This window comes from Ammospiza nelsoni, chromosome 3, assembly GCF_027579445.1.
Source record: "Ammospiza nelsoni isolate bAmmNel1 chromosome 3, bAmmNel1.pri, whole genome shotgun sequence".
Taxonomy (NCBI): Eukaryota; Metazoa; Chordata; class Aves; order Passeriformes; family Passerellidae; genus Ammospiza; species Ammospiza nelsoni.
Window position 1 is genome coordinate 678,945 of NC_080635.1, and position 252,393 is coordinate 931,337.

Sequence of the window (252,393 nt, forward strand, 5' to 3'; positions counted from 1 at the left end):
CCTTCCTTTTTTTCTCTCCTTACATTGCTCTGAGCTCATGAAAGACATCCAGAAGTACAGAAAGCCTGACCACATTCTTAGAGCTCTCTGAAGATCTGATTCTCTTCATCCCAGTAGTAGCTTGACTATTATTAGCTGTACTGATCTTTGTGCCTTGATGTTTTTGGGGAGCTTCTTCAAGTGGTGTTTGGTCTCTCTGCATTCTCAGATGCCTGTTGTACATTGTTGTTCCTAGGAAGGCCTCTGAACCATTGTAGTGGCAAACACAGCAGAAAGGTCCTGGAGAAATCGGATTAAAAGGGCAGTGGTGTGCAGGCAGCTTTGTTTAATGCACAGCAACATCTGAGGCAGTACAGGACCCTCTTTGGCTGTGATTGTAGAGCATGAACCACCAGAAGGCTGCTGAACATTGGACTGCTCTGAGAGTTGGGACAAAAGATGAACCCTGAGTCTCTGAGATCTGTGTCTGGAAACTGGAAAATCGGTTACTTTGGCTGAGATACTTCTCTATTCTTTAAGAAAATTCCATTTTGGAATCAAACCACAACAAAAAATCATAGCTGCGGTACTCTGGTAAAATATAAAAAAAGAAAGTCTGATTGCTTAAATGATAGAAACTAATAGTAAATGTCAAACTCAACCTCAAAGAAGTAACAAGTGAATTAATTTTGATTCTTTCTTCTCAGTTAGGAGAGGTGCCTCCTTTTCAGTTGGACTGCTTTACTTTACCTGTGTTTCATCTTGTCCTGTCAGTCTTCACAACATCAGCCAAATGTGTTCTGGGAAGTTGTCCACTGCACTGACCTTCCTAATTGTTTGTTTTATTTTGCTTTCATATATGTGCTTGTATAAAAATGTACATGAATGTTGTTTGTGGTTTGTTTTGGTTTTTTTTGCATGGAGCTCTAGTCAAGAGAAGCAGTGGTCAGGAAATGTTAATCTTTGGTTGAGTACAAATCATGTCTACAGCAGAGAATCAAATTTGTTAATGTGCTCAAAAATGTGATGTTTTTGACATATTTGGATCATAAGTAAGGTCTTCCTTTACTTGTGTGCTTGTGCAGCTAATAGAATTATAGAAAGGATATTGTATGTGCAACAGACTAAATGCAGGCATTGCACATCAAGAAACCTGTCCCAAATTCCTGTTTTTCAGATAATCTCTAACCTTAGTTGCTAAAATACACATATCTTCATGCCTATTTCCTGATCTTGAGTGTCCTCTTGGTTATTAGAGTGTACATAAAGAGCCACACAGTTGCATCTTTTGATGGCAGTTTTATTGTATATCTTTCTAGTGTATTCCTTATAAACCACGGTGCAAATTTCCATTCTTTTTGCCTAGAAAGTCTGGAGTACTCATCTACTGCAGTGTTAATTAAGCAGATGTAATGATTTAACTGGCAGATACACAGAATTTAAGATTTCTGTTTTGAAGCAATAGAAATAGGCATACCTATACTCCTGCAAAAAATTCCATGAGCTTGGCTTCTTCCTGCAGTTACAAACACATGGAGTCCCAGTTTTCAGTTTAAAAAGAAAAAAAACCAAACAAGTGCACTGATTGCAATGCAGAGAAGCTTGAAATTATGAATCTGACGGTTTCCAAGCAGGCAAAAACCTGTAACTATAAAACCAGTGTTTTGGTCTACCCTGTTATGAAGTGGGTGCACTGGAGTGGCATTAAAGGTCTGGCATGACTATGATTGGTTTTAAAGCTGTTAGACTCGTGTGTGCTGGGGGACTCAAGTGGGGAAATCACAATGAGTTTTGTCCTAATGAGGCATAAGAAGCACATCTTCTTTCCCCCCTGACGTGTGAAGTGAGACCCAGCACTGCTGTGTCTATTTGTGCTCCAGCTGCTCTGGGGTTTTCAATTATTTTTTACTTTTTTCCACTTCACACTTTCCAACCTCGCCATGTCCATTGCAGCTTGAGGAATTGGACAAACTGCTTTCTTCTCCCCGTGGGCAGTGAGTCCAGTTCTTCCTGGAAGTGTGAGCCATAGGAAGCCCGAGGAACAGGCTGCTCTCCTCCACTGTGGCGTTACATAAATAAGAACCGGGCTCCTGAGACCTCTGCCGTGCCTGCAGTGAGGGGACAGCTGACTGAGTCGCAGCCAGAGCAGGAACTGGATTGTGTAGGGGGGTGGCTGAGGGCCCTGCTGCCCTGGAGGGGATGGCACGTGCCATTGTTATCCTGATGCTGTCAGACAAGGTCTCTGGTTGGGTTAGGGCCTCAGCAATAACAGACACGTAGTCTTTCACGTTTTCTTCTGCGCATGAGGAGGTTAAAAACAGAACGGGAAGGAAAAGAGCCAGATCTCAGTAGCTATCCACTGTTAATCCTTGCTGCTTTTCCACATCATCTCTGTGGGAGAGAGCAAAACACAGGTACTCAAATCTGCATTGGGTTTTATGTCTCCTTTTTCTTTTGAGGGAGAAGTTGCTAGCTGTTGAAGGCAAAAATGGGTCATGTAGCTGCTGCATCTTAAAAATAAAATCTTTGGCATACTTCCCTGCCTGCAACATAGTGCACTGAATTTCAATGAAAATCACCCAAATATGCAGAGCTCATAGGCAACTCTGAATTCTGCAATAGAAAATGCTGCAGCGCACATTTCCAGGCAGCTTCCGTGCCATTTGATTTGCTTGTTCATAAATCTTTTCTCAATCAAAGTACTATTATTTTTTGCAGACAAATATCTAGGTTCTGAACTAAGCAACATTCATAATACTATTTCCTCTTCCATGCTCATATAGGAGATGCTGGGTTCTTTGAAAATATAAAATACATTTTTCTGAAAGCTGTCTATTTGAAAAGCAAAAACCAAATCTAAAACCTGTGGTTTAGAAGGAGCAGAAAATCTTTGTTGTCACAATTTATTGATACAGGCAGCTATGAAGTCTTTGTCTTGCTCAGACTGCTGAACATTTTCCTTTGGATTTTTTTTTTTTTTTTTTTGCAGCGCTAGTGTCAAAATTGTCAAAGATATGTGGTAGCAATATAGTATTATTGTATTACTGCTGTTAACCAGGAGGCTGTTAAGCAGCTGCTGTGTTGATGCTGGCATTCTTTTCCATGCTAGTTGGAGCATTAGTTCATTACTGCCACATTACACTTCTAACATAGCATGGTGCAAAGTAGTGGGTATAAACTCACTGCAAAGCTTGTGTGATCATGTTTAAACCATCAGCTGGACTGGGATGAAATCTCCAGAGCTTCTCTTGGATATCTCTATTAACACGGAGTGCAATGGAGCAAAGAAAACATTTGTTTAAATTCTATTTCTTCTGAACAGCCTCAGGTTTTTTGGGCTGTTTTCCCTTCACAAACTGATCTTATCCAGAAGATGTGCAGTAGCAGTAAATTGTATAATCCCAAATAATAGAATGTGTGCACGTGGCTGGCAGTGGAGTCCCTGTACTCTTCTAGTGACTGAATGTAAGTGCTGAAAGGGCAGGTAAAAGTTGAATTCTGGTGTGATCAGTAAGTGAATTTCGTAGCGGAGGGTGCATATCCTTTCACAGGGAGGAATCTCTCCAGAAAGGCTAAAACTGTTTCAGTACGTTCCCCTAAAGCCCTGCCACTTGTGTGTGGCAAACACACAGCAAGTTCCACTTCCCCTGTCACTGGATAGTGCAGGAGCCTCACAGAAGAGGGGGATGGAGGTGGGTGTGTGTCTGCTTTCCTCTGACAGTCTGTTAACATATGATCAGTTCTGTGCCCTAGCCTAGACCTAGGCACGGGCAGGCCTAAAGTGTAAAGCTTTACAAGAACTGGTAGCTGTGCTTTGGCAGGATCATTTATGAGATTGCTCAGGAATTAACATCTTGGTAGTGGTCAGCAACTGGGGAGGTCCCTGTGACCTGTCCATCTACCAAAACTGGCAGTAGAAGGAAAAAGGTCTTCTCTGAATGCTCAAATCACAAGGTTTTACCTGTCTGCACAGAGTATCCATCTGTGTTTGCCATTTTACCAAGTCACTGCAGACAAATTATTATATTGTGTATTTTTACATCAATTAGCACTTGCTCGTGAGAAATTTGCCCGTGGAAAGAAGTGTCTGATATCACTGGGCTGTGGGTCATCTTTTTCAAAATTAGCATTTTCATGTGTATTATCTAAAGGGGATGTTGACCACATTTCAATCTAAATTAATCTCATTTATATTTGTTTTGAAAATGTTAGATGTCCTACCTTTCCTTCTTCCCCGTGGTTAATTTTCCCATATTTATCCTTGCTGGCTTGTGACTGTCTCTGCGCTAGTTGTTTAATTGGCAGCTGGGTTCATTTAAGTTGATAGAAAACTGAACTCTGAAGGGAAGCATGTTATCAAAATACAGAGGCTAATCCTATTAGGTGAAAGCAATTTTGTTTAAATGGAAGATGATTAGACTGTATCTTCAGTATCTCTTCAGGAGTGGCTATAGCTGATTGCTGTTCCTGGAGGCTCCTGTGGTGTTTCCTGAGTTGTGTGACTGTGAATGGAGAGGCAGAGGAAAAATGGGTTCCCCTAATTGTAAGTGGGGAACCCAGTCTTGCTTCCCATGCTGTAATCACTGTGTTATGTTATTTTAAATACCACTGCAAAAGCAGTAGGACACAATGCACATTAGGAAATATATAAAATCCCCAGATTTTTATCCTTCCCAAACTGAATCCACTCTGTTTTATTCCTGGCTGTGCCTGCAGCTGAAGTCATGTGGCCGTACATCTGCTGTACACTGACAGGCCCATTTTACATAATTCATTATGTGCAGCCACAATGCCCGCTGCTAATCCAGGCTAATCCAGCACTTTCCTGAAGAGCTGCATTACCAAGTGTTTCTTCAGCCTTTGCAGCTCAGCCCTGGACAGCTCTGGGTGTGCTGGACACAGCCTGGAGCTCTCAGGAGGTCAGGCTGGGGAGTGCAGAGCCAGCAGAGCCCATCCCTCCCTGGTGTCTGCTGGGAGCCCTGGGCATGCTCCCGGTCCCTCTGTCAGGGCAGGCTGCAGCAGCTCCAGGAGATGAGGTGCTTGGAGAGCCAGCACTGACAGCCAGGAGCTGATGTGCCAAGACAGGCAGAGCCCCTGCTCTGCATCGGTGCCTTCTAGGACAAATTCTGGCCAGCCCGTGTCTGGGGGAGTGCAGGCTGAGGTGCCTGCTGCTGCGTCCCTGTGTCGCTGCACAGCCAAATCCAAGGCCTAGCCAGAGCTCCTGCTTGTTTCCTGATTGCAGTCACTCCTGCAAATTGGAAATGCATAGTTTAAGGGTGGGGGGATTTTTGTTTGCTTTTTGAGGTTTCTTCATACCTATGCTGTCAGGAGATGCCTCCTGGTGCTCTCCTGAGAGGCAATGCACACCTGAACACCTGCTCCTGAAGCTCAGGACTCAGCTGTACTCCAGCAGTAACTGTTGAATTTCCAGCTGCAGCTTCAGAGACTCTTCTTTCACTGTTACAGACAGGTCTTAGCACCTCTTCCTTGAAAATTACAGACTTGAATGTGTTTTCTCTCCTAATTTACCCAAGGCCTTATTCCTGACTGAATTTTTCTTTTCTTCCTGTCCCTACTTTCCTGATATAGATTACATCCTGGCCCTGCCTGACAAAAAAAAAAAAAAAAAGTAAAAAAATACTTCTAATTTTTCTATTTTGGCAAGTACAGATTTTCAGATGTTTTAGGTCTCAATTTTGTCTTGAGCCTGCTCTGATGGAGATGGCAGTGCTGTGAGGGCAGTGAGGCACTGGAACATTTTGCCCTGTGAGGCTGTGGATGCCCTGTCCCTGGAAGTATTGAAGGCTGCGTGGGGCTCTCAGCACCTTGGAAGGTGTCCCTGCCCATGGCAGAGAAGTTGGAATGAGATGATTTTCAGGCCTCTTCCAACCCAAACCAATCTGTGATCTTATGTCTCCAGAGTCAAGAGAACACAGCCTGGCTTAAAGCCATGCCATGCCATGCCATGCCATGGATAAGGATGTGCAGAAGCAATCCCTGCCCTACACTCTGCTGTCAGGAGCAGATCCAGGTCCATTTAGGGCATTTTGGAATAGGATTTGGCCCAGAGCCATACAGATCTCCAGAAGGTGTTCCTTGTCCAGGCACCAAAGTTCTATGGAGCAAAACTAGATGGAATATGCCTCAGTGATTTCTCAGTGTTGCTGTTAGTTACCCTTACGTCCATCTGGTTGTGATGTACTGCAGCACGTGGGGCTCAACATCAGGAGCACGCTGACAACCAGAGAGTCTGGGCAGCATTCAAACACTTTCTGCCACTTAAAATACACCGATTTTACTGGGGACGCTTGAGACAGGGAGGAATATTTTTCCCTCTTCTGAAGTATTTGTTCAAAGAGCAGCAACAACAAACAACCCAAGCCACAAGCTGTGGAATCATGACTTCATCTCCTCGGCTCTCTCACGCTGTGCTGGGCAAAGGAGCAGTGGAGGCATTTGCAGATGCACAAATACACTTTTGGGACTTCTCCCTGCGGGAAACCATCACTTCACAGAGGAATGATTTAAACAGCTGTAGTTTGTCTTGACAGCATGTTTTCTTTACTCTGAGCTGAAAAACAACCTCTCTACCAAAGTTACTCTCAGCTGTGCAAATCAGATTCTGCAGTATGTGCCTTTGCAGGTGTTGCCTGTTTCTTGAAGGAGATGGAGATTATTACAAAAATGGAGGGATGCTGTGAAGAAAAAAATATCTTTTTCTGCCCAAAATTCCAAGATTTGAATTAAAAAAAAAAATAATTCACCTAGAAACTGAGATAGAATTTACAGGGGCAAAAGCTCCACAATATTATTTGATCCAGAAACTCTGCTTTTTTGTTGCATAGAAGTTGCTGTGCAGGCCTTTTTGATGCATATACTGGATTTGGGGATTTGTTGGGCTCCTGGTTTTGAAAGGAGTTTGGTTGATATTGGTGAGTTTTTGCTCAGTTGGTTGCTTGCTTTTATTCCCCATTCCTTCACCATCACTGCATTCCCACACCGTTTCCCCCCTTTTCTTCCTGAGGATAAGTTGGTTTTTTATCCCACAGTACTTCCTATTACTTATGACTGCACCAACACAGCATTAAATCCCCTGTCAACACTGAAATTCAGCTCAGACAAAAGAATGAGAACCAGGGCTGATACTTTCAAGTTTTGAAATTACTTGACTTTGTTTCAGGCTTGTCTAAATAAACTATTGGGTTTGGGTTTTGTTTGTTTTAATAGAACAATGAAAATTCTTCATGGGAAATACTTCCTTCCAGAAGAAAAATAGCTTGAAGGAATTAATTCCTTTAATGTAAAAACAGATTTAATGTTGCTGGTCATTCAAGTAAGTAGAAAGAGACTTTATGGAAAGTACCACCCATGGCAGGGGGATAGAAATATCTATGAGGATACCAAGGATATTCTGTAAGACATGGGCCAAACTCAAAGGCTATACCAAACCCAAGAGATTTGGAGTTCTTGTGCTGTCACTTCAGTATTCAATTCAGGCTGAAGTTCTGCCAGAAACATCTCAGTGAACAGATGGACAGGGCTTGGGTTAGAGAGCTGTCCCTTCCTCACCTGGCCTTCTGCCTTTTATTTTTGCCTTGCCTCAATCATTACCCTTCTCAAGTTTGTGTAACTCACTGGCAGCAAGACACTGTCCTTGCGTATCCCTCAACCTCTTGTACATATCCACCATATTTAATTTTTGTAACCTGCGTGATGCGCTGCCTTTGTGTGCTTTGGGAATCACAACTTCATAAAAAGCTGATTGTATCACAGTGTTATACAACACTCTACGTAGATTCCTAATCTTAGAGAGTTTTCCCAGATCAGTGACAGTCATTCAGAATTTTTCTTTGTGTGGACCTTCACCTTCTTTGCTTTTCAGATTAATTTTGCTCTTACCTGGACACTGCATTGACTGAAGTAATGTGTCCTAGTTACTGGACTGAGTAATCCAATTTCTACTTCAAAACTGGAATTTCAGATTTAATATTGAAACTGCCTAGTTTGCTATGCTGGCTCAGTTTTGAATACTTGCCCAGCACAGTCCCTGTGAGAAGACTCGGGAAGCAGAGAACAAATATTCTGTTTAGCCCTCTGTCACAATTTCACACAATCCATTAAATCTCTCCTATCATCACCATCATCTTACACTTTGTGTACATGAAAAAGATTTTCTGTATTTCAAAGTACCTATGGAAATAATTTTTTAGTTGTGTTCAGGTGCTTCCTACTCCTCATGGTATTCACAGCTTCAGGAGTTTCTCTTAGGCAAGACGTATAGAACTGAGCATTTCCAGGAAGTGCTTTACAGGGACCAGCAAGAGGCAGAGTGCACTTCAAATATTTTACAGTGGCTGAAATCCCACCCATCATTTCTCAGGTTTTCCTTACTGTTTTATCAGACTGGAACTCCAGATGACTAACAACAAACTTGCTTGTTTTGGACAGTAAAATAAGGGATGAAAATCAAAGGTGGTACACAGCAATGATATAGTGTTATATATGTCACTCCTTCAATAATGAACTCAATTCTCAGCAGCCATTCTCACTTCTAAAGCTCTGCAGAAACACTGTGTGTGTGTGTGTGTGTGTGTGTGTGTTTGACCATAAATAGCAGGTGGATTTTTTTTGGCGTAGGATGGCTTGTATCACTGCAAAGTCTCGAGGCAGCCATGAAAAAAGAACTGTGTTCACTCAGGCTTCTGCCCTGTCAACACGTTCGCCAGCCAGACTCAACTCAGATGAACCTTTATGGTTAAGAGATGGCTGAAAGAAGATATTCCTGTGCACTCCAGTTTGTCCCTCTGACGCAGGCACACTGACTCATGAGCAGACTCACCCGCACTCACTTCTTTGGCCAGGCTGCACCTTTGCCCTTTCCTGCTCGGGCTGAAGCCCCTGGGGCAGCAAGGGGCTGTACGTGCCTGTAGCGGGGGGGGGCTGGCCCCACGAGCAGCCTGGGGGCGCTGCTGGGACTCGGGCACTGCTGGGACACGGGCACTGCTGGGACACGGCGCTGCTGGGACACGGCGCTGCTGGGACACGGGCACTGCTGGGACACGGGCACTGCTGGGAGACAGCGCTGCTGGGACACAGCGCTGCTGGGACACGGGCACTGCTGGGACACGGGCACTGCTGGGACACGGCGCTGCTGGGACACGGGCACTGCTGGGACACAGCGCTGCTGGGACGCGGGCACTGCTGGGACACGGGCGCTGCTGGGACACGGGCACTGCTGGGACACGGCGCTGCTGGGACACGGGCACTGCTGGGACACGGCGCTGCTGGGACACGGGCACTGCTGGGACACGGCGCTGCTGGGACACGGGCACTGCTGGGACACGGCGCTGCTGGGACACGGCGCTGCTGGGACACGGCGCTGCTGGGACACGGGCACTGCTGGGACACGGGCACTGCTGGGACACAGCGCTGCTGGGACACGGCGCTGCTGGGACACGGGCACTGCTGGGACACAGCGCTGCTGGGACACAGCGCTGCTGGGACACGGGCACTGCTGGGACACACCGCTGCTGGGACACGGGCGCTGCTGGGACACGGGCGCTGCTGGGACACGGCGCTGCTGGGACACGGGCACTGCTGAGACACAGCGCTGCTGGGACACGGGCACTGCTGGGACACAGCGCTGCTGGGACACGGGCACTGCTGGGACACGGGCACTGCTGGGACACAGCGCTGCTGGGACACGGGCACTGCTGGGACACGGGCGCTGCTGGGACACGGGCACTGCTGGGACACAGCGCTGCTGGGACTCGGGCACTGCTGTGCAGAGCATTTGATGGGCAGGGAGAACATCTGGCTGGCACCCTGTGCGTAACAAGTCAGGCCCTTCCCTGCAATAAACTGCTACTGACTGAAGTTGAATTAAGGCTTTTTAGTTCTCCTGTTTCTCTTTAAGCAGGAATATTTTAAAGGAAGTTAGAAGCAAATATTTTGAATCGGTTACTGAGATACTTTGGTAGAGTTTTCTCCCTCCCCCAGTCTGCTTTTCTTGGTTTATGTTTTACTATTGAGCGTAATCAGAAGTAATTAGAGAGTTATGTCATAATACAGTAATCTGCAATCTGTAGATTTCCAACTCAGTATCAAGTGAGATCCTGATCTTACTCAAGTCTTTGCTCACTAAAGTAGCTGTCCGTGACCTTCTAGTGGGCAGTGTCCCTGTCCATGGCAGGGGAATGGAATTAGATGATATTTAAGGCCCCTTCCAACCCAAAGCATTCTATGATTCCGTGTTTACTGGTTTCTGCTATGCAGTCCCTGCTGTTTGCTCCCTGCGCCTTTAAACGAGGTCACTGCAGAGCAGGATGTCACAGGGCTGTGCCTTGTGTTCCCTCTGCATCCTCACAGCCACAGCAGCCACTCTGCTTTGCACTGAGGGTTTTACTGTGTCCATTTTCGGCTTGGATTGCTCCTCCTCTGCACCCCCCTCTGGCCCCAGCCCCTTCCTCTTCTCCAGCTGTCTGACTCACCAGTGCTTCTGGTGGGTGTTTAGTGCTTTAAAACTGAATTATGCATCAGCTGGAGGGCAAATAGACTTTCTTTTTAACCTCAAGGCTGAGAAAGTCAATGAATATGGGTTGACTTCTGAGGGTAAGGCTGTAGGGATTGCCTGAAAAAAGAAGCAGTTCATTAAATTGTATGTTCCTGATTAATTTCTCCTCATATTCTAATTTTGTCCAAGATACAGAAATGTGAGGTGGGCACTGAAAATATGGCTTAAGATAAAGGCTTAAGGCTGGCTAAATGTCAGAATTATAGCTTCTGTTTCTTCAAAATAAACTTATCAGCATGTATTTTCATGGAGTTTATAAATTGACTCTAAAGCAACCCAGGCTTTTGGGGTCCTCTCATCAGCTGGATTTATTATTGCTGATGTGGTGAGGTCTGGAAATCCAGTACAAGTTAGAACAGATAATGTTTCCTACAAGCACTTTGCTCAAGTTTGTGTCCAGTTGATTTTGATGCCCAAAGATCCCCTTAGCACAGTGAGATCTGTGCGTGGTCTTGCTTTGGAAGCCACATCAACACCTCATGAAAGTGGAAATGAACTGGTTTGTTCCTTTTTAATGAGATTTTGATCAGAATTTGGATAGAGGACCTATTGTGTTGTAAGTAGAACTTACAGTTCCTGTATTTAAGGTAGCATTTAGCAAATTAATTTAGGACTGCCTATAGCAAAGCTTACTAAATAATTTCTGATATAGTGGGGTTTTTTAACATCAACTTGAGGTGTTCTGGATTTAGCTGAAATAAACCCGAACTACATAGTTATCCTAGGTGGAAATGAGGGAAATCTACTTCCTCTACCTGCTTTAAAAAAAAACAGATTTTAAATGCTTCAGTAAAGTAAAAAAAAAAAAAAAAAAAAAAAAAAAAAAAAAAGGCAAAACCCAAAACCAACCAAAAACCCCGAAAGAAAACAAATAAACAAATCAACCAAACCTGTAGTCTTTGTAGCTTTAACAAATGAAATTTGTGGAAGAAGGGAAAGTGAACTGTGTTGCCTCTGTTAGGAAAGATTCTCTAGCTGTCTCAAGGAGAAGCACTCAGTACTTGTGCTGGGGACCAGAGATGTGAAATTTAGCAGCTGAAGGGGCTCTCATTTCTTGCCCTTCTGTGAAATATCTTCCCAGTGCTTGCCTGTCTGTCCTCAGATATCCAAACATCTTTGTTTACACCAGCCTGTGGAAACTTTTTAGACATTTTTGGACAGACTAGCTAAAAAGTTCCCCTGGCAGCACTCATTTTCTGGCTTCTGGGACTGTCAGGGCTGAGCCAAGGCTGCCTCGCAGGTGTCCTCCAGTGTGACGCTGGCGTGGTGTTCAGCTGTGGAGTGAAAAGCCAGGGGCTGTTTGTTTCTCTGGAGCTTCTCCTGCTGAGATCATGGAGGAGAGAGCCGGAAAGCCCGGGGGTAAAAAACATGAAAGCAGAGGGATGAGAGGCGAGCGGAATGAGGGACAGCAGTGGATTCAGCAGGTGGATTCAGCACCAGAAGAACAGGAAGGGAACAAGCAGATGGGTGGGAGCTGGGGGAGCAGGAGGGGCTGGGCAGAGCCAAGAGAAGCCAAGGAGAAGAACAGAGGTGTGGGGAGCACTAGAGCAGGAGCGGTGGGGAGGGAGCTGTGGTTGGGAAGCATGGAGCAAAGGCAGTGCAAGGCCGGGAGCCAGCCACGGACCACTGCCCACAGCACTGCTTTGGCAAGGCAGGGAGGGAGCCCTGGTCCCACAGCCACCCCTTCTCCCAGTCAGCCAGGAGCTGGGAAGCACACCAGGAGAAGCAGCCCCCTCCATCTGCTACCCACTGCTTGACCAAATTGGTTACCCATTATGAGCAGAATTAGCATGGGCAGCAGTGAACTTGGAATAGATCCCAACTGTGTGGGAAACAGCATGGTCCCACATAATGGTTTATTTTGAATTCCCTCACCACCATCTTGTGGGGTTTGGTTTGATTTTTTTGGGGTTTTTTTGATGTTTTCTTTTTTCAAAGGGGGAGAGGGTATTTTGTATTTGTGAAATAACATTCAAAACTGTTTGGTATTTTAGAACACAAACATAATCTCTCTTAATACTGTTACAGAGGGATCCAACACTGGCAAAATAAATTATATGGGACCTGCCCCCGACCCCATCCAACTAGCCCAACGCCCTAACTTCTCAGCAGGGTTTCTCCCCTCTGTCTGCATTTTCTTGTAGCTGTTTGCAGATTTAAAAATACTCTGGGTTCCACTAACTTCCAAACAAAATGGCTCAACAGACAGCAGTCACATCCTACACACCTACGCCCACAGGCGCACACAGCAGCCGTGCAGATCCTTAAGCTGTCTCTAACACACATAATTTTCCTCATTACCAAGTACTCATCTTTTCCCTTTCCAAAGCCTTTAAAATAAAAAAGTCATATGTGCACATGTACACAGGAGAAGGAAGGAGGGGGAAGAAAGTGTGTGGATTAGTTTATCTGTGTTCAGATCCCTTAAATAAAAGTCTTTGGTGATCTCTGCACATCCAGGTCCAGATCCAAAGCCTGTGGAGGTTAGCAGCTAGTGTTAGCACACAGAATATTTTGGAGAATAATTATCATCTCTATTTCTAGGTTAAAAGTATATCTATAATAAGTGTGTCACATGGCACAGGCATCTCTCTCAGGGAGTGTTTTACATTTGCTGTGCTAACTCTGGCATATTTAGTTTTCTTCAGAAATGAAGGATGTATTTTGTCCATGTAAGCTAATATAATTTACATTTCCTGAAAACAAATTAAAATCAAGCAATATTGATTTTTTTTAGTTATAGTTTTTTAATATATAGTACATCACCAAAATTTCAAGAATAATAGTTATTTTTCACTTTACCTTTGCATCAAATCCATTCATTTTTCATAACGTGCTCTGTCAAACCACAAGATGATGAGTATTATCCATAGTTTCTTTTCTTGCATTGATGTCACTTCATAAAGCTGTAACACTCTTGAGTTCAAAAGATCTGCATTTGTGCTAGGGCTAGGGATCATTAACATCCTAAAAGCTTTAAGGTTTCTTAGAGGCGACTCACTTTGATTTTTACTTACCTTTTAAAATTTTCTTTCTCCCTGCTGAAATCAGGTCAGATATTTGATGAAGGTATTTTTTTTCTTTTTTCATGAGTTATTACACTACTTAGGAATTTTGTTCTGTTGAGGAATAACATTCAAATATCCTTCCTTGCTGTTGTTTTTATATTGCCATTTCTCACCTAGGCTAGGAAAGGAGGAGAATGCATGAAGTGAAAGAAGTTCTTAAGTATAGATTTTTAGAGCTCAACAAACATTGTCTTTTCGTTCAGCTTATCCAGCTGAGTGGTTTATTCAGCTATGCCACTTGAGACTATTAAGAGCCCTTTTCCCTATGACCACCTCAAACCAACACCAACATGAGGATCTTGCCATTCTAGAAACCATTGGTGAAATGGCATTAAAAGTCTAGAAATAAGAGATAGTTTATCAAGCTTTGTGCCTTTCAATATGGCCATTTTATCCGAGGAGAGTTGTGATTCCAGCCCCTTGTCATGTCCCTTTCCTCAAGCAGGTAACTCTGCCCTGTGCTTGTTCCGCCTCAGTGAGAGGCTGCAGTGTATCAGGGACCCAGGGGCCAACCAGAGGGAGAAAGGGGACAGAAAGGGAAATGCCACATTCCAGGCAGTGGAATTAAAACATCTGGGGTTTCCCTCCTGTTGAGTCAGCTTCTGCACCAGGGGTTTGGGGTGCACAAAACCCAGCAAACAAAAGCAGATTGTTGTAGTCATAAGCTACATGAGATCGAGCCTTTCCTTGCATTCTTTCAAGAATAATTAATCCTAGAAGAGTCAATTTCCAAAAATATCAGAGAAATTCAATAAGCATATTTACTGAAGTAATTTTCAGCCAGCTCATAGAAGACCCTGCATGCAGTGGAGGAGATTGCAAAGACAGCTGCAATGAAACATTTCAAAGTTTCTGTCCTTTAAGCTTCCCATTTGGCAAAAAGTTCCAGTAGTTTGGGTTTTGATCTTTGTTCCACGTGAAAACAGATGTCAAAACATGTTCCTTCACAGCAACAATTCTATTTTTGATCAGCTTTAATGGCTTTTGGAAGTATGAGTCTCTTCCGATAGGGTACATTCTTGTCAAATACAAAAAATAATACCTCCATTTACATCTTCATTACTTTTTTATCTATTTCTCACCCTTTGCAAATATCCTTGTATTTGCATGTTCCCATTGTGAGGCATTTTCCAATATGATTATTGCCCTCCCCCAGTAGGGTTTGACATTGCAGAATGATTGTGCTGTCACAAATACTGGAATGCTTCAACAGACAGGATTAGAAATGGTCAGCAGATTAAAAGTGTTTGCTTGAAGTTTATTCTTTGGTTTGAAGTAGTGGGGGAAAATATTTGCATAAATGAATTTTTAATAGATACCAAAAAAAAAAACTGCTAAAGAAAATGTAGCTTGTCTGCATTATCATGCAATTTTAATTATGCAAGCATTTATGTTCTTTGTGTATTTTGACTTACGGCCATGTGAGATACATGAGTGAATTGTCACTCATGCAGAATTAATTCTAATTTGTCCATATAGGGGAAAAAACCCTGGGAAAATATGATAACGCTTTTCATTGGCAGCAAACCCTAGTTGTTGTTAGTCATTTGAGAAAATTATTGTTAGCAGACTATCCAAATTCTGTAGGTCAAAGCCTTCCTTGAAAAGAGGTGTATTAGCACATGACTGAATCCACTACAGGAATGGATTTTATCCATTTTATCTAAGGAACTGTATCCTTCTGTACCATAACATTTATGTCATTTTTTTCTTTCCCTTGAACATGAGAAAAATACTTTGATTCAGTGTTTGGAAATCCAAGCCAGGTTATTTAAAATAACAGTCACTTGGAATGTACCAAGTGTAATTTTTAATGTAGTTACTTTTCTATGGTTTTTAAACCAAAATCTTTAGTTTCCCATGAAACACAATACAAAAGCAGTTTGTAAAGAGTCTTTAGACTTTGCACTTCCTCTCCCAGGCGATTTGCAAATAAGAAGTTGTCACTGACACATAGGGCAACAAATGGATAAAGCAAGCATGGATTCTGAGATCTATAATTTTTAATAATCTTTAAACTAGCTACAAAATGTCAATCACTTCACAAACTGACAGGAGACATAAGGAATTTTCATATTACATGCTGTAAATGATATTTATCTCACAGTTTATCTAGAGTTCATTCATTTAGGTTTTTTTAATTATTTTTAATTGTCAGCTACTAAACATCTCAGCGATTTGGTGTGCATAGCTCTAGGTAAGCAACAGAGAACTGTACTGATAACAAACCACATGGGGATAGCGACTAGTAAGAGAGAGCCTTATAAAAATTACATTTCTTTGCACCATTTCATATGGTAGTTGTTTCCTCCAAAAGATAGTCTTCAAAAGCAGCAGACAAACCCAATATATTACACTTTTTCTTTGTGTCTTTGACATATTTTCAGCCAAGCTTTTATTTTGCTGGCAATGGCTAAATGGTGAGTGCCAAATCCCTCTTTTTTTCATAATTAAAAAAATGATCATGATTAATAACTATATATATCAACAAGAAAAAAGTGGCACAACTGCAAACTTGCTGGTATAACATAGTCCCAAAAGAGTCCGAATACTGAGCATGCTTTTGTTGTCATTGTTGGTGTGCTACTGCCATGGGAAAATTCTTGTTTAAGTAGGAGTCTAAAAGTCTATTTATTCCTCATGCATAACTGCATAAATCACATCACTTTTTAGTGCAATGCTTGTTATAGTAATATAATTTCACATTGTCTAATCATGAAATCATAACAACAGATAATGGCAATGAAGAACTGAAGACAGCAGGTTTAAGTGCTTAAACATCATGATACCCAAAGACAGGAGCATGGCAGTAGCTCTGTGGAATGTCACAGTTTTACAAGAACAATACTGTATATTTAAAGGTTAACAGCACGTTTAGCATTCCAACAGTGTTGTCATTCAGCAAACATCATTAAAAAAAGAGAAAAATGAGAAGGAAAAAAAAGGAAAGGAATCCAAAACAGAAACAAGGAAAGGAAAGGAAGAACCCCAAAAAACATCATAGTGAGCTATAGCCATCAAATCAGCACTATGTACAACCTTTGGAAAGAAAGATATCTAGAAAAAAATAATTACAAGTATCATTTCTGGAAAGCTGACAAACTACACAGGACAACATTTACAATGGGGCTGATATGTGCATGTGTGCAAACCTAGTAGATAAATACCATGATAAAAGCATGAAGGTGCTGCCCTGCTGGACAGCATTAAAAGGAAATGCACTTCTCTGCATTTAACCGCTGCCCAGCATCTTTGTTGCACGCTGGTTGGCTTCATCAATCCTGGTTTTGTTGGAATCAGCCTGGGGAAACACAGAGGAAAGAGAGGGATGAGTACAGGAAAGAAAGAGAGTATGAGAGAAAAAAAGAGTACCGGGAAGAATGACAGTGCTTTGTGGGTAGTTCCATGATTTTGGCTAGGTCACAGAAAAATGAAACTTGAAAATACTGGAGAGCTGCTCTTTATAGTGGTATGAGGCACCCAAAAGAAGATTACAGATTTTCTAGTTTTACTTCATGTAGCCTTCAAGCAGAGCTTTGTGGTCAGCTGCACTAACTCCTGTAAATGCTGTGCCAGATCTGTAGCTGGTGCTGTCGATAGCACTGGTGGTACTGATGGTAATGGATGACAGCATGAGGACTGGCGGTGTGCATCTGCATTTTGCTGGGGAAAACCTTCAGAGCCCTCTGAGATTCAGTGGACCCAGACTGTGGTCTAATTTAGATCATCAGGTACTAGCCAAACGGTGAAGAGACTCCCGGAGCAGAGAAGCTGGATCATCTGATGTAGGGAATGCTGATAAAGATAAATTTCTTTGAAAAGATCAGCCTGGATGTCTTTGCTCTGCATGTGAAAGGAAGGGAATAGGTGAGAGGAATGCCAGTACTCCAAAGTTCACCAATGTGGTTGCAAGAGAGAGTAGCCTCTTTCATTGGGCAGCAGCATAAACAGGAGTTGAGAAAAGGCAGGGATTCTACTGTGATTTGAAGCAATCAAACTGCAATTTAGTCCAGCATAGACTGAGCCATTAACTGCGCTGTTTTCCCTGGGGTAACACCTGCCATGATTATAAAATGCCATTAATAAAATGGCACCGCCTGGGAGGTTGGGGAGTTCTCTCTGAGTGGGAAGACACTTGGGCCATGACTTTCTGTAGCTCTGCAGAAGTTCATTTTGGAGACTAAAGACACTGTTTTAGCTGAGAAAAACTGGCAAAACTCCACTCAACCCCACGTTGCCATGCCGACTTTTTCTAGCAGAGGGACTATATAGAAAATGGTTTCAATTTTTAAAACCAGACCTGTGGGAAAGGTGAGAATTGTGTTGCTGCTTTAAAAGCATAGGCTCCCATAGCAAACTTTTTCTGTGGTTTGATGGCTGCATTTTGTTAGCTTTGATGATTGTTCCCACATCTCTGGGGTGTATCCAAATTGTACAGATTTATTTTAAATCTTCAATTTACAACGACAGAATGGCGAAGCAACTTTCCCACATGCATTTAAGAATCCTTTAAGAATGTTTATGCTCATGTGCAATAAATCTTTCTGAAATGTCTTGGCTTTTCTCAGTAATTGTTTTGGAAAATGCTATGTGTATTCTTAGTGCAGTAGCACATGCCAGCTCCTCAACAAGCATAAATCAGCAAAACTACTCATTACAAGCCACACTCCTTTATTTTAGCCATGAATTTGACCTTGTCTACCACAGCACAATTTTGTGTGCTTTAGCCAAAAGGCCACCTAAAAAGTTAATGGGTTTGGAAGCAGTTGCCTTTGTCATGAAATGAGTGAATATTCATTGAACAGTGATGAAACATCGTGCTCCTGTGTCTGGTGGATGATGTTGCATTGGAGGCAGTGGGATTCTTTGTGCTGACCTTCCCACTTAGGTCAAGACAGAGTGATTTGAGACCCCTCTACTTTCCTCCCAGCCTCCTATTTATGGTAGATTTTAGGGGCAAGCCCTTTTGGTGATGGTGCTATTTGACCTACTCATCACACTGTCGTTTCTGGTTTTGTCCCTTTCTCTCAGATCTGAGGAAAGGATAAAGAAAGCCTTTTATTCATTGCTGTCCTGGTTACTGTGGATAGATCAGATTACATGGCTGCATTATGAGGTTGCTCTGGTTTGGGTGCATGCATCCAGTATAACATAAATCCTTTAGGAGCATTTATGATGCATTCCAGGGTACTTTGGCTTAGCTTTGTGATGCACCCCAACTTTGCAAACTGTGCCAGCCAAGGGCACAGTTATGATCTTTCTAATGATCATAACTGACCCAAAGCACAGTGCTCCAGCTGGTCAGGAAAACAACCCTGGCACTGCTGTGAGGGGGACAAGGGTCTGTTGCCATATTTCATTGCAGACTGGGTGTGTATGCAACTGAGGTTTCACTGTTATCCAGCTAACCATTATTTCTGTCTTTTATAGAGGGTTTTACTAACACATTGTGTTCCTTTTTCTAGTACCTCATTACTGTATGTCCTTACTCTGAGAAATTTGGCTTATTTTTCACTAAGACTGAAGACTGTCTTATTTTTGTGCTGCTCTCATGACGACTCCTCTGTGTACGATGCAAATCCATCTTTCACAAATGTGTCACTGTTCCTTAGCCAAGGGCCCTGTGTGATTTTATGAATGCATTAGCTGCCAATGTTATTTTGCCATTGCTGTACAAAATGCCAAAGTCTGTGAGAAGGCTGGTCCTTCAGCTCACTGCTCTCAGCATGCACTGTTAGAGGTTTGGCCCATGTGCTTTATGTGCACAGAGGGCCTGGTCAATGTTTTCAAAATTCAGATGTTTGCAAGCCTGATCTGGTAGGAGAACAGTAACTTGTCAGGCTTGCTGTATTTTGGGATAGGATCCTGCAGGCACGGGTAGGATGCCACTGATTTCCAAACACAGGGCACGTCTTCTGCCACTGTGACATGAGCAGGGGAGGGGAGAACACAATAGTGCACGTCCTCATTGCTTTGAGAAAAAGATGTATGTCATAGGCTTCCTAGTTAAAGGTACTTATGGTGTAGGCTGTATAAACTCCCTGTCCCTTCTCAAAGTATAGAGTGATGTGCTGCTTTCTAGTTCTTTGCGTATGAATAGCAGCAGTAAGTCCTTTCCTCGATGCTCCTCCTTTTCACAGAAATATGAAATGGTGCATAATGGCATCCCAGTAATACTGTGCATTTTCCAGCACAGTCAAACACATGCAGATTTATAAAGCAAGACTTTTGACCAATGCCAAGCCATGAGCAGGCTGCCTCTCTGTCAGGGATGATCTTCCCAGCCTTCAGACAATGTATAATTCACCCAGTTCTCTCTGGAATCTGCCTCCAGTAAGGAAAGCTCTTGGAGTGAATCCCTCAGTGCAGTATTTCCCTTAATTTTTATTACTAGGCTCTGATACAGTTAACTGACACGAAAAACAGGCACGGGCATCCTGCTTGTTTGAGGAGGCGTGCATGTGTAAGAAGGCTCAAGAGCACCAGCTCTACCAGTTGAGGTCAGAATTAACTCTAAGCACCACATGTAAGTCCGTGGGTTAGCTCCTCAGGCTGTGTAAATCTCAACGGAAGCGGAGCATTGTGTTGGTTTTACACCAGATGAAGATCTAGCCTCTTATGTCACTTCAGCCTGCCTGTGCCTGGAGCTCTGCCAGTACCAATGCAGATGGCCTGCAGATCTTGGGATCTCAGGATGGCAGTGAGCTCCCAGCCAGGCTTGGAGGGGGCTGCTCTCTGCTTCAGAAATCTGCAGTGCAGGTCTGGCACTGGAACGGTGCTCTCTGCCTTTTTACATGGTGATTCTGCAGAGCTAATGCTGAGCTTTTGTATTCTACTGGGGCTGTGTGGGGCCCAATTATGTATAAATATATATATATATATACACACACACACACCCTCCTCCAAGAGAGCAGGTAGATCTCTGTCCTAATGTTGTTATTAGCAGCACAACAAAACTGGCTGCACTGCTACTATATGGCAAAGATTTGGGATTTTATTAAATCCCCATCCTTCTTTGAGAACTGGTCCTCCAAGCAGGTGATCTAATCCTGAGCTGCTCATGGAGTTTCCGAGGAAGGAAAAGCCCAGGAGGATTTAAAACTTTCCAGGAAGTGCAAGGGTAGTCAGATCCAAACCCCAAGGTTCAGCATAGCTCAGGGCACTTGTCCTTTTTCAGAGCTATTGAAGAAGGAGCCTTGATGTCTGCTAACGGGTCCCCTTGCAGCTGTGTGGCAAACTCAACAGCAAGGGTTCAACCCAGCCTGCACTGGAGATGCAGATTCACAGCAGTGAGCTCTGCTTTGGCCCAAGGATTTGGAGGGAGAAGAGAGGAGCTATTTCTATCCCTGGTCCTTTCCAGGCCAATTTCTCCCCTTGGAGAAGGGAAAACAGAGCCCCTCTTGGGGTCCTCACAGAAAAGGCAGCTCTTACCTTCTCCATGATCCTGTCAATCTGGCGGTTCTGTGTGTCGATCTCGTTGCCCATGTCCAAGGCCATGTGACGTAAGTTGCCAATGATGCCGCTGACCTGCTCCAGGTTCTCATCCATTTCATTTTCCCGGGCATCGTTTGTTACCCTGGGAAAAAAAAACCAATTCTTTAAAGCACAGACAGGAGACTCCCCCTAAAACCGGGATTCACCCAAAACCTCCACTGCATCCTCCGTCGCTTGTCACCTGAGGAGCAGGCTGCTGTGCTCAGCTTTGAACAAAATAGATTCATGAGTAGATAACCAGAAAAATGTTGCATGCTTATTTTTTGGGTATTGGGCTCAGTTGTCTGGGTTATCAGTGCTCTGTTTATACTGCTCATGTCTCCTGTGGGTAGAGGTGTTGCTGTCTGAGCTTGCCTGTACCACATGCTGCACCCCTCTGCAGTGATCATCCTTCCCAAAAAATGAAAGGGTGCTCCATTAACATTGTGTGTGGTTAGCATTCATGGGAGGTGCTGGAAGGTAGTGGAATTACAGTGATAGCAGCTCCCCTCCTTGGGCTGCAGAGAGCTAATGAGCACTGTCCAGTCCTTGTATGCTTGGGGTCACAGAGATAGCGGGGAAGAGGTGCTTCAGCTGTGAAAATCCTGACCTAGCATCCTATTTCATTAACTGCATTTCTGGTGAAAGACAGAAGCAGCTTCTCTCAGATTTACTGGCTTTAGTAAAGATCATTTATCTCTCATTCTTAGCACCATCTTGTGCAGTTGCTTTTTGGAAGGAAAAGCTTGTGCCTGAGCCAAGGCCCAGTTCAGCTCTCCAGTGACTGAAGAGGCAGGTGATGACTGATGCTGGGAAAAGCAAGGTCCATGGGTGCTGCTCAGAAAATTCCTACTTTGAGCCTCTTATGCAGTTTGTGTTCATGTAGGTGCCCAAAGGGTGCTCCAGGCTATTTGCAGAACAATCATGGTGCAGCGTAACTTCCTTCACTGCTATTTATTCTCATGCCCCAGCCTTCATTTTGGTGAGGCTGCCATCCAGAAATTTTAAAAAAAAGTGAATGGCAGACCCATCAAACTTAAATGGCAACCCATCCCATGCTCCAGATTGCATGACAGCATTGTTTCTATCACACTGATTTCCCTTTATCACAGCAGCCAAAGAAATAAGTGGATAATAGTTTTTGGAAAGATAATTACTTATTAAACTAGTGTCCTTAATCTTCAGAGATCAAAGCTTTGCCTACTGGTATGCTGATAGCATTGTCTGCTAAATACATGCCCCATAAGCTCTGTAATCAGTAGGTACTTTGTGCTGGATCCCTGTGGGGCTGCCTTTAATGTAGCTGTGTGCATCAAACTGGCTTTGATTTGAGAGCTCAGGGATTCCCACTCTGTTCCTCCATAGCTGTGGCCTCCCAGCAGCTGAGGAATGGGACATCATTCCCCATGCAGTGAGGTTTTGAGGACACTCATGAGCAGGGAGGGGTGCACCTCTAGTTTAAAGTGTTCTTCAGGTTCTGAGCTTGGCTCAGTGCTTTGGCAGGAAGCCTGAGGCATTTTTGTTGTTGAAAAGAAAGGGAGGGCTGCTGGATGCTTTGGTACATCTTGTGGCAAGGATGGATAATGGGCAATACATGCCTTGAGACATAATGGCAATAAACTAGTGTTTATCTGGCACTTCATTTCTGAGGCATTTGACAAGTGTCATTAGTGAGACCTGCGATAAGGCCCCCAGGACAAGTGTTCACACAGGGAGCTGGAGTGCTGAGGACAATACTGGCTAGCCATGGCTGTCTGCACCCTCACAGTGCTGCTGTGAAATAAATAAACAGACTTCATTTCTAGTTTATTATTATCCAAATCTGGGTAGTCTCAAAAAGAAAGGTTTGGGCTTATGTTTTCAAGCATCTTCTGGTTCTCAGGACCAAGATCCTTCCTTCCAGGATTTCCAGCAAGGTGACCATCCTTTGCACTAGAGCTCAGGTGACCCTCAGGCCCAGGAGAAGTCCCTGGATGCAGTAAACCTTTAGGACGTGCCTTAGTCACCATCAACTTGAAACCAAGCACCACTTGGTGGAAAACCCTGGCTCCATCTCATTACCCAGCACCTCTGAAGGAGTTAATGAGCACCACAGAGCTCATGACCATATGGAAGCAATCTAAATATATCAGTGACAAGGAGAGCAGAGAGAAAACAGTGGATAAAAAGGCTCACCTGCGGATAAAGCCACCACTGATGGCCATCTGCTCCCGTTCATCTACGACACGTGCAGGCTGGCTGGCTACAACACCATCCTGATTATTGCCCCAGGCCTTTTTGTAAGCATCGCTTGATTTAAGCCTATGCGAGAAAGATGATGAGTAACAAAGCTCCAAGTGCACAAGGACAAACGCAAAACTCTTTACCTCTCCAAGCCAAAAGCTGAATCAAGCACATGAGTTTTCAGATAGAGGGTCATTGTTTGTATACCGATATATCATAACCCTGAATAAAAGGAGGGGGTGGGTTTTTTGCTTATTTTTTACTTTACTGCCACAACAGTGATGGTCAGAGGTTTAGTTTCCAATAGGGTGAATTGCAGTTGTCAGGTCTACAACATTGCACACAGGATTTTGGATGTTGACTTAGTTTCCAGAATGAAGGAAAATTAAAAAAAAAAAAGAAAAAAAGAAAAAAAAAAGGAAAAAGAAGAAATACAGATAAGTAGAAAACATTGTTTCATTTCAGTGACACATGTTTTGACATCAAACACAGAGGACGTACTGGCAGACAGACACAAAAACAGAACTGCCAAGTATAGTGTGTACATCACATCACAGCAACACACCCTCTTAGAGAAAAACAGATTTGGCTACAATTTAACTTTTTGCTATGCAGAATATTTGGCTTCTGATGATATTTTTTCAATATGTATGTGGCATAATAGGCATTAAAAGCCACTGACCTTTCCCAAGGTGATTTGGGGATGATTTTATCATAGGGTTCATTAGATTTTTCAAATAATATATCGGTACTTGAAAATAGTAATCATACATCGACAGTTGATGTACAAACCTTTGTCCACAGAGACAAAAAGTAAAATAGGCAGAAGTGAAATGAGTGCAGAAGAAAATAAAAGATACAAGCAATCTAGCATCAGAAAGGGAAATTTTTCTACGTTTTTCTTCATGCACTAGCTACAGGCATGAATAAGAAGTAAAGCATTCTCACTAAGCACAGTTGCCCCAATAGTTCATCATACCCTCAATGCATCAGCAGTAACAGCCTTCACAATAAGCAAGACACAGGCAAAAAAGGATCATCATTTCCTTCAGGAGTTTTAAACCACAGGACTTCAAAAATAGCCTGGCAACTTGTTATATTTGTATTTTGTGGCAGTTACATTAACCTGCAGAGAGCCATTTTTGACTGAGCTGCTGTGGATAGAAAATTGAAATGCAGGCACCCCTAGAGTGGAAAATTGTGCAGCCTATTTAGGGCTGCTGTCATTGGGGTCAGCAGACAAATTGAGCATTTAACAGGGGAATGTAAGGATTTGGGGTCCACAGGTATATGTTTGTGATTTTATTCTGGAAATGGGTCTGTTTCCAACAAAACCACTGGGAGCTGCAAATCACTGTGGTTTCCCTGTTCCCTGGTCAGCCCAAATCAGTCCTATAAACAGCCCTGTGGCTTGGATTTTGGGGAAGGAACTGAACGTGCTTCTGGGAGATTTGGGAGAGGACATGACAAACCCATCTCTGGTGTCATGTTCTCTCCATGCCCCCCAAAGCAGCTCAGTTTTAAATGAGTCTGAAGATGTGTTGTATGATCCAATATAGAATTAAAATATAGATTAAAAGAGGATCTTTCCTACTCATCTGTTCTGTTGCTTATTTCCTATTAAAGTTTGTGAAGACTTAAAAATATGATGGTTGGCTTGTTTCATTTTAGTTCTCTGAAACTATACATCAGCTTTGGCATTTCTAAAATGCCTGAAAGTAATTCTCTTGCTGCAGATACATTTACAGGGTTTTGCCTGTTCTTTGGACCTATGCAACTTTGTCAGTGAGACAGTTTCTGTGTTTGAGGTAAATGACTTTATACACCCAGAATCTGATCTCTTGTGGACTTCCAATTAAAGTCAACAGGTGGAGCCTGGATCTGCTCATGATAATAGGAGTTGTCCTTTTGAATGCAACCTGGTAAAAGTTCCATGCTGTAGGCATTTTCGATCTCCTTAGAATGTAGGATCAAGCTTTACATATTTTTAAGGCTCAGAGAACTGTACTTTCACTGTATATCACGGTAGAGTTACATGTGAAGTGGATAATCTTTTTATAAATATATGCCATTAATCTCCCACCAGCCACAAGAGCTTTAGGGGATCATGGTGGTTCTGATGCCCAGAACTGTATGGATTTCTCTCTCTCCCACACTCCACTCCTCAGAACATCACCTTATCTGTACCAGGGGGGTCCTAGCTTAGTGACTCAGGGAACAGTCTCTAAAACCATTCTTCATCCATCCTCTGAGCATTGGTTAGCAATGCTGCTCTCTGAAATATGACTCCAGACTGATAGGGTCAGAATGGCTTGGAGAAGGGAAGAGGCCCCTTCACAAATTCATGTCCCCTCCATCTCCTGTAGAATCATTCTGTTCTTGCAGCATGACGCTGCAGCCATAGTGAAGTGCCAAATGTTTTAGTGCCACGTGCCAGGTGCTAATCCCACTGCTGTCACATGTCTGGCTGTCAGTTCTGAGTTTTACAGCTCCTACAGTGTGGGAGATGTGAAGTTTCTGCTGCAGCTCTTGTGCACCAGCTCCTCTGGTGCAGGACAGCAAGGGCTACGGCCTGTCAGAGCTCACAGTGCTTGCAGAAGGGGTGTATGCAGCCCTTCCCATTCCTCCTGCCCCCTCTCCCATTGCACAGCAAGGCTTAATCATTCTGGGCAAAATGTTTACCTCAAAAAAGTGTTCAGGGCTTGGTACACAGAAGTAAAATACCTGAGGCGGTATCTGCATTGTGTCCCAAGGGAATTAACTTCAAAATAAATGTGACTGATAAGGCAAAACCCTAGCCTTGCTCTTCTGATTTTTGGCAAAATACACCATGAACTCTATGACAGCTCTCTTTCTTTTTTTTCTTGATAACTGGGGAAGGATCAGGCTTTGGCTGTGAACAAATTTCACGTAGAAAGGGAATTTAATACTACAGCAACACTTCTCTCTGCTTTGTCTCCTGCACGATATGTGGCCAACCATTTAGGAATGGTTTCACTGCAACCTAGTTTCATGCCTACTCACTGCATGCTGGATTTGCCATTCCTCAAGGACTTTGGGTTGGTCCCCAGTTTCCTACACCCACATAACCGCACATCACATTTTCATTTGGCATTTAAAACAAGCTTGGCATTACTTGGAGGACGGTTTCGTTCAAGTGTGATGGCATGCAAGCAAATTCAATGCATTTCAACATTTCTGCTTAGTGTACGTGCTACCCAAATGAAAGAAATTTGGCTTGTTGAGGTTTCGTCAAATTTTTTGCCTGTGGCAGGATGAAAACCATTTCAAGTTGGGTTCCAATCATGAAACGTCACATCTCTTTCAAGATCTCATCAAGGACTATTTCTGCTGAACAACAAAAAAAGCTCTGATTTTCATCCACAATTTGGAACAATGTTAGTAAGACCTCTTCTGCATTTGTTCAGCTCTTTTGTTTATGAAACTTGTTTGTGAAAATAAGTTTCAAAATTTAGAGTGTCCAGGAATAAGGTAGCCCCAAGTGTTTTTGTCCGCTGGAAAATGGACTCAGTACCACTCAGTACACTTTGTGTAAAATGTTGAAACTTTTACCATTAAAAGGTGTCAACAGTGAAGCTTTCACTGCAGTATGCCTGATTTTAATGCATCTACAGTAATTCCCAGTCAGTTGTCTATGCTATGAAATGAATGCATTTGAACCAGAATCGTTCTTTCTGCATGCCACATGCTCATCCTGTCCATGTGCCTAGCAAGGATGAGCTTCACAAGGCCTTTGGGATCAGCCTTAAGTGCTCAAAGAGATGAGGCAGGCAGCACCTACTTGTTACATGGACAGACACAAAGACCACAGAATTTTCCTAGGTCCGTCAAATTCTTTTCTGCTTCTTTCATGTCCTTATTGATTTGGTCCATTCCCTCTTCGATGCGTTCCAGTTGTTCTGATTAAACACAAGTATTTTATCCCCACAGAATGAAGCAGATGGAAAAGGACAAAGAAAAAAAAGACAAAAACTTCAGACATTCACTGTGACAAAAAACTGGACACCACATAGCAGAGCCGGTACCCAGTACCTACTTGTTACAAGGACATATGAAAAGGCCACAGCATTTCCCTAAATCTTTTAAATTTTTCTCGGCCTCCTTCATGTCTTGGTTGATATGGTTCATGCCTTCTTCAACACGATCGAGTTGTTCTGGTCAGGACAAAGGGATGACAGTGTGGAATGAATTGTATTTTTGTTTGTTTGATTTTGTCTTCAACAGAACATGAAAAATGACCACGTAGAACTGAGTTAATAATGACATTACAATGCATTAATCTGAGCTGATGCATTGCTGAAAGGATGTATGCTGCATTGGATGCTGAAGATATTTTTTTTATTAGTATGGGAAGAGTAAAACAAAGGAGAAATTTATTTGAAATATATTAATATAAACAAGATGTAATGATGTAGAAAGGAAGGGTTATAAAGTTCAAGGTCCAGAAACATAATACAATACATCAACTTACTAAGACACAGTGACATCCAGGAGAAAGAAAGATAGTGTTATTATTTTGCATTATGTATGTTAATATTAGAGAAAAGAAGTCCTTCCATGGAAAACGCTTCTGTTACTTATGCTTACAAATGCCTCAGAATTAGGTGGGTTTGGGCAGCACAGCTGCTGTGGCTAGTGAGTGAGAGAGCTGGTAGTTAGTGGTAGTGGTAAATGGAGCAAGCTGTTAGGGCTTGTGTCCAGGTACCCTTTATTCCAGAGGCCGAGGAAACAGACCTGTCACTTTCACTGGTGCTGGATATTGATCTCTAGCCTGAGTGTGGCTTCAGGGCTGGTTTTCTTCCCCGTGTGGGTGCTGCAAATCAGGAGTAACCTCAGTGAGCAGGAACAACTGAAACAACTCCGGGATGCTCTCTGTGAGAGGGTCACCGGCTGTGGTGCTCCTTGTCTCTGGCCCCAAGGGACCTTATGGAAACAGGCATTGGGTGAACAGTCATGTCTTCAGTGGGGTCACTTCTGCTTTGCTCCAGGACAAGTTAAGAAGCACCAGGCCCAAAAACCAGCCAAATATAGACCCTAACTCTCTGCTGGCATTAAAACAAAATTTGGCATATTTCCACCTAAGGCTGATGGGTTTTCTTAGTGACTTGGTTTTCTAAGTGACTTGGTCTTAATGTGTTAATTTTTTTCACTTTTAAAGCTGGGAAAAATGTCCTAGAAGAACAGAATGCCATGACATAAAAGTATAGGAACAGGATTCTCCACTGAGGTAAACAGATATGGACCCAATTGGATCGAGTGTCTTGTGCGGAGTCTGCAGTAGGGACAGCATTTTACATGGGATTTACATTTTACACCATTTGTTCCCAAAGGATAGATTCAGATACTACCCAGAATCAAAAAGGTACTTGGAGTGGCATTTCAATCCATTAAAAATTGTAACTGTACCTAACAAGGAAAAGTAAAGCAGTCCTAGTAAAATACAAACACATCCCTAGTCCCCATATGGAATAGAAAAACACTGAATTAGACTGTAGAGGAAGGAACTAAGAGCACTGGTTATAGAAGGAATTTAATGTCATCCCTGATGTTAACTGAGTCCTTTTCAGAAAAATAAAAGAGGAAGAAAATTTTAGAAGAAAAATCATATGCATATTGATGTCAGTAAAAAGCTCCTCTTAACTTCATTGAGAACATGAAGATGCCTAATTTCTTACTCGGGTTTTTAATAACAATTGAGGTTTAGCTTTTCAAAGCTTTCTGGGGGGTTTAGATGCCCATTTCCCATTAAAATTAATTTTATTTAATTAATTTTAATAGGAAACAGGCACCTCAGTCCTCGAGGGGCTAGAAAATCCTAGGCTAAATTATTCAAGCTGGAATAGTTCAAGTATTGAACTTGTACTCTTTGTTTAATTCTTGCATGACACTGGGCTTTGAGAAGGAGAGGTGCCATGTCAGAATAGTGAGATTCATCTGTCTTTCTGCTGCCAGTTCTCATTCTCCTCAGCTGGATGGGCCTCTCTCCTGGTCCCACGGGAGTTATTGTTCCCAAATCCAAGGATATATTTAGAGGATCAGAGTCACTTGGCAGTGCCCTCTAAAGGGGCACATACTGTGTAAGCAAAGGATTGGGAAACAGAGAAGGAAACCTGAGAGAGGGGCTGTACAAGATCAGCCAGGTAAACTGCTGAGCTGAGCCAGAAAAGCAAGGTTGGATTGCCTCAATGCACGTGTAATGTAGGCTTCAGCAGAAGCTTTGGTTGGTGTCCGTAGGCACAGATTGTCACTCTCATCAGAAATGTGAGTCTGTGGCAGAAGGGGACAGCCCTCCCTGTGCTCCTGCTCCGGGGCTGGGCAACGCTTGCTCTGGCTCTGGGGAGCAGCTGTGGCACTGTGAGCTGCCTTTGGTGCTGCTTCATGCAGCGTGATGCGATTTGCTGCACTTCTGTCTCAGGCTCCCAGCTCCTGCTTCCAAGCGCTGCAGAGCCCCTTGGCAGCTAAGGAACGGCTGGACCCACATGTGCATTTTGACTCTGGGGAACATGGCAGGCATCTGATCTTTCTTCCACTGATTTTCCTGCTAGTGCTTCTCTAACCTGGTCTGTCCAGTAGCAAAAGCCGGGTTCACTCTGCATGGGTCAGTCCTAGATCTGGTGCCACTGGTAGCTCTCAGTGGAAGCAATTCTCCTTGCCCAGATGCACATTTTCTAAAGCCATGTATGTAACAGGTCCTTTTGAACTGTCTTTACCTGTTCTCTGTTCTGCCTCAATAAATGAGTGCTTATTGAACAGTATATTTGACATAACTCAAAGACTTCCATTTTAACAACAGTCCTCACTAGAAGCTTGTCTTTATTTATCCTACCTCAGGATTTGTGTTTGATGCCTGGACTATTGCTGAATAGGAAAGGGAGCCACAACTCATTTATTTTCCATTAAAGGAAACCTCATCATATAAAAAAACCCATGTCATATTTGCAGCCCAGAAGTCTAGACAGCTGGCTGCTGGTCCTAAAACCACTTGCTAGTTGTTAACGTCGTGGGCTGGATTGTTAACTGGTTTGAGTCAGCATAGTTATGCTGGCTTTGTGGAGCCATGCCAATTTATACCTGTCAAAGATCTGGTCCCATAAGCAAGGAATTAGATTCATGAGTCTAACCACAATTATTGAGGCATAAATATTATAGTGGAATTAACTTAATGGGGTCACTCTGGATTTGTTTTGGTATAACTGCTATTAAACTGTGGCCCGGAATGAATCACTGCTGGTAGGAAATCAGAAGGCAATCGAGAGGTTAATTTAATGTCTGTTTCCATAGATCTTCCCTATTCCAACGTTCTGTGCTGTATTAAAGGTTTTAGGGAAGACAGTTTGTTGGCATACATTGCCATGAACCTACGCAAATTCACGCCTACAAGAGATAATGTCTTTTGTCTTCCATTTAGAGAAGCCCTTCAAGGTCAGAGTTTGAACATCTTTTGACAGTTTGTTGCAATATTATTTGAATAAGCTGCACCTATATGTTTATGTATGATATATGATATATACCTAAGAGAATAGATGTTGTCTGGAAGCAGAATACACATCAGAGGTATATTTCATTGTGATTTCCTTCATTTTTTTTCCCCTCTGGAAAATGCTGCAACTCTTTTTGTATCTTGATGTCTGAGAATATCACTTTCATTTCAAGGTAGTGACCATAAATCTTCTTCCAGATCTCACAGCAAACAAATGGCCTATCTTAAGGCACAAACAAATAGATTTTTACCTGTATCATTATACTTGTGAATTACTCCTGTAAAGTAACTGGGGGAACACAAGCTAGTCCTGTTAGTTTTATCATAGCATTGTGACCATTTGCCAGTGGGTTTTTGCCAGGATCTCCTGTACCATCCTGGCAATTCCCCATCCTGTGACTGATCTAGGGAAGTGGCTGGGGCAGGGAAGCTGTAGCAAGGGCATTTCTCAGCTGCTCCTGTGGTGTCTTGAGCAAAAAAAAGCTGCAAAAGCATCTTACAGGGCATTGGTAGCAAGACCAGCACAGAGCAAGTGTGGTGTTGCATCACCTTTGCATCCTCATCTATAATTTCTAATAAATATTCCTTGGTTGAAGTCCAGGATCTGGGGCCTGTGCTTGAATGTCAGCTAATGCCTGTGGAGGCTGGAACTTGCTCCTTTGCCTGGAGTATTGTGCAGCAAGCAATTTCCCCCAAGGCCAATTTTAATAAGAAAAAAAGGAAGAAAACACAAAGGACATTTTAAGAACACGTGGCAATCATAATTTCATACAAGAGGGTTTAATTTGAGACTCAGCAGATTAACTATTTCCAATGCTAGGCCATCATCCCATTTTCCATGAAGGAGAATCATACTGGAGTGTGGCCTGTGGGACAGCCTTTTCAGAGATCTGAGCTCTGACCTAGCTGTGCTCTGGAAGGCACTGCTGGGCACAGGCACCTGTGGAACAAAGCTGGAGGGGAGAGCTGCGAGCCCACATGGAGCTCTGCTAAAAATAACAGGAGACAAAGGCACAACCTGCTTTGTGGGGCTTCATCTGTCTTCTGTTCTGTGTTCTACGATTTCAGCATAATTAATACTATCTTCCCTGGGAAAACTGCAGTAGCTGTTAGTCCCCTTTCATTTTGCTAATTAGCCATAACATACAAAACTGCCAAACCCACAGCTCCTGCAAAAGCAGTGGAGGTCATCTCGCATGTGTGCCAGTGCTTTTGTTTGTGGGATTGCCCAGTTATTTCCAAGTTTTATCTCCTTTATAAGCTTGATCTGGAGTAAGATCTGATAGGTAGATTAATCTGCTCCCCATGTTCCCCAGCAATGCTGTTTGTGCATTCATGGTGCAAGGAGAAAATTCCAACTGCACTGACATTTTCTTTGTCTCTTATCAAAGTTGTGGCTATTCCTCTGTCTTGTCTTGGATGAAAAATTACTGCACTGCTGCTGTTGTTATTGGAAAAGTTTTTCCCCTGCACCTCATTTGGAATACAAGAACAAAATTCTTCTGTAATAAACTGCATGAGGACATCACCACACAAAAAATGTCCTTGAAGGTCCAAATCATTAACCCTGCTATGATGTCCAGTAATGGGAGTTTCCTATGGATGAACAGAGTTACCAGCCTGGAACCTTTTCTGTGTTAGCACTTCAGGTTTACCTTCATATCTTCACTTTGTACTATTAGTTTCATTTCTACTGTTTGCTTTTAGCCAAAATACATCCAGATATTAACATTTTTCTAAGTTAGCATGTTTTAAAAAGGCAGAGGAATTGCCATTGCTCAATAATCCTTTGCAGCATTTATTTTTCCATGTAAAATACAAGTACTTTAGTTTAAAGGGTTATATATATATATATATATATATATATATATATATATATATAAAATTAATTAAGGGAGCTTTACTCAAGGCCAGATTAAAAAACTGTAAGCATTATGGATGCACATGGTCTGGGAATGGCTTTCTTAGTGATGGGAAAAAACCCAGCAAGGAAAATCTAAACTCCTGGCTCCTTCCTGTGGGCTCCCCAGGGGAAGAGCTGTGTTCCACTGGTTTGGGTCACAATACCGGACCCAAAAAATGGTTTCTCTTGGTATCGCAGAGGGGCTACTCAGGTCCCCATTCTTCAGAGGACACTGGAAGAGCCTCTAGCTTTCATGGGAGTGCATCCTCTGTAACCTGCTGTGCAGCCAGCTGTGCTAAACCTTTGGGCAAGAGCAGCTATCCAGGCTGGCTTTCTTGTACAAATACCTGGCATTGGGAAATTACCTTGGCTTACTGCCTTTATGATCCCGGAGACTTCTGCTCACTGATACCAGAAAATCAGTTCTGCTTTGCACTATTTGGGTTGAATTGGCTCAGAAAGGTTTTTCCATGTAAGGTCTGTTTAACTTCAAAACAAGCAATTTTGTAAGGAAACCTAGAAATAGAGCTTCCAGCAAGTGCAGAGATTAGATCTTCTGCCTGCCGCCCACTGGAAAGATCAATGTCATGTTTTCTGTATATTTAACACCTAATAATCTTAAGTGACTTGTGCAGTCAGCTGCAAAGAGATCACATGGCAGTGTTAGCAAATGATTTCCTTAATCTGATAATCTGCTGAGACATGCGTGAGCTGCACACATTGCACTAATTACAAAGGGTTCAAAGTCATCATTAGTGTACTTTGCCCAGTAGTGCAAGTCCTTTATCACTAAAATGAAATAAAAAAATAATTAGCAATTATTACACCTACATATGGTTAAATGGAGAAAATTAAACATTTAGCATAGTACAAGGTTACAATATTTTCAGGGTTGGTAACATTATTTGGCTGTTTTCCTTGAGAAACCCACACTGTATAGTCATAAGCTAAATTTAGTGAACCACTTAAGGCATGACCATAACCAATTTAAAGAGGCTTCAAGACCTTCTGAGTCTTTGCTGGAGGTATTGACTAACTGCATCTGTGACTGTACAACAAGCATTGCAGGTTTCACTCTCAATAAGGGTTTAATACTGAGCTCCCTGGACTCCAGGGAGATGCGTGTGTCCTGTCTCAGCTCCTTAGCTCACTCACATTGTCCTTCCTGTCATGGCTACAGAGTGAATCACTCAGAAAACTTCTGAATACAGGGCTTTATCAATAGTAGAATTCCAAAATAATAATTTAAAAACCCAACAAAATTCAGGATTAAAATAAAAAACTCCCTAGCAGTCTGTGGAAATAGAGCAGTTAAGGAACAGAAACATACATAGGAGCCACTAAAGTTTCTGGTACTCTGCCTGTGAATTACATTGCAAGACACACCTGGGTATTAACATACTTTCTTTGACAATATTTGTGATTTATTACAACCGTATAATCCACTGCTGAAACAAAACACATTATTTAGACAGGTGCCATATCTGTTTCAACATAAGTAATTTCTGGTTTTCTGTATTTGGTGATAGTTTTTCTACTGCCATTATTTTTTGAAGACAACTATATGTTCTCTGTGATATTTTTCTTGTCAAGACAAATCGATGTGACAAAATTTGGTTAAATTTTTTTTCCCTAAATGAGGCATATGGAGGGAAAGCAATGAGACATACATAAAAAAAAAGCAAATAGAAGAAAAGACTTTCCATTTAGGTCCTGTTATTACTTTTCATTCATTATAGTGTCAGAGAGGCAGGGACATTAAAACTGGAAAGGTCCTGTTGTGCTCTGCAGTCCATTTCCCAAGAATTCCATACCCTGGCTTATTATCATTGTCCAGGTTTGATGAGTAACGCAGCATTGCCTCTGCAGAAGACATTTCCTAATAATAATTCTGTGTCCTGCCCCACAGTAAATAATAACAAGGACCTTTGCGGGGCTGGTCTGATAGAGAGTAGCAGAAATTTCTGCTCTGTTGATTTATTGAAGACACCATTTTCCTGGGGCTGTGGGTCTACAGCAAATGAGGACTTATTAGTTTGATTGAGAGGGAGAGAAGGCTACCTTTTCTTTGTAATATTATGAAGGGAAAAAATGTAATTTCCTGGAATGTATTGAATATATCAGGCTCTGTCTTGGTCATTGTCATCTGCAGACAGGTAGTGTTAAGTCTGAACCTCCTATATGGACAATTGTAATGAGCTGATTGTGGAATACCTTTTAAGGTTTAAATTCTGTCATTCTCACTGCCTCACTACTGTACAAAATGTAACTGACTCTTACACAAACTAAACCCATTTACCTTCTCTTGGGATGCATTTGTTGCATGTCTTTCACTTGTGATTTAAGTGGGAAAATTACTTAGCACCTGCATAAATAATGCTGGATTTTACACCTACAGAGGCAAATCTTCTTGTCATGTAGCTGGATCTTGACCCAAAGCTTGCTGAAATCAAATGGTGATTTGGTTGAGTTGAGCCTGCAGCTCTCTTTGACATTAATGGGAAGCAGATCAAAAGAAGTACAGACTTTTAGGCAGCTGTTGTACATTTTTCTGCGCTGGAGAACAAAGCTAAAGGCAAAGAGGTTTTGGGGTTCTCATGCACAACCACACGTATTTTCTGTCCCTTGTTTCCAGGGTTGCACACAGTCAGTACAGCACTTTAGAAAGGGTTATACTTCCTTACTGAAGCAATCTGAACTTACCTCCTTGCTCATCCAACATAACCAAAGTCCTGATACCAGCATCTTTACTCTACATCCCAATAGTGGTAGCAAGGTAAGGAGAGAGAGGGGGAGAAGAGAGAGAGAAAGAAAGAGAGATCAGTGAGGGAACACTCAGCCCTTGGTATGGGACATAGGAAGACACAAGAAAAACAGTGAAAGGAATGACAAGGGGCTGTTGGCACAGTCCAAAGGCCTTATGTGCCTGGACACTGTGAGGAGCTAGGTACTCTCCATTGTACCATCCGTCCTTCTGGATTCACTGGGAAACCGAACTTCTGCAAAAAGCACAAAGCCATGGACCTTGAGATTAAAACAACCAATTTACACAAGAGTAATCTCTAAAAAGAGAAGGCTCATCTCCAAGTCCAGGGAAGCAGGAGAGGGGAGGATGGGGGTGTTGATATTGTAGGTGGATGTGAATCTCACAGGAGAAATTCCCAGGGAAAACAGGTATGACACAAACATGTTTGTGAAGGTGGCACAGTGGTTTGTGCACAGCTCTTGCTGCTGACAGAAGTCAGAAAGCTTACCTACTTAGGAAATCCAGTTTAAAGCAGGCTAATATTTAATAGGATTAAGCCATATTTTTTGGCTCAGTGATCTAATAGATATGGGTTTGAGCCAAGTTTTAATTCAGTCAACAGACACCTTTAGCATTAATGGACTTTGAATTGAGCTTGAAGGCAGGATTTCCAAAACACCTACACACTGAATCTGCCTCTGCTCCCGGAGCTTAGTGGGAATCTTACCACTGCTTTTGCTGGATACAGGGCTGGAGTAAAGCTGAGCCAGGGGTAGGGCACCTCTCACAAGTACAATTTTTATTATGTGTTATCATCACTCTGGGATGTGATCAGGTGTCTCTGGTTCCTGGGTGCTGTGGTGCTCAACTAAACCACACATCAAATTATCTCCTTTTTAATTACAAAGGGGAAACCAGCTCCATTGTGCTTGGACCAGTGATAACATCTGTGAATAATTAATGGCTTGAATGATCTCCTGACTGTTGCATGTCAATAACAGATGAAGTAAGTCCTCTGTGGCCTGACAGCTTGACAGCAGAGCTACCTGGACATGTGCACCAGTAATTTACTTGTTGCCATGAACAGAAAGTGATCCATGCTCCTGTGAAACAGATAAAGGTGGTGGTGGTGTCGATTTTGCAGAGGGCAGGGAGATGCCCACGGTTGCACAGCTACATCAGGAACAGAAAACTAACCTCCTGACTGACCCTCTTGCTTTTCACCACTCCTGGAGGCAAATCAAGGACCTCATGTTATCCTTCCTGCCAGCTGCCCTTCTCACTGCTCATCAGTTTTTGAGGGCGCAGTGAAGTGTCTGTGGCCATGAGCTGCCCTGCCCACGCTCACAGGGCCCTCCCAGGCTCCCACAGCCCACGCTGGCTCAGCCACAAGCCCAGCCCTGCCACGCTCAGGGCTGTTTGCTGGTGCAGCTGGTGCTGCTCTGCTGTGCTTCCAGAGGATCTGCTCGGCTCAAGAGGGACACGAGGTACCTCTTGCTCTTCTCTGCTTCTCCCTGCATCCCCATTCATGTCTGCAATGTCTACATCACTGTGGAAACTGGGAAAAACATCAGATGCACGCAGGCTGGTTTGCTGTCTCTTTGTAAAAAGTCCCTGTGTCAGTTGCCAGATGTACAGAGAAGGCCTCCTGCTTCCCCCAGGTCTGCTGCACCCTGCTGCCCTCGGGTCAGCCATCTACCAGGAGCCCACTGCTGCTCTCTCTCCCTTCAAGTTCACTGTATTTACTTGAATCCCAGCCAGCCTTCATTTCTGCAGCCTTTCGAAACTTAGGGTGCGAGGCTTATCTTAGGTTTGCCAGTTTAGAATAAAGAAACCACCTTTAATTAGCTAATGTTTTCTGTGGGGCACTAAGCACCCTGTGTCTGCTAAGCACTGCCTGTACAATAATTTTTTATTGGATCTTTTTATACTCTTGGTAACCAGGGAATTACCCCCCCCCCCCCAGATTTGTATGTATTTTAACAAACATGGAAACTCATGCAAACACTAGAAGGCTGCTTGGGTCCTGAGTCACCTTGTGTTTCAGTAAATAGGGTGCAGTCTGACATGGGACCTTTCCAAATACTAAGCTCCAAAAATTTTTGCTGAATCAAACATAGTTGGGCTAAGAAATATTTACTGCTCTTCAACCCGCTGACCTTATTTTCCTGCTGTATTTAACATCTAACCAAACCACCTTTATAGAGTTAAGATGTCCAGTGATCTGAACAAGACATGTGCTGGGAGATGAGCTCAGGAACTAGATCCTATGGTTTATATTTCACATCAAATCCTTACACAGAGCAAAAGAGGTGAAATTTTCCGCTCTTTACCTTATCATCAGCGCCATTTAATTTTATCAGGCAACACTGTATCTCTTGCAAACAGCCTGCCACAGCATTAACACAAATGTGAAAATATTAAAGGGTGTGCAATGAATAAACTTGTCTGTATCTGTGGTCTAATCCAAAGCATATTGAAGCTAATAAAGAGGTGGTGACTGAAAAGGATGAGATGTGATTCAGACATCAAGTGACAATCTCCTTCTGTTCCAAATTTCTATTAAGCATTAATTTACAGCTTTTCCCCAAAAAGAATTAAATGTGTAAAATCAATCAAAGAATAAATCATGTTTGTGCATTTAAAATAGGCCCAGACTTTTCTAAAAGCTCAGTATTTCCATTATGGCTGATATCTTAGATAACAGAAACCCAAACTTCTCTGTAAGACAGAACTGTTCCAAAAATGTGTTCATCATCCAGATGTCTGATCAGGAGAGAAGCACTCTGTGTCTGATCCCCAGGGACAACAGACTGAGGCATCTCTGGAAAGTACAAGACCTCAGTTAAAGAAATCTAGGGGAAGAAATGTGTCCAACAAGAGTGTTCAGGGGGCAAACACAGGCACGTGAGTCTCAGTGGAGCAGGTGCCACCTGAGCTGGCTGTGGGGACAGTGTGTGACAGGAGGTGATGAAAGCTCTGCTGTCAAGTGCCAGTCCAGAAGGACAGGTTTCACAGCCTCTGCCTCTGAGTCCTTGGTTACAGACTCACATCACCATGGCCCAGTGACTGTGCTTGGCTCTGGCTGCTCCTGAGGGCTCAGGAAGCATTCCCACACACATCAAGTGCTCCCCACTATCAGTGACGGCCTGTGTGGGAAGCCATGAATTCATAGAACTAGTGGGGTCCATCATGTTATGAAATCGTGTGCTCAATTCCCACCTTGGCCAGGATTAGAGTGTTTCTTCTCTCCTGTGCAGTGGAGGAATCTCTTCAGACCCTCCAGTCCTTGTAGAGGCAATCCTGTATTATTTTAGCAAAACAAGGGTTCTCAGAAAAGTGAAATGCTTAGGGTAGGTCAGGCCAAAGAGATGAGAAATGCATCTTTCACAGGACCCTAGAAAGTTCATAGAGCACACGCCATTTTTCAGCTCTTTAATCTGTAGCACCCATCTCTTTTGAGAACAACTTCTGACTCTCCTTGTCTTCTCATTGCACTTGAGAGGAGAATTTGGACTGCTGGATTTTGCCATGGCACAGCCAAACTCTCACATTCTTGTCCTTTATAAGAAAATGGCACAGCAAGAATTGCTAATGTTGAGGCATTAAACTGACAGCCCTGGAGTTCCTCTGTTTATCCATAATGCAGGTATTCTGCAGATGGTAAAATATATAATATATAAAATAATTTTGCGCATAAGATGACCCTTCAGGGCAGGAGGCCAACACTTCCGACTTAAAAATGTATCACATTAGGTGAAACAGACCCCATACATTTCAGGAAAGTTTATGTCCTTCAATCTTTCAGCCAGGCTCTAATGCTTGAATAAAAGCAAATGAACAAGCAGTACTGGTTTGGGTTCTGCATCATTTATATGAAGCACATGCCCAGGTTCTCCATTTGGTCACTGGCAGAGCTATTAATCAAAGAACCAGAATATATTTGATTTTAAATCTTCGGGCTTAATACAACTCATAGATACTTTAGTCTGTCAGTGCTACAGTGAAGCCTGGTTAACAGCATTACTGGGAACCCTTTTGGAGGCTTTAATAGACATTATTCTTAGTCTTCTGTAACAGCTTTTAAAAAATTTTTGGTTGCTTTTGCTTTGTGTTTTTTGTTTGTTTGTTTGGGATTTTTTGTTAGGGTTTCACTGAAAGCATGTCAGCAACAAAAAGTTCACTAAAATTTGCCCAGCACATTGGAGGGGAATTGCATTGCTGTATCATTTCTTGTTATTGCTGCTACAGAACCTAATTTCCCAAGATGGAAATAAAAGTGAGAAGACAATTGGACTGACTTCTCAAAGGGCTCATCAGTCCCTCCAGAAACACAGTGTGTTGGGTCCTATCCTACCAAAGGCAGCTACTCAAATTTTGGTTTAGCCTGAGTGAAGATTTTCCTAATGCTGTAAGGGGATGCTGTATCAGATGGAGAATCCAAACTCTGGAAATCACTTTCCCTGCATTTCAGGAGGTATCCTGAAAGACAAATATACACTCTCAGTTATGTGAAGAACACATAAACTTCCACTTCAATGAAGAATTTTGCTTTAATCCAGAATTAGAGTTTGTTTTGAATAAACTAATACAGACAATTATGTACCAGGACAGGCTGACATTGCTAGCAGTTCCCACAGACACTAAAGAGAACTGTCAACACCCTAAAGACAAAAATGTGGTCAAAGAAACATTTTTTAGTCATCCGTAGCAATGAATTTGCTCAGCTCCTGCTCCAGGTTCCCTGTCACGCTGTTAACGCTCCGATGTCTCCCTGATTAAAGAGGCACACGCTGCTGCTCTGCCTGGTAAGGTACATCCCAGCCCACGTGAATCTGCTATCCCCCTGGCTAGCACACACCAAGGGGGCCAATCCTGCACTGGAGGAAGAGAGGCCACAATTGTGGATCACATTCCCTCATGCCAGATATGTGCAATTACACTGGTTAAAACACTTTTCTGAGGAGAATGCTTCCAATAGTTCAGTACTTCCAATAGGTTTAATGATATCAAAGGTAAATTTCAAATCAGCTTTGACAAGGTTTGGGCCAAACTCTAAATTAATAGAGCACTTTTTCTTCTGTTTTTTTCAGACTAAGAAGCATTTGGCTGTGATAATAAATGTCAGGGTACCCTCACAGCTGGTAAATTGGCATTCTGTGTGTTCAGTATCCTGCATAAGGCAGCACCAGTTATCAAACATTTATAGCTCAGCATTTCACCTTCGATACTTCACTCTCATCTCACATGAGAGAAGACAGTCCTGTCTGGATTTAAATGTACAAAACAGCCCTTTTGTCTGTACAATCCTAAGTGCTTTCTTCTGAGCTTTTACCACTACTGATCTTGTTATTTTTTCCTTGCTGCTTCATAGCTACAAAACATCCTTTTTTCCCCTATACTACCACAACTGATTTTCCTTAAAGGCCATGATAGTGGCACTGGGAGATGGGAGCAAAATCCCAGCTTTTCTCCCTGCATGTGATATTCTGCATTGCATAATGTTGCCTCAGAGAAAAAAAGCTTGAACATAAAAAGAAGGTCAGGTACAAACTGTATTTAGTCTCACTTGTTCTGCCTCACTTCATTTTTATTTTATGTTTTGGCCCAAACATTGCAGAGCATCATCATAAAATACAGGTATTGATAGCACTGAGTGGCTCAAAAGCGCACTGGTCAGCGCAGATTAGCTGCACTGCCCGGACACAATGGGCACCATGGAGCAAACTGGGTTTTGGAATCTGCCATTCCAATACGGAGCTGCCTTGAGGCAAAGCTGGGGCTGCTTTTGTAACACTTCTTGCCTCCCTTCTTGTGCCAGGACTGGAAAAATCAGCTTCTTGCAAAGCCGGCTTATAAAACCAAGAAACAATGACATCCTTGATTTTCCTTGCCCATGTTCCCTGAGAACAGCATTGGGGCTTAGTCCCCAAACTCTGAATTGTGTTCTCGGGCAAGCAGGGCGTGTCCTCTGGGGACATGGCCCCAGGCTATGATCTGCAATTAGGTCTTACATGGCTATGGGGCTGCCTTGGATGGACAGCACTCTCCTGGCTCAAGGATGGAGTCCAGTCAGTCTGTTTATGCTGTATTTCCCCAGTATCAATCCATACAAATGTACACAGTAATAATGCTTAAACATGGAGGCATCCTTTTCCTAAGAAAAGAAGAACAGATCTGCTGTGTCAAGAGAACAGAGTAAAAAGAATTCTTTCTAGTATTTTCTATCTCTGTCTACTAGACAGGTTCTGCTAAGTGAGGAAGTCTAATTGGATTTTGGAGGATTATTGAATCAGAGCAGTGCAAGTTCAATTTCAAATACTCTCGCCATTTGTCTTTTCGGTATAAAATCTCTCGCTCCCTAAATGCTGCATTTTTTTAAAAAGTACCTAGGAAAAGGGACTGGAATAATCAACCAGCTGTTTAGGCCTCAGAAGAATTTTAAAGGTCTCCTGTAGTCACATTAGTGAAAATAATATTCAGCTCATTTTAGAAGAACTCCCTTGACTACTCAGTGCTAGTTTTAGCAGCCTCTCTATTTGGACAGGAAGATATTGTGGCATCTGAATAAACGCCAGGTCCAGAGACGCCGAGCTCTTCCAAAGAGTGCTATAAATTCATTGGGAAATTCAGCAGTCCCAGTTCTCCTCCCACTTTGCCATTTGCTGTGATTTAGTACTGAAATTCCAGTGGCATTCACAATATGCTGGTTCAATATGTTAGGAAGACTCAGGCAGCGCACAGGCCGCACAGATACGGCTCAGGAGAGGCAGGGCTGATATTTACTGATGGCTTGGCCCCGAGCAAATCACTTCCCTTTCCTGCGCCTCTCCTTCCCACTCAGCATCTGCCTTGTCTATTTAGATCCCAGGCGTTTTGGGGCAGCAGGCTCTCCTGCCTTGTGCTGTGGGGGTACTCATATGAGCCTCTCTTCCTTGTTGTTGAGTAGATTTCAGCAGGAGCTGCATCCAGCACAGAGCTGACGTCAGTGGTGGTTAGGAATGGCATGTCCAGGGAGCTGAGCAGCAAAAAGGGACAGATTGCTCGTGAGACAAGAGAGTGTTTTGGCTGCGAGGGGCCCTGATCTAGAGTGTTTGTGGAGGAGAAGCGAGGCTCAGTGACCCATCTGTCTGTCTGTACGTGGAAATTTAATTTTGTCTCCACTGGACTCCATTGATCTTCACAGTGGTGATTGATTTCAAGGCCATAAAGCCTGTGGCTGGGGTTGTTCTTGTTCCTGAACCAGACCTGATGTAATTTTCTTCCCGTGTCTCTGCTGGAGACTCCTCTGGTTGTCAGGAGTACTGGGACTGTCAGTGCTGATGACCCTGATTAAAAATGTCACCAGCTCCAGCACCAGGGCTTGCATGGTGCCTGAAAATAATATGTCCTGTCAGGCAGCAGCAAAGTTTTCCATCACCTGATAGCTGAACACTCTAAACTAAACTGAATTGAGTTTTCCCAACTTTTCAACCCCTTTATTGTGGAGAAGGTGAAATATGGCCTGATTGAATTGTTTTTTTCCCTCCAGGCAGGTAGTAGCTGTGAGAACCAAGCCAGGATCCCCTTCCTTAGCACCATGGGAAATCAGAGAACTCCAAAGTGGTCAATCTAGGACATCTCATGAGCCTTGAAATCCTGATAAATATTTCAGAGATACACAAAGAAATAGCATTTAAATGCTGTGCTGACCAATGTTCTATAAATAGCTGCAAGTGTTTATGGAGAGGGAAGTATTTAAAGCAGACTGGGAAAATGGATCAAGGACCCTTCTCACCTTCCCCTCTTGCAGTGTTATGCCAAGGACGTGAGAGTGGTCCTGGCACAAGGCTCCCAGAGCTCTGCAGTAAACTCAGCCACTTGTCCCTGACTCCAGGTCACCTTCAGAGGCTGTTTCCTTCATTTATTTCCAGAATACTGTCTCAATGCAGCCTCAGGTATGACCAAATCAGTGCCTTGGAAACCAGGGAACGATGTCTTGCACAGCCCTAGTGAGGGGTAGGGATGAGCAGGCACAGTGGCACGTAAAGCCATGGCCAGGCCCTAGCAATGTGAATTTAAACAAAGCCACTTCCAGAGTCAGGCTCTCCATCACTCCTGCTCACAACGGAAGTGAAATGAAATGCAAGTCCTTACCTCTTCAACAAGCTGCAGCATTCGGCGGGTGCTCTCAAGGGACTGAAAAAAAATAGGAAAAAACACTGAGATTTGGCAAGTTACACTTTCCAGCGCTAATGTGCAGGCTCATGCTGACAGGATGTTTTCCCTGCACTCTTTCCCTCCTCTCCAAATCAGGGCATCAGCTGGGCACTGGTGATCTCTCCATCTCCAGCTCTGTGGATGGCTAATGCAGCACACCTCGAGGCAGCTGCAGTCTCCCCTTGTCTCCCCTTGCTCACACGCTGTGGCGGTGCTGCTCGGAACCACAGGTGTTCCACTTTAAAAATAGCATCTGTGGTTTTCAGCTATGACTCTTCAGAAACCTAATTGGTGACTTCTATCATTTAATAGGTTTGACAAATCGAAGGAATCCTCAGAAAATATTAAATTGCTGCCTTTTGCTCTGAGGACAGTCAAATTGATGCACAATCTAATACCTAAACCAAACTCATGATCAATAAATTCCCTAATCTGGGGAACTGAGCACAACATTAAATTTTACCCCAGCTCATTTCATTTCCAATTCCGCTTTCAGTGCAAAGCTGATGGAAAAGAGCTCTAGAAATCCTTTGTGGGATGAGCTCCTATTTCTGGCTGTGTGTTTCACACCAAGCCCAGCCCCAAGTTCCCAGTTTAGCTACTGGTCTCACTTCATCAGCGAGCTGGTCGGCACGCCGCTGCATCTCTTCCAACTCATTGCGCATATCCGCGTCTTCCGCCATTTTAGCTGTGGGGGTGTTTGGGGACGCTGCGGATCAGGATTTGCACTCAGCTGCTTTGTGAGCCTGGAAGACAGTGAAAGGAAGAGAAACAGTGCAGTTAGGAGCCATGCTTAAACATCAGTCCCACAAAAGCACTTTTATTACATCTCTGTCCTCGCCCAAAGTCTCATTCGGGATAGTAATTCCTATGTAGAGAGCAAATCCTTCCTTTTTTCTTAGCCTTTCAAATGCAATTCATACAGAAGCTGGACACTCAGGAGATGCTATCTTCTGCCAGAAACAATCTTGAAACCCATTCATTCTTCTTTAGAATTGAAAGGCTTAATGTGAAGAAGGTCAAGGTCAAGCCTCTGCCCCTCATGCCCTATGTTTCAGCTGCATTGCTTGGAGGGCTGGATGCTCAGCTAACACATTTGTAATTAAATTAAAGACTATGAAACTTTGCGTTATTTTCATTGGCTAATGACTTATCCACCATGCTATAGCTCAGACTATGAAATAATATTTAAAGCTAGACTGGGAGACGTCTACATGGGAGAACCCTTCATTTTGGGGGAAGTGACAGTAGGACCTAACTGGTATTTTCAACTTCTCCACAAAGTGGGTCAGATTCTGATATTCGTTATCCCTCTTGATACAGAAGGACACCCCTGAGCTGGTCCTAACCAGAGGTCGGGATGCAGCCCATTAATCCTCAATTTAGTAGGGTTTCTTTTTTGTTACAAATTCAAGCTAGCTCTGATTAGTGAGCATGACTTGATTAAGAAAGGCCGGCCCTCCTACCATCTGTCAGGTCTTTATAACAACAACACTGGCTTATTTCTTTGCTTGATTCAAGCATGGCACATTGCAAATTACTGCTCACTGAATGTTAGATTTGTTCATTGCAGGAAAACCTAATTGCAGGTGCAGAGGAGGTGGGGAAGTTGTGGGAGACTGCAAGTAAAGAGCCATAAAGCAGATGCCATCATGCTCAATTACAGAAAGAGGACAAAAGCAGCCCCTTTCAGCAAAGCTGCTCTAAAGAAGGCAGGATCCCGGGGGCTGTTTTCTGTCCTGTCTTTGCGATAAGTGCAGCCTTTATTAAACAAGATAAGTCAGGGCAGAGCTTGGCTCTAAAATTTTAGCAATAACAACTCTGTTAAAATAGAAGTTGCTACATATTGGAGATTAAACCATCCCTCTCTTTGGTGGTGCTCTCCATAAGGACAACAGGAGCATGAGCAGGTATAGCTGAGTGGCAGGGATATTTCCTGGATCACACCCTGTTTGCTTAGAAAGGTGTAAGGAAAGCAAACAGCTCCTTGCATTTCCTCTGCAGCTTCAGCAACAGATCTGCTGTTTTTCTTATCTGAGAGGGAATATGTGACCTTCATGCCTTCACATTAGCTGTGCCCTCACTCATGGTTGCTTTTCCTCTTTGAAGCTATAGCAGGAAGAAATCCATCTTGAGGAGTCAGCCCTGCAGCTATTGGCACGATATTCTACTTTCATCACTGCGCACATCGCCACATCCTTGTCAGAGGGAGGCTGGCATTTTGTGATGGGTCACACCATGTGTAGGAGCCTAAATGTCTGCTGGAGAAGGAGGCCACCTGGTCCTGCCAGCTGCATGGTCACAGCAGTGGGAAGGACCAAGCTTAGGCAACTCATCTGCAAGCCCAGCTGTGCAAATGCAGAGCTTAATTTCATGGCTAATACTCAGGCTGGTATCGGACACTTCAAGGATGCTCACAAAGAGCAGGAAATGAGCTTTACAAAAGCATGGTGCACTTGGATATTTAGGAGGAAAAGATAAACCGGGAACTGGTCTCTTCTGAAGGGCATGTGAAGGTGTGGGGATACTCTCAAGGCCACCCCAAACTTCCCACTCCACTGCTGTGCTGGTGGTGCCCTTCACAGCACTCAGCTCCAGTGAAACACTGCTCCTGGCCAGCAAATGGAGCATGATCAGCCAGGATAAAAAGAAGTTATTTTGGTAAAGAACCATGCTCTAAACTCCTGTCCCACTTGGCTGGCTCTAGCACTGGTCACTGCTTCACAAATTGTAGTTTTTCCCCAGATTGAGGCGTAACCCAGAGCAGAAATATTTCTGGCATAGCCTCTCTACCAGAATACCAAGACTGAGTCTGTGGACCTAGTTTTTGAGCATCCGGTTAAAATATTCTCCTCTGCCTGGACCCCTGGCTACACTTGTGCTGGCAGAGGAGTAGCACTGAGCTTGAGCCTAAATCAGGACAATTTGTTTAGGGCTTTGGGACTGATCTAACTGGTAAATACGTATAGATGTTGATGGGCAGGAAAGTGGTTCTGCTCTGTGTCTGTTGGTATCATCTCACTAGCTGTAAAGTGGGAGGTGATGCATCAGTGAGAGGGTGGGATGCTAGCAGGGAATTTGGTTCATTTTCTAAGCATATCCAGTGTGAGCTGAATAATTACAGACCTGTAAGTGAGTGGAGGTGACATGAGGGCTTCTACTGACAACAGCAATTTATTTATTGACTGTTGGTCAGTCTCTGCAGATAAAAAAAAATCACAGCAAATTCCATTCTCAGGTAGATTCCAGCCTGACTTTTGATGTTTTCCTTACATTTTTTTTTCTTGTTTTTGATCATGAGCCAGTGATGGTACTGGGTGGTGCAAAAATAAAAGGAAACAAATGTGGAGAGACTTTTACAGAAGCACAGAATGGCTTGGGTTGGAAAAGTCCTTAAAGATCATTTCATACCAGCCCCCTGCCATGGACAGGGACACCTTTCACTAGACCAGGTTGCTCAGAGCTCCATCCAACCAGACCTTGAACACTTCCAGGGATGGGGCATCCACAACTTCTTTGGGCAACCTGTTCCAGTGACTCACCATCCTCAGAGTCAAGAATTTCTTCCTAACGTTTAATCTAAACCTACTACCTGTCAGTTTGAAGCCACTGTCCCTTGTCCTGTCACTCCATGCTCTTGTGGGGTTGTTTTAGGTACCCTTCTTGGTTTGTTAGAGCCATCAGTTGGCATCTTAGTGACAGACGTGTCTTATTTTGCATCAAGCTAAAAAAAGTGTCAGAGCTTGTAAGCAGAGAGATGTTGCGCAGCGAGTGATCGAACTTGACAGGTTTATTGAGATTGTTTGGTACTTGTAAAGCACTTAGCATGGATTGAGAAATAGCAAAAAGCATTCTTCCAGACAAGTCATTTTACATCAAGTTTTAGTCATAAACAGAAGTGCCCCGCAGCTGTGCTGATTCAACTTTATTTAATAGAAAACCGTGCCCAAGAATCAATAAGGTTACTGATTTGCACACAGTGTGATAAACTACATATATTTTGTAGATGGCAGGGAATGAGTTTAATTTTTTTTTCAGATTTTGCAATTTATAATGTGGAATAGGACAAATTAGAGATAGGAGTTTCCTTGAAAACTCCTGTTTAGGCTGAAATGCCATTCCAGTGTCATGAATTTCCAACAACAGACCCTGTTATCAATAAAAATCCTGGTGACAGAAGAATTATGTTTTAAAGGGAATTATTGCTCTGAAGTACAAAGTAACAGCTCTCCCTCTATAGTGTTTCTTAGGCACACCTATAAAAAGCTGTTATTTAAAACTCCTGATGTTTTAAAACATTGAAAATTAACAATTGCAGGAATGGTCAAGGAAAGTTAAGCCATGATGAATTTGCTCTTACTGATACTAGACAGACTTTCAAAAGCAGAAGTTCCGGCTCAGGCCCACTCAAACCTGCACTTCTTTAAGTAGAACAGAAACAGGCCTAAGATAATATCAAGGACTTAGGGTAATAAATTCCTTGCAGAATTTATTTTTGTTACTAGTTGATATTTTCCATTCTGTTCTCATTGAAGTTAACTTGAACCAAGTGTCAAAATCCTACAATTATCTTAGGAATCTCTAATATAACTGGAATAAACTCCCTAAAGTGTACTCAGTACTTTTAACTTAAACTACATTTTATTTTAACGACGGTCCCTGCAGAGATGACAAATCAGAAAACCAAAGTAAGGATGTAATATGTTAAGCTCTTTCAATCTAAAAATTTGATTATAAAAAAAAAGGTTGCTACAGAAGTTACAGACCCTACATTCACTCAATTTGTGTTTGTATTTTTGGTAATGCTTATACAAATTCAGCCTCAAAATTTAACGTGGACCTTGGTTTTTCCATTTCGGAAAAGGAAATCCTCTGGGTTCATACACAAACATCCCCGGTGCTCTTTGAAAAGGAGAAAAAAGCCCAAAGCCTGGTACAAAATACGGCGTACAGCATGTTCCAGGCTGCGCTCTGTGTCTCCTACACAATGCAAGCAACTGCAGGCACTCGGGTCATTTACATCCAGCTCCCTGCAGACAGTCTCGTCCCTTATGCCAGGGCTCATACAGAAGCACCACAGACAATGTTGGAGAGAAATACAGACTGCCTAATGGAAGGGCACTGCCTATTATGCTTTGAATTCTGCATCTGCTATCTCAGTAGTGCCAAGATGCAGTAAAGGATCCCTCAGCAAGAACGTTATATAATCAGTATGGAGTAATACTGAAGGCTCAGAGAGACCTATGTCTGTCCCCAGAGGAAGAGAGATACAGCGACTGACCTTTGAAAGCAAATATTTGCTTCACAGTGATATAAACACTTCAATGCAATAAATACAGGAAAATGAAAATGCTGTCATTTACTGGAGTGAAGGCAACACAGCAATAAAATGTTCTGTTTTAAGCACTCTCTCTGTTATTAAAGGACACATCTACTCTTCCCATAGATATTTGTAGCCAGAAGATGACTGCATTGGCGTATTTTACTAAAAAAGTCAGAATTGGGCAATCCCACTCCTTGTGCCTCTTTCTTGTAGGACTGAAAGCATTACCACAGTGTTGTGGTGTTTATAGAACCACAGAAAACCCGAGGAGAGACTTTGAAGCAAGTATCTCAGGATGGATGTTGGGGCATTTAAGGGTGGAATTTGGGTTGCTGCTACTGTCTGGCTGTTGGTAGAAGAAGAAGAAGAAACACTGTCAAAGGGGGAGATGAAGGGGGTCGTCCTTGCTCCCCAAAGTTTCCCCTCATTTGGCTTCCCAAGTGCCATCCAAAGGGTGTTCAGCCTCTATGGTGTCAGGCACAAGACAGCTCTGGGGATACTTAGGATCCTCCTGTCACAGGACACATCCTTTACCCTGCTGGATCTCCTCGACAGCTGGCACTGCCCAGGGAGCTCTCTACAGCTCCCCTGGCCAGCGCATTGGCCATGTCGTCCACCACCTTCACAGGTCTTCCCTAAGGGGCTTCTGGCAGCTGGCTTATAGGAAATGCTCTGGCATTAACCCCAACGCCCAGGAACAGCCTGATAACACCAGCAGGGAATGAAAGGACATGAAAAGTGTGAACCTGCTGCAAAAGCATGCTTAGGAACCATTCCCTGTGTGTGTTACTGACACCAGCAGCTCCCCCTGAAGCTGTGCTGAGGATGGAGTGTTGGAAGGCAGATCCCCACAGAAAGCCAGGAAAGCCACGTGTGTGCTGCCCACAGCCAGTGTGATAGGCAACAGCTGGTGAGAAATTGAGGGGAGTTGGGAATGGAGTTTTTATAGGTTGTGGGCTCTCAACAACAGCCCTCACAAGCTCCAGCTTCTCTGACTTCTGTCATCTCCATCTTCTTTGACACAGAGCTTACCAAAATTAATACTGTCTGTAACTAAACATGCCCTGCTTTTGCTCTTACTTTATTTTAACTGATCTGAAAGCACTTGGAGAGGAAATGAGATAATTTTGTAATGAAAAATCCTATTTAAACATTTGACACTGTGGCATAAAATGTAAGAATGAAAAATTAGTCAAAATTTTAATTTAGATTTAATTTCTAAATAGATTTGAAAGAAAGTCTTGTAGGAAGTCTGTTGTTCAATTCTCCAGCACCTATTGCATGGGTCCAATTTGTTCACAAGATTTTCAGCAAGGTTCTCATTTCCAAAGAAACAACTTTTAAACATTTGTGGTAGAGATTAAACCAAAAAGCTGGAGCACTGTTTCTGTAGGGTCTGTCAGCCTTTACCCAAGGCACAGACACCTCATCTTTCTCCTGCTGCAGTCTCACAGCATTTTGCTTCAAGCCTTTGGCCCCACTTCCACAGCCCAGGCTGACAGAGTATAGGGATAATAACCAATTTCACTCCAAATTCTTGCTTGATATTCAGCAAAGAGTAATGCCTACCAATGAGGGCTTGTCAGACAGTGACTTAGGACAAGACAGGCACTGAGATGTTGCAAATATGAATTCAGGAGAGACAGGTAATTCCTAGTTTGTTCCTGTCTTCCTGCATCACCTTCGGCAATCATTTTACTCTCAGGGCTTGCTTGCCTTGCCTGCAGGCAGATCCCTGGAGCTGTGTGAGGTGCTGCAGGTGTTGGGTTTCCTGCTGCTGGCTCCATCCATCAGCACCGTGCAGGTGTCCTGAATACCCTCTGATGGGACTGTTTCTCCAAATCTAACAACTGAATCTGCCTCCCATCTCCACAACACAGATAAAACCCTTCTCTTCCTTCCTATCTTGCCCTTGTTTTGTCCTACTTGAATTGCAGGTGTTCCAGGGCATGGACCAGCGCCTTGCCTGGGCTCCAGGGCACCTGGGACTTTGGGATAAATGTTGGTGATTGTGCAGCCACAGTGGCACCCCTGCCAGCCCCCCCTGTCCGAGGCAGGTGGGTGCTGTCCTGTCAGCTGGCAGACAACACGGCTGCTCCACCAGGCTCCTCCAACACCCACCTGCTGCTCCACCAGCTCCCAAGCACAAAAACAACACCGTGCGAGAGACAGCCATTTTGTAACAATGTCACCTCCGAGCAATAGAAACTTGACTTTCTATCCATTTTATTTCACTGCTAAAAGAAAACAAACTCTCGATGTGTTATCTCCTTGCAGTCATTTTTGCACCTATATACCCACACATTTTTCCTTTCTTTTTTTTTTTTTTTTTTTACTTTCCCACAGAAACAGCAAAACATCCAAGGCAAAAATGGTTCTTCTGTTCATCTGGCAGAGCAACCAGGCAGAGAGGGGCAGGGTGAAGAAAGAAACCTTCTTAGGGGGAGTGGGCACCACATCTACTGGCAGCACCTGAGCAGAGACCTGAACAGAACAGGCTGCTGTGAATCAAATTCCCTGTTATTGCAGCTCCCTGTCTCATGTAGCGTCATTTATAATTTAACAAGCTATGTCCTATGAATCACTAAGCTTATTGTGTTCCCACTAATTCTAAGTCCACATCCTCACTTCTCCAGTACATGGAAAACATTTTACTTCTAGCACAAATTGATTCCCAGCTAGGAAACAGCAGCTTGTTCCTGTGTTGATGTTGTCCTGTGATTTACATATTTTCTCTTCTTCCCTGGTCTCTCCTTCTCTCTCTCTGAGGTACAGAAACAGGACTTGTAACATTTCCCAGAATTTCTTATGATGTGAAAGATAAGATCTGTTAGTCCTTACCTGGTAAGGCAGACTGTTTGTCATCCTACCAGCTCTTGGTTTTGCCAGTTCCATTTGAATTAGTCTTCTCTGGGAAAGGGTGGCTGGCATTTCACAGGGTATTTTTAATGAAGGTATGGGCTTTGCTGAAAGGGCTTAGTGCTTCCCTGTCTTTTCAGGAGATGCCTGCTCCAAAATATCCTACAACCTCACTTGCCATTGGCATAGCTGGATCTTGATGGCCCAGAACAAGAAATCCAGGTATTAGAAGAGAGGATTAAAGAAAACATCTTGACTTGTGAAAAGCTGTTTGCATTCTGAGGCCAGAATCTTGGAGAAAAAACTAAGGGCAGCTGCCTATCTGGAGGATGAAATTTCTGACTGTGTCAGGATTTCCAGTAGAATTCAAACCCTAAATCCATTCAGGTCTTCAGAATATTCACTGGCCATCACTGCAGCAACAATGAGCAGTCAGCCTCTCTTCCATTTGATTCCAACCTGGCTTTCTTTATACTGCTCCTAAGCCACTAAATCTGATTAATGGCCAATTTTAGAAGTTAGTGGTGAAAGTCACGCCCCGTTTCAAGTTGGGGGAAGTGTCACCACTGCCATTAGTGGGGTCAGAATTGCAGGTGGAACTATGAGCCAGTGACAGTGGTTTTGGGAGAGGCCAGCAGTGTGGGGGGGGCAGCTGTGAGTGTGCAAACACCAAACATAAGTGCTTGCCATCATAAATACTTTTCTGCCATATTTTTCTGGGGCTCTAACTTGCTCCCTTCTGCTTCTCTGAGATGGAATAGAAATATAAAATGGAAGTATTGCAAAATATTTATTGAGGGATTCAAGGCACAGCAAGGGATAAGAAAGCTGCTATTTTCCTGGGGCATTCCCACCAGGCTCCATGAGGCCTGCTGCATTTGCTGCTCCTAGGTTTGTAGAAAGAAACTGCTCCCTCTCCACAGTCTTCTCAAGAGTGCCAGAGCTCCTGGTCCAGCCTCCACTCCATATACACATCCAAACCTCTTCCAGATCTCCTGGCTTATGTTAACCATCACCCTCAGCATTCCAGACCATAATGAGCTGTGGGTGAAGAGCCTCCTTCTGTGCCTCCAAACCAACAGGAGCAGCCCCAGTGGCAACAGAGAAAGGGAGCTGAGCTTCTGCAAGAGAGCATTAAGTAGCAGTTGTTCACAAGACCTTGCTCCACATTGCCTCAACCTTTCCTACATCTCTCTGCCTTTGCAAAGTCAGCGCAAAATGTCAGAAGAGTTCCACGCTCTTGTATTACACACAGATCAAATCAATGGCAGCTAATGCAAACCAGCAGAGCTCATCCTCAAATTTCTCATCATGATCCAAGAAGGCAGCCTGACAACTGAAGAAAGACATTTTTAGGCTACATGCATGATGAAAAGGAAACCCACAAATTGAAGAAGGATTTTTTTAGGCTAAATGGATGATAGAAAGGAAACTCACAAACTGGAGAAAGAATATTTTTTAGGCTAAATGGATGATGAAAAAGAAACCCATAAACTGCAAAATGGTATTTTTAGGCTAAATGGATGATAGAAAGGAAACCCACGAGTATTACAGTAAGAAAAGGGAGCACACTTGCGTTGGCCTGTCACAAACAGAGCTAATTTCTGCCACAGTCTTTGTAAGTCTGCAAGTCAGGAGAAAATTTTGTGGTAACTTTATTTAATTTGAAAGAGATTTTTTTAAAAGTTAAATTGAACATAATAATGAATAACCTCACAGCTAAAACAGATGTGAAGTTCTTCATTTGTTTGTTAAAAATTGGTGCTATCCCATCTTCGCTAGTCCTGATACTCCTAGGACTGGATGAAACAAGCTGTGAGTTTAAGTAGCACATTTACAGGCTTAGTGTGGAATGGCTGCTGATTGTCACAGAAGGGGAAAATGTGGAAAAGATCGGCAGTGACACAGTTAACCTCGTCAGCTTTGATTTCAAAGTGATAGACAGGAATAAGGTGTTCCCCCGATGGTTTGTTTGTTACGGGCTGTCAGCACACTCAGCTGGCATTTCACTTCTTTCTGCATGGTTTGCAGTTTGCAAGATTTCTCTGCAGCCCAGGACTCACACCTACCCCTGCCCCTGAGCTGTGTAACACCAGTAAGAGCCTTCAACAGAAATGAAAAAAATTCAATTAATGTAGCTCTTGCTAAATATAAACATTTTAATAGGTGAGCAAAATACACTGTGATCGTGAGGGCATCAGGAATGTAAATAGACATTTCCCCTCTTGACATGTATTTGTGGTAAACAAAGCTATTCATTATGTTTATAATACTCATCCTTCCATTTCTGCCTGGTGGTAAAAGCATTTCAAGCAGTGGGCTGATATATTTTTAGCAGAAATCTTCTTTAACTAAATCGTCAGAGTCAAATCAGCAGCTGACAAAATACAAGCATTATGAAACTGGGCTGATGATGTTATTCATAGAATTAGATTTTTAACAGAAGGATGATTTTTTTTTTCAGCTATGAGGGACAGCAAAAAGAGATATTTAAGAAATTATCTCATTGTCTTTGAGATTCTTGGTTACCACTGATTATTCATGTTCTGTCTACCCAGCCTTCTGCTTGTTCTATCATACTGCATCTGAAGCAGGTAGCAAGAAGGAAGGGAACTTCCCAGCCTGGGCTGTTTTGCTTGTGCATGCAGCCATCTGTGGTGAGGGCACTGCCACGTCAAGATGCAGCACCATCAGAAAATAGCAAAGGCACAAGAGGTTGCAGGCCTGAGTCAAAGCCCATCACCTCACGGAACTGCTCTCCAAATGTGTCTCCTTCACCTCCCCAGTATAGCCAGTGGGTTTTCTCTGGGGCAAAGGAGCTTTAAAAATGAACAAGCAAAACAAAAAGCAAAAGGCTGACCTTCCTGAGGGTGCCCTGAGTATCCCCCAAGGATGTCTCGTGCTTTGCCATGGTCTTGGCTCAGGGCTCACTTTCTGCCACTTCCTACCCCTGGCTCCTCTCTCCTCTACTTTGTGTCATGGTCTCTGCTAGGGACTTAAACTATGGATGCAGGATTTAAAGCTGAAGGAGAGTTCATGAATTTTGAAAAGCTTACTTCCTTTCAAAAAAAGAAATAGCTACAGCCATGTTATAAAAAGAAAGGACCCTATTTAGTTTGTAACTACCCTCCTTCTCTGTTTGTACACAGGTGGCACACAGATAGACGTGTGAGTACATAAAATGCAGCAGGCACAATTTAAGGACACAGCAGAGTATCTTTTTGTAAAGGCAGTTTATGTAACAAAAAGGGTTGGATACCCAATTTTAAACCACTAAACCTTTTACAAGTTTAAATTTTATTATTTCAAGGCTCTTTTACAGAGTCACGATAACAAAAATTCCTGCTGCTATTAAACAGCTCATCTCCCTGAAGGGAAGCTGGATCCTTGACCAGTTCAGACCCATTCCCAAAATTCTGCAGTGCTGCAAATGCTGTTCAGAGAAGGGAGAAGATCTGGCTCCTTCCTTCACTGGGCCCAACTGGAAGATTAAATGGGAAAGTCCTTGGGTCATATCCACCATTCTCTACTGGTGGATACTTGTATCAAAACCAATAAATTGGGAACAACCCGGTAAGGTGGATACAGTGGATGCTTACAATGCACTTAGAGTTGTACAAGGTATGCAAGCCCACAGGTATGCAAAACTTATTCACCTGTTTTCAAAGGCCACTGCTGCTTTCTGATTCACACCTACAACTAATTCCTGGCTGCTAGTCATTTTCCAGGAATCAGCAATACAAATTCGAAGAAGGCCGATTAGAAACCTCTCTTTTTTCAGAAGTCCATTTCAGCCTTCACAGGATGATGAGAAAAACCCCAGCGCACTCCTCATGGAAGATTACCCAGACTTGCAGGCAAGGATTTAGCTGTACTAATACAAGAGCACAACTTCTACTCTTTTTTTTTCTTTCTCCTTTCTTTTTTTATTGACCAATCAATTCAACAACAGGCTTGATAGTGCCTCAAGGGCATCGCTTTCAGCCACGTGATCAGCAGATTAACGGAGAGGCTGCAAAATCCTTTCCGCTCAAACTGTTTTAACAGAGGATCAAAATCTTTCTCTCTGCGTGGGGATTTTTATTTAGCCAGTTCTTTTTATTGAGTTTGCACATGTTTGTGAAGGAATTAAGGCCTGCAAGGGCATGCAAGATGGTCCGGTTTGGCTGCTAGCCTTTTCCTTTCAGTTTGTGTTTGGGAGTAGAAAGTTTTCCGGTTCCTTAAGGGAATGTTGTCCTTTCCCCGGTCCTGCACTTGCATCATTAACCCTCATCAACCCACAGATGCTGGCCCTGAAAGGAAGGAATTGAAAACATTTTGAAAGAGCCTCCCTTGTCCTTGCTGCAGTTCTTGTTCTCACTAAGGGGGATGGATATGTTGAAACAGGCTGAGACACTATCTGCAGGGGAAAGATTTGGGAAATTCAGGAGCTGGGTAAGTCCTGTGGGGTCACATGAGATTTATAGAGCTCTGCTGAACAGTAAAACAGGAGATTAAATTTGATCATGAAAATAAAATAAACAACAATTAACTGTTTCTTGGCCTCAGCAGTCCGGCTCCTGGGAAGCAGCTGTTTGCACCATAGAGGTACATAGGGGCTTCTGCTGAATTCCTTAATATTCAGTGCCCAGATTCCTGAGCTTCAAAGGTACAACTACTGCTGGTGGCAAGAGGGTGCATTCAGTGCTGTAGACATGAGGAAAACCGAATACAAAATACCCTGAAACAGAGCAGAAAACCAGGCTGCCTTATATCCCTCTAAGACATAATGCACACTGGAGCTGCAGAGATGGAGGATCAAATGTGAAGGTCCGCACATAACATGGCTGAGAGGTTTTTTTGGGTCTAGCACAAAACCAGCCCCCTCACTCAGCTGCTGGATGATGAACCACAGCAGTGAGCTGGGACAAGAGCAATTCACATACTAACAACAAAACCAGCAAGAATAAACTCAGCAAAAAAAAAAATAATAGCTGACATTTGACAGCAACGACAGTCTGGTCACAAACAAGTCACAGAATTCAGCACATAGAGGATTTTCCCAGAACTATGCCTGGATATTCCCACACTTCTGCTGTCAATATCCTACAGCCCCAGATTTCAAGCAGAGTGTGTGCACAGCTGAGGGCAGAGGGATTTTGCCTCACTACCTGGCAATGAAAGCTCCAATTTTATTTGGATTTAAATCACTAAACCTTTTTCTGCCTTTGCTGGGACCCACATGAGGTGACTCTGGGTCTTTAAGACCAGAGACTTTATACAAAGCTGTGCCAAAATGAAGGAATAAATGATTACTTGCAGTGGATGAATAGTGACAGTCAATCTGATTTTTCTAAATATTTAAACAGTGCTTAGTTTGCATCAGAAAAACAGGATTTGCCTTCCAATCTCCCCACCTTCATAAGACTCTCATTTATTTAAGTGCATCTGCATTCATTCACGTGAGCATCAATCCAGAGTTTCTGGGTGTCACTGCTTTGCCAGCCCTCTGTAGGAGAGCCCAGCTTGGCCCGAGAGCCTTCAGCAGTGCTGCCCCCAGAGCATCGAGGGGACAGCTCACCCGGGCTGGGAAAGAGGCACCACGGCTCACAGAGCTGTGACAAGGGCAGGAGTGAGGCAAGGACACGGGGCACAGCGTGTGGCGGCACCGAGCTGGCCCCGCACCCTGAGCACAGCTGGCCCCGCACAGCCCGTGGTGGCACCGAGCTGGCCCCGCACCCTGAGCACAGCTGGCCCTGCACAGCCCGTGGTGGCACCGAGCTGGCCCCGCACCCTGAGCACAGCTGGCCCCGCACAGCCCGTGGTGGCACCGAGCTGGCCCCGCACCCTGAGCACAGCTGGCCCTGCACAGCCCGTGGTGGCACCGAGCTGGCCCCGCACCCTGAGCACAGCTGGCCCCGCACAGCCCGTGGTGGCACCGAGCTGGCCCCGCACCCTGAGCACAGCTGGCCCTGCACAGCCCGTGGTGGCACCGAGCTGGCCCCGCACCCTGAGCACAGCTGGCCCTGCACAGCCCGTGGTGGCACCGAGCTGGCCCCGCACCCTGAGCACAGCTGGCCCTGCACAGCCCGTGCACAGTGGAAATGTCTGAGCAGGAGGGACATCTTCCCCAAAGGTGTGTTCAGCAGCCCTAGGTGCCTTCTGGAGGTGTCCCACTGGGAGTTAGGGCTGGGATGCTGTGGAGCTTGTGAGTTCAGGCACCAGAAAATGCTCTGGCCCACAAGGTGTTTCTACATTCCTAAGTGGCCAAGCAGCCAGCGTTCAAGGGGAGGTGTCTCAGGTGCATGCTGCACCCAAGGGCTTTGCTGCAGCTGTTCAGTAAATGTGTCTCTCCTCCGAGACCCACCAGTAGAGAGCCATCTTTTCAGGTTTGGGTAGAAGAGCTCTGGTCTTTCAGTATCAGCCAAAATCCCTTAATTTTTTCAGCTGATTTTAGTTTTGGAAAGCTTTCCCATCACTTCTACCCCTCCTGCAAATGTATGAGGGTTTTTAGAAATGGAAACATTTTGAAGACAAGAACAATACTTGCTAATTAAGTCATTTGTAAGTAAAATAAGTTCCAATCAAGAATATTGACGTGCTGTACTATATATTTATAAATACTACTCCTGTAAGTAAAGACAGCAGGATAGGGCATGAACTTCATTTGAATGTAATCCAATTTAAATCTAAAGCAATCATTGTTTACTTGTGTATTTTATGTAATTTAAATTCCTGAAAAACCCATGGTTCTTCATTCTTGACCTAACAATAATGTGGGAACAATTCTGTGTCTAAAACAGAAATGGTTTTCTGTAAGCAACATTGCCCATTTCAGATATTTCAGACTGAACTGCTTTCACCATGCTGAAAATATTTTTCAATAAGTGAATAAAGGGAGGGAGATGATGCCTTCCTTCCTGAAGCCCCAGTGGCACATACAGCAGAAAATCTGTGTGGTGTAAGAGATCTTGGAGTGCAGCTGCTGTCTTCACACTTCACCCAAGGGTAGATTGGAAGCCACAGATTTAAATGAAGTTACTCTTGTAAGCTTTGAAAATTCATCTAAGGAGCAGATCTCAAGGACATACAGTCTGGGCCCATCTGGTAGACTAAAACCCCTTGTTCAAGCAAATAAAAAACCCCACCCATTGCTGAGGGAAAGGGGGAATATTTGTGTCACTTACATCAGTTAATGGCTAAAGAAAGCTTTGTGACTGTACTTGAGCTCCTGTGAGCTGGGGGCCCTGTGGCTGACAGCCCAACTGCTGTCCAACAGCTTCCCAGGCTTAGCCCAGATGCAGAGTGCATGGGGCAAAGTCAGGCAGCACATCTGTGGCCACAGCCCCGGGCTCGCTGCTCTCCTGCTGAAACACCAGTCAGTGCTGGACTGAAAGGGCTGCGCCTCCAGCCGACCTTCAGCTGGAGAGAACAGGGCCAAGAGATTTATTTAAGGAGCCTGTGGGGGAACATGGTCTATTTTTAAAGAAAAAGAATCCATTTTGTGGGTTTATTACACTTTGGGCCTCGGTGGCTGCCAGAGAGAAGGGAGCACTCCCCTCCTCAGAGGGATGCTGTGAGCCCTGATGTTTTCTGCCTGTCCTCACTGGGTTCCTGTGCTCCAGCAGCAGTGGGATGCCTTGCCCCCAATCCCCCATAAATCCTCCTTTCCCAGGGTGTTGCCTCCTTGCAGCGCCCCAGTTCCTGCAGAGCAGAGGGCACTGCAGTGTCTGCGGTGAGCCCTGCTGGAGCTCCCTGCCAGGCTGCCGCGGGATTTGCGGCTGCTGCAGCGTGTGCAGCCTTGTGCAGCGTGTGCAGGTGCTGCAGCGTGTGCAGCCTTGTGCAGCGTGTGCAGGTGCTGCAGCGTGTGCAGGTGCTGCAGCGTGTGCAGCCTTGTGCAGCGCGTGCAGCCTTGTGCAGCGTGTGCAGGTGCTGCAGCGTGTGCAGCCGCGTGCAGCGCGTGCAGCCTTGTGCAGCGTGTGCAGCTGCTGCAGCGTGTGCAGCCTTGTGCAGCGTGTGCAGCTGCTGCAGCGTGTGCAGCCTTGTGCAGCGTGTGCAGCCTTGTGCAGCATCCAGCACCGAGCCCTGCCGAACCAGGGGGCAGCTTCAGGACGAGGGAGAAATGCAGGTTTTGGTGAGGCTCCGTGCTCTGCCCTGCGTTTGTGCAAGCCCAGGTGAAGGGATGCACCACGACAAGCTGACAGATTATCTATTTCCATCCCTTTGCCCTGGGTTCCCCATTCCAGCCCATGAGGCTGCCTTGAATCCAGGTTAAGTAATTCAGGAGAGCAGAGTCACAAAAAAGACTAATTAATTCCTCAGGTTTCATTAGACATTAAGGGTAATCACTGTCTGAAACTTCAGACAGGCCCTGGATGAACACGAACCATCATCAGTGCCCAGCAGACAGCTGCCAGCAGTCTGGGAAGCAAATTTAGCTCCCATCCGAATTTCAGGAACCCCAAAATACAGATCCTGATTTAAAACTTTGTCCTGGCATATGGAAATAACTGAAGCTGTAGCTGAAACTGGCAAATTAATGGGAAAATAATTTTAGATTAATTCTGTATTTAAGGAAGAAAACCATCAGCTTGTGAGGGAGGGCTCTGAATGCCTCTTTTTCTCCACCGCTGAAAAGCAGTGAAGTGCCTTGGGCTGGGTGAGCTAAACTAGTGCTGAGTTCATTGAGGGAAGGATTTAAAATCTGTCTTTTCTGAGGACTTGCCCTAAGAGCCTGGAACAGGTCACTCTCTTTAATGAACCATAAAAATCCTTCTTCCTGTCAGGCAAAGGTGAGGAAGAAAACTCCTGCACAGATTTTCTCAGGGGCATTAATCTCTCTTCTACTGAAGCAATGGAATCTTCCTTATTAAACCAGGGCAAGCAAAGTTTAATTTATAAGGCTAATTTCAAAGTAGCTCATATTGACTAACTTTTCTGATTGCAGATATTTATTTGTAATGAAAAATCAATATTTATTCATATTTAAGTATCGTTCTCTGAAAGCAGAGCTTTCCCCTGCTGGTCAATATCAAGTAGAAGAAATTTCTCTGCTACTGAAACATGGCACTTCCTCTTCTATATCCTAAAATGAGTCCACTCTGTGCAGGCACCTGTTTCCATAATAACCTGTGCCTTCTTCTTCTGAGGAATGTGAGATGGAAAACAATAGACCAACCCATGAATCCTGTTACGAGTTGATGAATGTCAGGAATGATCATCCACTAGGAAATTTCTCCCAGTAGTTTTATGTGTCTGAGCCACGTTAGTGAAACTTTTCATGACACAGCTATCCTAGTTCTTTGGCAAGCCTTGCTGCTTCAGCTTCCTGTCACTTGAAAAATGAACAAGAATTTAAAAATCTACCCCAAAGCTTAATGAGGCTATTTTATTTCCAGGACATTTCAATAGGCCTTAAGCTGAGCACTAATACAAGCTCACAAATAATACAGGCTGCACAAATGCAACATTTTATGGCACAGATATGGAAAATGGAATAGAACCCACATATCTTCACCTTGTTGTGTCTCAGTGCAACAATAAAATTCATCTGCAAGCTCATTCCTAGAATTAATAAACACGTTGAACTGCAGCGCTGGGAGCGTTAGGTCAGGAGCAAATTAATGTCATGGAGGCAGTGAAGCCTGACTAGGTGAGGCAAGTGCCATGTTTGGGCTGCTGAGAAGGCTCCTTCCTTCCTCCCTTCCACTGCTGATTAACTCCTGCCCGTGCTTAGCAGAGCAGCAATGTGCCTGTCAGGACAGTCTGGCTCCTGAGATTGTCAGCAGAGCCCTTAGGGGCCCCTGCCCCAAAAGTTACCAAACTCAAAAACCCAAACCCGGTGTGTGTGCTTATCCCCATTTAAGCCGAGAAATGATGAGTTGTTAGGTGCTCTCCCTTCCCTCGCCTTCCCAGCACTGGGGCTTGCCTGCTCCTCAGGATGTGGAGGCCATAACCACTGAGGAGCATGGGGAGCCCCACACTGAAGGTCTGTGGGCAGAGCACCACAGGTTCATGGCACCAGCAACTGCTCACAGAGAGCCAGGAATGAGAGTGGACACCTGCCCTCTGCCCCTCAGAGGTGATCCACCCCCAGGGTAAGGGCAGCCCCCAGACATGACCAAATCAAGTTACACAGAAGGCAGTCACAGAATGTGACCTTCCATGCGTCCCCAAAGCCACGTCCCAGCAAGTGCCTTGGCCATCTTCCCAGGATCACAGGTAGCCTCAGGCCCCTGGTGGCCCCATCCAAGGCCACTAGGGAACAGCAGCTCCTATCAGCTTGTTTTCCTTTAGGACTCTCCAAGGCCCACAGGCAGAAGAGGCACGGAGTGTGGGCAAATCCAGGGAAAGGAGAATTGTGTTTAGCTTTTAAAGCTGTTCTGGAGGGTAAACTTGTGATGGATCCCTTGTGGTACCCTCAGGTACTTGAGAAGGTGCCAGAGACTTGAGAAGGTGCCAGAGGGTACCACAAGGGATCCATCACAAGTGTATGCTGTGGTAAAAACACAGAATTCAGGAGGACAACAGTGCTAAAATATTATTTCTCAAGCCATTTGTTGATTTAAAAGAGATCCTTCTTTCTGACCCATGGCACAGCACCTTCCAAACAATATAAGTTTCAAGGCCATGTATTTTGCTCAATGCTATTTCCAGAAGAGACAGGAACCTGCATCACAGGCTGCCAGCCACAGCTTCCATATTATCCCAGACATCTGATGCAACATCTCCAGAAATGGCTGGGCCATGAGAAGCCCAAACTGCTCTTCATCTGCTTCATCTTATCCAAAAATGAGACGTAAACATTTCCCATTTCCATTACATTTCTGTCACCAAAGTTATGAGGCTGGGAAGGCTTTTTTACCATCTTCAAAGCACAATCAAAAAACTTAGTCCCCTTCTCTCCCCAGTTCCGATTGTATGTCAGTATTTCTTGGCTCTGAAGTCTATAATCAGTGTGTGTTAGGGGGTTTGGGACTAAACAATAGAACAAATGTCATTCATCAGCAGAGACTCTGGCAGGAGATGAACGAGGCTCGTGCCAGACAGAGACTGACACAAGTAAGCAAAGAAACAGTAAAAAGTTTCCCATTTCATTGGAAATGTGAAATATGCTGATTTTATAAACTAATCAAATAGCTATCAAAATGCTTACTAAGAAGATTAAAACTCTTCATTTCTTACGTAAATGGAAGCTTTGCAGAAAATGAAAAAAAGAAGTATGTATTTATTTCTAAAAATTCCTGTCATCTTTTTCAAAGCTTGGACAGAAATGATTCCTTTTCTTTCCTCCAGCAAATCAAAGTTCTGTTTTCACTGCCTGGGGATCTGACTACCTTGTCACACATTCTGCACACACGCTTAGTCAGCCAGCTACTAAATCAGAGGCAATAGGTTGTGTTACTTTTGGAGGGAAGGACTGTTCTCTCAGGGGTTGGAATAGGTACAAAATGCAAAACATTTCTAATCTAAAATACTAAATTTCCCCTCATATTTTGCATTTTGAAAAATGTCACATTTTACCATATAATTGAAATGTCCTCATGTGAGAAATACTAATTAGTTTAAGCAGTAATGGAAGCATTTATCCAGAGTGAGGTGCTGGAATTCTGAAACAAATTCATTTCAACAGCAATGATTAAACAGTATTTCCATATTCTTTGCTGGCCTGATTTATTAAACAAACAATCTCTCAGTGACCCATATGTCACAACTAGACCAGGACATCATTCAACAGGACACAGCAACACAAAAGGTGAATAAACTTTACTGGTAGGTTAGTGAAAAACCTAATTAATAACAAACAGTAGTATTTGTGTTTACCAGAACAAATATTTACATGTTTGCATATGCAAAACTGGCAATATTGGCTTTCACAGTGGCAACAAATATTCACAGCTCTTTTTGTCAATGTATCTTTTTTTATTGAGTACTAAAAACCTCATCCTTTAGCAGCCAACTGGCTTCCTTAGTTCATTATTAACCTTCATAAAGTTAATTCTTCACATGGCTTTACAACGTGCTTCCCATGAAAATGGCACTTGTCCTTTGCTTTTTTATGGGTTCTAGGCAGAAAACTTCAAGAAAAGTCAGAGATGTTTGCAGTAATGGCTAACTAAGCTGTCATCTGACCTAGAAATGGAACTTCTTGAATCACAAGCACAAGCGAGCGGTTTAATTTCCTATGACATCTGCAGTTACATCTGGACATTTCCCTTTAGTCCATCTGGATCTGGCAGTCCTGCAGTGTGCATCATTTGCCCAAAGAATGCCAGATTGCTGCTGACCCTCACAAGTCCACATGCATTTGTCTTCCAAGAGAGACAGGTCTTGGCAGTTCTGTTAAAAATTTTTAAATAATCACACGTCTCTATCTCAACTCAAAATAATCCACTCCTGTCCTGAGATGGACACTTTCTTTGATCCCCTGCACCTTGTTTGTTGTGTCCCATCTCCCACAGAGTGACCACGAGTTTGTGAAAATGAAGCTGTCACCCAGAACAAAACCTTTTTATACCTCACTGTTCTAAGCCAGTTTCATGTCTTTTCCCCATACTCCAACATATGGTAGCACAGAAAAGGATTTTCTGAAATTCAGGTTGAATGTTCTTGTTCCAGCATTCCCAGGAAGTTGCTTAGAGTTTTCCATGTGTAATACTGTATTAGCCTTCCTGCAGTAACTATTTGTTCCTCTGTGTTACTTGTGGCAGGCCTGAACAGCCTGTCATCTTCCTTTAGGATGACTTTCAACAACGCTAAGGCATCTAGGAGGAACATTTTAATCCAGACAAGCTAAATCACTGTCCTAGATATTTTTCTTTGCTCGGTGTGATTCTCTGAGGGCTGCATCTCTTGTGACTGTTGCTGTGACAGTTGCTATTTCTGCAGAGGTGAATGTGATAGCTCAGCTGGGGAAATGGGACCAGCATACATCCAGCTGCAATTCTGCATTTTAATAGCCTCAAAACAAAGTTATTTCACATGTCTCTCTTGAGATTTCTGGGAAAGATCTTGTGGATAAAGTTACAGGAAAAAATGCTTGCCAAAATAGCATTTTTTGAAATACCTAATTAGGAATATTCAGAGAGAGCAAATTCTGAATTTGAAGCACAAGCTTTTCACTGTTCCCACACCTTCTCACACCTGCAGCCCTTGGACACTCAGTAAGGGAGCAGGAAGCCCTTGGGACAACATGGAAGGAATGCAATACAGGTTGAGCCTCGAGGTGTGCAGTGAGCTGTCTGAAGATCCAGAGATTTTTTTTCTGAAGAAAGACTCATCAAATCATTTCAGATGAAGAGGAAGCCAAGGAAATCAAAATTCGTGCTGAGCATTCCCAGAGCACAGAAAATGATGGGGATTTCACTGTATAATTAGTTTTCTGCAGATTGCTCTTTGATTTCTTCAGGTGCGTCATCCCTTGGGTGTACCTCAGCCACGTGATGGCTGAGGTGCTGATGAGCCACTTTGCTCAGCCCTGCCTCTGTGCTGGACTGAAAGAACAGATGCAGCAGAGGTGAGTCAGCTCTGCTCTGCAGTGCTGGAGAGAGGACCTGACCACGTTCTGCTGGAGACAGGTGGTGACTCATAACAAAATAGCTCTTATGCTCAAGTGATTCAGGGCTTGATGGAATACAACACACCCCTGCCTTGTACAAAGCACGGTGTGTTGGTGTGTGTGTAACTTTCTGCAGTGTCTCAGGCAGAATTCAGTCACTGCTGGCTCAGAGATTCAGGGAGGGCTGCTGCTGTTGGTTTCTATGCAGAGTAAAGGAGCACAGCTGCAGCCCTGTTTCCTTGGGGGTGTAAAGAATGGTGTTCAAGGCTTGCTGAGCCTCTGTTGTGTACTGTGTGCTCCAGTTGCACACTGCACTTCCATGGAAAGGAGGAGCAGCTCCACAGCTTGTCCTCTGTATAATGCAGCTGTGTGTTATTGAAGTGTTTGAACTCCAGACGTTTGCTCTGTGAACAGGCTCCTTTGTTACTGTGTCCAGAGATAGTTAAAAAGGGCCTAATTATGGCCAAACAGATCTTTCTCTTCCACTGAAATGTTTTGAGAAGTGCCTGTGTTAAAGAGCTGCTCTCTTAGTGTAAGAACTGCCCTTCTTTCAGTAACAACACCCTTAAACCTGGAGTATTCCTGACAAAGCTCGCCATTGCTCTGGCAGTTAGTGCTGTCCCAGCTCAACAGCCTGTGATGGGTCAGCCCTAATTATGCCAAGTGCTCACCAAAGCCATAACTCAACAGGACAGGGAAGAGAAAATACAACAAAAGCCTTGTGGGTTGAGATAAGGACAGGGAGGTGATGCACCAATTTCTGTCATAGGCAAAACAAACCCAATTTGGGAAAAGTTACCGAATTTATTACCAATCAAATCAGAGTATGACAGTGAGAAATAAACCCAAATCTTAGAACACCTTCCCCCACCCCTCCCTCCTTCCTCAGCTCAACTTTAGTTCCAATTTGCTACCTTCTCCCTCCAGCAGGGAATGGGGACTGCAGTCAGTTCATCACACATTGCCTCTACTGCTCCTTCCTCCTCAGAGGAGAATCCTCACACTCTTCCTGTGCTCCAGTGTGGGATTCCTTCCATGGGCGACAGTCCTCCATGAAATTCTGCAACTGGGTCCTTCCCATGGACTGTGTTTCTTCTTGATCTACTCCAGCATGGTCCCCTTCTCCAGGGTGCAGTCCTTCAGGAACGGGCTGCTCCAGCATGAGGCCATTCCATGGCTGTGATCCTTCAGGAACGGACTGCTCCAGCCTGGGGCCATTCCATGGCTGTGATCCTTCAGGAACGGGCTGCTCCAGCATGAGGCCATTCCATGGCTGTGATCCTTCAGGAACGGGCTGCTCCAGCCTGGGGCCATTCCATGGCTGTGATCCTTCAGGAACGGGCTGCTCCAGCCTGGGGCCATTCCATGGCTGTGATCCTTCAGGAACGGGCTGCTCCAGCCTGGGGCCATTCCATGGCTGTGATCCTTCAGGAACGGGCTGCTCCAGCCTGGGGCCATTCCATGGCTGTGATCCTTCAGGAACGGGCTGCTCCAGCCTGGGGCCATTCCATGGCTGTGATCCTTCAGGAACGGGCTGCTCCAGCCTGGGGCCATTCCATGGCTGTGATCCTTCAGGAATGGGCTGCTCCAGCCTGGGGCCATTCCATGGCTGTGATCCTTCAGGAACAGGCTGCTCCAGCCTGGGGCCATTCCATGGCTGTGATCCTTCAGGAATGGGCTGCTCCAGCATGAGTTCCCCACAGGATCAGAAGTCCTGCCAGCAAACGTGCTCCAGTGTGGGATCCTCTCTCCCTGGGTCCACAGGTCCTGCCAGGAGCCTGCTCCAGTGCGAGCTTCCCATGAGGTCACAGCCTGTAAGGGCACCCCCTGCTCTGGCATGGGTCTCCTCCATGGGCTGCAGGTGGATCTCTGCTGCCCTGTGGACCTCCATGGGCTGCACGATCTGCACCACAGGCTGTGGGGGAATGTCTGTTCCAGCACCTGGAGCACCTCCTCCCCCTCCTTCACTGGCCTTAGTGTCTGCAGAGCTGTTCCTCCTACATTTCCTCACTCTCCCTCTGGCTGCAGTCGCTCGTGCGCAGGCTGTCCCCCTGTTAAATCTGTTATCCCAGAGGCGCTGCCGCCACCACTCACAGGCCCAGCCTTGGCCAGCAGCGGGTCCACCTTAGAGCCAGCTGGCACTGGCTCCACTGAACCCAGGGGAAGGTTCTGGCACTTTCTCACTGAATTTGCGCCTTGTATCCCCCCCAAACCTCGCCACACAATCCCAGCTCACAGCCACATTTCTGTGATTGCTCTGGTGAGCTCCCTGTCTGTGTGCCAGCTCAGGAGACCAGGCCCCACCGTACTCCATGGCAGCTTGTCCTGCTGGACAGCTTGTCCCGGGCAAAGCAGTACAATCCTCACCAGGAGACAGGATCTCCAAAATGGCCGTGACTGTTCCCTTCTCCCCCTGGCTGCAGCCCATAAAACCACTCCTCTGAGCACCTGCTTACAAGCACAGGCAGGAGGTTCACAAATCCCAGCTTGCAGTGGCATCTCCTCCCTTCTGAGGATCCCTTCCTTACAGTCTACCACTTCCATTCCCTCGCATGTCTTCAGCTGGGAGGCAGCAACTTAACCCCCATCTGGTGCTATTAATTTGCACTGGTAACTTCATGTCTCTTCTGAAACAGGCTTCTATTTCTAACACACTTGAAAAGAGGGTCTTTTTTAGAATTTCTAGCAAGAGGAAAAGTGTCTGGGCTCTGCTTTGTGATATCACAAACACTGCTTTGCTTTTCTTTTCAATATAAGTGCTGCAGAGCAAGTGCACATCTCCAGCACCGCAGTGAGTGGGTAGCAGTTGTTATCGTTCTGCTCTGCTGTTTGTCTCTGAAACACCAACTACAGGAGACACTGCTCACAAATCCTATCATCCTGCTGCCCGTATGTGCTATAAAACTGACGCTAGCAGTAAGGATGCACCTCTGCACTTGCTCTGCATTGTGAAATGCAAAGATGGAACACGAGGTTGTGGCTGCTAAGGGGAGTAAGACTGTTTTATAACCTAACGCTTCAGGACACCTTTAAAATGACTCTATCGAAAACTTGAGGATTGACATTTACTTTTTAAGTTTAGGTAGTTGTTAATGGTGTGCTCGTAGGGAAAGAACAGCAAGAAAGAGAATGAAACAAAAAGCCCATCTTGTACTTTCTCTTATTTGAGTCTCCTGGCCTTTGTGTTTTGGTTTTTTTTTTTTTGGCATTTGTGTTTGTGCTTTATTGGGGTATTTTTCATTCCCCTAGTTATTCATTCTGGATTTTGTCCTCTTGTCCTATTCTTCATCCATATTGGTACAGTGGATCATTTTTTGGTTTAGATAAAGCAACTCTTCTAAGCCCAGGAACTGGCCTACTGTGTTTGACAATACTGGAGAGCCTGGTTAAATTTTGAAAGGTCTCTGACTTCCCTGCTGCAGGAAGGTGGTTGTTTTGAGAAACAGATTCTGACTGCAGGCATGAATGGAAGAACTCTGTCTGGAGAACAGCTGAGTGTACACCACATTTCTTGGAAATGTCACTGCAAAAACAGAATACTAAAGGAAGGTAAAGAAATGGAAATCTTTAAACGGTGTTGGAGTCTCACATTCTGTGCTTGAACATCTAATTTCCAGCATCATGGTGTCTGTCCTGGTGTTTGGAGCAGTGTTTTATCTCACCTGCCAGGCTGAGGATTCTTTTAAAAGTTTTGTGAATAAAGTTCTAGGTGCAAGTAAAGGCTTTCTGCAGGCAAGGAAAGGACAGAAATATGGGATCCTTACTGGGAAAGAATGGAGCTCTTAAGAATTTGAACTCTAAAGAGGAAAGCAAGTTCCTTTATGTTACTCCATAAAGGAGTAGGGGTAACCATTGGAAAATCCCAGTACAGCAGCAGCAGAGCTGTTCATCAATCTAAATAGCAGTTTAATGACATTGCAGATAAATGCTTGCATCCACAATAAAGAATTTATTGGATTTCACTGTTCAATTAAAAAACATATATTGTCACATTCTTCACTGTGGGCAATTTCTGAAAGCAAAGCTGGAATATTGTACTGCTGGAGAAGCAGTTAAGACAGAGAAACCCTGCAGCCTGTGGGATATTCTGTTTTATAAGGGGTTCAGTTCACTGACGGGTAACTTCTTCTGGCCTCTTACTCAATGACCCAGTCAAAGGAGAGGGAAGCGCTGGGGTCCTTGTAGCTGAGACAGAGTGAGCTCTTCATCTCCACCTGCACTGTGTTCCTGTCTTCCTGCTCTTTCCCTGTAATCCCTCTGTGATCTGGGTTGCCTATTGCCTGTAAAGCCTTGTCTGTCCATACCAGGCCCCTGTCCTAAATGGGGCTGAAAAGGGTCTTTGTCTGCATCTCCTTCTCTTGAGAGGGTGGTTTTTCTCAGGTCATTTGGGGAACATGATGAGAGCAGAGAGCTGAGGCTGCAGAAGTTGAGGTAGGACTTGGAGTTTGGGGAGGAGACCCCAAACTCCAAGAAAAATAAAAAGACAGCGCAGCTATTGAGGCCTCCAGAGGATGAGACCTGCTGCTCAGCTCTTCTGTCACATGCTATCCTCTATCAGCCTGCTTAATACTCTAACCTTAAGTGCCCTGGGCATTAATCTGGAAATTGGGGACCTTTTGTGTGACGTTGGCAGCTCTCTTGCGTTCTTATTTGTCAACCTGTTAGAGTCACACACCTGTTCTTGTTTACCAGGCTTAGAAAATGATCCTCAGAGCCTGCAAGTTGCTTCAGGAGCAGCTATTTCATACTATTTAAAACAGTTAATTAAGAAAAAGGAAACAAGACAACACAATGCTTTAAAAATGCCTTGCTAATATTGAAAATCTAAAGCCTGCAGATGGCCCTGCCGCATTACAAAGGCAGTCTAGAGCATTTTCAATTATACTTAGTGCATTCCTGGCGCCTCGAGGGGTTTTTCCACTGTCTCTTGACGTGCTCATCTCTGAAATAAATCAAACTGACAGCAAAGAACCATCCAGGCCTTTTTTTCCCTCCTCTCTTTTCTTCTGTTAAATAAGCAAACCTCGTAGGAACATCAGACTTGAGGAGACTCGCTGCCTCATCAAGTCCAGTCTCTTGTGACCACCACCAGCCACGCCACACAATCCCTCTCTGCACTCATCCAGCACCATCTCAAACTCCTCTGCTGCTCTTGGCCTTTCTGCCTCTTGCCTCTGCCTTGGTACAATGAAAGACCTACATTTTCAGGAATTGCGAATTGCGTATCCCAAGAACAGGATTTTAATGGCAGAAAAGCGGCAGGAAATCCTTCAGTAAGCTTTGCAACCAGTACCTGTCTCCATAGAGCTGAGCAAATAAAACAAGCACTTCCCTGGGGAGAACTGCTTGTTGGAAGCTGCAGTGAATTCCAGTTTAATTGGGTTTGCATACCTTGGTTTGTTTCTTGAGGGCTTTTCACATCCTTGAGTGTCACTTAGGTGAACGCTCTCTGGAAAAGCAAATGTTTGGCTGAAATACTCAATTATTCACAGAACATAGCTGGGCTGCATGTTCAGCTGTCGTGTTACTGGTTTGGAATCGGTGCTGCTGAAGGGAGAGGGCTCAGTTCCACTCTCCCCTGCAGCTCAGTGCAGCTCTGGAGGAACACAGGGCTCTGGCAAAGTCCGGTCTTGTGTAATGCACGAGCAAATGCATCAGTGTTTCATCCACCTTCTGCTCTGAGAGCATGTTCTTCTCTCGCTATTGTCAATGCAACAGCAATAATCTGGATTTACATGGCATCTTCCAGCCAAGCCCTTTACTAACCTGAAGGGAACAATCATGGGTAACACCCTGTCGAATTCTAGGTAAATGACAATCATCTTTGTTGGGAGAATGTTGCATTTAGAATTTAGGTCACCACCCTCAGGCAGTGGAAACTGCTATGCCCTAATATTAATAAAAATATCTTTTCAAAGGTAAGGGGTACTTGTCTGATATCTGAAGCTAAGGGATGTAAATTAGAAGTTGTTTTAATCTCAGCTTTTTCTTTTATGAATGGAGGCAGGAGGCAATTCAGGCACTTGGCAAAGGTAACATATATTTAATGTGTGATACTTGCACCTGAATCTATATATCCCACGTGCAGTCCTGGAGTTTTAATCCCCAACCCCCACAGCTGAAGATCAGATGTTACTGAACATCTCCAGTCCAATTAATTGTCAGCACCTTCCGGCTGCTTTCTGAAGGAGCAAGCCATCCCTGTGAGCTGTGTGTGCCCAACAAACAGGGAACAGGAATTGCTCCCTCACCATGGCACTCGCTGCCAGGGGCACAGGCAGCCCTGAGCCTGCCCAGGTGTGTGCCCAGGCTGAGCCCAGGCTGAGCCCAGGCTGAGCCCAGGGTGCACAAGCTGTGCCCAGGCTGAGCCCAGGGTGCCCAGGCTGAGCCCGGGCTGAGCCCAGGCTGAGCCCAGGGTGCACAAGCTGTGCCCAGGCTGAGCCCAGGGTGCCCAGGCTGAGCCCAGGCTGAGCCCAGGCTGAGCCCAGGGTGCACAAGCTGTGCCCAGGCTGAGCCCAGGCTGAGCCCAGGGTGCACAAGCTGTGCCCAGGCTGAGCCCAGGGTGCCCAGGCTGAGCCCAGGCTGAGTCCAGGCTGAGCCCAGGGTGCACAAGCTGTGCCCAGGCTGTGCCCAGGCTGAGCCCAGGCTGAGCCCAGGGTGCACAAGCTGTGCCCAGGCTGAGCCCAGGGTGCCCAGGCTGTGCCCAGGCTGAGCCCAGGCTGAGCCCAGGGTGCACAAGCTGTGCCCAGGCTGAGCCCAGGCTGAGCCCAGGGTGCACAAGCTGTGCCCAGGCTGAGCCCAGGGTGCCCAGGCTGTGCCCAGGCTGTGCCCAGGCTGAGCCCAGGCTGAGCCCAGGGTGCCCAGGCTGTGCCCAGGCTGAGCCCAGGGTGAGCCCAGGCTGAGCCCAGGGTGCCCAGGCTGTGCCCAGGCTGAGCCCAGGCTGAGCCCAGGCTGAGCCCAGGGTGCCCAGGCTGTGCCCAGGCTGAGCCCAGGGTGAGCCCAGGCTGAGCCCAGGGTGCCCAGGCTGTGCCCAGGCTGAGCCCAGGCTGAGCCCAGGCTGAGCCCAGGGTGCCCAGGCTGTGCCCAGGCTGAGCCCAGGGTGTGCCCAGGCTGAGCCCAGGGTGCCCAGGCTGTGCCCAGGCTGAGCCCAGGCGGTGCCCAGGGTGCAGGCAGCAGCAGCAGCAGTGCTGGGCTGCACCAAGCAGCAGCTCCCTGATGCCTGCAGAAATGCAAGCTTGGCTAAATCCCTGCAAGGTAAATGCTGAGGAGCCTGAGGATGTGAATGGGACCAGACTGAACAAGAAATACTAGCTCAGGGAGGAGAAAGAGAACTTTAATTTCCATCTCAAGCATAGTGAAGCTAATTTTAGTACCTTTTATTTTAAAAAATGCTTAAATATGCATGGGAGACTTCTGTTCCTGTTTAAAAAAAGAATCAGTGAATGGTAACACTATTTTGACAGATGAGCTCTTTTGAAGAAGTATACTTTTGTTTCGTGAAGTTTTTTAGAGTAGCTGGAGGAAATATATTTACCTCTGTAAGACAGATCAAGGAACAGGCATCTGCACAGTTCCACTGGGAGCTATAATTTCCAGGAGCGGGAAAAGGAACCAAAGGAGAGGTTGCCCCATCTTCCAAATAACTGTTTTATACAAAAGGAAAAATACAATTATTACTACTTCTATGACTGTGTTGCAATTCAGGAACAGAATTCCTCTCCTTTGGGTGGAGGGTAAATATAACAAATAAATACAGCATGATGAACACTGAGATGCGAAATGATCAGAGTTTTAGTTTTCAATCTAAACTCCTAGTCTCTTTGACAGAGACTGAAAGTATTTTGAGATTTACTGGGATTTTCAGCAAGGGAATGCTATGAGAAAATGTGGGAGATGGAAGACATCAATGCAGAATTACAAATGTGCCCTACCAAGGACTCTGCAGTGCCTTGGATGTGCAACTCCCTGATAATTTGTAGGTTTTGAGGAAGAAATAGCAAATCTTGCATTAATTTCACAAATCACCTACATGAGGCATCCTTTTGTAATGTCTAGGATACAAATTTTAGTCATGAGCACTGCCATAGTCTATGATAACTCTCATTTTGCTCATGGATTCTACCAGTAAATGCTGGCACAAAAACTTGGTCATAACAAAAGCACAAGGAAAACTATAATTATAGTGAAAACATATAAGAACAGTTCCTCTTGTTCAGTTTTGGACACTTGTACAGGGAGACTTGGCTTTGCCTCTGTTCTTTCATATTGCAACTCTATGAATATAATGTCTCAGCCATTAAGAATATTGCCTTTTAAAAACTTGAGGGAAGAAGCCTAATTTTCCTGTGCACTTAGCGGAATGTAGGAAAATTTCACCCTACTCCCCAGCCTGAAAGAACAATTAATGGCTACAGCTAGGAATTTCTGACTTTTTCTGCACACAACTGTGCCTTTAGGAAAAACTCAGCTGTGTCCTGGGTTTTACACCACATTCAAGTTCTGCTGGTGTTATGTACCAGCAGAGTGCAGCAGAACCCAGCCTGAAAGAGAGGTGTAACAGGCAGGATTCCTGCTCTGCTGCTCATCCCTGCTCCCTGGCAGCCCTGCTGAGGCAGCCTGGCCATCAGGGTCTGCAACACTGACACCAGGCTGCGAAAAAACAGGGATGGGCTTGGGGAGGGCAGCATCTCCAGTGAGCTCTTTCTTTAGAAGAGCTGCTCCTTCAGCAAATAGACCCATTTCTGGCTTAAAACACAAACAAGGAGTCCCAGCTTGAAAAATTATCGGCCTGTAGAGTAGCACAGCACTCAGTTGTGCCACTTCACACCCATTGACAATGGGGCCAAACAATAAGTTACATCCCATTCAAAAGGTGAAACAGAGCACTGTTCAATCTAAAGGAAAATTTAAAAATCTCCTAAACAGCCAGACAGAGCACAGATTGGTCAGCACTAACATTCAGCTCTAAAAGGCCAGGAACAGCCATGATTAATTACTTAGTGTTTCCCTCTTCTCCTCCCTGTGCCTGTAGTAGAATTCAGCTTTCTCCAGTGAGAGAAACCATGTCTCTGATTATTTAAAAAAAAAAAAAGAAGAAAAAAATTGAAAAGGTTATAACGCAATATTACATTCTCTTTAGAATCACTGGAGCTAGTATATTTCAGAGGGAATATGTACACAGAATTTGTTTCCCTTTGAAAAACCCAAACTGCTAAATATTCTTCTATAAGTCCCACAGAATGATGTAGGGAAGTATTTTCCTTGATTCCAACTGACTTTGGATTAGACCTGCTGGAATAATCAAAATCAGAAGGTGACACTCATCACCCTTCACATCAGGGTCCTAATGCCCCTGATGTGTTTCTTTCATCCTGGTGATCTTTAGCAGGAATTAAAAGAGGATTGTAGGTGAGCACGAGGTGATGAGCAAATAGCAAGTGAGCAAGATGAAAGATGCAAGAGCAAAGCTAAATTTCCTCCTAAAATAGCAGAGCAAGTGGTTCAAACACTTCCTCAAGGCCACTCAGATCCACTTTTGGGTCTTGCAGTGTCAGCCTTGGGGCCATTACAAAGCAAGAAAGAACAATTTTGAACCTGTGCAGTTGACTTGTCTTTGTGCTTGGTGGAAAGTCCTAGAAAATGTAGTGGGATGTGGGACAGCATATTGAAAATCATGATCAGATAAGAGGCAGATTTTGCTGGTGGGCGTTTGTGTGTGTCTGAGCATTTGTGGAGGGAGTAACATAGCGGTGACAGACAAGAACTAGGAATATAACTTGTGTGTTTTGGAAAAAGTTGTTGCAATACAATGCAGGAAACTGAATCTGCAAGGTCAGTAGGCAAGAAAGCCAGAGTGTATTGTAACTAATGAAAAACAGACCGTTGGAGGTTCAGAAAGAAAAAGCTAAAAAATAAACTATTCTGTGACAACTTGCAGCCTTGACAAACTATATCCAGCATTCCCAGGAGCAGACAGACGAGCCCTATGCCCGCTCCAAAGCCCAGCTTCCCAGAGGTAATCACGATTTGCCTGAGAAGTGCATCCTGCAGCAGCTCTCCAGCAACACATTATTCTTGTCTGCCTTAGCCTCTAAAGCTCTGAAATGCTTGAGCAAGGCTGTTGTTACAGATTGCCTGGCACTGGCCCAGCCCAAAGGTGGCTACACTGGTAGCAGGGCATGGAACTCCATAGACAGAAAAATGCACTCTGCCCAGTGAATGCTGCAAAGTCAGCCTGCATCTGTTGTGGTGTTACCCAGCCTAGAACCTGGAAATCTCTGAAATGAGTGCGTGTGTGCATATAAATATGTACAGATGAAAGTGCCCTCCTTATGTTATAAAACATTATGACAGAGATTTGGGGGGAAGAAATGCAAGAGAAAGAGTAACTGTGTGACAACAAGCCAAGGTAAAGGGAAAACAGTTTCTGTTCTTCGTTCCTGAGAGAAGAAATCATTAGCAAACTGAGCCCTACACCATGCCATACACTTTCTATTTTTCCCTGAGGGTTGCTACAAACGCAGCAGCTGTAGCCCTGTGACACACAGACGTACAAATCGCTGAAGTTGTTCCCACTGACAGGAAAAGTGTTTTGTTTCGTTACCTCGCGCAGTTAAAGCGGTGCAAGCACTAGGCAGAGACCGTGCTTTATTTGCCTCAGCACTTTCATCTTGCCATTTGTTGCCATACCTAAAGCATAGGGAGAAAAATGAAAAGCTTTCCCTTGACCTGAAAAGCATCTCCCACCTCCAGTGCAATAAATTTGGGAAGTGGAGCTGCATCTCATTTGATGTATTTTGAGGGTTCATGCTGGCTGGATTCTGCTGTCCTTTCTTTCACTGCCCCCATGAGTTCAGTGGACCCACAGCCTGGTCCCAAGAGCTCTTGGAAATGCCACTCTCATTTTCTAGTTAGCTGTGGAAAGAAAGTTAAGCTGCATTTATTTGGGGGTTGCTATCTAGCTACATTTGGTGCTGTAACGTGCTGAGGCTCTTGACTTCAGAGGCAGCCTCAAGCTTTTGCTTTTGTCAATCAGGCCTGCCTGCATCTTTGGTTTGGTCACTTCTGTTATCCTTTTGGCACCCATCCTAGAAGCCAAACTCTTCAGCAGTCACCTCCTGGCTGACCTGCTCTGCGCGATGTTGCAGCAATGGAAAACCACCGCTGCTTCTTCCTGGACTGGCTTCTTTGCAGGGATGTGCAGGTGGCTGGGGGCCCAGGAGAGAGTCCCTTCCCCAGCCATTCCCACCGGAGCACCCATCTCCCAGATGGCTCCATTCCCCCATTGCTGCCCGCAGGGAGGCTGCCCCACACCATCCTCCTGCTGATCCCAGAGCTAGGACCAGGAGGGGGTGTGGGACAGGCATGTCCTTGCAGATGCTGCGGCCGGGGCTGGAAGCAAACGGGTCTGGGTTCAGGGGCTGCTCTGCCACCCCCGGGCAGTGCCGCAGGCCAGTCCCCCATTTCCCCCCCGGCCCCCGTTCTTCAGCTGGGAACGAAACCAGCAGCAATTATTCAGGCCAAGCACGTAAATCTGGCAGATCCCGCGGCTCCGGTTTGACGCAGCTACGCAGCGCAGTGTCTGGACACGCAGCCCAATTCCCCTTTCTCCCCTTGTTTATTCGCCCCGCAAGAAAAAAAACCCAGCGAAGTTACCAACTTGGGACCGCAGCGAGGCGTTCGGGCGGCTGGGGTGCCGGGGAGCGGACAGGACGGGCGGAGGGAGCGCCGGCGGCGCCGGGGGAGCCGGGGCCAGCAGCCGTGACGGGGCAGCCCGCGTTACATAAGGCGGCGGCTCCGCACCGCTCCGCAGCGCGGGGCCGGCGGGGGGCGGCGCGGGCCCGCGTCCCCGTGTCACGGCGCAGCGGCGCCCGCGGGCTCGGAGCGCGGCTGCGGGAACCCCGGGGGGCTGCCCGTGCTCCCTGCGGACAGGGCTCGGCGCGGGGGACCCGCGGGCTGGGCGTTATGTAACCCCCGCTTCCCTGCACACACACCGCTCAGGGAGAGGGGCCCAAGTGCCGAGCGCCGATTAATTGCAGCAACTGATGTTATTTGCTTTTTGCTGTTGTTGTTGCTTGCTTGCTTTTTGTTTTTAAAATTTTATTTCTCCCTCTTGTCACTCTGAGCTACAGAGCCATAACTGCGCTTGGCCGCGGTCCTGTCCTGGAATGAGGGAGCACCGCCGCTCGCCAGTCGGGAATCGCTTCCCAGTCCCGTGTCCGGGGGGGCAGCCCCGGGGCGGGGGGCGCGGAGCCGCAGGGCTCTGCAGCACGGCCGCCTCCGCTGCCGCGGTGCTGAACATGCACAGACACACAGACACACACACGCAGACAGCTCGCACTCCCCGGTCCCGGCGCGGGCCCTGCGCTGTCCGCGGTGCTGAGCACACACACGGACACACAGACACAGACACACGTCCCTTCACCGTCTCGCTCGGGCCCGGCGCTGTCCGCCGTGCTGAGCACACACTCGGACACACGGACAGACGCACGGACACGGGCGCACGTCCCCTCCCGGCGCCGCTCGGGCCCCCGCTGTCCGCGGTGCTGATGCTCCGCCGCAGCCCGGCGCGCTGCGGGCGCTGCAGTGCCCGGGGCGGCACAGCCCGGGCCGGCCCAGCAGCGCAGAGCGCCGCACACGCTTCTCCCCGCTCGGAGCCGGGAATGGCGCTGCTTCCCCTTCTCCTCCGACACTGCCTTCCCCGCCGGCCTCCTGCCGCCCGCACGGCCGAGAGGCACAGCCCGGCTGCCTCCCTGGCTCCAGCCGGCCATGAGGCCGGCGGCGAAATCACCCCCTTCTCCCTGCCTTTCTCTGTGCCCGCAGCAGCCAGAGGCTGGAGACAAAAAGCCGAACGGGTCCCACTTTAAATATGTGCTATTTCTCCATTTCATTACCGGCAATACGGCCCCCTCCCCCGCTGAGCCGGTACCCGCGGTGTGTGCCACCTTTACCTGGGCTGGCGGAGCGCGGCGCGGCGGGGTCGGTGGCTCGGTGCCGCAGCTGGATGGGAGGCAAGGACAGGAGGCTGCTGACCTCCGCGGGTCTCCTTCTTCAATGGATCGGGAGCCGTGCCCTCATCAAAGATGGCCGTCCGCTCCTACGTCAGCAGCTTTTAATAGCCCTCCCCGGCGGGGGGAGCGGGAGGGGGCAGAGCGGGCCGGGCGGGTTTGAGTCATCGCCGCCGCACCGCTCCCGCAGCCGGCCCGCCGCCTCCCGCGGCCGCCCCGCCGCCGCCTCCCCGCGGCCGGGGTCGGGGCAGGGGGCTGGGGGCGGCTGCGGCCCGACCGCCCGGCCGGGGGGGCAGGGACCCTCCCGCAGCAGCGATTTCCTCCGCCAAAGGGGTGGTCCGAAGAGGGTATCCCTCTGAAGTCCCCGGTACTCCATATATGGCCAATCTACGTGGGCTTCTATTTTTGTGTGAATTCTTCCTTCTCTCCCCTCTTTTTATTTCTCAGAACATCCTGCCAGGGGTCTGGGTATGTTAATCTGTTTATACTCCCCCTCCTCTCTCCCCTCTCCCACGTCGGAGCAGCCAAACACGAGGAAATCCATGGTTAAGGACATGTGTTGTAACTGATCATTTGAGGGACAGGTTCAAAAATGAGAGACAGAAATCAAAAACAAAGCCTGGACAAGTACATGAACACACACAGCACAGTGAACACATGCCACTGCTGCTGAGGAAGGAAACGGTAACTCAGTTCAAGGAAAGTGCCTGGCTTATTTATCATTAATTAATTAAAATATTCGTTCCGAGCGTACCTAATTTGGAGCAAATGGAGCTGTCTCCAACGTGATTTCTAATGGGGAGGAAATCCTTTCATTTCATACAAAATTATGTATGTTTGTAAAATTTATCTCTTAATGGGGATCTTAATGAACATTGGGGATTGCAGTCGAAGTGCGATGCTCTCTTTCGTAACCTCAGTCATACTTTCCCTCTCACCCCACAAGCCTTGGCTTTCATTCATGGAACCATCCAGACCAGGAGATGATGCCTCCCTGTTCCCTGTCTGAGCCTCTCCCGCGAGCAGTGAGCGAGCTCTGGCTGGGTTAACTCTGACACCGTGCGTGCAGGCTTTTCTGAACAGCCTGCGGATGGCGGAGTCAAAACATCAGTTCCACATGAGGGTGGTTCCATCCTCATCCTCTCTTCTTGCCCCCCCGTCCCCCTTGCCAAGGCGAAGAAGACCGGAAGAGAGGGAAGGCTCTGCAGCTGTATTTTGGAGCGCGTTCATCCCGTGTTATGGTTGTATGGGCGTGGGGGAGGGACGGGAGGGGAGGGAGGCGCGGGGGAGAAGGAGAGAGAATTGCGGGTGATTCCTCCTCCCCTGCTCCGTAGTTCCCCACAGGAAAACGTGACTGTAGATCGTGCTTTGTGAGTCTCACCCTCTTCCTACGAAAATATGTCCTTCAGTCTCTTTTGAAAGGAAGCAGTCAAAAGTTTGCTAAATATACGAGAAGGAATTCTCAGTCGAGAGGGGCTGCCTGCTGCATTAGAGTATCTAATGAGCTGTGCACACGGAAACCGCAGGGAAAGATAGAACCTGTCATGTTCCCGGGCTGTAAACACAGGCTGAGATTAACACTGTGCAGACACCCCCTCCAGGTGAGGGCTCTGGAGCAGCAGCCTGACTGGGAAACGCATTTAGCGTCAGGAGCGGCGGTTTGGGCAAACAAAGCTTCGCAGGCCGGCTCCCGCAGGGGTTACCGTGCCCAGCACCCGCGTGAGGTGAGCACTGCGGATGGCGAGAGCAGTCCCAGAGCGAGCCCTGCTCTGGAATCCAGGCTGCCCAACTTCCTGGCACACACGGAAAGTTAAAAAGGAATTCTCAGCCAGACAGCTGTACTAGTACTTATTAATAATTCATATTAACGGTAGATAAGGGAAGGAAAAGAGATTATAAACTGTTGTTTTGGCTAAGCCACCAGCACTGCAAAATGCTGGCTGGGTTTGGATTCAGCCCAATAATGCCTCGGAGAAGAATTTCAGTCCATTGGATACCAGCAGGGATGAATTTGGCTCTGTGCATCAAAAGCCAGGGACGAAAATGCAGTGAAGGCAAAATAAAATGCAGCATAACTTGGGGAAAGAGATGTAAGGAATGGAAAAAGGAAGAGAAAGCAGAGAGGGAGTGGGAGGAGGATAAGAGGTAGTTTTCCAGTGACAAAGCTGGGTTCAATTTAAGATTCATTTTCCAGCTCTGCTGCAGCAGAAATCATGGAGCTTAATAAAAAAACAAAGGACAGAATCATTAAATAGATCACAAACATTGCCCAATAAGCTTAGAAGGAGCAGCCACCTTTCGTTCTGGAAACGAGGGAGGAAGGGATGGAGCCTGTGCTGTTCAGGAATGTGGCTGCCTCTATCCTGGGAGATGCAGAGGGGGGGCAGGCTTTTGCACCGCAGCGCCGGGATTTCTGTCGCAATAAGTGCACTAAGCAATTCTAACTGATTCTTTAGCATCTTCTAAGGATAATTTGAAAAAAAAAACAAAAAGAAAAAGCACATGGGGAGTTCATTGACTCTATCCGGTACTATTTGAACAGTCGTTTCACACTGTGTACAGGGGATATGTGAGAAGAGAAGCCTATAAATGAAGTAGGAGGAGAGAGAAAACCGGAATTTGGTCTAAGAATGATTCAGCTCCTTCTTAATTATTCAGGCAACTATTCAGCAGGCTTAACAAGCAGTACCTGTGGGCACAGCCCATGAATAATGAGGCAGGAGCATGCTCTCCTGCATGACAGCAGCAGGATGTGTGCTCCACGTTACCGGCCAGGAGCCGGAGAAGGGCAGGACAGGCAGAGCCTGCAGCAGGTTAAGGGGGGAAAGAACAGCCCCTGTTTGTCCATGGTTTGGGAGCTGTGTGCAGCAGGATCTTCCTGGCTGCTCACAGCACCACCTCCAGCCTCCAACTCACACCCCTGCATGCTGCAAAGCTGGGCTGTGGGGCAGCCAAGTGAGGGGAACACCAAAACAGTGCCACCAGATCCTGCATGTTATTCCTGGGCTCTCTTAGAGGCAGTTGTAACACAGAGACTGCCTCAATTCTCTCCACCTTCCTCAGACGTTTCTTTTTTTTCCTTTTTCAGCAGAGAGGGAAATATTTATCCAAATGCTGCTCATCCTGGCCTCAAGTAAGTGGCTGGGAAAGAAACTGAACTAAGCATAGAGCAAACAAGAGAGGGAAAATGTACCTGCTTTGGCACTGAACATTTCCAGCCTCTCCAATTTCAGCCTGCTCCCAGGCTGAGGTGCTGAGGCATACCCCAGTCTGATATCTGCAATAAGAACAGTCTGAGGATGGAGCCCTTTATGCAGAGCTCCTAATTGCCTTCTGTCATTCACTGCTCTTTATGTAACTCTGAATTTTGACCATCAACAGCACTTGCATCTCTGTGCCCCAGGCTGCTTCTGATTAAATTTGAGGGAATGGCTGGGCCTAATTTTCCCCTGCATGCTCAGGATCTCTAGATACACAGTTAGGCTGGGGGCTTTTTTAAGGAGCTGTCTGTGATCGGGTGCTCCAGTTTGGGCCAAGACAAGATTTCTCTGAGCCTTATGTTCAAAAACAGAGAGATTTAAAATACAATTGTAACATAAACCCTTGGAGATGAGTCCCCACCGATTTCCTGATCACACTTTTAGATCTGCTGAGCCAGATCCCCAAAGTTCCTGATTCCTGACTAGTTGCTTAAAGAGCAACCAGGACTCAAATATTTGGTGAGTCTGGGTTCCACTGCTGCCCCCCAGCTCCCCCTGCCTTGGCTGGGCCCTTCTCTCAGCTGTGCTATAACTGTGTCATTCCTGCAATGCCAGACTTCACCATCTATTATCCTCTAGGCAAAACATAGCCACAGCTCTGAGGGTTGTCATCTGCTCTGGAGGTAGGACTGGTGTGAGGCCTCCAGAAACCTTGCCAATGGGAATTTTAAGCCCAGCTCAGCTTTCATGAGAGGAAAGCTCTGCCCAAGAAAGTCACAAAGGTATTGGACACAGAGGAAGGAGGACCACAGCCATTTAATCTATATTATACAGAGGAAAGAAGACATAGAAACAGCTTTCTCTATGTGTTCCTATGACACAGACGGCAGATAAGGATTAAACTCCAATTTTTAATTTAAAACAATCCTGATTTAGTAAAATAAACTATAATTGGATTTTAATTCTCCTTCTGTGCATGTGACCTGAATTTGGGAACCATTTCAAAAACCTGCCTGAAAGCTAAATGAAGAAAGGACAGAGGTCCCACAAAGCAGGGCACAGGCTTAACTGAGAGATATGAACTGCTGTGTGGTACTGCAGTCCCCTGTTTCTTTGGCCAACTTTTCTGTGAGCACAAAAACACAGCAGCAGATGCTGTATATTAGCACACAATGTCATTTACTTGCACTTCCTCATATGATTTTAGCCATATACGCTGACAACTAATCTTTAGGTGAGTGCAAATTAAAGTCCTGGTTTAATCCACACTTTTAACGGGCTTATGCTTTTGGGGGCTATTGCTTGTTTACAGGAAACACAGGCTATTTAAACTGGAACTTTTGGAACTGAGAAGTGCAATTCTCTTTGTCTGCAGGCTTTGAAACCAGTGGAGCTGTGATGAGTTCAACAAGCTGAATTGTGAGTTTTAATAATCCACCCGGAGATGAGGGTATGGCTGGTCCTTCCTTTATGGTTATAATTGCCAACTGCAGAAAGCATGTGCTTGTTACACTATTTATTGAATCATTTTTGAATGCTGTGAAGTGGTGCACGAGTACTAACTTCATTCCACTTGTGCCTGATTACATTGAGTGAGGTAAATGGGATTTAAGAAGGGAAATAGAAACCTCACTAATCTTGAAGGAAAATACAAAAATGTACAGCAAGCCAGAAGGCCCCTTTTCCCCCCAGCTACTGATTTCTGTCCATGGGACAGACAGGCATGAGAGGGGCTGCAGAGGTGTTGGTTCAGGGCCACCAGCTGGTGGTGAGAGCCACAGCACTGAGGCTCTCCTGAAGAGGTGGCCCTCAGCAGAGTGAGGGCTAGAGCTGCCTGTCAGACCGTGCCAGCAGGGTGACTCCTCTGGCTGTGGCACACGTCCTGCCACCTCTGGGCTCCTTCACAAGGAGAAACACTGCCCACTCTCTGGCACGGACAAGGAGAAACACTGCCCACTCCACTCCCCTGGCATGGACAAGGAGGAACGCTGCCCACTCCACTCCCCTGGCATGGACAAGGAGGAACGCTGCCCACTCCACTCCCCTGGCATGGACAAAGAGGAACGCTGCCCACTCCACTCCCCTGGCATGGACAAGGAGGAACGCTGCCCACTCCACTCCCCTGGCATGGACAAGGAGAAACGCTGCCCACTCCACTCCCCTGGCATCCTGCTGTGTCTCCCAGCCCCACCTGAGGCAGCCTCAGCTATAATGCAAACCACCTGAGCTCCTTTTACCTGAATTGTTTGCACCTGGCCCTGATTTGCTCAGTCCCAACCAGGAGTGGCTGAGGCTCCACCCGTCCCTTGCACAGGTAAAAGGGCTGGGCAGAGGCTGCTGCTCTTTTGGTAGGAGACTTCCCTGGCACAAACTTTAACTTTAGGGCTGGAATGAGTCTGCAGCTCCAACAGGAGATGTAAGCACCAAGTTTTTCCCCTCCCTTGCTGTTTCCTCTCCTTAGAGTGCGTGGGAAGGTGACTGTTAGTAGGTCTAGTTCCTGCTCTTCCTTTAAACTGGGTCATCACAATTTACCCTCCTACCTGCTGTAAGGATATGGGGTTTTTTCCTTCTCTACCCTTTGATATTATCCTTCTGCAACTCTCCCTCTCCTCCTTCTTTCCCTTCCCCCTGTTTCCTTCTCACTCTAAACAGAAGGAAAGTGGGTCACTTCATAATTGCTCTTCTCTATTTCAGAGAAACCCAGAGGCACAAAATGGAACAAACAGGTGAGTGTCACTAATTCAGGGGAGCTTTAAAGATATTTTCCTTTTAGATTCTCCTGGGCTTGCTTCACCTGCTCCTTTCCCTTTGCTTCCAAACTCCTGAGGTAACAACCAGTGCTACTGCCTGGTTGTGTAGGTAAAATTCAGGTTGAGACTAGGTGGCTTGGGATGCTGAAAGTAAGCACATTGAGCTTTTTGCTCTCCCTTTTATATGTTTCTTTACTTCAATGGAATGAAAAAAATCACGAAGGGGAAAAATTGTACTTAAATATGCCAAGGAGGTAGTGATTCAGTGTTGATGCAATACTTTGCAATAACCTTGGGCATCCATAGGAGTGATTCAGAAAAAAAGAAAGGCTTCCTCACTCACCAAGTCTTTATCTGTGAGCTGCCTGCCACATAACAGGATCTCAGATCATCCTCAGTCAGACAAAACAAAAGAGGTGCAGTCCAGTCAAGCATACAGGTTTTTATTAATGTAGGTGCAGTCCCAGGGATTCCTTTGCCCCCAGGGCCTGGTTTTGTCAGGGCCATTATCTGCTGCTTTCAGTGAAGCACTTCATGTGGAGTGGGATCCTTCTCTGAGGAGAGAGCTGCAGTCTGCTCCCAGGCTCCAGAGTTAGGAGGCTCAGCAGCTGAGGCCTTTTATGGACAGACGCAACATTTTGTCTTTGGTTTGGTTTGAGCTGCAGTGTTCACAGGTCCTAGGGCTGCACTGCTCACCCTCAGCTCTTACACAACATAGTTAATTAACATGGAGCATGTCAGACTAGCAGGCTTGCTGCTCCTTACAGAGCCCATGAGTGTTACTGTCCCTCACAAGATTGCTGTTGTAGGGTTTCACTTTGGAATTTTGGGTGACACCTTTTGCTCCAATTTTCACCGTGCTGAGCAAGAATCCATTCTCTCACCTTGGCAAATTCTCCTGTTATTTGCTGTGCAGAGTGGAGGAAGAGACCAAGCTCTAGAAGAAGGGCAGGGATCTGGGTTTTTCTCCTAGCCTGGTTATTGAACAGCTGTACTATTCTGGAAAAAGCCACTTCCACCTTGAAACTTGGTGTTTTGGGCTGAGCTACAAGAGCATCAGCCCCTCTATGAGCACTGTCTGGCACAGTCCTTGGTTTTTCAACGAACATGCTGCTCTTTCCCTGTTGAAACTGGGGTTGAATGTGTCTCTGCCTCTCTTCCTGTTGCTTCTTCCTCCCTGTTAAGGATGTAAATATTGCCACCTTCCCATATTGCTTGCTGTACATCTGTCCAGTGGGATTTGGTGCTGCCTCCGCAATTTACCTCTCCAAGGAGAGCCTGCAAAGCCAAGGGGGCACCTGCCCAGAGAGGAGGTTTCTGTTTGTAGGTAAAGGAAAGGCAGGAGCTTGCTGATGTTTTTGGAGACTCATTTCTGTCACTAAGGGCTCTGGGGAAAGCCTGAGGTGTCTGTTTAATCTCTGCCCAGAAAGGGACTACATCACACAGGGAACACAATGCAGGGGAAGAGGCAAGTGCTCCTCTGGGCTGTGGTGCCAGCTTTGTCACAGGATGTGCATCTGGAATAATTCAGGTGACTCAAAGGAGGCCAGGTCTCTTCTATACAACAGGACTGAGCTTTATGATAGACCAGACAAACATGTAGCTTAAGGTGTTAACCCTTTCTGCTCCTCAGATTCCATATGCATTGCAGTAGGTTCAAAATTGCTCCTGGCAGTGTTCCTCAGCCTTGTTTGAGGCAAAAAGGAGTCTAATGCACCCTGGTCTAATAGGAATACTCTCTGTGATGATTTATGGGTCAATGTCTTCATGTATCTCTGAAATGGGAATAAAAACTGCCCTGCTAACTTCCTGAGAGTTATTTCAATTTCCCTTCCTAGTGTTCTGCAGGTAATCTATATTTTTTTTAAGTTGATAAACTTGCTGAAAATTACAAGTGAGGGAAACAAATCTGTCAAGAACTCTCCAGCTTCTGAATGCTGAGTGTTGTTTTTTCTTCCTTAACTTACAAATGTTCAAAGTATTTTGAGAAACCAGTGCTGGTCTGAAGAAAAGTCTACTTCCCTCAGCCTAATACTTGCACTTGGTGTTAAGCTGCTTTAAGGTGTGTTCTTTGACCTGCCTGTTTCTAAAATATGTGCAATTATGGCCTTCTTTTGAGTAATTAGTGAGCCTTGTTCTCACATGAGGTATGTGCATAATATGAAGCTGAATAATGAATGTCACTTTACTGCTGAATGCCCACTTTTGATGCAAGTAGCCAACACTGGAGTGTGACAGCCCCTGAGCACCTGCAGGGCTGTGAAGCCTGCTCCTGGTGTGCCAGGGGCTGCTGTGGGTCAGGCCTGGCTGTGCTGCCATGCTGAGGAGCTGCTTTCATGTTACCTGATCCAGGTGTGCTCTTGCCGTGTAAGAAAGTGGCAGGGAAGGACTGGAGAATGTGGAGAACCCATCCAAAATTTCCTGTGGGTTTTAACACGGGTCTGCAGGCAGCTTTGGGCTGAGGGATGATGTGCATTCCTGTTGGATCACTTATAAATAGTTCCCTAGAGATTCTCCCTTGTGCAGCAGAAATCCTCATTATTTGAAGAGTGTCTGAGCAACCCACCCACCAGTCAGACTGCAGCTCTTACTCTTGCCAAAAAAAGAGACCCTTTATTCAGAGGAGTCCCTCGGAGGCAGCCCAGAGCACAGCTGAGCACCCCCAGGTGAGGGTGAAACCCCCCTGGGACCTCTGTTAGGGCCATTACAGCCCTCAGCAGGCTCAGCTGCCTCTGCAGATCTGTCAGTGCCCACAGCAGTGCTTCCTTTCTCCCTGTGGTTCTCGGAGCAGCCCTGTGGCATTTCTGCCTCTGACTTGTCAGAAATGCCTTTGAAAGATGTCCAGAGACTTGGTCTTACCCATGAACTGCCAGCACCTTGGCAAGGTGAAGGGATGGAGTTAAAGGATGATTAGAGAAATAATAATAATCTATTGTAATTGTTTATTATCGTGTTATTTTAGTGCAGCTGAAACAATGTCATGTTCCTCATGACCAGGATGATCCAGATAACAGGGAGATGAAAATAATCCTTTGCCTCTGGCATTGTTTTTGCTGTGATGGTCTCAAGGGATGCTGGGGCTGGCTCTGCTGGGAGCTGGGCTCTTGGCTTGGCTGAGCAGAGGAGCTGGGGGCTCCTGGTGTCTTTCTGTGCAGGCAGTGTGAGGGAAATGGAGCCGATCTCCCCTCTGTGGTAGCTTGTGTTCCACCCAGCCTGGGCTCATGGTTTGCTATTTGACTCCCCAGGGAAGTGGGCACTGCACCAAGGCTGCCAGGGTTCAAGGAGCATTTGGACAACAGCCCCAGGCCCAGGGTGGCATCCCTGGGCACGTCCTGTGGGGAGCCAGGAGCTGGGCTTTGGTCTTTGGGGGTCCCTCCTAGCCCAGAACACCCTGCGGCTCTGTGATTGGGTTTGAATGTCCCTGTGCTCCTGTGAGTCACCTGGCACGTGGCCTGATGGCTCACTGGGTGATGCTCTCTGTGTCAGCACTGGAGCCTCTCTGCACAAGGAGCCCTTTGGCTGATCTGACTCTCTGCACAAAAAGCCCACAATTGATCATGCTAAGGCAGAAATAGCTTTGTGCTAGAGCCAAGGTCCTGTCAAGGTAGGAGTCCTTCCTCTGGGTGATTTTAGCAGCACTGAGCTTGTTGACAACCTCAGTACTTGAATTTGTTGGGAGTCCAGCCCCAAATACATGGTACTCAAGGAAATTAAAAATAATCCCTTTGGAGCACATATTTGCTTTCTAGCTTTCAGCTACTTGAAAGCTGTGCTTCCAGCACTTACACCTCCAGCCACAGCTGGTAGAAAATGGACCAAAGATTGTTGCAGCACAGAGCTTGGCAGAGAAGGAGCTGCCCTACTGGTGTCGGGGGAGTTGGATCATATGCTGCCTCCTAAGCTTTGGAGGCTCCTCCCAGGAATTTTCCATTTTTTTCCCTGCTCCCCACACACGTGCCTCTGACAGGAGCCAGAATGTGGCCCTGCATGGATAGGGCAGCATTGCTGTGCCCTCTTGTGTTGCTGCAGGGGCTATCCAGAACTTCCAGCTGTTACTGCTGTATTACATAGATGATCATTCATAACACAGCCTTATGCACACTGAAAGCTGGAGAAACTTCTGGGTGTGATAAAGGTACTGGAACTTTTCTCTTTCAGTCGATCTGCTTGGTGACATTGATTGGTTTTGCTGGGGGGAGGGCCAAGGCTCTGCACAATTTGTTGCTTTTACCTTCCCCCATAACGCAGATGATAACACAGCACAGGCTGAAGGGGGGAGCAGCCTGCATGAATTAATAGCTGGCATGACCTTTCCTTGTGGAAATGTAGCTTACCTGTGAGAAGAGTCAGTCCTGGCTCTGTTTTCCTCCTGCATGTAGAGCTTGGGATGCTGCCATCCTATGCACCAGTCCCACTGCTTATTTGGCAATAAGCAAGTGAGGCCTTGCCTGATACTGGGTATGAATCCACAGCAGGGAGGAATTCTCCCACACACTGCCAGGGAACAGATTTATTGCCACATATCCACACACGGTGCCGAATGCATCTAAGTCTCTTTTAATGTTCTATTTTAATTGCCTGTCTCAGCCAGCTGAGGATAAATCAGTCTGAAATTCACAGTGAGCATTTGGGGGTAGGGATCGAATGAGATTTTATTGATATTATTGCAAAAGGTCTTTTCTGGGTAAATGAATTCTGTCCTTTTGGTGGTATTAAAGCTCTCTCAGAAGCAATGTGCCAGCATCCCTCTCTGCCACTGAGCAATCACCGTGCAGGCTGCTGCATCCCCAGGCAGCACAGTACTGCGTGCTGGCTGGAGCCCTCAGCTCCACCTGCCTGTGCTGGGAATCAGGCTGCAGGGAAGGACTTGTGCTTCAAGCCTCTTGCTCTTTGCTTTTGGGCTTTTTTCCTTTAAACCCATTCTGTAGAGCTAAACTGTAGTTTTGGAGTGCTTGTGGGACAGCATCTGAGCAGTAACAAAAACCATGGTGTGGAACAGTTCTCCCTCTCTTTCAATGCAGGAGCAGTTGGCAGGCCATAATCTGAATCTTAGCATTACAGTTCAGCTACAGAGTTTTATAAGTACCTTTTTAAAAAACATTCTGTCAAAATACTTTTTTTTTCCTGGTATAGAGCCTTTTCTAAGAAGGGCTTTTGAGAGCGGTGTGTGCATCATAGCTTGAATATAACCTTGTCAATTATAAATTAACCTGACAGCAGTGCCTAAAGCAAGGCTAATCCCATCTTCTCTAGTGCTATATAACGTATATAATGATGAAGATACTCATGCCTCAATGAGTTTGTGGTCTAAAATAGGCAAGACTGGCAAAAGGCAGTAGAAAATAGCCATTTCTAGTCTCTGCTTTCAGTAATTTTTCCCTGCATGCTGACAACTCCAAGATTGTGCAAGGTAATGGTTATGATTAATCCAAGACACCTGGGAGGTATTTAAATTTAAACTGATATGCTTCAGATCATAATTCAGACTTTGTCTGAGGAAGAAATTATTGATTTTGATCTTGATTTTTTTTTTCTTTTTTGCTTGAGACAGTCTTGTGGCTGCCTAACTGGGGAGATGATGGGGAGATAAAGCAGTGTGTGTCTCCTCATTGCAGACGCTGCTTGGCACCTGGGGCAGGGCTGCCACCACTGTGGTGTGGGTAGGTGTCCTGTGAGGGGCACCCATGGCAGGACAGTGCCTTGCAGACACCAGCCAGGACCTGGGCAGGACCCTTGGGCCAGTGAGCATCAGCAGCTTAATGCAGCTGAGGGAAAGGAAGGGAGGACAACACCCAAGCCAGGCAGGATTGTTTGTAGGAAAAACCCATGCTAACAAAGGCATGAACTTCACTCACAGTTCTCAGAGCAATCTGCAAGAACCTGGTTTGGCAGGACAAACTGTCATTCACTTATGTAACTTTTTTTTCCCCTAATCTTAGAATATTTGTCGTTGTTAGGTGTGGCAATGAGCCTGTTTAGGTGCTGAGTAGTCAAACAATGTAAATGGACCCCTGAATTCTCAGGGGTTCCTGAGAGCAGCAAAGTACAAGCTGTTCCTGAAGGCTCCCTTCCTGGGGCAGTGAACAGGTCAGGCTCCAAACTGCCTCCATTCTCTGTGGAAACTGCAGGGCAATGGGAGCAAGGAGGTAATGAGGGTCCAGTTCTGCTGCAATTAGCTTTGCAGGTAAATCTCTCCACATGTGGGTTACCTTTTGGCATCTGAGAAATGGTGATTAGATTTCTCTCTTGAGATCTTAAGCCATCGTTTCTACCATTCTGCATCTTGGCTGGAAGCTTAAATACCTGATCATTGTGTGCAGTTGAAATTCAGAGCTCTGGTTTGGGGAATCCACCTGTGTACTGCAAAGTTTCCAATTTTGTTCTCTCAGGACTCCTGGTTATGATTCACTGGACACAGCAATTATTTTGTCTTTAATTTTTAAAAAGTTTGAGCTGGGATCTTAGTTCAATTTCTATTTTGTGCAGCAAAAGATGAGAGCTCTTGACATACCCCAAGATACTAAGAAATGTAAAAAAGGTGGAGAACAGAAGTGTATCATAGAAAGTGAAATGTGAAAATTTTGGGTGGAGATGTGGCAGTATCCTCCTGTCTTTCTGAGTAAGAAACTGGATGTTCACATCAGGTTGTTTTTCTACAGGAAATCTTGGGGTCTGGGAGAGAGCAGGCAAAGCAGGAACATGCTCAGTTTTGTCTGCATAGCTTTCATTAGAAGTCAGGGAAAAAAATAAAAAGGCATCTTGATATTGTGGGATCCTCATATCTAAAGAATAACCAGCAAAGATGCATTCATGGAGGGGAGGAGTTTGGGGGAAGGGGTGTACTTGGGTGTTACTCCTCAAAGGTGGAGCCAGAGATGGGTCAGAACAAATGGCTTGGCTTGATTATACAGTGGCACATTAAAAACAAGTAGAAATCAGTGCCTTGTTCTCTAGAGGAAGGCAGTAACTCATGAGGGGACTTGTTTTCCATCTGGACTCGCTACTTTTTTTTCTGGCAACCTGAGATTAAGGCCTCACCTTCCACCAGTCTAATGAACCTTTGAGACAGAAAAATCAGTAAGGAGAGGAATTCTCTGAGCCGCCTTATCAGACAGCACAGGGCCAGGAACTGTCCTGCTTGGGCAGAGGTTGTCATTTCCTCCTTGAAAAGGAGAATTTGGACAGCAATGGTCTCATCTTGCCTCAGCAGGGGGCTGGAGAGGTTCAAAGGATGAGTTTGTGCTGAGTTGTTATGGCAGTTCCTCTCCTGTGAGACACAGTGTGGTTAAAAGGCAAAACATTGCATACTCTGCTACTTGTGGGTACTGCTGTTGTCTTTGTGTGTCATTTCCATGCAGGCTTTGAAGCCTGGTGCTTGCCAGGGCCCGTGGCACATGTCCTGCAGAGCTCCAGGGAAACGTGTGAGATGCAGCAGTGGTGGTTATGGGAGCACAGGTTGATTGGTGGCAGCTTTGCTGCTTTCAGGTGGTGTGTTTTGCTCTTCCATGAGGCAGCTGGGAATATTATATTGAATATACCTTGAAGCCTGCCTCAGGGGGCTGACTGAGACATGAGACACAGGGGTGCTCTAATGAGAAATGATATAAACACCAGGTAATGGGATAAAAATCCCAGGTGGAAGTGAGCTAAAAATTGTAACTTGCCCCATTATCTTCACTCCCAAGGCATGATTTATTTGATGGAAGAAGTCCAAGTGTGTTACGTTTGCCATTCTTGGAGCATGTGAGCCAAGACTGATTTGTTGACTTGTGTTAAGGGAAGGGACTGAGTTCAGCGTAACTGGTGCTGTAGCAGCATGGCCTCACCAGCAGCAAAGCTTAGGGCAGAAGAAATAGGACTGTGTGTGCAGCAAGGCCCTGCTGTCCCCATGCTTTTCAGGAAAAAAAAGTTCTTTTCAGAAGCCTAGTGAAAATAAATAGTGAAAGGGGTACTGAGATCAAGAAAAAAATAATCTGTCCTGGCATTTCATCTAGGGACACTTGAAATATTGCAAGAATCTGGAATCCGCTGGGGAAATGAGCCTGAAATGACAGGGCTGTGCAGGAGCTCTTCTGAGAGCTGGAGGAAGACACAGAGTTAAAAATAAAACAAAGCAAGGGAAGATGCTGCAGTAACTTAGCCCACTCTGTATTGCTTTTGTATAGGTGTGGGGGAGAAGGCAGGCAGCAGCTGGTTGCTTCAGAAAGCCTATTTTTATTGAGTCAAGTTTCCAAAGCCAATCCAGTCAATATGGGGTGTAAAACCCTTAAGATCTCTTCTCCTGATGGTGGAGTCTGTATTTTTCATCCTTCCCTTCCCTTGCACCTCCTGCCACACAGGAAACAACCCAAGTGACTCTTCCTCCAGCATTGCTGTTCTAGGGACCTCCATGGTTCCCAGGGTACACAACATGGGAGAAACTAATTAGACATCTGACCCTGAACGAATTCTTAATTGAAGTTTCCAACCCAGTGTGAAGGGGACTGATATTATTGGCAGTTACTAACTGGTATTGGCACAGAATCACTCTTGAGTGCACTCTCTGGGGAAAATCCATCACAACAGCACCTATTTCTGTGCCCTCTGTTCTTGGCAGTTTCCTGTTGGCTCATGTTTGTCTCTGAGGTGCTCTTGGTCTACCCAGCAGGAGGTGTCTGTGTTCCCTGGGGTCCAGCAGAGCAGCCCACATGGATTGCTCCAGTTGCAGAGCCCCTGGAAGCAGCATGGTCTGAGCAAACCCATTGCTTTGCTCCCTCTCAGGGCAAGAGAAGCTCTTTAATCCTTCAGCTGGTGTTTAAGGCACAGAGTACTGGTGAGGGGTGGGATACAGACAGACTGCCTAGGAAAAGAATGAGCACCTTCCTCAGGGTGCTCTTTGTCATTGCAGCCCTCTTGCTGAAGCACATCTTAGCCTCTAGGCCAGACCAAATCAGTCTGGAGAGCCAGCAGAGTGACAGTGTCGATGTTTGACACCTGTCTCCTTCAGAGGACAAGAGTGGTAAATCTGCAGCTTCAGCTGGGCCGGAGGCAACCAAATCCCAGGCGTGGTGGGCCAGTGAGGCTGAGCTTTCCAACCAGCCTGGAGCCTTAAATCTCTGGGACATTCCTGCCTCTGGGTTGGTAGAGGGTCTCAGATTGGTGGTCTGTGTATGTGACTGCTGTCTCCTGAAGTTACCCACATCCTGAGGAGCTGACTCTGCTGCAGGGAGCAGAGTGCCAAAGGCTGCTCTCATAGTAAATTCCTCAAGTGTCTACAGGGTGCTTTAGCAAAAGCAGCCTCATGCTGCTCCAAGTGATGGTTTGGGTGAAGCTCAGCAGTGCCCTACTGCTCACCTGGGCACAGGTAAAGGGGGAGTGTGGCAGGTGAGAACACCTGCCTACAGCTGCCCTTATTAAAGAGTCTTGCACCCTTACTTATCTCTGCCCATGTGTTGGAGCAGCTGTCCTGTAGGGTGGTGAGAAAGTTTGCAGGTAAATATTATCTCTTTGTAGTAATTCAGCAAAAAGACAGCACTTTGCTTTTCACCTGCATTGTGTCCCTTCTCTCAAGTGGATTAGCTCCTGAGGAGTATCCCTGGGAGAGAAATCCTTTCATATGTGAACGGAGCAGGACTTTAAAATAGGTACAGAATCCCTGATAAGGGATCCCCAGAGCCCCAACCATTCTGCTGCCTTCATTAGTGCCTAAAAAGCAGGGACGTTGTGTGGGGGAAAGAAATGAGGTGGGAGGCAGCTGATGAGAGGAGCAATGTACCCTGCTAACAAAACTCATCTGAACAGACACATCCAGCACCTCTGTGCCTCCTTTCACCTGCCTCATTCTGAGCAACCACATTAAGAAGGAAAAAAATATTTAAAGCTCTGCTAACTAGAGCCCCATGGGGAAACAAGATAACTATCAGCAGAGCTGGTGCTGCCATGGGTGGGAAACCCCCACAGCAGCAGGATCAGCACATCCCTGCCTGGTGCAGCTTCCAGTGCTCCTCTGAACTCTCCTTTGATCCAGAGCTCTGTTCAGCAGTGGGCTTGGTTCATTCTGTTCTCCTGGTGCTGAGGGGCAGGTGTGTGCAGCTGAGGGGAGGAAGAGCTCACCTTAGACCCCATGCAATGAGAGATGCTCCCTGTCCTTAGGGATTTCCTGATCCTCTCCACGTGCAGCCCTCTCTCAGGAAGGAGCTGATCCTGTGGGACACTGAGGGCCACCAGGGCGCTGACATGTGAGGGTGTTTTTAGGCCAGGCCACTGCAGCCTCAGGCCTCTCCTTCCCCTTCCACCCTGTCAGAGTCAAGGCTGCTTTTCCTGCAGCACTGCCCTTCTGGCAGCTGTGGGTCTCTACTGCTTGCCCATAACCTCAGTCTATCATCTGAGGATGCAGCAGTTGAATAACAGTCTGAGCTTCTGCAAAACAACTGTGGCAGTCCCTCAGGCCACTGAGGCTGCTGTTCCTCCCCCAGAGCCCCAGGGAGCAGAGGCAGTGACTGTGGAAAGGCTTCTGAGGACAGCAGGATAAAAGCAGCTCACACAGGGGCCAGCAGGCTCCAGCTGGACTAAAACTGCCCCATCCTGCAGCAAACGCCAGCAGGGGGATGCATTTCTCCTGGCCCTTCCTGGTTTGCAAAATTCATCCCTCTTGTGAGAGAAAGGGGCACGAGGAGAAGAGCAGGGATCCCTTTCTGACTGAAAATCAGGCAAGATAGGGATAATCTTTTAACCTAAAACTCAGCCTATTTCCAATAGCTGTGTTTTTTCCTCACCAGATTCCTGCATCAGTCAGTTTTGCACTGTTTTCAGAAGACATCTGCCTGGTGCTTGGGATGGAAGTTGTACTCTTTGCTCTCAGGGGATGGCTTCCCCTGGCTGGAGTATTGGTTCCTGCCCTCCCTAAGGACAGCCTTTGCCTGCTGCTTGTTTTCCTCCCTGAATGCCTGTTTCCAAGGGAAAGTGCTGCTTTAGGGTCATGCTCCACTCCTGCTGAGCCCTGGTGAGGGCTGTCAGAGCCCTTCCCAAGCTGGTGATGAGGACTGCAGGCAGTGCTCACCTGGGGTGTGCTTTGGGGCCTCCAGGAGCAGCAAAGCTCTTCTGTAAACTCCAGCAGAACACAGGCTGTATGTTGAGGTAATCAGCATCCTTGATCTTCTCCTCTGAGACCCAGCAGTTAGCTTATTTGCACTTTGTTGTGGCAAAAATACAAAGAAAACAAATATGAAAAATTATTTAATGAACTCTGGAAATGAATAATGAATACATCATTTTAAGTGGTTCTTCAGGCTGCTACAGAGTGCTATCCTGAGATGTGAGAGCAGGAATCTTGGCTGATGCAGAGGAGGGCAGTCATTTGGTTCCTGAATGAGCAGCCCACAGGATGAATGGGACAGTTAATTGTTTCTTGAAGCAAACTTCTCAGACATCAGTGTGGCTAAGGAGGAGACTTGGCAGTGTGCTGAGCCTTAATTTTTAAACGGTGTGAAAGATGGGCTTGACTTACCTTTGCTTTGAGTTGGTGCAATGCCACTGACTTCAGTGGAGAATTTGTAGCCCTCACATTTCATCTGCCTGGCTATTTGATGGCACAGCAATGAGAAATGAAACACCAAGCAAGGTTTTCCAGCAAGACTACAATTTTCTGGAAGATCCCATGCTGACAGAAGAGTAGAATATATGTCTGACTTAAATAGATTTGTTACATGTCTTGTGTTAAACACTTTATCTTTGCCGTGATAGCCTGGCTTAGTCAGATCTGAAAACCAAGAAAGGTGTTTGAAACCTTCATCTATTGGGAGACTGGCTCACATTCCAAATAAGTTATACAGCATTCTTTCCTAGACTGAAAACATTCAGGTTGGTCCTCAATTATTGCTTATAATTCCAAAGGGTTCTGGGACAGCTGTACATTCTGGGCTTTGTGTCCCTTGGAGTCCTTGGTGGATAGACTCATGATAGTGAAAACATTTTAGGGATGGATGACTCAAGAAATTTCCTTTTTAGAGTCTCTTTAAAATAACTTCATTTGAATGAGAAAATCAGAAGGATTCTTTAAAAAAGCAAATGTGTATTTCAGTATGGTGTGAGTGTATGGATAAAAAAAGCCAATTTAAGAATTAACAATCCAGGAAAATTATTAGCAAAGGCTCTTCCCCATCTGCCCTCCATGGAACAGGCATTGTTCACATGGTGTTGGGAGTAGGACCTCATGCAGGGCTCCCTGCCAAGCTCCCTGGGAGCCACATGTTAGTGGCAAGGGAGTGGCAAGTAAGTCCTTTGCTGAAGTGTGAGTGAGGTGAAGAAAGTTTAACTTTTATTTTCATGCTGGAGAGACTATTACAAACCAGTCATCTCCTGGATTTTGTTGTGTGTGAGACACAGATGTGGTCCATAACCTTCTTTTTCACATCAAAGGTCGGATCTTGCCTCAAGGTCAAGTGTGGTTTTCTTAATTCTCTCTTCTCTTACAATTTGTTTCCCCCAGCCTAAAATTAAGGGTTACATTTGTGTATTGTTGCATGTAAAGACAGAAATTTGACTTTTAAAACATGGCAGACATCTCTTTGAAACTGGGAGCTAGATCCCTAAATATCTTTGGAAATCTGGAGCTGTGCACCAGATGGAGAATCAGCACTTAAAGAGTAATTTCATGAAGGAAGTGGAGTGAAATTATTTCCTTTAGCAAATAGTTTCACAGCAAGAAGAAAGAAAGCAGAGCCAGCATCTTGCACAGGGAGATCATGCTTATTCTCCCCTTCTTTGTGCCTCTTTCCTAGGGTTTTGGGGGCTTTTTGGTTTGGTTTTTTTTTCCTCCTATGGATGCATCCAGGCCACATCATGGCACAATGCAATGTGCCAAAAGTAGGTATTGGTTACTCTCTAATTGGCACCAGTTGCAGGTCAGAGTGAGCACTTTGTGTCTCATGAAAGGCTGAACCCTTTTTATGTCCTGAAGTGATTTGAGAGTAGATATAAATGTCACAGATACACTGAACAAGAATTACTGGCCTGCAGAATTAATCCAAGATAATGTCAGAGGCTCTCTGAGGCAGGCTGACAATGTGGTGTGTCAGCCTTATGTAACTGGGTACATGTACCTGAGGTCATGTGCAAATGTAGGGGCTGCAGCTGGGCTCTACACCCCAGGAAATGGGCAGGAAAATCCCATGTCAGAGTATCAAACACTGGCAGTGTCCCTGGTGGGGAAAAGCTAGTCCCTGGTCATCTCTGAAGACAACAGTGACCCTGCAGATTGTCAGGAATTAGTCCTGATCCAGACAGTCTAGGAGAGATCCCCAAAGTTTCCTTATCCTGGATGCTGAGGACATGTGAGGTGTGCAAGTAAGATTTTTGCAGTGTCTGGGAGGAAAATGAAACTTTCTAGACAGGTGGAGCTCATCAGTTTGCAGAAAAACAGCTTCTGCTTAGAGATCAAACAACTGCCATATGGTGCTGTTTTTTCCTATAGCGCAAACATATTTAGCTGTGCCAGGAGAAGTCTGGGGAACTGATTGTCAGTGGCCACACAGGATATGGCTAAACTTGGATCAAAACACTACCAAAGCATGGAGCAGCTCTGGAGAAAGGAGCTGAATGGCAGCTGGGGGAGGGAGTGATGCAGTGGGTCACTCAGGGAAAGAGGTACTGCTCAATTTCACCTCCCTTTTATTGTATGGAAACCTGGCTGCTGCAAACATACGGTGTAAAAAAAAGTTAAAAATTCTAAAACCCTTTATATGACTAGACTCCTTCACCAAGCTCTGAATCAACATTATTTCAGTTAAAAAAAAAATCCTACCAAACAAATAATTGCATGTTACTGCTCTCATTCTTGGCTATAAGATAAAATCTCATTAGTAGCTGCAATAATAGCACATCTAGGAGCAAAATTTGACTTAAAATGCTTTCACTTTCACAACACCCACTTTTCATTTGAATGCTCAAAGTTGCTGCAAAACATTTTTGAAAATTAGCTATTAGCTACACACTGTAGTAATTTTTCTGGTGACAGCCATTGCACAGAACATCTACACTGCAATAAACTTTTTGCAGTACCTTAAATTTGCCTTATTATTGTCTATCAAGTGTTGTTATTGCTAAACTTGTTCCAGTGCTGACTCAGTTGATGAGCATAATTTTACCATGTAGGCAGCCCTAATTCGTGACGATCTGGGGCTTCACATAGCATCTAGAACCTTCCTCAAAAGCCATTTTGCAAGTGACTAAGACATTCATGAAAGATCTTAGAGCTGGAGGTTTGTGCTACAAATGCAAAGCAGCATTTATTATTTGGGCTTTACAAATGCAGTTTTAATTTTGCCTTAATCAATACTTCATTAAAGTGGGCCATGTAGGAACTGTTTATTTCTCTGGTTTCCCAAGCAGCTTTCTGTGTCACATTAGGAAAGAAAAAAAAAAAAAAAAAGGCATTCAAGACAGCCTGAAAAATATTTTTCTTTTCCTTGGCCTCCCCTCCCCCTTGAAGGCTTTCTGCTCCAGTGGCTTGTGTTGTAGTCACACTATGCTTGGAGTGACTTGAGAGCATCCCTAATGCTGCATGCCTGGCACTAGAGGCAAATAAACTATTTGTGTGCAGCAATCTGTAAGCTGCACCTCAAGAACAATTTCCTTGTCTGCTGACAGACACCCAGGAAGGCTCAGGGAGGTTGGAGCAGGAGGGCAGTGGCAGAAGGAGGAAAGTTTCCCTGTCTCCCCCGGTGCAATGAATGCAAAGCAGCTGCAGGAGGGGTCAGCGGCAGTGGGATTCCCTGCCCATTGGCACGGTGGGTGCTGCTGCAGCCCCTGCTTTGGCTGTGTGCCCCAGGGGCTGCAAGGGCAGCAGGGACTGCTTTTTCCTTTGCTTTCATTTCTTGGAGTTTTCTGTAACTCTTTGGATTTTAAGCTGAGTTTGTTGAATTCTTATGTTCTTTCCCTCCCACTCCAGTATTTCACAGGAGGGTTTTTTGCCCCCTGCCTTTTGTTAGATAACAAATTTCTCCTGCACCATTAGAGCTGTGGTTTACTGTGCTCCTTGTACGAGATGGTTCCAGAGAGTGGAGGATTAGCTCAGACCTCTTGACTACTCTCCCCATACACCACTTCTGAGGCTTCAAGGCTCACCTGCTTTTTAGCAAATCAGAGTTGACACTGGCTGACTTCAATGCTGGTGGAAGTTTCCCTGCTGCATGGGGTTTGTGGATGGGCTCTTGGCAAGGGCTCCTGACTGCAGCTGCTGAAGCCTTATCTCTCTCTGTAAGGAGCTGCAGGAGTTGCCTCCAGTGGGTCCCTGGGGGCTCTTGCTGCAGTACCAAAAGCTTGTTTCATTGCAGGGAGGGGGCAAAGGCTGCAGAAGGCCAGTTCAGGGCACTGAGCTTACAGCTGGCTTGGCTGGGGGAATTGATGCCTGCCGTGTAATGTGTGAGCTGTAATAGAGGTCTGGTGTCCCAGGTAGCTCCAGTGAATGTGTGAGAAGGGCACTAGTATTACTGAGAATAAACCTACTCTGCATCCTATAAAATCCAGCAAAATGCCCTCAGATCTTATAAGCACTCCTGTTCCACTGCTGACTGCTGCTTCTTGGGGCTGGCTTGAACTGCAGCCTAGGGAGGAGCCAAGAGGTGCAGGAGAGGCACTCTCCTTCCCAGAGTGCTCTGGCCTGGGGTGGAATTAACCTCTTTGTTCAGTGCAGAGGAAAAAAAAATCAAAGCAGGCCAGGGTTGACCTACATTTGATCCTTGCAATGTGCAAGTTCTGCTTCCTGCACTTTTTCTTGTGGTGACCTTTTGTTCCTAGGAGGTAAGAACTGCTTTGAGGCATTGCTGCATGTTTTGTACAGCAAAACTTTCCTTCCAACAGGAAAGGATAATTTGAAGATCGCTATTTCTGTTACAGGAAATCCCAAAGTCGAATTAAAAAAAGGAAATGCGTTCTTGTGAAGTCTTCAAATATCATAGGATTGAATCTCTCTTTAGATTCTGACATTCTGGATGGGATGATTGCCACTGATCTCTCATATGTGCCGTGTGCTTTGGAAGGGGATGTTTTGCCAAAGCCTCTCGTCACCAAACCTCAGTGAGCGGGGAAGAGAAACGTGGTCTGAGCCAGCAGGGTGAGGGAAGGGCCAGGGGGCTGGGTTTCCAAACTGAAAGCTGAGGGAAGGATGGGCATTTTCATCTGCTTGTGAGAGAGGGGACAGGGCAGGCACGGCTTGCTCAGAGGACAAGAGGTGATCCAGAGCAGCATGTGGCAGTCCAGGGCACAGCTGTGCCAGTGCTTTGCCCTGCTCCCTCCTGTCTGTTCCTGGGGGAACGAAGGCAGGGGTGAGGAGGCATGTAAGGAAAGCTGTGTGGGGCTGAGCAAGGCTTTGGGCCTTGAACAAAATATCTGCAGTTACAGAACTGGGACCCGAGCCTTAAAGAAACTGGGAGAGCCCCTCGCAGGGCTGGCTCCCTTGCAGCCTCCTCACCTCTCCTCAGTGACCACTACCTCCCACTGCTTTGAGCCTTTGGCTGATGGAAATAAGAGCCTGGAAAGACTCTGCAAGGGGAGCACAGGCAGCTGCCTGAGGTCAGGGCCTCTCCCAGCATCACTGCAGCACTGGTGGTGCTGTGTTAGGTTTACTCCAAGAGATGCTCGGTGCCTCTTCCATGGCCCATACAGGAGGAGGTATGGGCAGACTTTAAGGGATACTGGGATTTTTCAATGATGTTTTCACCAGACAGTGGCAAGGTGCTCATCTCCTGGGAGCCATCAGTGAAGAAGGGCATTGGTGCTGCTGCCTCATTACGTATCAGTGTGTGTTTTGTTCTCTTTCTCCTGAGGAAGGGGCTGGAGAACGTGCAGGTGAGGGTGGACAGGAGTGGCTCTTGCCAGCAGCCTCCCTGCTGCAAGGTCAGCCCCCAGTGGTACAGAGTACATGCCCTGCCTGCTGCCTGACTTGTCCCAGCTGACACAGGGAAGACAAACAGCATAGGCAGAGCCCAGGGTGTCTGCAGGCAGCCACATCTCCACAAGCCCCATCTGTAGCAGGGCTCAGCCACAAAACCTGCCCTATTTGGCCCTGCTGGCTCCTGACAAGGCAGATGCTATCCAGTCACAAGTCATTGCAGGAGGGCGCTTGGTGCCTTTGGGCTGGTTTGTCAGCCAGCACCTTCTCCCTTGTGTGCAGCTAGCCAGGTGAACTCAGCTGAGCAGTGCTGAATGCCTGGGGGCAGAGAGCAGCCTGACCTTAGCAGTGCATTCAGTGTCCCGTTCATCTGAAGGATGCTGAGGTTATAGAGGTAGGAGATGGAAAACAGTGTTTGCTGGAGCAGAACATCAGCTCCTGCCTTGTTACCCCTCCTGCACAGTGAAGTGAAGCTGTGGCCAAGACCAGAGGGCAACTGGTCAGCTCCAGGTTTTGTTACAATGTTGAGCTCAGGTTATTTGTGCAGTCTTGCTTCTGCTGCATCCCAGCTTCTGAGAGCTGAACTGCTTCATGTCTTTTGTGTGCTGCTTTAAGAAAAAGAATTAGAAATCCATCTGTCCTGTTTTGTGGCATTGCATTTAAGAGCCACACAGGGCTGACACCTTTAGATTAGCTTTACTTTGCTTTGTGGACCAGTAGAGCAGTGAACTGTCAGGCCCTTACATGGTGGCCCTGTTTAGTTTTCCCTTCTCTCCATCATGCCTTGTGCTGTGCAAGATTCAGCCTTGCTTGGATCCTGCACAGTGCCCTGCCTGTGTCCAACTCCTGCTCACTTGTGAGCAGTCAGCACAATCTATTTGCTGTGGAATATAACCTGTCAGCAGATTTTTCTCCTTCCTCAAGGAAAGGCTGAATCCAACACAGCGCTGCCACTGTACTCTGCATTATAAACTCTTCTAAGCAGGGATTTGTACTTGCAAAGCATCTTCCTCTGTCTCTCTGTAGTGGCCAGCACACAAGCAGAGATTTATGAATTTCCATCACCGAACAGTTTTGCAGAGCAGTTGGGCTTGCTGTCAAATGCTGTGGCTGTCCCTTGATGCTAATAATCCAGTGTGGAATATCAAGTGATGGCTCCAAAGGAACAGCAAGTCAGAGCCTCTGTTGCTATCAGCCCCTGCAATGCCTCTGAAGGCAGCACAGCTCCAGCACTTCACACCACACATGGTGTGTGCCAGCCTTTATCTGGCATCTCCAGCTCTAATAGGAACATACGCTTGGCTAAATTAAGAAGGAATATTTTTGTGCTTTAGTGTAAGCATACTAACAATTCCAGTTTATTTTAAGGATGTGTCTTAAAAGCATTAAGAGTGGCATAAAATAATAATATATGTGATTTACCACTGTGGAGACTGTCAAGTGTTGTCATCTACTGGCACTGTATTTAATACCCGGGCCGCCAAGAGGCATCGCTAATAGAATTTGCATTAATATACACAGCTTCTTTAAAAATTAATTACCCAAAGTAGAGCATCATGTACTGAGACTCTCAAACAGGAGAGAAACATTGAAGCGGCACTGAAATAAGCAGTCTCAGAGCTCCTTGGGAAGCCAAGGGCAGCTGGAAACATTGCCCCAGCCCTTTTCTCCTGCCCAGCGCATCACGATGGGGATGCAGACACAAACTGACAGCAGGAAGCATTGCCATGGAAAATTCTGAAGGAAATCATAGATTTGGACTGGGCCCGGAGGCTGCTGTGCTGCTGCTGAAGGCTGCTGCTGTTGCAGCTGCAGAGAAATACAAGGAACCTGTTAAGTCAGGAAAAGGAAATGTGACCTTTCCCAATGTCTCCCCAGAGGCAGGGAGGTGCCAGCGCCCCACAACACATGTGGGTCACACCTTTGTGTGCTGGGGGGGTTTGCATGGGTCAGAATGCCTGGCAGCACCAGTGAGGAAATGTCTGAGAACATTCATCAGCCCCTCTATTTTCCTTTTCTTCCATCAGCCTGCAAATGCAATGGCACATTGGGATGCTGCTCACTTGACTGTAATAAATTAGCAGCAGCCATTCAGTCTCCAGCCCCTCCAGTTTCTTCACGTGCTGGAAATGGCTGGAGATGAATTTTTCCTGCTCTACGTGGAGGAGAAAAAACAAATGTTACTGGTCACAGGTATTGATAACTTTAGTCAGAAGCTGAACAAAGTTAATGGTATTTGTGAAAACACTTGGGTAGCTGTGTCCTTCTCCTCTTTTGTACTTTGGCTTTGCTGGGTTGTAAGTCTGAGCTCTGGTGTGGCCACAAGAGATCTGACCTCATTTCCCATGGACATCCTTTATATCAGCTGAGTGAGGGGCAGCAGGCCCAGGAATGCAGATTGTGCCTGAGCCAGGCAGAGTTTCTTTCTCTCCAGTGAGCTTGTCACATTGCTGAGCTCTTTACAGCTTTTCTGCCAAGAATATCCCACAAATGCAGGTACTTTCCTTCGCTACTACCTGTAAGTGACTGTTCTGTCTCCAGCTCAGTTAAAATGATGAATGATTTCCAGCCTTCTCCTGTACTGTCCCTGGAAGGTATTTGTGAGCTCTGGCCCTGCTCCCTGAGTGGAGGCAGTGCCATTGTTTCCATTGCGGTCCCAAGACTCGCTGGCCAATTTCAGGGCTCCTTACTCAGCAGTGGAAGCTCTCTCTGGGCTGGAATTTGGAAAGTGGCTGGGAGCAGCTACAAAACATCCAATGCAGCTATTCCCTGTTATACTCATGGCAGAGCAAGGGAAATGAATGGCTTTAGTGGCAGCCAGGCTGCTGTTGGTGAGTTATTGGATGTTAAATGATTTTCAAGCAGTGCAGCAGTGCTGCTTTTGCTGCAGCTTCTGTCCCCTCAGCATCTCCATCTCCCCGAGGCACGTGTTCAGTCTGGGCAAGGGAGATCAGGTGCAGAGGCTGCTGCAAGTTGGTGGTCAGGCTAAAATACAACTGAAGACCTTAAAGGGGCAGCTTTCAAGGCAAATTCTTCAGTTTCTCTGAATCCTGGTCAGTACTTGTAGGCTCCTTGTCTCTTTATGGATGGAGAGGAAGGCCAGGTATAGTCTCTAAGAGCTGTTTTTGATTTAAAGGAGGCTGTTACAGTGAGAACTGAGATGCTTAATGAGTGCCTGTTTTTCTGATTCATCATTTCAGAGCAGTGTTTGGTGGTCTGGGTTACCTTCCCTCTCCAATCCCCAGGAAATCATGTCATTAATGATAAATGCTCAGGCTGCTGCTGGTGTCTGAGGGTTCACTGCACAGAGCAGGCTCAGGGGACAGGAATATCCCCCCGGGATGGCTGAGGGGGTGGTTGGCAATGAGAAAGAGCCTACGCTTCATTCTGCAGCAAAATGAGACACAAATCAAATGCTTCCACTCCAAACAGGGAAACTCACGGGGCCCCTTTGCTGCCCAGGGGTGCTGAGGGGCAGAAGGGGAAGGCAGAGCTGGGGGTGGGGGGGTGTCTTTGTCAAGGGATCCATTGCTTTCCACCCAATGTAGGATGAACTGGGATGTGTATGAGATTGAGGAGTGTCAAGGCAATTAGAAAGGACTTCAGGGTACTGGGTCAGGTAGTTGATAGGGCAGGAGCACAGGTAGTGTTCTGCTCAGTCCCTTTGGTGGCGGAGGAAAATGATGAAAGAAACAGAAGAATCCGTATCATCAACAAGTGGCTTAAGGGTTGGTGTCATCGGCAAAATTTTGGATTCTTTGATCATGGGGAAACTTTTACAGCATCTTCTCTGCTGGAACCAGATGGGGTACACCTCTCTGTTAAGGGCAAAAGGTTTTTAGCTCATGAACTGGCAGACCTCATTGAGAGAGCTTTAAACTAGGTTTGAAGGGGGAAGGGGAACCAGCTGAGCTATCTGGAAACAGGCCCGAGAATTGCAAGTCTGAGTTAGGGCTGAAGTCAGTAGCCCAGATGAGGTGCATGTATACCAATGTACGCAGCTTGGGCAACAAACAAGAAGAGCTGGAGGCCATGGTGCAACTGCAGAGCTGTGATGTAGTTGCCATCACGGAAACGTGGTGGGATGACTCACATAACTGGAGTACTGCACTGGATGGATACAAGCTCTTCAGGAGAGACAGGAAAAGAAGAAGAGGTAGAGGGGTGGCCCTTTATATTAAGCAAACTTTTGATGCCATCGAAATTGAAACTAAGGAAGATGGAGTTTAACGTCTATGGGTAAGAATAAAAGGGAAGGCCAACAAGGCTGACACCATACTGGGAGTCTGTTATCATCCACCCGACCAGGAAGAAGAGGTAGATCACTTATTCTATAAGCAGCTAGGTAATGTTTCAAGATCATCAGCCCTTGTTCTTGTAGGTGACTTCAACCTACCAGACATCTGCTGGGAACTTAATACAGCAATAAAGAGGCACTCCAGGAAATTCTTAGAATGTATGGAGGACAACTTTTTGTTGCAGCTGGTGGGTGAACCCACCAGGGGAGGGACTATGTTAGATCTGCTGTTTGCAAATAGAGATGGGCTGGTAGAAGATGTGGTGGTTGGAGGTCACTTGGGGCAGAGTGATCACAAAATAATAGAGTTCTCAATATTTGGTGAAGTCAGGAAGAGCACCAGTAAAACTCTTGCATTGGACTTCTGGACGGCAGACTTTGGCCTGTTTAGGAGACTTATTCAGAGCGTCCCTTGGGAAGCAGTCCTAAAAAACAAAGGAGTTCAGGTAGGGTGGGCATACCTCAAAACAGAGATCTTGAGGGCACAGGAACAGACCATCCCTGTGTGCCGAAAGATCAGTCAATGGGGTAAACGTCCAGCCTGGCTGGGCAAGGAGATTTTGGAGGAACTTAAGAATAAAAAGAGGATGTATCAGCATTGCAAGAAGGGTCAGGTCTCTAAGGAAGTATTCAAGAAGGCTGCTAGAGCATGCAGAAAAAAAATTAGGGAGGCCAAAGCTCAGTTTGAACTTAGAATGACAACTTCTGTAAAGGATAATAAAAAATGTTTTTACAAATACATTAATGGTAGAAGGAAAGGTAAGACCAGCCTTTGTTCTTTATTGGACAAAGGAGGGAACTTAGTATCTGAAGATGAGGAAAAGGCAAAAGTGCTTAATGCCTATTTTGCCTCAGTTTTTAATGGGAAGATGACTCGCCCTCAAGACACCTGCCCGCCTGGACTGGTTGATGGTGTCAGGGAGCAGAATGGTCCCCACATTATCCAAGAGGAGGCAGTCATAGAACTACTGAAATGCTTGGATATTCATAAATCTATGGGACCAGACGGGATCCACCCCAGGGTAATGAGAGAGCTGGCAAATGAGTTTGCAAAGCCACTCTCCATCATTTACCAACAGTCCTGGCTCACTGGTGAGGTTCCGGATGACTGGAAGCTGGCCAATGTGATACCCATTCACAAAAAAGGTGCAAAGGAAGATCCTGGTAATTATAGACCAGTCAGCCTGACCTCAGTACCTGGCAAAATAATGGAACAGTTTATATTATGCGCCATCACGCAAAATTTACAAGATGGCCAGGGTATCAGACCCAGCCAGCACGGATTTAGGAGGGGTAGATCATGTCTGACTAACCTGGTCACCTTTTATGACCAGGTAACCCGCCTAGTGGATGCAGGGAAGGCTGTAGATGTTGTTTACTTGGATTTCAGCAAGGCCTTTGACACTGTCTCCCACAGCATACTCCTAGACAAACTCGCAGGCCGTGGCTTGGACAGGAGCACTCTTTGCTGGGTTCAGAACTGGCTGCATGGCTGGGCCCAGAGAGTGCTGGTGAATGGTGTCACATCCAGCTGGGGACCAGTCACCAGTGGTGTCCCTCAGGGGTCTGTGCTGGGGCCAGTTCTGTTTAATATTTTTATTGATGACATGGATGAGGGTTTAGAGTCCTTTATTAGCAAATTTGCAGATGACACTAAGCTGGGAACGTGTGTTGATCTGTTAGAGGGACAGAGGGCTTTGCAGAGGGACTTGGAACGGTTGGATGGATGGGCAGAATCAAATGGGATGAACTTCAATAAGTCCAAGTGCTGAGTCCTGCACTGTGGCCACAATAACCCCCTGCACCGATACAAGCTGGGGATGGTGTGGCTGCACAGTGCTCAGGTGGAAAGGGACCTGGGGGTGCTGGCTGACAGTCGGCTGAACAGGAGCCAGCAGTGTGCCCAGGTGGCCATTAGGCCAATGGCATCCTGGCCAGTGTCAGGAACGGTGTGGCCAGCAGGAGCAGGGAGGTCATTCTGCCCCTGTACTCAGCACTGGGGAGGCCTCACCTGGAGTGTTGCGTCCAGTTCTGGGCCCCTCACTTTAGGAGGGACGTTGAGATGCTTGAGCGTGTCCAGAGGAGAGCAGTGAGGCTGGTGAGGGGCTTGGAGCACAAGCCATAGAAGAACGACTGAGGGAGCTGGCGTTGTTCAGCCTGGAGAAAAGGAGACTCAGGGGTGACCTTATCACTCTCTTCACCTTCCTGAAGGGTGGCTGTGGTGAGCTGGGGGTCGGTCTCTTTCTCCGGGCGACAACAGATAGAACAAGAGGACACAGTCTCAAGCTGCGCCAAGGGAGATACAGGCTAGAATTAAGGAGGAAGTATTTTACAGAAAGAGTGGTCAGATACTGGAATCATCTACCAAGGGAGGTGGTAGAGTCACCATCCCTTGAAGAGTTTAAAAAAAGACTGGATGTGGCCCTTGGTGCCATGATCTAGTTGAGGTGTTAGAACATGGGTTGGACTCGATGATCTTAAAGGTCTCTTCCAACCTAGAATTTCTGTGATTCTGTGATTCTGCGATGAGAAGCCATCAAAAATGAGGGATATTGGACATGGGTTGAGCTGGACTCCAGCTCTCAAAGATAGGCTGAAAGCTCTGGAGTGGGTCCAAGGAGTGAGATGGGTCAAGAAGCTCTAAATCTAGGAAGTCGTTGTTTGCACAACAGAATGAAAATGAGTATTTCCCCTTTCTTTCCCTGCCCACGCTGGTGGGAATGCCATTCTGGTGACTGCCCTGAGGGCCTCCTCCTGCCGTGCTGCTTCACCACCACCCTGCAGCCAGCACTCCCAGGCAAAAGAGGATGGAGAAGGGCTTGCTCTCTGCTCCAGCACTGGGAACTGCCGATACAAACAGAGTCTGAGGCTGCTGCTCCCAGTTGTTGGGGGGAGAAGTCCCCAGGTTCAGACTGTCCTGAGCTTCTTCCAAGGCTGAAATCCAGAAGTGCAGATACAGTGCTGGGAACAGCAGGCAGTCCCCGCCCTAGAGGCGGATGGAGCTGTCGAGATGTGCAGACAGGATTCTGGAGGTCTGCAGTGAATCAGGCAGCTGAAAACATTGAGCTACGCTGTAAGGGTGAAGGAGACTGCTGAGGCACTGGGGAGGCAGGGTGCTGTCTGTGTCAGAGGGAGCTGTCTGTGTCTCAGGACAGGCTGCACAGCCTCAGCCATCGGGGACGAGCTGTGCCGTGGGAAGGGCTCTGCGTGCCGAGCACAACTCTGTGATAGCAGGGAGGGGATTTGTCTTGTTGTGCCTTGCTGCCCTGGATTTCCCCGGAAACAAAGTGAATCCCACAGGCATTTCCTCCTTGCTTTCCTCCTGAAGTTTGGTTATTTGAAGAGATTCAGGAATTGTGTATTGAGGAGAAGGTTCCTGGGCAAGGCAGCTTCTGCTGCCTGGTGCTGCAGCCTGAGACTGAGTCAGGAGCACCCTGGGAAAAACTGATCTGGTGCTCAGTGCTGCAGCTCCATGGTAGCCCACAGGGGTTTAAACCATCACAGGGTCAGGAACAACAGCAAAGCAGGGTAGCAGAGGACTGGGGATGTAGCTAGAGAGGACAAAATTGTTGTTTCCCTCAGTTACCAGCAGCACCATTTCAGCCTCAGATTATTCCTGCTTCCAGCTCCAATGCTCAGCCAAAGTGTGGGACAGACCTGGCTTGCTGACAGCCAGGAAGTGTGAATGCACACCAGCCATCCCCCTGTTTCTGGAGCAAAGCTGATGTTCCCAAGGAAGTCCCTGTTCTGGGGTGGTGAGGCCCCGTGCCTCAGGGCTGTTCCAGTATGTCAGGGATTTGGCAGCAGGAGAATGGTGGGCTTGATGGAGCAGGGGTGCACCCCCAAATTGTAACCTGGTCCTGTTTTGTTAAGGACAAAATGGTGGTTGAGTACTTTTTTTATATATATTAATGATAAGATGGAGTTTGAGTAGTTTTATTTTTATCCTTCTCTATTATTTTCCCCTCCAGCTCCTACTAATGCTCTGCTGCTCCTTAGCCAGGCAGCTGGGGGGCTGTGTGACCCTGGCTGTCCCAAGCCCTCCTGTCCTCAGGACATGGCTCTGCAGCTGGGACTAAATCCACATGCTAGCCAAAACCCCAGCAACACTTTCCTTTGAATCAGTGTCTCTGGGGGAGCCTTCTCCAATATAACTTTGGAACTGTAAATGCTAGAGATATTTACCTTCTCTTTCAGGGCAGGGAGAGCTTTGGTCTTCCAGCATGATATTTAATTCCTTGGCTGGGCTTAGCCTTTCTGAGCTCTGGGTTGTCAGCCAGGGGGCAGGGGAGCTGTGCTGGGTTTCTGCTCGTTCCCTCCGAGGTGTGTGAGGTATCACCCTCACGAGCAGATGGCTTTGGAGGAGTCTGTCTCCAAGGAGCTCTGCTGGCTCTGCATGTGGCAGAAGTCACAGTGCGGAAATCTTAGCAGCAGCATCACCTTGCAGATGTTATCCTCACTCACCACGGCTTCCTCCCTCCAGAAAGGCCTCTCTGATTGCTGCTCCTAGCAGAGCAAAGAAAGGGTAACCATGACAAGTGGGTCTCATGAGCACAGAGTTTGAATCGACATGCATTGACCCAGAGGCTCTTGTGGCTGCTTGTAGGGTGATGCTCCACAGCTCTCGTGCTCCCAGGCAGCCAGGGATTGTCCCAGCTGAGGGTAGGGCCACAGGAAAGGCGTCTCTAGGTTTCTCATGGTCTTTTAAAAATGATCATCAAAATGTTTCCATTTCCAACGCCAACACATTTTCAGAGGTTACTAAAAAACACCTGGATCTCTGAAATTTGAATACAGCTTTTTATCTGAACCCAGGCATCTCTATATACTCTCCCCTTTCCTAGTTTACCATTAGAAATGTAGAATGCTTGGAGCACAAACTACAAACACCCCCAGGTTTTTAATTGTTGTTGAAAAGTCTATTTGCTCTTTTGAAGGGTTAGTTTTCATTATTATTTGGAGCTGATTGCCTAAAGCAAAGCACAAAGTTTAGGTTTGGCCTGCCCACAGAACATTGCCACACTGATCCTTGATCAGCCTGGCACCCACAGATCAGCCTGGGTCACCCTTCCCTGTGACCTTCCCTGCCCTGTGTGGCGATGGAAGGTGGGTGAGGACACACTGCAGCGGGTGATGGAGGCGTTCAGGGACACTGCCAGCTTTCTCATCCTCTCCTGCTCCCAGGAAATGTCTCCTGAAGCCAAAGGCTGCAGGGAGAAGGGCTCCGGGCGATGCTGGGCGCTGCAGACACCACCCCGGGTGATTTACCCGCTCCTGCAGGGAGCCCCTGGCAGTGCCAGCAGTGAGTCAGGTTTCCTGCTCCTTAAATTTAGACTCGTCAGCCCTCACCTCTCCCTGCAGCTTTGTGAAGCACTTTGGGATCCAAGGTAGTTACAAAACAATGTCAAAGGTGTTAAAACGATTACCATTAAAATACTTCTCTTTTCTGCAGGAATGCCTTGGAATGCCACAGAGCTTTGGAAACTAGAAAGGTGTCTCTTGTGGACTTGGAGAAGTCTGCTAAAATGGTAGGATTTTCTTTCTTTTTCAAATCATTATTGTAGGCAGCTAGGAAAAAGCCAATTCTGTATTCTGTGTGATGAGATATTGATCTAACTTCTAAATCCCTCTAACCTGATTAAGGCCTTAAGAATTTCAACTATTGAAAAATACTAATTTTTTTCATATAAATATCTTAGGCTACACTAGGGATGTTAAGCTTAAGTCTTTCCCTGAGAAATTCAAATAGCTCAGCCTGTGGGGATCATTCAACCCTACCAAAGGCTTTAACATATGTTTGTACGTAAATATAGTTTACATATATATTAAGCTTTTACACGTATATGTAAATGTAGATGATGTATGTGGTAGTTTGCAGCCAATCTCCAGAAGGGATTTTCTTGGTACTTTTTCAAGATATGTAGTTGGGCAAACAGAGCCTGATCTAAGCCAGGCAGTGTGGAGATGTGTGTTATCCCTGTCATCCTTGGGATCACACCTTCAAAGGGAGGTGGAGCTGGGGCATACGGGGGGTGGCTGCAGAGGTGCACCTTCCCCTGTGGTAGCATTCACTTCACTGCGCGTGCTGGAGAGGGTGTCAGTGCAGGAGGGTGGAGATCCAGGGCTCTGGAAAATGCTCATGGCACATATCCTTCCACTGCAAGGGAGGGTTGCAATTTCCAGCTAAAACTGCTGTGCTCTCATGGCTTGCCAAATCCTTGAGTGTGGTTTGCCACACTCTGCCACCCACCCCAGCCTGGCACCTGCACCGTGCTGGCCACAGGGGTGACTGGAGCTCCCACAGCTGAGTGTCCTTGTCCCCTCGTGCTGGGCACAAAGTAGGGACAGATCTTGGCAACTGCAGCAAGTGAGAGCAGGAGGGGCCAAACCTAACCAGCATGAATGGAGCTGGTCTGGTCCTGCAGATCACAGAGCTTTGGGAGCCACCCCCCTAACTAAGGTGGGAGGCTTGAGCTGCCTTGGAAGCAGGAAGCCATGATCATTTCACTGTGTGCTGAGGCTCTGGCCTTGGAGCATTGTGCTCCCTCATGTCTGCAGAGCATGGTCAAAGCCAGGCTGGGAAAGAAGAGCTGTGGGTCACTGTGGCTGTAGCACCTCACACCAGCAGTGATGGCTGGCTTTGCTGCTCCCTGTGCTTTGTGGAGCTGTGAGGATCAGAGCTCCTGAACTCCCCAGGGAAATGCTGTAAGTGGTGTTTGGCTTTTCAGAAATACAGCCTGGTGGCAATTGCCAAACCTGCTTCCTCCTGTGTGCCAGCAGCCCCTGCTAACCGTGTGCAGGTTGGTGTTGACACACGCTCCAGGCACGTCCTGCTGCTCTGACCTGCAGCTGGGAACCCAACGCACAGAGTGGGCTACACCAGTCAATCACACATCTGGATTATTTAAAGGGTTGGAACTGCAGTGTGCTCTCAGCTGCCTCACAGTGGCATTTGCATTTTGGCAGCACAAGTGCAGATTCTAATCCTGCCAACAAGAAATCTTTGTGAGTACCCTGGCTGCATTCAGCAGTACAAGTTTCCTCGAGGCATTCCTGGTTGCAACAGTGAGATAATAAGTGATTGCTTTTTGAAAGTCACAAGGTTCTGGCTGACTTGTCTTTTCACATGGAAAAATATTAGGATATATGATCTGGGTATGTGGTTGTAGCAAAGGAGAGCCTTTGACAGAAATAGAGAATCCTCCTGAGGACTTTTGCTCTCTGGCAGCTGAAAACTTATCTGTTGAGATCCCTTTTGGGTAACCGAAGGAGACTCTGTGAGCAATGGGAATTCAAAACCCTGCCCTAGGACTGTGCTGAGCTCTTCATCTAGTGCAGGAATATTGCCTGTTTTAGTGAAGGAGGGCCAAAAAAGAAGATAACTGTGGGGAGGAGGAGGCAGATGCAAGAGGGAGAAGCACACGGAGCTGGAAGTGATGTACAAAGTGATGTGGGAACACCACTTAGAGCAGAGGAGAAAACCAGCATGGTGCCTGTTTGGGAAGGGGCAGGCTTGGAGAGATGCAGAAAAGAGGTGAAACAAGGCAGGCCACACAGATTTCAGTTGTTATGAGGCAGAGGGCATGAGGGATAAAGCAAAGCCAAAAGAAGGATGACAGCGGGTAGCAGAAACTGAGAGACTGTTTTCCAGCAAAAATGACAGCAGGGGAGAGGCCACTGTGCTTTTGCCATCCGGCTATACTAGAAATTCAGAGAGATGCTCATGGATACAATTTAACAGCCTTTTGGCTGACCTGAAATCTCCAGACTATTCATAGGCATCTTGAAATGCTGGGGCTGAGGTGCGGCAGGTTGGTTTTGTTAAAACACTCTTGCTCCTTGTACTGTCTTCACATCTGTGATATCTATAGGTAAAAATAATTCAGCACAAATGTAGTTTGTGTCTGTCTTTAAGAAATCAAAGTTGTTGTGATGCCCGGGGCTGTGACAGAGAGCGTTAGAGAGGCACGGGCAGAAAGCTGCTGCCGTAGGGAGGCAAAAGGATCTGGAGTTAAATAAAGCAAGCAGCTCCAGCATCCCAGCTGCCCCAGCCCCTCTCCAGCGGGCCGGCGGGCAATGAGCGTGTGCTCCGACAGCCCTGTGATAGATTAATTAGCGCAGCACTAACGAGGAGCGCTGCCGGCGCGCTCCCGAGGCCAGCCTTTGAGAGCGGTCCGGCCCGGCTGGCTCGCTCCGGGCGCTGCCGCACTCCGGGCTGGGAGCTCGATCTGCCCTGGACGGACAGACAGACGGACGGGCGGCCGGGAAGGGCTCCCCGAGCCCAGCTGTGAGCCAGCCCCAGCAGCGCTGAGCTCCCGGGAGCATCCCTGCAGCAGCACACTGCTTTGAAAACCTGGGCAATAAACGTGAGGGAAAATGGATGCTCATTGTCAGCGTGTCTAGCTGAACTTCGGCCACACTGGGCACTTGCCAGGAGACAGAAAATGCCTCGTGCTGGGTTATTAAAGAGGACCTTTAATTACCTTATTAAGGACTGGCCATTGTCTCCAAGTAAATGAAAATCCAAATCTGTCAGTGCAGCCCAGTGATGATTGTTTGCATCCTGAACAGCAAAGGGCCCAGAGGTGCTGTAGAGAGGCTCCAATGGCCACAAACTCCCCTCGTGGCATTTTCATGTCTCCTGTCTGCAGACACTGTCTGTCCAGGGTGGCTTTTTGAATGGGATTTGGAGTAAAACAGAAGTGTTTGAGTGAAAACCTGGGTTTTGGGTCTAGAATGGAGTACTGACCTCCTGCTTGGGTTTTGATTTGGGTTTCAAAGCAATGGTAGGGTAGGATGATCTGTTTGGGGATGGCTTGCTGTTTCTGCTAGGATTAGGAAATGGAAAATCCTGCAGCATTGCCTCCCAACCTACTGGGTTTAATTCAAATATGGGGGACCAGGGAGGCAAAGCACAGGCTTTGGGTTTGTGCTGTTTCATAGTGAACCACAAACTAGCAGCTTAGCTACTTGAAGGGAGACTTGGTTTTGTGACTGTGGCCAAATGACAACTGCATAAACAAAGCAGAAGTGCTGCTGAATGGTTTGATGTTGACGTGGGTTTCCTGAGACCATCCCCTTCAGTGACTCAGGCCCTTGGTCCCTCGTGTGCTCAGACACATCCACACACAAAGGATGATCAGGCAGTCTGTTTCTGACACATTGGCTTGCTTTTTAATTTTTTTAATTATTAGTTGTTAATCCCACTGAGCCAAATGGTATAAATTTTACTGAAGGGGAAAATTGCTTGTTGCTATTCAAATACTGCAGCCTAGGACAGTCTTGGAGGCAGAAGGTACATTTACCTGCTATTAACCCACCTCCTCACCTACACTCCAACACCACGGCCTGGACAAAGCACCTCTCTTTGCTCTGCGGCGTAGTTATTTAAAATGACTCATTATGGATCAAAATAGGCATCAGCTCAGAGCAACCCTCCACTGCATAACCCATCACTTCCCTGGGACTGCAGAGCAGGACAGCACAGGGCAGCAGAGCTCACAAGGGCTGTTGAACTGGCCACAAGCCATAGAAGCAGCTATGAGGAGTAACCTACTTTAGGATCTACATTCACTGTTTACTTTTCACAGGGCTTATCAGAGAAAGGTTGTGGTTTATGCTTGTTGCAAGCACCCCGTCCAAGGGGGTGACACAACAAGAAAGAAACAAGGTGATATCCCAGCTGTAATTTGGCCAGCAAATCCCCTGTGACCACAGCTCTCTGAGCAGCTCTGGGTGCCAGGATCCTCCTGCACAGCCACCACGGCCAGGAGGTACCGCAGGGCCAGTGTGAGTTCACCGGTAATGGTGGCAGGAGCCACCGAGTCTGTGAGGCAAAATCAATGGAGCAGGATCTAAAAGCTGTGCTCAATAACTCCTCAATAATCATAAATCTTGTTACCAACAGCTCTCACGCTGCTTTACGGGGGAAAGGATGCCCTCTCTTTGCAGAGGCGGCAGTTCAAGCAGGGAGGAAGGGAGCGCTCGTTCCTAGAGATGCAGCAGAGAAGCAGGGGCTGCGTTTCTGGGTCGGTGTGTTATCCACAGGGCTGCATTGCCTCCCTACCGTGGCCGAGTGAAGTGCCATAGGAAGAGCCTGCTGGCAGTTTGCAGCTCTCTGGCAGGTGCTCTAGGGAAGCATTTCCCTCTGGGCCCTGCGGAGCACTGAGCCGTGGAGATTGTCCAGGAGGATGCTGAGAGGCAGCGGAGGAGCAGGCTTGAAGCAGAGCTGCCTCTTCAGCCAGGAGCCTGCCTAATGGGGATTTCTCTCCTCTCAACTGGTCTCAGCACATGCAGCAGAGGCAGAGCAGCCTGTGTGTGGTTTAAAAATCTGTTTTGCAGCAGGTGATGGGAACAGCGGAGCTCGGGAGAAAATGAAGCCTGTTGGAATATGCAGCAGTCTGGGTCCATCCCTGCTCATTTGCCACAGTGTTTTTTATCTCCATGAGAAAGGTAGCTTTTGTCTTAAATTATTTGGAAATTGCATCTGGCAGGGATCAGAGAATATCCTCCCCTGGGTTTTTCCCCAGAGCTGTGCACGGGGCAAGACCCTCTGAGTGGCAGCCCTTCCCTGAGTTGGTGATGGAAAATTGATGCCTGATCTAAAGGTGGGGTTGTAAGCAGCAGTGGATGGGGCAGGGCTAAGTTTCTCAGAATGGCTCCTGATTCAGAGAGAAATTCAAGTGTCTTTAACCCTCATCCTACATCGTTTTGTTGTTTTTGTTTTTGTTTTGTTTTTTTTTTTTTTAAATTAATACTGAAGTCTGTAAATTGATTAAACCAGTATTTACCTGACGTGAGGTAATAAGGATGAATTAGCTTCTCACTGAATTCCCCATGGTGTTATTAGACAAGAAATCCTTCACCGAGTGACTTCAGGGTGTGTGTTGGGGACAAAGAAGAATCAAACCAGCTGTGCCTACGCTAGGGTTTTCATGAGGCTGAGAGTGAGATTTTGCTGCAAAGGACCGAGGCTTTGGTTCCCCCGGAGGGCTCTCCTCTGCCTCGGCCGCGCATCAGCAGAGGGCAGCAGAGATCGGCAGAAAACTGCCGCGAAAGCCCTGCTGCAGTGCCGGGGACGGGGAGAAACCCCTCCTGGGAGGGATGGAGAGCAGCCTGCGGGGCTGGGTGCGTGTGCCCGATCCTGTGAGTGATGGAGAGCAGCCTGCGGGGCTGGTGCGTGTCCCTGCTCCTGCGAGTGATGGAGAGCAGCCTGCGGGGCTGGTGCGTGTCCCTGCTCCTGCGAGTGATGGAGAGCAGCCTGCGGGGCTGGGTGAGTGATGGAGAGCAGCCTGCGGGGCTGGGTGCGTGTGCCCGATCCTGTGAGTGATGGAGAGCAGCCTGCGGGGCTGGTGCGTGTCCCTGCTCCTGCGAGTGATGGAGAGCAGCCTGCGGGGCTGGGTGAGTGATGGAGAGCAGCCTGCGGGGCTGGGTGCGTGTGCCTGATCCTGTGAGTGATGGAGAGCAGCCTGCGGGGCTGGGTGCGTGTGCCTGATCCTGTGAGTGATGGAGAGCAGCCTGCGGGGCTGGGTGAGTGATGGAGAGCAGCCTGCGGGGCTGGGTGCGTGTGCCTGATCCTGTGAGTGATGGAGAGCAGCCTGCGGGGCTGGTGTGTGTGCCTGATCCTGTGAGTGATGGAGAGCAGCCTGCGGGGCTGGGTGCGTGTGCCTGATCCTGTGAGTGATGGAGAGCAGCCTGCGGGGCTGGGTGAGTGATGGAGAGCAGCCTGCGGGGCTGGGTGCGTGTGCCTGATCCTGTGAGTGATGGAGAGCAGCCTGCGGGGCTGGGTGAGTGATGGAGAGCAGCCTGCGGGGCTGGGTGCGTGTGCCTGATCCTGTGAGTGATGGAGAGCAGCCTGCGGGGCTGGTGCGTGTCCCTGCTCCTGCGAGTGATGGAGAGCAGCCTGCGGGGCTGGTGTGTGTGCCTGATCCTGTGAGTGATGGAGAGCAGCCTGCGGGGCTGGGTGCGTGTCCCTGCTCCTGTGAGTGATGGAGAGCAGCCTGCGGGGCTGGTGCGTGTGCCTGATCCTGTGAGTGATGGAGAGCAGCCTGCGGGGCTGGTGTGTGTCCCCGCCTGCTGGGCACTGCCGGGCTCAGCCCTGCACCACTGCCCCCCTTGGAGGAACGCAAACAGAGCTCTGTCCTCTGGCTGTGCTGTGCACCAGGACCTGTCTCCTGCCAGCTGCTCCCACGGGGAAAATGTAGTGGATAAATATTCACAAGGAAAGCGAAAAGCAGCTCAGATTGACAGCGGTGCCCCAAGTGCTGCTCCGGGCTGGTAAGAAAATAGAGCGTGCAAAATGCTGGGTCCCTCTTGCTCAGCCGAGGCAAAAGCCTTGTGGGGGGATCTTTGCCCTGACAGTGACTTTTATTCACGGCATGTGGGCAAACCACCCCTGTGCCCCCTATGCCATCGCCACCACCGTGCCCCAGCCCCAGGAGCAGACCCCAAACATGGGTGATGTCCTCACAAAGTAATTCAGCTCTATGGATGGGGGAGCCTCCCCAAAACAGGACTGGTAGGGATCCAATTATTTGTGGTATTGCATTTACTAGTATTAAATAGCTATTTAACTTGATGTCATTAGAAGTTCCAGTGGAAGGAAGGCACCAACATCTACCTTCCTTTGAAGTGAACCCCTCACTGAAGCAGAGCTGCCTGCTGAAGACTTGCAGGTAGATACTTGGCATATCTTTGAAGGATTAAATAGCCTAAAATATCCACCAGGCTGCTGACTGCTTTGGCACTGTGTCTTGCCTGTTTGGATGTGACTTTCAATTGAGCCTTTCACTTGTGCTGTAATTTTTTTGGCTTAGTTTATTGCTTCCAGGCAAAATTCTGAATGTTGTCAGGACCCTGGGCAGAGAACCCAGCGAAACAGTACTGATGTCTCAGCTGCTGTAGTGTAAGCCTTTTGGAATTAGAAGGCATTTTTTTTACTTCTAAAGCGAGGAGAATGGTTTTTTAGCATTGCTGTGCAATGATGGTGTTTGCCAGGGTGCCATCCTTCCTTCTCCTCCTTCCAAGCTCTTAGGAGGCCCTGGCAGTGCTCCTGATCAAAGCACGAAGGAGAGGCAGGAGATGAGGTACTGAAGCTTGACCTGCCTAGTTGTTGTTTGTTATTCTAGTGCCCCTTTAACACAAGATTCGGGAGCTCCATACCTGAACTGGACTCAAGACCTCTTTACCACAGCTTCTTGCTGCAGCTGAGTTTGAGACTGAAAATGTCAGTGGCTGAGGATAAACCAAAGACAGGGTTGTGCAGAGTCCCTCAGGTGTGCTGTACATGGCACCAAGCCAGGCCCCAAGGCACAGAGTGTGAGATAAACCAAATGGGAGGTGTGGGAGGTTGAATGGTATTTAGGACATCTCAGAAAACTCTTCTGAAGGTTCAGGCAGGATTTTAAATCTATGGAGTCTAGCAAGGATCTTCCTTTACCCTGCTCCCAGCATATGTGCAATGGCACCCCAAGGCTCCCCAGTTAGCAGAGGATCAAAGCAAAAGGAGCTTCTCCATGGGAATGTGCACCAAACCCACTCCTGTGTCACCGTGTGGAGAGATGCAGCCTCTCCCGAGCTCCTGAGACTGCTGCCAGCACTCCCTGTAAACAGGCAGTAGTTTACATTCAGCCTTGCAGCTGAATGTTTGGTGCTGATGGGTCAGACCTGTCATGAGCAATTGTTTGTCTTCCCTGACTGGATAAGCATGCAAATAGAGTCAAGGAAACAGAACTGCCCAAAGCCCACAGATTTGCTGTTATTCATTCCAGTGAAAACTATTGATGCTAAGTCTCAAAAGTCTGTTAGAACAGAGATATTAAGCATGAAAGGATTTGGTTTTGGTTTTTTGTTTGTTTCTTTTTGAGGTGGTTTTTTGTTTGTTTGTTGGTTTTTTTTTTTAATTTACAAGCCTATCCTGAGCCTGACAGAAAATGATCAGTTTAAAGTTTTGATTACAAACCCCATGAAAAATTTATTAAAAATGACAATATTTCAGCAGTTTTCAGATCCTGCTGTGACTGCTGAAGGGTCACATAAGAATTGGTTTTTGAAAGCAGAGCAACACACATGTCTGAAACTCATTTTCACTGAATATTTTTACATTCAGGTAAAGCTTCCTCCCACACTGAAAGCACACTGCTCAAGCCTGGCCCAGCAAACTCATTTACAAAAAGATGCAAATCAGTATTTCATATGGGGATGGTGCCTGTCAGCACACACAGGTTTGACTGTCAGAGGTGGATATTCCTTGTTTACCAATAAATTCAAATCTGTTCCCCCAGGAAAGCTTTAAAGCTTTCAGATGCACACGGTGACAGGAGCAAGCACTGAATGCTCAGGCTGGGAGGGGATGCCCAGCTGGGTATACCCTTCACCTGGGTAAAGGTGCACCTGGCTGGGACAGGGTGAGTGGTGGGGAAGAACAGGGCCGAGAGCTCCAGCAAGCTCAGAGGGAGTGCTGCCAGCAGGCACCAGCCGCTGTCAAGGGGGGCTAAAAGTCAAAGGGGATGAAAGTCATGATGAAATGATTCTTTAGCTATTTCTTTTACGTAATGGCTAGATTTGATTTCTTTTTTTCCTCCATAGAAGATGCCAGCTCACTCTGGCCCATCAGATAACAATTGCTGACAGGCATCCAGAATTAATAGGCAATCTGAAGCTACTTCTGGCTCTCGTGAATGTTTCTGTTGGTCCTGTGTAATGGCTGCACAGCTCAACAGCCATTCCCTGTGATGTGCCAGGCTTCTTCTGGCATCCTTAGTCAGCAGCTAGGAGCTGCATTGCACAAAACTAGCAGATTCCTGTTTATAGACTGTTGTCTGTGTTTCTACATCTCCCCTGCCTTTGGGGGTCCCTGGCTCTGTTTCCCCTGTAAGCAGCATGGCGCAGGCTGTAGCAGCTCCAGAGTGTTGGATTTCCCTGCAATCCCTGTGCCACAGGAGAGCTGTTGGGCTGTACAGGCACTGCTGCTCGTAGGAGAGGATTTATTCACCCCATCCTTCTGCAACACCACACACAGCAAACACTCTGCCACTTTTTATTTCCCTCCCTGCCTTCTTCCAGGAGGTCCCCATGGCCTATAATGCCAACACACCATGATTTAGCCTTGCCCCAGTCAAGTTCATTTTGGGAGCAGGAAGTGAAGCCCATACTGAGGGATGAGGGAATGCTCCTTCCTCCAGCCCATTTAAGTCAATACAATTCCTCTTACTGAGAGTCTTCCCCAGTTTGATATTATAAATGAGGTGCTCCTTGGAGCTATGGCAAGAGATTTGTGGCAGTAGTAATGCTAAATTTAATTTCCTGGGATTCAGTCTCAAACAATTGATAAAGCTGGGTTATTCAGGAGCCATTCAAAAGTCCTAAGCTGTAAATGTATTTATTAGCTCCACTGTGCTTACAGCAGCCCAGGAATTCCACTTTGTGGAATTTCTGTCTGTTTTCCACTAGCGTATGAGCACAGATTACTGGGACTAGAACAATATTTGTGTTGCAAATTGCCTTTCAGAAAAACCCAAATGAATGGTAAATTATTGGAAAAAGGCTCCCAATATTACCAGTTGGATTGTGCCTGGGCCAGGCTGACCCTCGCTGCTGGGCCAAAGGCAGCAACTGCGGTGTATCACCCCAGAGATACCTTGGCTTGCTGGTGGTTGCAGCTGGGCACTGAACAAGTCCAGGCTTGTTAGGAACCCCGTTTACCTCAGGAGGAATAGCTTCAGGCGATGGTGAAGAGAAAAAGGAGAGGATTCTGCTGGAGGGTTTAATGTCCAGAGGTTTATTCCATGGTTACAGAGGTCTGAACGTGAGCAACTGCTCCAACAGAATCCCGGCCACATGGTCTGATGACCTTTTTAAGCTCAGGGACAGGGGAAGGGGAGGGAACAGGTGAGCCACCAACCAGGTGAGAGGGGCAGGGTCTCAGGGGGGGATGACACCTAGACAGGCCAATGACCCCTGGGCCTGAGGGGCATCCTTTGAACTTGACCAACCACACCATGCCTTGCTGGAATGTTAAACCTGATTGACAGCCCAGCAGGGGGCCAGGGGGGACGGGAAGAGAGGTATTGGCACACCTGGGGAAGGAAGTTTACAACACACTGCAACAGTAAATGTGTTGAAAATAGGGAGGAAAAAGCAGGTTCTTGTATTTCAGTCATAAATACATACTTAATAAAATATATGATAAATTGGGAACAATGCATGTACTGATGTAGGACACCTGGAAGATTAATGTGAGGACAGAGGTGAGAAGGATTTTTATCACATAAATGTTATTTTGTGCCTTTCACTGAAACTGTTGTGGTACCAAAGCAATAACATGATGTCCTGTTTGCTAGCACAAGGTGACTGTGCTCACATCTTCCTCCTTGAACAGCCATGGCAGAGGCAGGCTGGGGAAACTCCAGGGAGGCTTGTGGAGCCTTGGGAACGAGCAGCTGCACAAAGGGACTCACTGTGCATGTTTGTGCTTGGGTAGGTGTGTGAGGGCTGCCTGGTGGGGCAGGGATCCAGCAGGACATGAAGCACTCCCAGGCAGCAAGAGCAGCCAGCCCGAGGTGCTTCTGTTAGATTGAAACAATCCTTGGAGGCTTCACAAGTGCTTGAACCTCAAAGGCAAATCACAAAGTGTGGCTAAGGTTACATGACAGCCTGTCTGTGAACCAGCACCAGCATTCAACTCCTCTGGCCTTAGGTTGTGTACATGTGCAGAGTTCATCTTTCCTTTCCTTTCCTGTTGCTGCTCTCTGTCTGCTTAACTCTTCTGCACTGGTATCCCCCTTTGGTTTAATTTTTGCTTGTGTCACCCATCTCAAGAGACTGAGTCACAGTAGTAATCTGTTTGAACTCCTACCTGCAAATTTCCTCGTTCTCAGTACATTTTCTGGCGCACAACTGATTCAGCTTCCCAGAAGGATCTGTCACTTGGGAGAGCAGAGCTTTCCTCTCTATTACATTACCAAGGTCTCTCTCTGTCTGACTATCCCTTGACCCCTTTTAAAACATCCGCCAAATGATCACTCAGCCTTTCCATAACCACTCCATTGGCAGTTTCCTTCCCTCTCTCACAGCTTACTTCCAGCTCTGTGTTCAACACCCTTATTTCTGCTGATGTCATTTAAGTTCTGGAGCTTCACCCTTTGACTCTCCTTGTGACGCCTGCTCTCGCATCCCTAAAACCTTCCTGTGCTGCTGTCACTGCTTCATGGAAGAGACTCTCCTACTGTGCTTCTGATGCACAAGGGGAGTCTCTAAATAAATACATCCTCACTGCCACCCTTGAGGACAGTCTTGAAAGATTCATCCTGACTCAGCCAAGCCCCTCTGTTTGCTCCACTTCTGCCTCTGGGCCACTGGCATCTGAATGAATTGATCAGTCATGCAAAAACGTTTTCTGACTGAGTGGTAGATATCTAAATGCCAGTTAAGTCAGCTCTTTTCCTTTCTTTGTGTGGAGAAACATGTGAAGAAGACTGGGAGAGTCTGCAGCCCGTTCTGGCTGGGATGAGAAGGCACGAGGATGATGCCAGTCAGGATTTCCTGGGGGAACAGAGGATGGTCCCCCCTCAGTACTTGCCCTGCCAAACAGCCTTTTCAGGGGCTAGTCACCAACATGGATACATGATCCAAAGTGGTGCAGGAGATGGCCCCTGCTGCTTGCCAGGTTTGATTTTTCCCTTGCATCCAGCTTCTCTTCCACTTGTTCCCAGTGGCCCTGATGACTGCAGCCAGCAGAAAAAGGTCTGTCTGGACCTTAAGGCAGCAGGAGTTCCCCAATGAGGAAGAACTCTCTTGCAGAGAGGAGGCTTGAGGAGCTGCCTCTAACAGCAGAGTGGCTGGCTCTCCCAGCTCCAGCCTCCACGTCAGAACTCTGCCAGAAGCACCAGCCTTTTTCTGCAGCTGATGTACCATGCACTGGTCACTTCTGCCCAGCCCAGAGCAGGGCAGGAGGGGCCCAGCCATCCATGGGGACAGCAGCAGGCACAGGGCACAAGCACTGGGGAGCCACGAGATCCTGCGTGCTCTCTGCCAGCACAGGAGCTGCCCTGGCAGTGCCAGTTCCAGCTGTCAGGAGGAACTCACTCCACACACTGGAACAGATCCCCAGAGACACTAAGGAATGTCCGTCCCTGGAGACACTCAAGAACTGCCTGGACACAATCCTGTGCCGTGTGCACTGGGATCACCTGCTGGAGCAGGGAGGTGACACCAGATGACCCACTGTGGTCCCTTCCAAGCCCAGCCATTCTGGGATTCTTTAACAAGGTGGGTTACCTCATCACAAAAGGAATCTGCAGGAGCTGGTGCTGCCCAGGGCCCCCCTGCACTCCCCCCCACCTCCTGTCCTGTACACCTGAGCAGCGCCAGGAGCCCACAGGGGACCCCTGAGGACACCTGACTTTCCTTTTATCCCTTTAATCCCCACCTGCTGCTTTTCTTGGCACACCCACAGCACGGGACTCCTCCTGCCATGCCCCTGGCATGTCAGGGGGCACCAGCCCTGCCAGCACTGTGTGCCTGGCCACTTCCCAGGGCTGCAGCAGTGTCACCGCTGCCACAGCCCTGCCTGGCAGGGGCCACCACAGGCAGCTCTCCCTGCCTCCTGTGCCTGTAGCCAGCAGAGGAGCTGCCCTGGCAGCCCCAGGTCCTGCCTGCAGCATCATCCCCAGCTGTGTCACATCTGCCACACACAGAAAGTCCCAGCCAGGCTCCTTTTCACGAAAGTCTATTAAAGCAGGCGTGCGGGTTGAGGTGGCTACCGCAGCACAGCACTGGGCTCCTGTACCCACCGGGTGCTGCTGTGTTAGCCACCCAGGACGGGCAGGGTGCTGTCACCTCGCGGGGTGTCTCTGCGTCCCAGGTCCCCTGCATGCCCTGGGGAGCTGCCGTTCTCCTGTTCCCGGCAGGGGCTGGGCTCCCGGTGCCGTCACAGCGCCGGCAGGCGCGCCGGCCTGGCAGGCAGCCCTGCGGGGGTCGGTGCACAGCCCGGGGGCCGCCAGGGTCTGCTGGGCGCTGCCGGGGGCTGTGCCACAGGGCCCCGCACCGGGGGACGGGCACTGATCGGGGGCAGGGCTCGGTGGGGCCGGGCAGCCTGGGGCTGCCCACCCGGCTGACTGAGCCGGGGCAATCCCTGGCGCCCCGGGGGTCGCCAGGGCCTCCTGGGCGCTTCCTGGCGCGGTGACAACCTGTCCCGGGGACAGCTGTTGGTCGGGGGCTGAGCTTCCTGGGGGCGCGCTAACTGAGCCTCAGCATCCTCGGCTTGCCCAGGCACGTGGAGGAGCTCCTGGCTCTCGGCAGAACCGCCCGGAGGTAGCCAGGGGCTCCTGGTCGCTCCCCGGGGCGGTGGCACAGGCCCCCTGTGCAGAGGACAGCTGCTGGTGGTCGGCTGCAAAGCTGTCTGGGCTTGAGCTTCCTGGGGCTGCCCGACCACCACGTGAAGGAGCCACGGCAACTCCTGGTCTCCAGCAGAGTAGCCTGGGGGTCGCTGGGGGCTCCTGGTGGCTCCCTGGCTTGGTGGTCCCGGCACGCTATCCATGGAACAGCTACTGATCATGGGCTGAGCCTCCCCGGACTGCCCATCGAGGTGAAGGAGCCATGGCAGCTCCTGGCTCCCAGCAGAGCAGGGTGGGGCCCGTGGCAGTGCTGGAGGGTCAGATTTGGGCAGGCAGCAGCTGCCCTGCAGCACCATAGGAGGCAGCTTTTCCCGTGACGCCCTCGACCTGTGCACCTTGGCGGCTCTGTTCCCTGAGGGTGCAGACCTGGGGAGCCTGTCCTGGGATCGATGCTTCGCCGACTGGGGCTTCTTCAGGGAACAGCCTGTGACCATCAGCCTCAGCCCTACAGTCAGACACGAGGACACGGCTGCCTGCAGGGGGACACAAGGGGCAGTGGGGGGCTCAGGGTGCCTGGGGGGTGGCTGTCCCCGGGCCCCAGCCTACCTCCTTGTAGAGGAGCTCAAAGGCACCAATGGAGCAGGTGGGGTTGTCCTTGCGGTCGAGCACGAGGCGCAGCGTGTCCCGCTGGACGTTGGCGCACAGCTGGCGTGTCACCGCCGAGGAGGGGCTCATGGTGGGGCAGGAGTTGATCTCCAGCAGCCAGGGCTGGAGGTCCTCCCCGATAAGGAAGTCGGCCCCGAAGAGCTCAAAGCTGCCCTTGCGGGAGCCCACCTGGTCCCGGGCGCAGCGCAGGGCGTTCAGGATCGCCGCCTTCATGCCGGGCACCATCACCCGCTGCCAAGCGTTCGCCCGCCCCAGCCACGCCAGGTGGGCCTGGAACTGCTTGTTGGACCAGATCTTGTCGGGGGGCACGCGGGGGTCCGGCTGCCACGTTTTGTACCGCTTCTGGATGGAGACGTTGCAGAGGTGCCTGGCGCTGGGGCAGGGAGAGCGGGGCTGGGTCAGGGGGTGCCGGGGGGTGGGCGGTGCCAGCCGGGGCTCGGGGGGGACACTCACGGCTCCAGGTGGCACAGGGAGAAGGGCCGGGAGCAGAAGCGCAGGTAGCAGTCTCGGTAGAACCAGACGGTCAGCGGCTTCCAGTCGGTCACCACGAACCACTGCCGGATGTCGAATTTGGTGTTGAAGATGGTGAGCGGCCGCTCCACGTACTTCTGCACCACCCACTCGCACACGCCCGCCGGGGTGCCCACGCAGCTCTGCGCCAGCTCCAGCACCTCCTCCAGCCGCGTTGCGCACACGATGCCTGGGCAACACAGGGACGGTGGCACCCCTTCTCCGCGGGATGTGTGTGCCCCACGCCTCCCCCAGCCTTACCCCTGCCGCGGGATTTGGCGCTGGGCTTGACGATCCACACGTTGAGGCTGCCCTCTATGCCGAGCTGTGGCAGCTTCTCCTCCAGGCGCTGCAGCAGCTCCTGGCACCGCTCCCGCTGCTCCGTGTCCAGCTCCAGCCTGGCCCCCTCGCTGTGGGGGACACGGGGGGTCAGCAGCGGCCCCACCACTGTCCCTCCTGCCCCGTCCCGCTCAGCACCCACTGTGCCACGCGGTAGTATTCCGGCAGGAAGCGGTCCCAGTCGATGCATGTCCGGCAGGGCGACGGGGTGCTCCTGTCGATGTCCTGGTGCCCCAGAACTCCCAGGTGCTGCTCACAGACCTCCAGGGCCTCCTCCAGCAGCTCGGGATACAGGGCTGAGCACGGCCCTGCTGTGGACAGCATGGGGTGAGATTCATGACTCCTATGCCAGCCTTGGGGCCGAAGCACTGAGCCTTCCTGTGGGACGGATGCCTTTGGAGCTAGGGCAGGGGATGGAGTAAGGGACCCCAAGCCACAGACATGAGCAGATGCTCAGCCTCCAAGCTCAGCCCTCAGACACGCCCTGAACTCCCCGTTTCATCCCTCACCTCCACCCCGCTCAGCCAGCTCCATGCACTCACCCGGCACCTCGTCGGGTTTTGAGGGCTGCTCTGTCCCCACTGGCCTGTCCCCGACCTTCTGCAGGGCCAATTTGAGAAGGCTGCGAGCTGCTGTCAGGCAAAAATCATCTGCAAGAGGGAGGCATCATTCCTAGCCAGTCACGCACAGGACACGGGAAGACTGGAGCATGAGGGGTGACAGGAGGGCAGCAGCCTCAGGCTCACCAATGAAGGCTTCCTTCTCGTCCTTGAACCCCAGCCGGTAGCACCGGGGGAAAAAGGTGTTGAAGTCGACTTGCTCGAACCAGGACAAGTTTTGCAGGCTTTGGCACAGCCCCTCCTGTTTGGAGAAGCTGGTCATTTCGTTCTGGACACCCGCACCCCTCGTGTGCCCTCCCTGAGGCCCCCGTGCTCCCACCTTGGTGCAAAGCGCGGCCAGCCGGGGATAGCGGTTCACCACCTCAATCCTCGCCAGCAGCTCCCGGTCAACGCTGCTCAGGCGAATGGTCCAGAGGAAGTTTGGCACCTGGTCCTGCACCAGGAAGGACTGCGGGAGAGAGCGGGCTGGGGTGAGCCAGGGAGCCCCCATCCTGCCCCAGCCCTGAGCCCCAGGCTGAGCCCTGCCTCTGAGGGTCCCAGGATGACGTGGGGAGCTGTGGCAGAGCTCAGCCCTAGCCCTCTTAGCTAACCATGAGGTCATGGATGTCTTCAGAGTCCTCACTGCACTGCTCCTTATCTTCGTTGTCGTCCTCATCTTCCCTTTCCCCCTCGTTCTCCTTATCGTGTGCTGTGCACCACGGGTGCTGCAGGGGCTCTGCGGTGCCCAGGGAAGGCTGTGCCCCACCCGGCGGGTTCAGCACTGCCTCCCCCTGCTCATCACCGCCACCGCTTGCCCCCCCGTCCGGCTGCTGTTGTCTTTGGTCGGCAGGCTGCTGCTTCAGCTGCTTGTGGTTGAGGGGCAGCTTCCTCTCCACCCAGCCCCGGGCACGCAGCAGCCGGCGGATGACGGGGTAGGGGCCGTGCACGGTGAAGATCTTCTTCTCCTGCGGGACAGCAGCCAGCTCAGCCTGCGCTCCCGGCGCTCCGAGCCGGCTCTGCTGAGCCACAGGGGCACAAATGCCAGCGTGTGCCATCTCGGGGCACTGTGGAACCGAACCCCTCACCTTAATGGCCTTCTCCACACGCAGCCTGGCCTTCCTGAGCCGCTCCGACTCAGCCGCGTACTGCTGGCCATCGTGGTAGCCGATGGTGGCAGCTGCCACCTGCCCTGTGAGGACAGCCCCGCCTGAGCCCGCTGTCCCCGTGTCCCCAGCCCACGGGGTGGGCAGGGAGCGGGGAAACATGCTGACCTGTCTGCCTCTGCCTCACCACGTCTGGGGATCCTGCCATGGCATTTCTGGACGTGCCAAGCCTTCTGCCAGCATCCCAGCTGCACTCCAGAGGCTCGGGACGCTGCGCTGTTCCCTTGTCCTTGGCCTGCTGGGCCAGGGGCAGCTGGGGTGTCAGCTGCTCAGGTACTGCCCCGGCTGAGGGGCTGTGTGCCTGCAGGGCTGCTCTGTCACGCTGTCCCAGGCCAGCCTGATGGCGAGGGGAGCTGTGGGTGGCTCTGCCTCCTCCAGGCCAAGCAGGTTGTCCTATTCCCCCATCCCTTAGAGACTGCAGTGGGTGTCCTGCACAGGACACAGCTTCCTTATTCCATAGCCACCGTGATGCCACAATGCAGGGTGCTCAAAGCAGCCTCAATACACAGGTCCTGGTTCTCCCCTCTTGTGAGGGACTTTGACCACCCTGACAGCTGGAGAGGTGACGCAGCAAAGTACAGACAGTCCAGGAGGTTCCTGGAAAGCTTTGATGATCCCTTCCTGACACAGGTAGTGAGGATCCCACTAGGAATGGTGTGCTGCTCAACCTTGCACTAAGAACCAGGAAAAGCCTCGTTGGACATGTGAAGGCTGTGAACTGTCCTAGGTAACATCCATGACAGAGCTCTGCTAGAAACGCAGTTTTACCTTACAGTATAATTTCTGACTGCTGCTTGATTTTATTTTGATAGCTGCTGTTCAGCAAATTGCCCCTTTGCTTCTCCTTCTTTCAGAGATGTAGTTTCATTTACAATTGTTCACGGGCTCCTTGCCCACACTGCCTTCTATGACTTAACTGAAGCTCTACTATTTTTATTATTTACAATCATCTGCAGCCAGCAGCAGTTTTACGCTGGCAGATAAAAATCACACACTGGTCACTCAGTGTTGTTTCACTGTGATTGCCCCCAAGGGATGTGTTACCAAGAACCTCAGTTAACTGGCTGCAGAGGTGGGTCACAATGTTAAACTGGCATCACAGATAGGCCCCTTGGCTCAGGTGCAGGGACTGGGGGGCTCCAGACCTGCTGGAACGTTTTTCTCCAGGAGAATGGAGAAAAATGGATTACAGATTATTATACAGAGATTATTATCCTTTCAAGAAATCAGAAGGAAAACAAGATGCCCCTGTTGGGGTGGAAGCAGCTTCAGGTCTCACACGCACTTTAGAAAATGGATGGGAGAACATGATCAGGAAGCACATGAGGCACTGTGATAGTTCTGGCTGTAAACTCTCTGTGGCCTCTACAGACAACTCAGAACATTGCTGTCTTAGCTAATTACTGAATGCCATCTTCGTATCTACATATCTAGAGTAGAAGGGGAATGTATCTTCCAGGAAGAAGTTTTGAGTTGGGGTGAAGAAAGCCTTAGAAAGCCACACCTTTGCAAAAGATGTGTGTCTCACAATAGTGGCTATTCCATGAAGTATACTGAGCCAGCTCCAAGACTTGGAATCACATGAGGATAAATCTTTTTCCAAACTAAGCCCTCAACAAAAGATTGTGTGTAAGCAACATAATCTATGGAGGAAAAACTTGATATGATTTTCTTTTATGGTAGCTGAGATTTATTTACTGAGCTCTGCACGATTCCTTCCTTGCAAAGGAGTAGCCTTTTACATCTTTGTCTCCTCAAAACACGTGCTGAAGTAGCTTTTTCCAGATGCTGTGCTTATTTCTCAAATTTTCTGTTGAAGAGGGTTGTAAAATCTGCCATGTGACCACAAAGAGCAGCACGTTCACTGAGCAATACTCGCTGTTCTGCAAGCTGCATTGCTGTGGCATCAGGGCTCCATATCTACAAAATAAAGGTTTGTGTAGTTAATGTGGATGGGCCTTTTGCAACAGAGGCACTAGGAAGATACTGTTAGCCAAAGAGAGGCATGTTCTAGCACTCCTTTCCACTGTGAGACATAGAAAAGAAGCAGTGTGGCCACCCAGCAGAAGAGAGGTCAACAACGCGTGTGTGTACAAACAGAGCATTCTCTTGTTGTCACTTCCAATCTCTATCATGCCATGGACTCAGATTACAGATAATGTGGGAAAGAAGATCTTAAGGTAATTATTTAAAATTACTGACTCGGGCTCACGATCCTCAGAGTGGAAAATAGTAATTAGCTGTAGAGTCATCAGCTATGTAGCCTCAGTCCTCTGAGACCATTGTAGAAACTAGCATAAATCAGGGTTAGGGAAATGATAAACAAACTCCAAACACAACTGCTTAGCCAGCAGTGGCATTCTTTTCCTTTTCAAGGAGGGGGAAAAAATACAAAAATTACCTCACTGTGATTATGTTGTTCTGTTTCTCAGTTATTTCTAAGCGTGTATGACAAGGCCTGGACAGAAAAGTTGTATTTCCACTATTCCAACTCTAGGTAGCAAATATTTAGTGTGCTGTAATCCATCTAGTTCAGTAACTGTCACTGCCAAAAGTCATCATATGATAACTAATCAACAGGGCAAGTTAGAAGTTGGCGCCCATGCTATGCAAATAGATTCCTATCTTTTAAAAGCCGGAGTATAAAAATACGTGTCATAAATGTAGTTTCATTTTTATTTTAAAGTGTGGTTCACTTTAATCCAATTTAAAAATCCGATAAGAGATTTTGATATATAAAACAAATATTTGATTTCCACAAACATATGTCATATATATATATATATATATATATATATATATATTTGTGTCATTATAAATTATACATCCACAAACTCATTAATTTACTCTTGCTTGGTGGCAACCTCTCTACGTTGTGTCACATGATCTCTAAGCTAGATGAATGCTTGGATTGTTCTGGGTTTTGATCTCAGCAAGAGATCAAAAGTCACCATGGAACTGCACCCCTGTTTTGCTGCTGTACGTACTTTCCTGGGTCTGAAGGAGATGTCATTTTTGTCTTCTCTCGGTGCCAAGGATTGCCAATAAGCAGAACTGTCCTTACGGGAACTCTTTGGCTTTTCAGGAACAGCTTCTTCCTCAGGTGGCGGAGATCCATCTGGAGACTGAAGGGGAAGAAGGTACCAATTTTACCAATACATCATGTTCACAAGCAAGGCATGCATCCTGCATCTTCTGATGCTCTGCTACAATGCTTACTGGGAGGGTATTTTTCTTAATCTCTTAAGAACCTGTTTCTGTCAAAGCTGATTTTTTAAAATCAAAAATTGCAAGGGCCACCCTTTTGAAAGGTAAAAGGCACCTCTCTTCCTTGGGCACTAAAACATTAACTGCTCTTTGTGACTCCCAAGACAGTCACCTTGTACCACTGGTGATCCCATCCTTTTCCAAGTGAGGAATGAACGGGCACCTAAGGTTGCCTTCCTCCTGCCTCTGAAAGTCCTGTGCTGTCCCTGACATTCAAAACCTTTGTGCAAGGGGATGCCAGCATTTAGCTACTGAGACACATTTACTGCACTGTCCAGGGCAGCTGAAGGACACCTCCAGCCACACAGATACAATTTCAACTTCTCCCTAAATAGCAAGCTGCATGCGACTAAAAGTGCCACTGGTGAATCAGGAAGGTCTCATCCACAGGAGGAGAAGCCAGACGTGGGCATGGAGGCTGGTGTCAGCTTGGGAATAGGGCAATGCTGAGCTGCTCAAGACTCCCAGAGGGTGCAGGAAAAACATGAAGAAATAAAACAGGCAAACATCAGTGTGGGATTTGAGAAACAACACTTAGGTAAATAGTGGAAGAGGAAAGATATGGCATAAAATGGAAAATAGGAAGTTAGCAAGCCTGGTATTCTCTCAGTGAGTTCAACTAGGAGAATAAAAAACCTTTTAACCAGTTTCAAGGGTATTGCTCTTATCTTGTGAAAAAAGAGGTTCTCCCTTTAAGAAATTATGGTTACCAGTTGTTCAGTGTTTACCACAACAGAGCGGGATGAGCACATCCTTCAGGAGGAGGGAAAAAGAAAAGGAAATTTCTGTCTATGTCCGTTAGTGATACAGGACATCATTCTGATGTGTGTCTGTGGAAGACATGAAGTTTGTCTAATTAGCAAGACAAATTTCAACCAATGAACAAGTTCTAATGCTCACAAGAACAGTATGAGCATCTGAAAATCCTCACTTTAACAAAGCTGCCCAAGTTACAGTGTTAGAGAGGAATGGATAGCAAAGAATGAATGAAAGCAACTCCCTGCTAACTATTAGCAAGTCAGTCCTTTGTTACCATCTCTCATACCTCTGTTTTCACAGATTTCGGTGGCTCTGGTGGTTTTGCCTTCCCACCTTTGCTTTGCTTTGCTTGCTTTGCTTCTTCTTTTTCTCGTTCTTCTGCCAAAAATTTCAGTTGATTTTCAAGCAGTTCAATTATTGCAGCATCTTCAAATATTTCAGCTAGATCAAGAGCACTCCTTCCTGTATTTAAAAAAATAAATACCTGTGTAAACCATGAAAAGTAACTTTGGCACTGGTTTTTTGCAGCTGGACAATCAACTGAATTTAATATGGCCAGTATTTTATTACCCATCCCATATGCCAGCAACGTGCCTGACATTGGTGTGAGGACCAGTGGTCATCAGCACTGCTTGCAGAAATAAGACCTGGCAGACACCAGCCCTAAAACTCATTTTACAGGAATATTGCAGGAATTCTTATATTGCTTGCTTTGCTCTTAATGTTCTGCCATTTGCAGCTTAATACACTGGTCCACAGGTTGTCATTTTGATCTCTGAGAGCTGAGAGCATTTAGCACTAGGAGATGGTCTGCATTCCTGACCTTGTGCTGTGCTGGCTATCTCCTTCTGCCTCTGCTTGCTCTGTGGCTGGCAAGGGAAAGCCCTCTGATGGAAATGAACAGCTTCAGTGCTTAATGAAGGAAAAAATCTGTCCTGGTTCTTATGAGACTCTGGCTGTAAAGTATCTGTGAGACTGCACTGCTGTGTGAATCACAACTCCACATGATATAAGGAATAAGGAATACACGTCCCTTCTACAAGCAGGGTTTCACCACTAGACATTTTGGCAAAGAAAGTCTCATTGTGTAGCAATGCTGCTTCCTATGTTAGAGCAAGAGCTTGAAAGATGATGCATGTGAACTTTTCAATTACTCTGGAGACAGTGGAAATAACTCTGAAGGAGGGATCTGCTGTGAGGAGGTAACTCTTCAGTATCAGCTCAGATTTGGTTTTCTGTTAAGTATTTTTTTCTCAGGAGTTATATCTACACGTAGAGCAGCAAGGAAGTCCTTTAACCAGCGCTGCCTGTGCCTCAAAATAAATCACTTAAATGAGTGGCAGACTATACTCTGAGCCACAGCTGAAATCCAATTTTCCCTCAAATAATAATAACTAGATAGAATGTTTTCATTAAAGCCACTTATAACTCTGTATGTATCTTGTGAGGAGTAACAGTCTCCTGAATTGAGTAATTATTCATGTTACTTCATTTTCTAGAGATGCAAAGTCCAAGAAAGCCTTTTTTCAATAATTATTCCAGACTGGAGAAAACTAACTGAACCTATTCCTTCATCCCAATCCTGACAGCAACCCTAAACACAGAACAGTTCTCCCAGTGTTCCAGGTGTTTTTAATAGAGAATCAGCCTGTTTTGGAGACATTGCTATTTACCATTGCTGTTTAAAGCCTCGACGTCAGCACCTGCAGTGATTAAGAAATAGACCATGTCCAGCCTGCAGGCCTCAACGGCTCTCATCAGCGGGGTGGCCTCGCCTATCGACGGGGCATTGACGGCTGCTCCAGCCTTCACCAGCACCTCAGCGATGTCCAGGTGTCCGTTGTAGCAGGCATGGTGCAGAGGGGTCCACAGGAAGTTGTCTGTTGCATTCACATCAGCCCTGCACAGGGTAAGAGCGGCTGTGGCAGCTGGAGCTGTTGGGTGCCTGCAGGAACAGCCCCAGCTCCCCGGGCAATCAGCTGCAACTGCCCGCTGCAGTGGCATATTCAGTGTAAAGAGCTATTTTCATATGGCTATTCTGAACCTGTTTCAGTCCCTGAACTTGGCATGGAATAGTAATTGTAAGTGTGCCTGGGTGCTGCTCATGTCTCCCCCTAAGCCATCAGTGTCCTTCACATGGAGCTTTTCACGGGTACAGCAAAAAACACAGGCATTCAAACACCTTAGTCCTGTAAAAGGCTGCTTGTGCTCCAGCTTCACCGAGAATGGCAGAAAGCAGATTCAGGAACTCAAAAAGTTCCCTTCTGGGCCAAGAACAAGTGCTACAGGACATGTGGCAACACTGCAGAACTCGCCTGCACGAGAGGGAAGTGTTCACCTGTCCTTTTGGTGTTGCTGCCCTCTGCCTTCTCCATTCCTCTGCACTGGCTCCTCCCTTTGTCAAACGAGTTACACAAGGTCTGCCTTGGGAGTCTGAGCTCTGAAAAGCCATTCAGCTACTGTGCTGCTGGGCTAGGACCTGCTTCTGCTCCCAAATTAAACCTGGGATGCTCTGCAGAAATCAAGGGCTAGTTCATGGGAGGTCCCTGGACAAAACTGAGAGGAAAAGCATTACCAGCCCTAGAGGTCCTGAAGGGAGTTAGGGACACTGTCCCACTTACTTGGTGGACAAAAAGCTGCTGTCTTCCCAAAAAAGAAGGAGGAAGGAAGAAAGAAGAAAGATTGTGAAGGAAGCTGCTTCCAGGGATAGCTGTTTGCTCTTCAGGTCAGATGATTGTCTAAATAAAAGCACAGATTCATCTGTTCTTCTTCCCTTGTTTAAATTTTTAATCTTTTTTCAGAATTCTATCTTTGATGAGATCTTAGCACAGTAAATTCCCTGACCTACCACGTTTATCTCTCTTATCTTTCAGTCACTAAGTGTTATGGTTTATTTGTAGGCAGTTTCCATTTGTTTTAATTCTCATTAAAATGAGCTTCTTCAGTTATTTCACTTTCTCTCAACGCAACCTCTTTGCCTGCACTCAGACTCTGTCTGCCCCCGAACCCTTTTTCCTAACTTCATCCTATCAGAAAGAAACCAGTCAGTGGGAACAGGGACAATGCAGCACTGAATTTAAAAATTCCTTGGCATTTTCTGCCCATCAAGCACAGAATTTCCCATCAGACCAAATTTCATTTACTTCTAATTCTTTCTGAAGGAAGATAGAAAGTAGATACCACCAATTTAATTTTAAACATAATAAATGTTAACAATTTAGCTGGATAAATGTTTTGTTTTGTATTCAATATGGATTTGTGGTTCTGTACTGAAAAGGTTATATTATAAAAGGTATTTGAATGCCTGTGCTAAACTGCAAGCCCATGATGCTGAGAGATGCAAACCTAAATGCTACTGATAACTTTCCATTTTCGTTTCTGTCTATTGAAAAAAATCTCAAAACTGGTACTATTTATTCAAGCTAAGTTACTGTGTTTCTAGGTCTTATTGTTAAATAGGATGTGACTCCAGTGCTGTCTGCTGAGGCTTGGGAAAAGGAGTAGAGATTAATCTGGTGGATTAATTTGGTAGCTCCTACACCTTTATCTTCTGAAAACCTGAATATACACATTACCCAATTTTCCATATGCTCTAGGAATGTCAGTGTAATTACCAGCGTGTGGAAAGATCCATTTGCTGTTAGTCTTTGCAGGAACCAGAGCAATGACTACAGCCCCTTTCCCTGATATATTAATATTAACATGAATTCTATCTATGCATAGTAGAGAGAGAACAGAGTTAACGTAAATATCTTTGGAAAATGTTCATTTAAGCAATTATGTGAAGGACTGTAGGAGCACAGCAGTGTGACAATAAGAGATTATGCTATTACACAAGTATGACTGAATCTTTTTGAAATTGCTTTCATTTTTAAGGTGTCATTGAGATTTTTCACAAGTGTGTCTGCGGGCTACAGAGTTGCTGAAGCACTTCTAAAATGAGGAGCAGGCTAATTAGTAACAGGGGCTTCTGATGTAAATCCTGCTGCTTCAGCCTGCCTCAGCTGCAGAGGAAAGTGGAGATTTAAACCAGGCATGTGGAACAGGAAAGTCCAGGATTACCTCAATGATTTCAGTCAAGTCCTTCAAGTTAGATTTCCCCAAAATAATTTCCCAGTTTTGAGAGTTTGCTTGTGAGGATGTACTACTTGATGCACTACTACTTGGGTATGAACCCCTGCTGCTGACCAAATATCAACGGCCCAGACACCAACAATTGCAGTCCTGGGGAACTTGTCTCTTGGTTGTTTTCATTTCCATGCTACTAAAATATGAAAAATAATAAACTTACCCCTGTGACTTGAGATCTTAGGGAAGTAACTTTAATGTTGTGTAAGCAAAAAACAAACCGTAGCCTTTTGCATCCAAATATTCAGTGGACATTTATGCTTTTGAAAGCCTTCCCAAAATAGCAATTAAATTGAAATTATCTTACCCCTTTTCCAGAAGAAACTCCACAAGAACTATGTTGCCAATTGCACACGCAACCATCAAAGGTGTTTTGTAATATATATCTTTCATGTCTACTGGCACGCCCTGGTCGAAGGCTCTCTGCAGAGACACAAAGTCTCCTTCTCTGACCAGGTAGTTGATATCCATGAGGGTTTTACCGGGCTCCTCCATGTACCAGGCACGGTCATCGAACACGGGGTGGGCGGCGTGGAGGGCGCGTTTGAATCGCCGCTCCTCGGGGATGGTGGGGACAGCCTCCACCATGCAGGTAGGGAGGCCATCTTCCCTGAGGGGGCGTTCACTCTGGGGCACTACACACACTGGCACAGGGAGGCCTTTCTTGCCTCTCCTTCTCGGTGGCTTCTTCTTCTTCTTTGGTTTGGGCCCAAAGGATGAGAGCAGAAAGGTTTTCTGCAGGTATCTTGAGCCTTTAAAAAAATCATCCAGGCTGATCTTGTCAGAAGATACTTCATGCTTTCTAGCAAGAATTTCTATTTGTTCCTGATCCACGGTGCCCCAGTGCTTCCGAATGACTGCCATGAAATCTCTTTTGGATACTATCCCCTCGTCTTCTTCATCAATCTCAAACTCCTTGCGGATGGCTTCCTCGTGCTGCAGGGACCAGTCGTACACCTTCAGGTACCAGTCAAGGGTCTTATCTGGCTTCCTTGAGGCTTTTTCAGCTTTGCGCAGCACTGTTACTGCTGCTTTGAACCCACCGCCCTTGGCAACATCCCTTGCGGTCAGCTTTAACAAGTTGGTCCATGTAGGATCACAGCCTAGAAATATGGACACAGTATGGCTAATAGTGCAGTGGAATTCCTACTTTTATAATATAAGAAACTTGTAATACACAGGCAACTCGTGGCGACGGCCTAGAATTTTATATAAGTAGCAGTGGTAGGTGGAACCACATCACTGATCCCAGGCTGGAAGGTCACCCACATGTCCATATATTTTTCCAAAGGGAGAAGCATTGAGCAGCCTGTATTTATTTATCCACCCATGAATATGTATAAAGAGAAGTTCAGTGGAAACTTTACATTTTTACTTGAAGTGGTGAGCAAGGTTAAGAAGCAAAATAAGATTAAGGTGTCATTTATTTCTATATCCCAACATTACAATTTGGCAATGGATCACAAGAACAGGATGTGGGATTTTGCATGGTGCTCTTGGATCAAAGCTTGAAGTGCAATGATCATCTGATCAAGTCAGGAAAGGATCACAGCTGCTTCAGGGCATGTTTCAATACCCATGGGTATGAAATTTTCCTCATGACTGCACAGAGATTTTTTTAAAATGATCATCAAATCAAAAATGTATTTTCTATTGGAAGTTTCAATACAATACATCTAAACCCAACTAAACCCAGAACCACCTAATACTGTCCAACACTAAGTTATACAACCTCCTGATGTTTCTGCTGCTTTCTTTGAGAAATGTTTTCTCATCCACATGAGGTAAGAAGGTTAGGCCCTTCTGAATAAGATTTTCGCCACAGGATACCCAAATCCTTCAGAGATACCCAAATGAAATCTTTCCTTTAGCACAGAAATAGAATACAGATAATAGTTGTGAAGTAATTTAGTTTTCATGTACCTCTTTGTCCTATATACCTGCAGCAGTCTGTAAATCCTCCCTCTGCAGCATAATGAAGTGGTGTGTTACCATTCATAGCAACCAGTTTCAAGTCTGCACCATAACCTGAAATAATCGCCAGAATCTAGAAAAACAAACAGAGCCCCACCAAAAATCTTGTCTGTTCTTAACATGTGAAAATGTAAGATTGATTTACAAATAAATGCAATATATGACATTCCCATTCTAATAACGAAGTTCTCTCCCATGTCCAGCTGGTCAATGCACATATAACATTAATGTTTTCTATAGCATTATGCTTATTCAACTGATGAAACAGAAACCTTGTGTAATTGTAGACACCAAGGACAATCTTCTTGCCAGCTCACTGTGAACCCCTGTCTGGCCTATCACTGCTGGAATCCCTCTGATGCTCACAAAGAATCTGCTTTTGATTACTGATCATTATGCTTTGATCAGCTGAGATAACAGACTCAAAAAAACCCCAACAAAAGCACACTCCAAAAGCCCAAAGCAAAGCCCTGTAACAACAAAAAACGCAGCCAGGTTTGGCTTTGCAGCAGTGCTTTCACAGCAGAAATGTGAATACCTCAAGGAAGCCTCCTTTGGCCGCGAAGTGCGCGGCGCTGTGCCTGTCGAAGTCGAAGAGGTTCACGTTGGCTCCCCTCTGCAGCAGAGCCAGCACCACGTCTGCCGCGCCCTCGCGAGCCGCCTCCATCACCGCCGTGCGCCCCGTGGCCTGCGGCAGCACAGAGCACTCACACTGGGAGCCCCCAAAACACAGCCTGGCAGCCTCACAGGGACCTGCAGGTGAGCCTTCAGAGCCTACTCATAATAGGGCTGCCAGCACCTCAAGTACATTGAAGGCTTGAGTCCCTTCAATAATGCCCAATCTATTGCTTAGTTAAGGAGTCCTGGATTCTATGGGCATCTTCTCATGTATATTTACAACATCTAACTCATCTAACACCTCAGATTACAAAAGCAGGAGCATGAGGAGCTATGGCTGGGGAAGGCAAAGCCATGGTTCTGTGAGGCAAAGTTCACTCGATTACATTAATATTGTCTTTTCCTAGATAGTAATGTTTGCTTTGGATAACTCCAAGGGAAAGCCTGAGCTTCTTGATTTATCAACAGCACAGAGCTTCAGTGTTTCAGGTCTTTGTTAAATTAGGGAGCAAACAAATAAACGATTAGGATATACAAAAGAGAAGAAAGTTTCTCATGCCTTGTTCCTGCCTTGATTGCTCATCAGATTTTCCCTACCTTTTAGCGAATATTCACTAAAATAACTTACCTTTTAATGAATACTATTTCAACTCTGAAAATCTAAGGACACATCAAGGCAAATACAAATCAGCAGTGCTCCACTGAAGTACAGTGAACTGCAGCTCCTAAAAGCTGATACAGTTACATGAAAGTTTGGGGAAATATTTGCACTCTAAACCTACAAAAATCAAAAAAAAAAAATTTAAATCCGTCTCCTCCAAAAAAGGGTGGTACAGAAGAGGGGAAGAGGTATGGCCACCTAGTTAAGCAATTTTCACTGCTTTATTATGTTAATGTGAGGATTTAAGGTCATGTACTCTGCTCTATACTCCTGTATCTGTTCTTAGCTACAGAAAGGCTCATACCGGGTCTCTTGCATGGGGATTCGCTCCTTTCTCCAAGAAAATGAGGCACATATCTTTAACCTCATGAGCATGCTCACAGGCTTCTAGAAGCAGAGACCTCCCAGTCGTGGTACAGCTGTTGACATCTGCACCATAATCCAAGGCAATCTCCAGGCAGTGGGTATGGCGAACTGTAGGTACAAGGCAGTAAAACAAAACACCTGCAAAGGAAACCAGTGGGGGTTAGGGTGGAAAAGGAAATTACCAGAAGGGTTGTGAGGCTGTGAGCTTCACAGCTGACCAGTCTGCAACAGAGACCCCTTCACTGAGGGTGAAGCCATGCAAGAAAAGATTTCTACTTCAGAGACTTTACCTGAGGAGAAAGCCAGAGCTCAGTATGTCACAGGCCATGGGAGGAATGTGATTCTCAATTATAAGTTACCTCTCAGCTCTCTGCTGGGGAGACATGATTTAATGGCCTCGACTCTTCAGGAGGAATTATTTTCATTTTCATCAAAGCTGTAATGGCCAACAGCTTCTGTTGGGCTGTAAGGATAACCCTCAAGCACAGCTCCTCTCCACAGACAGACACATCACATGTAATAAGTGTGCCACACAGTTAAGGGATTGCTTTATGGTACCTCCTTCTCACTCACCTTTCCCTTCATTATCCCCAGCAGTCATGTCTGCTTTAGCTGTTGCTAGTAGTTCCAGAATGGCCTCAAAGCCCTGCTCAGCTGCCTTCATGGCTGGCGTGCACCCCATGTTGTCGTGGACGTTGGGGCTCGCTCCGTGCTCCAGCAGGAAGCGGCACATCTCAATGTCGTTCTTCATGGTGGCCACGTGCAAGGCACTGTATCCTTCCTTGGGCTCTGTGTAATTAATCAGATCTGGGAATCCCTTCTGGGTCAGGTTTTCTATTTGCTTCTTGTCTTTCTTGTGAACACACTGTAGAAGTTTGTAGATCTGTAAGTTTAGAAGCCTTTTATCTACTGGTAGCATCCCAGGATAGGGACGATTTTCTTCTTTCAAGGAAATACTTTCTGCATGGACAAAAAAGAAAACATGTAATCTCACAGAGGACATTATAATGACCTGCCAGTAAAATCAGGAATTAGACCATGTTCACAGCATGAAAATATCCACTTTACCTGGACAAAATATTAGGTTTTGAACTAATTTATCTTTTACTATGGGCAGCACATATAGAGGCTATATAAACCCAAGTAGTACCTTACAAAATTTTTCTTTCTAGTCATCCAACTGTTCTGAAGAGGTCTCATTCAAAGAGAAAATTAAGTTAAGAAGCTGTAGGGTAACTGCTCTCCATTCAAGGAACTGTTATAATCTACAATTACTTGGAAGCCTAAGGGGAGGCTGTTCATCTGTTGTTTTCAATGGGAGAAAGAGTCACAAGACGCTGTGTCCTCTTCACTTCCTGAAACATAAAATTGATACTAAAATTTTTATTAACATCACCTCACCAGTGACTGAGCATCTTCCCCGCTTCCCCGTTTTTTTGGGTATTTTTTTCTGGTAGCTGATGCATGAACTTCCTGCTAGGTTATGTAGATAAAAGAGTAAGTCAAATTTCTCTGCTGCAAAATCCTTGGAGGAAAAAAAATACAGACTGCAGGGCACTGGTCTGGGAAAAGGGTCTTCCATGTCCTGCATCACAAGCTTCTTGAAAAAAATTCAGTGCAGGACTTTGCACTTGCCTCAATTCTGGATGTTTTCCATTTTTTTTTCTTTTGGGTTTTTTAGCCTCTTTTAGCTAGTCTCAGCTCTCACGGCTGGAGGGTTAGGAAGGGTCAGACATTGTAGGGACCATTTCTGAAGTTTTTCTAAGTGGACAGGAGGCTTCCTAGCAGCTTCAGCAAACCTTTGGTCATCCTGTCCTCCAGAACTCTTACAGGACATGCAACACAAAAATGTGAAGGAACATATGTTAGAGAACACTTGGGGTTTGGTTCGTTTGGGTTTCTTACTCATTGCAATGTAGTCTGTAAATGGGACCACTCAGCATCTGCCTGGCTACTCTGGGTGCTTTGTGGATGTCTGTGACAAGGGGAGATTGCAGAGAGATGCAGAAGGATGCACGATTCCAACAGGCAGGACCTCCCATTCTGGGGAGGAAGCCTGAGGGAAAACTGCAGGAAAAGTAGAAAAAGTTGACTGAAGGTGAATCATGTTGGGAATGGACAGAGAGGTAATTTTTGTACCACAGGTACAACTTGCCAGTTGTAGTTTCTGTAGCTATTGCCTCTCATTTCTTTGGAAATTCTGTGTCCAGCCTAGCTTTGGAGCAGAGATTGGGTCAACTGCTGGCAGATTTCTGAGCATTGTGCCTCTTGTTTTCCCTGCCAGACAAGGCCCTCAGCTCCCTCCCTGTGCACCCCACTGTGCTGGGTGAAGGTGCTGTTATTAGAAGCTGCTCCCTTGCAGAAGTGTTTAAGTGGGTAATAAATGCAAAGACTTTCTCTCTGCAATGAAACCTGCTCTGAATAGATCAGCTGCTCTCAGATGTTCTCCATTTAAACATGGAATTACTTAAATCCTTTTCTCTTTAGGTCTTACATAACCCTCATTCTGATCATAAACAGGTATGTTCTTATATCAAACAATTAAATCTTCAGGTAGCAATAACTTAAGTCTGTCACCTGTGGCTTGTTCATTCTCATCCCTACCATGTTGTTCTTCCTGTGACATTTTGTCCAGTGAGAGGGAAAAAATGCAGAGATTTTTATCCTGCTGACAGGAATTACACCTATAGCAACCCTGGAGTCCTGAAGCTCAGAGCTGAGAAATAAGGGTACTTGAGAGTACTGCCCTGCTAGAAGTGATCACTGGAGTCCCCACAGAGCCTGCCTTTTAGAGCCTGAAGAAATTTCTGAGCAAATCCTCAATACAGGAAGTTTTTTTTCTGGCTACTGAGCACAGGGAAAAGTTGTGACGCAAACTCTGCAGCAGCTGTGAGGAGGAGCAGCAGGAATGTTCTGCAGGGAAGGCTCTTACAGTACTTACACCACTGAAATTCAGCAAAAGAAAGATACTTAGATGGAACTGACAAGCTTAAATATTATTTTATGCTTTTGTTCCACTTCCCACCATCCTGCAGCAGTAAGGAACTTGGGTTTACTTCCATAAAACTTTCTTCCCACTGTTATTCATGATTTGCATCTGGATTTTTTTCTGGAACTTATCTTGGATGAAAACTTGCTTTTTCTTCCTTTCTTTCTCCCTCTGAAGCAGCAAACACTGAAGTGACATTCTCCTTGGACATAGGTTAGTAATGCCACAGAACATGAACAGAAGTGCACTTGGTAAAAACCTGTTAGTAACTAATCTTTGATGAACAAATGTGAACAAATGGATATAACATTCAATACCTATGAATTTGGATTTATTTCATGGATTATCTTGGAGATTCCTTGAGATACTTGCTCCCTATAACCTCTGCCCCATGCTGGACATGAGACTGATGGCACACCTTACACTTACTGCACACTTTCATTTTTGCTCACAGTGGAATGTACAATTGAGTACCATTTTAGTTCTGATCAGATTTTTTTCTGGTGCTTTTGAGCTGCTTATGACAGTATTCTTTTAATATTTCACATGCAGCAATAAAATTATTTCCATGAGCAGAAGTGAAATTATTTTTATCGCAATAGTCAAGTCTGTTATCACAATTCAGCCACCACTGAGTCCTTACCCAGTTTAAAGTCTTTGCTTCAAAGCATTAAGAACCAACAATTTACATGAAAACAACCAAAACATTTTAACTGTTACAGTTAATATTTCTTTGCAGCATTTTTTGAAAGTGACTGGATCAAGTTTTATTAGAAGCTTCTAAAGTAGCAGCATCAAAGAAACACAGGTGGGATAAGAAATTCTACCCAGGGTCATGTAAAGTTATAAGCAAGGGAAAAAAGCTTCTAAAATGAAAACTGCAACATCTTGTCAATTTTCATTGTAAATGAGTAAATTGACTAGTAGTAAATACTAGTAAATTTACTAGAAGTAAATGCTACCAACGCTGTGTATTTCATATATTTTTTTATCACTTCACCTATAATAGGTGGTTTAATGGAAAATGAGGGATTGTTATGTGGCTTTGAGACAGCCAGGCTCTGGGAGGGCTTCATGAAGATGTAACCACAAACCCCAAGCCTGTAGTGTTTGCTTAGCAGCAATTTTATCTGTTGACAAACATCAACAGACTCGCTACCTTCATTCTGCCAGCTTGTGTCATTGTTCTGATGGAGAGCATGAACTCATTTCAAATCCAGATTAATCCTTTTCTCAGTACACCTGGCATTAAGAAAATAATTTTAGTTGGATTCCTGTTTGCCCACAAAGCTTTCCAAGCTGTGATGGAGGTAGATTGATAGAGAGGGAACTTCTGATGGCCACTGATCTCATTCCCTGTCTCCCAGTCAAAGCCTGCTGCCTGACTGCTGCTGGAAGCACTTGTGACTCTGCCTTAAAAGCTTGCAGAAGTTTTCAGTTTCAACATTTCCAGTTGAAAACGTCCCTTTAATTATCTCTATTCACAAACCAGTAAACAAAATTTTCATGTGTTTTATCTTTAGTGGGAGAAAATAGCTGAGCGCTTTCTAAATTTAATCCCTTTGCATGCTGGGCACAGAGATAAGCATGAGCCCTATATGTCAGTATAAAAGGAACCAATATGGTAACAGTGCCATGCTATATTTACAGCTTTACGTGAATAATTGCACTGGATTTTTAGCTGTGACTAAGGTTTAATAGGAGTGATGCAGCAAAATCTTCCCAAAACCAAATTCCAGTTTCATGAATAGCCTACAGTGCTGTGGTTTTTTGGTGTTAATTCTCCAATGGTGCCTTGCCTTGGGCTGAGGCACGGCTGAGCACAGTGATGACAGGTTTGAACTGAGCAGGTTTCAATGTCGTGTGGAGATCTCAGCCCAGATCCAGTCCTGAGTGCTGTAAAGGCAGTTCCCAGGTTATGGCTGGGTTGGATCAAAAGATGTACATCCTTTTGTCTTCAGCTTGCTTTGCAACTTCCAGTCACCCCAGTATCCATTGAAACTGGGGTGTAATGGAGCCCTGATTGCCAGCACCTAGAGCCCTGACTGCCCACTCCTAGCAGCCCTGATTTCCCATACCTGGATGGAGCCCTGATTGCCCACACCTGGATGGAGCCCTGATTGCCCGCACCTGGATGGAGCCCTGATTTCCCATACCTGGATGGAGCCCTGATTTCCCATACCTAGATGGAGCCCTGACTGCCCACACCTGGATGGAGCCCTGACTGCCCACACCTGGATGGAGCCCTGATTTCCCATACCTGGATGGAGCCCTGATTGCCCACACCTGGATGGAGCCCTGATTTCCCATACCTGGATGGAGCCCTGATTGCCCACACCTGGATGGAGCCCTGATTGCCTGCACCTGGATGGAGCCCTGATTGCCCGCACCTGGATGGAGCCCTGACTGCCTGCTCCGGGCAATCAGCTTAACGAGCAACACCTGTGGGACGGGGGGGTGGCTCCTCAGCCAGGAGTGCAGCTGGGCCCCAGGGAAGCTTCTGGAAGGCTGTGGAGTCGGGGGGTGGCTCCTCAGCCAGGAGCCCAGCCGTGCTCCAGGGAAGCTTCTGGAAGGCTGTGGAATCGGGGGTGAAGTGCTGCTGCGCTCAGGAACAAGGTGAGCAGCAGCGGTTGGTTTATTTTATCTGGACTGCGACTCAGAGGAGCGGGCGGCCTGTAGAGGAGACTGGCTTTAACGGGAGAGAAGCTGCTGGAAGGGGAGGATGCTGGAGAGCCGGTGATGACCCAAACGGTGTTCCCTGCCAAGGACGTGCCGCTCTGGCCGTGCGGACACCCCAACGGAGGTAATACCAGCGGCGAGAGGCGCGGGCCATGAGGGGGACGATGCACAGCGCGCCCGCTCTGCCCCGGCCCTCCGCAGCGCCGGGAGCCGCCGGCTCAGCCCCGCCGCCCTCTCGCCTCCATGCCCAGCGGCGGCGACAGCGACCCTCGGCAGCCCGGGGCACTCACCTGAGGGGGAGGGCGCTGAGGGCTCGGGGGCCGCCGCCGGAGCCTCGCCCGCCTCAGCGGCAGCATCCGGAGCCTCGCCCGCCTCAGCGGCAGCATCCGGAGCCTCGCCCGCCTTAGCGGCTGCAGCCGGACCCTCGGCGGCCGCTGCCGGTCCCTCAGCGGCAGCATCCGGAGCCTCGCCCGCCTTAGCGGCTGCAGCCGGACCCTCGGCGGCCGCTGCCGGTCCCTCAGCGGCAGCATCCGGACCTTCGCCCGCCTTAGCGGCCGCTGCCGGACCCTCGGCGGCCGCCGCCGGACCCTCGGCGGCCGCCGCCGGATCCTCGCCCGCCTCAGCGGCCGCCTCCGGACTCTCAGCGGCCGCAGCCGGACCCTCGCCTTCCTCAGCGGCCGCAGCCGGACCGTCGCCCGCTTCAGCGGCCGCCATCGCCGTTGTGGCCGTCTCCTTGGCAACGGCGTCGGGCGGTTGAGAGCCGTGAGGCCGTACCGGATCCCCGCGGTGCCGCCGCGTCCGCTCGGTGCCCCCGGCTCCCCTCAGAGCCCCCGGCTCCCCTCAGGGCCCCCGGCTCCCCTCAGCTCGGTACGGACCAGCGCCCCGCCGGGGGTGAGGCGGGCGCTCGGGAAGGACTTGGGTGTCGCGGGCTCTCTTTCCTTGAAGCTGGCTTACTCGCCAAGCCTCCTTTTCGTCCCCCGTGGGAAGAAGCAACGCTGTGCGGTTGTTCCGCCTCCAGACTTTTCTGGAGTTGCCAGAAAATGGAGTGGCGAGGTGCGCGTGTCCCCCAACGGCCCGGCCATTCCCATAGGGTCTGTGTAGCACGATAATGGAAATGAGCTTGGGTGGAAATGGGATCGTTCAGAGTCAGTTGAACAGAAAAACCTGTATTAACAGGAGAAAAATGCCAGTGAATGGGGAAAAACCCTCAGAGCTTGTCAAGTGAAACCTAAGTCATTCTAAAAGGCAGCAGCAGTAACCCTGGGACTGCCCGAGCTCTGTATCTCCTTTCCGTTCACTTCCTTTAGTGCCGAATTCCCAAATGCCACAGCCCTGCCCTCAGTGCTCCTGCCAGGCCCGGTAGTCATGTATGTATGGGATAATTGCAGCAACACTGCCTGTCTTGCTCCTGGCCAAGCCTGGCAGCTGAATTGTTTGCAAATCACCTCTAGCATTAGGAAATAAATTAAAAAAAAAAAAAAAGAATTGTTTTTTGATATGAAATTTCTTCTGCCAGGAAAGTGGTGACACAGCTGGATGCATGTCCAACAGCATGGAAAGGCATTTGACGAAAGCCATGGGACTGTGTGGTGAGTCACAACAAGAGAAAACATTGTTTTAGCATAATGTTTCATTATTTACCCTGCAATGAGTGCCATTCGTACAGCAGCTATTTGGTGTTAGCACTCTGTGGTGTGAATTGGCTGGACTGGTAGTGATGCACTGTTGTGCCTTGGTGTATTGCTTTCCTTTTTGGAAAATATAGCATAGCAAAAACATAGGCCCTTCTCTTTCTCCTTGGCTGCACTAAATGGTTGATGCAGACATGGCACGGTAGAAGATGTTTCCCAGCCTGTTCTTTGTTAGATTTTTGCTGTTGTTGTTGCTGCAAATAAGTAGACACATGTCTTGGCTAAAGGCCTGGGGTAAATTCTCCTTTTTCACTTTGTTGAGCAGCACACATTAAATTCCCATTAGAAAAGTTAGCACATGTATTTTGAAATTTAGTTAAATGTGGAAGTAACTGAATATCCTGTCTGAAACATCTGCATGCCTTTTCTCTGGAAGTTGTGGAAACACCATAACCAGACTATAACCACTCTGGGCACTTGGTATTCCACCCCAAATGTGAATGTGCATGTAACTGCATGTGTATATGTTTAGATTCTTATGCTTGATTTATTTTCTCATGGTGATCAGCTTTCCATGAGCTTTTTGAGAGTGATAATGAGGATTCGGGATGCAAGAAGCAGCTCAGCATCATACTGGATGGTTCAAAGCAATGTGGTTTCAAGAGCAGAGGTGTTGCACTTGAGTTAGGGTACTGCAACGTCTCCAAAATAAATAGGATTAAAATTCTCTTAGAGAAATTCAGAGTATTCCCTGCCTATAGAGATAAATAAAGCTCACCAGAGAAAATTGTTCCAAGGTCTGAAGCCTCAAGCTGCTGGGCTCTTTTTGGCTGAGAGCTCAGTTTTGGAGGAGTGGCGAGCTACTGCAGGAGTGCCAGTGGGATGGTGCCGGTAGAAAGTGACCGCAGTTAGGAAGTGGTAATTGGCTGCCCTGAGGAGGAAAGGTGTGAGGTGCCCTGGAGCTCCCAGAGGCAAAGGTGGGAGGCACAGCACAGCACAGCCCGAAGGTGGGCACCGTGTCCCCGTGCCCTGGCAGGGCCCCCGGTGTGCCGCTGCCGGGCGCTCACGGGAGGGCAGCGCTGCCACAGCCGCGGGTGCCGCGAGGGAGGGCGGCCTTGGGGCTGCTCTGTCCTGGGTGCTGAAAGCAGCTCCCCTCCCTCCCTCCCTCCCTCCCTTCCCGCGGGGACATCCCTCACAGCCAGCGGGGAGCTCCACTGCCTTCATGGTGCCCCGCACGAATGCAATCTGTGGAGCCCACGGCACAGAGGTTTGGCCCACTGTGTCTGACAATGAGATCACTGCTAAATCATGTCCAAATCAAGATTATTCCAAAGAACATTCATTACTGACATTTATTACTGTTTCCCCCTTGTTTTATGTACTCTTAAGCGTTAACCTCAATTGTTCCTGCAACATACGTTCTTCCCCGTGGTAGGTAAAGTCCCCATTACTGACATGCTCACTTTGAAGCTCCAAAATCATCTAATTGCACGTGAGAATGTTTCACTGCTGAACGAGTGCTTCCAAATATTCAAATACAAAAGCTGTGAAGTTTTGTTTGGTGCTAGCAGAAGGTGCCAGGCTGAGAGCACCGCTCAGTCTCTCCCGGAACATGTGGGACCATCCTCTGCCCTCCTCTGTTCCGCCGGCTGTCTCTGCGTTGTGCTGGGTTTCCTCTGTGGATGCCAAAGCTGTCCCACAGCTGACCTCTGGAGGGAGGCTGTGCACCACGGGGGCTGCATGGCCCTGGAGTCCTGGTGGCATCAGGGGGAGCTGCGCTGGTGACAGCCTGGCTTCAGCTGCAAGGTGTGCTTGAGGATTGCCTGGCTTTTACTTAAGCCTTTGTACTGGGGAAGTAATTATCACTGCTATTCATCTCTCTGGATTCTGATGCTACTGCAAAAAATCTGCTGTGTGGTGCATTCCACCCAAAATCTCCTTATTCAGACCTGCCAGCTTGGGAGAATGACACAAATGTACACATGTGGCTAATTCTGAAGGTCCTCTTGGGAGCTGTGGTGGGGGCATTGCTCCAGCGGTGCCCTCTCAAGGGAGGGAAGTAGTCTGCTCCTTGAGACAGCCTTTGTGTCTCACAGCAGCACAGCCTCCTCAGGACTGTGCTGGTAGGTACCACACGGCTCCTCCTCCTGAATTTCCTGGCATCTGCTCTGTTTCTGGTTTTGGTGCTGCTGTATGAAGCTGTTGGTGTCACTCACATCATTGTACAGCTTATAAACTGGTTTAGGTTTTTTCACTCTTCTTTATACTCTTTCTATAAGTGCTTTGTCAAAACCAACACTGACTCTTTCTACCAATTAATATGCACTCTTAGGAATAGGCCTTTTCATCAAGGAGAAAATCCATGAAATAACTGTTAGGTCCTTGATACTGTGTCCTTGGAGAAGAGACTTGGGAGGAAAGCTGAGTCTCTTTTGGTGTGGTTGTTTTCAAGGGAAAAAATCCCAAATTGCCAGCAAGGCTTATCAAGACAAATAGTGACAAAAGCTGATGTGTTTTGCCAAGAAGTTCTCTGTTGAATGCAGCTCAGATCAATGCTACATAGAGAAACAGCCTCAGGAAAGGGTCTGCAGCAGGTTAACTGGGTTTTGGGAGAGGGGTGTTTCAGGTATGAGAGTAATGTCAATATAAGTTTGGTTGTGGGGTTGGGGGGGGGTTTGTTTGGTTTTTTCTTTTATCTTTGTCCTAAGTTTTTCCTAAAACTGTTTAATTTTTGGATGTTGTAAGTACAGATTTCTTGTATGCCCCTGCACTTCAACTTGACTTGAGGTAAAGGTGATTTCAGAGTTACTGAGGAGGAGGGAGGCGCTCCTCAGCCAGGGATGTGGCACAGTGAGAAGGGATGGAGGGGCAGTCCAGCAGCTCTGCGCTCCCAGCAAGTGCTCCCCAGAGTCAGGGGAGCCCCAGGGCAGGGCAGGAGTTCACTGCAGAGCTGACAGCTCTGGGAGTCCTCAGAGTTCAGCACTGGCTTGGTTAGCGAGGTTTGTTCACTAAAACCTTCAGTTACTGATCCTGCAGCTTCTGTACCCTGTGGCACTTGTGGAGGAGGGAATGCTGTGCCCCTTCCATCACCACTTCCTATGAGGGTCTCTTTGCTGCTCAGCCCAGGCATTCTGAAATTATTTCTGCTACTTATCTTCATGTTTGCTTGTCTAACACTGTGGCTTGGAACACATAGAACTCAGTGGGAGGATTCCAGATGACTTCAGTGGGATGTTGTGTTAATAACAAACTCTGACTCTCTTTATTAGTTCTTTATCTGCAGATCATAATGCTAAATTATAGAAGGAATAAAGATGATAATTTTGTGGCTGGTTTTCAGTTAGCTTCCAAGCCGGTGGTTAGGTGGCAATGAAAATACAAACTGCCTTATTTGTCCCATGGGCTCTCACCCTGTCACTGTATCCTGTTTAAAATCCTGTGCACTGCAAGTTCTCAGTTTTCAAGGTGAGGGAATAAATGTTCTGGAGTCTTTCTCATCTTATGTTACATGAGGCTATTGAAATATTGATCACATGCTTCACCCCGTACCCAGCCAATAAAGAACTTCCAGTTGGAAGCTATTTAGTGTCTGTGAGGCAGATCTGATGGTGCTGGCTCTCAGCAACTTAGTGCAGTAGCTTTTAGAAATGCCAAGAGAAGGGAGACAGTGTAACGGGGCAGAGATCAGCACTTGTACCCTGGGCCTGATGGAGAAACCTCTGGGCTTCAGAGCTGCTCGTGGAGGCCAGTGCTGCTTACTGCGAGGGAGGAAGGGCAATCTGCACAAAGAACAGCTGAGGGCACGAAAGCAGCGCTCCAAAGCAGTGCAGGGCTGCTGAAATCCCTGAGGTCACGTAGGGGGAACTCCTAGACAAGGAATTGATTGGTTCAGTTGGAATAAGCCTCATTCCTGTTCCCTTGCTTGGCCTTGCTCAGTTGTGGTTAAATGAGGAGAGGGATGATAATCATCTGATTATCCTGCTCTTGACAGTCTGGGGAACAGTTGGGAGCCCAGGCTTGTCCTCTTGCCAATGCCAGCTCCAGGGATGGGTTCAGCATTTGGAAAGAGAAATAACATGTTCCACAATCTCTGACAGGTGCAGTGGCTGTTCCACTGCTGAGTGTACCAGGAGAGAGCCTGGAATTGTCACTCTGTTTTCTGATTCACACTGCCCAAATTACCAACCAGGAGAGAGCATAAACTTTCTCAGCAGTTGATTAAATATGTTAGGAAAGATTTCCCAGGTACAGGGTGCAATTTCTGCCTCAGATGAGAAAGTTAACTGTGTCAACTTAGAGCTTAGATTTGATAAGGGAGACCTGGCATGGGGGAAGCTAATGCTCAGTGCTGCTGCCCTGGATAGATCACTGCCACCACAGTTTATCCCAGCTCTTCTGGGTTCTTTTGGTCCCAGAGGTCTTGCATTTTGTGCCATACCATAACCAAGTCAAATTTAGAGCTGTATGTGTAAACCAGCAATCTTTGCCATGACAATTAGTAGAAGAGTGTAAATGGAGCCACTGTGATCAATTACTCTCACAAAAAATGTTACTAATGTTTCTCTCTCCTGTTAGCAGGTATTCTTGTCTTCAGACCTTATTCCTTGCACTAGCAGCCAAACCTGAGTCTGTTCTTTCTGAGCTCTAGGCACACTGATATGGCTCCTTGGTGTTTAGCTCTCTCACTACACTTCAGGTCAACACCTTGATTAATCCAGACATTAAAGGATAGAGATTATTTAGGATTAAATACTCATTTATAAATGGAATATGTAACTTGTTTTCTGAAGTCTGTGATGTGTCTGCTTTGTAAGATTTATCCAGAACACCTGAAAAAGGATTGAACTGTAGTTAGCCAGGACAGTGTTTTCATATTACAACTTTATTGTTCATAGAATCACAGAATGGTTTGGGTTGGAAGGGATCTTAAAGATCATGAAATTCCAGCCCCCTATTGTGGGCAGGAACACCTTTCACTAAACCAGGTTGCTCAGAGCTTCAAGACTTCCTAACTTGCTACAGCCATTTAACTCCATTCAAAGTATTTGAGGTCCAATGCTCATTTCTATGACTTTTCCATTAACCTCTTACTATCACCCTGAATATATGGCTACTCAGGTTTCTACAAGCAAGGGCTTTTGCTCTCTGCTGTAATGACTTCAGGTGTACAGCTGCCCTGTGGATGCAGTCCATTTTGTCTGCATCATGGCTGTAACACAATAACCTGCTATTGCTTTAGAAAATTATGTATTAAATTTCCCAGGCAATAACTAAAGTGGCTTATGTGGATGAGGTTTTTCCACAGGGAAGAGATAACGTTACTTAAACAAATGCTTTAATTTTACACAGGGTCCTGTATGTTTTTCTGTAGCAGTCAGTGACAGTTCTGACTAGGGGGACTCCCCAGAGTTTGTACTGGTTAATCGGAGTCACCGTTCTAACAAACGGGAGCATTCAGTCCAGCTCTGCCTTTCACATTTGATAAACTGCCTCACCTGAGTCAGGGAATAGCACCACTGCAGGCTATGCAAGCTTTACCTTGCTCAGAGCATAAGACAGAACAGAATCCATCACAGCAGTCGGGAACAAAGCACACACCAACACCAGGGCCTTCTCCTTCAGCTTCGCCACCATGTACCGTGCCTTGGGCGCAGGAGATGTTAGAGCATCCACCATGGCGTCGACCACCTCATTGCCATTAGTGCTTCCCTCACTGAGGATGCTGTTGAAAAAGTTAGCCCGCTCTTGAACGTACTCCTTGTTGTAAACAGCCTTCTCCTCTTCGCTCAGCTCACTCCAGATCTCTTCGGCACTGAGCGGTGGCTGAATTTTTGTAGAGCGTGCATAATTTCCTGGCTGGATAATACAGACCTGAGAGCGAGATGCAAAACTTACCAAGGTGCAATCAGTCACTGTGAATTCAATTAAATACTATAGTCAGTAACACAGACCAAAAGCTCTCTACAGACAGCCAGAAAATGCTGCTTTGTTGAAATATTAACCCTGGAAACTTAACTGAAATTAAATGTATTCCTGTAAAATATTTAAGATTGCAGAGGTGCTTTATTCTGACTTCTTCATTTTGCTCTGATGTTAATTTCTTGTTTTGACTACTCAGCACACTCTCACAGAATGCAACAGAGCATCTTTGATTGCTGTACAATGCTTAACTGTATAAATGTTTTGACAGTACTGAGACAAGCATTTCAGTGTGACTTTGATGTCTCCAAAGTGGAATACTTTGGATTTTTCACTCAGTGGAGAACCTTGCCATTGATGATTTTTGACCCAACTTGGGACAAAAGGAGGTATCAAAGAAAATTATCAGGTCCTGGGGAAAGAAGTGCTGTTTTCCCCAAGAAGGTGTAATAAAAAGTAAACTAGGTATTGTCAGCAAAGAACAGGGGAACAAAAGGTCCTGCTCTGCCTCTCGCTGAAGCCATGAGGAGATTTCTGTAGATTTGTGCACATAGATTTAAATGAAAAGCACACAAGTCCTTTGCTGCTCCACGTTTTCTTTGTGTATTGCTGCTGTTCTGCTCCTTCTGAGTATTCCAGGGAGTTTTGGAGCGGGCTGAGCACTCACAGCACACATGCTGTTCTCAGTTAGCAGCAGCCTTGTTCAAACTATTTGTAGATATGCAACATTAAAAGCTCCGTGGCATTTGACTGACCTGATTTCTAAAGGCTGCAACACAAGGTGGGGAAAACCCATGCTGAGCTGTGTCAGAGACTTGGGGATCTGACAGGCATTCTCTGGGAAGTCTGTGGTGATGTAAAACCCTGATGTCTCCACTCAGCCACCAGCCCAGCTGTGTCAGTCCCTGCCTGCTGGCCTGCATGTGATGGATTCCCTGCTCTCAGGAGGACTGGGCTGCAGGTCCTGTGCACAGGGAGGAGGAAGGGATGCAGACAAACCCCAGCAGAGGCATGGTGTGCACAGCTGGAACAGCTTGGTGCTGCCTCAAGCACGTTTGTCACACAGCATCCTTGGGAGCCCTCCCTTCTGGTGCTGTTTAGAAGTGTGCTTGGTATCAGCTAAATAGTCAACTTCCCACATTTATTGTTAACAAAGGGGGTTTGGAAGCTTCCTTTTTTGGAGTTGGCTTGGAGGGAAGGAGAGATGGCTTGGTTTTTGCCCTTTCCACACTTTCTGTGGCCTTTCTACTGGCAGGCACCCACTTTGTTTCCTGTAGGCTGTCAGCTTGCCTGGGCAGAGTTCAGTGGGACAGAGCCACAGCTCCATCTGCTCCTTGCACCTCTGTGCAGCTTTCTCCTGAAAGGACAGACAGGACAACAGAGCACAGCAAAAAGGGACTGTGTGTTTTGTAGGCTCTGCACAGGGCAGGTTCTCAGGCAAGTGCCAGCCAGCATCTTCCATTCAGTGAGAAACAGAAAAACACCTCTCAAAGATACTCCAGAAATGCTTGTCAGCCCGGCTCACTCACTTATGTGCTGGGACTACTGCAGAGGTGGAACAGGAAAAGTCCCAAAACAACCAGAGTAGCTAACCTGTTAAACTAAGCCCTTCCATGCATTTGAGATTATCCTCAGCTAATCAGCAGAAATCCTCATCATGCTGTGTGGTATTAGGATGTGTAAAGTCACTTGTATTTTACAGCCCTCATATTTATCTGACAGGGGTAGCTAATAGATGCATAGCTGTAATATTTTCCAACACAAAGCTTATGAACAATGCTGTAAGTCTGTGTACGTAAACAGTACCCCAATGCAGACCTGGCAGGGAAGACTTTGAGTGTTTGAAAAAAGTGTTTCAGCAGTAGAGTGACTCCAAGGAAAAAGCCCAGTGAAGCTACTTAGGGATCTAAGCTTCAGGTTTGACTATTAGAGTTGCTTAGGGTACTAAGAGCACTCTTAGAGCCTCTTAGGTTAAGAGAATAAAACATAACTGCTCTGCACAATGCTGCCTCTTGCAGCGTAGCTGTTCTCTCAAGAAGCAAGGAGTTGGTGTTGTAAGGGGAGAGAAAGAACCCCTCAGGCAAGTGACGAGTTCTGCTGCACAGCACTCGGTGTCTGGCTCTTTGCAGCCGCCCAGGGAACATGTGGGCTCCTCACTGCTGTGGGAGCTCGGGCAGGCCCGTGTCAGGAACCTTCCCCACTGCAGAGATGTGGAAGTTTCAGTGCTGACACACAGACTGTTACCCAGCAGCTTCTCAGAACCAAAAACATCCCCCAGGACTGCTGTTCCCAGTGATTTCCAGCTGACTGATTAGCCACAGAGAAACCACCTCTTTCCAAAAGGAAGCTGCACCCATGAATGCAGTTCTGAGCTTTTATCTTTTTTACTTTGTTTCACATAACTCATTACATCACTTACCTGGTTTCCAGGTTCTTGTTACATCACTTACCTGGACACCAAACTTCTTCATTTCCAGTCTTAAAGCATCACAAAATTTTTCAATAGCTGCCTTGGTCATAGAATAAATGCCATTTCCCAGAGTAAAATAGGCAATGATGCTGGACATGAAAACAATACGTCCTGGAGAGAAAACAGTGCCAATAACAAAACTTCACTCTCAGTCTTTAGCATGGAATTGATTTGCCTCAGTCTTGAGCTGCTGAGAATGTGGTGTTTAGCAGGAGACTGTTTTCCTGCACACTGTGCCACAACTGGGCAGTGTCTGTGTGCAGTCCCAGCACAGATGGGCACTCAGCTCTGCTGAGCAGAAAACTTCTCACAAAAATCTTCCACCTAGTGACAGATGTTGGACTAGACAAGTGTAACACATTCCCAGTGTGCTGCTTATTCCTTCTGAGCCTGAGAGGGGATGGAAAAGATGGAAACAAAGCAGTGCCCTAAAGACTGAAAAATAGTAATGAGACTGTGCTAGAAAGAAAAGGACTGCAGAGGAGAGGGGAGGTGATTTTCCCTGAGGTGCATTATATGGTTACTAATATCATTTTTTTCTGTGCTAATAATGTCTCTGCACTGAGGCCAGGTTCTGTTACTGTGCATATAAATTCCAGTGTACAGTGATAAGCTGTACAGTGATAAGCTTTACCAAGGAAATGTGATTTGCCAAATATGTGCAGGTTTATAAAACCTCACAATGATTTCCCTGATCTGGGCTGCTTTCCCTCCTTTCTAACTCCTGCTGAGTGCGGGCATGCCATAAATAGCAGAGATTCCTCACGTGAGGCACTGGACTGTGGTTCATTTCCATTGTTTCCTTGTGAACTTCCGTCACACAGTCCTACGTGGGGTAAGGAATGTCTGGGTGTGGATATACCAATACCAGGGGTGAGAAAGGTGGTGTTGTCACTGACAGTGCAGAGAACACAGCTGCACCCCTGCTGCTGCCACAGATGCAGATCACAGCTGGGCCCCAGATCTCACCAAATGGAACAGGCTTGGGGGATATCAAAGGGTGTCACGGCAATGCAGTGAAATCTGTCATTCTGAATTAGATTCCCTGCCTTCCTGTACAGCATCCCAAATAAATCTTATCTACAGTAAGAGGAAACTAACCACCAGCTTACTGATCAAGATGCTCTATCAGCTGGCCTGGCCAGCTGGAAAAGATACGGGGAAATGTTGCTCCTCTCAGGGTAGAATGTTTAAGTCCTAGGCTGGAGGGCACGACCTCCCTTTACAAGTATGAGTACTTGTATGAGTAATTTTGAAGTGTTTCTTGGAATAGGTGCACATCCGTGGCAGTAAGCAATGGGTGGGATGACCTCTGCCTCCTTTGTCCAGTAGCTGAGTGGATGGGGCTCACACCCAGGATGTGGGACACTTTGTTTAACTTCTCTTTGAAGTGCCTAAGGGAACTGAAACTCAGGTTCCCCAAGATTATGCTCCAATGTCTGTAGGTCAAGCTTTTCATGTGGAGAGGCCACTTGCTGCCCCCAAACACATAAGCTTTAGCTGTCCTGGCTGTTCCTGCAAGGAAGGCAACAGCAAATCCAGGATTCTTCCTAGAGTGCCTTGGCCTCTTCTCCTACATAGATGGTACTTGAGAACGGAGTGCAGGAGTTAACCATGGAAACACTGACAGCCCTGGCAGATACAGAATGTTCCTTTGAGCCAAGGTGTGTGTGCAGCCATCAAGACCCAAACCTTCTGAAGGTTTATGCATGTACTTAATATTGCACATACTGTTGGTCCCCTTTGCTTCAAAGTAACCTGTGCAGTTCATGGGCTCAGAGAATGCCTCTGGTGGATCAGCATCACAGAGTTCCAGCAGTAAGTAGGACATGACAGGGAAAAGAGATGTCTCCCTGTGTAATGGGCCACATAACACACTCACTTGGTACACACAATAGCACATTCTGCTACAAAAACACATCCAGCCTGCAGTATTTAAAGGTTTCTTTCTTCTTCTGTCATAACATCATCTACCAAACGCAGCCAAGCAGAAAGAAGCAGAATAGCCGAAAAAAGGGATGTTTTCATCTCACCAGCAGTTTGTGTAGCAGTGACACCTGGAGTTTCCAGGTGAAACCTGCCCCTTCCTGTGCTTGGTGCTGCACTCAGAGCACAAATCCTCACCCTAACGAGCCAGAACAGACAAGGAAGAGGGGATCTTCCTCCCCAAACACAGATGGAGACAGGGAGGGGACAAATGCAAAGCACCCAAGGCATGCTGCCATGCTGCAGAGGGCTATTAAACACTTCCTTCTCCAAAAGAAGGATAAAGCCCACATGTAGGGAGGTTCATGCAAATACATTTATCCCACTGGATACCCATGCACCTCTACATACTTGAAGTTTCCTGTCCAAGGTCACAGAGGCTCCACAGAGCTGGAACTGGAAGCTGATGTCTCTAGTTCACCTCTGTAGGGTCATTCCTGCTCTCCTAATTGCCAAACAATAAAATTGTAAAGCCTAAATAATAAAATTAGGCAGCTTATGTAACTTTGTGTTTTCTGATGGCCAGTGTTTAAAAAGCCTTGCCTGGGCTTAATGATCTATGGTAAACATTCTTCCTCTTTTTTGAGTCAAACACGGTGAGAAATCCTTAAATATAAATACTTTTTTTCCTGTGTACTGCAAAGACAAAATCTTTAAGGATCTTTTTTCCCCTTATGGCTTCAGCCTCTTTTCAGGATCAAGTTGCTCTTTCAGGCCACACACAAGGAGACTGTCATTTCAGTTCAATGAAAGACAATTAAAGCCTCTTTTATAGATGTTACATTACCCTGATTATAGTAAGCTAATTATTCTACAACTCTAAATAACAGTGGATTAGCATTACCCTTGTATTTCCTTAGAAGGGGAAGAAATGCCAGGGTTGTTCTGATGCTCCCAAGGAGATTCACATCTGCAAATTTTTCATATGTCTCCATAGGCAGCCAGCCTGTCTCACCAAATGTTGATATTCCTGCATTGTTGACAAGGCCCCAGAAACCTGCGGAAGAGAAATGACTCAGCAAACACCTTTAACTGCAAAGCAGCCTGTTAGATAACAAAGCATCACCACTGATTCAGAGCCTTGAGAGGAACTGTATGGTTGTGTAACATCTTTGTCTTTTCCACTTCAAAGGGTAGGCATGGTTTGTTTAGTGAAGGAATGCCACTGTGCCCATAATCTGGGCTAAATGGAATCACAGAATAGTTTGGGTTGGAAAAGCCCTTAAAGACCATCCAGTTCTACCTCCCTCCCATGGTCGAGGACACCTTTCCTATAAGTCTCAGTGATATTTAATAATGCTCCCTCTACAGTCGTCTTAAGATATTTATGATTAACATGATCTGGGAGACTACATCTTACTGCCAATGTGGTGTACCGTGATATTTTAATTACTTTAATCCCACTGTGTGCTATGAGCAGCTTTGTGGAAATTATATTAAGCAGTCTAAAGGCTAAGGGGTACTATTTTCAAAGTGCCTGACTAATTTAAGAGCCCAAGTCTTGCATCTTCTTCCAAGATTTGAGCTCTCATTTCTTCTGAAATCAGCCACAATCAGGTACATGGCTGCAACATTGGGTAAAGCAATCAAGCAGGGTCAGTGGCAGGGTCAGTATACTTAAAATTTTGTAGTTTTGAACAACATTTTTGCCCATGTAATGACAGGTTTTGGTGCTAAGGAGAGAGATGTCAGTGCTCACAAGCAGAAAGATACTGGCAGTGAGGCTTGTTGTGCTCGAGCTTGGTGACAGGGAGCTGGAGCCCTTCAGCCCAAAGGCACAGCAGCACTGACAGTGCTGACAGTGCTCACATGGAATGCAGTGCTGCAGCAGGGAGCGCTCCCAGCACTGACAGGCTCAGCACAGAATGCAGTGCTGCAGCAGGGAGCATCCCCAGCACTGACAGGCTCAGCACAGAATGCAGTGCTGCAGCAGGGAGCACCCCCAGCACTGACAGGCTCAGCACAGAATGCAGTGCTGCAGCAGGGAGCGCTCCCAGCACTGACAGGCTCAGCACAGAATGCAGTGCTGCAGCAGGGAGCACCCCCAGTGCCCAGCTGAGGAATGCAGTGCTGCAGCAGGGAGCAGCTCTCTCCCTGCCCCAGTGCTGCTGGAGCCGTGCTGGCTGGTGCCTGCCTGCACAGCCCCCAGCTGTGGATGGCCAGCAGAGCAGGAGTGACACAGTGCTTCTGGAAACACCTCTGTTCCTGTCCTCAGCCCTCACTGACAGCATCTCCAGGGTGACAGGGCAGCCTGACTGGCACTGGAACAGCTGCAGTCACAGCTTACTTCTGCCAGCCTTGGCAATTTTGCTCATGCATTTCTTTTAAGGAATGAATGTGTCCAGGGCAAATAATTGTTATGTCATGCCTCCCACAGGACGTCCAAGCCTGGGTTTCTGGGGAGGCAGAGCAGGGTTTAGTGCCTCTCTTCCTCTGGACACATGACTTTGGGGCAGGGGTGATGCTGACCCAGCTGCAGCCTCCTGTACCTGTGGCAGCAGAGTTATTCTCAGGGGAAGTATGATCACTTTAGTCAAGGCACTGCAAAAACCTTTGGGCTGAATCCTTTTCTTTCTGATCTCCTCTGACAAAACTACGGCAATAATTTCACGGTATCTTGAAATACCCATTTCTCATGGGTCCTTCCAGAGCCCCACCAAGAAGCGCCAGTATCAGATTTCATTCAGAACAGTAGTTAGAGATGAAACAGAAAAATTTTTAAATTAGTTTGTAAAGCAGACCTCTGTAAACTTTTCTAACATATATATATATATATATACTACTTGTATTACCTAATGAAATTGGTCTTTAAACAGAGAAAGAAACTGATTTCTTTTAGTGAATGTCTCATTTGCAGGGCAAAACACTCAAAATTCGGAATTTAGCACCCAGAACTTGGATAACTCTATCCTCTAAGGAGCATCAATCACTATTCAGTAGCCTGTCAGCCAGCGATCCTGGACCCCTCTTACAACTTTGGTTACAGACAGACTGGTGCCCCAGTAATGCAGCAGCTTCCTCTGGACTCACTTCTTTTCCATGGCCTCAAGGGTTAGCAGACAGAGGAGAGGAAATGAGCTTGAAAACTGGCCATGGAATTGGGCATCCTAGGCCTCCTTCTTCCTCCTGCCACTGCCTCCTTTTCTGTGTCTTTCCATCGTTCTCTGGCTTTATTTCTCCATCTTAAAATGGAACCCAGCCCCATGGGACTTACCTCCCCATAAAATGCTTCCAGATCAATGGCTTAGAGAGCCCTCTGCAGAAGCTAATTATCAATTATATTTTTGTACTTGCACATGATCTGCTCTGCAGATGGGCTGAGTGACTGCACACCCCATCTGTTTCTGCTCAAAGCTGGAGGTTTCTGTACTCAGGGTTATTTTTATATAACCTAACTCCAGCACAACCCAAACTAAAGCCCAACATCACTGCAAAAGCTGCTTCCTGATATTTTCAGCTTTACCCTTTCTAATTAAAGTAATTTTGCTTCTGCCACTGCACCCTGTGCAGCACAGCAAGGACACTTGTTCCACATACCCCTGATTTCATCAGGCCTTCAGAAATACAGCCATTAATCTTTGTAATTGATTTTCTTCCACTTTCTCTAAACTGTGAAATTCAGAATTTAGCTTGCAAGGTTTAAGTTTTCTCTCCAGCTATTTGCCTCGTGTGCTTCAAAGCCTCTGGGTGGCTACTGGAGAGTGTATTTCTGGGAGCTCACAAAATAATGGCTCCTTCCTTCTGTGTAGTGCCCAAATCAAAAGCCATGAGGAGAAAAGCTGGCCTGACTTAAACTAAAACAGACTTGTGCTTAACTTTTAACTTAAACACCAAAAGACACTTTTGACCTGGTCAGCTCAAAACATAACTTGCCCTCAAGCAAAACATATTGTTTCTTAGAATATTTTGGCATTCCCAAATGGGAAATGCTCTGATATTTTCCAGAATGTTTCCTGCCACTTTGTATAGTTGAATCCATTTACAAAATTCTACCCCAGTAGCAAACAGTTCATTATTCCCTCATGCTGTTTTCTAAAAATATTTCCTGCTTTCTGAGAAACAACCTGCCCAGCTCTGTATTCAGAGTACTTGAATGTGCTTTGGTCTTTCCTGAAATGTTTGTGGTAAAAACTAATGCTATAAGTGTGCATTCAAAACATATTGTAAATCTGCTTAGCCAAATGCAGCTCAGGTAGCCTAAAAATCGAGATGGAAATCCCGAAGGACAAGGCACAAGAACTAAACAGCTGAAGGAGAGCGATGCTGCATTTCCTCAGTGTCCCTGCAGAGCCGCATTTGGAAAAAGCAGGTGATGTTTGGTGTGTCAGACTGTCAAAACAGAGCTCAGTCCAAACACAGCTCATGAAGAGACGTGTTAGACTGTGCTACAGCAGGCAGGGAAAAAATAAACTGGAAAGCAGGACTGGATGTCACAGAGATTTTCACTGATCTCTGTGTTGGGAACATGGATCCTGACAACAAAGATTAAAACATACAGCCATAGAGCTAAGAATCACATTAGGATTCTGAACTTTAGTGAAGCTTTCTGGAGAACAGTAGCTCTCACATAAGCTCTCCAGTAATTTCTGCTTCACAACATGGTGACCAAAAGGGACATATCCGAAATCCTTATTTAGGCCCAAAAGACATCTGATTTTTTCCCAGAAACTCTTAAAATCTTCTTCCTATTTAAGTTAGTGCAGCTGCAGGTTTGCAAAATGTTTTGAAAATCAGGTTGTTTCTGTGTTGGTGCCAACACTCAGATAATACCTGAATTCACACTCCGTCAATCCCAACAGGTGTTCTTGGGATCACTGATCTTTGGAGTTTCTCCTCTAAGCCTGAGCCCAAATGAAAATGACAGGCTCTCTCCTGATAGATTCAGACCAATACTAAAGGAAACTAAGCAGTGCAGGGCGCTAGCAAGCCAGATGAGATTCCTGAGTTATATTTACATCCATTCATGAGTCACCATCCTTTGCTTGGAATATTATGCTGAAATTCTCTTCACTGTAAGGATAATCTATTTCTATAGGAAGTCTGGGCTAAAATATTGTACCATGTGTGAATTCCATGAATACAAAATCATAATTATGTGTAAGAGAGTACTTAATAACCTCTGAGTAGGAAGTGGGACTAAAACTAATATCCCTCTGTTCCAGCTAGCTAATGTTACCCACTCTTAGCAGGCAATAAAAGGAAGACACATTCTGATTTGAAACAGAAGAAAATCAGAAAAATTCTGAGGCTTGATGTAGAGCCTAATAGAATTGCAAATCACGATGCTGTGAAGTCCTGGTCTATTTCTCATTGGCTTTGGATTTGTACTTTTGTATAACAGAGGGAGAGAAGGTAATGAGGAGCTTGGGCTAGTTACGGTTACAGCATATAGGAGGTGTAGGGAGAACTGTATTTTATTCCTCATACTCTGATTTTCTTCTGATATTCTTCACATTTTTGTGTACATTTCATAATGAATAGTCTACTTATCCTGGGCCCAGGAAAAAGGCAGATTAAGGTGATTTAAAAGAAAGCATATCTGCCAAAAAGCTCTACTTGTTTGAGATGCATAGTCCGTGGAAAGGATGATACTGTAATCATAAAGAATCTATGAAATTATTTATTCTTTGCTGCCTTTGCAGAATACCCTCAAAATCCTGCAGCAGCAGAGCTGCCCAGCCATGAAAAAGGTTTCATAAAATGTGGGTGCTTGCCCAGCCCTTTGTGGCTGGTGTGAGGGCCCGAGTGCCAGCCCAGGAACAGCGCTGTGCCCATGCTGTGAGCCTGGTGCATCCCTCACCAGCCCTGCTGAGAGTCTGCACGGGCCTGGAGCTGCTCTGGGGGCACCTGCACAGTGTGTGAGCACTGAGCCTGCACTCCAGGGTCTGTATGGCAGCCCCAGCACAACCACTGCAGGACTGTATGAGCTGTCAGAATTGCAGGATAAATTATGTGAAACCCAGAGTTCCAAGTGACCTGGTGCCCAGGGAGCCTTTAAGGGCTTTTGGGAAACATTTGTGTTTATCTGCAGGTTAAGAAAAGGCCTGAGAGGGGCAGGCTCTGCCTCTTAATAAGATAAGGTCAAGATCAACCATCAATACATGTGCTTAATGAGCAATGTCTAGGCTCTTTCTTCTTTCATGTCTCATTCCATCCCCTTCCCAATGAGCTAATGAGCCAGGCAAGCAGAGGCCTTGCATTTCCTTATCTCTCTGTGTGCCCCATTATCCACTTTTATTCCCTGTATGAGCAGGAAGTGTTTGTGATTTGGAGGGAATCTCACTTCTGACTCTGAGGAAATCTGCTCTGCACCAAGTGTATCCCAGAATTACACTGGCTAATTCCCACCCTGCGGTCCCACTGGGAAAGCAGGTAACTGTGGCCCCATCACCTGCACTGTGTCACATGTGCTGGAGGGATTTAGGTTGTCTGAAATTATTCTGGAGCTAAGTCTATCCATTCCCCTGGGTGCACACTCCCTGTAGGCTGTATAATTGACACGTTTCCCTTGCAGTAACCTCTCCAGGGACTAGCTTGACAAACCCCAAGTGGTTCCAAGAAGCAGCTGCTTTAGTACGGCACGGCAGCTGCCCTCGCTGCATTTCTTGTATCTATTTCCTCTTTGACAAGTCATGCTCAGAAACGCATCAGTCCCATCGCTCGGATGCCGGCACAGCTGTTCTGCGCTCTCTCTGCAGTCTGTGCTTTCGGGTACCCGCAGAGGGGCTCCGGCACGCCCCACTCGGGGAGTTCCTGTCCCGCTGGAAAGGTGAAGCTCCCCGAGCAGCGCACCCGCTCTACAGTGCCGGCACCTTCGGACAGGCCCCGCTCCGTGAACGCACCAAAGGGTTTTCGATAAAATCCCGCCGTCCTCACCAATAGCGGTGGGCGCCCCCGGCCCATGAGTGGCGGTGCTCGCTACCCTCGCTGGGCTGTGCAGCCCAGCCGGCCCTCCCGGGCAGCTCCCCGCGCGCAGCCCCGGGCGAACCGAGGCGCCGCTCCCCGCCCGCGGCCGGGCTCACCTCGCTCGGGCAGGTGGCTGAGCACCAGCTCCTTGGCGGCGCGCACGTCGCGGGCGCGGGTCACATCGAGCCGCAGGACGCGCAGCCGGCCCGCGCCGCCCGCCTCCCGCTGCAGCCGCCGCGCGCCGTCCCCGCCGGGGCACAGGCAGCCCGCGAACACGGTGAAGCCCAGGCGGTGCAGGCGCAGCGCCAGCAGGTGCCCGAAGCCGCTGTCACAGCCCGTGATGAGCACGGCCCGCCCGGCCGGCTCCAGCCGCGCCGCCCCGCGCCGCCACAGCCGCGCCAGCGCCAGCGGCAGCAGGAGCAGGAGCAGGAGCAGGAGCAGGAGAGGGGCCGCTGCCCACATGCCGCCACCGCCCCGCGTCCGGCAGCCAGGGAGGAGGGCAAAGCCGCGGGCAGCAGCGCCTCCCCGCCCGCATGCCCTCCCCGCTGCCCGCACCGCACCGCGCCCCGCCCGCCCGTGGCGCACGGCCGGCCCCGCACCGCGCCCCGGCCCGCCCGGCCCCTCCGGGCTCCGTGCTGCGGACACCCGGGCTCGGCAGGGCTCTCTGCCCACCGGGGCCTCCCCCGGCTCTAGATCCCGACAGAGAGCGCAGCCAGGGAGCTGCGCCGGCGAAAGGGAGCTGGGCTATGCCGAGACCCGGCGGCATGGACGGTTCAGCTTCCCTGCTCAGCTGAGTTTGCACCGTCCCGCCGCTGCAGACTGGCCGCAGGGCACAAATGAGAGCGGCCATGAGTGTTTCTAGACCGGCCAGGTGGGGATTTCTAAATCAGCCGTATTATTATGTTATAGTTGCTGTATCTTACGTTATATATTACGTGGCACCGTTAAATTGATGTGGGGTTTTTATGACTCAGGTCTATGACTGTTGTTATCTCAAGGGTGCCTACATTAGCCCATGGTGAAGGAAAATGTCTGTTTCTTGTAGGCTAAAGTGACAGTTATACATTGCTGAAAAAAAGATCCCCGAGAGCTATGATTACAGGAGAAATGTGATTAGGCAGTGTTTTCTCTGCCCTTTCTTTTATCTGAGCAACTCTCCAGGCACCTATTGAAAGCAAAACTGTGTCGTATCTGCCTCCTCTGAGTAAAATGAAATGACTGAAAGAACCAGATGCCTTTATTAATTGTGAGTTAAAGTTGGCTTGTGAAAAGTACAAAGGGGGCAGTCATTCATTGATATTTACACAGCAGCAGACAAAACAGCAGGTCTTAACACACACAGAGAAGGTTCCAAATATTTGCTTAAACTACATCCCTGTGGCTCGCTATTCAGCCCTGTTTATACTTAGTGAACAACCTGTATCTGATTGTGGCAGATGGGTTTCAGAACTGGTGTTGCCCTGCTGTCCAGGAGTGTTCAGAAATTGCGTGGTCCCTACAATCAGCTGGGTTTTGTGTTTGCTTGGGGACACCTTTGCGCTGACACAGAGTTTTTAATCCGAAGGAGAAAGGGAATAATTATTGTTTCATCTGCTTTTTCGGGGCCCAAGGCATTCCTGTGTTTTTACTCTCATTGGCTGCACCTCTGCCTAGGTTTGTTTGAACTTTAAATTGTTCAGTACTCTCTTCTGCACTGCTGAGCTCTCCATAGGCATTGCATAATAGGACTCAAAGCCTCAAGTGGCTTGGGAAAGCTTTGCTGCTGGGAGACAAAGTAGGACATGGAATGGTAAACCCCAAAGAAGATACCCAGATACTTGTCCTCAGTAGGATTTATTTGATTGTGTTCCATCACACTGGGAGATGCTGCCCCTTTTTAGCCTTCAAAAGATCACTCAGTCTTCTGGGACTACATGAGTCACAAAGTCTTGTCTTTATGTTAACAAAATAATTATGCAACCCTCAAAATCATGAGAGCTGGTAACAGCCTGTCCTCCAGCCAGCTTCCCTCTGGCATAAAAAGACAGGGAGTGATTTCCAAATTCTCCTCCTCCATACCTTCTACCCACCTCTCATCCATGTCTGCCAGCCTCTCCTCTCAGTTTTTGTGTCCTGGTAATAACATAAGGATCACAGGCAGTGACACAGCCATTCTTTTGAAGACTAAGAGGTGACCCAACTAACCTCTGAATTTTATGCTGTCTCTGCTCAAAAAACAAAAAAGGTGGTGCACAAATGTGACACACTTCCAGCTGAGCACAGAAGCAGTATGTTGTCAGAGCAATGCAATCATTTAGGCTGAAAGTTATGGATTATAGCTGTGTCCTTCACTCTTAAAAACAACTTCATGACTACCTAGTCCAGGAAATGAGGCCACTTAGGTCTCCAGTGCAGCACATTTGCAGTAAAATTTATTTATTTCTTGGAATGATTTTCCTCTGGTTTATAGTATTCTGTTCTAACTCAAATATTTACCCATATGTGTACACACACATACACATGCTCACATGGTAGTGTGTACTTTGAATTTATGTCTCTGCTTTGTCTAGTTTCTGACATCTTTCCCATCTTTAGGACTTAATTTTAAAAATGAAGTTTTTATGTCAATCTGTTCTACCTCTTATGCAGTTCCAGTTAGTTGTGGTTTACCTGTAACAAGTCTAAGTAAAGGCTTGGATTCTGAGGAAGTAGATGAGGAAATGGAAGACACTTAGGGACTGATACTGATGGGGATCCGGACAGTTCTGCTCCCAGAATATGCTCAGGGACCTTCAACTCTTCCTAAGAGCATTCCTGGCAACAGCAACCTCTGAAGCTTTTGCTTCAAACCTTAAAGCTTTATTCTGTGTCGCTCTAAGTTTTACAGTGTGAAATAACAAGTTGCTCTGGGAAGGCATCATAATATCTTTTTTTGTTAATGGGTTGCCATGTTGTCCCTACCCTAAAAACACAAACTGCTTTTCTAAAGAACTGTCAAGTTTCTGTAAAAGACCAGGATAAAGGAGAGCTGGGATGGACCTGTGCTTATTTTGCCCATTCTCTTGTTGCTGTTGCCTCAGCCCTGTGCCCCTGCTGGCAGCCTCAGTGCACGCTGGAGCTGTCTCAGCATTTGCCATCTGCCGTGCTCAGGGGTGCCCACTCTCAGCAGTGGGTGGGAGCACTAAGGTCTTTGATGTCTTTCTTGCAGGCCCAACTCTCCAGCATGCTGTGGAAGCCATTATTATTTTTGCATTCTAAAGCAAAGATGAAACCCTCATGTCCTTTGAGGTAACTGCAGAGCCATCCTTGGTCTCACATGAATCCTTTTCAGTGCAGACTTTGACTTTGACTTTGTCAAAGCTTCAGAAAAATGCTAAGAATGTGACAGAGTGCCTCCTAAAAGTTCCAAATAGCCCAGCAAACAAGAAATACAGACTCTTCTTTTTAACATTCTGATGCTTTTGGAGCTTTCATGATTTTCAGGGTGCAGGATCAGGATTTTGGTTGTAACTCACAATCCCCAACAAATGTGACTTCTCTTTGCCATCCATTTTGTCTTGTCAGCTCAGGCCCCAGACCATGTAGCATTCCTCTTGCTATTGTACAGTAAATAGCATAGCAGGCTGCTGGTGAAAATTATGCTTATCTGACCATAAAACCCCACAGAATTAATTTTGGCCCGCCCATCTGGAAGTTCAGCAAATTAAGCTCCTACTTCTAATGCTAACACACAAGTGACACTGCTTGCTGCAAATATCCAAAAGGCTGACATTGAATTTGCATCTGCAGGCAAGCATTTCAGGACTGGGAAAAGCTGCTTTCCAGGAAGAAAATCAGAATTTGGGTTTTGGTGCAGTTGGACAGGCAAAGACAGTGTGAACAGAAAGGCTTGCAGTTTTTAGAGCTGGTGAGCTGCACAGAGAAGGCTGTGCCGTGGTGTCAGAGGAAAGGAGCCCGTGGGAGGCTGTCATTGCTTGCAATTAGACAGGAGCAGTTGCATGTGGGCTGTGCATGGGGAATATCCAGCCTTTGAGGACTCAGCAGGATATCTGATTGTGTATGATGGGATGAGCTCTATTAAAATCTTGCTGCATATTTTTAAGAAGCCTGGACTCAGTTGACAAAACAGATTTAGGATGCCGTGTGTATCGCTCAGTGTGTCAAAAAAAGGGAGACTGCTTCTATTTAAAAAGCAAGGCAGGAATATCTCTATCCATGAAACATTTTCAAATGCTTGTCACTGCATACGGTGTCCAGACTATTCCAGAGATTAAGTTGCCCATTTGTCAGAAGTTATTTTAGTAAGTCCCTAGGATTAAGTCTTTTTTGGCAGTACTGGAGTAGCAACAAAGCAAAAGAGAGAGAGATGGAAAGAAAATTCTATGAAAATTCACCATCTTCTGTAACCTGAAGTGACTGATCCTTTTTCCACTGGAACACCCCTGGCCCAGGGACTGATGGTTCAGCTGGAGTGTCCTCCTGCAGGGGCAGCATGGAAAGTGAAAAGACACCCTCTACTTTCCAAATAACACAATCCAAAACAAACAGAAAATTATACACTGTCGTATGTCATTTCTGACTTGAAAGACAAACGTGGGATGATTCCGACTTCCAAAGGCTGCTGCAAAATGATCCCAAGGGAGTAAAAATGCTTGGCTGCTTCTCCACACAGACTAATACTCACTCCTGTCATGGAAGGATTACCTCGGCACAGCAACCTGAGAACTTCCTTTGGAGGTGGAGGATAAGGATGAGGGCAGATCAAGTCTCCTTCCTGGTGACCAGATTTGGAAAGTGCTGAAATCCAAATGGTCTCCTCCAGCACGTATTGTCACCTTAGGCACACAGTGCAGATACAGATTCATCGGGTAAATGGTTTTGAACCTGAGGATTACTGAAAAACGGGCACAACATTATGAAATTAGGATCTATCTGAAGATGAAAAGTCCTTGCACTGTCAGATTGTTGGGAAATTCCAAAGGTGTCAGAGTAGATACAAAATCAGTTCAATGGTGATAAACTGATCCAGCATTAGAATTAGCAGATTTTGAAAGAAGTCTACACAGGCCTTAAATATCCCACTCCAGATCTGCCCAGATTTAGCTTTTGGTAATTTAGATTAAAGCTGTAAAGGAAGTGCCTGAAGAAGCAGAGGACATATTTACATTGATTTGACTGCAGATTCTCACTGTGCAAGAGATAGAAATGTGAAATCTGACTCATACAAGGAGCTCCTACGAGTGACATAGCCAGCAGGGGTGCAGCTTCTGAGTACAAAGTGTGCCAATCTTGCTGGTTCCCACTAACATCCCACCGTGGCACCTGCAGATATGCCTGTCAGAGCTCTTATTTTCATGGAAAATCTGTCCCACTAACCACGTTAGAGGCTGAACAACTTTATCATCTCTGCACTCGTACCATTTTCCCAAGCCAGGGACCCGAAGGGTTGCAGTTTCCTTGGATCATCGGTGCAGAATATTGACAGTAACGAGCTCTTTGCGCTTGGGAGTTGGTATTTCCAGGGAAAATCCTGTGCCAGTGGCTGCCCACGAGGTGGCAGCCTGTGCGGGGAAACTGCGGGAGCAGAGCATGGTCCGGAACACTTTCCCCTGCCCTGCCCTGCCCTGCCCTGCCCTGCCCTGCCCTGCGGGGAACGGTCCGGAGCCCTTTCCCCCTGCCCTGCCCTGCGCCCCGGGGGCGGCAGCGCCCTCTGCACCAGGTGTGGGGCTCGGGCATGTGCCAGCCTCCCCGCACCGCCGAGACACCCCGAGGCAGCAGCCAGGCTCATGGTCTGGGGGATAGCAGCCGAGTTCATCCCTGCAAACACGGTCTGCAGGGGCATGCACTGAAAGACGCCCGGCAGCCTGGTGGCCAAAACCACCTGGTGCTGATGGGCAGCGAGAGAGCTCCGAGTGTGCAGTGCAGTAAATGTACATGAGCACAGGAGGGTGCTGCTCCTTCTCTTAGCACAAGGCAGCATCTCCCTTCCCTGCTCCGTGGTGCCATCAGCTCACAGGCCTCAGAAGGGTTGTGTGGGTTCATCCTGGCCAGAGCCCGTGGTGATGGAGCTGCTGAAGAACCCAGATCGCTGCCTGTTTCTAGAGTAAAGGGACATTCACGTGAAGGACAGGTTGTGCTTTGAGGTGACGACCAGCACAGCCAGCAGGCTGCTGGAAAAGCAGCCAGGTCTGTCATCCTGCAGAATGCTGGCACAGGGCAAGGTGTGGGTGGTGTTACTGCCATCCCCCTCCAGCTAAGGGTATAAACTAGAGGTGGTTGGCATTCCTGCTGCCCCGGTGTGCAGCTGTTCAAGGACAGCCCAGAAGGTGGCACATCATTTACCAGTTGGTCCGGGCTGGAGGAGCCAGGGCACCCATTTCTACTGGAAATTACTCTGCAATTTTGTAGAGTATCATTTGCCTTTTCTTAGCAGTGTATCAGCTGGTGGTGAGGGCACGAGGATGGGTAGGGAAGTGCAGGGGAAGTGGTCTGAGAGAACAGATCAAATCAGAAACAAATGTGACAGAGAATGACAGAGAATATGGTTTCCTTATTCACAAGTCCGAGTTGCCCTGTGTGTAGGACAAGAATAATACCTGCAGACCCTGATGCCCCCTCAAAAAGAAAAGTAAGCGCCCAAAGGATGGAAATATGTGAAGGTTTGCATTTTTATAAATAGAAGTAGACCTTTTAAAAATAGAAGTCAAAAGCCAACTCCATTTTAGAACTGAGGGGTGCAGAGGAGCTGTACCATAGACAGCAGAGAGGATTGCAGTAGAAGAAACAGATACTGAAATTTGCTGCTGAGCTCACTGGTGCAATCTGAGAGTGACTCAAGAGAGCAGCTAACACTCACCCACCTGCCTCTGATCCCAAACCTCCCTTCCATTATGCAACAGGAGTTAATCAATAGGTCTGGTTTCTTCCTGGAAAGGCCACAGAAAAGAAGGCTGGGCTTTTCTGACACACTTCCAGCTCCAGCTGCCAGAAGCACTGTCCAGCCTGACATCTCTGAACTTCTGCATGGGGTTACCTCCTTGTCCCTGCGCTGGGACAGCACAGGCAGCTCCCCCTGCGCTCACAGGGGGAGTGCATGGCTGGCAGGGATCCTCTGTGACGGTACCAGGATGGAAATGTGACTGTTTAGTGCCCCCTCATACAGGCCTACTTTTAGGAAAACATACAGCACCCATATATCCTGTTTTCCTGTACACCTGAGCTGAGCAGTTTCCCTGGTTTGGGATTCCTGCCTCCCCTAACACTTGCCTCACTGGTAAGAAATTGCAGCTGCACCACTGCCGCAATGTGGGGGCTCACTTTTCCAGCCCAGGCAGTGTGCAGATCACTTGGACTGGCACCTTCCCAAGCATAATGTTCTGAAATGTCACTCTGCTCCTGGGCGAAGCTTGGCTTCTTCCCAGCTTGTCTCCTCCTTTGGCTTGCAGCATCTGTGCATCTTGCCCTCATTTCTTGGCATGCAGATGCCTGAAGGTGTAGAAGACAGTGCTCTTGTTAATGCTGGAAAGTGAAAATAGATGTATTTTAAATCCTGAAGGGATCTTGCCAGGGTGCATCTTGCCATCGTGCGAATGCCCACTTTTTGAATGACCCCCAAATGCAAGGGAGGTGCTTTGGAGCAGCACAGGGCACGTTCAAGGCCCCCTGACAGCACTCTAAACTGGTAATTTTTAATGCTCCTCACAGGGGGCTCAAAGCATAGCTTTAAGCCTCTACATTTGGAACTTTGGATTTAAGGTTTTAATGATAAAATTGCATGTGGGTTTTGGCCATTCCCACTTCCTTTTTGATTTTGGCAGATTTCCAAGGGTGCCAGACAGTCAGGGGCCAGGAGTTGACTCAGATTCAGACAGTGTGCCCAGAGCAGCCCAGCTCTGTGATGGTGCTCCCCCCTCAAAGCAGCTTCCTTTGGAGCAGAGCCCATGGTGTTGCTCTGGCAGTGGACAGGGATGGCCACAGCTGTGTTCCAGACTGCTGAGAATCAAAGCCATTCCCGGAGCACTGGGAACATTTGGAGGCTGAGTTCTTATCTGGGTTGCTAAAGAATATCCTGTTTCTGAAAGCCCTGTGTGACACAGGGGCTGGTAAATAATGAATGTCAGGGTGCACAGCTGAGTGTTGGCACACGAAAGGAGCTGTGCTCGGAGCACCAACCTCTCTGCCTGGCAGCAGCAAGACACAGTTTACTACATTTGCTCAGCTGTTTTGTTGGTTTTTTCCTTTAAGTTGATAATAGCTTTTCCTTTTCTGTCATTAAATAGCTTCTGATAAGAATTTATTTTCCCAAGGGAAACAGGAAAGACTTGGAAATCTGTGAAGAAAATGAGTAAAAAAAGCCTACCTCTAATGGTAATTGTGTGTTCTACTTTCCAAAGCATTTCATTTCCCCTCCTGAATTGTGATTTGACATCCAGAGGAAAGGGGGTGGATTAAACCAGGCTCGAGTTTGGACAGCACAGCCTCAGAGCCAACATTGGTCCCAGGTCCTGCAAGGTTTTAATCCCAGGCGTGGAAGAAATCAAAATCAGTTCCTGTGGCCATGGCAGGAGGGAAGAGCAAATCCCTGACAAAGGTCAGCAGAGACCCAGAGGCAGCTCATGGAGCTGGCCTTGTGCAGCCCTGTCCCAGTTAAACACTCAGGAGTGCTCAGCATTACAGCACAGAGTTTTGGCAGCACTGGCACGGCAAAGCAGGGCTGCTCCGCCCTGTTCCCCCGTTCCCTCACAAGCCCTTTGCTTCCTGCCTCTGTTGTCTGGTTGTGATGAAGGTGCTTCCTCCAGAGCCTGCCTGTCCCTCAGCAGGCACCTCAGTGGCAGTGCCAAGGGATGATTCCATGGTTCCTTGAGCGGGCTGGGGCTCATAGCACGCACACAGCAATAAAGCAGCAGCAGCAGGGAGCTCAGGACCTGCTTCAATATTCCCATTACAGCTGTATTTGAAGGTGCTACGCTTCTGAAGCCACAAGGCATTCTTAATGGTCATTAAGTTATTCGGGTCAAGGGCTTTCTTGTGCAAGGACATGGAGGAAAAACCCCAGCTTAATATTGCACAACAGGGTTTTTAATATGCTGATCTCAGTTCCATTGTTATTTTGTTGTTCCATAAAATTGTGTGTTAGGAATAGATTTATACTGGGCCAGTTCCTTGGAGTCTCTGATTGCCAAATCCTTTTCTCTTTTTTTTTTTTTTTTTTCCTCCATAAGCGAATTTCTATAAAAATTATCCATTTGTAAGCAACCAGTGTATTCGATGACATTTCCCTCTGTGGTACATTTATGCTAGAAATGCAGAAATGAGAAACTCTGAAATGGCAGCATAGTGAGAGAGCTGTCTCCATTTGATTTCTTTCTAGCCTGAATTTTCATAACAGTTGCATTTGGGTTTCAGTTATACCCTACACTGGCTGATGAATATTAAACAAGGTCTACAGACATTTCTTGGGTTTGCTTTTACAGACTCTCCTTGTACAGAGGTATATTTTTTGATGGTGCCCTTCTTGGTGCCCTCTGTCTCACTATTTTATTGTTCCCAGGTTGTTCTGAGAGGCAAGTGACAGTGTGAGACAGGAGGAGAATGATTACATTTTTCAGGGAAATTATACAGAGAAGAAAATCAATAGTTAGATGCTCCCTGGGACTGCCTAAAACTTCTTTGAAGAATAATTAGCTTGCAAGAGAGCTCTGGTAGCTGGAATTCCTCCCCAATTCTGTATGTATAAGATAAATTTAGTCTGGAATAAGCAGTGTGTTTGAGGTCTCTTTGCTGATCTGGGGAAATGATTCATGTGGAGAGAATGAAGAGATTAGATAGAAGAGGTGTGGGAGAAAACCTGACTGACCACATCCATCCTGGCTTGGAAGCCAGGAGCAAGCAGCAGCAGAAGCAGGGAAAGCCCAGAGAGCAGAAGGGGTGGGAGCTGGGGCTCAGCACCTGGTGGTGCTGCAGGTGGCTCTGTGACAATTATCCACTGGGCTGGCAGGGCTGAGGCATTACCGGGGGGAGTGCAGCCCACCCCTCAGCTGTAAGGGCTTCATTTGCTCAGCAGCAGCAGAGCAGGGGCTGTGTTTAAGCAAACTGCCTTTAGGACAGCTTTGCTAAGCTTGGAGGGGACGATGGGGAGCAGCAGAGGGAGGAGTGTGGGTGAGTGCCACCATTGTGTGCCGTTTCCTTCCATTGCCGCAGGAGCTGTAATTGCTCTGTGGGTTTGAGCTGGGCTGGGCAGAGCTGGGGGGGAGATCAGTCTGGCTCCCCAGAGCTGTCAGTGCTCTGTCTTTCGGAAGCACAAAAACACCCTTGGAGTGCGGAGAAAGCTGCTGCAAGAGGTGTCAATAGCAGTGCATGACAGACTAAGTGACATCTAATCAATTCATTATCTCCCTTAAAGGAAGGACTAATAAGGCTGAAGAATGTGCTGGAGGCATAATGTAGGAGGTATTACGGGAGATCTGAGAAAAATCTAACCAAACAAGAGAGTGAAGCAGCACAGTAGTAAAAGGAGTCACCACAGGGGACTGGAGAATGATCTCCTAGGATGAATGAAAAGTCAATGTTTAGTATTTGTTGCTATTTCCATTCTTAAAGTCATAAGCATTGAATGAAAATACATCTCTGTTTTGCTTGGGTTTGGTGTGTTGGGTTTTGTTTGTTTGGATTTTTATATGTATCTATTCTTAGGAGTTAGATGAACATCCAAGCACATGTGTGGCAATAAGCATGTGACTCAACTCTCTACAGCCAGATGTGTCTCCCTCCTAATTAAATGTGTGCTAAAAAGGTCTGTTGGAGCAAAGCCCAGTAGTGCAGGTTTGAGCTGCAGGTCCAAAAGTGCTGCTAACAAGCAAATCTAGAATTATAGACCTGTCAGCTTAGCTGTGGTTCCTGGGAAAACACTGGAACAAATCACCAAACTATTGGAGAGCACCTGGAAGAAATTGAGGGGATGAGTAACAGGCAGCATAATTTTTTTTTTGAGACACATATTCAAAAGGTTTGAGTTCTGAAGCCGCTTCACATGTGCCTTTATAATGATTATATGGCTGAAAATATCTGAATGCAAAACTGGTTGGAAAATTGATAGGGATCTATCTTTTGTTTACACCTGTGGAATGGCTGAGGCAAGAGAGCATGCAATTTAAACTTGCAGCTGGCAACACTTTGGAAAGGCTTTGGGCAGGTTACAATTCAGTGTGGTGCTTGCAAGTGGAGAGGTGCTAAGAACCCCACCCAAATCAGCTTGCCATGCAGCTGGGACAGTGCTTTGTCCCTCTGCTGATACAGATTTGTGTGTTGCAATAAACTCTTCATGTAGGTTATTCTCTAGTTATGACAGGGTTGGGACCAACAGCTACAGTGTAGTTGACTTATCAATGAGGATGAAAGCTTTTGATGGCTCACGAATTGATCATCAATAAACAACAGCATGCTGTTACAGAAGAGGCACATTAAAGGTGAGCAGGACTGTGGCAAGGGCAATAATGCAGCAAGCAGGAGCATTTGCTTTTGCCTAGGGTACTTCCAAGCTGAGCTGGATTGGGTTGAGTGGGAAAAGGAAGGCAGGAAGACTGATCCAAGGTCCAAAAGGCTTGATTTGCTAGGGAATGTGGAGGGGTCTCATCCTCAGGAGAGGGAGGCTGAGGGCAAGACTGTTTCTCCCCAAAACACTGTCAGGCAATAATTTGGTGTTCCTGGCCCTGGCAGTTAAGACAAGAATCTTTGGGATAAATTGCTTCCAGGGAAAATCAGGGCACTTTGTTTTTAGTAACTAATCTGGTACTAAGGGAGGGCGAAGGACTGGAGCAGATTTCCTGGGAGACATCTGTAACTCCTCCAAAATAAGCTGGACCCGCTCTCAGGAATGGCCTGTGCATGTCCTCCCCCAGCCAGGCCAGTGGACTAAATACTCTCTGGAAATTCATTCTAGACCTCTGGTTCTTCTAGGGCTGATTTCCACCAATCTACCAGCATGAATTGAGGTTGACTTAACTAAATCAGAGCCAGTAATCCCATCCCAATGGAAAGGGAACCTTGTCTTCTCAGGAATGCAGCTTTAGTTGCCCAAGGTTTTCCGTTCTGGGAGTATTGAACGTGTAAGTGTAACTCACTTGAGTCACAAGTATTAAATGTGTGAGTGCAGAGAAGAACAGGGTAGGAGGATGCTTGCAACTACAAGGAAATCACAATATCTAACCTGAAACCCACTTGATAATTAGTGTGTGAAGTCCAAGTCGTTGATTTTGTTGCACTCTGCCTCAGCCCTCAGTGATGGTTTTGGAGGCTGAGAGAGAGCAGCAATGTAGAGCAGGTTTCTGACAGCTCTCCAGGCAGCAGAAGTAGTACTACAAATAGGGAATAACCAAGGTAGCTGGATTTTTTGCTTTGCTTCATAAACAAGCTGCCAAGAAAGTGTTTCACTGAATTCTCCTCATTAGGAGAACTGGCTAACTGGGGAGCAACCAATGTCTAATGGGTTTGATCTCAGTTTCCTAAACCTAAGCTCTCAAAAATGTTAAGGTTTCTTTGACAGAAATGTTCAAGTTCACATGTTGTGGCATGATCAGTAAGCAGCATTATCCAAAGCCTGTGTGGCATACCAATGGCTCCTGGAACACTGGATTAGGGCTCCAGAGCCTGTGGCTTTCTCTTTTCTCCAGGTCATACTCTGTAATGCTCCTATCAGTTTCACTGCCCTGTCTGTGCAGGGAGACAGGTTCTCACATGCACTGGAAAAGAGGCAGAGGAGTGGGAGCCCTCTTCTGGAAAATGATTCAGCCCCAGCAGTGGGTATTTGAGGTTTTGGTCGGTGTTTGAGGTCTGACCTGCTGGCCCTAGGCAAGAGAGAGTGGTTACTCAGTGTCTCCTGGGAGCTTATCAGTGGGGAATGGTATTTCAGGCTCTGCCTTGGGCTGACGTGTGACACAGTGCAGTGCAAAGTGCATCCAAGTGGCACAGGGGAAACTTGTCAGTTGTTCCTTATTAAAAAAAATATTTAAAAGGCCAAATTAACTTACCTACCCATAAGACATTGCTGCTTGCAGTTGTGGTTTTGCATGCTTCTCAGAGCTGATACAACAACATTGCCCATAGTTATTTTTTGGTGTTTTTTTTTTTTTTTCATCCCTAGGGAATGCCAAAATAAATTAGACACATTATAGCAAACTAATCTTGTGACTTCACATTTCGGAGTTGCCGTGCTGTGGAAGTGGAATCCAGGCTCTCTGCACAGATGCTGCCTGTGGCAGTCACTGCTCCAGGGCTGTTTGCTCACAGATGAGCAGCTGTAAATGGGCCAGGTTCCCTCTCGTGAGGCTGTGGGGACAGGCATTGGGATGGAGGGGTGGCCCCCCTCCAGCCTGGCAGTGGGGAAAGCTGCTCCTCAGGGAAATCTGCCGTTGTAGAGATTATTCCCCCCGCCTTGCACTTGTCAGTTTGGAGATTGTCTCAGCTTATTTCAAAGTCAGTTTTAAGCCTTTAAAATGAGCTTTATACTGATACACCAATAGGGTGTTTATATCTGCTTTTGGCACTATCTATTTAGAGAGATAAAAGCAAAAGTTAACACAAACTTTCTTTCTCCCTGCCTAAAATCAAGGTAAAGGATTGTAAGGAAGGCCTGTGTCTCCTTAGAGCACATGCTGTGTCCTGTGGTATGACAGCAGTGACGTCCCATAACTGACATGGTGCCAATTGCAAATACAGCTCTTCCTCAGGGCACAGCTCAGCACAGCCTGTGTGGCACCTCCATGGGGCTGGTGCTGTGCCAGCCTGGGACGGTTCTGCCTCATCCTGCCTTTTGCACTCTCCGGTCGGGGGCTGCGGCACGGGTGCTCCTGCAGGGGGGCACGGCGTGACAGGCACAGAGCCCGGTGTGTGTGATCTGCCTTTTGCCCCCCTGCAGCCCTCCCTGTGCACTCTCCGGTCAGGGGCTGCGGCACGGGTGCTCCTGCAGGGGGGCACGGCGTGACAGGCACAGAGCCCGGTGTGTGTGATATGCAGAGCCCTGGCAGTGCTGGGCTGGCTGCAGGGCAGAGGCACCTGCGGCTGCACCTGCACATCTGGGGCACACAGAGCCTTGGGCACAGCACCACGAGATTATCCTGCTCACATTGGGCAATTCCCACCTGTCCTAGGACCTGTCCCACCCACACTGTGTGTCTGGGGTAGCCAGCACAGCCAGGACACACCGGGCAGGGCTGAGTTTAGGCACAGGAAATCCCACTCCTGCCTCTTTTTGTTGTTGCCAAAGTGAGTGGTAGAGATTCAGGTGATACTAACCATGGCGTAAGGGTGTTGAGCTAATTATAGAGACACTTGAGCATGGCAAGCATGGCAGAGGGTTCTGTATATGTTTCTAGTGATTAAACCATTAACAAGAATAGCAAATCCCATTACACTAATCATTATTTTCCTTCCCTTCCTTCTCCTCCCTCTTTGTCCTCCTCTGGATACAATAAACACATGGAGGGAAATTTCTCACCTCAGGCTGCCTGAAACAGCTCCCAGTATCCAGTGTGGAGGTGGGCACTACCTGCTCTGGCTTCAGTGGAGCTGTTTCTGTGTCTGACCTCTGCTCAGGAGAGGAAAGTCAGGACAAAGTGTCCTCACAAACAGAGAGAGAATGCTACTAGGGGAGTGACAGTGCTGCAGAGGACTCAACCCAAGGGAATGCTCTCTTAGTATCTTTTGACAGGCATGCAGACATCTATAAAGGAATAAAACTGGCCTGTAGATTAGTTCTTGACATAATTTAAAGTGGTAAAAGGATGTGTTCGTGTAACCAGCTTCCCTCTGGTTCTCCATCACCACTAACATTTAGGCTCTGTTGGGAAATAATTTTACAGTGTTGCCCAGGAAAATCTGTTCTATTTCAAGTCCAATTCTGTGCTTTCTTAAAAAGGTGCAAAAAATAGAAATGTTGCAGTTGAGACTGAGGCGAAAGGACAGATCTTGGGTGATCCATTGTTTCTGTTCTGACTTGCAGGACATGGGATTTGGTGCTAAAGCTATTTTTCTTTTAGCAGACTTTTATAGCCCAATTACATTTTTATTAAATGGATCAAAGTGATCTATTGAAAAACATGTTGGAATTGTTGGGTTTTTTCCTGAAAGCATTTATTAAGGCTTGGAATACTTTCATGATTTTCTGAATCTCTAATTTTAATGGCTGTATGCTTGGGGAGATGTGTCTAAAAAGATGTTGCCAGAATCTTTTGGCCATGTTTGTAGGCTTGAAACGCCAGTTGCTTTCATGTTTTTGTGTTACACGTTAGTAATGAAACATTCAGCACTATTGAAGGAGTTCAAATCCCTCATTGCCACTCAAATTAAAAGCATCTGGGCACTCGGATCCCTTAGTCAGCTTCAGCAGTCTGTAACTTCAGTGTTAGTTTGATATCGCTAGTTTGTGTTAAACACACTTTTCAGTGCAGTTATATTATGATTTCTCTCACGGTACTATTGCCTCACTGTGATAATTTATGCTTGCACACAGTGGTTCCTGTATCCCAGTGGACTGGAAAGCTTCATGAACAGACGTAGGCCATTCCCAAGTCCTCGGGCCAGCAAAGCTTCCACTGAGGCCTTCAGGAGCTTTGCTCACATAATGCCTCTGATTTCAGACCCTGACTACTGCAGGGTGCACAAGCAGGCACCATCCTTTGCTTGAAGGTCACTTTGGGAGAGAAGCAGGAGCCATGCAGCAGCCCACACATGTCCCCTGCCGTATTTTGGAGGAGAAAATAATGGTTATCAGCTGAAATTGTACAGGGTTATGTGCACAGAATGGGATTTTGCGCTGAGCGAGTTGACAGCACTGGCTCAGAGCAGGGTTCTGACTAAAGGAAACATTTCCTGGGATCTTCTGCAGAATATATGGGTTTGGCATTATTCATGTAACTGGTTATTTGCCAAATGTGTAAAGACTAAAACCTCGAGCTTATAATTCAGGAATTTTCTGCTTTAGTATGTTCTCTCTCAGTGCTTTGATGTTACAGAATTAAAATGTTTGTTTCCAGAATGATTTGATATTAAGCTGGTTTAATGTCTTAGAGGAGCTGTTTTGAAAGCTTTCCTTTTCCTCCCTGGATCCAGCTCCCTGGGAGGGTGACATCTCTTATCATCAGTCAGGCAGTTCTGAGTTGTGCCTTTAGATAATGAAAACCAAGCCCTAGCGTTTTGCTTCCCAGCAGAGTTCTTCCTTTATTTCCTTTCACCTCAGATGTTTTTTCCTCTGTGCATATCCCAGTGTGCACAGTACAGCACTGTAATGAACAACCCAAAATTTCAATGTCTTGGGGTTCTCTTCCTTACAGATTAGACTTGCAAGGGAGCTGCTGACCTGTGACATGGTTCTGAAAGTGTTTTCTGTCTTCATCCACAGTTTTTTGTTGGCTTGCAATTGAAGTCACTGCTCATAATCCCCTGCTGCAAGGAGTTTGTCACTTGTGATCCCAGCTACGCTACCTTTTCCATTGTGGTGTGGCAGTGCCGGTGTGCAGTGCTCCGTGGGTTGCCTTGCTGGCTGGAAGACAGCAGGAGGGTTTTAGCTCTTTGGGGCTGTTTGCTCATTTCCCTGGGCTCTCTCCTGCTGGGCACGGGGTGCCCCAGCCCAGCTGCTGCAGCGGGCACTGGTGACACAGGCTGCAGCCAGCTCAGTGCCCCATGCAGCATCAGAGCCTGCTCTGTGGCCTGACCCAACACTCTGCAGGCTCAAGGTGCTGCTGAGAGCCAGGCACCTGCAGGAGTGCTACAGGAGAGCCAGGGACCCTCTCCCCTCTAGCCAGAAAAGATCAGACTGCCCACTGGGGACACTGGCAGGTCACATCATCAGCTGCCTGCTTTTTGTTTTCTGGCTTTAATTTGTTTTCTGTTTTCTCTCCTGTCCTAAAGCCTGGACCAGAGAATCACAGGGTGCTCTGGGCGCTTCCTTTCAAGCAGGGATGTTGGGGACCAGTTTGATTGCTCTTCCAGCCATGTGCTGGATGAAAGGGAATTCAAGGCCTTTGGAGCCTGCAGCAGTGAGAATACAGGAGCTGGGGAGAGATGGTCCAGCAGTGAACAGATACAGGATATTTGGGGGTTGCCCTTTAAGGGTGACTGTTGTGCATCTTGAAATCCAGTGAGGTGCTGGAGAGCAGTAAATGGTCTGCCTCAGTGCTGGAGGCTGAGCTGGCTGGTTTTGTGTCTGCTGCTGATGTGAGTGCACTGCTGTGCCCAGGGCTGGACTCCTCAGGGCCACACTGGGGCAGAGGGGCAGTGTCCCTGGGGTGTCACCGTGCTGCACGGGCTGCTGCTGCCTGGGCTGTGCCCCCAGCCCCCTGCCACCGCTGGGACCCCTCCCCTGCAGTGTCCCTGGGGTGTCACTGTGCTGCACCAGGCTGCTCCTGCCTGGGCTGTGCCCCCAGCCCCCTGCCACCGCTGGGACCCCTCCCCTGCAGTGTCCCTGGGGTGTCACCGTGCTGCACGGGCTGCTGCTGCCTGGGCTGTCCCCCCAGCCCCCTGCCACCGCTGGGACCCCTCCCCTGCAGTGTCCCTGGGGTGTCACCGTGCTGCACGGGCTGCTGTTCCTGCCTGGGCTGTGCCCCCAGCCCCCTGCCACCGCTGGGACCCCTCCCCTGCAGTGTCCCTGGGGTGTCACCGTGCTGCACGGGCTGCTGCTGCCTGGGCTGTGCCCCCAGCCCCCTGCCACAGCTGGGACCCCTCCCCTGCAGTGTCCCTGGGGTGTCACCGTGCTGCACCAGGCTGTTCCTGCCTGGGCTGTGCCCCCAGCCCCCTGCCACAGCTGGGACCCCTCCCCTGTCCCAGCAGAGGAGCAGGAGGTGCAGTTACCTCTGGCAGGTAACTGAGCTGGGAGGTGCTGCCTCACCTGTCACTTTCTGGGCTTCAGCAGAGGCACGAGCAGCTGAGGGCTTCTCTTCAGGAGAGTCAGGGCACAGGTCACTGGGTGACACAGGACTGAGATACAGAGAGCTGCTAATAGAAAAATGACACTAACTCAATAGCTAAAGATAACATTAATGCATCAAAAAAAAAAAGCTTTTTTAGCACAGCCTCTATGGGCTTTGGATTCCCAGTGACCACCCTGGACGTTCTTGGGTATTTCTTGGTTGTTTACGTCATCTTTCTGGCACATATTCCACATCTTATCACTTGGGAAAGGAGGAGATGCCTACTTTTTCCTGCTATTTCATGAAGGAGTATTTAGCTGCCTGCTCTTGCAGTTTTATTTTTGCTCCTGCTCTTTTACGGGGTGCATTGGGACACACAGCCAGAGCCGTCCCTTGCCCAGGGCCAGAACCTGCCTGTGTTGTGGAGGCTTGTACAAGCCCAGGGAACACCTTCCAATGGTGGCAGCCTCACAGAGGAGGTTTCACACACAGCTAAAATTAAATATTATTGCTTGTCATTTATAAATGAATAAGTTACTACAAATGAATGTAGCATAAATAAAGCCATGCTTTAATTAGAGGGTTATTTCTAATCAGGAAGTCTTCCTTCCCACAAACAACTGACAACACAGCTCTTCCAAGTGGATGCTAAAGCAGCAGTATTTCCCACAGGAAGAGCAAACCAGAGGAGAATTTCTGCCATCTGATAACAGCCTGGTGCTGCCAGTTACTGAACTGCATTTTGCTGATGGGAGCCATGGGGTTTTGTTTGCTGTGTCAGGAGGAGGGAACTCAGCTGGTCCCTGGGACAGCGGTAGCCCTGCAGAGCTGATTTTGTACATGTTGGCTCTGTCCTACCCAGGTAGTCTGTTTTAAAAGTCCAGTCTGAAAGAGCAGCACTTTCCCAGAATATTAGCTAAAACCTTTAAACCCCCACTTTAAGCTGTCTGGTGAGAAGTGGGCACAAACAAGGGCTTTGTTTTGAAGTTCTGGGGAGAGTACTGAGCAAAGAGCCCTGTGCTGGCTGCAGCGTTCCAGAGCCCGTGCCCTGATGCAGACGCCGCAGTCAGGGCGCTGTGTGAGCTGTACCTGTGCGCAGCAGGCCGTTCCTGCGGGGAACGGGCTGTGTGTCCGCAGCCCCCTCGTCCCAGATCAGGATGGACGGCTTCCTCATCTGCCCGTACATGCCTGCCGAGCAAAGCACAGAACGGGCTGTGAGCTCAGCCAGCTCACCCAGAGCTTTCCCCAGCACCTGGGCCCGCTGCTCCAGAGACGCAGCAGCCACTGATGAAATCCTGCCGCTTGGAACTCACTCTAGGTAGAAACCCGAGGGCAACGAGCTCAAGAGCAGCAGTCCCTGCTGTGCAACACTGCCAGCATGAGCAACACAGCTGGTTCAAGGGTAGCCGTTCTCCCTTTAGTGTCCACTGAAATGTGTTATTACATTTCAAATCTTTAGTTTTTACCACTTCCTTAAAGTTATTTTTGCAAAAGCTTTGGCAGTGTTTACATCAGTTATACAAAGAGGCTATCCGGAATAAACAAGAGAAAGCTGTGTTCTATGAACAACCTATTGCACTTCAGAAAGTTCAGCAGCCCACTGGGAAGTCAGATTATTTGCAGAAGGTCAAATCAATTTTATGATCAGACAAATGTTAGCAAATTGCTTTTCTTAGAAGCAAAGCAAGGGAAGTATTTTCCAAGAAATTTGCTTGAGGAAAAATCAAATTACACTTATTAGAAACCATCCCTGAATGAGAACTGTTCTCTTTAAGGCACTTATTCCCTTTGTAATGCCAAGCTATTGCATCCAAATATCACATGGGGGCATATTCAGGTACAAAAGTTTTTTACTCTGTAGAAAAAAATGAACCAGAGCTGGGGCACTTCTGTCTGTGCTGTAGTGAATATCTTGGATTTTTTTTTTTCTGTTTGCTTGTGTAAGTTCAAAACAGAAGCCAAGGGGCTCTGACCCATAGAAATGCAGTGTGTGCCTAGGAGCCACGTTTCTGTCGAACCTGGTGGCTGCTCCAGTGCATCGAAGGGAGAGGAAGGCTGGGCGCTGTGGGAGGAGACAGTGGCCTGCTGCTTGAGGAAGGGCACTGCCTTGAAGAGAGCCAGGGTAAGGTGGGAGGGAGGAAGGGAGGGAGGGAAGGAAGGGAGGGAGGGAAGGAAGGGAGGGAGGGAAGGGAGGGAGGGAAGGGAGGGAGGGAAGGAAGGAAGGAAGGAAGGAAGGAAGGAAGGAAGGAAGGAAGGAAGGAAGGAAGGAAGGAAGGAAGGAAGGAAGGAAGGAAGGAAGGAAGGAAGGAAGGAAGGAAGGAAGGAAGGAAGGAAGGAAGGAAGGAAGGAAGGAAGGAAGGAAGGAAGGAAGGAAGGAAGGAAGGAAGGAAGGAAGGAAGGAAGGAAGGAAGGAAGGAAGGAAGGAAGGAAGGAAGGAAGGAAGGAAGGAAGGAAGGAAGGAAGGAAGGAAGGAAGGAAGGAAGGAAGGAAGGAAGGAAGGAAGGAAGGAAGGAAGGAAGGAAGGAAGGAAGGAAGGAAGGAAGGAAGGAAGGAAGGAAGGAAGGAAGGAAGGAAGGAAGGAAGGAAGGAAGGAAGGAAGGAAGGAAGGAAGGAAGGAAGGAAGGAAGGAAGGAAGGAAGGAAGGAAGGAAGGAAGGAAGGAAGGAAGGAAGGAAGGAAGGAAGGAAGGAAGGAAGGAAGGAAGGAAGGAAGGAAGGAAGGAAGGAAGGAAGGAAGGAAGGAAGGAAGGAAGGAAGGAAGGAAGGAAGGAAGGAAGGAAGGAAGGAAGGAAGGAAGGAAGGAAGGAAGGAAGGAAGGAAGGAAGGCGCCTCCCTGGTGTTGTAGCCAGAGCCCTGGAAAGCTGCAGGTGACATTTTCCTGGCCAAGCACTGTCCTTGTCAGCGCTTGGCTGGGCTGCTCCTCAGGAAGCAGAGCTGGGACCAGCTCTCCTGTCACCTGCTGCCGTGGCTGAGTGGCAGAGTCACTCACTGCATCGACCTGTTTTGCATCATGTCCCCATGAGTGACGCACACAGACATGATCCGTGCCCTGGAGCTGGTGCCATGAATCAAATCTGCTCAGAGCTCTGAAGAGAGGCATGCAGAGAGCAGAGGGACAATGGGAGCGCTCCTCCTGTCACCTCTGCTTCTGGCATACAGACATCCGGGGCTTGCCTTCTCTGTATTATTGCAGACCTTTTTTAAAATCTTTTTTAGGTTGTAATTTATTCTCATATTTCTGCCTGCATTTTTATTTTCTGGACCTTATTTATAAAACACTGGAGTCTGCTGCTCTTGAATGGATGGATAAGAAGGACCTGGTCCCTCCCTTTGCAGTTTGATACCTGGTAAATTAGTTAATGCTGGGTGTATGGGTATGGGGAATGCTCAGGAGTTTTCCATCAGTGTGTTTATTCATTGGAAAATGTGCCCTTCATAATTTAAAACAGGATGGAAATTCAAATCTCTGATGAGGACTAAAAGCTTTCCTGATTTTGTGCAAGTCTTGGGTAGCAACAAAAGAGAGAAAATGCATTTTTAGTATATTTAATATGAAACCACAAAGGTGGCCACTAAGAGATCAGAAAGGAGTTTTAGCTTTAGATCGGTGACATCTCAGTTAATTTAATAATGGCCACTTAAAATGGGAGTGGGGAAAACAAGGCTGTAATGAAAGGCACCTGGACTCCTACAGGAAAAGTGCAGTTCAGATCCAGAACAGGATTAGAAAAATCAAAAACTTTCTGGGCTACTATATTTTGGCTCTGCTCTAAGGTTTAAATGGACTTCTGTGGTGTTTGTTAGGTGTCTACATTGAGGACCAGGCAGAATGGGATTTAAATGAGATCTAGAGGGAAAAGGGAATGAGAGAAGCAGCCAGGTGTTGTGCCAGACAGACACATACAGGTCTAAATGTCTGAATTAACCACTGGGAATGGTTCTGTGGTGAGATGGTTTTGTGGGGGGAAATAGGAATACTGTTCAATAACAATAGATAGTGAAAATAACTTTTTGTTGTGCCTCAGTCTGTTGGTTTAGAAAGTTACATCCAGTCAGGAGTTAGAAATTAATGCTGCCTGGCAGTGTAATTCCTTATCAGACAGCTCATAGATTTCATGCTATCTGACCAAACCCGAGGAGTGAATGCTTAAGAATAAATGTAGTTCTAGAGACCAGGAGAAGGCACCTAAGAACAGAAGGGAGGTACTCCTTTTTTAAATGTTTTTTTTTTTATGACATAGTTAGAACAAATTATTTGACTAATGATAATGAAGCATCAGGTCTAAAATGTTTTCACCACCTGCATTTAAAATTCAATAATGTGTAAAACAGGTTGATTTTTAACCCTCTAGTGGCAGATGGTTGCCTGGCCTAAACTGATGCCACTTTTTGAAGTCAGTATTTCTAAGCCTACCAAGGGATGAAATTCAGCTCTGTGTTGGGGTAATGAAGAGCTTTAGTGCCATTGGCTGTACCTGGCAGACTTTTCCCCTCAGGACCCCCTCAGGAAAGCAGAGAATCTGTGCAGGGCCAAAGCAAAGCCCAGGGACCATGGACCTGGCCAAGTGCTCTGTCCTGCTGCAAGGAGAACTCCACACAAGAGTTTGCTCTGGCCCCCCTTTTCCTGCTGAAAATGCCACACAATCCTTCTGTGTTACCTTGGAGTTTGCAGCACAAGTGTTGGGAAAGCCTGTTAAATAGGCAATATTAAAAGAGTAGATTTAAAATAAATAATCTACTCAGACGTTGTGTAACCACAAAGATAATTTATTCGTATTAGGGAAGTATTTAATTATCATATACAGAAGTGCTCCAATTATCATATACAGAAGTGTTCCAATTATCATATACAGAAGTGTTCCATTTTTATGCACATTCAGTTTTACCACATAATTCAAATTAAGTCTCTGAGCATATGTGTTAGAACTGTTCAGCAGGTTTCTGTCTCCAAACACTGTAATATGGGAAAGCAGAGCTGCAGAAATATTTTCTCTCACTTGATTCCCTTTCCCTGTTAAAACTGACCTCTAGAAAGCTTTTCTGAAGGACTGAGGTAAGGGGTAGAGTAAAAGCATCCAGGTGCACACGCACACTTTGGCAAACTGCATTATTTGGAAAAGACACAGATCTGTAGAACTCTTTGGGCTTCAATCCTCGTATTTTTCAAAAATATTCTCTGATCAGAAGCTGTCCAGCTCTGGTTAATGAAAGACAACATCTCTAAACTGCAAAGCTAAGCTCTTGTCTGGGAAGTTCTTAAATTAGTGTAAAGGTTATGTTACACCTGTGATTATTTCCAATGGCTTCCAGAATCAGAGATTAGTTTAGCATCATACATAAGTGATAAATAAATAGCTTCCCAGATACTTTGGGTTTATTTTCCTTTGCAGGATCTCCAATCCTGCCACTGCAGTTGCATGAAAAGGAGTTGATCACTTGTTTAAAGAATGACATATCATAAATATAGATCTCTTTTTGGCAGTCTCTAAAAATACTCTTCAGTCTTGTGTGGTGTAATGATTGATGCAGCTTGGAAATCAAACTCTTGTCTTGTTGTAATCTTGTTGTAAGATAAACTTGTGGTTTAGGACTAAAATTCACATGAGCTAAGCGGGGGCAGTGTGAAGAGGGTACTGTTTTAGGATGCTAAAAATGGCTTCTGGCAGAATTTAGGAGCCAGTGTAACATAAGTATCCAACCGCCTGGGCTTTGTTTGGTTTCTTTTTGGGAAATGCTCCACTTCTGTTCCTGTCTGCAAACAGCAAATTTAGAAGAATGATAAAAAAGGCCTTGGCAGTGCGTGGCTCTTTCCCCTCCTCCTCTTTGCATCCTGTCCTCGTGGCTGGTGTTAGTGGCGAGCATGGCAATGTGTTCTGAGTGCACCCAGATAAACAGCCCTCTTTGTAACGTAGGGCAGGCCAACAGGCACTTGTAATCGTTGCTTAAAGGTCTTGGTTTGCCAGCAGTGGTCCTCTGGCCACCAACGAGCAAAAAAGCAAAGCTTTGGGATGGAGGTTTTGAACCCACACGGGCTCTGCCCACTGGCAATGAGCGAGGGATGGGGATGAGGGGGAAGTGTTGCTGCAGCTTTCCTGGCTTGTGCAACCCTTTAATCAGGAGGGTCTGTGTGCATGGCCCTGGAGCTCAGTGCTTGGTGGAAAACTTGTCTGTTGGAACAGGAGAACACAAAACCACTTCAAGGAAGTGGGAATTGCCTCCCATAAAGTGCCCAGAGTTACTGGATGCAGGGCTTCCTTTGGAAAAAGAAAAAGACACCTTGACTCTAGATGATGCACAGACTCCTATTTTTAAAAAGATGCTTTGAGTGGGGAACTCCCCTTCATCTTAAAATAACTCCTCCCAGCCTATAGTTTCACAATGAGATCTGTTTTCTCTCTCTGGGCTGTTTCATAGCCCTGATGCTGCTGTATCAAAGTGCTTCTCTGGTTTTGATAAATCCCCAAGAGACAGGAAGGCAATATAATTGCAAGCCAGTTTTTCAAAAACTTCTGGATAACCCCCATTAAAGGCACAAAAGCATAGCTGCAAAAATTATTCATTTCATTCCTAAGTCCAAACATGGTCATTTACAGCTTGGAAAATGGGCTGATTTATCCAAGGTGGCCTGCAGTTGTTGTAGCTGAGTGAAGTTAAATAATGCAGTACTCTTTAAAATTGCATGAGTATATGATTTTGTTTGCTTTATTCATTCCTACTCCCTTGTAGTTTATTGCAGTCAATGATTATTGCATCTGTTCAATCCATCTCTGAGGCTGTGGGAACGGCTGCTTGGGCCGTGCACTAAGCTAGGCTGTTCCACAAGAAAGCTGGGCTTTCTCTCTGCTCTGAGAGTAGGAAAGGCTGGGTGGCCTTGCCTTTGTCCTAAGGAATGCACAGCATGGACAGTGAGTAAGGGTTACCTTCTGATAAAATAACCTCATCAACCACCCTGGCATCCTTAGGAAGAGAAGAGCTTCTACAGTGTGAACACCACACAAGGCAGCAGTTCTGATGTCTCTGTCTCCTGTTCAGGTTCACTGTAGGGTCTTTCTTTGGGTCTGTCCCAAGAGAGCCATTCTGGACCAAACTGTGGTCAGCTAAAGTCTGGGAATGCTGAAGGAGAGGTGCAAGGCAAGGGGAAGTACCAGGAGAGCATCTACCACTGCTGCCTGCTGCACAGCAGAGGTGCAAAAGCAGCCTGACCTCTGGGACAGGTGGAGACTGCCCAAGGAGCCAGGGGGCTGCTGGCACCCTGCAGCCACTGTGCCAGTGTGTCCCTGACCCTCCTCAGCAGGAGCAGCTGTGTCACCATGTCCTGAGCTGTGCCTGCCCAGGCTGGCCTGCCTGCCCTCGCAGCCCTGCTCGGAGATTGCATCAGTGTCCCACGGCACACGGAGAAAAGTAATGAGCTGCATTAACAGGGCTTAGCACACCTATTTAAACTGATCCCATGATAAGGTGATCTGCACTCACTCAGGGAGAGGTCATGAGAGCTGCTTTGCCAACAGCAACATGGAGATGGGGACAGATGGCCAAGGATGACAGTCCAATAACTCCCACTGGCCTGGCTGTCTGCACAGGCTGTCTTTCCAGCCCTTTGGAGCCTGCAGAGCAAGGCTTGGAACATGCATTTGCTACTGGTCTGGAAACCATGGTGCAGTGTGGTGGTGAGAGTGTTTATTTAGGAATTAATGTTATTAATTTGCATCAGTTATTTCTCTGCTTGTGCAGAAGTTATTGTCCTTCCTGTTTGAGAGACAGGGACAGAGATGGAAGATGGTAAGCACCAAAGAACCCAGCAGTAGTCAGGTGTTATCTGAGGTCCAGGTACAAGATATGAAATCCTGACGCAGTGAAAACCAACAGAACTGTGTAAGCAGCTTCAGCATAGCAGAGATCTGAACAAAGCAAGGAAGGCTGTGCAGTGTGAGGCATCGCTCACATCAAGGATCATCTCTCCTGTGGGAACCTGGGGAATTACAGAGGATGCCCCATCCCTGGAAGTGTTCAGAGCCAGGCTGGATGGGCTTTGAGCAGCCGGGTCTAGTGGAAGGTGTCCCTGCCCATTGGGGCTGGCCCTAGATGGCCTTTAAGGCCCCGCACAAGCAGCCAGCTGTGTGATGCTGTGCCCAGGCAGTGCTGGCTTTGCCCAGCCTGTGGCTGTTGTGTGTGACAGGTGGACCCCAGGAGCTGTGGCAGCAGGGGCTCCAGCAGGTAACAGGGGAGCCCTCTGCTTCTCGGAGCTCTGTGAGTCAGGTCAGGGTGCTATCTCTGGGCCCTGCCCATCCCTGTTTCTTTCCTCCGTGCCCTGCCCCACCCTCGCTGCAGTCCCTCCTGAGGCTGGTGAGGCACCTGCCCAGAGCAGCACAGCACAGCCGTTTCACCAGCAGCAGATCACAGAGGGCTTGGACGCCATGCCAGGGGCTCTTGCAATATCTGACAGTGCAGGCTCAGCTGCTGGAGGTGAGCAATCAAACTCCTTCTCTCATCTTCTTCCCTCTGTCTCTTTGACCTCTTGGTCACAGAGAAAGTTTGAATATCTGATCTAAAGGCACCAAAGGCTAAAAGCCAGAAGCTCTAAAGGCTTTTTATGAACTGAGCTAAGCTATCACACAGCAAAGGAAGAATTTGGAAGGGGGCTGGCTTGCATTTCTCTGTTACATTCTCCTTAGGCCTGGTAGCATCTTATTAACTTGTACAGTCACTGCAAAATAAAGGTGCTAGCCTTCCTGAAAATTTGGGTTGCTGGGCCTGTACTAGAATGAAAAGTAGATTATCTTAGCTATCATAACTATTTTAATTCTAGAAGCAGCCATGGCTGGGGGATTCTGTCTTCACTGTGTTACCTTGAAAGGCATTTAGGATGAATTTTAAAAGATTTGATTATATAGAACAAGTATATTTTTATTTACAATAGCAAAGATACAATGGTAAAAATGTCCTATAGGGACAAGTAATTAAAAAAAAAGACCAAAACCCATAAAAAAACTAGCAAAGGTTCCTTTCTGTAGGAACTAAAAATTGCATGCACAAAGTACATAAGAGAAGTTTCTAAATAGCGAAGATTGTGTAATGGTTCTGCCCTACAGCACTAACTCTCCTGCCCTTGTCCAGATCCTGCTCACCAAACTGCATGTGGGGACCCACCAATGTAGGCTTTAGATTTGGTTTAAATTCTTTCATTATTATTGGTGGTGAGTGTTCATGTTCACCTAACCCATGCCAAAAATACCACGGTAAATTTTGCAAAATGAATATCAGCACTCACTCAAAACTGAAAACAAAGAAACCCAAGAAAACAGTGAGGTTTTCTTTATCTTTTTATTTTTCTCTTATTTTTCTTTTTCTTTTCCCTCTCAATTTACTGCTTTGATCTGCCATGCAATTGGGTCAGCACTTGGGAAATACATTTCAACATCCACATCTGTGATGTGAATATTATGCAGGAGATCCTAAATGTAAAACCTCATGGATCCTACGACAGATCCCCCTGTCAAAACAACGTGACACCAGCAAAAGCCTTTAACGAGCAGGGGGACCAAACTAGTCAAGAGCAAAAGAAGACAGGTACCGCTGTGCTGGAGCCTCATTTCATTAGAACAGCACAGGCCCACAGAAATCACCAGCTCCCACAGATCATTACTGGTTAAGAAAGCCTCTGTTGTTCATTTCCAGAGCAGGATTATGCTGATGCTCAGCTTGGGGAGCTTCTAGGCCCTGTCCACACAAGAAGGCTTTACCAGAGTAATTTTCCTGGGGTAAATGAGCCAAAATGCTCGTGCAGGCAGCTGAGCCCTCGGTGTGGAGCCCACTGCTGGCGTGCAGGGAGCCATCTGTGGAGCCTGCACGCAGGCAGTGTGCTGGGGGTGCATCCTGGCCATGCAGAGCTGCAGAGACACTGCTGGTGCTGTGCTGCTGAGAGAAGGGCACTGCAGGGAGCTGAGTCCTGAGCAGCTGCAGGGGCTGCCAGGGGTCCCTACCGCCCCTCCAAGGGCGTCTGCAGTGCTGGAGCCTTCCTGGGCGTGCTCTGACCTCCAACATGTCCTTCCTCTGCGGGGCCTGGGAGCACAGAGACAGCTTTCAGTGCTGGGCAGCGGTACCGAGGCTCGCACTTGTCCTGGGGACACGGGGGTGCTCTCTGAGATCCCAGCAGGCTGCCCCGGGGAGAGCCCAAGGGGAGCCTTGCAGAGACCACAGAGAGACAGCAAGGAGCAGAGGGATGGACAAGGAGAGAGCTTTGCGGCTCACAGGGCCCTTAGGTGGGCTCACAGAGCAGGAGAGGGGTTGGCCCCCATAGGGTAACCCCATAGCCCAGCAGTGCCCACAGCCGTGCCCTCAGCAGGACACCTGCCCCGTGCTGTCCCAGGTGAGCTCTGCAGGCTGCCTTCGCTCCTGTATTCCCACAGGAACAATGGCAGCGGGGCTCAGGGACACTGTCCCAGCCTGCCACACACAGGAACAATGGCAGCGGGGCTCAGGGACTCTGTCCCAGCCTGCCACACACAGGAACAATGGCAGCGGGGCTCAGGGACTCTGTCCCAGCCTGCCACACACAGGAACAATGGCAGCGGGGCTCAGGGACACTGTCCCAGCCTGCCACACACAGGAACAATGGCAGCGGGGCTCAGGGACTCTGTCCCAGCCTGCCACACACAGGAACAATGGCAGCGGGGCTCAGGGACACTGTCCCAGCCTGCCACACACAGGAACAATGGCAGCGGGGCTCAGGGACACTGTCCCAGCCTGCCACACACAGGAACAATGGCAGCGGGGCTCAGGGACTCTGTCCCAGCCTGCCACACAAAGCTCTGACCTGACTCTTAGGAATCCCACAGCAGCCAGGAAGCCAAGAGGGAGCTCAGCTGGGTTCCTTTTTAATCCAGAAGAGGTTAAACATCAGACACGTTCCTTCACCTCAGGTCACTGTCTAGGCTTTGCTCCCCATTGTTCGTTTCTGTGTTTTCTTCTCAGAGCAAGTCCAGCCCTCTGTGCCTTGATAGGACCTTCTCCCCTTCCTTCCTTGGCCTACCTTGCCTTCCTTCAGGGACTGGGGTCTGCTGGGGCCTTTCAAAGCCACCAAAGCAGGCTCTTTCCCCTGGAAAAAGCAAAATTTTTGTTTTGCACAACAAAATGCATTGCAGTTAGAGTGTTATTACCATTTGCTAAAGCATTCCTGCCTTCCTCATTTGCTGAACTACGACCTCACAATGCTGTGCATTTTAATTTCTACAGTAGGCACAACCCACAACTTTGCCCTAGAGGTTGGTTACCTTTCAGGGATAAGTGGCTTTCTATGAAGGTTTTCACTGTCTTCTGATACTCATCTTCGGTCAGGTGCAGCTGGGCTACCTCCTTGTTGGATGGGCACTCTTGTGTCACTGTCCTCTCCTCCCGGGCAGACCACTGAGCAGCAGACACCCCGAAGCCTGCTTTGTCCAGGTTCCTTGCAAACATCCTGCCGATGGAGCTGTTGGACACGAGAATGACGATGGCTCTCCCTTTGACGTCAGCGCTCCTCTCGGCGCTGCCGAAGGAGAAGACGATGGCGCAGCAGGTCAGCAACGCGATGGAGGCGCACGCGAAGGCGTAGAAGAGGCACGAGAGGGTCATGGCCAGCACCAGGTCTGTGGCCAGCAGGAAGAAGTACTGCAGGAGGAGAATCATGGTGAGGAGGATTGGCTGCTGCCCGTCGCTCTGCAGGCAGCCCAGCGATCTGCTGGGAGCGGCACCACGCTGCTATAAAGGCAGGAGCCTTGCGAAACGGGCGGGGGCAAGGCACAGCCCTGGGGAGGGTGACTCATTCTCTGGGATGGAGCAACAATGGGCATTGCAAGCCATGTACGCACACTGCCAGGCCAAAGCACTGCTCTGTTTGGCTTGGCTTGGCCGTGCACTTGGATGCTCTGCTGGCTGAAATGTGAGGATTTGTTTTGTAAGGCTCTTTCATCAAGTGTCATCTTTGGGGCCAGTGATGTATATAGGTTGTTTGGGAGCAGACAGTTTGAAGGGATTTCTTCAAGGAGTGTGTGCGTAGCACTGAGAAACCATGAAGCTGAAATATTCCCCCTTATCTGCTCAGCTCTCTGAGGCTCTTGAATTTGCCACTGTCCTACTGCTGTAACACCGGTGGTTTCGGTGAGTCTGGGCAGGGATCCAGGCGGGCACAGGAGCGGGAGCCCTGCCCTGTGTAAGCAGCTCCTGCTGTGCCGTAAAACAAGCCACCCTGGGAGCCCTGTGCTGCTGGGCTGGGGACTGTGCCAGGCCAGGGGTCACTCACCTCAGAGACAGGAAACAGGCCGGGTGCTGCAGAAACAGCTGTTCCAAATGACAGCAGAGATTGAAGGGAGGGTTCTGCTGCTGCCCAGGCAGGCAGAGCAGTGCCATGGCAGGGGGCATAGTCACCTCTGACTGCAGGGCTCAGAGCAGGGCTCCCTGCTGCAGCTGTAGCCTCTGCAGAACTGGGAGAGCCCAGCAAAGGTGAGTGCTGCATCATTGAGACTCAGCTGGCCTGCAGAAGAGAGTCAGGAGGGATGCTGCCAGCTCTTCTTGTGCTTTCTCACTGAGGCTGGAGGCCAGCCTTTCTGTCCCTTCTTGGTCATGGGGGAAGTGCTGCTGGTCACCACTCAACCCTTGACATCAGAACCTGTTCTTTAAATACTGCTGTTTTTATTATTTATTGTTGCTGTGGGCCCATGTGAAGGACCCCCTAAGAAGGTGTGGCTGTGTTGCAGGTGGGAGTTGTGTTCATTCCCTGTTGCAGCTGGAAAGGCTCTGGGAGCGTGGGACAGGCTGTCAGCACGACCCACACACGTTTTACTGGTCCTTCTCGCTCGTCCTCCGTGCAGATCCCATCTTGGGGATCAATGGGGTTGTGTGCCACAGCCATCCAGCTCCAGGTGCTTTTGGGGTGGTGTTGCTGTCAGCTGCACCCCAAACCCACTCTGTGCACCCCACCCAGCATGTGTACAAACATGCAGCTCATTCTTTGGAGTGGGGATGTAGCACCCAGTTTGCTTTCCAGTGGCTCAGCAGCACTGAGAACAGCAGGGCTGTGTGTTTGAGGGGCTTATTTTGCTCACCAAGAGCTTTTACAATTCTTTCAGCCCTTCTTGCTGGAAGCCTGGCGCAGGACGTGGCCTGAAAGACTCTGTGAGGGAAAAGGACTACGTCCACTGCTTATTTAACAGAAGGAGGCATCATTCCCATTCCTGGCCCAGGAGCCACGACTGCAAATGCCTGTGCTCAGTGCTGACTGGGCTGGAGAGCACACGAGTCCCTCCCGCCGGTGAGGACAGCACAGCCCTGGTCCACTGAGTGGCTGTGGGTGCCACGCCTGAGGGTGGCACTGGCCGTGGATCCCAGCCATGGAGGGATGCCAGCCATGGGGCAGCAGCAGGGGTGGCCCTGGCCCTGCTGTGTCTCACCAGCGTCAGGTGTGAGCAGGGCAAGCTGCTGTCTGCAGGCTGATCGGGCCATACCTGCCAGGCTTGGTGGGCAGCCTGAGCCTCCTGCATCCTTGCAGTCCTGGCCAGAAAAGGTCCTTTTCACTGCCAGAAAGGAAAAACTCAAGGCACTGCCTCTGCAAACAATGAGTTTGCATACGCTGCTTGTTAGGTGTGCTGATGGAGCGTGAAAAGCTCCATGCTCCTCTCAACGCTGGAGACTAAAGGTCAGCCCAAAAGGCAGGAGAAGGGGAGTGGAGGCACTGGCCCAAATTTTCCCTCGCTTGCCCCGGTTGTTTGGGCTTTTGCCTGTGGGTGAGGCCATTTGGAAGCTTTATTTCCTCACTGTGCTCCCGTGGTGATGCAGTTGGGGTAGTGTGTTTCTGTGTGGGGTGCACGGAAGGCCGACGTTTCACCTCAGATCCAGGGTCACTTTTCTAGGAAAACAAAAATCGTTGGCGTCCTTGGGCTTTTGGCTTAGAAAGAAAGGGATATTTTACAAAATTACCTTTTTCTAGTAAATGGCGTTTATCGTGAGTGCCATGGCGCCACCTGTTGGCCGGTAGAGGGGCTGCAGCAGCGCGGGCTGGCAAAGCTCCCCCCTCCTTGTTTTGGGGGGCTCAGAGCCCTGGGTGACACCTCGCCTCGTTCTGGGAGGTTAAAACAGCCCTGGGTGACACCTCCCCTCGTTCTGGGAGGTTAAAGCAGCCCTGGGTGACACCTCCCCTCGTTCTGGGGGGCTCACAGCCCTGGGTGACACCTCCCCTCGTTCTGGGAGGTTAAAACAGCCCTGGGTGACACCTCCCCTTGTTCTGGGGGCTCACAGCCCTGGGTGACACCTCCCCTCGTTCTGGGGGGCTCACAGCAGCTGCTTCCCCCCACACTGACATCTTGTGATAGGGGGTGTCAGTATTGTCGCCCTTCTTCTAGGCTGACCCTTCTGCTCTTCCCCAGAAATCCTCTGGTTTTAAGAGGTGAACCACCAGCTACCCAGAACCACTGACAAAATTATTTTATTTGTAATTTTTTTCCCCCCGAAAATTATTTCTTTCTTCAGTGATTCTTCTTAGTCAACAAATAAATATTAAAGTGAGAGGTGCTAGTGCAGGTCAAGAAAACACTTCAAAAGCAGTGATTTTTAATTTTTTTTTTAATTTCTGTCTCCACTGCTGTAATATCTGGAGACAGTAAAGAGCTCAGGCTTGCCCTAGGTTTTGTATTACCATATTCACAAGCATAAATCTATTTTGCCAGCTGGTGACCCATGGGGCAGCAGTGACACATCAGCTGTCTCCACTCCTGGCTGCCACCAGTTTGTGGTTTGCACTGCAGTTCCCAGCCCAGCTCTTCCAAGGGTTTCCACTGAATCCTTTCCTGGCCAGCATTAACCCTCGGGCTGCTGGGCCATTTCAATGGAATACGTTGTTCTTTTCAAGCCTGCTCAGGAAATGGCTGATTCATGCTCCACTTGTGCATGGGGTTTGCTGTTCCTCATGCTGAGTGAGAAGCTGAGTGCATAGGTGTGCCGTGTGAGCTGGGTTATTGAGCGATCCCTTGGGTCTCCTGGGCCCCCCTCAGGAGCCGTCTGCCTGCCTTCAGCAGTGATTTGGGGCTTTCACTGGAGGTGTGAGCTGGAGACCTCATGGCAGGCTTGAGTCCCCCTGGTCACAGCTCCCTCCACAAACTGGTGTGCTAAAGAGGCAGAAAGAACCCAAATCTCCTGTCTGTGAGAAGGAAAGGGAGACCTGTGCAGGGGAGCAGAGATTTGGGATGCCAGTGCTGCTGCAGCACTCCTCTGTTGGGCGGGAATCGTTGTGGTGGGAGAGCAAGCCGCTATCTGCCTCTGCTTCTGGGCTTGAGCCTTCTTTAGGCACACAAACTGTGATCTGTTACAACAGCTACATCAGCCTCTGCTGGGGGCTTGCCAGAACCAGAAAAGGGGACAGCACCTTTGTTGGAGGCTTGATTTGACCATGTGGTTCAAAATGCCTGTTACAGGGAGCTGTGCATTTTTAAATCTTGTCAGTGCTGTTAGGGCTGTGTATAATTAGAGCCTTACCCCAAACCTCTTTCAAGCAGGTCCTGAAGCTCTGTTCACTCTCTGTGTTCCTGGTGCTCCTAAAGAAGCACTACAAAGCAATGTTTTTAATGGAAACCACGTCCTTGGAGTCAAACCTCCAGGAGACTTGGAGGCTTTACAGGGGCACCACAGGGCTTTGAGGCACTGGCTGAGGATCCAGGTGTGAGCTTGGTGCAGTTGTCATTTGGCCTTCCATGGGCATTTTGAGTTTGTGAATGAAATTATTTCAGTAGTGTTTATGAATGCAGTAATTTCAATACTGTTAAATTTGGTGTCGGCTGTACAACGGCTTCCCTGCACTCTGGGGTTATTCTACAGAGGAAGGGGAGGTACAAATTGATTTGTGATGGGGAGTGCTGAAGGGATTGCAGAGCTCGAGGTGAGTGCAGTGAGAGCCTGCAGGGCTCTTGGGGGGTCAGCAGCTCTCTGCAGCCCTCCAGCAGCCTCTGGGGGCTCCCAAAACAGCTGCTGCTCCTTCCCTTCTGTTTGAGTGCAATCCCAGCTCCACAGTGTTACACCTGCATGAAGGATCACCCAGTTCCCCACTGAATGGAAACTCTTGTTTAAAGCCACGGAGCATTGTTTGGTTCCCAAGAGCAGAAACAGAGTTTAATTTTTTCTCTATTCCCTTTGTGTTTGTTTTCCTTTCTCTCTTTTTCAGTAGCAACATGAAAAGAGGTAAAATTAGACTTATAAAGGGAAAAAAGTTGCAAGGGGGGGTGGGAAAGAATAAAGGTTGCTATTTTTTTCACTTCTTTTCTTGAAAATTTTTATTATTAGAAAAGTTGAGAGGCTGGTTTGTTCCCATTCAGTAGGTCTGGGGATTATATACATTGAGTAAGGAATATTGTATCTCTTGCAGACTTCCAGAGGTGAAATGAAAACAGTGACTAGCTAATGCTTTTTTAATTTTCAGTTTGGTACCAGAAGCAGTAGTTGATGGCAAGTTCATTAATTACCTGGTAGCTTAGTCCTACCTGGCTCCTAGAAATAAAACTCCCTGTTGCTTATTAATGGACGCATCCAAATGTTCTGTGATGTTTGACACTACTTTACTATTCTGGTCATGAATCTAAAGAAGAAAACTCCCAGTTTTCTTTTTAAAAAATCTTTTACAAGGGGTAAAAGGGTGTTCCTTTCTGATTCAATAAAATGCTGACCTATTTATGTATACTGTATATATCTCATTAGATGCTCTGGTACTCTTCCCATTTTTCTTTTCTGAAGGCAAATTTCCTTTCACTTGCAGCTTCTTGCTCACTGTTAAACATGGTTTAGTCAGAGCCTGCTAATGAATGGAGCAGGAGCACGGAGGAAACAGTGCAAAAGGCAGCTGCTGTGAGAGGTGCAGGGGGTGTGCCCAGAGCTGCCCCACAGCAGTGCAGGGGGTGTGCCCAGCGTGCCCAGAGCTGCCCCACAGCAGTGCAGGGGGTGTGCCCAGAGCTGCCCCACAGCAGTGCAGGGATGCACAGCCCTTGGGGCCTGGGAGCCCCTCCCTGAGTGAGGTGACACATCATGGCACAGGGTCAAACTTACATCCCACAGACACCTCTAAATTATTCCTGTCTTGGCTTGCAAGCAGTGACCTTTTCAGTTAAAATCTGTTTTTATGTCTTCCATAGAATCTCTTAGGGTTAAAGAAAGAGTTATGGTCTACAGAAATTTTTGAAACCTTCACAAATATTATCAGTCAGTTTGAGACCCTTGAGTTACAACAAAGTCCTGTGTTAATTAATTTGACTAATACATTGCCAGAAATAGAATCTTTTGTCTTCTCTCAGATTTTGGCAGTGTTTTGTAGCCACTGGGGACTTGCAGTAATGTTTTAATGGTATATATGCACATTCTTTGAATGTTTCGGTTCTGCATCTCAAATCCTTGAAAAGGTCAGCTATTCCTGAAGCACATTGCTTGCAGAAGCAGCTTCCTTTGGGTCCTGGTGTTCTGCAAACCCAGCAGTACCTCTGGCCCTTCTTCCAGCCTGAGCCCCAGGCTGCACTGTGCCGTCAGCACGCAGCCTGCAAGGGCAGCCCTGATGGAGTGCACCTCAGAGAGGGCCATGGGCTGAGCCTCACTGCAGCCAGGGCTCAGTGTGCCCCCAGTGCCCTGGCCCCCAGCCCTGGTGTGCCCTGGAGCCTCCTCCGCAGCCCCCTGAAGGCTTGTAGCTCTGCCCTTTGTCTGAACTGCAGCCCTAGGCCAGCCCATGGCCCAGGAGCCAGAGTTGCAGGGGTTCCTTACAGCTGTGAGAGCTCTTGTAGAGCCCAGCAGTGCATCTTGCCACAACTCTGGTCCTGGTTCTCACGGTCTTGTAAAACGAGTTGGGTTCAAAGGAGGAGCCTTCGTGCACATCTGAGTTCAGTCTCCTTGTCAGAGCTGGTTTGGTTCTCAGGAGTTGTGTGATAACTCACTACAGCAGCAGTGCTTGGGTCTTGGAAGCTCTCCATGTGTAGGGACAGTGAAAATGCAGCTGGATACAGAGCTGGACATCCTGCTCTGGCTGACCGTGCTGACCAGGGCAGTTAGGCTAGGGAAATGAGGTCCTTTCCAACCTCAGCTGTTCTGTACGTCCTTAGGAGTGTTCATGGCTATCAAGTACGGCCTGCAGGTGAGTGGGTAATAATCTAGAGGGGGCTCAGTTGAGAAAAGGCAGTAGTGCAGGGAATGGGGTTTCCAGTGCTGTCTGTAAAGTACCTGCCTGGGTGGGGGGTCAGCAGCTCCCTTTGGAAAGCCAGCACTGTTTCACCCACAGCCCTCCTGCCCTTCCTGGAGCCTCTCGGGTGTTTCCTTGGAGAACCTCGGGTCAGTGTCAGGGCATTGAGCTGGCACTGAACCTGGAAACTGAAGAACAGAGACCCCCAGTGGAGATTTGTCAGGTTTCACTGACAGGAGAACATGAATGATTCTCTCCAGAGAGCCAGGAGACTCAGCACAGGTCTGGAGAGCAGCAGAAATGCACAGGCAGGAGGTCTGCCACATTTTTAGGGTGATCCTATGTACCTGGCCTGTCTGTCTTGTTTGGGAGAACTGAGTCCCTGCAATAAACGTTCTCAAAGTTTTATGTTACCCTGTCAGCAAGAACCAGTTTACAGAGTGGAACAAAATGCCAATATTTATGAGGAAAAAAAGTACAAAATTATATGTTCATGATACGTTCATTTAACAAAATCACAGATTATTCAATGGTCTCTAAGTTGGATGAACGGAAAAATAAATATATAGATGAATTACAGAATAATCAATCAGAATGACTGTTGCCCATTTAGAAATGCCAGTGCTGCCTCCTGTCCCTGGGTCAGCCCCAGCTGATTAAACACCCCATTCCTCATGTGAGAGATCTTGCATTTCTCTGCTGCTGCCACACTGGGCCTTTAACTCCTGGCATCTCTCAGTTGTGGTTTATAAGATAAAATAAATCCTTTTCCCATCACAAATCCTGTATGAGTCAGTATTATCCTGCTTCTGCAGCTGAGAAAATCAGGTCAGACAGGAGAAATGACTTGATGGAAGCCACCAGGGAGCTCTGTGTTGCAGTGACAGTTAGGGTGGAGGTGCCCTGGGATAATTGGTTGGGTCCTCATGTTTGCTGCATCCTTCCCATGCTGGAAAAAGCCACTGACATCACTTCTTCTTGTCCTTTGAACCTGCTGGGTGGTGACAAGAATGGCTTATGTCTTGGGTTAAGCACACCTTTGAGTACATTTCTTACAACTGCCAAATAGTCCAGCTCCCAAATTGCTTTCCTGCTCAACATTAATATTAATGCAGATTTTCTGACTTAAACACATGGGCTTTTCTTGAGTGTACAGATACCAAATTGACTTAAGCCAGAGAAGAAACCATATTTGGGAAACCCTGAAAATCTTCTTTATTCAGAAGCTTGTTAAATGCAGAGCACAAGTATGAACTGCTAATTTTCAAAATGGACACACTCTGGCTTTTGGCTTCCCGTTCTTCTTCCCCAGCACAGTGATGGATGTGCTCTCTGTGCTCACCATAGTCAGACTTTTCTTGAAGGTCAGAGGCTGAGGATTTCAAAATGGAGCCCGACTGCAATTAAATTGCTTTTGCCTGTCAATGCTTTCTCTAGTTCTGTGTACCAGCATAGATCAGAAATACTTAGTGGTCTCTGTTAGAGGTTTGTCTCTGGAAAAGCAAAGGAAGCTCCCTGCAGGGAACTGAGCAGGTAAAACAAACACCCTGCTTTGGGTAAGCTGTTGCAGAGGAGTCTTCCCTACAAAATACCTTTTCAATAACATCAACCAGTTGCAAGTGTGTCAGGTGTCCTTTTCACCTGCGATGATCCAATGTTTCACCTGAATTACCTTCATTTCTGGTCTCTCTTTCCAAAGCATTGTGGGCAAGCCCCAAAAGTGTGACTTTCAGAGGCCTGACAGCAATAGATTGGCTCTGGTGAAGGTGGTGTTTGTAAGGCTTTGGTTGTGGCTCCAATCCTCTTTCTCCCTAGCCAGGGATGGAGTGTGTGTCCCTCTCCCCTGGGCTGGCAGCCCTGCAGTGGCCAGCGAGTGCCCACAGCCAGCCTGGTGGCCCTGCAGTGGCATGGCTCCAGCTGCTCAGCCTCCCTCTCCTCCCGAGGGCATCCTGTGTCTTCTCCAAATGTACTTGCCTGGACTCAATCATTTCACTGGCAAAATCCTAATTGCTCCTGTATGGATGAACTGTAATCTTTCAGCGGTGTTTTTCCAAGCACTGATTTTTCTGGCCCTGCTCCCAGTCACGCTTTGGTGCCTCCAGAGGGATTCAGCCAAGCTGCCTCCCTGAATCTGCAAGATACAGCTCATAGCCTCAGATAACAAACGCTTATGTATTTTCATTTTGTTTTTGTATTTTCTGTCTAAAAACATATGCTCCACTGCCTCCTTCTTGCAGAGAGCCCAAAAAATCCCCTCCTGCAAGCCCGTGTGCAGCTCCTGGCCAGCTGCAAAGCCCAGCTCTCCAGGGCTGCTGTCAGGAACAAGGCCTCTCTATCTCCCTTCCTGTGCCTGCAGTCTCCACCCGAGAGCAGGGGAGGTGCGCAGCAGAGCACAGGAGAGGCTCTGATCCCTCACTGCTCGTGGGTCTGTTCCCAGGAGGAGCTGAAGCCATGTCTGCCTGTCCCTCCCATTGCTGAGAGCATGCAGCAGCTCTCCTCAGCCCTTGGCATTCTGTGTTCCTCCTCCTGAAGCGTGGCAGCAGTTGGCAGTGCTGCTGGGAAGTACAGCACACGCAGGCACAGAGGCACTCCTTCCACCTGGGCCCAAGGTTCAGCTCACTCTGAGCTGCCCCACATCAGATTTGGCCTTTGGTGCCTTGTGCCCAAGGGAAGCTGATCTGGGCGTTTCTCAGAGTGGCTTTCACTGATTACACTGCACCCAAGAGGAGTAGCACAACTTCTCTGTTGCATGGCTTCCCTTCCAAGCAAACCTTCCCCTGCCTGTTGAGGCAGTTCATGGTGTTGTGCCACAACGTTATGCCGATCGCCGTAACCACAGAGTCTGCCTCTGTGCCTCGTGATTCAGGCCTGAGCTGCTGCCCACAGCTGTGGTACAGCCCACGTGGGCACCTTCACACCCCTGGAACCTCACACAAGCTTTGTCTTCATGTGAGACTGTGCCATTCGCAGGAGAATATAATAAAATAGGTCTCTGCATCCTTTTTCTGCCCAGATGACCAGAGCTACCCCAGCAGTGCCTTTAGACAGGAGAGCTTGGGCAGTGGTGTCTTAGCTGCCTGGAGGATCAGATTGGAGGGTGTGTGGTGGAACATCACAGAAGACAGCAGACAGGATGTATCCCTCTGGTTCTGGATCCCTTTAGCTCTGCAGATTTGAGCTAGGTCAGTTATAACACAGCTTGAAGCAGAAAGATGAAAGAGCTGCAATTAACATCATCAAGCCTGTATTTTCATATGAACAGCAAATGCAAATGTTAATGCAGACAAGCAAAGACCTCTGCCAACCTCTGTGTGTGATGAAAATTTAGCAAGCACATCAATAAACTGTTTGTGGAGATACTCGTGAATATTTTTGTATTTTAGCCTTGTCATCAGCAACTTTTCAAGATAATTATGTTGTGTGAAATGATTACTAGAGAATGAAAGAGCGAGCTCCAGGGTAGTTTGTCTCTGTGGCTGTTCATTTCTCAGTGATATGAATGATGGTTTTAATCAACAGGTCTGTGTGATGGAATAAATTCCACTGTCTCATCATTGCTCTGGGTGCAGGCTGTTTTCACCAATAACTGTGTTTTATAACCAGAAACAGCTCCTGCTGAACCCCAGCAAAGAGGACATGTAGGCTGTACATGAGTGCAATTGTGCTTTATGGCTGCCATTTCTAAAGCTGCAAACAATCAGCATGCCCAGACCCCATCAGTGTTAATGAGGACAGAATAACCAAGCCCTTCATTGCCCTAACTGGAAAATCTATGTACACAGGGCTTAATTCAAAGTATGTACAACTCAGTGGGTAGGCTTCTGTTGATATCAACAGATGTTAAACCCGGCCTACATCAAGGACTTCAGAGCAAGCCCCAGCCACTTCACACCCCAGCCAAGGGGTTTTGAGGCACCCCAGCTGAGTGGACACTGTGGGAATATTAGAGAGGACTGATACAGCCGGGCTGGGAGCGCTGCATTTGTAAGCTAGTGGACCTTAGGGGGGCAGGGGAGGTGTTACTCAGTTGTCAGTGATATTAAGCTAGGATTCTTTGGCTGAGTTTGCCATTCATCTAAAGAAAACTGGTTGAAATTTGCTAACCTTTCAAATGTGTCCATCTGTAATTAAATACAGCCCCTCCACTGAATAAAAGGATGCCTCACATGCAGGTTAAAAATTGGAGCTGAGTATGTATGGTATTTATGTTGGCTTTACAGCGCCTAATGCTCTAACATTGGCATTTACTTGGGGTTTGTGTTCTGTTTTTACTTTTTTTCCTGGCAACTTGAGTCAATAGCTCTTGGGTAGAAACTAGAATGCAATTGAACATGCAAATAAGTGGACTTCAGGTGTATGAAATACTATCAAGTGTGTTGGATGCATAAACAAACCCCAGACTTATCAAACATGTTTTGCATTCAGAGTTGTGTTAGCAGGTAAGGGTGATGCTACCCACAGCCAGCAAATTGAAGTGGTTTATGGTCTCCATGTTCTGCTTTCACAACCAGCAGCCCTCTGCCTTGTCCCTCATTTCAGTTACTGGAAATAAGTCTTGTTTTTCCACCTCCAGATTTACTTGTTCATTCCAAGCTAAACCAACAAAGTAAGGAGATGCTGTACCTGCTGCAGGTCCCTTGTACTTCACCAAGCTGCAGACCCAAAGGCTTATCAGATGCCCCTTTATCTTTTCCTCCTTGAGACAGGACTCTTAAAGGCTGGTTGTATAAAGGCAGAAGTCAGATACATTGAGAAAAGGTTAATCATTCACAGTGGCACTGTAATTAGTAGCCTGGGAATGGAGACTAAGGAAATTGATGTTGACTTTCTGGGGTGCTTTAAATGTTCTTGAAAACTTTCTCTCTGGTCTTCCCGAAACTTTCCTTTCTTGTTTACAGCATCCTAAGGATTTTCAAAGGATAAATTAAAATTCCAGTTCTTTAGGAAGGTAAATCTAAGGAAACGTATAGAAAAAGTGCTGGTACTGTTCACCTGGGAAACAGAAAAGGAAATGGTGCTTTAGCATGCAATGCATGCCTCACTGGATTTCACTAAATTGCCCTTGCTTTAGCACTGAGTCGCAGGAGAAATACAGCATTTCACAAAGCAGGTAGACTCAGAAAAACTGTAAATGATTTCTGGGATATTAAATTCACAGGGACTAAGATCTATTGTGCCGGCCTAATTATTTTGAAATACTGCGGGTAAATCAATGGACGTACACTTAACATTTAATTATAGGGACCATCTATTACTTCCACTGTGTGGGCCAAGTCCTGCTCTCATTTGCAATTAATGAAATCTTCCTACAGGCAGCAATTCTGTGTGAAATGGGCAGCATTTCAGCGCTCGTTTGATGGTACACGTTGTGACAGAAGAAAAAGCCGGGAGCAGAACACACGGCTCTTGCTTTCCCACCACTGGCCTAGAGGTGGCATTGCAAAGGTCTCCACAAAAGTCCGCTAAAGGAAAGTACAGCTTCCTTCTCAGTGGTTTTCCTGAAGGAAAGGACCTCTTGGGTCTATGCTGGGTCAGCTGAGCTTCTGCCGTCCAAAATCAATGCAGCATTTATGGCAAATGATGATTTTTCTCTAATTCGCTCAGAATTTGTCACCTTGGCTCTTACCTGCTCGCTGCCAGGCTTAGGCAGTGCTGGGAATGGGGGGTCCTGCTCCAGCTGAAAGCTGGGGGACAGGGAAAAGCGAGTGCCATTCCCGATTTGGGGGAAGTATATTCCCCTTGCTTTGTGTTCTCCATGGTGCCCGTTTAGAGATGATGATGGCAGACTTTAAATTGTGACTGATTCTGTTCAAGGCTTGGCACTGTCAGGGGTATTTGTGTGTTTCCAGGCAGAACATTGCTGTAGCATTTGTTCCCAGCTTGTTTCTAGGTTTTTGTCTGTCTTCCTCGTGAAAAAAGATCAGGTTTTGAGCTGGAAGCTCTCAAGAGCAGGGATTGCTGGCTGTGCATTCTCTGTATGACTAGAAGAGAAAATGGGTTAATTTTACTTCACTGCTAGGATCTCCTGGCACAAGGTTCACCCTGTGCCGAAAATGTGATTCACAGAAGGATATTATCCATCCAAGTAACTCATTAAAGGGAGCAGGTATGACTTGGGATTATCCAAAGGTCCTACTGCCATCATCCCCCCTTTGCTACCTGCCGATGTCAGAGCCACCTAAACTCCTGCTGTCCCCGTCTGTCCTGTGGGTCTGTGCTGTGCTGGAGATGGCCTGCCCTAGGGCTGCTCCTTGGGGAACACTGCTCCTTGGGGAACACTGCTCCTGGGGGATCGTGCCTCTCCTTGCTCCATGGCCTCCAGGGCAGCTCCCAGCAGACCTGCCCTCCGCAGGGCTGCATCCCCCGGCACAGCGGCGCCCTTACAGGAGGGGAAGGCATCTCCCGTTGCCATGACAGTGAGCCTGTCGGGATGAGCATTCCTTCCTGCGAGCAGCATTCAGGGCCTAGAGCAGTGCCGTGCCTCCCGAAGGCTGTTGGTGCCAGCGTGAGCAGAGCCTGGGGGGATGAAGGGGCAGGGGGAGCTGCTGCTGCCGCCGCGGCCCCTTCCCCGCTCGGGCTGCGAGCGGTGCCGGGCGGTTCTGCCTCTTTGTTCCCCGGCACGGATCCAGCCCAGCCTCCCTTCCCCCAGCACAGCCCGCTTAGCTGGAGCACACCACGGCGGAAAGGGATTAGAAAGGAAAGCCATCCTTGCTGCAGCGAGGGAGAGAGAGCATAAATAAATCAGCGCCATGGAGGGTGCTGTGCCCGGCCTGGGCTCCCAGTCAGAGCCGCTCGGGGATTTGGGGTGTGCCGAGCCCTCCTGTGCGCTCCGGAGCTGCCCGAGGGCTCCCGCTGCCAGCCAGGGCTGCACTCAGAGCTGCTCGGGGATTTGGGGTGTGCCGAGCCCCCCTGAGCGCCCCGGAGCTGCCCGAGGGCTCCCGCTGCCAGCCAGGGCTGCACTCAGAGCTGCTCGGGGATTTGGGGTGTGCCGAGCCCTCCTGAGCGCCCCGGAGCTGCCAGAGGGGCAGCGGCCAGAGCCGCCCCGGCTCAGGGTCCGGCTCAGGGTCCGGCAGCGGCCAGAGCCGCCCCGGCTCAGGGTCCGGCTGGGTCCGGCTCAGGGTCCGGCTCAGGGTCCGGCTGGGTCTGGCTCAGGGTCCGGCTCAGGGTCCGGCTCAGGGTCCGGCTGGGTCCGGCTCAGGGTCCGGCAGCGGCCAGAGCAGCCCCGGCTCAGGGTCCGGCTGGGTCCGGCTCAGGGTCCGGCTCAGGGTCCGGCTGGGTCTGGCTCAGGGTCCGGCTCAGGGTCCGGCTCAGGGTCCGGCTGGGTCTGGCTCAGGGTCCGGCTCAGGGTCCGGCTCAGGGTCCGGCTCAGGGTCCCGAGCAGCCAGAGCAGCCCCGGCTCAGGGTCCGGCTCAGGGTCCGGCTCAGGGTCCGGCAGGGCTCAGCCCGGCTGGCCTCGCTGCAGGGAGCTCCTGGGACGGCCCAGAGCCGTGTCAGCCCTGCCCCGGCAGAGCGCAGAGCCACGGCATCAGGCTGGCCTTCAGGATTCTTTCAGTGGCTGGTGTTGGCACACGGCTTGTTTCTGTTTGGATCTATGAAGAGTTGTGTTTTCACTCTGTGTAAATTAGTCTTATGTAGGTTGCAAACAGCCTATTTATGTCTTGAAAGTTTTTTAAGATTTTTACAAAATCTGACTTTCTTGGAGCCACGTGACTGGGAGCTGGAGGAATGGATTTTCAGGTTGATCAGGGATACAGCATTACACTGTGAATTATCCTTTCCCCCAAAATCTGTCCCATAAACCAGGGCTGGCACTGGCACAGTACAGGGTGGCAGGGGGACGTTCAGCCAGCCTTGACAACTCAAAATAGAGTGAAAAGTTAAGTGAGCACAGCCCTATGGGTGAGCCAAAGTGGGAGCTGGGACGTGCTCCTTGCTATGGGTTAGGCTCAGTGTGGCTGGTGTCAGTGTCCACAGGTCACCTGGCAAAAGCATCCCCAGAGAGAAAGGGCTTCTTGCAAGCATGGGTGGAAAAGCAGCTGGGCATGGGAGGACGGGGGGGAAGACTGCAATTAAGCAAACCTGCTTGGTTTGTGCAGGCTTTGCAGCCTTGAAATGTGGGTTAAAACTGGTGAAAGGCACCCAGAGGTGAATGCTGAATAAGGACAATTGAGACCATATCTTCCCTGAGCTGGTTAAAGATTGACTGTGGTTTGGCACTTTTCCTCAGTTCTTGTTTTTATTTGCTCCAGCCACTGGGTGCTGAGCAGTGATAAGCACCCCAAAGGCTGCATCCTTTGTGAAGGGGCTGTCTCCAGAGCACCGGGGGCAGTGGGGCTGGGAGGGGCTTTCAGTGCCTGTACCAGGGAGGGAGACCCCAGGTAACACCCAAACAACACCAGAAAGGGGCATTGAAAGGGGTTTGGGTTATGAGGTGTGATCTGTGACCACAGCTGTGATGCTGAAGGGCTCTCAAGCACAGGCATTTGGGTGTGGTGTTCTGTACAGCCTCGAAATACAAAGAGTCAGGACCACACTCCCCAGAAAATGCTGGGTGTTTCCTGGTGGTGTTGTGCCTGCGGGAATGGATTAAGTGAGGATTCCCTCATTTGGGAAAGGGGGGTGGCTCCTTAATCCCCAAAGCCTGGATTTACAGATCCTAGAGAGAGTAATCACGGACAGTGGATTAGCATCTGTTGGGGAGCCTGGCAGGAGAGGGCAGCGTGGCACTGCCAACCCCAGGGCTGGTCCTCACCCTTGTTTGCAGCTCTTTGCCCAGGCCCATGTCTCAGACATGTTCACTTGGAAACACAACGTTCACAGAAAGGAAGATGTCAAAAAGAGCATTTCCTCAAGTCATGGATGATTTCCTGCAAGTGAGAAGCGTGTAAAACAGGTCTGGGGCAGGTGACAAATGATGGCAAGGGTGTGGTGTGTTTGTTTGTTTTTGTAAGCACCTTTAAAATTGCTCTTGCAAGGCTTCTGCCATCACAAACTGAGCCAGCCTTCAGCCAGAAGAAGAGAAGGAGGAGATGCTTGTCAGTCAACAGAAACTAGCTGGTGTGGGGCCATCCTCATGCTGCCCAGAGGCGTGTTGGCCTCCAGCCATGGAAGAAAAGCCGTGGTTAGTGCCTTGTTTGTGTGGGGAAGCCTGGAAAACAGTTTGTGGCAGTATGGCCCTCATCTGTTATGTAGTGTGGCTCAGCTGTCAGGGAGCAGGACCATGCACTGCTTTTCTCTGAGAATGCCCAGCCCAGGCTTTTCAGCAAGGTCTGACTTCTTTGCTATCCCAAACAAAACCTTAAAGCATACAATTTCCATACAGATATAGCACAAGGGAAGTACTGAGCCTGGCTGAGGCATATTTCCCCTGGGAGATCTTGCAGGAGAAATGAACCATATTGGCTTTTCCAACTGGCCTCAGGTACTGCTGCAGCAGCCCATGAGCTCAGTGGTGTGTGTGTTTGTCTGGCAGGAGGCAGTTGCCTCAAACACAGTGAGGATGTGCTCCCCAAGAGCTCCACCAATTCAAATTTAGAGCTGCATTATTTATTCAGACAGGATTTTCTGGCAGCAAACCTCACATCCTTTTCTGCATCCTCCGTAGTGAAGAGGAAGGCTGGAGCTCAGTGTGATGGTGCCCAGAGCGTGGCCGTGCTGCCTGGCAGTGCCCAGGCTCAGCCAGGAGCCCCCTGGGGCAGGGCAGCTGGAGCTGCAGGTGCTGCTGCTCGGCTCCTGCTTGGCTGCATTCCTGAGAGGTTCCCTTTGGGCACTCCTGCTCACCTCCCTGCAAGAGCAGCCCTTCAGCCAGCTTGGCTTTCAGCACAGTGTGATCATCTCCTTCTCCATTCCTGGCCCAGCTGAGGGTGCCTGTTCTCTCCTCTCCTGCCACTGCGCTGATGGAGAGGGAGCTTCTTGTTCTCCTGCCACCAGTGCCCAATGGGAGGCTCTGCTCTGCCCAGAAGAGGGCACAGCTACCCCAGAGCACGGCAGAGGAGCACCCAGCTACTGCTGGCAGAGGAAGCTCCATCAGCAGAGTTTTGTGCCTTTTTTCTTTCCCTCCTGGGCTATGTCTAATTGAATTTGGATAGTAGGGGTTTTTGTTAAGAGGCTGTGCCACTGCACTGGAATAACTGCTCCTACAATTTATGCTTTCAATTTAAATGTTGCCAAGGAGCTGTGCTAGCCCTTGCCTCTTACAGGGAGAAAATCCTTTCTGTTGTTGAAAATTGACTGCGTGCAAGTCTCTGAGGAGCAGCACCAGTTTGTACCAGTCCCCAAACAGGAGCAGTGGTCTGAGTGTGGTCTGTAAATCAGGTCAGTGACATTAGCAAGGCAGGAGCAGCAAACAGCCTGGTGCTGTTCTCCCGTCTGTGCTTGGAGGAGACCCAGAATGGCACCAGAAGGGCTGCAGGGAGAGAACAGGGTGTCTTGGCAAACCTGTGTGTATGTGATAGTCAAGAGAAGCTTTTGTTTTCAGCAGGGGGTTTTCCATGGCTCCCATGGAGCCATCATCCCGAGTGCTCAGAGACAATGCCCAAGAATAGCAGCTAATGGGGCAGGGTGGGAGAGAGAAGGTGAACAACTTTTTATTGCTACCATATGCTTTAAATCCCTTCAGCTCTCTTCCTATAGCCAAAGTTAGGGGTTTTTTTTTCCATTGGCAATTTTTATGCTGTTTCAAAAGAGCCAGATTAGCAAAGCAAAACCAAGGAAGTAACTGCCTGCCCACCCCTGGGATGCCTTCCTGCTCCTGCCTGCTCTCAACATCTCATCAACTCACCTTCAGGCACCTTCCTGGTTTCACCACCGTGGTCAAATCAAAGAATGAAGAGTCCTTTGCTCAGAGCAGAGACCACCAAGATAAACGCAGGAGTTGTTATTCCAATCTCAGTGCACGCCTGGAGTGCTGGGGAGCGTGTGCTGGAGGGAGGAGATGGATCCCAGCCCGTGGGGGAGAGGGCAGTGTCTGAACTGCTGCACGGGTGTGAGCATCCTGCAGGCCCCCTGCCCTGCCAGCAGAGGCTGGAGCTGATTTTTCAGTCAGGGCACTGCTGGGGATGGAGGGGGCAGACTTGGCAAAGCATGATCCTGTTTGCTCTGATCACTAAAGGTCACGAGGTGGCTCCGTCTGTCAGTGGGAGGAAATGAACTCTGGCATCTTCAGCAAACTAATTTCAGGCTTGTACTGATTCCCCTTTCAGTTTAATTTAATCATCTTTGGTGTCTGATTCTACAAACACAGCTTTGTACTGCTAAACCTTTGCTGCATATTAGCTGAGAGGCAGCTGGAATTTGAATTTTATTTGAGTATAGTAGGAAACCTTATATTTAGCACTTGGCAAATCTCTCGAATGCAAGAGCACATCAGTTTATAAATGCAGGTTGCTTTGATCAGTGCAATTTTGGAAGCTTAAGTATGAGAGAGAGAATATAGGCTGGGTACTGATACTCGTAAAGGAGAAATAGACAAGTATTCCACCAGGTGATTGGAATGACATTACTCTACAATATCAGCCTACCTGGAATTTGGTGCAAAGGATTGTTTGTAATAGAAAAACGCCTTGGGTCACAAAGTCCTTGCAATGCAGTCCTTTGTAGCCTGCAATGTCAGGGTCAGGTACAGAAACACTCAGGTGAGGGGGCTGAGGACAGCCAAGAATGGCCGGAGCTGGACTGACCCAGGGATGTGGTGCAGACCAGGAAATGAAGAGAAGCTGAAATAGCAGTGAGATAAATGCCTGCTTCCATCCCTCTTCTCTCTTGGACAAAACCCCTGCTGGCTTCTTTGCCATGCAGGATGCCAAACTAAGAGTCACTCTTGGCATTAAAGCACGTGTAGGATGCAGGGTTTAGCCATATGTTCTAACAAAAGCGAGTACTTTAGTTTGCAGTTTGGGGCTGGAGCTGGAGGCATTCCCAGTGATTGCCTCTTCCGAGAGCCCATGTCCCTTTGGAACCTGTCCCGTCTCAAAAGGAGCCACCTCTGAGCAATTCCCAGCAGCTCCCACAGGCACATGGACCCAGCTGGACATTCTGGGGTGGCCCCTGGCACATCCCTGGGGCTGCTGTTAGAGGGAGGAGTGCTTGGCACCTGCGGGGGGGCAGCAGGGCCTTTAGCAGCTGGGAGGCTCATCTGTGGGTTTATTGCTTCCCCAGAAAGACTTTGATTCTTAGAGAGAGGGTTCCCTTTGCATAGGAAAAGTGATTGCTTCCAGACCTTAGGAGTACGTGGTATTAAGGAGCTCAGGGTCTGCTCCCAGCAGTAACAGTGACTTTGCCCTTCGTATTTGCATGGGCAGAACAGGAAATGGAGCTTCAATGAAAATATTATCAGTGGTGCTGTGGGCATGATAATGGAGCCTTCGCCACCTCCCAAAAAGCAGTAAGATGAAGAGGTGACCCTTCCTAGGCTTCTGACAGCTACTGGCTTCCAAGAAGTACGCCATCACTTTGATTTATTGACATGCAGTTAGTTTTCAAGATCAGGCAGCACTGTGAGTTCAGATCTTCTGGAGCAGAAATGGAGATGGATTATCCCCACCTCCCGTGTGCTGTGAGGAAAGGAAAGGCTGATATTTTCAAAGCAGTGCAGTGAGATGGTGCACTGGCCCCTCAGCCCTGGGGTTGCTCATTCTCTGCTTTGGGCTCTGGCTGCCCTCCCCAGATGGGGCTCCTTGGGGAGCTTCCCCAGGAGATCTGCAGGGTTTGGTCTGTGCGAGCCCCAGCATGGCCCAGGGGCCCAGCCTGGGAGATGGAGCACACAGGCCTTTCACAGGGCCAAGAGCTCACGTCCCACTGTCAGAGCTCCTTCCGGCCTGGGATTCCGTCTGCTCCACAGCCCAGCACATCACCGTGGCCCAGTGAGCACTGGGGACACTGCAACCATTGTTCTTATCATGCCTTAAGCTTGAGTTTTTTATATTTTTCAGATTTTGGGCTGTTTTGGTGTGTAGTTCTGAGCTTCATATTAAGGGATGTAAGCTCTCTTCACAGAGCAGGGAGACAAAACTATTTCTTCTCTAGCTGGGGGCCAAGGAAAAGTGAGACAAATCTCAGCCCAAGAGCACAAACACCGTGAGCTGGAGAGAGAAAAACAAGCAGGATGGGACTTGATAACCTAAAGCTGTATTAAATAGTATAGTTTCCTGTGGCTCTAACAGCAGGCACAGGAATGTTCCCAAAATTGTCAAGAAGTTCTTTTCTCTCAGAATTGCAGGTCTGACTAAGATTATCAAAGATAGAGTGCTGCTAAAGGGCACAGTAAGTGCTGGGGCACTCTGATTTCCACCTGAACTTTTGGCTTGTCACCTATTGCAGAACTTCCCACAAAGTATGAAATGTAACCTTGAGGTCAAACAAGAACTTTTTGGAGCAATGCTATTTTTACTTCTCTCTGTTTCATGTAGGCAAACACGTGCAGCACAGACCATCAGTCCTGATGAAGTGCCATTGTATAATACTGGAAAAATGCACATTTGATCTAGTCTGCATTTCCTAAAACCTGTGTTATTGATTTGACAATATATTTTTCCTCAGACAAAAAAATTCTGCAGTTATTTATTCATTCTTGCCCCTTGGAGAGCTCGCTACCATCTGTTTTTCTTGGCTTTGCATTACCTTATTTTTTTCCACTTGTTCTTTTCCCACTGTGCACCACTGAAGGACTATACTATACATTATCTCATAGCCAAATTATGCAGGGTATTGTAAACATGTTGTAAACTTTGCCAGATGCAAAGTCAAGGGCTCTGAGAGATCTTGCTCAGTACTGGAAATGATCTTTGAGGAAAGAAGGCAGCTTTTGGAAGCACATTTGCAGGTAAGTGTGACACAAAGGTGTAATAGTGCTTTTGCAAAATGCTGGGGGGAGGAAAAGGAGCGAATCCCTTTGTTCACGGATCCCAAACTTCAGTGCAGAGGCCAAGAAGTCCCTGAAACAGGGACTGTGTCCCTGAACCTGAGACACAGCAGGGCTCTGGCAGCTGGGACAGCCATCTGAGCCTGGTACAGTCCCACACTGCTGTCCTCTCAGGCAGGACAGGACAGGACAGGACAGGACAGGACAGGACAGGACAGGACAGGACAGGACCATCTCAGCCATCTGAGCCTGGTACAGTCCCACACTGCTGTCCTCTCAGGCAGGACAGGACAGGACAGGACAGGACAGGACCATCTCAGCCATCTGAGCCTGGTACAGTCCCACACTGCTGTCCTCTCAGGCAGGACAGGACAGGACAGGACAGGACAGGACAGGACGGGACAGGACCATCTCAGCCATCTGAGCCTGGTACAGTCCCACACTGCTGTCCTCTCAGGCAGGACAGGACAGGACAGGACAGGACAGGACAGGACAGGACAGGACCATCTCAGCCATCTGAGCCTGGTACAGTCCCACACTGCTGTCCTCTCAGGACAGGACAGGACAGGACAGGACAGGACAGGACCATCTCAGCCATCTGAGCCTGGTACAGTCCCACACTGCTGTCCTCTCTGGCAGGACAGGACCATGCTCAGGGCACATCACAGCACTGAAGCTCCTGCATGGTCCCAGAGCTGTCTCTGGAGCTGGAGCAGCCACGTCCTGGGAAGATGCAAACCACAGAGCTTCTTGTGCTCTGCCTTGCATGGTTGGGCCCATTGCTGCCCTCAGAAATAAGAGTTGAAGGGCAGGAATCACAGGTGTGTGAGGATAAGTCTGTGCAAATATCCCTAGTTATAGATCTTTGTGTATCTTTTGATCATTCAGCAATGAGAATGTTGGCAGTAACAATACCAGGCGTACCAGAAATCGTGGCTCAAAAATATACAATCGCTTTAAAACCCCCTTTATGAAATGTATCTGTTCTGTCTGTCCTCTGGTGACTGATGTCAGTTACAGTGAAGGTCATGCCTTCAGGCTTTCATCCCGTGGTACACTTCCCAAAAGGGCAGAAATCTCTGTGGAGACACCACTCTTGGCCAGGAGCGGGCAGTGCAGCAGGGAGGAGCAAGCAGCACGGAAATGGAGGGGACTGTCACCCCTGCTGACAGAGAGACGGGCCATGGGGCTGCACCAATGCACTCCAGACTACTTGGAGAGGAGTAAAAAGCAATGTGGATGATAGAGCCACGGGGAAGAGCCTGTTTCAGTGCATGTTGGACATGCAAAGTTCCTGTACAGGCTGGTGATACTCACACAGCCCTCAGTGAAATGCAGCTGTCTCCATTCTCTATACATTCATAGTGAATGCTGTTGGGCTTGCACTTAGACTGACAGGGAAAGCAAAGGCACCCTAGGTTTAGAGGAGGTGTGAAGTGCAGTTATGAGAGTCATTGTTCTGCTGCCAGAGGAGTGGCCCTCAAAGAGCATTTGGGACAGAGGCCAGGGGCTGCACAGGAGCACAGGTGCTGGCTTGGCAAAGGCCCACCCTGCCCTGCATCCTTCACCTTCCTCCCGCTGCAGCAGCCCAGGACCTTGAAAGGCTGCTGCCACCAACACCAATAGCTGGACAGGGCGTTCATCTGCATTGCTTGGGGAATTCAAACCTGTCTTTTTAATTATTCCAGCAATACTTCATCTTCCTCTCCAATGGTTAGCAAAAAGGATCACCAGTTCAGCTGTACTTACATAATGTGGCTGTGAATATCCTATGACTTATTGCCCTATCCCTGATCTTTTCACAGGGTTAAGAGCTTAGGGGTGAAGAATTGCTTGGCTGGGTAAGATGCATTTCTTTTTGCAAAGGATGGATGATGCTCTTCCAGCCCTGGAAGTATTCTTGTGAAAGTTATTTTTTCTCTACAGTCTTTTATTACTATGATGGGCCTATGTTCATAGGCTTGCACTCTCATTAAGAGGCACACATTTAAATAAGGGGCTTTAATCAACAATTTTCATCATTATTTAAATCAGCTAGCAGGAAACACAAAATTGATTATTTAAATTAATCTTGTTCTTCATTTGTAGTTTTAAATTATTTTCCTAAGGAACAACTGATACTTCCTCACCGGAGCCTGGTACTCTTTTTTCACTTGTGATCAGGATATGCTATTATCATATTTATTTAAGAATCTGCATATTAAGTCTAAAGTTACTTAACAATTTTCATTTATGTGACAAACCGATGACTGATGCCTCTACTCCATGGCTTATTTTAATGTTCATGTTAAGGTGCACTGCAGAAAAAGTAACATACATTAGTTACTGTGCTCAGTAAATCACACACTAATCTTAAATACAATGGAGGGATGGGGCAAGGGGAAGAACACAGGTATCAAAACTGATTCTGCATTTGAAATGGACATCTTGAACACAGGAAATATTATCTCTGACAGCATGCTGGGGTGTTTCTAATCACCAAATCCTTACAAAGACTCACATGGGAGAAGGTGCAATCTCCTGTTCCCTCTTTGTTTTCAACCCCCAATGATTTTCTCAAATTGGAGTGAACTGAAAGGAAGAATGTGCATCCTGAGAAGAAATGGGTGTGTTGGAAATGGGCTTAGAGTCTCAAGAATCCCCTGACCAGTTGGTTCAGCAAATACTTCAGACACTGCAGTAGCTTGACTTAATCTAAAACTTGTAGAGGTTAACTGCTATTTCTTTTAGTATTACAATGAAATTTAGGCCATAATGTTTAGTGCCACTGGTTCAGGTTTTAAATTAAAATTATCAAATTTTAAATGTATAACGATAAATAAAAAAAAAAAATCCTGCTCTCTGATTTTTCTGGAAAAGGGACGTGTTGTATTCTTATCTGCCTTTAATTTGCATCAACTCTAGCTCTGGGCAGTTGCAATGACTCAAGGAGCCATATTTCTGATTCATACCATTGTGTGTAAGGTAAAAGCAAAATGAACCTTTTTGAAAAGCTTTGGGGTATATCTGTTTTTCAGATTGAAGGTATTAGGTAGATAGTCACATTCATCCTTAGGGAAATTCAGCTGACTTCAGTGGAGAAACTAATGTCCAAGTTAGAGACCTGGTTTCTTGTTGGCTTCAGCCATGGAGACAGGGAGTCCAGGGCTCTCTGGGAGTACAAGGATGGGTTTTCCTGTGCTGGTGGATGATCAGCCTCCCTCCCATGTGAGTCTCTGCAGGTTCCTGTTACTGAGGCTCCGTGCCAGCCGTTCTCCCAGCACCCCTGGGCTGTGGAGGGGTTTCTGCTCCCTCCCTCCCTCCCTGCCCTGTCACTCCTGCAGTGGTGCAGTGCCTCCCTCCTGGTGCTGCAGCTTGGCAGCCATCAGCCCATTCTGCCAATTCCTGACACAGTTTCCTCCAAGTCACGCTTGAGACTAAAGACAAAACAGCCAAGGCTTGGTTTCTGTTTGTTGCCCAGAAGCTGTGTGTAGCATGCCAAGATGTGACATGCAGCACCTTGCATTGCAGACACACACCACTCATGCTGACTCAGAGCAGGGAAACCCTCACTGCCTTGTCCCACCTTATTGCTGCTCTCATGCACCGGGGAAAGGCTTCAGCTTTGGGCTGAGGTTTAAAACTAAGGTGTGGGGGGTTTTCCCTTAAAGTTTTAGCCTGGCTTGGGGTTTTCTGGGGAGAGGTTGGGTTGTTTAGAGTTTTTACCAGAGCCTGAATGTTCTTTGGTAGCTGCTGCTTCCAAATGATGCTTCTGGCTGCAAAACCCACTGCAAAGAAATGGAAACCAGGAGCAGCAGAGTCACTTCAACAATGGCACCCACGCAGGGTGACCCCAGTCAGCCTGTCTCTGAATTCCACATCTAGGAGGTGAAAATTATGGCCCAGGGTTTTGAATAACTTTATGCTATATTTTGGGCTGTTTGTGCTGGTCTTTGGCCCAGGTCCCTCCCAGAAAGCAGAGTGGCCCAGCAGTGCGGTGGGCAGGGGCAGAGGCTGGAGCAGGAGCTCGGCCATCCCAGCAAACACTGACACCGTGTGCTGGGGAGAGCCAAGGGAGCTCCTTTTGTCTCAGCATTATGCAGAGCAGTGATAGAGCAGAACATGAAAACAGCAGAAGCAAGCACTGCTGTAATGGGTAATGGATGAGCACATTTCTGATGGATTTGTTGTTGTCGTTGTTGTTGTTATAGGGTTTTTCATATGTGCAAAACCTATTTGGGCCTCGGATGCCTTAGTGCTGTGAGAGCCTCAGCCTCTGCACATCCCTCTGCCTGGCCCAGCACATCCACCCCACACAGCTCCAATGCACCTTTGTCTTCAAGCTGTTCCTGTCGAGTCCTCTCTGCTCCTGCCACACAGGGCACATGTTAATGCAAACAGGCATCAAAGAAACCAGAAATGATGTGCAATTCAACGTCATTACTATGAAATCACTCCTCTCCCATGCAGGGCTGTATCAATCAGGTCAGCTTTGGGTCTCTTCTTCCCAGGAAGCCTCTGCTGCAGGTGCCTCTGAAAAGCACTCTGCTGTTTGTGCTCCGTGTTTCCTGACAGGGAGGCTTGTGGTCATCCATGAGCACACACCATCATCTTCCTACTGATTTAGCATGTGGAAGGATGGGTACAAGCCTTTATTAAAGGCAATCTTAATCTTTCTTATGGAACATTTCATAAACATGTAGGCTTAGAGCAGCTTTCAGAGGCAGCCACAAATTGCCAGCAGTAATACACCAAAATTAGATGGGCTAGATGGGGTTTGTCTGTTGTCATCCTCTGATTGCTTCCTTCCATCACTTGCCGTAACCGGATTTGTCCCTTAGCACCTGACCATTGTCTGGGGAGAGCTTACAGGTAACAAAACACACTGGCACGGTTGTTTTTATATTAAAAAATATATAATAACTGAGGTCCAAGTGCAAAAAGCAGTGGGTGGGTGGATGTAGGGGCATGTGGGTGAATGGCTGCAGAGTTGGGGTGCACACGAATGGATGTGGGTAGGAGTGTGGATTGGTACATGGGCAGGTGCATGTATTGGTGGAGGGATACATGAATTGGCTGTGGATGAGTGCTCAGGTGGGCGGGTGCATGCATGGATGCATTGGTTGGTGCATGACCGGGCGGGTGCAGGAATGGGTGTGTGGTGCCCAGGTGCATGGGTTGCTGCGGGAATAGGTGGGTGATACACGGGTACGTGCACGCACGGGTGGGCGCACAAGCTGGTGCCCACATGGACGGAGGGGTGCACTGGCGGGGGCAGGCACGGCTGTTTGGGGGCAGGTGCCTCGGCTGGTGCAGGAGCGGGCGCTTGGGCGGGCAGGTGCGCGGGGCGGTGCAGGGATGGCTGGGCGATGTACGAGCGCACGGTGCGTGCAGCGCTCGGTGCGCGCCGGGGTGCCGGGGCCGGTGCGGAAGCGGTGTGCGCCCGTTGGGGCGGCCGGCCGGACAGCCGGACAAAGCCCCGTGCCGTGCCGGGCCGTGCCGGGCCGTGCCGCGCCGCGCCGTGCCGCGCCGGGCCGTGCCGTGCAGGGCCGTGCCGTGCAGGGCCGTGCCGCGCCGTGCCGCGCCGTGCCGTGCCGTGCCGGGCCGTGCCGCGCCGTGCCGTGCCGGGCCGTGCCGCGCCGTGCCGTGCAGGGCCGCGCCGCGCCGTGCCGCGCCGTGCCGTGCAGGGCCGCGCCGTGCCGTGCAGGGCCGGGCCGCGCCGCGCCGCTCCGCTCCGCACAGGTGCGCAGCTGCCGCCGGCCGTGGCAGCGCGGCCCCGGCGCTCCGGGCGGGGCGGGGCTGCGGGCCCGCTGCGGGGGCGGCGCTGCGTCCGCCCGGCTCGGCTCGGCTGGGCTCGGCTGGGCTGGCACGGGGGCGGTGGCGGCACCTGCGGCCGCGCCGTGCGGAGCGAGCGGAGCCGGGCCCGGATGTAACCGGAACATGGCGCTGGGGGCGGCGTGACGGCGGCGGCCGAGGTAGGCAGGCGGGCAGGCGGGCGGGGAGAGAGGGCGGCGGGGCCGGGGCGCGGGGGCTGCCCCTGCCCGGGGGCCGCGGGAGCCGGGGGCCGCCCGGAGCCCGGAGCCCGGCGCTGTGCGCTCCTGGCAGCGCCGCTGCCCGCGGACAAAGGCACGGCCCGGGCATCCCGGCCGCACCTGTGCGGAGCGGCACGGCCGCGGGCGTGCCAGGGCATCCCGGCTCCTCTCCGCGGATCGCCGTGGCTGCTGTTGCTTTTGATAGCTCGCCGGGGTTTCCTACAACAATGGCTTTTCTCTTCTTTTTTCTTTTTAAGCCATTTTCCTTTTTGCCATTTGCCCTCCCAGAAGTTGCTCCCAACTTTCCGCGAATATGATGTGCTTTTGGGTTTCCCCCAGGGAGCAGGTGCCCAGAGAGCCGTACAGCCGCTCCTGGAGATGCTCCTACATGCGCCCCTACACCTCTACTCCCTCTTTTTTCTTTTTTTTTTTTCTTTCATGTAAAGGGTTAGAAATGCCTGCAATCGACTCCGCTCTTCTTTCAGTGTTCATGAGCCTCGGATCATCGCAGCTGAAGAAAATGAGCTGCATAGTGACTGCCGTGCTCGAATAACACTCCAGCCTCAGGCCAGGAGAGGTGGTTTTTTCATGGTATCGATCAGACCTTGAGAATTTTTTACCAACCCGCCAGCAGCACGCAGGCTGCCTTTCTTCCTCTTTGTTACATACCAGCCCTCTACTAACAGGAAGAAACAATGGGATTTTTTCCCCCCCAATTTATTCAGTGTTATATCTAATGGGCTGTCATTGCCAGTAAGGATACAATTCCCAAGAACTTGAGAGGGGCCAGCAGTGACACTCCTCTGCTAGTAGCCTTTCCCGTTCATTTTAGAATTTTTTATGTGCTTTAGCATTTGTGAAATGAAGGAAATGAGTTGGTATCTGTGTTGAGCACGATCTCGGTGGTCCCTGCTGCCCAGACAGCACCAAAGGAATCCTTGCTCCGAGTGTGTTGCCTTTATCGTGCGGTGAAACTTGCGCTGCGCTGCTGGGGGTGCAGCAGGGAGCAGCCGTGCTGCCCTGCCCTGCCCTGCCCTGCCCTGCCCTGCCTGCTGCCACGGCCGGCACTGGGGCTGCCAGCACGGAGCATCGCTGCTGGTGCTGCTGCTGCTGGGGACAGAGCTCTTGGCACGCCGGGTGTCGGGGTGGCTCTGGCCGTGCCTGAGCAGGGTGCTGCGGAGGTGCCAGTGGGTGTAGTGCCGCTCCTGGGGCTCCCTGGCCCTCTGCCCCCCAGGAGCTGCGCGGGAAGCTGGAGAAGCTCCTCTGGTTCACGTTGAGCTTCACAAAATGGCCCTTTGCCTTGCTCTTTTTTCCTGCCCGTGCGTTGCTGTTTCTGCTGTGTGTGCATGCCCGTGGTGAGCAGCTGCTCTGCTGGGTTTCAGGTGGCAGTGAGGGACCTGGCTGCGGGGGGCAGGGCGCTGGTTTCAGAGCTGGCTGTGCCAGCTAAAGCTTTGGGAGTTACTCCTTGTGGTTCGCCTTACTGCCTATTGCTATGGCTTAGTCACTTTTCTTTGGCTGTAGGTCATTTTAGGTTGATGAAAGGTCTTTGCTCACTGTGGAATTGTGTATTTATGCTATCAAATGTATTAATTGGAGATTAATTGAATAAAAGCATTGTTTTAATCAAGGGAAAGACTTTCATGTCTCATGTTGAGAGTGCTAAAGTTAAACTTTTTCCTTTCTCCTGCTTCAAACATGGTTTGTATCCCAGTGAGACCATGATGTCTAGCTGAGATGCGTTTGCACAGATGATCTGAGTCCAGCCTGCCGTAGTCCCACATCCCTGTTGAGCAGGAGCTCGGGGTGCTGTTGCTCACCGCTGTTTCACCCTCACTCTGAGGAAGTGAGAGCTCACTGGTCACAGCAGTGTGTGTGTCCTCAGCTGGAGGGACTGCTGGACCGGGCTCCACTGGGCAGCCCAGGAGCCATTCCACACTGGGGAGCAGTGCCACAGAGAAGCCCTGGCAGGCCTGTTGTGGAGAGCCCTGGCAGGAGTCATCAGCAAATCCCCTTGGCAGCCGCTGTGGAGCCAGACCTAGTCAATCCCATTGCTCCTTTGATTCCCTGATTTCTTTGGCACCTCTCTTTGCCTCCCAGTGGCTTTTCTGTTTGTTTGGGTTTTTTTCCTGGACATCTTCATCCATCGTGAATAGTCACAGTATGTCAGTGTTTGATTTTCAGTGAGTTCTCAGTATCCCAATGGCTGATTCTAAAATGGAAGCGTGTAACAAGCCAAGTTCCTGCAAAACATTTTACTTCCCCATTATTATTTGCCAGTGTAACAGATTTTGGCAACTCTTACTCTGGAAACTAGTATTTGGGAAGTACAATGCAATGTAAGAGATTTGCTCCCCAGTGTCAGCTCGTGCTGTCAGTCAGCTGAGAACAAACATCTCGTGGTAGTTAATCACAACTCTTAGTTTGGCTTTACCTTGTCAGTGTCACTTCTGACCCCAGATTTGCTACTGACATAGGGGAGACAAACTGTTCTCCTTGACGTGAGCTGGGGCATGCAGCTGGGGTTTAAAGCTGAGTTCTAGGAGAGCTCCAACTCGTGCAGCGGGAGCCCAAGAGGTGATGCTGGCACAGATCTGTCAGGGGCACAGGTGGCAGCTGCTTCAGGGATGGATGGAAAAAAGAGCTGCAAAGACAGAGCAGAAGAGCACCTGCATCTCTGCTTCTCCTCTCTGATCACCCTCACGTCTGACACCTAAATCCTCTTCCTGCTTTGAAGCTGCTCCAGTTAGGAATCTGAAGTGTTTGGCATCTACTTGTTCAAAAACATAAACTGGCTCTGGTTTTACCGGTTTACTCTGCAAAAGCTCCAAACACGAGTGTGGCATGTGCCGAAACTGCCAGCAGGTGTGTGTGGGAACAACAGCTGAGGAGGTTCAGAGCCATAAATCCCAAACAAAACCTCTCTTTTAAATAGCTCCTTGGGATATCCTGCTCCTGGCATTAGCATTGCTGACTCATGGTGCTGTTTGACTGTCCTGGAGGCGTTTTTGGGACTCTCTCTGCTTTGCTCCGTGCAGAAGTCAGAGCAGTTTGTTTGCTGCATCTGCTGCAGGGTTTGGCCAGGTTTCCCCAGGTTTGGTGAAAGCTGAGCAAAACCTCTGTTGTCAGGATGGAATGGTGTGTGATTGCAGCCAGGTGAAACCAGACAAGTGATGATGGAGATTTCAGGTGGTTGACAGCCTCACACCTGTAGGGCCTACACTTTCTACCATCCTTCAGTTATACTCTTTATTTTTACCATTAATTCTAATCTCTTGAACATACTTGTCTTGCTACTCTAAGTACCAATTTGAAGCCGGAAATGTGTTTTAAACAACTGTTGGCTTAAAAAATGGATGGCATGACCAACAGAGCCTTGGTTTTGATGGCCCCTTCCCTTGTAGCTTATGCAGTGTCTGATACAGGTTTATGTGTTGATCAGTAGGAGCTTCATAGTGTACCTTCCTTCTTTCTAGATACAAAGCTTGATATATTTATGACAATTTGCCCCAGTTGCATTCAGCTGTGATGGGTGGTGAGGTGTGCCAGAGCACTCCCTGATGCACAGCTGCATTCACTTTATTATTAGGGAACAAGCTGAAAGGGGGAATGATCCAAAACCATTAACAGCTGTGAACAAAACCCCAGTTAGTTCTGCCCGTTCAAAAGGCAGCTCCCCCCAGCTCCCTTCAGAGCAAATTTCAGAGCACTTTAGTGGTGTTTAATGTTCAGGTAACTCTAATTAAGCCTTTAATCCATTAGGCCACAGAGATTCACTGGGGACTTGGCTGTTAGTGCGGGTGCTTCAGCCTGCATGTCACCGGGCCCAGGAGGACTCAATGTTGAATTTGGGGGTCTGTCCCTGTGACAAAGAAAACAAAATATTTCCTCTGCAATTACATGTTAAATTTTGCTTGTTTTGGTTTTTTTCCTGGAGAGAAAACAACTCGGGTCAGGACTGCGGCCAAGGCTTCTGGTCTAAGACCAGCCACAGTATTTGGTTCTCTCGTGTTTCAGCTGTGCCTGCTGAAAGCCCTGGCATGAAATTCCAGCTTTAAACCAAGTTCTGTGCCTTGGAGGGTTCAAAGATATCCCTTTCTGAGCGCTGCCTGTGAGCGCAGCGATGTGAGAAGTGTGTGCTCCCATTGCGTCGCGCAGAGCCAGCCACAACGCACCAAGTCAGCTAGTTTGCATCTTTTCCAACTTTTTCTTTTCTGTGCCGTGTGAGAATGCTGCCGCTTTTGGAAGGTGCATCTGGTGGAAGTGCAAAGCTAATAACTGTTTCAGATACAGAGCTTGAATATCTTTTGAAATCAAACCAGCAAAGCAGAAATACATGAATTAAGTTTAGCTCCTCAGGGCTGCCGTTTGCCATTTGCAACCTTCCTTATCTCCTGAGCAAGGCTTTTATTTAAACATGAGCTGTAGATGCCAGTTAATATTTACACGTCATGAGCCACCAAAGCTGGCTCCTGGAGGGCTGTGAGGGCTGGGGGCAGCCCTGCTGTCCCCTGTGAGCTCAGGGCACGGGTGCGCCCACCCTGTGTGTGCATATGGCGCGAGCACGGCCAGGCAGGGCGGCGTGGCTCGCTCCGAGGCACACAGCGATGCAGAGTGGAAGTGAAGCCCTGTCTCCCATCATTTTCCTTCTGGGCTCTCCTGGCTTTGCTCTGCTGCCGGAGGCTGCTGCCGGCAAAGGGCTCTGCCTGCAGCGGGGCACGCTGCCCCGCTGTCACAGGGCCGGGGCTCTGATTCTGCTGAACAAAGATGCTCTGCCAAAAATAGGTTAAGCCAAAGAACTTAGATGCCAAAAATAGCACGAGATATTTTTTTCCATTTTCTGACTGTCCTTTTTTTGACTGTGTTTTAGATTTATTGTTCCCTGCTGGAGGCAGCTAAAGAAATAAAAGAGGTACTGCAGCTGTAGGCGAGGGAGTAGTGGAAACAGACATACACGGTCACCTCTGATGGGGGAAGACTACATGTGTCAGCTATCCCTGTAGAAATACACAAAACTGACAATGTAAACAAACATGTGCCGTGTCACTAAACCGCTCTCTTAGCAGAAATGTTGGTTTTTTTAGAGGTTAAGGTACCCCACAAAGGGAAGGGTGGAGAGAATCCTGGTCACAAAGGGGAGGACAAAAGAAATGCCAGCAAACAGAAACTGGAATGAATAAATGCCACAGGAATGATCCTGGTGATAGCCCTATAAACCTTTTATTCCGACACGCTCTGCTGCGTGTGAATAATTCACTCGTCCCAAACTGGTGGCAGTGAAATCCACCCAGCACTTTTCACAGAGGCTGGGCAGGTTAGAGCTGTTAAAATGTAAGGCTTCTTTCTGGGGATTGTCCATAGGAGGTTTTGTGTGATGGAGTTAAACTCCAGCTGCCCCGCTCCCCAGGCTGGAGGCATGCTCAGAGGCTGAGCTGAAGGCTTGCACTGCAGCTATTTAAGGGGCTGAGCCTGGAGCTGGCAGTCAGGAGGCACCGTGGCTCTAATCCTGCCTCTGCTGCTCACTGAGCCACCTCCAAGAAGTTATTTAACCTCTGCGTGCCTCTGCTTGCCTCGGGGTAACAGCAGGGATTATGATAATTGCTTCTGAAAAGCACCTTGGGTGTTTAGTTTTATTTTTTTTCCAAAGGTGCAGAACTCTCCAGTTCTGATCTGGAGAAGCTTGATCCATCCCAGGAGGCTTTTCACAGGATTGTGAAAACAATTCTTAATGCCATATTGTTCGTTTGGGCCGTGTAAATAAAGAAACTTAATAGATTTTTGATGCATTTTTTGCACACCACCCACAGAAGGGCTCTTAAGATACAACCAAAGGACATAGAAATGAGGTATAGTTCAAAAGGATTGTTACGGGACACTTTGTGAAATACAGGTAAACTGGCAGAATGTTTAAATTGTTTCCTTTTTCAACCTAACCCTGCCAAGGCCACAGAAAGCTGGGTTTGCATGTATTAAACTTCTCTCACTTGGGTGTAAAGAGCCCAAAGGCAACAGATTTGTATCATTGCTCACTTGGATTTGGAGGGTATTTGGTTTTGTGTTTTACAGCAAAGGGTGATTTTCTAGGCTGAACAAGTAGGAAGGTTTCCCTGAGAGTGAGATGAGAGCAAAGTAAATGTGCCCTGAGCTGTGCCTCTATCCCAGATTTTGAAGCATGCTGGAAAGAATAATGGTACATGAATTTGTCTCTGTTGCACGCACTGAACTCCTCCTTCCCAAAGAGCAGAACTTGTTCCTATTGAAGCTGTGTGTCACAGGGAAATGCTAATCAAAGGGCAGAGAATTGCACGGCGGAGCTGCAGCTGAGAGCAGCGTGCTGCAGGAGCAGTGTGAGCATGGGCCGTCAGTGGGGTGCCTGCCTGGGAGGCACTGTCCCTGTCCCAGGGTGCTGCAGGAGCAGTGTGAGCATGGGCCGTCAGTGCGGTGCCTGCCTGGGAGGGAGGCACTGTCCCTGTCCCAGGGTGTGCACAGGAGCAGTGTGAGCATGGGGCCGTCAGTGCGGTGCCTGCCTGGGAGGGAGGCACTGTCCCTGTCCCAGGGTGCTGCAGGAGCAGTGTGAGCATGGGCCGTCAGTGCGGTGCCTGCCTGGGAGGCACTGTCCCTGTCCCAGGGTGTGCACAGGGCTTGGGCAGCTGCCTTGCCAGCGTTTATGGTGCTGTGTTATCCAAGTGCTCCCGTGCCCAGGCAGGGGCTGTAATCAAAGCCACTGGCTGCTGAGGAGCCCAGGAGATAAAAAGGTGCTCCTGTCTTTGTGCAGGAGATTGAAATGAAACAGCCCAAAGCGGGGGCTGTGCTGCATCTTCCCAGCACCAGGGATGTGGGCCCTGTCAGCGTGTTTGGGGAAAGGCCTGACTGCCAAAATAGCTCAGTGCTGCTCCAGAAGTTGCAGGTGGTGATTGCCTTTTAAGTTCTGCTCTCTGTTGTGACGTTTTTAGGGCAGTTGATGAAGGATGGGAAGTAGAAACACAAACAAATGAGAACAACGCAGCGTGGGGATGTCTGCTCTTATCGGGGCTGTCCTGCCAGAGTCAGGGAGGGCTGGCAGCGAAGGAGAGGGGTTATTGCCAGTAGGTGCCCTGCCAAAACCAACTATTGATGACAGGGCTCAGTGTAAAGCAGATGGTGTAATCCATACCCTAAAGACTGCCTGGGGAAACACGTGCAAAACCATGTGCCTGAGTGCCACGGAGGATTTACTCCGAGGGGTGAGGCAGGAGGAGCCTTCCCTTGGATGGAGATGGGAGCGGAGGCTTGGGTCTGGGGAGCAGGGAAAGTGCTTTACTGAGGCAGGGCTTTTATGAGGGACTCAGGCATGTCTCTCATTTTCTGGTATTAGAGATGCAGCACAGAAACTACTGAAATGCAGCATCCATCCCACATCAGTGCTTTCTGTACCCAGTCTCTTTGAGGACCAGCTCTTGGCACTGTCACATTCACAGGGAGACCACAGAGGGCTTTTTCAAGTACTTAAGAAGTACAAGGCACGAGGTAAATAATTTAAACACTGGTTCAGGGCATTGCTAGCTGAAAAGTGACTTACAGTCTCTTCACAGGCTAACAATAAATGGATGTTTTTTCTTCTGTTTGGGGACAGGAGTGTGGAATGTGTTGCCCATCAGCAGGGCTGCTTCCTTCCAAGAGAAATGTTTGCTGTAATGAATCATGGAACGACCTGGATTGGAAAGGACTTTAAAGATCATCTTGTTCCAGCTCCCCTGCTGTGGGCAGGAGCACCTTCCACTGTCCCAGCTTGCTCAGAGCCCTATCCAGCCTGGCCTTGAACACCTCCAGGGATGGGGCATCCATAACTTCTCCCCAACACCCTCACAGGGAAGGATTTCTTCCTAAGCAGTTAATATAGACCTACTCAGTTTGAAGCCATTCCCCTTGTCCTCTCACTCCATGCCCTTGTAAACAGTCTCTTTTCCATCTTTTTTATCGGCCCCCATCAGGTACTGGAAGGTCCAGTTAGGTCACCCTGGTGCCTTCTCTTCTCATGAACTCAAGGCCAGGGCTTTTTTCCTCCCAGGAATCCAGTCTGAATTTGGACCTCATCAGTGCAATGGATCCCTGGCATTGTGTGTGTAATGGGAAAAACCTGGTACCTCTGTGGCTCACATTTATTATAAACTTCTGTTTGTAGAAGCATTTTGACTTCTTCCTCAGCATCTGGTAGGACTTGGTCTACAGTATGTTGTTACTGCGTTTAATTTTTACACAACAGCCTGATGCTGCTTCTGAAGAGAGATCTTCAGCTGAGGATTGAAGGGGTTTTGTGTGGTTTTGTTCCATAGCTTTTGCCATTTTTGTTCCTCTCCTGTTTACTTTGCCCTCGTATTGATCTGAGAGCATCTTGCTATTTTCCTGCAATTTCCAATTCTGTGTGAGGAAGAAGAATAGTCAACTGTCCTGATTTTAGCTAGAAATCAAACTGCAACTATTTTTCCATGGAAAATTTCCTTAATAGGAAAACTGGTGATAATTGCTAACTAATGCTTTTTAAAGACTTTTTTTTAATGGCTGAAAGACTGTCAGGCTGTCAATCAAGACAGCTGTTGGATAATACTCCATTTTCCTGACAAGTTCCCTTTATTATATGAGGCATGTGTTTCGCTCTGTAAATTTGAGCTGCTCAGAATTTGCCCTTTAATATTTACTTTTCCTGTCCTTTCTCAGTATTACTCAAGTTGTCCTCGGGTACCTGTACAGCATGGTCAAATGGATGTAATAATCTTTGAAGAAAGTGACTTGGAGGTGTGATTAGCTTTGTAGTATCATGGTATTCCTGAACCTTTTAACAGTCTCACCCTGTCATTCCATGAGGCACCCGCCTGTCCTTGCTGAAAGCAGCTCCAAAAGGCAGTGCCTGCCTGTGTGATGAGACACTAAAGCCAGGCAAGTGTGAAACTCTGAGTTGCATGAACATTTGTGGTCCTTATAGCCATTGCTCAAGACTTTTGCCTATAACACAGAGCATTTAATTTTCTCCTTATTTCTTTTAAAGTAGATTTGTAGAGAAAATTGGATGTTTTCTTGTATCTCTCAGGTTCCAAAGGCCTGGGGTTTTCAGAGAAACTGTTAAAACAGGAGAGTTGTAATCAATGCAGATACTTGACCTGCTGAGAGTAGCATCTCTCCAAAGTATTGGCTGCTCTTTCATGGTTCTGGATTTAAAGCACTATGAAGCAAAATTTATCTCAACTCCAGTCACCACTGGCATTGCATGTAAAGCACCTCAAATGTACAAAACTGGTTCAAAGCAGAGCAGTCAGCATTCCCAGACCATTGCCCCACCTCCAGCAGTATTTGCATGTTGGATACCATTGCCTTTCATGCACCAGGAGGTTCTGGAGTTAGCATCTGTAGCAGGCTTTGCTGCTCGGGCTGGGCAGGGCTTGGCAAACTGCTCCAGCAGTGTTCCCGTGCTGCTGAGGGGAAATACAAGTGAAAGGACCAAGTACAGTATTGATTCTGGCGTAGATAACAGTAAAAATGGCCATGATGTCAGAGCAAAGCATTGCAGTCATTAGGGGAAATAATGGGAAAAATAAAATTATAGAAATAACCATCTCCCTTGGCCTGCAGATAAATCAAAGCTTAGCCCTTGATCTCTCATCGCTCACTAGCCCGGAACATAAATCCAAGGGTTTATCATTAAGCCTAATGGGTTGTAAAATCTGGGCTATTGTGGAGGTAGTTGCAGAGATTTGCAGCCCAGGCAGAGAGCGGGCTCTAAGCCACTGGGCCTTGTGTAACTGGGTAAATAGCAAGCTTCAAGTAATGCTATAAAGCTATCAAATGTAATAACTAATGCAGCAGGGCAGCGTGGGGAGGGGAGCCTCGCTGGGGACAGGATGGCCATCCTGACAGAGCAGCCCTGGGGCAGGAACAGCTTTAGTAACCAGCTGAGGTCCTGTTGCTGTACTGGACACCAGGTCCGTGCATCTGCTTTGGTTCACATGCAGCACTTTTGTTTTCTGCTCATAGTTCTGCCCTCACCGTGGGCCCAGGGGAGCCAGCAGCACAAGCCAGCACCAACACCTCTCTTACTTTGTCATCACCAGTTAAATATTTATGACAGCGCTTCACAGCGTGCTGGTAAATGCATGCTAGCATATTATGTAAGAGCAATAACATTCTGGAAGGAGGAGACTTCACTAGTGTCCTTTGCTAGTAAATCTGTGCTGCCAGCTCACTGTGGTGAGGCCATGTAAAGGCCATGCCTTTTTCCCCAGTTATTTTAAGTGAAATGGGTGTTCTGCTGCCGGTGTGGAAATGGGCATTCAGCTTTTACTGGCATTTGTGATCACATATGTTTTAAAATTGCTCTCCATCTCTTATTCAGGGGAGACTTTGGATCAGGTCAGGCTCCTGTAGAAGTTGATAGCTCTGAATGTACAAGTGAGCAGCAGGTTTTGGTGTGTGATGGGGAGCACATCCCTCAGTGAGGGAGCTGGGGAGGGGGGATCTGGGCTGGGAGTCTTTCGGGTTAATTAAGAGTTCCAAGCAGCTTGTACTTTTCCTGAAGGGTTGCAGAGTATTGATTCCCATCAGTGCTGTACTGCTCCAGAGAAGGGGATTCTTGGGAAATCATTTGCAAAGTTGGTTGTGCCCAGACTGACCCGAGTCAGATTGAAGTTTGGGATGGGTGGCATGGCTTCTGGGAGAATTTGCTGCAGAGTGCTGACTGTGAAAACAGAAAGCTGATGTAGATTTGACTGTGGGACAAGTGAGAGCGTAAGCCATCAAAGGAGAGCCTGTCTAGCTTAGCATAAATAGTCCAATAGATTTAAACAGAGGTGTGTACATTTGTGCCTTAATGAATGCAGGGGAGGTTCCCCCCACGCCTTTCCCTCCCAAAGGCAGCATCAGGAACCTGTGCTTAGATATGTTTCTGAACTGCAGAAAACAAACTGAGGAGTTAGAGATGATTTGTACTTGGCGTGAGCGCTGTTCTCTGTCGTGATGGCTTTCCTAGCTGCAGTGCATGTGTTTGGGAAGACATTTTGGGGATCTGTGCCAGTGAGAGCCAGCCTTGGAAGCAAACAGCGTGGGGATGGCTGAGGCAACAAGCCGCTAGCACGGAGGATGAGCCAGCATGTCGCAGCTCTGGGGAGGGTAGGCTGCAGGCGCTGAGGGCCCTGCAGGCTTGGGCACATTCTCTGCACAGTCATGGAGAGATTAAATGTTCAGCAGGTACTGGATTATTTATCTGCTGCACACACGGGGGTGTTTACAAAAAACAAGTGCTCGATGATCGAGACTGTTATCTTAGCTTTCACCAAAGATGCTGAACGGATGCCAAGTGGGAAAGTGAAACCTGCCAAAATCACAAAGTAGCACTAGAAGTTGCTGACTTTTAATTTTGAGCCTTTGCATACACAGGCAGCCCTAATTATGTGTGCTGTTTGATACACGTGGTTGAGCAGCAGTTGTTTGTGCATTGATTATGTCTCAGTACCTGCTGGTGCAGACTGGGAGAGCCTCGGCTGAGCCGGGCAGGAGTCCCCAGAGCCACGGAGTGTTCTTACAGGAGGGGCTCCTCGATCTGTCAGCTCCCACTGTTAAGTCTTTGCCCAGATTTGTGTTTCTGAAAGCCCTGTTGGAAGATGTGGTGAAGTTTTAGTTCTTTTGGTGCAGTTTGAGAAGCAGAAGCTGTGATAGAGCTTGGTACTTCGCTGGGAACACCCAGTGCATTATCTTGTAATTCTGTATTGACCCCAGTTCTCCAAACACTTTCCTTGAATTTCAGACCTCAGGAGACTGCTGGATTATGCCATGGGGGCCTGAAAATTCCCTTGTACATTTGAGAAAGGTGATGGGATGGACACATCTTGGATGGTTTTGAGTTTGATCCATGGGATGGGCGTTGATTCAATGTGTGGCTGGGTATCAGTTCACTTCTGTAACGTACCTGGCGTTCCAAAATTTCCTGAATGTTGCTCTCTCCTTCTTACATTTCTCTCTTCTAATGTTTTTGAATTTTGCAGCTTTATATAGGCTCCTTTTCCTCCCCCTCTCACCACTTGCTGCTTCTTCTCCTCCGCCCCAGTTACTAAAATCTCTCCCTGGTGCCTCACCATCGTCAGCAGAGCTCTTCATCTGCAGGCTGCGAGCGGAGCAGAGCACACTGGGGGAAGGAGAAATGATCCTGGACCCCCCTTAAGTTTTGAAGTGGTTGGAAGTTGTTTGCTGATCCAAGGTGGCGCACAGGAGCCTCTTCCCTTTGCCTCCTCCGTCCTTTGTGTGGCAGCTCCCTCCTGTTCTGGCTGGCAGGGCTCGCCCCTCGGGCTCTGCAGGGCCCTGCTAGACTGAGAGAGGCTCTGCATTTCCAGATAAAAGCCCTTCTGAGTAGCCTGGTGTGTAATTCCCAACTGCAGAATTCCTGCAGTCGGGGTGGTAGGTGCTTTCCAGAAGATGGGAACCCCTTTGGCAGGGAGAGTGAGGAATTTTGGAAAGAGGGGTGAAACAGAGGGAGGACAAGTGCCCGATGACAATGCTCAACTGAATCAGCTGGTGAGAAAAAGCCATTCTGGTTGCTGCAGTCATCAAACCATGACTGTGAGAGTGTTGTGAGCAGCATTTACGTGGAGAGAGCTTGTGTAGGTGGGTGAGGATCAGATGTGTCCCTGCCCTTGGAGGTTTGCAGCTGGACAAAGCCCTGAGCAGCCTGCCCTGTCCTGCTGCAGCCCCTGAGCACAGAGACCCCCCAGCCAGGGGGAGCCTGACCCTGCTCTGTGTTTGAGAGAGGAGCAAAACAAACAAAAATGTTTGGGTCATCGCCAAGGGGAAGTATTAGGAGTGACATGGTGAATTTGTTTTAATTTAATCTGGACTTAATCACTGGTTTAGACTGTACTGGAGGCTTTCAGCTCTGGTAAGGGGTTGGTTGGATAAATGTATTTATTATCCTGCTGTTGTGGTGTGCTATTCATTTTCCAGGGATGAACATACCAGGTACTTAAAAGCATGTAGCAAGGAAGAAACAAGAAAAAGCAGACAAATTAAGTGACTCTTGCCAGATTAATTATTCTGTTACATCTCAACTTACATTTTTAAACCTACAACTTTGAAAGGGAATGTTCAAAATTATCTTTGCAATGACCATCTTTCCATCTAATTTAAAGTCATTCAGCTTTACAAGAAGTAATTATGCTCCACACTAACAAATGAAAAGACATGGCAACATCAGAAAAACTGATTATTCAAGCGGTCCTTCTTACATAAAATAGCCAGCTAATCTCCCAGCTTCAGTCCTTGAGTGCTATTGCAAATACCCTCCTGAAAGAGAGCCTCATTCTTGGCACATTGGCAGTCTGCCTCTGTCCCTGATGGCTCCCTGTGTAGTCAGTCATGGTTTGGGGGTTAGGAAATCCTTCTCTTTTATTTCTCTATCTCTTCTTGCACCCTGTGCAATTTTTTTCCTTGTGACCAGTGAAAGCGAAGCTCAGGGAATGAAGTTTGTGTCCTGCTTAGAAAAACAAGGAAATCTCCAGACTTGCTGCTCTTCTGCTGCTCTGGCCATCACCCTTGAGAACTTCTGAGGCTGTGGAGGAATGTAAATGTTTTGCAAGTCATTAACTAGTGCACTTGAGGTGGTTGTTATTAGCCTAACTCTACTTCTTATAGAAAAATAGAAGGAAAAGAAAAAGCCCTGCTTGCAGAAGAACTCCTAATAATAAGTTGCTGTTAAACACCTCAAGTCCTGATACCTATGCCTTTCTCTTCTCAGAGTTCTCAGTCCACCTCACTGTCCACTCAAAGCCCTCTTTAGCCTTACTGACCCTTCTAGAAATTCAAAAATGCCTCTTCTGCAAGAAAGCATTTCTAATTCCTGATTGCTCTTAATGTTAAAAACATCTACAGAAAAAAAGTCAGTGAGTCATCAGTGTCCTGTGCTGCCTTCAGGAGGAGCATGATGCTGATGGGTGGCTTTTATTTTTCCTGCCGGTAGAAGCAGGAGGTGGAGGTTGGTGGTTTCTTCCATTCTGCTCCAGGATCCACTTGGGATAATAAATCTATTTATGCTTTCCAGCATGCTTTTAGGTATTTTTTCTTGAAGTCAGTATCTGCATATTTGCGGCTGTCTTTGCAGTAAGTGGAGCGTCTTCAATACTTGCTCCTAATTCTGTTGGCCCTAAACTGGTTTGGTCAATGTCTGGGCTGTTGGTGAGATACTTTTGGGGGTGTGCAGGACCGTCCTGTGCCCCTGTGCTGTATTCCCACACCTGCACCCCTGTGTGCCATCTGTGCCCTGCGGGGGAGCGCCCTGCTCCGTCATGCTGCCCGATGGCGCCGGGATCATCCGTGCTTCATTCTCCCGGGAACACCTGCTGCTGTTGCTGTCTGTGCAAGCATTACAGCCATGTACAGGGATCAGCCCCCTGGTCAATAGAGAAATTGCTGCTACAGCTAAACAAGCTGCAGCAAAGCCCCAGGGAGCCACAGCTGGAGCCTGGCCCTCGGCAGAGCTTCACTGCATCTGAATCATGGGATTGTTTGCTGGTTTTGTTCCTTTCTATCTCATAACATTCCTTAATTTTATACTTTCATCTCAATTATTGCAGAACATAAGGTTGATGTTGACAGAGGATGATTCACGAGGCTTTCAAGACTTCTTTCCTGATCCCAAGTTGCTCGAAGGATTGTTGTGTTTGCAAAGCCAACGCTGCTGTCCCTGCCCTGGGAGAGGCTTTGTGTTTCCCAGCACTGAATTTGCTTGGACATTTTAAAGGCAGTTTTGTGTGAGCAGAGTCACTTGCAGTGCCATCAGGATGAGTGCCCAGTGGCTGGGAGCGGCTGGGTTTGTGTCCCCTCTGCCTGTGCAGGGATCACAGCTGAGCTGGCCCTGGCACGCCTGCCCTGCTGCCTGCAACTGGGGATGACGCTGCAGCTCACTGGGGCCATGCTGCTGCCGTGAGCTCACTTACCTCTCCAGCTCTCTCGTCTTTGGCAGCCAGCTCTGTCCTGCTCCCTGCTCTGGATGATCAAGGGTTGTTAATCCTTTCCCTAAAAAGTTGTGTGCTGGCTCTTCATCTGTAGCCAGTTATAGCAACAAGCTGCTTTTCAACATTCCTGATCATCACTGGTGTTTTGGGTGGTCTACCATTTATCCAAAAGTATGTATCTGTTCAACCTTTGTCTGCTTTGCTATTTTCATATAAATGAAATATTTATAAATAATAATAAATAACATTTCTTTATTAAACACATTTTCCTGTGCTCTTCAGTGGAATTTGCCAAGGACTGTCTCTTTTTATAAATCTTGCTAAATTCTTGTCTTTGAGATTGCAGAATTTTGCAGCTTCCGCCCCCAGAAGTAACACTGCCCTGAGATCTGCTATCTGATTTTCCTTCTTCCCTGTATTAATTTGCATTTTCCAAGACAGACGTTTGGCCCCGGTTTCCTTAGGGAATGCTGCCCTTCCTTGGCAAGGCTTGATCTGCTCCAGGAGGCTGCTTCAGTCCCTTTTGCTGTGCGTCCCTTTTCCCTTCACTCGGCTGTGTTTGAGCATTTCCGAGGATGTTACTGTGGTGGAGGAGTAAGGAACAGAGAGAACAGCCCAAATCTCACATCAGCCCTAAATTGTGCCTGCAGGCTCCTCTCCCTCCTTACTCTGCTGCTGCCTGGGTGGACTGCAGCTACCCAGTCCCTCCGTGGCATTTCCCAAATACGACGGATCCCCAGGGATGCACGAGGCTGTCCCAGATTAACATTGTGGTTTTCTGAGGCTCATCTATTCAAATATGTTTAAGCAAATTGAGTATTCATGATTCTAGATAAAATTAAGAGGGAGAGGGGAGTGGTTTCGCATTTTGAAAGTAAACATTTAAAACAGATGCAGCCTGCTGGGAAGGATCACATTGAATTGCATGACTTTTTGAAAGAAAAGAACATCCATTTGACTCAAGTCCTCAGTATGAAAGATTAGGAGTTAAGAGACATTTTTCGCCCACTTTGAAAGTAAATGTATTTTAAATTTAATTCTTTGGTGCAGCTGCTGCTTTCTCTCTCTGGAAAGCCTTCCTTTTGCTTTGAGCAATGTAAAGATGTGGGCTGGGTGCTAATCCAGTTTAAGATTCCAAACTTCCTTTCCACTCTTTGGAGATTTTCCCATCACCACCTTCTATATAAATGTAGAACTGTCTTTTATTTTAACATGGGACTGGTTTAGGGAGATTTGTTGGAGATTCATCAACTCAGCGCAAGGACAAGTATGAGTGTGAAGGTTTCATGTTATTTTGGAATAGATAAATCAATGTAGGACGGTATGAAATCAGCTGGTTTCTCTTTTCCCTCCAGTATAAATACGTAGTGCTGCCCACGTTTAAGGCAATGACCCAGAACAAGCCAGGAGCTGTGAGAGGGTGCTGTTGGGGCAGGCAGGAGCTGAGGCAGGACGATGCTCCTGGTCCTGCTCATCACTGCTGGCTGTGCCTGGGGCTGCTGCTGCAGTCCCCCCTCACCTGGGGCTGCAGCACCGCCTGCGCAGTGAATGCCTCGGTCTGAAGAGGCTGGCCAGTCAGGGGTGCCAGAGCTCTGGGCAATCTGGTGTTTCCTGAGCTCGCTCACCCCCCATGGACTGCAGGAGTTGCTGAGGGCACACCGCACCAAGTGCCAGCTCTGGGAGACCTGGGCTGAAGCAGCAGCAGGATTTTGCTGTCTCACTGCCCTTGTCCTGATCCAGGCTGCCCCAGGGACTTCCCTCTGCTGTCCCCAGGGAGAGCCTCCTCCTTTCCTGTTCCTCTTCTCCTGAGGAAAGGGAGTGTATTTTGTGGATTGAGCGTGCTGATCTAGAGCTCATTAATGCTGTTGTACCATTCTGAATACATCAGCTGTGCCCATAATACTCAGTCTGAAGCATTATTCTCTAGAAGTGATCTTCCTCTCTTCCTTTATTATTGTTAATATTATTATTAGTTTTATACAGGCAGCACTGAGCACTTTTCCAATAGTAACTTGTATTTAGTGACTTATTAAGGTTTATCCAAGTCACAGATTCCCAGCGGATGTTCTGAGCTTGTTTCTTATTTAAAAACATCATCTAAATTCAAATCAGGAATTAACACAGTTCTGCAAATGACATTCACCCCTCTGCAGAAGGGCCAGCATTAATCCTGTGTGCTGCAGCAATGGTATTTCAAGCCTTGTTTGAGGGCTTTAGTGGCTTAAATCAGCCTTAGGCAAAGCACAGGCGTCTGCAATAGTTAGACAGGACTAACTTAGGGCAGCCAGTTCAAACGTGTCAGAGGGGCTGGATCAGGACATGGGTTCCCTTCATGGCCAGGGAGGAGACACAGTGCTCCACAAAACCTTCCTGCATCACTTGGTGCTGGAGTTAGTGCCTGCAGACACAATCTTCACTCAGCCCTGTTCCCAAAGCATTTGTCCTGCTGCTGGAATCCTGGTCTTTGCTGGGACAGGGGCAAGGTCCCTGTTACAGGGCTCCAAGGGAACCAGTGGGGTGCTGGCAGAACCAGCAGGAGCCTTCTTTAGCGGCACTTGCAGCTTCTGCTGAAATTCAGGTCGGGTTGGTCTGGTTCCTGTAGGGCTCTCAGGAAATCCCCACTGCAATATATGAATGTATTTGCCTCCTCACTGTTGTCGTCAGCAGTCCATGCTGTTTGAGTTCCCACCAAACCCGTTGTGCTGGGCCCGTGGGTGGGTTGGAGAGCTTCCATCCATCCCTCCCGTGCCTCTGTAGGGTACAGTCTGCCCTGGGCATGGGAATTGTGAAGTGGGGCTCTGAGTGCAGGAGGAATGTGATACGCTCACTTCTCCAGTGTCCTGCTGCTCAGAACAGCAGAAACCCGAAGCAGATGTGTCATTAAATCATTTTGAATCATTGCAAACAGTGCAGGAGCTCAGTACAAGCATCCATAGCTTTAAGCCACCTCCGCAGAGCTTTGCATCCCTCATGAAATTTGGATGAACTACACTGGGTAAACTGTTCTGCTGTTACCTGATAGCCACCTACCTTCTAGAGCTGAGGCTGGCTGGGGGAAGATGGAAATAGATTTCAGTGCATGGTGAGAGCTCAGAGTGACTGATGGGATTTCTTGGTCCCATAAAGCTGCTGCCAATGTAGGAGAACAGCTCCCTTTAATTCAGAGACCAGGCAAAGGAGGCTGTCTTGGGCCTGAGATGGAAGTAGATGATTATTTAATCACTGGTTAGTTGGCAATAATGAGCAAGTGTTTTGCAAAATGAGCTCTTAAAGGGAGTCTCTGAACACAGGTGCTGGGGCTGAGCACAAAGTGTGGCCGTGCTGTTCCCAAGAAGGGCTCATTGGATCCCTGTTCCTTCACAGGCAGGTGTTGGGGCAACCCTGCTGCCCACACTACCAAGCAAAAGCTGTGCCAAGGCCAGGGGAGGACAGAGCTCCGAGGGTTTCTTAACTCAAAACTGTCTTTCCTGGTGCTCCACTGAGCCTCTCCAGCAAGGATACGTTCCCCTTTAATTGCTGGACTTGTGACAACAGCTTGACAGAAGAGCAGCCAAGCTATCTTGTTTTCCTTTGTTAGCTATTTTTATTTTACCTGGATCATTACTTATCAAAGAGCGCCGCTATCACTTGAAATAAACATGTTTAAACATTAATAAGTAGCTTAAGAGATGCTCTTTTTGATGCTGTCTGGGAAAACATCATCTGATTTCTGGAGGAGAAAAAATTCAGCGCAAATGTTTTTTCCCTCGTGTGTTTTAATGTCCCTCAGCAATTACTTTGCAAGTGGGAAAGCAAAGAAGGGAAATTGCTGCCATCAACTTGCTGCCCTTAACATTGCCTTGGCAAAAGCCTGACTGGGCCAACAGTGAGAGTGAGGAGAGGTTTGCGAGGGCACCTGGGTCTGCACACTCTTCTTTATTATCTCTCATAACTTCAGCTGCGCTGAAAGCCTCATGTGAAATCACAGCGTCATGGTGGCACCCATTTCTCCAAATGGCTTGGAAAACTGGCTTTCAAAGGCAAGAATTCCTCCATTTCCTTGTGGCTGAGCAAGTGGCAGTACGTGGGTGCTGCTCCATGTCCACATGAGCTGCTGGGTTGGTGGCTCCACAGCCAGCCAGGCCAGAAGGGATTGTGGAGTCCTGCTGGTGCTACCCTGGTGTTCCTGAGCTGCTCCAGCACAGGGCTCCCTGTCCTGCTGCTCCTCACCCTGGTGTTCCTGAGCTGCTCCAGCACAGGGCTCCCTGTCCTGCTGCTCCTCACCCTGGTGTCCATGGCTGCTCCAGCACAGGGCTCCCTTCCTGCTGCTCCTCACCCTGGTGTCCATGGCTGCTCCAGCACAGGGCTCCCTGTCCTGCTGCTCCTCACCCTGGTGTTCCTGAGCTGCTCCAGCACAGGGCTCCCTGTCCTGCTGCTCCTCACCCTGGTGTTCCTGAGCTGCTCCAGCACAGGGCTCCCTTCCTGCTGCTCCTCACCCTGGTGTCCATGGCTGCTCCAGCACAGGGCTCCCTGTCCTGCTGCTCCTCACCCTGGTGTCCATGGCTGCTCCAGCACAGGGCTCCCTTCCTGCTGCTCCTCACCCTGGTGTTCCTGAGCTGCTCCAGCACAGGGCTCCCTGTCCTGCTGCTCCTCACCCTGGTGTTCCTGAGCTGCTCCAGCACAGGGCTCCCTGTCCTGCTGCTCCTCACCCTGGTGTCCATGGCTGTTCCCAGCACAGGGCTCCCTGTCCTGCTGCTCCTCACCCTGGTGTTCCTGAGCTGCTCCAGCACAGGGCAGGCTGTGTCTGACTGCCCTTCCCTCTGCAGGAGGAGACCCAGCTTTCTTCCCATGGCATGTCCCAGAATTCAGGCGTTTTCTGCTCTATTTCAGAGCTTGTTGGGGAGTTTAATGATTCATGCTGTAAAAATACTTTCCTTGTTGGCTTTTCCCTGTCTTCAGCTTCCAGCCAGTGATTTCTTTTCTTTGTTACTGCAGAGATAACAAAGCCTTTTTCTGGCGCTGTGTTTTCCTTTGTGAAGGGTTTTACGCTATAATCAAGTTACCTCTCAGACAAGCTGAACAGATTGAGCTCCACATTTCTCATTAAAGGACATTTTTCTGCCATCAGTAATTTTTACTACATCCTATTCAGTTTTTAACATTGTTATGCCAAGGCTGACCCCAACGCTGTTCCAGTGATGCCTTGAGAGGCTGGCCTGGAGCAGAGCAGACAGAGCCAGGAGAATGAAGTAGGTATGTATTAAATGCCTTGAAGGATGCACCCTGGGCAGCAGCAGGCATCAGCAGGATCCATTCCATCAGCTCTGATGTGTGGGGGTGAAGTGTCCTCCTGGCCTGCACGTGTTGCATTCCCAGTTTACATGGACATGGCCCACTGGAATATCCCCTGCCTGTCACACGGTGGGTTGTGCTCTGCTCTCCTGGATAATTTTACAGAGGCATTTTGTTGCTGCCTGCCATGGTCAGTTCTGTAGGTACCTCCACAGTCCTTGTGGTGCCAAAGAGGTTTGTGTTTGCTTTGCTTTTTTTGCAATTAAAAGTGGAAAAGAGTTTGACGGTGCAGAGCTGTTCCTGGAGAAAGATGAGTTATGAACTTAATAAACACAGGTATTCCCTGGGCTTTCTTATTTGTTGGTTTTCTGGTTTGGCAGCTAAGCTAAAGTTCAATTAAGTGTCTCTAACCTTGCTGCAGGGAGAGCTGGGGAACCATTTGTTATTTTAAATCTCTTTACTTTTCAATTGTCAAATTCAATTAAGGGAGAATTTATGCTTTCATAGGAAAAGAGCAGCAGCTATAGAAAACTCAAGGACCTGAGCTGTTCCGGGATCTGTGGAGGGATTTCCTGCTTTCAGCAGAGCCATCTTCAGAACTTTTGGCAGTAACTTCAGAGCTGTGGCAAATAAGTATTTGCTTATCTTGACTTTTGGAGTGTTTAATGTGCATATAATGTGCATGCTTTGCAGCCAAGCTGCAACCACAGAGGGCAGAGCTCAGCAACATTCACCCTGCACCAGTGCTCTGAGCCTGTTTGCAGAGAGCTTTGTTTGCACAGGCTGCACCTTGCCCCAAAACTGCTGAAATCAAAAGTGATTTTTCCAGGGAGCCCAGACATGTATGTAGGGGTTTTGCAGTTGGTTTTCTTTTAATTTCACTGCATCCCAGAAACATCACTTCTTTCCTTCAAAGTCTCACTTCTGCTTATTTCCCTGGTTTGGGGAAGGGGGAAGGGGCTTACTGTGCATCAGGGGATGTCATATGTAAAGCCTGTGGGGTGCTTGGGCCCCGTGGGGGCTGTGGAAGTCTGAGGCTGTGCTCTCATGGGCTCTGCCAGCCAGTGGTGCAAAGCCCAGCTGCAGTTCCTCTGAAGCCACCTCCTGACCAGGGGCTGGGGCATTTGTGTTGGGCTGCTGCATGTCCAGTGCCTGCAATTAGAGCAGGAGGCTGCTGGTGTGAAATACTGGTCTCAGGCTGCAGGATATTCTGCTGGATAACCTGGTTAGTTTGCTTTGCCATAAACTTTGGGCTTTTCAGTAGTCTCAGAGCAGGTGCTCTTTCTTTTGCTGTCTTGTCCCCTCCCTCCCTCCAGTTAATGGTAAAAAATATTTTTAAGTACTGTTTCACATAAATCTTGGAGGCTGAGTGACTTAGAAGCCTGCTGGGAAGCTGAATGTGTCATCTCTGGAGTAAAACATAGGTTTAGGGAGTTTTCATGGGTTTTTTTCCCAGTGTTGCCATTTCTGGTGGGCCAGCAGATGGAACTGCCCACGAGGCTGTATTTATCCCTGCAAAGCCAGCTGCTGCAAAGTGCTGGGGCGAGGGTTGCTGTGACTCTCTGTGCCTTGGAGAAGCTTGTTGTTATAATGAGAATAATGTCCCTCTGTTTGGCTTAGCAGCATTCTGCAAATCAGTATTTGTTCTTGAGCTTGTGTATAAATCCCACTTAGTTAATTTAGGCCAAAGCTGCAAGTCTGTGTGTGTTCTAAGAAAAACAAAAAGGGATCAGGGCAATTTACGAGGAAAACGTGATTTGTGAGATATCATCTGGTAAGATGTCTGGTGGCATCCTAGAGATTAGAGGGGTTTTCCCACTGGCGTGGATGTGATGCCATGCCCTGCATGCTCCATAAAAGCACCAGTGTGGTGATTACAGTGAGTGGCAGTTGGCCTTTGGGCATTTGTCACTGATCCTGAGAGGCCTTGGAAAGGCAGCAGCCAGAAACGTGGGGCAAGAGCACCACAAGCTGAGGAGCAGCCAGAACAGCGTTAAAGCTGTGTGACATTCAGGGTAAAGCAATGCAGAGTAGTGGCACCGGTGGCTGCCTGTGCAGGCAGGAGGACACTGGGCTGATAGCAATCACCAGGTGTTTCTGGGGGCCCAGGAAGGCGGCAGCAGCAGCAGCAGCAGCAGCAGCAGTGTTGGGTGCTGCGTGAAGCCCACGGCGCCCGTGGGAGCTGCCAGCGGCACAGCGGGCGCTGGGGGTGGCTGCTGCTGCTGCACAGGGACTCTGCAAATCCTGTGGAAATGAATATTTAATAGGGGAAAAAAGGGGTTATGTGGATGTGTAAATGCTGGTTTATCTCCTTGCTGCCCTGTAAATGGCTGGTAGCTATCAGCCCAGGAGGGCTGCAATAATTACGGCTTCACTGACTTGGCTGATAGAAAAATCCACTCCACTGGGATGATCCTGTGCTTTCCTTAATGGGAGGCACTGGAAGGTTAGCCCCATTTTAAGGATGCACCTACAAGAAAAAGGGACTTGCTTGGAATCCAGCTGTCCCCAAAAATGGAAAATTCTGCAAATACTGCTTAGCTATCTGTGGTAGATAGGGACAGGCGATTAGAAGATTATGCGATGTGACAAAAAGCAGTAAGATTTTTTTTTTAATTTCTTGAGATAAGAGATCACTTTAAAAATGTAACTAAGAATGTAGCCCCCCTAACGATAGTAATGCTAGTAACTTTCCACTCCTTACTAACCATAGATAATACTACAGACCCCCTCTGACGTAGAGAAGCCCCTTAGACTATAAAACCCCATGAAATAAAACAATAAAAGCCTTTGACCGTCTACCACATTAGTATCTGCGTACTCTTTAGCCCAAGCAACCCTAGTGAGTTTAAGTCGCCGTGCTACTCCTCGAAACCAAGTCGCTTTGCCTTATATCAAAAAGCAACACTATCTCTTCCTTGGCAGCCTGTGGACACAGCGCTCCATGGGAGCAATCACTTTTCCTGGCACCTCCCAGACTTCTTCCCAGCTGAACGTCTTTGGTTTGGTTTTGCCTTGGCTTGTTTTGGCTTTTTCCCCAGAGGAAAAGTCCAAAACAAACTTTTTGCAAAATTTGCATTGTTTCTGTCAGTATTTCATTATTTCTGTCAGTATTTCAAGAAAAAGTTTCTGTTTCCATAGGAGTGCAAGGAAGACAGGTAGAAACCCAGGTAGAGTTGGAGTGCAACATTATTTGTGGATGTACAGATCCATCCTCAGTCTCCACTTGGAAGCTGACACTGGGGCTGGTAACATCTGAAATCTTCAGAAAATGCTTTTATGTCAACTTTCCCTGTGTTGTCCTGTTTCCTAGAGGCAATACGTAATTTGTTCACTAACAGACTTTCTTATTTAGACAAATTAGACCTTTTAAACACCATTTGTATTAACTGGTTTTGACTGCACTGTGTTAATTACAACAGGGATGGGGACATCATAATTGCAGAGAATTGTTCTCTAATTTGGGGAGAAAAGGCAATTCTCTGTCCTCAGCTTCCAGTTTCTTTTCCCTGTGTTCAAACGTGGTACTCAGACCTTTAACATGATCTTGGGGTGCCTGTAATTATGTGAATAACTGGGTGGGAAGGAGTCCTAGCATAGGACAGAAATAGCACCAGGGAGTGCAAACTTGCTTCTCTAAGCAAAGTAAGAGCAGAAGGAGGAGGGAGATGAGATGCCAGTGGTGCTGCATCCTGGAGCCAGTACAGCTGGGGACTGGGTAATGCCATCCCATATTGCAGCTGTCCTCAACTTCCCAGTGGAAATTTGGAGTTTATTGCCTGTCCCAATTGTCCAGGGAAGCACTGAAGGCTTTGAGAAAGACCCACCCACATACCCAGATGCTTTGTGAACACTTCCACAGACTCTGCCACATCCCTGGGCAGCTTCTGCCAGTGCCTGACCACTGTTCAAGGGAAAACATTATTTGGATGTCTAATGTGAATAACCTCCCCTGGTGCACTTTAAGGCCATTTGTTCTCATCCTTTCTGTTCAGACGTGGCAGGAGAGGCTGATCCCACCTCACTGCAGCCTCTGCTCAGGTGGCTGTGGAGAGCAGTGAGTGTCCCTCAGAGCATCCTCTTCTCCAGACTTACCTGGACCCCTCCTCACAGGACACATTCTCCAGCCCCTTCTCCAGGGTTTCCTGTCTCTGCACTCACTCCAGCACCTCAGTGTCCCTTTTTGAAAGAGGGACCCAAAACTGAACATGGCACTCAAAATGTGACCTGCCAGTAGTGAGTGCAGGGGACAGTCACTCCCAGTGCTGCTGCCACGCTGTTCCTGAGAGAGGCCAGCCTTGCCTTGGCTCTCCTGGCCACGAGGGCTCACACCCAGCTGCCTGCCAGGCAGCACCCCCAGCTCCCCGTGTGCTGAGCAGCTCAAGCCATTGCTCCCCAGCCCCTGGTGCCACATGGGCTTGCTGTGACCCAGGGGGCACCGGGCCTTGTTGAACCTCACACACATGTCTTCAGCCTTTTGATCTGATTCACCCTGCTTGGTGTAGAGTTGTGGAGATGCCCCCAGCCCAGCCTGACACCTTTCCCCACATCTTCAGATGCTGTATTTGTCCTCCCCTGCAAGCTGCCTGCAGGCGGTGTGGTGCAGAGGGCTCATGCACTCTGCTCAGACACAGGCAGTGAGCCCCTCACCTGCCCTGCACCCATGGCTGGAACCATCTCACCAGACTGTATCATGGCACTTTAGAAAGTCAAATCTCTTTTTAGCCCCACTTGCTAAGGCGGCTTAAGTGCTCATGCTCTGTTTATATCCTCATCCCTCCCCTGGAGAACTTTTGAACCCGTGGGCCCAGATCAGCCAAATTTATCAGCTGAAGGTGTTGATGGTAGTGAGGCTGTGAGGTTCTTTTGGAGCTAGATAAAGTGGTGACACTGAGGGAAAGCACTTGTTGTCAGCTCTGGGCTGCTGAGGCGGGAAGTCCGCGGAGGGGCTTGCAGCACACGGCAGTGTGGGAATTGCTGGAGCAGCTGCTGCTGCGGGGGTGCCTTGGCAGTGCTGGGGCTCACAGGGCTCCCCATTCCTATTTCTGTGGGGCTCAGCCACATGGGAGGTGGTTTGGCTGTAAATGCCTGCTGTGCTGAAGGGGACCCCACAGCAAAGGGGCTTTTCTGCAGTGCTACAGCATTTGGCAGTAATAGGGAGGAGCAGAGCAAGGCTTGCATTTTCATTTTTGCGCTCTAAAAAATGAAAGTGGAGATCAGGGAGATCATGAGGGTCATGATAATTTGGCTTTTTTTATTTTAAGATCTGTGTCTTGAAACAAAGTGATGGGGATTCTCTGATTTTGGGGTTTCACAATGGCTTTAAACCCTTTTGACACAGGTGAAAATGTTGAATGAAGCCAAGCTACAGGGTGAGGCTCAGGAAAACTGATTAAAGCTGCATCCAGTCATGCATGAGTGTCAGTCCATACACATATGTGCTGTTACATGCATGTCCGGGTACATTTCTGTGTTTGTGGGCCGGTGGATGATGCACTGTGTGCCTCTGATGGCAGGGTGAGATGCAGTATTGGTAACTTCAAAACCGAGAATGCAGCGATAAAAGAAGCTCCCGTGCAGTCCCATCAGGGGGCAGAGGAGCACGTTTGGCAGCCAAGCCAGCTCCTGCCACCGTGCGAGCCGTGAGCTCCGCGGGCTGTGCGGGGACATCCCCGGTGTCACCGGAGCCGAGCTCACGGCAAACAGCCCCGGTGTACCCTGGGCACGGAGCCCGTGTGAGCCGAGCGCTCCCAGCAGCAGCCCAGGGCAGATAAACCCTTCCCGGGGAGATAACACATCCCGGGGAGATAACACATCCCGGGGAGATAGCACATCCCGGGGAGATAACACATCCCGGGGAGATAGCACATCCCGGGGAGATAGCACATCCCGGGGAGATAGCACATCCCGGGGATATAGCACATCCCGGGGAGATAACCCTTCCCGGGGAGATAACACATCCCGGGGAGATAACACATCCCGGGGAGATAGCACATCCCGGGGAGATAACACATCCCGGGGAGATAGCACATCCCGGGGATATAGCACATCCCGGGGAGATAACACATCCCGGGGAGATAGCCCTTCCCGGGGAGATAACACATCCCGGGGAGATAGCACATCCCGGGGAGATAACCCTTCCCGGGGAGATAGCACATCCCGGGGAGATAGCACATCCCGGGGAGATAGCACATCCCGGGGATATAGCACATCCCGGGGAGATAACACATCCCGGGGAGATAGCACATCCCGGGGAGATAACCCTTCCCGGGGAGATAGCACATCCCGGGGATATAGCACATCCCGGGGAGATAGCACATCCCGGGGAGATAACACATCCCGGGGATATAGCACATCCCGGGGAGATAACCCTTCCCGGGGAGATAGCACATCCCGGGGAGCGGGGCATCACCGACAGGAGCCTCCGTGCCCGCCATCGGGCATCCCTCGGGCCGCGCCCGCACGGGGAAACGGAGCCGCCCGAGCCCGGAGCGGGTCTGACCTGCCCGGATCAGGGAGCGGAGCGGCGGAGCCCGGTGTGAACTGAACCCGGTATGAATTGTACCCGGTATGAACTGAACCCGGTATGAATTGTACCCGGTGTGAATTGTACCCGGTGTGAATTGTACCCGGTATGAATTGTACCCGGTATGAACTGAACCCGGTATGAATTGTACCCGGTATGAACTGAACCCGGTATGAATTGTACCCGGTATGAACTGAACCCGGTGTGAATTGTACCCGGTATGAATTGTACCCGGTATGAACTGAACCCGGTGTGAATTGTACCCGGTATGAATTGTACCCGGTATGAACTGAACCCGGTGTGAATTGTACCCGGTGTGAATTGTACCCGGTATGAACTGAACCCGGTGTGAATTGTACCCGGTATGAATTGTACCCGGTATGAATTGTACCCGGTATGAATTGTACCCGGTATGAATTGTACCCGGTGTGAATTGTACCCGGTATGAATTGTACCCGGTGTGAACTGAACCCGGTATGAATTGTACCCGGTATGAATTGTACCCGGTATGAATTGTACCCGGTGTGAATTGTACCCGGTGTGAACTGAACCCGGTGTGAATTGTACCCGGTATGAACTGTACCCGGTATGAATTGTACCCGGTGTGAATTGTACCCGGTGTGAATTGTACCCGGTATGAACTGTACCCGGTGTGAACTGAACCCGGTGTGAATTGTACCCGGTGTGAATTGAACCCAGTATGAATTGTACCCGGTGTGAACTGAACCCAGTGTGAACTGAACCCGGTGTGAATTGAACCCGGTATGAACTGTGCCCGATATGAATTGTACCCGGTATGAACTGTACCCGATATGAATTGTACCCGATATGAATTGAACCCGGTATGAACTGTACCCGATATGAATTGAACCCGGTATGAACTGTACCCGATATGAATTGTACCCGGTGTGAATTGAACCCGGTGTGAACTGAACCCGGTGTGAATTGTACCCGGTATGAACTGTACCCGATATGAATTGTACCCGGTATGAACTGTACCCGATATGAATTGTACCCGGTGCGAACTGAACCCGGTGCGAACTGAACCCGGTGCGAATGAAACCCGCCCCGTCCCGGAGAACCGGGAGCGGCGCTGCCGGGACCGTCCCTTTGCCGCCGCTGCCTCCCGGGCTCGCTTTGGGGAACGCACGGTTATTTGGAGGAGGAGGAGGATATGCTAAAGGTGCTGAGGGTGCTAAATCCATCCTTTCTCAAAAATGATTGCGTTTGAGACCGGAAGGTGGAACTGGAAATGGTTATTTGCTAAACTCAAATAGCTTTTCCTTTCCTTTTGTCTTAAATTTGAAGTTTATACCTATGTCCTATAGTTTCGGTGGGAATAAGTTCTGCTGGTTCAAGTCAGTGTTTGACACGACAAAGGTTGTTTGATGTCAGTGTATAATTGTAAAAGCGCTGTAGAAAAGATGACAAATTAACCTTTAACAAGCAAGACTACCACGTTTTGTTTCTAATTTCTAGGACATGGTTCTGAGCCTATTGTAAACAATACATTCTGGCAATTTAAATCACTGCTTTACTCAAGAAGAATTAGAATAAATACCCTAAAATAAATGGCATGTAAGATCAGCAAAAAGGCAGCAAGCAAAACTGTCCAGTGCCTCCACTCTTCTTCTCTGTTCTTTTTAGCCTCTTGTCTCTTTTGGGGTCTTTGAGCTAAGAGTTGAGGTTTCCTACATGTGCTTCTGTGATATGTTCCACCAGCCTCTTTGTGATGACCTCTCATTGCAGGAGTCACCAGGGATGCATTGCATGACTCCAGTAAAATCTTCGTCAGCAATTTTGCCTTTTGTCATGTGCACATCGCCTTGTATCCTTGGCTTCCAAAGTCTTCTCTTCCTTGCTGCAGGAATCTTGCTTTCAGCCTTCACTCTTCATGAAATTTCCAAAGTTAGATGTTTTTCTGCTTGGAAAGTCTTTGAAGCTTGAATTTCCAGGATCTTGCCTTCTCTGCTGTGCTCCTGGCAGCCTTTTGCTGAGAAGGGTGTGGGTCTTCAATACTACATTTTCCTGCTGGCACATATTCCAAACTTCAGTGCTTTAATAAGCATGTTATTGACTCTGGGACCTTTTAAACTGGAGTTCTCATTCTTCTCATGCCATTTCTAGTTTTTGGCCTATTAACTCTGATAGGTGATTACATTTAATTATATGAAGTTGAATTTGATTATTTAACGTTAATTAAACCCCTCTGTGTTTCCATTCTTCAAATCTCTTGAGAAGGAATTACAATATTCCCTTTCTGGTGTAACCTACATTAGGAGCATTGGCTAGACTGCTTAAAGCTGAATAGGAGGGGTAGAGCTTATTGGTTTGTTCAGGGGAATGTTGGTAAGGCCTGATGTTCAAGTTTGAGGTGATGGAGACACTGGGCACTGCTTTGCCATAATAACAACTTCTAAGTAGAGCTAATTTCTCTTTTTTTTTTTTTTTTTCTTTTTTCCCTGTTTTTAAGAATGGCCTTCAAGCTTCAAGATTTCAGGAGTCTCTTTATATCTCGTTCGGATTCTCTCTGTGAGATCTTGTCCACAATGTGGTATAAATCACAGATTAGGTAGTATGGCCTGTCTGAACCAATATTTTAAAATTACAGTCGTTATTTTAACCAGGGGCTTCGGAGCTGACTGTTACTAAATATCAACTTGAACGTATTTAATTGGGTACAAAATTTAATGTTAACCTGGATTTATTTTGAAAGGATTGAGCAGTTATGAGACCTAGATGTTCATCTGGGGTTTTTTTATTTGATTTATGTATCTTCCTCTGTGGCATATTGTAGACAGTTCTTATGAGATATTTCAACTCTTTAATGTAATTACTTTAAGTGAATGCTCATACCACAGCTGTACATAGCACTAGCTATGTTTCTGGTACCACTTCTGGAGTTTATTCTGCTAAATGTTTCCCAGGGGTTTTCTCTAATACTTGCATAAAATTCACTGCTTTTCAAACATTGCTGCCATGAATTCTCAGGCTAATGTATCCAGAGGAAACAAATAGGAAGATTAAGTAGAACATTTTGTACCTGGACAGACATGACAGAGGCTGTCCCCTGAGCTGGTTCAGCCTGATTGTAAACCTGTAGTAAGTCCCTGATTTTCCCCAATGGCAAAGGGCTGCCTCCTGTCCCAGCTGGATGTCCCATCCATGCCCCTGGATGGGTGCTGGCTCTGGGTGTCTCTGGGTGCTGTCTGACTGACACGTGCAGCACAGCTCTGCTGCTCCCAAAGCACTGCTCCACAGATGGGAAAATGAGAAAGCAATGGAAAATGCATCACTGCCTGGTTTGCCAGCGGAATAAGAAATGGTTTCTAGAGGCCATGAATTATGCACAAAGTCATTTTTAATATTAATTTTATTGGTGCTTTATAAAGTGGCTGTAGCAGTGGCATTTTGAAAAGGTTCAAAATAGTGAGAACCTGCAGCAAAGGGCAGCTCCAAAAAAATGATTGCTTTTCCAGGAAAACCAATGGCAAAACAAGCAACTTCTTACCTCAGGGGAGAAAACCAGACCTTGGTCCTGCAGACTTTGCTACTTGCTTTGCTCTGAGCACAGGAATGGCTTCATTAACCCTTGTGAGATCAAACAGCTGGAATAAAGTTATGCCTGTGTGTGTGTAGGATCGGGGCTTAACCCCCTCAGCATCAGACAGGATCTGTGCCTCCACAGACCTCTGGGCTTGTGATTTCCCGTGGTGATGGTCACACATGGGGAGGGGAGGGGTCTCAGGGGTCTGCAGTCATGCCCAGGCCCAGGGGTGGAGGGGACAAATCCCCCGACCCTGCAGCTGAGGGGCTCGTGGCACTCGGGCTGCCCTGCTCTGTCCCTGCGGGCACTGAGTGCTCCGGGCAGGGCTGCCTGGCATGTGCAGCTCTGCCAGCAGCAGCACCTGCACTCTGGGCAGGAATGGCATCCCTTGGGCTCTCGGGCATCCAGCACATGGAATTCAGCCAAAGCCCCACAAAGAGTTAAATCAGCATCATTCCTTCAGTGGAGTGTTTTAACAATCCTCTGCAATACCAGCACACAACCAAGTGAAAGCTATTCTGGGCCAGATTTTGCAGTTACTTGAGCTTCAGTGATGTGTAAAGCACCGTGTTGACTCCAGATCTTTCCCCTGCCTGCACAAGTGGTGTTTTTACCACGTGTGCAGAGTTTTTCCCTGCGTGTGGAAATACCATTGCTCATGGAATTTATTGTTGCTGATGGGACTGAATCATCTGCATAACTCCCCAGGGCAGGATGCCAAGGAGCAACCCATGGGGCCTCATCCTGCGGGATACAGAGGGCTCCTGACACCCAGCACAGGGTCAGTGGGGATGGGGATGGGTCTTGGACCCTGTTGGACTCCTTGGGGTCCACTGGGTCTGGTCCTGCTGGAGATACCTCCTCTTTCTGCTGGCATTCATCACGTTCCTGGCTCTGGGATCCTGAGCCACAAACCTGGGCAGGATGGAAGAGAAGGAAAGGCAGAGCTGAGCTGTGCTGGCCCAGGTCTGTGTGCACATCTCAGTGTTTGGAGGGGCACTGGGGGACACTGATACTGCAGTGTTTGGAGGTGGTGCTGAGCAGACTCCTAAGGGTGCTCTGTTAATTCCCTGCCTGCAACGAGACCTTGCAAACATCTGGGCCTGCTTCTTCTGCCCCAGCTGTTTTTCATGTTCTCCAAACAGTATTTTTGACAAATACGCCATGTCCTTTTTGTTAGAAAGAGATATTTCAGTTTTCATCTGACACATGGTTGGGTGTTTCTTTCGGTCTCTCTTCACATCTCTCCGTAACTGTTTCTAATCATTCCTAGCAGAATGGTGAATTCCCTTCTCAGCCTTTCCTTCATGAGCTCCCAGGGGCCTTTGTCACCAGTTCTTCTTCTTCACCAGCTCTGTCCTTGCTTGCAGGGCACCCTCCTGCAAAGCCCCTGATTGCTGGGTATTGGCCACCATGGGTGTTGTTCCTGTGTTGAGAGGAATAATGTTTAGCAGCAAGTAAAGTGTTTGCTGGTGGAGAGCTACAGCATCTGCAACCCTCAGTTGTGTTTATTGTTTATGTTTGCAATTTCAGTGTCTTTGCCTTAACAACAGCAGTTTAAACAGGTGCTGCTGACCGGAGGGCAGTTAGGGACTGTTGGATTTTGCATTTCCCTAATACCCACCCCAAGCTGTCCCCGAGCCCCATTCTGCTGGTGCTTGTCAGCTGGGACTGAGCAGCAGAGGGACGTGGCCCCAGC

General features: G+C 47.7%; 4 protein-coding genes and 1 long non-coding RNA gene across 6 annotated transcripts; 1 reads left to right on the forward strand and 4 right to left on the reverse strand.

Moving 5' to 3' along the window:
* Positions 1 to 15,605: 15,605 nt before the first annotated feature.
* SNAP25 (synaptosome associated protein 25) lies at positions 15,606 to 78,583 on the reverse strand. Of its 2 annotated transcripts, none has more exons than XM_059467644.1 (8): positions 78,335 to 78,583; positions 44,277 to 44,411; positions 43,603 to 43,644; positions 35,424 to 35,472; positions 27,374 to 27,491; positions 23,269 to 23,394; positions 21,052 to 21,196; positions 15,606 to 16,921 (listed from the first exon to the last, which is right to left on the reverse strand). In XM_059467644.1, exons 2-8 carry the CDS (start codon positions 44,346 to 44,348, stop codon positions 16,853 to 16,855), a joined length of 621 nt encoding a protein of 206 aa, XP_059323627.1. In that variant the 5' UTR covers positions 44,349 to 44,411; positions 78,335 to 78,583; the 3' UTR covers positions 15,606 to 16,852. The 2 variants fall into 2 exon arrangements, with proteins under 2 accessions (XP_059323627.1, XP_059323626.1); XM_059467643.1 differs by lacking the exon at positions 27,374 to 27,491 and adding an exon at positions 27,119 to 27,236 and having other exon boundaries at positions 78,335 to 78,581.
* A 5,374-nt stretch (positions 78,584 to 83,957) lies between these two features.
* LOC132071861 (uncharacterized) lies at positions 83,958 to 115,969 on the forward strand. Its single transcript, XR_009418224.1, has 4 exons — positions 83,958 to 84,007; positions 84,286 to 84,317; positions 110,958 to 111,033; positions 115,847 to 115,969. It is a non-coding gene; the product is annotated as an uncharacterized LOC132071861 (long non-coding RNA).
* Positions 115,970 to 124,433: 8,464 nt separating this feature from the next.
* Positions 124,434 to 128,264, reverse strand: LOC132071295 (tubulin tyrosine ligase 3-like). The gene is made up of 10 exons (XM_059468818.1): positions 128,225 to 128,264; positions 127,565 to 128,142; positions 127,294 to 127,422; positions 127,101 to 127,215; positions 126,897 to 127,004; positions 126,497 to 126,665; positions 126,277 to 126,425; positions 125,959 to 126,205; positions 125,446 to 125,878; positions 124,434 to 125,372 (listed from the first exon to the last, which is right to left on the reverse strand). Exons 1-10 carry the CDS (start codon positions 128,262 to 128,264, stop codon positions 124,434 to 124,436), a joined length of 2,907 nt encoding a protein of 968 aa, XP_059324801.1.
* Positions 128,265 to 129,910: 1,646 nt separating this feature from the next.
* ANKEF1 (ankyrin repeat and EF-hand domain containing 1) lies at positions 129,911 to 140,823 on the reverse strand. Its single transcript, XM_059469072.1, has 9 exons — positions 140,463 to 140,823; positions 139,828 to 140,027; positions 138,783 to 138,932; positions 138,194 to 138,317; positions 136,578 to 137,373; positions 133,816 to 134,042; positions 132,429 to 132,604; positions 131,104 to 131,241; positions 129,911 to 130,036 (listed from the first exon to the last, which is right to left on the reverse strand). The coding sequence occupies exons 1-9, from the start codon at positions 140,806 to 140,808 to the stop codon at positions 129,911 to 129,913; spliced, it is 2,283 nt and encodes a 760-aa protein (XP_059325055.1). The 5' UTR covers positions 140,809 to 140,823.
* An 11,251-nt stretch (positions 140,824 to 152,074) lies between these two features.
* Positions 152,075 to 164,931, reverse strand: LOC132071448 (D-beta-hydroxybutyrate dehydrogenase, mitochondrial-like). Its single transcript, XM_059469028.1, has 4 exons — positions 164,586 to 164,931; positions 158,408 to 158,560; positions 155,558 to 155,688; positions 152,075 to 153,059 (listed from the first exon to the last, which is right to left on the reverse strand). Exons 1-4 carry the CDS (start codon positions 164,929 to 164,931, stop codon positions 152,712 to 152,714), a joined length of 978 nt encoding a protein of 325 aa, XP_059325011.1. The 3' UTR covers positions 152,075 to 152,711.
* Between the last annotated feature and the right edge of the window lie 87,462 nt (positions 164,932 to 252,393).

What these genes read in the sequence shown, in the direction of transcription:
- LOC132071448 (XM_059469028.1), bottom strand. Translation starts at nt 164,931, where the DNA reads ATGTGGGCAGCGGCCCCTCTCCTGCTCCTGCTCCTGCTCCTGCTCCTG. An exon ending in CAGCCACCTGCCCGAGCGAG is followed by an intron (nt 158,561 to 164,585) that starts GTGAGCCCGGCC and finishes TCTCTTCCGCAG; the next exon opens with GTTTCTGGGGCCTTGTCAAC. An exon ending in TGAAGAAGTTTGGTGTCCAG is followed by an intron (nt 153,060 to 155,557) that starts GTAAGTGATGTA and finishes TCTCGCTCTCAG; the next exon opens with GTCTGTATTATCCAGCCAGG.
- SNAP25 (XM_059467644.1), bottom strand. Translation starts at nt 44,348, where the DNA reads ATGGCGGAAGACGCGGATATGCGCAATGAGTTGGAAGAGATGCAGCGG. An exon ending in TATGTTGGATGAGCAAGGAG is followed by an intron (nt 27,492 to 35,423) that starts GTAAGTTCAGAT and finishes TGTCCTGACCAG; the next exon opens with AACAACTCGATCGTGTTGAA. An exon ending in TTCATATGTCCTTGTAACAA is followed by an intron (nt 23,395 to 27,373) that starts GTAGGTACTGGG and finishes TTTCTCGCATAG; the next exon opens with GCTTAAATCAAGCGATGCTT.
- LOC132071295 (XM_059468818.1), bottom strand. Translation starts at nt 128,264, where the DNA reads ATGGCAGGATCCCCAGACGTGGTGAGGCAGAGGCAGACAG. An exon ending in AAAACCCGACGAGGTGCCGG is followed by an intron (nt 126,666 to 126,896) that starts GTGAGTGCATGG and finishes TGCTGTCCACAG; the next exon opens with CAGGGCCGTGCTCAGCCCTG. An exon ending in TTGAGCTCCTCTACAAGGAG is followed by an intron (nt 125,373 to 125,445) that starts GTAGGCTGGGGC and finishes GTCCCCCTGCAG; the next exon opens with GCAGCCGTGTCCTCGTGTCT.
- ANKEF1 (XM_059469072.1), bottom strand. Translation starts at nt 140,808, where the DNA reads ATGCTACCAGTAGATAAAAGGCTTCTAAACTTACAGATCTACAAACTT. An exon ending in CCAAAGGAGGCTTCCTTGAG is followed by an intron (nt 138,318 to 138,782) that starts GTATTCACATTT and finishes TTGTTTTTCTAG; the next exon opens with ATTCTGGCGATTATTTCAGG. An exon ending in CGAGGCTTTAAACAGCAATG is followed by an intron (nt 132,605 to 133,815) that starts GTAAATAGCAAT and finishes TTTTAAATACAG; the next exon opens with GAAGGAGTGCTCTTGATCTA.